Genomic DNA, 225000 nt, shown 5'->3' on the forward strand with positions numbered 1-225000 from the left:
TTCACAACAAATAGGTACGGTAGTTAATCATTAAGATCACTGTACTCGTCTGTCATATAAACTAGATAACACAATCACATTAAGCCATTCATCATTTCATTAACCAACCTACAATTAACTCAGTTTCACAAATGTTAGACTAGAGGGGTCAAACAACAAATTTCTCATCCAACCAGGTGGTAGGCAAGTACACAGACTCAGCATTGTTCAATATTAGTCTTCGCGTTTTCTTCCTTTCTCGCACCGGAAATCTTCTGGACTCGCCAACCCGATGAGGTAGTTGACCAGATGATGGGGAAGGCATGGGTTCATCCACAACCGGTTCTGGGTTCCCAAATTGATCAACCCGTGGATAAAAAATCGAGTCATCAAAATGCTGATCGGGAAGAGCAGCTCGTTCAACAGGTGGTGTAAGTGGAATAGACATTTCCTGACTCCCCCTCCCAACAAGACTAGTTGGAGACGAGGGTCCAGAAAGCGAGACTGGGAATTGGTCGGGGCCCCCCATTTCACCACCGGGTTGTAAACATGAAGAGGTGGTCACATTCCAGAGACGTAGTTGTTCTTCATGTCGCTTCCACACCAACCCGTTTACTCGCACATCATAATTTATTGGGCTAATGACCCGATAGATAGTCCCAGGAACCCAGCTCGGACCTTTTCCAAAATTTCGCGCAAACACGAGTTGGCCCTGCTGGAACTTTCGGACATGTCCGAGGTTCTCTTGGAACACCTTCACTTGTTGTTTGATTTGGGTAGCGCTCTGAGAGCACTGAGCCTTATTCTAGGTTGTCTGCTAGGTGATTTCCCAAACGAGGTAGGCGTGGCCCTGTATGTCAACAGGAATCCGTCCACTTTGGTTTGTAACAGCCTTCCGGTATCTCCAATTTTTTTCATTTTCTCCTTGAAATGACCGACATAACGTTCTGCCAAACCATTCGTAGCAGGGTGTCCTGGGGGCAGTCAGGGTATGTTTAATGTCATTTGTCGTAAGAAACTCTTTGAACTCAGCGCTGGTAAATTGGCTGCCGTTATCAGTCACAAGGTGTTCCGTCAGACCAAAAACACTGAAAACATGTCGGACTGAGGCTTTGAATAATGGTCGTGGCAGTAGTGTTCACCAAGGGAATTACTTCTATGTACTTTGAATAAGCGTCCACCAGAACCAAAAACATTTTCCCTTTAAAAGAGCCCGCCAGGTCTACATGAAGTCGTTTCCAGGGACCGGCAGGCCAAGACCACGAAGCGGGCTGGCTCCCCGGCGAAGCCTTCGCATTCTCCTGACACATTACACACGGTTTCACGGTGCTTTCAATATCCTTGTCGATATTTGGCCACCACAGGTATCTCCTGGCCATTTGTTTCATTTTTACCATGCCTGAATGTTTAGCATGTAAATCAGTGAGTAGAATCCGCCGAAGCGATGTGGGAATAACCACCCGACAGTTCCACATTACAATATCGTCTTCCACAGAAAGTTCCAGCCTTTTGTTGTAATAAGGCCGAATCACCTCCTCCGGATTCTCATTCCAACCATGTTTTGTGAAATTAAGTACCTTGCAGAGAACTGGGTCCTTCTTTGTTTCAGCCGTGACGACAGCGGCATTCACAATTTCATCATTTTTCACCAGAAGTACCTCCACAGTCACTCGTTCAGGCTTTGTAGGATGACGGGTTTTACGGGTTTTCGTGAGAGAAATCCGCATAAACGTCTTTCTTGCCTGTGATGAACTGTATGCTGTAGTCGTAAGCTGCCAACAGTAAGGACCATCTCTTTATCCTTGCTGACGCTAACTGTGACACGGGTTTGTGCTCTTTAAACAGAGTTATCAGAGGCTTATGATCTGTCATTAGCGTGAAATGTCTCCCCAGGAGGTACTGCCCAAACTTTGTCACTCCAAAAACTATTCCGAAAGACTCCTTCTCAATCTGGGAGTCATTTTTTTCCGCATCATTCAGAGTGCTCGATGCGTAGGCCACCGGCTCTAACTCACCCTCTGGACTGGGTTGAAGTAGGACTGCCCCTACACCCACAGAGGATGCGTCCGCTTGAAGGACCAAGCAGGCATGAGGGTTGTAATGACGTAATACATGACTGGAGCACAAAGCAGCTTAATTTTTTTCCAATGAGTTACCCTCAGCCTTTCCCCATTTCCATTTCACCTCCTTTTTTAGTAGCTTGTGCAAAGGAGGCATGATTTCGGCAAAATCTGGAACAAAACGACGAAGGAAATTTGCGAGGCCAATGACTGACTGTAATTCACCCACGTTTCCGGGAACCCCTGCCTGTTGGATAGCTTTAAGCTTCTGTTTTGTCTGGAATATCCCCGCAGCCGAAATAGCAAATCCAAAATACTCAATCTCGTCCAGCATGAGGTGGAACTTGTCACGTTTTAATGTAATTCCGTTTTCCTCCAGCCTTTTCAAAACCCTGTGAAGGTTTTTAAAATGGTTGTCAACACTATCTCCCATCACCAGGATATCATCAATGTACACGCAGCACCCGGGAAGGTCTTTTAGCAAATTCTCCATGGTAAGTTGAAAAACTGGAACTGCTGTGTTTACCCCAAATGAAAGCCTTCGGTACTGGTACAGGCCTCGGTGTGTATTCACCGTAGTATACTTTCTGCTCCCAGGGGCCAACTCTAATTGGTGGTAAGATTGGGACAAATCAAGCTTCATATACTTCTTCCCACCAACTAGTTTGTGTAACAGTTCTTCTGGCATAGGTACTGGGTATTGTTCCAACTCGGAATATTTGTTTATGGTGCCTGAATAATCACCACAAATCCACAACTGGCCATCTGGTTTAATGACCGGCACAATGGGTGAGGCCCATTCTGAGTACCAAACGTTCTCAATGACCCCATCCTTTTCAAGCTTGTCCAAAGCCTGGTCAACCCTTTCATGGATGGCAAACGGAACAGTTCTAGCTTTCATGAATACTGGATCATCATCCCGTACCTTCAGCGTAACCTGTATCCCTCTCAACCGCCACAAGGCGTTGTTTTCAAACAACTTGGGGTATTGCTTGACGATGTCATCGGTGGTGATGGGAACGGCAACATTGAAAATATTTTTCCAGGGGAGGGAAAATTTTGAAATATCTCTTCCCAGTAATGAAGGTCCTGCTCCATCGACCACACGCACTGTAACAAAACCACGTTGCTCCCCAATTTGAACACACATTTCTTTCTCACCAAAGCATTTGATGACATCACCCATGTAGCTCTTCAGTAATATTGTAGTTGGTTTCAATGTATTGATGTCACCGGACAGACGTTGAAAATCACGACTGTTTAGTAGAGTAACTGAACTTCCCGTATCAATTTCCATCGGAATTGCTGTTCCGTTGATGGAGATTTCGAGTTGGTAGTGAGGAGTAGTGTTTTTTGAAGCAGATGTAGAGTTAATATGCATTAAATGAACCGTATCCAGCTCGTCCTCTGACTCATCACTCAAAACCATAACATGATGGGTTTGTTTCAAAAGACACACAAGCGAGGCCTGGTTTTTGCCGCCCACACGCTGTGCGGAAGAGCGAGCGCATTTTACCGTGAAGGCCTGAGACGACTTTGACGAGTCCTGACGAGACACACCGGTCGAATGAGCCAAGTGCAATTAAATAACACGTTTTTCTTTTACCCTCATATTTCTCATTGTCCGTATTTGATTCTGTGTGTGGGAGCGCTCCAGGTATACATTTTAGTGTTACCGTGTTTTATTTTGTTACCGGCATTCTTTAATAAAGCCGGTATTTTTGGACATTTTAATTTTGTGTTGGTTTGAGTTATTTATTACAGGTGAAGACATCAGGTGGAAGCCGTTCAGTTATGGCTCCGGTTTCCTCTCTCCCTCTTGCTCACCCACGCGTATTAACTCCGCTATATTTTTTTGAACTGAACGCCATAGAGTAACAGCTCGTTTGGTCATCCGTGCTACCCTAAGGTGTTCACCAAGGGTAGTCACGCAACAATACACATGGCAGCGTAGCCATGGTTCTCAATAGACGGCCGATATTCGGATCCATTGTGGCATTACCGCAAACCAGTGTTTCCACTGCCTTTGTGGCATTTCTTCTGCTGGAACATTTGCCCATTTAAAGTGCCACCTGCCACTTCAGCAGCAACCACAGTTGGCTGTGCCACATCTGACTGACACACCTACAAACTAGAAGGGTACTCGGTAGACCAGGCTGAACAGTTTATTTTGTATCCCACCAATAGGCCGGATCTGAATCCTGACCGGAATCAAAATCCAATTGCTTGTTCTTGTCACCTAACCAACTCATCCACCTACTTTTGGCATAAATTGTCCACATATTTTTGAAATATCATGCTATGTATCTGTTTTGGCCATATCTCTCAATGGTGAAGAATCACTCGGAGTTTTCAACAATTCTTGTTGGCCGGAACCGGATCCTCACCAAAATCTAATAAATCCTTCCTTGTCATGCGTTCAACCTGTCCACCAAATTTTTAGTTGAATCCGACCACAACTTTGAGATATCCTGCTCACAGACAGACAGGGGTGAAAACTTAACCTCCATCCACCTTTTGTAGTGGAAGTAATAAAATCGAACAGAGAAAGGAAGAGAGGAGATTGAGAAGAGTGCCAGAAAAACAAATAAAATGTGTAAGAGATGGAGCTTAAAGGATGTGCTGGGGTAGAGAGGTGTGAGGTTCCCGCAAACCTGCAGGTACAGAAATCCCTTGCTGGGAGAGCTGGACAGGAGGCACGATCGTGGGGTGGAACCAGCGATTGCCTCAGTAGCAGACAGGTAAGTGGACACACACATCAATGGTGTTAATGGTGAGCAGGGAGTCCATTTAATGGAGACCTGGACGAGGACACTTCACAGGGTTGTGTGTACCTGCGTGCATGCAGTGTGGAATGGACCCTGCACGTGAGTTGCCTGCCTGTGCAACGGATATATGCGGCGATGTCTGAAGCAACGGTCAGCAAGATGCGTGCCTCAGTGCCTGTTGAGTTTCCGGTGCGGGGGTCGAAGCCATGCATGCCGGTGTGGGTGGGGGGAATGGTGACGGTATGAACAAGAGTGCAAGTGTGAGGGCATGAATGTGGCACGTGGACTGCGGGTGTATAATGGACAGAGAGAAGGGAGGATGAATGTCATCAGGGGAGTCAATGTTAGAGACAGAACCAAGGCAACTCCCCTCTGGGATGGTGAGCACCACTCCAGCTCAGGTGGAGCTGTGGGGCAATCATGGAGTTCCACATGATAGAACACACATGCACGAGGGCCCCGGGAGTGTAGTTAAAATGGATTGTTGTGCTTCCTCCGGGTTTTTGCTGAAACCCCAGAGTGCTAAAGAAAATGATGCAGGGTGTTCGTGTTATATGCCCTCTTTAAGCTTTCCAGACCAGGGCAAATTACAGACAAGTTACTTTACAAACAAGTCAGGTAAATTTGGGGGAAAGACGCATCCTCATGAGCCCTATTGAAAGGGAGGGTGGATACGCAAGTAAAAATTTTACGGTGTTGCCCATGATCGTTGGCTTAAGGGTGGGCACTGAGACGGTTAGCCAAGGGTCCTGTGTGGACCCCCTGGAATGCTCACAACAGCGCTGGATGTGGATACTGGGACTGCAGATTCTCCATGGGGATACGACGATGGCCCAAAGGGCATGGTAATTGGCAGGCACACACGGAAATAGAGCAGGAAGACAGGTATGACAGATCGTGTTAGACCGTTTTACATTGACCTTTTGAAGTTATTTCTCATTGGCTGACAGTAGAGTAGATGCCTTCTTCCTTCTCTCATCCCAATAAGATTACAAATGAATGGGATTATGGATTTGGAGAGTGCTGTGATTGAGGTGTGTGAAGACTTTGTGATTGGAAGAAGAGGAAGAACACAACCCTATGGAGGGGAATTCACGGCTAGAGATTGTTGTAAAACAAAACTCAAATCTCTTCCAAGAAACGAGGTTTTATTGAACTATATCTCTACTCATCCTACAACACAAAATAATGTAGATCATTAGCATACAGATGCAAATAGAATACATCTATAAATGTATTACTAGATGTAGAATGTAGATTCATATTCAAACAAACATCTCCTTCTATCTTCCTGCAAACAAGCAATTACGTACCTGGTAAATCCCAATAGTCTCGGCACTGGGTTACAGAATGCCACCAGACCTATTACTATTTGGTCCTGCCCTCTTCAAACGTCTGACTGTGCATTTTTAATCTTCCTTCTCTCTGTTTACATATCTTTACAAAGCGCACATGGGAGTCTTGCAGCTCAAGCCACGGGAAAGTGCAGGTGTGGTGAAACTGCATTGAGAAAGCCGGCATTAACCTCCCCATGGGAGCTCATGCTGCCCGGTATAAAGCCAAATCGGCAGTTATCTCGCGATGCATCTCATTTGGCGATGCAGGTCATGCAGAAAGGCCGTTGGTCATTACAGCTGCTTTGTAGAGAGACGTAAAAGCCAAGAGAGAAACAATTACACCGGAGGAGAGGGCTCTATTTTTAGGATGACTGTCATGCATAATGGAGGAGAGTGCCTGAGATCGGCAGGAAGAATATATTTGGGTATGTGGAGCTGAGTGTGCCAGGGCTGTGAACATTTAATCCCCAGAGCAAAGGCGGCTTTGAGGGAGCGACGTTTACGGAGCGTGAGGAGTTTTATGCCAGGTTGCACCAGAGAGCTGCCCATATGTCAAACTCTGCTCCGGGACTCATGCACAGCTTGCTTCTGGGTTTGAAATCGACTTCTTGGCATTGTTTGTACTGTATTCCCTGAACTGTATTCTTGTCGAGTTCATGAACAGGCCCGAAGATAAGAACCGTTAGGAAATCTGCGACGTTTGGTTTGTTTGAGGGTGGTAAGGGATAAAACTGGGTTATTTACTGATCATTTATATTTGCTTATTGTATTCTGGTTGTTATTACTTCGTGTACTGTAATCCGTCTCCTGGTGCCATTTATTTGTTAAATAAATCCACTTGGTCTCGGGGTTGGATTCTGCTCGTTGTGATCTCATTTGATGATTTCAGTGTCATTAGATATCCCGGCTCAATCCAGCTCAGAGCACTCGTGATCTACGGTTGCTCGGCCAGATTAGGAAGGTCTCAAGCTCCTATCGGCACATCAATCGGTCAATTACACGGTCCCAACGAGTATTGTAACGTAACAAACTGGTCAGGGAACTTCCTCGTGACTGGGAACTTAACTGGCGATTGTGGTCATTTTGCCGAGCGTTTTATTTTATTTTTTAACCATTGCCATAGGGGAGGGTATTGCATTCAGATCTGTTTATTTGTCTGCACAGAGTGTGAGTTGGTGTATTAATTGCATTAGACCCCTTGAGTCCCTTAAATAACCCAAAGACTCTTAAGATGCCCAAGACCTTGTGGAACCCTCAGACACTTAAACCCTGTCGAGTGTAGACCCTATAGACACCGTTATACTTCTAAGACAACATAGACCCATAAGACCCTTTGGAACCCTCAGACCCTTAAAACCCCTTAGACTCCTTTCTACCCTTTAGATCGTCTTATACGTTTAGACCTTTAGAGCGTCACACCTTTCAGACCTTTTAGTACCCTTTAGACACATTTTAGACGTCTAAAGAACCTTCAGACTCCTTTGGACAAGTCTGACCCTTTAGACCTTTTCACCTTTTGACTGTCAGACCATTTGACCTTTACACTTTCACAAGTATACCACTTAGACATTTCATTTGCAACCAATGACCTTTCATTTAGTACATCCTTCCATTTATTTGCCACACAAAATACACCACCCAAAACAAGGCATGATGAAGATCTGCAATCCCTGATTGCTCTTTTGGTTCACGAGTTATCAAGTGACCACTATATTCGTCATGTGTGTGCGTCTGTCTGTATGTGTGTGTGTGTCTGTCTGTCCGCAGCATAACTACCCGATGATATCATCCAATCTTGATGAAACTTGGGTGGGAGGTTGATATCATGATCTACTTGTGTCCTGCCTAGAGTGGGCGTATTGCGCCAATTGTGGGCGGAGCCACGCCCGAAAAAGCTGTCTTTTTAGGGCGTAATCGATTTCAAGCTACATCTTCTCTGAGGGGTTTGGTGGAATCTGACAGGGGTTTCGATATTTGGTTAGGCCAATGTCATGTGTCTAGCCCCACGGAGCTCGATTTTTCAATTTCGCCCCAAGGTCAAGGTCACAAGGTCACGAAATTTTGAAAAGTCAATTTTAGATGGTTTTATTACATTGTTCGCTTCCTGATAGGGTGAAATGTCATACATGATCTTATATTATCACATACATAATGAAATACAAGTTTTCCAACAAATTTCAGAATCCTCGACCATTGACCTTTGAAGGTCACAAAGGTCAAATTTTCAAAGTTGTCGGAATCAAACCGAATTTTCGGTATTGTGTAGCTAACAAGTCTCATAACAGACAATACATTCCTATTTATATTTTTTTCAATGTCGGTTTTGACCTTTGTCATTGAATACCGCTCGCTCGTGAACCATCGTCGTCTCATGACTTGTCGTCTTTTTTCTTTTTGCTTCGGTTTTCTTGAAGATTGAGAGATAAAACAGGAGCATAATTCAAAGTCAGTGGCAAGCACGAAAGAGTCATTTCCAAAAGAACTTGAGAAGTAAAAATATGAAATATTGAGAAATCGTCATCACACAGAAAATTATAGCAGTGACGTTTGTGGGATCTGAGCAACATTTATCGTCATATTTCCGAACAATGTTGGTTAGATTCCATACAGCCTTATATTGTTTCCAGATTTGTTGTAAGCCATTAAAAGTCTTGTGAACCGTTACGTGCTTAATATGTTTGTATCAATTCTGTTTCCAAAAGCACTTCTATTTTCGGTTGTGTTGCTTCCAAGAATCAGGCCAGGGAAGAAATGCGCATCCTTCCTTGCTTCTAATCGGAGGATTGCCTTTGTTTCGTATCGATTGGACATATTCTACAAGTCGCATCCATTATGGATCCCACTATGCCGAGAATGTCACCAGGGAAAGTGATTTATCCGACCAGCAGGGCTTACTTTGGGGCCATGGCCAAATGTAATTTGCTTAGTCTTCCAACTGGCTCTGGATTCCTCGTTGGGTTGTGGGACATTTACTGCAGGAAACATTTCTCAGGATGCTGCTTATGACCTTGTTTTTTTTAATCAAAATGTACGCAGCTGCAGAGAAGACTAATGTAATATTTTCATTTTGTATCTATTTTCGGTGCAGCATGTGGCTTTGTCTGTCAAACGAGCCTTGCCTGTGTCGAACACGACGCATTTCTGCTTTGACATCTGATACGCTCATGAGTAACTCATTCCAGAGCACGGCTCTCCATGTGGAATGCAAATATTACTCCAGGTAGTATTACCGTACTCGTTCTAAGACAACACGGTGACTGCCACACCTGTGAGCTTGAAGCAACCTCTCCCCTATAAATTTCTACACTGAAGGTTATAACAAAATAGGGTCAAATAGGTCGGGTGTTGAAAGGGTCACCAGACTTCAAATGTGTCGCCAAATTATTTTTGCAGGAACAACAGGAGCACCACTCAGACTGATCGAAGATATTGTACACTTGAAGAGATCAGCTTCCACTCTTTGGCTTCTGCAAGCCACCATTGGTACATACCAAGTAAGCTTTGTCACCTTCAATGTGTTAATTTTAAAGCCTTGTGATATACAGGGTTAAAATCAGCCTTGTCAAATTACATACATTTCCATGCTGTTCATATTGATATGGAAAACATTGTGCCAGTTTGAGCTGGTGCTGTTTGTGCAATCTACAGTCACGTGAAAAAGTAAGCACACCCCATGCAAAGTTTTGACTTTTTCAACATATTTCAACATACAGCTATTTGATCTTCATTTCAACAATATTGACAGATAAAGGTGATATAATATAACAAATATCATGAAACATTTACATTTTGTAGTCCATTGTATAATTTAAATAAACATAAATGCAAATTTCGCATGTGGAAAAAGTAAGTACACCCCAACATTTATCACTACTTCAAATACCTAAAATTAGAATCAGGTGGACCAGCTCAGTGCAAATGATAAGAACATCGTTAGAGAGGATCTTGGAGGAACCTGTCTTATTTAAACCTCAGACATTTAGTTTGGTTTGCTCTTTGTTGTTGAAGTGTGCGGCGTCACCATGCCTAGATCAAAAGAGCTCTCTGAGGCCTTCAGAAAGAAGGTTATAGATGCCTACGAGTCTGGGAAGGGATTTAAAAAGATCTCCAAACAATTTGAAATCAATCATTCGACTGTCCGGAAGATCATCTACAAGTGAAGATTCCAAACAACTGCCAACTTGTTCAGGCCAGGCCGCCCCAGCAAGTTCAGCCCGAGAGCAGACCGCAAGATGCTGAAAGAAGTCTCTAAGAACCCCAGAATGTCATCACGGGACCTACAGGGAACTCTTGCCACTGTTGATGTCAAAGTGCACGAGTCTACCATTAGAAAGAGGCTGCACAAATTTGATCTACATGGGAGGTGTGCCAGGAGGAAACCTTTGCTGTCCAGAAAGAACATCAGGGCAAGACTAAAGTTTGCCAATGAACACCTGGGCAAAGACCAGCCCTTCTGGAACAAATGTGCTCTGGACAGATGAGTCAAAGGTAGAGGTATTTGGCCACAGTACCAGAAGACATGTTTGGCAAAAAACCAAAGACAGCATTTGACCACAAGAACCTGATACCAACTGTAAAACATGGTGGTGGAAATATTATGGTTTGGGGCAGCTTTGCTGCATCAGGGCCTGGGCAGCTCACCATCGTAGAATCCACTATTAATTATTCATTGTACCAGAGAGTGCTTGAGGATAATGTGAGGGCATCTGTCGGAAAGTTGAAGCTCAACCGAAGGTTGACCTTGCAACATGACAATGACCCTAAACATACCAGTAAATCCACCAAGGAATGGCTGAAAAGAAAGAAATGGAGGGTTCTGGAATGGCCAAGTCAAAGCCCGGATCTAAATCCCATCAAGATGTTGTGGGGGGATTTGAAACGAGCTGTGAATGCAAGAAACCCCTCAAACATTGCACAGCTGAAAGAATTCAGCATGGAGGAGTGGGCAAAAATTTCTCCCAGTCGATGTCAGAGACTGGAAGACAGTCATAAGAAACGCCGACTTGAGGTTGTTTCGGCCAAAGGGGGCAATACCACCTATTAGAGCCAAGGGTGTACTTACTTTTTCCACATGCGAAATTGGCATTTATGTTTATTTAAATTATACAATGGACTACAAAATGTAAATGTTTCATGATATTTGTTATAGTATATCACCGTTATCTATCAATATTGTTGAAATGAAGATCAAATAGCTGTATGTTGAAATATGTTGAAAAAGTCAAAACTTTACATGGGGTGTACTTAACTTTTCACGTGACTGTAGATATATAAACGCGAGTTGTCTGTGTGTGTGTCCGCGGTTTATTCAGAGATGGCTGAACGGATCTTCATCAAACTTTCAGGGGTTCATCAGTGAGTGCCTGGGAGTGTTTTAGGCAAAAAAATCAAAAATTGAAAAAAAAAGTTGTTTTTTTTCGCTCCAAAAAAAACGAAAATAAAATCACTCGATAGTGCCGAAGCCTTTTTAAATTAATGACAGTTATATACAAGTACACATTCGCATAAATAAATACAAAACAATTACCAGACATTTGAATACAAATGTGTCAAACAATTCCGGAAGTGTACGAATTTGGTGGTACGGCTTCTTCTTCTTCTTCTTCCTGATTGGCATCACACTTAACTCAGAAACGTGAGCCACATTCACTCAGAAACGTGAGCCACATTCACTCAGAAACATGAGCCACTCGCCTTCCTCTGCTGCCCCCCCCCCCCCATCCTCTCCTGCCTCCCTCCTCCCCTCTCCTTCCCCCCTCCCCTCTCATGTATAAGAAAAAAAAAAAGTAACATATTGTTACAGGTCGCGGACAGATGTTATAGACCGAGCGGTGGTGTAAGACCGCGACCTAACAAAACTCACCCGATTCACCTAGAACTTTGGCCGTATCGCACCGTAGCTGCTCAATGAGGGAAAAGACAAAAACGACGCAATGCAAGAGGAAAAGGAATTAAAACGAGAAGACGTACAGACGAGTAATGGGGTTTATTATTTACACACACAAGCAAAAAGGAGCAATTACGTTTATTTACAACACATAAGACGCAGGTGACACAGTGCAAATACTAGCTTATCTACAGGCTTAACTTATCCCAGGACAGAACAAACAAAAGACACTGACTCACGCGGGGAATTGCAGGAATCGCAGGATGTGGAGGGCTGGAGGGAGAGGGAGGTCCAAAGGGGGGTCATGCAGCACGATCGGCGCGTTTAGCAGCCGCCGTTCCTTTTCGGCCCTGCTCCAAACCGCCGCCCAGGCCCCAAGCGGCTGCCGGGTGTCGCTGCTGCTGCCGCCTCCACTTGCCTTGCCAGGCCTTGTCCCACTCGTCTAAACCCTCAACTCTTTCTTGGTCCCTCACTCTTTACCACCACTCTCTTGACGACCAACTCAGACCAACTCAGACCTCTCTCACCAAGACCAACCCTTTGTGACCAACCGACTCAGACCAACTCAGAGTGCATCTCTCACCAACTCCTCCTGACCACTTCCGTTTTTGCGCCTTTTATAGCGCCTCCAGCGATTACGCCCCCGGCGTTTTGGACACGCCCATCGGGGTGCTCACCTCGGCCCTGGTTGGTCGCGCGACCCTCGGGCTCCGCCTTGGATGACGACGGGCGGGCACGCCCCTCCTCCCCTCTGACGAGGGGGAGACACGCCTTTCTTCTCCGACTCAAAGCACTTGGTCAATGGCGGTTATTGGAGGGGAGGTGATTGGGAATCGAGGGCTCAGCAGTGACGAGAGGGGATGTAATATGGAAATGGAGGTTTTGGGGATGGGAAGGAAAGGGAATCTATTCTCTTTCACTGGTGCAATGGAGTATTTCAATTAATGGAAGACACAGCCTTACGCTAATACACATAATAAGGGTATAACTGTCAAAAAAAAGATATACCGTGTCCTGCATGTATGTTTTATGGACGAACTACGGGAACGCCCTTTGACCTTTTATACAACCACAACGGAGGGAGGAGGGGTGATATTTTACAACAACCTTTTACAACAACATTTTACCACAACAATAAAATAAAAAAACATTCTCATATCCACAACACTGCACCCTCCTCCCCTTAGGCACGTCCCGGGCCTATAACTTTTACCTTAGTGTGGCACGTAGGTGTAGTTCCCTCTACTTTTAACCTGACCCTGAGTGCGACAGTTTTAAAACATAAATAAATGTGTCCCGCTGCTCCATTGCACCCTGCCTAACAGACTTACGCCCACAGTTAACCGAATTGCGGAATGGTCTTCAAACTATACACTGACGGTGGGAAGCATTATTTACAATGACGCTATTTTTATTTACAAAACTAACCCAGGACCTGTGATTGTTCTTTCTGGGGGGGGAGACAGTCTGCTCTGCATCGACGCACCATGAACGCACCCAAAAACGCACCAATACACACCCAAGCACCAATCGGTGCAGTCACCATTGTTCAATGAATAAAAATAAATTCAACAACCCCTAACCCTGCAGGTGGTCTCTTGCTCTTCGGCTCCCTCTGCTGGTTATTATTATTTCTTCCAGTTGTTGTCATTTTCTTTGCTTTTCTTACTGGCGGCCTATTTGCAATAAAGTGTGCCCCATGTGTCCCTTTTTTATTTGATTTTATTTATGGCCCACAGGGCCGACTAGTGTGGTTCACCTGTGGGGCATCGGTGCCCTGTGGCCAAGGTCCGCCAGCAAGATTTCGGGCCCTCATGGCCGGTTCCAGCAGAGGGGCCATGCCCCAACCCATGGGGTCCATAAGTGGTGCTCGGCCACAGACATGTGGTCCATAATGTGGTGCATCGATGCAGACAGCTGGTTCTGGGAATTTCGGGCGCACAATGGCCGACCCACGCACGCTCCCCTCGGCGCCCAACGGCGCACAGGTCATGTGGGAGACAAAAGGGGAAAGACAATTGAGCGAGGGGTAAGGTCACAAGGGTACACATCAATAAGGCAATGCAAGGCGAAATGCGTACGGAGGGCGAAGTGAGAAAGCTCGTCCCTACCGTACGTCACCCCCCTGTCACCTACCCTACCCTTGCCCTTACCCCATATGTACAAAAATCTACACATTTACAAATTCGTCACTACTGTCACGTCTTCCCCATATTTCCCCTATACCAAATTCGTCTCCACAATCCCTCTACTTCAAAATTTGCCATCACTAAATTCATCATCAATCCTCATAAGGAGGCAGAGATGGAACATCAAAGCACAATGTCACACCCACGTCATGATGCGTCTCACAATCCAAACATTTGCACAGTAAAAAATAATTAAACATGGCATGGTGCGGAGTACCTGTCACCTCCGGTGAGTGGATGCAGATGGTGCGAGGAGACTTCATCCTAACTACTTTCTAAATGACTTTAACACACTTTACACTACCCGGGGTCTCTCCCTGCCAATCCATTGGCTAACTTACACTATGGGTTCTAAAAACCAATTCCCATTGACCAAAATGTGGTGCTTCTCAATTTGGGGTCTCACTCCCCCGATTCATCTCCCGGTGCCCTCGCACAATTTCTGGGCTGCGACGTGTAACTCTCCCAGCAGGTCTACCCACCTGCACACCTCCACCACTGTAGTTGCCACCCGAGCTTACCTAGCTCCTCACCCTGACCTATCTAACTGGGGCAGGCCCCTCCTGGCTCTGTCACCCCACTCGGTGCCCTCTGGCACTTGGCTACCCGGGTCCGTCCTCCGGATCCTCGGGCCCCATCCACAACAACTACTACCGGCTCCCAGAGCCCACCTGCGGCCTCACCTGGCCGACATCCTCACAGTGGTGGAGCGCCCAACCAACTACACACACTAACAGGCTACACGCCCAGCCATTTCCACGACACTAATGCACCCATCCAAATACCATTCTTTCACCTCGCACCACAGATGCCAATATCCAACCACAATTTACCTATACCCTCTACCTAACACTTGCACTACCCGCCCCGGGTATCCGTGATGGGGGTCCACTCTTCCCCCATTCACACCTTCGCACCATCCACTCCACTCCACAATTTCCACCATACTCACTCCACGACCATCCATTCCAATACTCCATACCATTTATTCCATACACCTGTCTTTCATTCACCTGTCGTTGCACACCTGTGCAATCCTACCTGGTGCCACCTGCACCCTCCTCCTCTTCCTGGACCAGTTGGTCAACACAACACACAATCACCACTACTCCCTCATACACTGCTCCACACACCTGTTCAGTTGCACACCTGTGCAATCACACCTGTTCAATTCTCACACACACGGCATCATCTCAGCTAACTACTCCCTTCTGAAACTTGCGCTTACCAGTCGTCCCTTTAAACTATTGCGCTCCCACGTCATTATAATCCACACTAATCTACCTGCGTCCCCACTACAGGTATCAGTCACTAACTAACCTTAACGTCACCTAATGTCATCTTCTAGGGCCCTATCCATATAACCTAACCCACCCGGGCTAGTTTTCACTGCCATACACCCCATAAACTATAGCTCCTTTGCCCCACCTCGTGAGGGATGACAGAGTTGCCATCCCACCACATCGGGGCATCTCTCACTACCATCCCCCCAGTCCTCTGACGCTACGAGCCCCCGTCGCAAGAGGTACTGGGTCCTGCCTCGGCATCTAGAGCCGAGGCGATCCATGAGGGCGCCTGCTCGCCGGCATAAGGTCTTATCCGGTCGGCATGGACGATCCGAGGGGGGGTCCGTGGCCCCATTTTGATCTTAATGACCACGTCACAGATTTGCGACAGGACGACTCCTGGGCCTTGCCAGGGGGAGGTGAGTTTTGGGCACCTTCCCTTCCGCCTCCGGGGATTAAAGAACCAAATCTTCATCCCCGGAGCGTATTGACTCCACAGGCTCCGGTCGTCGTACCTGCGCTTCATCTTGGCCCCCGCCAGATGGAGCTGGCGGCGGGCGAAGGCATGGACCCGCTCCATGCCTTCCTCCAGGTGACGTGCGTAACCCTCCCTCGGCGGTGTATCCGTGGTGTCTGGCACGGGACCGCATAGCAAGTCGGCGGGAGCCCGTAACTCCCGCCCATACATAAGCAACGCTGGACTGCATGCGGTGGCCCCGTGCTGGCTAGTTCGGTAGGCCATCAACAGGTACGGGAGATGTTCGTCCCAGTCATCCTGACGGGTGGTGGTGAACAATGCCAGTTGTTGTATCAATGTTCTGTTGAACCGTTCCACCATCCCGTCAGATTGTGGCCGCAAGGGCGTGGTTCTTGTTTTCCGAATTGACAGGAGTCTGCACACATCTTTTAGTAATTGGCTCTCAAAATTTCGTCCCTGATCGGTGTGCAGCTCCTGTGGAATCCCGTGCCGACATACAAATCCTTCCACGAAGGCCTGTGCTACCACCCCTGCTTCTTGGTTGGGGAGGGCATAGGCCTCCGGCCACTTGGTGAAATAGTCCATTACAACGAGGATATACTTATTACCTTGGCGGGTGCGGGGCAGCGGTCCTAGAATATCCATAGCCACCCGCTCAAGGGGGGCCCCCACCTGATGTAATTGAAGGGGGGCCCTCATCCTCCGTGCTGGTCCCTTTTTGGCAGAACAGGCGTCGCATCTCCGACACCAGTCCTGTATGTCGCGCCCCATATTCACCCAATAGAACCTCCGGCGGACCCGAGATATTGTCTTTGTCCTGCCCAAATGGCCGCCGGAGCGGGTACCATGCACCTGTTGCAATATGACGTTCTTGAATTTGTCAGGGACTATCACCAGCCAGGAAGTTCTATCAGAGGGAACCTCCACCCACTTGCGATACAAGATGTTGCCTTTCAATTCCAGGGTCTGCCACTGAGCCCAATACGCCTTTGTTTGCGCCCCGAGGGGGGTGACCTCTTCCCCCTTTGGTCTTTGCCCCAATTTGACCCATTGGAACACCGGCCCCAGAACAGGATCCTCCTGCTGGGCCGTGCTCCAAGCCAACTCTCCAAATTCCTCGTCCGCGGTTAGTGGCAAAATTGGCCCTCTCACCCGGGTTGCCCGGACGACGAGAATCGGGGCGGAATCGCCCAATTGCTCCCTTTCCTCGTGTCTCGCACAAAATTTACAGTTTTCCCCCAGACAAGGACGCCGAGAGAGTGCGTCCGCATTACCATGGGCCTTCCCGGCCCTATGGGCCACATCAAAATCGTACTGCTGCAACTTTTCCAACCACCTTGCAATTTGGCACTCCGGTTCCTTGAACCGAAGGAGCCATTGCAAGGAGGAATGGTCAGTTCTAACCAAAAATTTCCGCCCGTACAGGTACGGGTGGAAATGGTTCATGGCAGCCAGCATGGCCAATAACTCTTTGCGAGTGACGCAATAATTTCGCTCGGGCCTACTTAAGGCCCGACCATAGTAACCAATCACTCTCTCCACGCCCTCCTGTGTCTGAGACAAAACTGCGCCCAATCCTTCCTGGCTCGCATCCGTGTCCAGGGTAAATGCCCCGTCACTAGTGGGGTAAGCTAGAAGGGGTGCGGATGTTAGACACCCCTTCAATTTTTGGAAGGCCTCGTGGCACTCCCGTGTCCAATTAAATCGCGTCCCCTTCTCCGTAAGCCGGTGGAGGGGACGGGCCAACTCCGCAAATTTCGCCACAAAGCGCCGGTAGTAGGAGCAGAGTCCCAAAAATCCCCGCACCTCCTTGATGGTACGTGGTGCGGGCCACTCCTCTACCGCTTTAATTTTGTCTGGGTCCGTTTTTACCCCCTCGCGGCCGATCACGTGACCTAGATAGGCCACCTCTCTTGCAAACAAAGTGCACTTACTCGGGTTCAGCTTCAACCCTGCCTGTCTGAGGCACCCGAACACCTGGTCCAAATTAGCTACTGCCTGGGGGAACGTTTGGGCATGTACCAGGACGTCATCCAGGTACACCAGGCATGATTGCCATGGCATGCCGCCCAGTACATGCTCCATCAATCTTTCAAAGGTGGCGGGGGTGTTACACAAACCAAACGGCATCACAGTAAACTGATACAGTCCCTTACCTGTGGAAAATGCCATTTTCTCCTTCCCTGCCCTATCCATCTCCACCTGCCAATACCCACTCTTGAGGTCCAAAGTTGAGAACCAATTTGAGCCCGCAACGGCATCGAGGGTGTCATCAATCCTTGGCAGGGGATATGAGTCCTTGAGTGTCACGTTGTTTAGCTGGCAATAGTCCACGCAGAACCGCGTGGTCCCATCTTTCTTTTTGACCAGCACAACAGGTGACATCCAAGGACTTCCCGAGGGCTCGATCACACCTGCGTCGAGCATTTTTTCAACCTGCTCGTCAGCTTCCGCCCTCTTGCTCCAAGGGAGCCGTCGGGCGGCCTGACGAATAGGCCGGGCCTCACCGGTGTGGATCTGATGTTTCACCAGGCCCGTACGTCCAATATCCTCGGTGGACAAGGAGAAGAGGTCCAAATGGGACCCAACCAGTTTGTGTAAGGCCTCCCTCTGGGTACCTCCCAACTCTACACTACTACGATTTACCATCTCGCAAATGGGATCGGGCCAATTCCTAGAACTTATTGAAGGCTCCCCCTGGGGCCGGCTCGGCTGGACGTTCTCGCCCCTCACTGACGCGACTTCTCTAACTGGGGTGCAGCCAGCTACCTTCGTGCCCCTCACTATAGTGCGTGGTTCTGTGCTAATATTAATTACTCGGACGGCCACCACCAGCCCGTCCGTTTTTACAAGGGTACGGCCCACGATTAAACCAGGTATGGATAGCGCTGCCACCGGTTCGACCAGGCCGCAGGATTCCTGCCATGTCGGGCGAGCTGACCATCGGGCCGGCACTATGGCCTCGGCCCCCGGAGGGATGGTCACGGCCTCAGGAGCCTCCAGCTCCACCCTCTCGGCCGTGCTCACACCCTCCAATGGTAGCTCTTCCACTCCCCATCGCAGGATCCCCCGACTCAAGTCGATTTTACAACCGCTGGCAGTCAACAAATCCAACCCTATTAAGCATGGGTCGCACACCTCCGCCACCCAAACCTCTATCTCTTGCTTCACCGATCCCAACGTGAGGGTCACAAAACCACGCCCTATGATCGGAGCCGTTGCCCCGGTAGCCAACTGCAAACTATGATTTTCCAGACGCTGGATTTTACCCCAGCCGTCTGCACTCGAATTAAGGACCACGGGGCTGATGATCGTGGCGCTGGCTCCCGTGTCCACCACGGCGTCTACCCCCACGCCGGCAATTTTGCACCGAATCGTCAAACTACCCGTCCCAATTCGGCCACAATGAATGATCTGTCACGTCAACGAGGGCTTCTCCCCATCCTCTACTGCCGAACACCGCCCTGCATGCCCGGCACGTTCTAGTTTCCCGGGCCCTGGCGGGGGGGTGTCTGAGGTCGGCTAGGCCGATCGATACTGGGCGGAGTTGAGGGCATCGGCTGGCGGGGAACGTCCCGGCGCGGAGCTCGACACTCCCATGCACGGTGACCCATCCGAGCACAATTATAGCACCTCACCTGGTAAGGTGCTTGCCTCCGGTATTCCAAATTCCCCCCCCTGTATGTCCGAATTGGGGTACTCTGTCGGGGACTACCGGGTGCCACCGCTGGGGCCGCCTGCCATGGTCCAGGTCCCGCCAGGCGCCGATCCACTAACCTCCGGACCATGCTCTCCAGGTCAGGGCCCCCGTCGGGGGCGGGCCCCCTTGGGGGGCCGCCCCCCATCACGGGCCCCATCTGACGCACCGCCACTGCATGGCGCTCGCCTCCCCGGGCCAGGGGCCTCGCTGCTTCCCAACGGGCTGCAGCGTCGGCCGCCTGACTCATGGTTTGCGGGCGCCACATGGCGAGCTGTTGCCGGAGCTCCAGATCCGGAAGGGCCTGAATAAAGTGATCCAGCGCCAGGCTTTCCTGGGAACTCGCTGCCATGTCCGCGTGTGCAATCCCGACCGCGCGGCGAATATCGTGAGCAAGTTCCCCGATGGTCTCCTGGGGCTTGCGTTTTCGCTGCGCAAGTTGGGCTTTAACAAGCTCGCTTTGCTGTTCAATGCCGAACCGATTAAGTAATGCCGCACGGAGGGCTGACAGGGTGAGAGCACCCGGTGGTAAAGCCGTCAGCACCTCCGCCGCCGCGCCGCGCCCCCACCAGGTGTACTCCACCTTCGTCCGGATTCCAACCGTTGCCTTTACACACGTACTCAAACTGCGCCAGATACGCCCTCAAATCACTCTTGCCGTCATACGGCGCGAGTGGGACCTTGTGGGCGCCCGAAGGTCGGACCCCGCGCGTCACTCCTTGCGGGATCAACGCGGGACCAAACCGTTCGGGCTCCCACAGTACGCTATTCCCGGGGGGCTCCCGCGCGTCCCCCGTCCCTCCAAACACTACCCCTCCTGGTGTCGATGCCTGGGTCGCCCCTCCGCAACCCGCTACCCACGCCATACCCCCACAGCCTTGCTCACCAGCACCCCCCTCACTCCCCATAGCCAACCCTCCTTGCACACCTCCTCTGTCCATACACTCCGGACCAGTCATACATCTTACCATTGGTCCCTCACGAACACCCGGGTCTACACCACCCCCCAAGCCGACTGAATCTCCCCTCACATCATGTACATTGCCACTCACCTCCGTACCTTGTCTCCGCACCTCCTTTGCCACCTGCAAACTTTTTATTTGGTTAGTGAGCACCTCATCATGATTTGAACACAGACCTTGTACATATTCCATGACTTCCTCCTTTATCTCCCTCTTAGTTTCCCTCCGTCTCTTCTTAATTTCACTCACCCCCTCTTCCACCTCCTCTAATTTTTCCTTTACCTCCTTCAGCTCCCGGTGTGCCCCCTCTATTTCTTCCTCCATCACTACTTTAACCGTTTCTATGTGCGTCCTTACCTCCCGGTCCTTCGTCTCCATTACTTCTGTCACCTCTTCCAACCTCTTCGTCAATCCCTCATGTACCATTTGACATTCCTTTTGTGTCGCTATTAATTCATTTTTTATGTCCTTTTGTGTCGCTTTTAAACCCCCGATGATTGCAGTGTTCTTTTCCACTTGGTCCGCTAGTTCCTTTTGTCCCACTGTCAGCTGTTCTACTCCTTTCGTCAGATCTTCTATTCCCCCCTGTAACTTTGCCGTATTATTTCTCACCTCTTTCTCTATACGCTTTTCGCCTCGCTTTACCTCCTCGCGTAGCCCCGAGACCTCCTCACCCACACCCCGTCGTATCTCCTCCTTCATCTCCCCCATCTCTTTTGTAGATGCCACCCTCATCTGTCCCAATTCATCCCTCTGAGCATCCAGTTTGGTTTCTACCCCGATTTTTACCTCCTCTATCTGCTCTCCCATTTGTTTAATTTCTCGGGCGGATTGCTCCCCTATCTCCCGCAATTTGCCTTCCATCCTGTTTTCTAGCCCCATTAACCCATTTTTCACCCCTTCTAACTGATTCTCCTGGGCAGCCATTCTATTTTCCACCCCCGTTAACCCATTCTTTACTTCTTTTATCCCGTTGTCTAACCCCTCAAAATTATTGTCTAACTTCCCAAATTTCTTGTCTAACTCCTCCCCAGTACCCCTCATTTCCTCCCTCATTTTCTCGCTATTCTGGGCCATAAGGGCCTTCATTTGTATGAAAAAAAGGCCCCAATCCATCGGCGGCGCTGCTACGGTCACGGGCGTGGCTAAATTTGGCGCCACAATAACCATGTGCGCGAGGCCGCCATTTTGTGCACCTGCTACACCCTCAACCACCTCATTGCTCTCCTCTTCCCTTTCTTCCCCGAAGTCCTGGGTTACTTCTAACCCCTCTATCTCTCCCACCGGCATCCCGTCGCCTTGAACAGCCATGGCGCGATTTCAAAATTCGGGTTTTACTTTATAAAACAAAATAAATTTCGGTACTTTATAATTTTGAGCGCGTGAAGCGCGCTCCGGATCGATCTCACTCCCCGACACCAATTGTTACAGGTCGCGGACAGATGTTATAGACCGAGCGGTGGTGTAAGACCGCGACCTAACAAAACTCACCCGATTCACCCAGAACTTTGGCCGTATCGCACCGTAGCTGCTCAATGAGGGAAAAGACAAAAACGACGCAATGCAAGAGGAAAAGGAATTAAAACGAGAAGACGTACAGACGAGTAATGGGGTTTATTATTTACACACACAAGCAAAAAGGAGCAATTAAGTTTATTTACAACACATAAGACGCAGGTGACACAGTGCAAATACTAGCTTATCTACAGGCTTAACTTATCCCAGGACAGAACAAACAAAAGACACTGACTCACGCGGGGAATTGCAGGAATCGCAGGATGTGGAGGGCTGGAGGGAGAGGGAGGTCCAAAGGGGGGTCATGCAGCACGATCGGCGCGTTTAGCAGCCGCCGTTCCTTTTCGGCCCTGCTCCAAACCGCCGCCCAGGCCCCAAGCGGCTGCCGGGTGTCGCTGCTGCTGCCGCCTCCACTTGCCTTGCCAGGCCTTGTCCCACTCGTCTAAACCCTCAACTCTTTCTTGGTCCCTCACTCTTTACCACCACTCTCTTGACGACCAACTCAGACCTCTCTCTCACCAAGACCAACCCTTTGTGACCAACCGACTCAGACCAACTCAGAGTGCATCTCTCACCAACTCCTCCTGACCACTTCCGTTTTTGCGCCTTTTATAGCGCCTCCAGCGATTACGCCCCCGGCGTTTTGGACACGCCCATCGGGGTGCTCACCTCGGCCCTGGTTGGTCGCGCGACCCTCGGGCTCCGCCTTGGATGACGACGGGCGGGCACGCCCCTCCTCCCCTCTGACGAGGGGGAGACACGCCTTTCTTCTCCGACTCAAAGCACTTGGTCAATGGCGGTTATTGGAGGGGAGGTGATTGGGAATCGAGGGCTCAGCAGTGACGAGAGGGGATGTAATATGGAAATGGAGGTTTTGGGGATGGGAAGGAAAGGGAATCTATTCTCTTTCACTGGTGCAATGGAGTATTTCAATTAATGGAAGACACAGCCTTACGCTAATACACATAATAAGGGTATAACTGTCAAAAAAAAGATATACCGTGTCCTGCATGTATGTTTTATGGACGAACTACGGGAACGCCCTTTGACCTTTTATACAACCACAACGGAGGGAGGAGGGGTGATATTTTACAACAACCTTTTACAACAACATTTTACCACAACAATAAAATAAAAAAACATTCTCATATCCACAACAATATGTTGTACGTATGCATGGGTGGTGGAAGTTTCGACTGAGTTCCATAACCCCCCACTCCAACATGTTCCATAAGTTCCCTCACACACCTCCCCCTTACGCTGACGTCTTCCCAACCACATTTTATATTGCAGCCCAAATTCCCCTATTCTCGATCTTTCCCCTACTCTTCATCACCTTAATTTTTTTTTAACGTTCTCCTCCTCCTCCTCCGGTAATAGGTAATTGACCTCTAAAAGTAAATTACATAAGATCCACTGGACTTCAATTAGCATCATGAAAATTTTTATGATATTTGATTCAATTGGTTCCTTATTTTGAACAAATAAAATGGCTGCATGTGTATACTTACTGTATTATCAACTTCTAATAATTTGCTGCAAGGTTAGATCAGAGGTATAAGCACTCACCTGTGAGCCGTCCTGCCTGGGTTTGATTCTCGACTCGACTATAAACTGCCACCTTGGTGTTTCTTATGTGGAGTAACTCGTCAATGAGTGCACCGTTCACACTGGTTGGTGATGGACGTTTTAATTTCCTATGCTATCTTTCGCAAGCAGGAGGCGAGTTATCGCCAACAACCTGACCAAATGCCAAATTATTTCCCAGATTCGCAGACAGCTCCGTAATGATGCAACCAGCAGCCTGAATGCAGAATTGAATCCCAGTCCAATATGCATTCGCTAGCTCGACTTCCTTTCATTCTTGCCCAGTTATGTGAAATGTATTGTTATTGAAATACCTGTACAGTGATTCTTTTCAGGTGTTTGTACATACCTTTACAAAAATTAAAATGCATTTCATCAAGTGCATGATGATTTCCATATGATGACAAAATCATGGCGAAGCATTGTTAATTGTCACCCCATCCCCTCTTTCAGTGTTTCCTCCCAATTTTTGTGCTGCTGCTCAAACAGAAAAATAAAACGGTTCACAAAATGAGATTGCTACAACGGGCACCGGTGATTGAAATGACAAAGCTGAACATCTGCCAACCGTTAAGGAATGCCATGCTGATTAAAAGAGATTTACTACTCTGCACAGAATCGCAATAGTTCGCTCTTTAGGGAGGTCCAAGGGTATATGGCAGTGTCGGCTCTTATTCCGTGTCTGGCATTGTTGGCACATGCCACTGTCCCCTCTGCTAGTTCCAGGAAAGTCCCATCTCTGCCTGTTGAGGCATATGAGTGGAGCAGTAAAAGCAAACTCCATAAATTCCTTATTAGCTTGTTCATTACACTTTTACTAATTATACATTAAGGAGGAACTAAGGGAAATGCACCTTGAAGGGATCAAAACTTGTTAAAAAGTTTCCTGGCTAAAGACATTTTTGAAGATATGGGGCCTAACATGCAAATGTAATAGGATCGGTATATGAATGACTGTTATTTGAATGAATAGAGCTAGTACACCCGCATCCTAAAGAAGCCGCAGGAAAGGTCGTGTTATCATCATCTCTGGGCTATATCGTTTACAGTACTGTATGTCTAGGCTCGGGTCCATTAGTCTGTGGGGTTTGCGATAAGCATATACTGCCTCAAGAACATGGGTGTTCCTCCCTTTCAGTTTAGTGTTAAACAGCTGGATCGACTGTTTAAACAGATAACCATACATGTTTTTGGTTTATAATACTCTTCAATTCTGGTATGGGTGCCCCATGTTTCAGAAACATGGGCTGAAGATGAGCATGGAGAAGACCGAGGTGATGTGGGTCCGGCAGCAGAAAAAATAAATGAACATCAGGTTAGAGGGAAAGGAGATCAGACAGAGAAATAGGTTTGAGTATCTGGGTGGAACAGTGACTGTTTGCAGTGATAGTTTGTCGGATGCAGAGGGGCAGAGGAGGATTCAGGTGAGTGCGAATTCATGGATGAGGGTGGATTATGAGGGTGTAATGGCAGACAGAAAGATTTCAAGGAGATTGAAAGGAAAGGTTCTGATGTCGTGCATAACACCAGCCTTTCTCGATGGTCCGGAGATGGTGCCACTGACAGAGACACAACAACACAGGCTGCAGGTTTGCAAGAACAACTGGGTCAGAAGGATTGCGGGAGTGAAGAGGGTGGATAGAAAGAGAATGGATGAACTAAGGGAGGAGATTGGTGTGTGGATGAGCCTGATGGGGATATTGGTGAAATGCCGGCTGAGATGGGCTGGACACTTGGTGCGGATGGGGGAAGAGAGAATGGCAAAGAGATTGGATAGGTTGAGGGAGCAAAGTAGGAGGAAAATAGGGAGGCCACGGTTGAGATGGAAGGATTGTGTGAAGAGGGATATCAGAAAGGTGGGGGTGGTTGGAGAGTGGAGAGAGTTGGCTGAGGACAGAGGGGAGTGGAGGAGTGTCATGGTCAAGGCAGGGCAGGAGCTTGCTGCCATTTAACCTCACCCTTTATAAAGGGAAGAGGAGAAGAAGAAGAAGAAGAGGGTGTCCCACAAAACCACAATAAGCTATTTATACACATTAACATGGCATATGTTCAAGGAGGAAAAAATGCTTTGGGTATCAATATAGGATATTATTAGTATCAATATTGTTTTGTAATCGCCTTAATATTGTGCTATTATCAATAATGTTAGTATTACTTTTGTTATTAGAAGGGGGTTTGGAAAAACGCCATGATAAGCTATTTATATACCTAACACGGATTTTGTCCAAGGTGGAAAACCCCCTTGGGAATGGGGGCAGATTAAATCGCTACAACCTCCTTTATGTGACCCTCAGTGCTCCTGTGAAGTTTGGTTGAGATTGAATAAGTAACGACCGAATGTATCACGGTCAGGCAGACAGGCACACACCAAATTGCGTATTTTAGTATGACAAGTCGAGCAACACTTTTGCTTATCTTTGTTTCACAAGTCATTTTATTTCATGCTCTTTCAGAAGCCTTAGTCATTGTTTAAAAATAATAATAATAGAATTGCACCCATTTATGTAAAATATATTTTCATCATGATTGGCAGGATTTCCCAACTGAAGACAAGGTTATTCATTGCTGTTGGTGGATATTTATGAATTCAAATCCAGATACCTTGTTTGTGCTCGACAGCATACTGCAAAATAGTTCCTCTGCACTCCACAGCAAACAAGAAGTCAGCCATTCAATATACTTCCATTGGATGAGATATTGACCCACTGAGCAACAGACAAAATATTACCTGGCTTGCGATTGCTCGGTAAATCACATGAAATACTTGCGGTGATATACTAGATGCCTTTCTCGAGGGAAAGATTACCCTCTCTTCTTCAAAACTAATTTCACACCAAAAGACCGAGCGGCGTACACTAAAGGCAGACAATATACTAAAGCTTTCACATGGATTGCTTTGGCTGCCTGTTGGCAGTTATTGGATGGAGCGCTTGTCGAGCGGTCTATAAGGGCTCAAACCTCTGCTGTCTGGCAGGTGATCTGTGCACATTTCAGTAGATGAAGATTGTGGAGAATTTAGTGATTGAGGAGCCAAGTTTATGTTATTTTTGCTGTCACATGTTGTCCACATTTCTGCATTGTACCGCATGCAGTTATGATACTGACGACACTTTTACCATGTAGGCAACAGATCACATTAAATGGAAGATAAAGTTTGTGACTTTGAAACAGCAAGTTCCTTTCTGAGTAGTTTGAGAGGAAGCACAAGCATAGTACATACGCTTCTATAAAATCTCACTTTTCATCCATAACATGCACAGATCTTCATTTTAATGCTACAAGACAAGTTACGTCACATATCTTGTGCGTTGCTCTTATAGCTATTGACATACCGATACCTTTTATTCCCAGAATTCCAAGGCTGGGGATGGAGAGTGTGGACCAGCAATTCTTCATTAACGTTTTATCCCATGGATCACATTAACGCTATGGTACAAATGTGAAATGGGTTGGAAGTTGCAATTCTGGAGATCTCCATATACGGTTGGATACATACTCGGTTAATGTCCCGTCCATTCCAGAGTTTGACTGATTTGTGACTTCTTCTGTCCATACATTGTCATGTAACAATGATGCTATTTACCCATACTACACTGATGGAAGCCAAAAAGTCATCACAAGAATTAGAGCAGCAAGTCCATTTTCTTGGGATTAGTCAGTATGGAATTTCAAGTAAAGGTGAAAAAGGTCAAAAGTCATGCTGTGCCCGAGGTGTGATGAAGATGATATGGAAAGATGTCTCTCCAGAATGCTTGCTTTAGCTCCATGGACTGGTAGTATGTTTAACTTGGAAGCACTTGCAATGGTATGGGGAACACCAAGCAGGCAGTGTTCATCCAAAGAAGCGGCAGTTTGTAGAATCGATGTGACAGTACATTGTACACCGGAGGTGTCCATATGATCTGGAAATGCAAACTTATGTCAAAGTTAGAAGCCGTAAATATTAGCAAGCCTGCTGCTTATACCTATGTTTCTGATGAAGAACTTTGTAAAATAATAAAATAACTCCCGTTAGCATCCTTTTATTACTTAGTCATATGTACATTAGGGGGTAGGTGAGTAACCTAACAGCCCCAAGGTGAGTTCCCCTACTTGATTATATATATACTAGCAGAAGTACCCGGCATTGCCGGGCAGGGGAGGGGAGGGGAGGGGGAAGGGGAGGAGAGGGGGGGAGGGGAGAAGAGGGGGGGAGGGGAGAAGAGGGGGGGAGGGGAGAAGAGGGGGGAGGGGGAGGGGGAGAGGAAAAGGGAGGGGGAGGGGGAGGGGAGAAGGGGTAGGGTGGAGGGGGGAGGGAGGGGGAGGATGGAGGGGGAAGGGAGGGGGAGGACGGATGGGGCAGGGGGAAGGGGAGGGAAGGGGGAGGGCCAGTCAACAATGACGTTGCAGTTCTCATGGTCGGAGAGCAGCACAACAATCGCGACATCGTCCTGCATCTTCGCAAGAGCACGAAGCGGATTTTGGAGACTCACCGATCCTGTGACCCACGCCCTCCAGTACCGGCGTTGCTGGGCGGGGGAAGGGAGACCCGTACATTCCCAACCCGTACATTCGCCCTCTCGACTCAAGCTCGTATTTGATTCGTATTCGAAATCGAAAGGGGAAAGGGGAAATCCTTCGTATTCGAATTCGTAAACACGAAATATGAATTAAAATTTAATTCATATCGCACAAAATCGACACAAAACACGATCGCATAAAGGTGAAAAAACGCAATCCCTTTTCGCCCTGAATTACGTGCAAACGTGTGACGTGTGATGGGATGGAACATCACGTGATCGCTCTGAGCGATCGATTGCAACTCTGCGTCCTGTCGTGGGTGTGGCCAACGTGGCCTCATGCTCCCAGGTGATTGGCTAACTCGAGCTCGAGAGAGCCATAATGCGCTACGTTATGGCAAAAAATATGGATCTAAAGATGAAAGGGAAAAAAACCCACGTGGTGTGAATGGCAATGTTCCTCGTGCAAATGTGAAAAAAGGCAATCGCTTTTCGCTCTGAAATACGTGCGAACGCGTAACTGAGTTAATGGCGGCAAGGAACATCACGTGATCGCTCTGAGCGAATCAGCACGCTGCTCTGCGACCGGTCAGATTCCGTGCATAATATTCCTCGCTGAAATGCGTTGAGGTAAAAATATGGTTAAAAAATATTATGAAATCAATTTTTAGGTCGGCCATGTTCTTACCAGGCTCAATGGCCATGTCTGTGCCAAATATCAAGTATGTGAGCCTCTCCGTTTAGGAGTCTATCGGTAACATTACACACACACACACACACACACACATACACACACACACACAAACTGTGTTTTATAACACCAAGCAGGCAGTGTTGAGTGATTGTAGGTAACAATTTCAAGTCAATCGGATGAAAATTGAGGATTTTAGAAATTTGACAAAGTTGGTGACCCTTGGCCTATGTTGACCTATTGACCTTTTGACCCCAAAAGCAACAGGCTTCTTGCTTATGACCATCTCTACCATTTGATGACGTTTCATGAAGATCAGTTGAAAATTGTGACCTTTAGGCGACTGACATACAGACACACAGACAGACAAACACACAGAATAATGCACAAGACCAACCAATATACTTGAAAAATCTTTGATTTTCGCAAGTGACAAACAGACAGACGAACAGACAGATGGGGTGAAAACATAACGTCCATCCACCTGCGGTGGCAGAGGTGAATATTAAACATACTACAAAATAAAAAATGCAAGACCTGAATTTGTCATTTGAAAAGAAACAAGCCCAGATTGTTATTTATGTTATTCTTACAAAGATAATTATGCCATGGCACTAGATACGAATGATATTCACTTATGAAATGTAATGACAACTTTATGAAACGAAATGCACATACAGCTTAAGGAAGGGTAAAACTGTAACATGGTAATGTTAATTGTAGATTATATGTCATGTGCAGTTCATAGTCACCCAGGCAGGTAGGAAGCACAAGTGTGGTGGCCCAGATCTGTGCCGTCGCACTCCTCCTCAGTTTCTTGACGGTGGCCATCCCCACAGAATGATTGCTTGCAGTCTGCATCAAAATGATCCCAGTAACCATGTCGGGGATGAAGTACACAACAAATGTTAATGTTATTGCTTCCTCAAGATGGTATTTAGATATCAATGCCAATGGTGTAGTATTTCAGGAGTATTATCACCATCGCCCCTCGAAGTGGGAACTGAAGCTGTTCTCTAAAATAATTTCCAGGAACACCACCTTTATCGGTTTCAAGTCAATATCACATCCAAGCATACTATTTAATTTAGTTCCATTTGTAGAAATATAACATTGAAAAAGGAGTCTGAAGGATTATGATTGAGGAAGAAAATGGAAGCAAAGATTGCAAATGACAATAAACTCCAGAGATGAAGACTCTGATAAACTAAGACTGAACAAATGTATTGGTATTGTGGGGAAGTATCTACTTCAAAACATCTTACCTATACAAGAGTCAGACTGGATCTCATTCCCATCATCACATTCTTCACCATTCTCCTCCTGAACCTTTCCGTCACCACAGTAACCCGTGTAGTATGGAGGAGCAAGCTGGAATGCAAATAACAAACTAATAGCTGATAAAATAAAGATTAAATAAGCACAATGAAATAAAATGAACAAAATAAACCGGGCAGTCCACCGTTTAGGGTAACCATTAGTCTGCAACCCCAAAAACTTTGTCTGGTCCAACCTGGATGGGAACCCAGCCCGTTGGCTCGTGGAAAAAAAGGGCTCTGATGTCCTTGCGAAGTGCCAAGACATGTGTTGTCTTCACTTCCTGCAACTCTTCCTCACTACCCACCACAAAGATCTGTAGAACATTTCAACGAAGACCTAATTTGGCTGTTTGCACTTCATGTACAATATACAATCACGTCACACTAGAAGACAAGACATCCACCCTGAAGGATGGCATGCTCGATGATATAACACATATTTCTATCACTGAAATAAATTAAGACGAATTTATAACTTTCCTTTCATTGTAGCATCGAAATAGTTGAAATCATTTCTGAGCAGCTGAGATGCAAGAGAAATGTAACAAAGTATAAAGCAAGACATTAAGATATACCATGGGCAATGTGGGTACAGGTCCATTGGTAAGGCTGTTGTACAGGATATTGGTATTTTCTGAACATTCACACCTTCCAGGGAGGCCTGGTAAGCCAGGAGGACCCACTGGTCCAGTTTCACCTTTGACTTGTACTGCCAGATGATAAGACATTTTCATGAGACTATCGTCATTTTGGAGATTATTACAATGTAGGATTGTTAATTTCCACATCTACCAAATAGTTTAGTGCTAAATTCAAAGGATTAAATCAACAGGACATTGTTCATGGTTTGCCAACCCCCGTGGAAAGCAAGGAGAAGCTGACATTTAGGGAGTTAAAGTTTCTTCGGAGAAAAAGAATGCTGCACTGTGGTCAAAACCTGCGACAAAATCCGGTCACGGGCCGATTGGGAAACGCGCATTTAAAGCACTCTTAAAAGATGAACAGCATGAATGGGAAACGCACATTTAATGTGCTACTAGCAGGGACCCATGGAACGAAAACGCTCCCCTTTTTGGGTGGTGTATAGGCAATGAAGCGCTGCCTCGCATACTCCTGGAAGTATATGTTTTAGCAATGAACAGGTAGAGCATGGCGATTGTGAATATGATAGGTTTGACGATGTGTTCAGCCTGAACTGCATCGAAATCAAAATGCCGGTGGGTGGTGTCAGACTTCCTACTTATGATGTTGTGGGTGGAGTAAGACCAGCTGTCCAAACAATGGGCAGAAAGAAAGAAACAGACAAACAGAAAACTGCAACTACTTTAATACATAGATTAAAAAAATTAATATGACACCTCTCATCCATGTCACCCTCCCCACGGTTACATCAGAACGAGCTGATTCATCACACTGTCACGGATTGCTTAACCCCAATACGGGGCCGTTCAAAAATTACATCACGCTTTTTTGTTAGTAATTTGTGTGACGTAAAGCTCGATGGATACCATTTTGTATCGGTACTATGGTGGGTGGAGTAAAGCGACAGATATGGGTGTGGTCCGGCAAAAATCGACCCCCCCCCCCCCCCCCAACAAAAACCCCAACAACAACAGCGACGCGAAGCTCATATAGACCTGTGACATGTCGCAAGTAAAAAGAGCGCTCTGACGAAGGGTAAATTCCTGAAATGTCAGTTCCTTGGTACCCACAGCTGTTAACATTCCTCAATAAACGTTCTGTTGATTTCATTTTCATCCATTGTTCTACTTGCCTGCTGATGCAGATCCACACAAGCATTCACGAGCATGAGTACTTCGTTATTCTAAATTAAAATGGACAGCTTTCATTCTAACTGCAAGAAAGCCACTACTTTTGTGAATATAGTTGTGGGTAAGGGCCCAGGTTCCATGTTTCTGTCCACTCATTGATTTTCTCTGCATAATTTCACCTTCTAATTATGCATTTGTCTTTGCTTGTTCAAGATGCAATGTTTCTCCATAAGACATTTTAATCAAAAGTCTACCTAAATTTCATTTTTTTTGCAAAGAAAAGTAACGCTTGTGGTCCTCACCTGTTTGAGAAGTTTCAACAACATCAAATGGTAGCTCTGTAAGCCGAAGAGGACCTGGTGGTCCAGGAATCCCACGGTCACCCTTGAAACCCTGCATTCCACGTCATGCAGTTGTAATTTTCATTCAGGTTCAATCCAAACCCGCATTTGGTTCAGAACTCATTTTTGTCATAGAAAGCCTTCGTCAAAGAAGTTCAATAAGGTTATTGATATGATTATTATTTAATTATTACTTTCAATCATGAAGGAGATTTTTGATGGCACTGCATCCAAATGGAGACCAGACCAAGTGAAGCTAACTGAAAGTTATTAGTGAGCCAGTTGTTTCATCAAAAATCCAATAGTAACACGATAATTCTACAAAGAATATCTTGAATGTTAGGGTTAGGGGTGGCCCCCTATTGAAAGTGGTCTGCCCCGCTCCAGGACTCCACAGCTCATTTTACCACCATGGCCTGTGGTCCGCTGGCCAAACAGATAATTATAATGCTCAAGGAATGCCCATAGTGCTTTACGAGCATGACCTGTACAGGAGGTTTGACACTTTACAACCTTACCCTATTCTGCTCTGTTGTTCACAATCACCGCTTCCTCAGTGCACATTTTACCCCATGACTTACTTCTCACAGATATCTAATACAAGGGTAAATCTAACCGACTGAAGCATACAGTCCTATATATCGAAACTATTCTTACTACATTATAGCTAAAATTAAAGCTTCCCCTCCCCCCTCCACCCACATCCACGTTAGAGTACGAGAGTATTTAGGTGGGCAAGAGAGTTTAAATTTTGCACACTGACGTAACTCTAAGCCAAGATTCCATGAAAAATCAGAAAATGGTCTGGAAATTTCCACAAACAAAAATTCCTGCAAACAAAGGTCGGCCAGTGCAGCCTCATGCTCACTTACAAAGGGTTACATGACGAAAGGGAATGGCACATCACGTGATCTTGCACAGTTATGATCGCTCCCCAGGGAAGCAGGTGCTCCTCAGTGTTATGGCGGTATGATTTGAGAAGTGTCTTTAGGTTTATGTAATTTATGGACAGTGTACAGTGGTAGGAAGTGTTTTTTTTTTTGTTTTTTTTTTTTTGTATACTGAATCGAGGCTCGTGAAAGAGCTAACATTTATTTCACAAACAAATCAACCAGACAAACAAAATTTACAAAAAGAGGGAGCGGAAGACAAGATGGGGAGAGAAGGGGAAGCACACAACCACAACATTTGAGAGCAGGGAGAAGTGTGGGAGGGAGGGAGAGGGCTTGGGGGCAGGAGGCGTGGGAAGGGGAGGGGGGGGGGGAGAGGTATAAAACACAAGGGAACCGAAATTAGCGGGGGTAGAAAAGATCAAGGTTTTGGATGGGGGAGGATTATTGATGGTGGTGAACAGCTGTTTTAAAGACCTGGAGGGTGGAGTGGGATTGAAGAGAGTGAGGGAGTTTGTTCCAGAGGCGGGAGAAAAGAGGAATGAAGGAGTGAAGGTGAGCAGAAAGTCTTGATTTTGGCAGTTTAACCATAAGAGGGTTGCAAGCAGATCTTGTGCGACCTGTAGGAATATTTGGGGGACAGAGCCCAGAGAGGGCTGGGGGGGGCAAGGCCAGAGAGGAGTCGGTAGAAGACGGAAAGACCACCAACCTGCCTGCGGTGAGTGAGTGAAAGGCCCTTGGAGTTAGCTTCATCGCGGGAGATTCCAATGATTCTGAATGCTTTGGTTTCAACAGCGTGAAGACGGGCTAGGTGTGAGGCAGGAGCACCAGACCAGAGGGGAGAGCAGTATTCCATAGAGCTGCGGATGAAAGCCTTGTATGTGGTGAGGAGCTCAGGTGTGCCAAGGAAGGACTTCGCACGACGGAGGATGCCCAGTCGGCGACTGCCTTTGGAGGCCAGATTTGAAATGTGGTTTTCCCAGGAAAGATCATGGCAAATAGTGAGACCCAAAAGCTTGAGTGACAGAACTTCTTGGAGAGGATTATTCAGAAAGTGGATGGGAGGGTTGTCCAGTCGGTCCTTTCGGAGAGACATCGTAAGAGTGTGAGATTTATCAGGATTGAAAGACATGTTCCATTTGTTTGCCCAGTCTGTGATTTTGTCCAGGTCTGCAGAGAGTGAGGAGGCTGCAGACTGCCGATCTGAGGGATGAGGAATGGAGCGACAGAGAGTAGAGTCGTCAGCAAAGAGATAGAGAGGATTTTCAAGAGAGTCAGAGAGATCATTGATGAAGACCAGAAAAAGCACAGGGCCCAGAACACTACCTTGGGGAACTCCAGCCTGAACAGGAAGAGGTGATGAGAGAAACCCATTCAGGGCCACACGTTGACTACGACCAGAGAGGAAGTCCGCCAGCCATGCGTGGAGATTTCCATGGATACCAAAGGAGGAGAGTTTGGTGAGCAGAGCAGGGTGCCAGACCGTATCGAAGGCACGTGAAATGTCAAGGGAGACAGCTCTAATTTCCTGTTTGGCGTTGAGGACCTCCATCCATTGTTGAGAAAGCAGAAGCAGCATGTCCAGAGTAGAGTGACCAGGTCTGAAACCAAATTGATGATCAGAGATCAAGCCATTGGAGAAGAGGAAAGATTTGTAGTACACATTTATCATTTACGGATGGTGTTGTTATGCCCATGGGGTTTATTGTGCTCGATAATGTTCATTAATATTGTGGAAGGTTTGCGCAATAAGATCGAGATGTTCGGGGTATATTGAAATAGTTTGCCGGGTTTTGCTGTGGGTCCAGAGTAGGTCCTTTTTCCTTATTTTCTTAATTTTATTTTGATTCTTCTGCTACAAGACCTTACTTATCTACCTTCTATTCCCCCTTTGAGGCCTTTACATAATTTTATGTGGCAGAACTTGGTAGATTTTGAGTGAAAGAAGTGGAAAACGGGAGAGAGAAGCAGAGGAGCGCGTACTCGGCTGGGTGTGGACGGTTTCTGCCGGCGGGGTTGTCGGCAGAAAAAGTGAAAAGGCGGCAATGGAGAGAAAAGCGAGGGACTGTTTTGTTTGCAACAGGGAGAGGCCAGTGAAGGCCCGTAGGGGGGAGGGGGGGGGAGAGCTCCGTGATTCCTTTTCAAGAAGTGCCAGTTGAGGGCGCTTCCAGCGTGGGAAGTACTGGTGTAGGCCTGTTGCGGCCTGAGTCATGGTATTGGAGGACAAAGTGGGATGAGGCCGAAGCGCGTACAGCTCGGTGGGAATCGCCTTGGTGAACCCGAGGCAAGGTAATGGGATCTGGTGTGGGAAGAGTTAGAGGAGTTGCTCAGGGAGATTTGGGTCTGCGGAGCATGAGGACATGACCTGAGAGAGAGAGAAAGGTATTGAAGGAGCCATCTTTGGAAGACATCTCAAGCAGGCTTGGATTCTGTTCTCTCATTCTCTCTCCATACTATCTCTTTTTCCCCTTTTATTTTATACTCTGTGACAAATATTATTTTGTTATTTTGCTTATACCTCCCCTCCCTTGGGATGAGATAGGGACATTTGTTGGGGCCCCTGCCTTGGGATTAGATAGGGACATTTGTCGGGGTGTTTCATTGTGGTGTCTGTCTTGTCCCGGCGTCTGTCTGTCCTTCTTGAATTAATTAATTATTTATCCCCACATGTCTGTGGAATCTACCTATTGTTTTTTATTGCCTAGTTGTGTATCCTGCAGGTTGGTTTATCCTGAGTGAAGGATTTGTACTTTTTTTTTTTCACTTGCCTTGTAATGCTGGATTAGCATACCTGTGCATATGGTGTATTGTTGAGCAAGGCTGATATACGTTTTGGTTTATTCTAAGTAAAGAATCTGCATTCATTTCTGAACTTGTATTGCATTGGTGGATTGGTATACATCTGCATATTGTGTATCGCTGATTCGGAGGGTGTACGGTTGCGTAAGCAGGTGGGTAATCTCGCTCGGTCATATCTGGCTGCTTAATGGCGCGACCCATTAACGGGGATTAACGTATTGACCATTAACGTATTGACCTCCCGAGCAATAGGCTGTACCCCGAGCCTTCTACCCAAGGGCTAGATCGTAACAGTGCACAGTAGTATGAGGTACTTCTATAAACAAAAGACCGTGATTTACGGATGGTGTACATAATTAGAAAACAAAATTAAGTTTCAGTTCCACCACTTAACGTTCCGCTTTTAATTAGAATCATAAACTCCATCTCTTAGCATTGCCTAACACTTATTAGAATGTAAACGATTGTTTTATTTTCGTAACTTTCGACCTTTTTCATTAAAAAAACACTATACCTGTAAACTGTTAAGTAAATAGCTCATTCTGACCACTCATTCTTGATTTGTTGATTTATTTAGCTGCTTCCAGAATACCTCCACAATCCACTTCATCAAATATTTAAAGCTCATTCAAAATCCACTTCATCAAACATAAAACTTATATTTATTCGGTCTGCATGTAGCATGCACCACAGTATCTGCTTGCAGTCTGCATGCATGCCCCACATATGTGTAGGTATATGTACGTATGCATGCATGTATATATATATATATATACATATATATATATACATATATATATACATATATATATACATATATATATACATACATATATACATATATATATACATACATATATATATACATATATATATACATACATATATATATACACATATATATACACATATATATATACATATATATATACATACATATATACATATATATATACATACATATATACATATATATATACATACATATATACATATATATATACATACATATATACATATATATATACATACATATATACATATATATATATACATACATATATACATATATATATACATATATATATACATACATATATACATATATATATACATATATATATACATACATATATACATATATATATACATACATATATACATATATATATACATACATATATATATATATATATATATATATATATATATATATATATATATATATATATATATATATATACATATATATATACATATATACTGAACAAAATTATAAACGCAACATCTGACATTTTGAAATAATTTATGAACGGTACAGTAAAATATCACCTCTATTTTTCTGTATGTACAAAAGGTTGATGAGTCTTGAATTTGAGTGCATAAGGGTGTTTAAACGTTTTCAATGTTGTGGCACTCCCGTTATGAGATATTGCTCCCACCAGACGGGTGTGGCATGTACTGTCACGTTTCAAAGAGAGTGAGCATTACTCAGACACTCCTTGTACTGGGGACAATAAAAGGCCACCCAAAAATGACAAGATTTGTCAGACGTCACAATGCAACAGATGCCACAATTCATGAGGGATCGCGCCATTGGCATGCTGAATGCTGGGATGTCCGTCAGAGCTGTTGCTGCACAGTGTAATGTGCATTTCTCCACCATCAACCGCTTGCGGTGCCGTTTCAGACAGTTTGGCGCGACAGCCAATCAACCACATGCCCGCAGACCACGTGTTACCACACCACCTCAGGATCGGTACATCCGGCTCCTCCACCTGCGTGATCATCTGCGACCAGCTTCACAGACAGCACAAGAGACAGTTGGTCTGAATAACCGACGAATCACAGAACAGACCGTAGAAATCGTCTCGGAGAAATAAATCTCTCACGCCTGTCGTCCTCACCAGGGTCTTGACCTGACAGATGTTTGCCGTCGGAACCGACTACAGTGGGCGAACACACATTTTCGATGGCCCTTGGGACGCTGGAGAAGAGTCCTCTTCACGGACGAATCCGCAACGGAATTATCAATAGAACCGTAGTAACGTTCATAAATTATTTTAAAATGTCGGATGTTGCGTTTATAATTTTGTTCAGTGTATATATAATATATATATAGATATATAAGATTATGTTGATAATTTTTCTGACAGGTGTCTTTCATCCACATGAATTAATTTTGGGGGAAAATATGAAGTTGCCTTCGTAAGGTTCACCCTTCAGAGTTTGGAAGTGATCCAATGAACATTTATATCCTGCTGCAGATCTGAGTGTACAAAGGCTCGGAGAGTATAGGAAGAATCACAGGACGCAGCAGACTTGTGAGTATGGAGTGAGCAGGATAATTGTGAATTACTTTTCTGAGATGTCTGCATCAGCATGAGCAGAGGGGTTTCTGAGTATATATTCGGCTAAACAAGTATTCAAAGACTGTCCCAGGAACCTCTGATGTATTCACACCGATTGATATCCCATATTAAAGTCACCTGGTGTGGGGTTACTTTGAATAACAATTTATAAAAGTATAGTGAAGGGGTAGGAAAAATGAAATTTATTCATCATATGGTGGTCTGGAGGAGAGCGTAATGCAATCGCGAAGATGCAAAATGGAAATGTACCAGCTGTGTGAAGCCAGATGCTTTATTGAATCATTTTTTGGAATATTCACGACAGATGCTCTTTACTTTGACCTCAGCTAGCCGGAATGGTAGGTTATGCCTTAGCATTTATATTATAAGGACCTTGCTACATAAATTCGTGGAAAATCTTTTTTTTTGATATATAAATCTATGATGAGATAGTTGAGATACAACAATATCATATTGCTACGGTTTTGAGATTGGCACATATTGATCATTAAAGGTTAAAGGGTTGCCCCCCCATAGTTAGTCCATGAGCAACACATAGGCCACCTGTAGTATTAGTTATGTCCTAGTATGTGTAAGTATAGGCCATTTCCACTAGTAATATCTGCATTGTGTAAAGATATGCGTTTAGGTCCTTTCATTTTTGCATCCACCCTCCAAGTTCCACCTCCATGGGCATAATTGATCCCGCGCCCCATTTGGCTGATCCCTCAATTTGTTACGCTTTGGCTACCCGCAGCATTCGCTGCCCTTTGTTCGCTCGCTAGTCGAGTAACACGAGGTAGGCCTAAGAGGGAGGAGCGCGGGGTCGGGGTGGGGCGGCGTCAAGGCAGCGCGTCAGAGGCGATGATGGTAAGGGCCACCAGCCAACCAGGGCTCTAAGGGCATGGCGTGACAGGGCGTGGTAAGGCACGTCTGGTAAATGCTAGAAGGTTCGCGGGGCGTGCCTATAAAAGCCTGTGCACAAAGCCCTTAGAGAGAACTTCGAGGAGTGGTGAGAGGACTCGTTGGGAAAGGGCGTGATAAGAGGACTAGCGCTGGAGGGGACTTGTTACAAGGAGCACGAGAGGGAGCATGAGAGAGAGCACGAGTGAGTGGTGAACAGGACTCGACTGAAGCAGCGCTCGCTTTGGGGGCATTGCGCTATATCTGAGTATTACGTACGCACCGAAGGAAAGGCATGGCTGGTGGTGTAAGTGTTATAGGAACAAAGGGAAAACTACAGAGACATTTACACACAGGAAATTTACCCTTATACCCTAACTAATTAGCATAGCTCCACCCCTCGCCAGGGAGACACATAACGCTTTCACGGACATCCGGGCCTGACTTAATTACAGGAAGGTTTGTTCCTCGCGACATATGGAGCAAACTACCCTATACAATTCTACCTCGACTATGGTATTTCATTACCTACCCCCATACACGTAGCAAAGGGTTTCAGTTATTTTTAAGGAACTTGTAAAAAGTCCGTCAAATATGACAGATTGGAACAGTTTGTTCAAAGTGCAGCCTCATGAGCATGCCAAAGTCTGAAGCCTTGGCCTAGTGTCAGGTGTGCTTATTACCTTCAAAGGTGGATGGAGGTTATGTTTTCACCCCTGTCTGTCCGTTTGTCTGTAAACAAAATATCTCAAAAAGTTGTAGATGGATTCAGACAAAATTTGGCAGGGATGTAGCGTATGTGACAAGGACGAAATGATGTTGGTGAAGATCCGGATTCGGCTCCAGCTTAGAGATATTTAAAGTGTTTTTTCACCATTGGGAGATAGGGCCAAAAACTATACATAGCGGGATGTCTCAAAAAGTTACGGATGGATTTGGACGAAACTTGTTGGACAAGTTGTGGGTGTGACAAGGAAGAATCGATTCAATTTTGGTGAAGATCCGGAACCAGATCCGGATCCAGCTAGTATAATTTTTGAAGTGATTCTTCACCATTGAGTGATATGGCCAACCAGGCGGAGGTATGCTCTCGACTGAGTGCCATTCTAGTATCTTCTTTATTTATTAGACATATGGTTGTAAATGAACACTCGTTTTTACTCTGTGTGTGTTGCACATCACGTGCAGTGAATTTCACCTCCATGCACCTTGTATTTATTGTTATTTTAAAAAACGTTGCTGTACACTGCCCTTGAGGCTCGGTTTGCAAGCCACCATCTACATTTCCAATGGAAGAGTCTTAATTACTCTTTTATGGAAAATGTTTTTAGAGTTTGGTTTATCTTGAAAATAGACAGTAGTGAACACACATTCGTGTTAAAAGATTGGCCTGTAAATGCTACCCTTATGCAGGGGACAGACATATGTACAAACACACAAACTGACATTGTGTTTTATATGGTAGATTCTGTACACTTGCTCGAAATATTCACCTATGTTGGAATTTCTTGATGCAGTATATGTTTCAAATTGAGGGGTGTGAGGTTATGAGAGCAAATGCCTACAGGAGGGTTTGTGGTGTGAGGTTGGGTGGAGGGATGAACAATGATGCATGAGGGAAGAAGATGAAGTGTACGTTTCGGGGAAGACATAGGAGGAAACCTGCCACACATGAGTGGAGTGGAGTGGAGAGAGGTGTGGGACAGTGGAGACGTGGAGGTGAAAGATATGGCACACATGGTGCATTAAAACACTGCAAATTGGAAAAGAACAGTTGAAATGGCTTGACATAAGAATGTAGATTCTAGACTACACTGACAATCAACAGTTAGTTATATGAAGACATTTACCACCATATAGTCATGCATTCTGCTTTCACTGAGTTAATATACACAGAATACATCATGGCAAAATTGTAAAATGTTAAATAATCATTCAAATTGAGATTCATGTTGAGTCATACTCACAGGTTTTCCTCTTTTCCCAGGTTTGCCCATGGGACCTCTGTGACCATGAGGTCCGTCATTTCCTTTTGGTCCTAAGTCTCCCTAAGAGGGTAAGAATTCACGAGTGAAATAAAACTGCTTGCACGTCAAATGTATTTTCATTATTTCATTATGGATCATGACAGCAATAACTAGAACATCACTCGGTGGAGTGCATTCCGCCACCAGGCTGAACAGTTTATGTCTTGTATCCATCCCACTGATAGGCCAGATCTGGATCCAGACATGAATCAAAATCGAATTGCTTGTTCATGTCACTTAACCAACTCATCCACAAGGTTTTGTCAAAATCCGTCCACAACTTTTTGAAATATTGTGTTATATATCGTTTTTGACCCCCATCTCTCAATGATGAATCGCTTTAAAAATTAAAAACAAAATGATTGATTGCAAATGGAATTGTGCAAAAAAACCAAAAATGAAACAAAATGGAATTGGTGAATCCAAAATCACCAAAATTCTCACCAAAATTGAATCGATTCGTCCTTGTCACACACCCAACCTGGCCACCAAATTTCATCCAAATCCGTCCATAACTTTGAGATGTCGTCATATACATCGTTTTTTCCTTATCTCTGAATGGTGAATGATCACATAACAAATTCTCGGATCCAAATCTGGATCCATATCTTCACCAACATTGTATAATTCTGTCCTTGTCACATTCGCAACCTCTCCACCAAATTTCATAGAAATCCATCCATGACTTATTGAAATATTCTGCTCACAAACAAACAGACAGACATGGGTGAAAACATAACCTCCATATACCTTTGGTGGTGGAGGTAACAAAAAGGATGATATTAAATATTACTATTATACCATAATACATTAAGGTGACAGACATTAAGGGCCATCTATTTGTTTTATTAAAGAAATCCCACCCACGCCTATACAGTGCATTCAGAAAGTATTCAGACCCCTTCACTTTTTTCACATTTTGTTATGTTGCAGCCTTATGCTGAAATCGTTTAAATTCATTTTTTCCCTCATCAATCTACACTCAACACCCGATAATGACAAAGAAAAAACAGGATTTTAGAAAGTTTTGCAAATTTATTAAAAAGAAAAAAGAGAAATATCACATTGACATAAGTATTCAGACCGTTTGCTATGACACTTGACATTTAGCTCAGGTGCCTCCCATTTCTCTTGATAATCTTTGAGATGTTTCTACACCTTGGTTGGAGTCCACCTGTGGTAAATTCAATTGATTGGACATGATTTGGAAAGGCACACACCTGTCTATATAAGGTCTCACAGCTGACAATGCATATCAGAGCAAAAACCTAGCCATGATGTCAAAGGAACTGCCTGCAGACCTCAGAGACAGGATTGTGTCGAGGCACAGATCTGGGGAAGCCTACAAAAAAATTTCTGCTGCATTGAAGGTTCCCAAGAGCACAGTGGCCTCCATAATTCTTAAATGGAAGAAGTTTGGAACAACCAGGACTCTTCAGAGAGCTGGCCGCCCGGCCAAACTGAGCAATCGGGGGAGAAGGGCCTTGGTAAGAAAGGTGACCAAGAACCCGATGGTCACTCCGGCTGAGCTCCAGAAATACTGTGTGGAGATGGGAGAAACTTCCAGACGGACAACCATTACTGCAACACTCCACCAATCTGGACTTTATAGCAGAGTGGCGAGATGGAAACCTCTCCTCAGTGAAAGACACATGAAAGCCAGCTTGGAGTTTGCAAAAAAAGCACCTGAAGGACTCTCAGACTGTGAGAAACAAGATTCTGTGGTCTGATGAAACCAAGATTGAACTGTTTGGCTTCCGTCTGAAGATTGCAGCAAAGGATTGTTAGAATGGTGGAGAAAGCACCTCGATCAACTGCCAAACAGATTCAAGCTGACCTTCAGACACAAGGTACGACAGTTTCAACTCGCACCATCCGTTGCCACCTCAATGAAAGGGGGATCTATGGTAGGAGACCAAGGAGGACCCCACTGCTGAGAGAGACATAAGAAAGCCGGACTGGAGTTTGCCAAAACACACATGAACAAGCCAAAATCCTTCTGGGAGAATGTCCTGTGACAGATGAGACCAAATTGGAGCTTTTTGGTAAAGCACATCAACTCTATGTTTACAGAAAACAAAATGAAGCCTTCAAAGAAAAGAACACCTTCCCTACAGTTAAACATGGAGGAGGTTGAGTGATCTCTTGAGGTTGTTGTGCTGCCTCGAGCACTGGGTGCCTTGAACGTGTGCATGGCATCATGAAATCAGGAGATTACCAAGGCATTTTGGAGCGCAATGTTCAACCCAGTGTCAGAAAGCTGGGTCTCCGTCGAAGGTCATGGGTCTTGCAGCAGGACAATGACCCCAAACACACTTCAAAAAGCACCCAGGAATGGTTCAAGACAAAACGCTGAACTGTTCTGAAGTGGCCAGCAATGAGTCCAGATCTAAATCCCATTGAACATCTGTGGGAAGATCTGAAAACAGCAGTTGGGAGAAGGCACCCTTCAAATCTGGGAGAACTGGAGCAGTTTGCCCAAGAAGAGTGGGTCAAACTGCCAGTAGCGAGGTGTAGGAAGCTCATTCATGGCTATAGGAAGTGCTTGACTGCAGTTATTTTGTCCAAAGGCCATGCTACCAAATATTAAGTCTTGGGAGTGAATAATTCTGTCAATGCCATTTCTTTTTATTTTCTGATTTAAAAGGATAATATATTAAGTTCTGAATAAAAAACAAAGGTTCTGTAATATGAACAGTGAAATAAAGAATTTTGAGACAAAATACTTTCGTCAATTTCAACTTATTTTTAGAGAAAACTGTGAGTTGTTTGAAAAAAGTGCAAGGGTGCCAATATTTTTGGCCACGACTGTATATACAGCAATATGGCACATATGCATATAGCTATGATCTTTCTTGGGCAAACCATACTTCTAAGTTGGCCTCCACAGCCGGTCGCCAACTGGGCATCCTCCATTGTGCAAAGTCCTTCCTTTGCACACCTGAACTCTTATCCATGTGCAATGCATTCATCCGCAGCTTGATGCGAGTACTGCTGTCCCCTCTGGGCTGGCTTCCCTGCCTCACAATTTTCTCAGCTTGGTGCTGTGGAAGCCAAGGCCTCCTATAGCATTGAAATCTCCCATGAGGAAGCTGTGTCTGTTGGCCTATCACTTTTACGTTCAGACAAGTCAGTGGTCTCTCTGTGTTCCACCACTTCCTTTCTGGTATTGAAGCCTCTGCTCTCTCTCCATGTCTCTCCCAAGTTTTTGCAGGGCACACAGCCCAAATGCATTTATCCTGGTGTTTCTTAGATGGGGAAGAGTTCAGGTGTGCCAAGGAAAGACTTTGCTCATGTGTGCGTGATATGTGTTGCTGGGTAAGAGTTCAGGTGTGCCAAGGAAAGACTTTGCTCATGTGTGCGTGATATGTTTTGCAGCTCCTACACGAGCCTTAGTGCCTGAAAAGAAAAATTACCTGAGGGGGCATCTCCATATGTACACAAATAGCTGAGTTCTCCCCCAACCCCCTTAAGGAAGAGTGTAAAGAAAAAAGATTTACCTTCTCACCAATCATTCCAGGCCAACCAATGGAGCCCTGGCAGCAAAAAAGGCAAATTGAAAGGACTCGTCTAAAAACTATAAATAAATGCCACAAATGCAAATGATCAACAACTATAAAAACAAGCAGCACCTCTTGCAATATTCTGTTCATAAATTTTGTTTAAGTATCCCAATTACTCTACAAAATGGCTCATCCACCTCCATTGAAACCCACCTACCTTCTCTCCATTTCTGCCTGCCTCTCCTTTGGCACCCGGTTCACCCGGTTTTGTTTTGTACATGTCCAAGTGAAATTGCGCAGGTTTAAGTATGAATCGCTCATCAATCGACATAACACCGGAGTAATCATCAACTCATTCACCGAACGATTCAGTGATGGAATGAAAGCCCTTCAACATAAGTGGCCATCTTTATGACATTCTGATATTCTATGTATTTATTGAGAGCGAATTTGAACCCAGATTCACTGAAAGAATAACTGAACTCAACTATCATGCAACTTGAAGGATTCTCACAAGATCAGGAAAGTTTCCCATCGGTTTGGGTCAGTGGAGTTAATTGACAGTTAAGTGAAAGGTCACTCCATTGATTAAATACCTTCTCTCCCATTGCCTTCTTGTCACCCTGCAGCAGCACACACAGTCAGATATCAGAATTGTGATTAATATCTTCAATTTCTTAAAGGTAAAAAAGGCAAGCGTTTAACCTTCCATTCCATATAATTACGCACTGAAGCAAGATATTAATTTTCTGGTTATCTAACAATGGACAGGCTGACCTGTGGGCCACCAATTCCTGGAAGACCTGGCATTCCCACAGGTCCTTGGTCCCCTTTGTCACCCTGTCAGGAACAATCATATCAGCCTCCACTCAGCAAGACACCTCTGTATATCGGAAAACGACTCAAAGTGTCAATCCCATATCAGGCTGGGGAGGCACCTGATGTCAAAAACTATTTTACTCTCAGCACAATGTACAATGTCTGCACTCTGGTGTACAGAGCTTGCTGCAGGAAAAAATTGAACGATATTCAACTTTTTACAAAAGTACGTGTACAAAGCCTTTTGATGTGGAAACATTCACTTGAAAATGAAGATCAATTTTTAAAAATTTAAAAACTTCAAGTTGGAATGCAGCGTCGTCGTGTATAAATACCTTCGTTCCGGGAGTAATAACCATTTGATGATGGCTGCCTTTGGCTATCCCCAGAATGTTGGTTGGCAAACTTGGAGGTCTCTGTCGGGAGAAAGGAATAAAAGTCACATGTTACAATCATGTGTGGCACTCGTTTCAATTTCCCTAATCAGATCGCACGTCACTGTTACAACTGAAAATCAAACGACAATCATTGCATCTCAAGATCAGGCTCTGTAAAGGAAATTGATCATAAAAAATGGTGGCTCTAATCAGTTTGGTAAGGACACAAAGTATATTAGTAGAAACCATAGTCGTTTCTAATTCTCGAGTTAGTCGGGACCACAGCACACAGGCCTCCAGCATTAATAAAGGGTCAATTATTTCTTACATAAGAGGAGGTGGTGGGGATGGAGGAAAGGCTAAAAAATGAGAAAAAGAAGGGATGTGATAGGAGAAAGGAAGGAATTGAAGCGTCATGTATGACGCAGCATGGAAGTAATGGGCATGAACCACCTTTAGAGGCCATTTTTCCCCAAAGAGCAGGGGTTGGCCTTTTTCTGGCACCGTGGTCCCCTTTTTGAAGCAGAGTTTTATGGCCGGGTGCCCTTCCTGCCGCCAACCCTGTTAGTCGCCGCTTGCGACACACAGGGAATTACCAGTGAACTGGTACTCAATTTGCCGACCTCAGAAGGATGACAGGCTTAGTCAAACCCCCTGGCGTTAATTCAGCGATCGACCAGGATTCGAACCCAGGATCCTAGGATCCCAAGCCGGCACTCTAACCGCTAAGCCAACACCAGGCTATGGAATTAATGGGCATGAACAAAAACAATCATGACATATTAGAGTGACCACTCTTTTGATAAATCCCTAGAATTTGATGTGTGATTTAAAAGGAAGATTATGATATCATTGTCTTGTCTCTGACAGCGTTAAAGCAGGTTGTAAATGGGTGATGCGCAATGATCCATGTTCTCAGTGTGATGAAGTAGGATGTACTCACGGATGGGCCACGGCGTCCCCTTCGTCCCTGAGTGGTAGATTGCATGCAACCATCGTCACGTTTAGGTATTGTAATCAGCATTCAATAACAGCTTTTTGAAGTTGCCTCAAGGTAGACAAATGGAGGGTTAACAAATATTTAAGATCTGATTTAAAACCTCAAACAAACCATACTATACTCGAGTGTCTAGGCCACAGAAAAAAACCGAACATGTAGAATTTCTAATAGAATTGTTGCATAACTATTTCAACTTTCATTCCAAGGACCTTTTTGGCACGAGGGATGTGCAGAACACCCGATTGCAAGTTTTCTCGTTAAGCACGTGCAATTCATGCACCCTTAGGTTTTTAGAGGCGTCGCGAGGTATTTATGAGCGAATTCGAAAAAAAAATCTTTCCGAGACACCAGCATGCGTATCAACCAAAAAACATATCGATTACATTTTTTAATGATCCATTACAATAACACGTCTGTCAGAAAATTAGAGGAATCAAATAATTTGACACCTTCAAGTAGGGTCTTCCATTAGCCATGTTGTAAGGCTCCTTTATGACCTCAGAAGACGTTGTCAAACCACTGGATGAACAAGAGGTATGCCAATAAGTGGACGTCCGAGGATAACGACTCCTGCTCAGGATCGATACATTCAATCAATATGGCCTATCTACAAAGTTAGTTTCAAACTGCCCAGAATACTGCAAGCACACTCCCTGGACCTCGATGCAGTGATTGCTGCTGGAGGTAGACATAGCCAGTATTGAGATCGTTACTTCCATGTTCGATCCCCATGTGAAAACATTCGCCGCAATGCAGCAATACATGATTACATCACAATCAAATGGACATGTGATTATTCAGCTTTCATCTTTCAGAGGTTTACACCTCAGCTGTGTCTCATGGTGCCACATAAATAAAATTGCATTAACGATGAGAGAGTTCATTCAGTCACAGAATTCCTTTGCTGAAGTGCCATAGCTGATGAGAGAGGTACCAATACCCAGACAATTTGCATAGTGACGATTTAAATCACCGCATATGAAGACGAGAGAGTTGGGATGAATTGTTAAAAAGTTGGTCCGTGTTGTCTGAGAAAGATATTTGGATATAGTCATCGCTGTTTGGAGGACAGTACAACATACAGACAAACTAGAACGGTACTCAGGTAGAGTGCATACCTCGGCCAGGCTGAACGGTGTACGTTTTGCATCCCACTCATAGGCCGGATCTGCATCCGGACATCAACCAAAATCCATAGCTTTTTGAGATATTGTGCGATATATCGTTTTGGCCTTGTCTCTCAATAGTGAAGGATCACTTTTAAAATTATAGTATCCGGTCCGGATCTTCACCAAAATCTAATCAATTCGTCCTTGTCACACACCCAACCTGTCCACCAAGTTTGCTCCAAATCTGTCCATAACGTTTGGAGATATCCAGCTCACAGACAGCCTAGGAATCACTCAGGGAGCGACACTTGGAGAAACTGAACGAATCAAACACTGTTGCAGCAAATCCTCCACTGTCAGGGCTGGGAAATAAGAGGCAAAGAGGGACTCAGGTTACCTGTGGATTGCCTATTGCACAAAATTAGATGAAAATTGGGTCCCCATATCCCAGGCGATGGTTACAAAACAAACAAAAAAAACAAAAATAAATGAATGAATAAAGTCCTTTCACTACCGATGTGTTTGGCTGATGTGTACTAAACTAACCCTAGGGGCCGTAAATATCGGTATTTTTGCTCCTGCACTCTTGGTTTCAGTACACAGACAGTGAGACGTTGATTTCTTGATCTAAAGTGCAATTCCTCCATCAGGACGGGATTCAGCCCCATCAAATCAGAGGAGACAATAGTGAGGGAAAGATACTAAGGAGTCAGGAATGTCCTGTGGGAGGATGAATTCTGTTAAACAGATGATGTCCGGCTTATCATCAGCAGCCTGGATCGAGACAACTGTCAGATCGGAATGGAGGCCTCGGATGTTGGAGGTACACACTGTGAGGGACAGGAGAGGAGATGTTGGTAGGATGTGCAATGGGGGGGGGGGGGAAGCCTTGGAGGGTGAGGGATGGGGTAGGCTGGGAGAGAGGGAAGGAGGGAGGCTGAGAGGTTGTAGGATGAGGGGCAGCTGAGATTGGGTGGGATTAGGGGTAGCTTTGAGAGGGTGGGATGAGGTCGAGGGGATGCAGAAAGAGTGGACATAAAGTGGAGGGATACTGAAGAGGAGGAGTGGGGTTGGAAGGTCACGGGATTGTAGGAGATGTTGGGTGGGTTGGTGGGTACTCACATGGAGGGGTTTGACACCATAACATAATGTGAAAGGGATTTGATTGTTGTGATCACACAATAGGAATAATTGGGGCTTTATTTCTCTTCGATATAGCGATTATTGAGGCACCGCAAAAACAAAAGCTATAATGACGTTTCAGTAAGTCACAACCCCTGCGGCACTTATCTTTTCTCTGGCTGTAGGTAAGACAGGAATTATGGAAACCTCAACCTCCCCTTTCCAAAGCTCTCTTCTTTACTCTCACCTTCCTCCCACTAATAAGAGCAAATGGGCCTTCCCACATCGAAACAGCAGAATATGTAACACTTTCTGATCCCCCATCATGCACAAGTTACTTCACAAAAACCCATCACAATTTTAAGAGAAAATAGTCAGAAATAATAGCAAAGTTCACGTAACCGTAACCTCCCCAGTAAAAGCGCTGCTTGAGAGAAAGGGTTCTAAAGGGTAAATTATAACGGGTAAAATATAGAAACTGTGAGTGGAGTCAGGTGAACTGTCCAACCAATAGGTGAAACACACACACACACACACACACACACACACACACACACACACACACACACACACACACACACACACACATACACACACACACACTCCTCCTTTTAGATATAGACAATGACATCATCAACATCCAGCAATGGCATCATTAACATTCAGCAATAAATGTTTGTAAAAGGAGCAGCTGACTTACTATTCTCTCTGAAAGAATTTTACATTCTGGCTTAACATCTTCTCCAATAAGCAATAGAACGACATATTACTGCTGTATCATTTTTGTCAGGATTCAAACCCAGACTCAAAAGTGATTGAGCTATCTGGCTATCTGATATTTAATAATCTTCAATTTTCAATCTGTTCCTTTTCATTATACTATCAGCAAAATAATAAAACAACAAGAAAGATGGCATGTAGAGCACGAAATCCCTGAAACAAATTTGACCTCAAAAGAATTGGTGGTTGAATTCAAAGAACAAATATGCAAATCCTCTTCAAATTTAAAGTCAATCGGATGAAAATTCTAGATTTTAGAAATATGGCCTTTGTTGACCTTTTGACCTTCAGACCTCAAAAACAATTGGAGGTTAAATTCAGTGACCTGATATGCAAATCCTGTTCAACTTCCAAGTCAATCAGATGAAAATTGAGGTTTTAGAAATTCACTTAAGTTGTTGACCTTTGTCCTATGTTGACCTTTTGGCCTATGTTGTTCTCAAAAATAATTGGTAGTTGAAATTCAGTGACTTGATATACAAATCCACTTCATGTTTCAAGTCAATCGGATGAAAATTGATGATTTAAAAATTTCACATAAGTTGATGATCTTTTGGCCTATGTTGACCTCAAAAAATAATTAAGTGATGGTTGAATTCAATGAATGATTCAACTCATTGACCATAAATGCAAATTCACTTCAAATTTCAAGTCAATCGGATGAAAATTGATGATTTAGAAATTTCACCTAAGTTGATGATCTTTTGGCCAATGTTGACCTCGAAAAATAATTAATTGATGGTTGAATTCAATGAATTATTCAACTCATTGACCATAAATGCAAATTCTCTTCAAATTTCAAGTCAATCGGATGAAAATTGAGGATTTTAGAAATTTCACATAAGTTGATGATCTTTTGGCCAATGTTGACCTCAAAAAATAATTAATTGATGGTTGAATTCAATGAATGATTCAACTCATTGACCATAAATGCAAATTCTCTTCAAATTTCAAGTCAATCGGATGAAAATTGAGGATTTTAGAAATTTCACATAAGTTGATCTTTTGGCCTATGTTGACCTCAAAAAATAATTAATTGATGGTTGAATTCAATGAATGATTCAACTCATTGACCATAAATGCAAATTCACTTCAAATTTCAAGTCAATCGGATGAAAATTGATGATTTAGAAATTTCACCTAAGTTGATGATCTTTTGGCCTATGTTGACCTCGAAAAATAATTAATTGATGGTTGAATTCAATGAATGATTCAACTCATTGACCATAAATGCAAATTCTCTTCAAATTTCAAGTCAATCGGATGAAAATTGAGGATTTTAGAAATTTCACATAAGTTGATGATCTTTTGGCCAATGTTGACCTCAAAAAATAATTAATTGATGGTTGAATTCAATGAATGATTCAACTCATTGACCATAAATGCAAATTCTCTTCAAATTTCAAGTCAATCGGATGAAAATTGAGGATTTCAGAAATTTCACATAAGTTGATCTTTTGGCCTATGTTGACCTCAAAAAATAATTAATTGATGGTTGAATTCAATGAATGATTCAACTCATTGACCATAAATGCAAATTCACTTCAAATTTCAAGTCAATCGGATGAAAATTGATGATTTAGAAATTTCACCTAAGTTGATGATCTTTTGGCCAATGTTGACCTCGAAAAATAATTAATTGATGGTTGAATTCAATGAATGATTCAACTGATTGACCATAAATGCAAATTCACTTCAAATTTCAAGTCAATCGGATGAAAATTGATGATTTAGAAATTTCACCTAAGTTGATGATCTTTTGGCCAATGTTGACCTCGAAAAATAATTAATTGATGGTTGAATTCAATGAATGATTCAACTCATTGACCATAAATGCAAATTCTCTTCAAATTTCAAGTCAATCGGATGAAAATTGAGGATTTTAGAAATTTCACATAAGTTGATGATCTTTTGGCCAATGTTGACCTCAAAAAATAATTAATTGATGGTTGAATTCAATGAATGATTCAACTCATTGACCATAAATGCAAATTCTCTTCAAATTTCAAGTCAATCGGATGAAAATTGAGGATTTTAGAAATTTCACATAAGTTGATCTTTTGGCCTATGTTGACCTCAAAAAATAATTAATTGATGGTTGAATTCAATGAATGATTCAACTCATTGACCATAAATGCAAATTCACTTCAAATTTCAAGTCAATCGGATGAAAATTGATGATTTAGAAATTTCACCTAAGTTGATGATCTTTTGGCCTATGTTGACCTCGAAAAATAATTAATTGATGGTTGAATTCAATGAATGATTCAACTCATTGACCATAAATGCAAATTCTCTTCAAATTTCAAGTCAATCGGATGAAAATTGAGGATTTTAGAAATTTCACATAAGTTGATGATCTTTTGGCCAATGTTGACCTCAAAAAATAATTAATTGATGGTTGAATTCAATGAATGATTCAACTCATTGACCATAAATGCAAATTCTCTTCAAATTTCAAGTCAATCGGATGAAAATTGAGGATTTTAGAAATTTCACATAAGTTGATGATCTTTTGGCCAATGTTGACCTCAAAAAATAATTAATTGATGGTTGAATTCAATGAATGATTCAACTCATTGACCATAAATGCAAATTCTCTTCAAATTTCAAGTCAATCGGATGAAAATTGAGGATTTTAGAAATTTCACATAAGTTGATCTTTTGGCCTATGTTGACCTCAAAAAATAATTAATTGATGGTTGAATTCAATGAATGATTCAACTCATTGACCATAAATGCAAATTCACTTCAAATTTCAAGTCAATCGGATGAAAATTGATGATTTAGAAATTTCACCTAAGTTGATGATCTTTTGGCCTATGTTGACCTCGAAAAATAATTAATTGATGGTTGAATTCAATGAATGATTCAACTCATTGACCATAAATGCAAATTCTCTTCAAATTTCAAGTCAATCGGATGAAAATTGAGGATTTTAGAAATTTCACATAAGTTGATGATCTTTTGGCCAATGTTGACCTCAAAAAATAATTAATTGATGGTTGAATTCAATGAATGATTCAACTCATTGACCATAAATGCAAATTCTCTTCAAATTTCAAGTCAATCGGATGAAAATTGAGGATTTTAGAAATTTCACATAAGTTGATCTTTTGGCCTATGTTGACCTCAAAAAATAATTAATTGATGGTTGAATTCAATGAATGATTCAACTCATTGACCATAAATGCAAATTCACTTCAAATTTCAAGTCAATCGGATGAAAATTGATGATTTAGAAATTTCACCTAAGTTGATGATCTTTTGGCCAATGTTGACCTCGAAAAATAATTAATTGATGGTTGAATTCAATGAATGATTCAACTCATTGACCATAAATGCAAATTCACTTCAAATTTCAAGTCAATCGGATGAAAATTGATGATTTAGAAATTTCACCTAAGTTGATGATCTTTTGGCCAATGTTGACCTCGAAAAATAATTAATTGATGGTTGAATTCAATGAATGATTCAACTCATTGACCATAAATGCAAATTCTCTTCAAATTTCAAGTCAATCGGATGAAAATTGAGGATTTTAGAAATTTCACATAAGTTGATGATCTTTTGGCCAATGTTGACCTCAAAAAATAATTAATTGATGGTTGAATTCAATGAATGATTCAACTCATTGACCATAAATGCAAATTCTCTTCAAATTTCAAGTCAATCGGATGAAAATTGAGGATTTTAGAAATTTCACATAAGTTGATCTTTTGGCCTATGTTGACCTCAAAAAATAATTAATTGATGGTTGAATTCAATGAATGATTCAACTCATTGACCATAAATGCAAATTCTCTTCAAATTTCAAGTCAATCGGATGAAAATTGAGGATTTTAGAAATTTCACATAAGTTGATGATCTTTTGGCCTATGTTGACCTCAAAAAATAATTAATTGATGGTTGAATTCAATGAATGATTCAACTCAATGACCATAAATGCAAATTCTCTTCAAATTTCAAGTCAATCGGATGAAAATTGAGGATTTTAGAAATTTGGCCCATGTTCTGAATGAGCTCAAAATCAATAGGCTTCTTCATTATGACCAACTCTACCATTTGGTGACGTTTCGTGAAGATCCGTTTAATATTGTAACTTGTAGGCGATGGACATGCAGACAAACTGACAGAATAACACACACGCAATCAATCAATATACTTGAAAGAATCTTCGATTTTCGCAAATAATAAAATCAGCAGTTTTCATTATGAAGAACTAAAGTGTATAATTCTGAGTAAGACTAATGGTGCTGTAAGAACATAGCAATATGGCATTTTCACAGTGGTATTTGTTACAGTTTTCTGTGTGGTATGCAATAACATTAACATGAGGCATTAATATCACATAAATACCTTTTCTCCTTTTGGTCCCACGAAACCTGGAATGCCTGGCGGTCCCTGTGGGAAACATTGGGAAATGAAGCAGTTACTGGATTAACATGGCACACATGATGGTGAACATGACAATGTTCAAGTGTATACTAATACGTATGTGTGTTTATATATGTATGCACCAAAGGTATGCAAGCTTGTTGTAACAGCAAAATAAGGGTGCATTTCTTTGAATACAACTTTTGGTATGTTTGTAGGACTGTCCAGGTCCAGGTAGCCACCGACGACAGACCATATCTGACGAGCTGTCAGTACACCTGGCAGGATGTCTAGGCAGTGTCAGTCTGGTGTCATTGTATAGCCAGGTCTGAATATGTACACTACATACAGAATACTGGAATATGTTGGATGTTAATTGGTCCATTTTCCTGACTGTGTAATTGAGTATGATCGTTTGAGCGAGTCGTTTCAGTTCAAACCTGAAATAAGTTTAACAATACGCACCTTTCAAAAATACGTAATCAGCCCCAGAATGCTTGGCGCGCATGCGCAGAAACCCAGGAAATCGTGGTGTTCAGGCGACAAAGTATATCGTGCATGCGAGATAAGATTGTTTCCTAAAATGGCTCACAAAGCTTTTAAAATAAGCCAAAATATTTGGAAATGGACCTGCTAGAATGGGGTGTGCTTCTGCACAAAGAAAGAGTTGGAGAACTTTCTACTAAACTCCCACAAAAAGCTGATAGCTTGCAGCTCCCTGGACCGCAAACTTCCGTGGACGTGGCCAGGTGAAAAGCCCGAAGGTTCGAAGATGGGCACGTTCTATACAAACCTTCGACCCTTTGCTGCCAGTGGGTGGACGTTGAACCACGAGGGATTACCTTGTGTGAACATTTCAGGCTTGGAGATTTATTTATTGGACATCTGCTATAAGAAAGGCAATGCCTTCATTTCTAAAATTCAGGTAGACTCCCCAAAAGGCGACACCGTATATGGTTTAAATGCTTCTTAGCACTGATCATATCTGGGGCTTGTCAATGCACAGGGTATGTTTAAAACAATTATATTTACTATTAATCAATTTTGGGAGGATGTGGAGGGGGTGTTTGCAACACCAGCAGGCTAAGCTGGCAACAGCAGGTTGAAAGTGCCTGGTGAGCAGAATTGAGACACCAAAAACTCACACACAGCACATACACAAAATGCCTCGTTAGCATTCATACATCATTTCGAAAGTTGTGTATTCCATGTGTCGTCAGATGAGGCTTTCATGATGAATGACGTCATCTTGGAATTTCCCTTAAAGAGTGTGGTTAAGTAACATTGGGAAAGTGCAGCATGCTGTATTTAAGGCTAACACAAAGCCATTGTGAAGTTGTTGTTGTTGTAGTATTGACCCTGGACAGTTCTCTCGAACAAGCGTGCAGCACGGAGACAGCTGATCAATCTCCCAGGAGTGACCCGGAGATGGTGTGCCCCCACATCTAGGATGGTGTGCCTCCGCCTTCACAAAGTCAGGGCCACGACAGAGTTAGAGAGAGACAAGAGAGAAAGGGCCAGTTCATGGGGACCAGTCGGCACTCTGACCGTGACTGTGCTGCCCTGAAGAATCCAAGCAGCAGGGAAGAATGGGGAAGATTTGGCCCTGACTTACGTTGGGGGAACAACCACCACGAAGCGGCGTCCCCGATAGTTGTCTTGTGAAGTAGTTTATCAAGCTGGTGAGATATTGGGAAGGGTCAGGTATCCCCTCGGAACCCCCCCCCCCCTCCCACCAACACAAGGCAGCTCCAGGTAATCCCTAACCCCCTTCCCTCCCCCCCCCACCCACCCCCTCCCCCCCCCCCCCCCCCCCCCCCCCCCAGGTAGCGCTGGGTAGCCCCTGCAAGTAGATGGTAACATAGAGTCAGCGGATTCCTTATGTTTGTATATCACCATAAGCAGCATGAGCCAACAAGAATAATACTTTAATCTTCTCCACCTCATGCTGGAAATGAAGCCTTGACAATGTATAATTCATAATGGATGGAATCGAGAAACAACATTGATCAAAGCATGCTAACCGCCATGGGAATTAGCAAGGAGAAGCTGACGTTTCGTGTGTTAACTCTTTGTCGGAGTTCTGTTGATTTCATCCGTTGTTCTACCTGTTCGGCTATGCAGATAGACAACAGCCATCATGAGCAGACTGGTTCTTCTTTCTACTAGGAGTCATAATGATCACTCAATTGGTGTTTTCAGGAAACCAAACTCACAATTGATTTAGAAAATATCAATACCTTAAGAAATTAACCTTTTCAATTCCTTAAGAATTTCTGTGTCATATAGAAAATGTTGCTTTTCTATAGAAAGAGGAAAATTTTATTTCATATTGAACAGACGTATTTTGTTTGTGTGATGGCATTAAATTCCTATTCGTGCAAACCAGACTTTCTTTTTCAAAAAAATTTTTTTTTTTTTTTTTTTTTTTTTTTTTACATATGTCAAGGCCCATGGGTGAGCAGAACAACAGAGGGCAATGGGTAAAAAAACACAGCCCGAGATAATTCAGAAGAATAAACAGTTTAAATATGATTGCATGTAATGATCAGCATTGTGGACTCAACTCGTCTTAGGATGTCCAAGGCACAAACCTGAGGTCCAGGGAGACCAATGGGTCCGGTAGGTCCTGCAGGACAGGAGCACGGGTTTTCTGTCACAGTGTTTCTGCTGCCAGTGCTATAGATTGTGCCAATGCTGCCAACACTGTGGACCTTGACTTTCTTGGCCTGCAAAACCCAGTGGGTACATTCTGCGGTCATTTTAAAAGTGTACCATCCAATAACATATAGTTTTGTTGCTGCATGCAAATAAGATGTATTGTCATGTCAGGAAAAAAAAGCAACGGTGTTTTTTGTTCTTAAAATTTATCAGCGATGATCAGCAATCAGCATGCTCTATGTGATGGGGTTCCACTACTTATATGTCCTAGCTGCTGCTCTAGCAACACAAGTTATGCAAGGAAATTAAAGAATGAGGATGGGCTTGTGTATTGAGAGAGTCACTTTCACTCTTATGGCTACAACCCAAATCCTGAATAGTGAATATCATCAATCTTGTGGCTCGACTGTATGCCAAGTTCCAAAACGTGCCGTTCTCCTAAATGAAAAAGCTATTCCATTAGCCAGGATTAAGATATATTAAAGTTTTGCAGTATTCTTTATGAGCATGTCATCTCTACGATAACTCCAATGTCCTATTATACTAATTCCAGTGGAGTGCCAGGAAGATCCCAATGAGCAAACTGCTGTGATTTTTAATTAACCTAATTGATATAGAGAGTACAACTTCAGATAAATTCAGACATACAGTGACTTCAGAAAGTATACACACTCCTTGACGTTTTCACATTTTGTTGTGACAGCCTGAATTTAAAATGTGATTAAATTGAATTTTTTTTGGCACTGATCTCCACATAACACCCATCCATAACTAACACATAATACCCCATAGTGTCAAAAAATAAATAGATTTTTTGACAAAATAATTAATAATCAAAAGCTGAAATGTCTCGAGTCAATAAGTACTGTATTCAACCCCTTTGCGATGACACTCCAAATTTAGCTCAGGTGCATCCAATTTCCTTTGATCATCCTCGAGATGTCTCTACAACTTGATTGGAGTCCACTGTGACCAATTCAATTGATTGGACTTGATGTAGAAAGAAACACACATTTCTACATACAGTAATATCCCACAGTTAACAGTGCATGTCAGAGCAGAAACTCCACCATTAACTCCAAGGAACTGTCCATATAATCCAATTGTGAGGAGGCATAGATCTGAGGAAGGCTATAAAACAATTTCTAGTTCCCAAGAGCACAGTGAGCTCCATCATTCGGAAGTGGAAAGATTATGGAACTACCCAGACTCTTCCTAGAGCTGGCCATCCGGGAAAGAGGGCCCTGGTCAAGAGAGACCAATAACCCAATAACCACTCTGATAGAACTACAGAGTTCCTTGGCTGAGATGGGAGAACCTGCCGGAAGGACAACAGTCTCTGCAGCACTTCACAAATCAAGGCTTTATGGGAGAGAAAGGCACATGATACCACACCTGGAGTTTGCAATAAGGCACATGAAAGACTCCGAGCATGAGGCAAAATATTTTGTTGTCTTATGAGAGGAAAACTGAACTCTTTGGCCTCAATGCAAAGCGCTACATCTGGCAGAAACTGAGCACAGCTTATCACCCATCTAACACCATCCCTACCATGAAGCATGGTGGTGGCAGCATCATGCTATGGGGATGCTTTTCAGTGGCAGGGCTTGGAGACTTGTAAGGATAGAGGGAACAAAGAATGGAGCCAAATACAGGCAAATCCTTGAGGAGAATCTGCTTCAGAGTGCAAAAGACCTGAGACTGCAATGAAAATTTATGTTCCAATCGGACAATGAGCCCAAACATATGGCCTAAGCAACTCTGGAATGGCTTCATAAGAATGTGAAAGTCCTTGAGTGGCCCAGCCAAAGCCCAGACTTGAATCCCATTGAGAATCTGTGGAAAGACTTCAAGATTGCTGTTCACCCACGTTCCCCATCCAACTTGACAGAGCTTGAGCAAATCTACAAGGAAGAATGGGAGAAACTCCCCAAATGCAGATGTGCTATGCTGATACCGACATACCCAAGAAGACTCGAAGCTCTAATCGCTGCCAAAGGCGCCTCCACAAAGTATTGACTCAGGGTCTGATAAGATAGATTTTTTATTTTTTTTTGAATACAAGATCGAGGCTCGTGAAAGAGCCAACATTAATCACACAAAAAGTCAAACCGACACATAAAACACAAAATAAAGGGAGCGGTAGACAAGATGGGGAGAGAGGGGGAAGGACACAAACACAACATTTGAGAGCAGGGACATCGAGAGAACTGTGGGCTTGGGGGGAGGTGGGAGAGGTATAAAACATATGGACACTGCAAGGACTTCCACGAAAGAATTTGGAATCTAAAAAAAGTGCATCTGGGGTGAATTAGTGGCGGTAGAAAAGAACAAGGTTTTGGATGGGGGAATATAAGAGATGGTGGTGAACAGCTGTTTTAAAGACCTGGAGGGAGGAGTTGGATTGAAGGGAGTGAGGGAGTTTGTTCCAGAGACGGGAGAAAAGAGGAATGAAGGAGTGAAGGTGAGCAGAGCCTATATTTTGGCAGTTTAACCACAAGAGGGTTGCTGGCAGATCTTGTGCGACCTGTAGGAATATTTGGGGGACAGAGCACAGAGAGAGCTGGGGGAGCAAGGCCGGAGAGGAATCAGTAGAAGACAGAAAGACCACCAACCTGCCTGCGGTGAGTGAGTGAAAGGCCCTCGGAGTTAGCTTTATCGCAGATATTCCTATACTTCATTTTCAATAGCTTTGCAAAATTTTCTAAAAACTTGTTTTCACTTTGTCATTATGGGGTACTTTGTGTTCAAACCGGTGACAATTTTTTTTTAAACTTAATCTATCTTAAATTCAGGCTGTAAAACAACAAAATGTGAAAAAGTCCAGGGGTGAGAATACTTTTTGATGGCGCTGCAACTCACCGATCACCAAACAAACTAGAACTGCACTCAGTTGCGAGCATACCTACCTCTGCCTGGTTGGCCATATCACTCAATGGTGAAGAATCACTTTAAAAATTATACTAGCCGGATCCAGATCTTCACCAAAATTGAATCGATTCTTCCTTGTTTCACACACACAACCGGTCCAACAAGTTTCGTCCAAATCCGTACACAACTTTTTGAGATATCCTGCTATGTATCGTTTTTGGCCCTATTTCTCAATGGTGAAGAATCATTTAAGAAATTAAATAATTCTCATATCCTAATCCATATTCAGATCTTCACCAAAATTGAATCGATTCTTCCATGTCACACACCCAACCGGTCCACCAAGTTTCGTCCGAATCCGTCTTCAACTTTTTGAGATATCCTGCTATGTATCGTTTTTGGCCCTATCTCCCAATAGTGAAGAATTACTTTAAAATTCTAGTAGCTGGATCCGAATCCGGATCTTCACCAAATTTTTATCATTTCGTCCTTGTCACATTTGCTACCTCTCTGCCAAATTTAGTCCGAATCCGTCCAGAAAGTTTTGAGATCTTGTTCACAAACAAATGGACAAACAAACCGACAGCCAGACAGACAGGGGTGAAAACATAACCTCCATCCACCTTTGGTCGTGGAGGTAATAACAATTGTATCATATTAAAGATGTTATCAACAAGGTACAGGGCATCAATACAAACACCAACTAGAATTGCACTTGGTAGAGCGGGTACCTCCACCAGGCTGAACAGTTTACGTTTCGTTTCCCACTGATGGGCCAGATCTGGATCCGGACTTGAACCAAAATCTAATTGGCTAGTTCTGGTCACTTACCCACATTATCCACCTCGTTTTGGCATAACTCATCTGCAACTTTTTGAAATATCATGTTATATATTATCGTTTTTGGCCCAATCTCTCATTAGTGAAGAATCGCTTTTAAAATTCTCGTATCCGGATCTTCACCAGAAACTAATCAATTCGTCCTTGTCACACACCCAACTTGTCCACCAAGTTTCATTCAAATTCGTCCAAAACTTTTTGAGATATCCTGCTCACAGACAGACGGGTGAAAACATAACCTCCGTCGACCTTTGGTGATGGAGGTAAAAAAAAACTTTCCCAATAAACCAAAGGCCAATAATTTGCAACACTTCTTTAGTCGAGAACTGACCATGAGTGACTGACCATCATTGTGGCAATGTGTACTTGTAAAAAAAAAAAGAGGTATTAAGGCCAACATTAATTTGATTATGAGCCCCGCCCGAGACAATGAAATAAGCCTGGACTAACCTCATCAGTGTGTCTCCGGGTGAAGGGTGGTGGTGGATGAAGTGGAGGAGGAGGTGGAAGAAGCCGGTGTGAACAGCATCCTTTAACAGTCATTGCTTGTTCTGTGAATCAGAATCGGCCTTTCCTAATCAACAACTACAGCAGACTAGACCGTTCCATATTGAAAGTTAGAAACAAGAATGGCTCGCACAATGGATTTCGAGTTACTGTCGACAACTTAACCAAATTCATTTCCCAGGAGACTCTAACCTCTAACCTCTCTACCTCTATCTCTACCTCTCTCCTCTCTCTACCTCTACCTCGACATCTCTACCCTCTCTACCTCTAACCTACCTCTCTCTACCTCTCTCCTCTCTCTACCTGTACCTCTCTCTACCTCTACATCTCTACCCTCTCTAACCTCTCTCTCTACCTCTAACCTACCTCTCTCTACCTCTCTCTACCTATACACTCTCTAACCTCTCTACCTCTAACGACTCTAACCTCTCCTTTCCCAGGAGAGGTTATAGCCATCACCGGACCATTTGATCATATAAACGCCAAACCTGATGCCATAAAGATCTTCGATGGTAGGTGATGATGATGCTGGCAATGGATTTTCTTGGGTCAAGGCAAAATAGAAAGAAAGCTTGATTGTGGTAAGATTGTTTGGTGTTGGTTTCCTCAGCAGAGTCAAAGTCAGACTAAAATTGCAATTGTGCTTCAGTGCCAACATTGTGTACTGCGTCATGGAACACTTGATCCTTCAAGAGATATTTGGATAGCTTTCCTTTTGCACAGTCACGTGGATTTAAAGTGTGACTCTTGCCTGTGAGCTTTCTAGTCTGGGTTCCATTATATATACAAGCAACGGTACCCGCCCTATGGGCGGGGCTTCAATTGGGAGGCCCAAATGAAAAGTCAAAATATCAGAAATTGAAGGCTTTTTTTTATTTTAAACGATTTATATAAACATCCGTTAAATCATATCACACGCAAATCATCAAAATCTAAACAGTATTTGTAGAATTTCAATAAAAGCCGCATCACTGTTCATATCGGTAAATATTATTCCATGGTGTTTGGAAAAACTGGAAAATTGGAAAATTGGGGAAAAAAATTGGAAAAACAATATCGCCATTTTACTCCAGGGGTCCCAGGATTACCCACCCAAAATTTCGTTGCGATCGGTTCAGCCTTTTTTGCGGTACCTGGGAACAGACAGACAGATGGACAGACAGACAGACAGACTTTTGGTGAATTATAGTAAGATGCAGACTAGGTGTTACATCACAAAGTGTGCCGTCCGTCGGATAGACGTTAAGTGGGAGACCCGGTCGTCTTTTAGCATGAGCTGGGTGGACACCCACACGCCTCAAACCCCTTGATCTATCTCACTTCTCCTCTGCTGTTGGTGTTTCCCCCTTTCCATGGTGTTCCCTCCCATTCTGTTCTAGCTCTTCAACAAGCCTCGATAGTGTATATATATATATTGTTACAGACGCGGTTGTGGATGTTAGTTTACCGAGCGGTTTGGTATGACCGCGTCTGCACAGTTTACCCGATTATGCTCGAACGTTGACTAAGTCGCGCTATGCTAAATCAATGATGGAAAAGACACAACGGCTGGGATTAAAATGACACGACACCAAGGGTTCAGTTCTCAAGACCTCCGGAGGAGGTTATAATATTGCGGAAGGTCAGATTACAGGAATGAGAGGGACAGCATAGAAAGGCAGGCACTTAGACACACTCTTATATTAGCCCCGACAGACGACAGATAAACGGGACAAAACTGACTCACACGGGGATTGATGGCAAGGAAAGCGGGTAGTCGATGGCTCAAGGTGCACTCTTGGCTCAAGGACAGAATCGACCCGCTCCGGTCCAGAGATGCGGGAGGTCTCACTCAGCGCTCGAAGGTGACTTTTTCTCCAAGCTGGGGGCGCATCTTACGTCACGTCCGGTAAGTGGCTGCGTATATCCGGCGGGGAGTGACACGCCCTCGGCTAGTTAGCTCCGCCCCAGATGGAATCGGTCCGCCCTTCTTATTGGGTGCGGGGGGGTTACCGGCTCCGCCCCTGACGAGGAGCTGACAGCCGGCCCCTTCGTGGTAACCCCGTGGAGCGCATGGGCAATGGCGGCTAACCACGCCGCAGTGAGGACGCACACTCCCCGCGCCGCGCCGCCCCCAATCTCCTCTGTTGTTGTAGTTGTAGTTGTTGTTGTTGTTGTAGTTGTTGTTGTTGTAGTTGTTGTTGTTGTTTCATGGGGAAGATGGGAGGAGGTAAGGGGAGGTCCTAAACTCACTACTGGTGCCATACAATCACATTCTGGTGCAACGAAGAGTCAGAATTAATGGAAACGAGTCCTTAACTGACATAGACTAAGAATAACTAGCAAGATGTCCGAAAGTTGTCTACGTGAGATGCGGTGGACCTGGGCACGACATTTAATGGGGGAAAAAGGGGAAGGTCGGTTCTACAGAGTGTTATTTACAGGCAATGGGACTAGGGAATGGGGGATTGGGGATAGTTGGGGAGTATTGGGGAAATAGGGGAATATTTACAAGCGGATATGGAGGCCAAATGCCATATCCGCAACATTGCACCCTTCTCTACCCTCGGGGCGTCCCGACCCGATAAATTTTTACCTATTTTAGTGTGGCACTCAGATGTAGTTCCCTCTACTATTAACTCTACCCTGAGTGCGACAGTTTTACAGATATTCACAAATGAGTAAATATGTCCCCCTGCGACGTTGCACCCTTCTCCTCACAGAAACACACCCACAGGATAACCGAATCCGGAAAGAATTCGCAAACTAAACATACAGCCGGTAGGGAGCATTATTTACAAGACTACGCTGATATTTACGCTACGATCCAGGACCTGTTTTTGGAGGAACACATGCAGATGTTATGCATAGAGAGAGCACGCATGCCAGCATCGATACACCAACCCACGAGTGCTCTGTGGCCTTACGGCCTTTAATAATGTGCAGAGCACCCCTTCCAAGCACCAAAAGCACCACCCCATCACACAGTCAGCACCATCCGGTGCACCAATAAAGTGTTTAATAACCATGGTGTGGTGTCGCAGCCGGCCGATGTTCTGCCGCTGGTCTTGCCTTCGTGTGGTGCACTTGGCCTTCTGGCTTCTTTAAAAAAATAAAGAAAGGCGCCAACCGCGTCCATTTCTTTATTGTGGCCGTCAGGGGGCCAACTATAAGTGGTTCACCTGTATGGCATAGGTGCCACGTTGACCCATAGGTCCATCCACGGGTGGTGCTTGGCCGCAAAAGAACTGCGGTCCATTGTGGGTGGCCACCAACATTGCGGTCCATATGGTGTATCGATCCAGGCAGCAAGCAGCGAAAGTGCAGGCCCACAACTGCGTAGCCAGCACCTCTCTCTCCTCTCTCTCTACCCCAAAGCCAGATCCTCGGAGGTGGGAGACAAAAGAAGAAGACAAGTGAGTAAGGTGGTAAGGGCGCAAAAGTGCACGCAATATAAGATGATGCACACTGGGGGCACATGGGAACCAGGTGAGACAGGTACGTTCCTACCGTACGCCCCCCTCCCCCCCACCAGGTAACCTACATGGCCCCTCCCTTACCCCTTACTGTATCCACAAAACACAACACTACCCATAAACATCTACTTTACAAATCAACAAACATCCCTACTGTCTTCCCCGTTCCTCCCATAAACCAAATTCGTCTTCTCTCCCTCCTAACCAATCAAATTTGCCATTTTCAACTCTCATCATAATTGGCTATCACCAATTCATCATCAGTCCCTCCTAGGGAGGGAGAGATGGAATCACCCCAATGTCTCATCCACGTCGTGATGCGTCTCACAAATCCTCACAGCAATTCTCATTTCTGCAACACAAACAAAGAAAACACAGGTGTGGAGTCATCATCATCACCACAGGTAAGTGGCTGCGTATGGTGCGACAGGTTCATTAATCCTAACGATTTCCTAAATGACTAACAACTTTACACTACCCGGGGTCTTTCTCCGGCCAAACCATTGGCCCTCTTACACTATGGGTTCTAAAAACCAATTCCCATTGGCCAAACTGTGGTGCTTTTCAATTTGGGGTCTCACTCCCCCGATTCATCTCCCGGTGCCCTCGCACAATTTCTGGGCTGTGGCGTGTACCTCTCCCAGTGGGTCTACCCACCTCCACCACTGCAGTTGCCTCCGAGCTTACCTGCTCCTTACCCTAACCTAACTACCTGGGGAAGGCCCTCTGGCGCTCTCCCCACTCGGTGCCCTCTCTGGCACTGGGCTACCCGGGTCCGTCCTCCGGATCCTCGGGCCCCATCCACAACTCTACCGGCTCCCAGAGCCCACCTGCGGCCTCACCTGGCCGACATCCTCACAGTGGTGGAGTGCCCAACCAACTACACACACTAACAGGCTACACGCCCAGCCATTTCCACAACACTAATGCACCCATCCACAACACCATTCTGTCACCCGCACCACAGATGCCAATATCCAACCACAATTTACCTATACCCTCTACCTAACACTTACACTACCCGCCCCGGGTACTCGTGATGGGGGTCCACTCTTCCCCCATTCACACCTTCGCACCATGCACACCACTCCGTACCACTTACTCCAACTCTCTCCACACACCTTTACTTGCACACCTGTGCTCTCACACCTGGTGCCACCTGCACCCTTCTCTCCCCAAGCGCATTCGCGCTGACCCACAACACTCATTACTCACACACTGCTCCACACACCTGTCCAGTTGCACACCTGTGCAATCACACCTGTTCAATTCTCACACACACGGCATCATCTCAGCTAACTACTCCCTTCTAAAACTTGCGCTTCCCAGTCGTCCCTTTAAACTATTGCGCTCCCACGTCATTATCATCCACACTAATCTACCTGCGTCCCCACTACAGGTATCAGTCACTAACTAAACTTAACGTCACCTCATGTCATCTTTCTAGATCCCTACAATATAACCTAACCCACCCGGGCTAGTTTTCACTGCCATACACCCCATAAGCTATTGCTCCTTTGCCCCATCTGTGAGGGATGGTGGATTTGCCATCCCACCACATCGGGGGTCTCTCTATCAATTTTGCTCGTCCAAATTCCAACCAATTCAAAAAATTTCCATTTACTGCCAATTCTACCCACCTTTCGAAATTTCGTATCAATTCACTATCACTATTACCATCACCCGTCTACTTATTACATCCTCTCGGTGCGCCAATTCACGTCTACAGCCCGGCTTCGTACAGCCGAGCAATGAACGCGGATTCTTTTGTGCCGGCGGCTGGATGCGTCCCGCATTCGGGGCAGGGGCGGGGGCTTACCCGGGCCGAGATCCCACGCACCACCTCGGCGTGGAGCCATCCAATGTCCCGATCTCGACCTGCCGGCACCTCTCAACAAAACGTGGTCGCCATAACGACCCTTCCTATCCAGCCGCCCGCTCCGCCTAGTGGAGCCCGGCCGCGGCCGTTCCACGCGAGGCCCAGCGTGGATCGCGCACGGCGGTCCTTTCGAACCCGCCGTGGCTCGGATCCCCGCTGGTTCTCGCGGCACGCGAAGCCCGGCACGCACCGAGGGCCCGATTCGGCTATAAGTCGCCCTAACCGCTAAACCGGTTACAGTCGACGCTTCACCTGGACGCTTACATGCATACGCTACCCCTTTCTTGCTCAGACATGCAGCCGTTCCCATTCTCCTCGTACCTTTCCTTACACACCTCGGTACACTCACTCCGCTCGCCGACTTGGTCACACACCTGACCACCGAACACTTTGGCACACATTCGTTGGTCGCACACCTCACCAACACACCTCTTCGCGCCCCCTCCTCGGTCACTTCCTCTGTGACAATCACAGGTGTGCTCTCATTCGCACACCCAACCACGTGCCTCACCACCAACTCCAGCGTGCATTCCCACTCACGCTCTACCATTCCAGGTGTGCATCCTCGCTCACCTGTCACAACCAACTCACGCTCCTTGTCACTCTCACTACTCTCACCACCACTCTTGACAACGCACTCACCCTTACTCTTGACAGCACACTCTTTCCCCATGCACCTGTCCGTCACACACCTTTCTCGCGCACACTCTCCCATTACACACCTTTCTCGCGCACACTCTCCCGTTACACCCTCTGTAACACTCACCACAGGCGTGCATTCTTCCTTGCCTTTGACAGCGCACTCTTTCCCCATGCACCTGTCCGTCACACACCTTTCTCGCGCACACTCCTGCGCACACTCTCCCGTCACACCCTCTGTAACACTTACCACACCGCGCTTCCATGTGCTCCCTCGCACACACGCTACGACCGACTCACTCTCGCCAGCACCCTCACTCCTTGGCACGCACTTTTTCCTCACACACCCCAGAGTCGGACTTTCTCGCACACCTCCTCTTTCGCACACCAGACCTGTCGCACACTTCACCAACGGCCTCTCACGAACACCCGGGTCTATCTCGACCCCCAAGCTCATTAAATCACCTGGCGCATCATACGCACGACCATATTGGTCACCACTTACACCGGGTCCTCTTTCTTTTCGCTTCTCCTCCATCACCTGCGAATCCCTCATCCGGTTAATGAGCACATCATCACGATCCAAACACAGACTTTGGACCAATTCTTTTATCTCCTCTTTTATCTCTTTGTTATCCCCTCTCCGTCGCTTCTTAATTTCGCTCACCCCTTCTTCCACTTCTTCTAATTTCTGCTTCACCTCTTTTATTCCCCGGTACGTCTCCTCAAGCTCGTCCTCCAAGGCTACCTTGACCGTTTCCATGTGCGTCTTCATCTGCCGGTCCTTCGTCTCCATTACCTCTATCACCTCGTCCAACCTCGTTGTCAATCCCTCACGTACCATCTGACATTCCCTCTTTGTCGCTATCAAGTCGTTTTTTATGTCGTTTTGTGTCGCTTTTAACCCTCCTAATACCGCAGTGTTCCTTTGAACCTGCTCCACTAACTCCGTCTGTCCCACCGTCAGCTGCTCCACCTCCTGCGTCAGGTCCTCTATGCCCCCTTGTAACTTTACAGTCCCCTTTCTCACCTCCTTCTCCATGTGCTCCTTACAGTGCCTCACCTCCTCGCGCACTCCTCCGACCTCCTCACTCACTCCTCTTCTGATCTCCTCTCCCATCACTTGCATCTCCTGCCCAGATGCCACCCTCATCTGCTCCATTTCCTCCCTGTGAGCATCCAGTTTAGTTTCTACCCCCATTCTGACCCCCTCTATCTGCTGCCCCATTTGTTTAACTTCCCTTTCCGCTTGGTCCCTCATGTCCCTTAATTTGCCTTCCATACTGTTTTCTAACCCCTCTAACCCCTTTTGCATCCCTTCCATTTGATTCTCTTGAGCGGCCATTCTGTTTTCTACCCCCATTAACCCATTTCTCACCTCTTTTATCCCGTTGTCTAACCCCTTAAAATTATTGTCTAACTTCCCAATTTTCTTGTCTAACTCCTCAAAATTATTGTCCAACTTCCCAAATTTCTTGTCTAATCCCTTAAAATTATTGTCTAACCCCTCACCGGTACACCTCGCTTCGTCCCTCATTACCCCCATTTGGTTTTCTAATCGCTCACTATCAGCCCTTATTCCCACAATTTGGTTTCCCAATCGCTCACCCTGAGCATCCATCCGGTTCCCCATTACCCCCATTTGGCCCTCCAATCGCTCACCCTGAGCCCTCATTCCCACAATTTGGTCTCCCATTCGTTCCATAAGGGCCCTCATTTGCAGGAGGAAAAGGTTCGAATCCACCAGGGGCGCTGCCACGGTCGCGGGCGCGGTGACCAGCGAGGCGCCATTTTGCGCCCCCGCAAGGTCGGGCGCAACGACGCTATTTTGTGCGTCTGCTACCCTCGCTGCTTCGCTCTCCTCGCGTCCCTCAATTTGGTCCTGGACCGACCCTGCCTCACTCTTCTCTACCGGAACCCAGCTGTCTTGATCCGCCATAGCGCGACTTTCAAAATTCGGGTTTTTATTTCCGTAAAACAAAATCAAATTTCGCCGTTATAATTTCGAGCGCGGGAAACGCACTCCGGATCGAATTCTACCTCCCCAACACCAATTGTTACCCTAGTGGTACAATTGGTGTTCCAAAATTTGGGTAAATGAATTTAGTCCCAGGTCCGAATCCGACACTCCTGACACCAAATGTTACAGACGCGGTTGTGGATGTTAGTTTACCGAGCGGTTTGGTATGACCGCGTCTGCACAGTTTACCCGATTATGCTCGAACGTTGACTAAGTCGCGCTATGCTAAATCAATGATGGAAAAGACACAACGGCTGGGATTAAAATGACACGACACCAAGGGTTCAGTTCTCAAGACCTCCGGAGGAGGTTATAATATTGCGGAAGGTCAGATTACAGGAATGAGAGGGACAGCATAGAAAGGCAGGCACTTAGACACACTCTTATATTAGCCCCGACAGACGACAGATAAACGGGACAAAACTGACTCACACGGGGATTGATGGCAAGGAAAGCGGGTAGTCGATGGCTCAAGGTGCACTCTTGGCTCAAGGACAGAATCGACCCGCTCCGATCCAGAGATGCGGGAGGTCTCACTCAGCGCTCGAAGGTGACTTTCTTTCTCCAAGCTGGGGGCGCATCTTACGTCACGTCCGGTAAGTGGCTGCGTATATCCGGCGGGGAGTGACACGCCCTCGGCTAGTTAGCTCCGCCCCAGATGGAATCGGTCCGCCCTTCTTATTGGGTGCGGGGGGGTTACCGGCTCCGCCCCTGACGAGGAGCTGACAGCCGGCCCCTTCGTGGTAACCCCGTGGAGCGCATGGGCAATGGCGGCTAACCACGCCGCAGTGAGGACGCACACTCCCCGCGCCGCCCCCAATCTCCTCTGTTGTTGTAGTTGTAGTTGTTGTTGTTGTTGTAGTTGTAGTTGTTGTAGTTGTTGTTGTTGTTGTTTCATGGGGAAGATGGGAGGAGGTAAGGGGAGGTCCTAAACTCACTACTGGTGCCATACAATCACATTCTGGTGCAACGAAGAGTCAGAATTAATGGAAACGAGTCCTTAACTGACATAGACTAAGAATAACTAGCAAGATGTCCGAAAGTTGTCTACGTGAGATGCGGTGGACCTGGGCACGACATTTAATGGGGGAAAAAGGGGAAGGTCGGTTCTACAGAGTGTTATTTACAGGCAATGGGACTAGGGAATGGGGGATTGGGGATAGTTGGGGAGTATTGGGGAAATAGGGGAATATTTACAAGCGGATATGGAGGCCAAATGCCATATCCGCAACAATATATTAAACAAAGGTTTTTTTTAAAAATCCTAATTTTTTCGGTTAATTTTTTTTGTCTTTCAGCGAACGTCTATCAACCAAAATTGCCCAATTCAGATAAGAAAGCCTTTCAATATGCTGGGTAAGCTCTGTTCTTGCATCCATGTATTTATAAAAAATAATATATAACACATCACAGCATGAGTTATTTGGCATCTAATAAAATCCATGATGTTTTAACAAGAGATGCGGTTTTGCTGAGAAATATCACACAAAATTTACACCTTTTATCATCTTAGTGTTACATTAGTAAGACCTTCCGATACACCTGAACTGTGCTCACCTTCCCACGATTTGGTGCCTTCACCAGGTATATTATAAAGATATTCGTCATAAATACTCTAAAGTTGCCCAAGTCTCTTAAGAACATGCCTATCTGTTTCATTGATGAGTTGGCCATCTTGTGTAATCATTGGTGTGTGTGTGTGTGTGTGTGTGTGTGTGTGTGTGTGTGTGTGTGTGTGTGTGTGTGTGTGTGTGTGTGTGTGTGTGTGTGTGTGTGTGTGTGTGTGTGTGTGTGTGTCGTTCTTCATTTGGACCTTAAACTGGGAGTCCCGTCTGCCAACTTTAGTTGTGGACATTAAGGATCCCACCTTTACCCTGAACAAATTACAAATTCTGCTCTAAGCTACCGGGGGCACTGCATCAGCAGGACCATCAACAAATGATGCTACCCACAGCCATGTGCTGCATACCAAAGAAGAAGAAGAATTGTTCCTTTCTACAAATTACAATGACATTAGTAGACAGGCAAATGCTAACTGAACACAGTAATTGGGATTCCGAGCATTAAATGAGGCATCGGCATCGGCATCGGAATTGGCTCAGAAGCCTCAGATGGGAATGTCAAGCAGGTTAAAACAAGCGTTACGCCTAGGTCCCCCGTCGGGGAAGTGATGTGAGTCGACAAAGTGGAAGACGCAGAAAACATGCTATGATATGATATTTCACTCACAAGGTTCAGACATACATGGAGGCGGCCATCTTGGATTTTGACGTGGTGACCCAATTTTCAATAGGGTTCTTCCTTATGCCTAGATACACCCACACACCAGATTAGAAGTTGGTACTTCGCTTATTTTTCAAGATATTCCGCTCACAAGGTTCAGACATACATTGCGGCGGCCATCTTGGATTTTGACGTGGCGATCCAATTTTCAATAGGGTTCTTCCTTATGCCTAGTGTTACATATTTATGGGAATGTATGTGAATTACTATTCAGGTCTTTACTTATCAATGTGTAGTCGATTAAGGGTTGTTGTGGTTGGAGGGTCAGGAGCCCTTCTGGAAAAAGAGACCGGAAACGGAAGGAAAAAGACACGAGGTCGGGAGAAGCGACGAGGATTCTTCTTCCTCGCCCCGCTCCGACGAGAGGTGGGATCGATATTGAGCCGTGTGGAAAAGCGGCGTTCCCGAGCCCGTCTGGCGAGAGGAGTTGCCGGGACGGATACCTGCCCGGTGGACACGTCAAGCTGCCGTGTGGCCGTGCACCGACCCAGCGTCTGGCACCGTTCGCGGCACCGTCTACAAAGACGCGTACGGGTCGCACGTTGGGGCCTAACACGCGTTGCAAGCGGCGTGTGGCTTTGGCCTGCTGTACAGTACCCGCTTCGCGTGGCCAAGAGGGGGCTACAACCTTGGTTCCCGGTACGATACATGCCCGGTGGAAAAACGTCCACCCGGGGTTCGTTCAACCGCCCGAGTGCGGCGAAGCCGACCATCATCTTGGTCAGGAGGGGCCCAGAGACATTGTGAGGGACAGAGACCAAAGGGGGTCGTGAGTACAAAAGGGGACACACGTATGTAAGATGGCCATCTTAATCATCTAGGGGATTGATTGTTGAGTGTGAATTGTGGATGGTGGATTGCTCGGGGAATATATCCTTGATTGTATCATTGAAATTGTATGGTATCATTACCATTGAAATATATCATTGAAACTCAGTTTTCTCTTGGGTGGAATTCATAGGGATTGCGTTGCGAAAGCGCATATATAATACCACTTTCTGGCGAAGTTCCTCTCACGGTCCGGGGGTCACCGAGACCAGGTAGTCACCGAGGGGATCACGTAACACTAGATACACCCACACACCAGATTAGAAGTTGGTACTTCGCTTATTTTTCAAGATATTCCGCTCACAAGGTTCAGACATACATGGCGGTGGCCATCTTGGATTTTGACGTGGCGACCCAATTTTCAATAGTGTTCTTCCTTATGCCTAGATACACCCACACACCAGATTAGAAGTTGGTACTTCGCTTATTTTTCAAGATATTCCGCTCACAAGGTTCAGACATACATGGCATCAGACATACATGGCGGCGGCCATCTTGGATTTTGACGAGGGTTGCACCCACACACCAAATTCGAATGCGGTCCTTCGCTTACACACTCACGTACGCATGCCCGCACGCACGGATGGACGGACACACGGACGGAGGAGAAAACCATAGTCCCCCTTTCGCTCCGCAGTGCGACGGGGGACTAGTCTCTCCCACCTCCCTATAATGACCTCATCCCTATATCCATTCCTTTGATGAGAAGACTGACAGTCTAACAACACGTAGCCGAGCTTGTTTGATACTTTAGTTGAAGAGGATAGTATATGACCTGGGTGCGGATACCAGTTGGCAAATAATGCAAGTATTAATTTTTTTTTACTTCAGGCATGGACAGCCAGTTCGTGAAAGACTTGGGTAAAAAACGGCGAATGGGAAACGATGAACCAATAAATTACACATTCCTGCGCCACCGTCAGTCGAACGTCAGGCATGGACAGTAGGTTCGTGAAGAGCTTTGACAAAAACGTGCCCAGTCTGAATGTTGCTATATCTAGTCAATGGCGAAACTGCAAATGGGGAATCCGTGAATGTCAAGGATGGAAACCCATACGTCATTTCCTCATTCTGCTTGAAACTCAATATCTCTGTATTTTCATTCCAAACGGCATCATTCATCATTCCAATCACAAATTAATACTACTAGGGCATGCCCGTACTATATATAAGCTAGGACGTGCCCGTACGTGGGTGCCCGTTCCTTGCAAAAAAAAAAAAACTGCAAAAAAAAAAAAAACTGCAAAAAAAAAACAATGGTTTGGTCCATTCGCAACGACCACAGAACCCCCCCCCCCCTCTATTTACATGAATGGTTTGGTCCATTCGCAAAGCCAAAGCGAACGACCACAGAACCCCCCCCTCTATTTACATGAATGGTTTGGTCCATTCGCAAAGCCAAAGCGAACGACCACAGAACCCCCCCCCCCTCTATTTACATGAATGGTTTGGTCCATTCGCAACGGCAAAGCGAACGGCGAACGGCTAAATCGCCATAGCTCGGTAAGTACTTGTCCGATTAATTTCAAACCTTGAAAAGGCACATCCTCGGGTCCCCAGCAATATACCTGGCAAGTTTCAAGTATATCGGACCGGTAGTTGTCGAGAAACAGCGGTCACAGACAAACGTACAGACGTACAAACGTACAAACGTACAGAGATTACTGGAATTATAGATAGATGATATTAGCATATCAAAATATAATGTTAAATCATGATTGTATTGAGATACTATCAAATAGAACTGTCATCTGTTCACTTCCGGATTCAGGAGCAAGGCCTGTGTCGATCACATTTCGAAATCATAATTGTATTGAGGAATTTCTGAAACCTTCTAAACCTACCTTACGACACTCGCTGGGACCCCAAAACGTTCCACAGAAAGTTATTATATTTCCTTTCAGTAAAATATGTCAATGTATGGTTACTAAACGCGTCCCCCTGTCATATGACCAGATCCTCAGCTCTGATTGGTGGACGTTTCTGAGGACACAAGGACAGACAATCGCTGTTCTAGATGGCATTGCACTTCGGGCTACGCTGTAAAAACTTCGTTAAAACTCTTTCTTTGTGATATTATTGTTGTAAAAACCAGATCTACAACATTGTCCCAATAGTAGGTTTAATTCAGTTTCGATCTCTAGCAACACCTGTAAGAAATCACAAGCATTGTATCAGTATACCATAATCATAGAAGTAACAATGGATTAGCAATTAGTGCAAGCAAGCCTGGAACATCTAGCAATACGCACCATTCGAGTATGCACTACCACACAGAATAAATGTCACAGGAATGTGTCGGAGCGATGTCCGTCCGAGGATGACCTCGGTGACGGTTGTAGGCAGGAATCAAGCTAGCAGCACATAGCAGCAGAGTAATATCAATGAGCAGCAGATGTCAGTCTATGTCAATCAGTCCAACCATAGCGGTCGGGGCAGCAAATTTCTCTCCCGGCACGTGTCCGATAGACACCGGGTACCACATCCCCGAGGCCGGAATCCCCCGCATCGGAATGTCCGCCTAAATCGGGTGACGGCGGTGGCCCCACAAAGCCATACGGAGCGGGTGCATGTGGCGATGGAGTAGCTGGTAGATTTTCCATTGTCGGCTCGTCAGTATCCCCACATGGCGCAAGATGGCGCACTGAGACTGTAGACTCCCGTCCATTGGGCAACAGTACACGAGCATGCTCGGGATTGGTTCGGAGCATATACACCTTGTCAACGAGAGGGTCATATTTACTTGTGCGAACCACGTGTTTGAGGAAGGCCGGTCCGGGCTCAGCAAGCCAGCCCGGCAGAAGACAGGTACTGCCCGATCGACGCGGGTAGCGAAACATATGGTCGTGGGGAGTTTGATTAGTAGTGGTGTACAGTAAAGTCCTGATCGAACTTAACGCCCCAGGTAGCGACCAAGCCCATCGGTCCAGCCTTAGTCCGCGGGACTTCAGACTCAGCGTAACGGCTCTCCATATGATGCCATTAAATCGTTCCACCTGTCCGTTCGCCTGAGGCCTGTACGGAGTAGTATAGCTCGAAGCGATATTATGTTGGAGCAAGAAGTGTCTCACATCTTGGGATAAGAACACCGCGCCTCGATCAGAGTGCACAAAGGCCGGATTCCCAAACATAGAAAACAAGTTCTGCAGACACCGGATAACCGTAGCCGCAGACATATCGCTGCACGGGAAAGCGAAAGGGAATCTGGAGAACTCATCAACGACGAGTAAATAACGAGAACTACTTGAAGCCGGTGAAGCCGGCAGGGGTCCTTTGAAGTCCATTGCCAATCTCCCCCACGGCCGAATGGCCTGGACCAGCGTACCCATCGGAGGATTGTAGAAACGAGATTTAAGTTCAGCGCATACGGTACAGGTGCGACAGAGCCGACGAATATCCTCAACGGAATAGGGCAAGTTACGACTGCGCACATAATGAGCGAAACGAGTCATGCCGGGATGACACAAGGTGTCGTGAAGGATGCGCAGATCCTCAAAGGGGGTGAGACTCGCACACACCGCAGGCCGTGACAAAGCATCTGCAACGAGGTTATCCCTCCCCGGGCGATATTTGATTTTGTAACAGAAATCGGCTAGTTCAATCCGCCAGCGAGTGATTTTCTCATTCTTAATGCGTTGAGCATGTTGCGTGTCGTACATAAAGGCAACACTTTGTTGGTCCGTAATGATCTCAAAACATTTGCCAAGCATATATGGCTGCCAGCGCCTGATAGACTCAATGATGGCGTACGCCTCCTTTTCAACAGACGAGTGCCTTCGCTCTGTGGAGGAGAGAGTCCTTGAAAAGAAAGCCACAGGCCTCCCCCCTTGAGAGAGTGTAGCAGCTATCGCGTGGTCCGAAGCATCGCTTTCCAAAACAAAGGACTTGTTTTCGTCTATCGTCGACACAGCGGCGCCAGCTATGTCGGACTTCAGGCCATGGAAAGCAGCCTTAGCAGCGTGACTCATGGGGAACGCATCGCAATCGACAAGTGGGCGGAGCTTCTCGGAAAAATTTTGAACCCACTTAGAGTAATGAGCAAACAGCCCGAGAGCACGCTTCAAAGAAGCTCGATCGCGGGGCGGGGCCATGTCGAGCAAGGGTCACAGACGCTCCTTATCCGGAGCAATAGAGCCGTGGGTCACGGTGTACCCCAGGAAATCTATCGTTCGAGCAGAATAGCGACATTTAGCCTCGTTCATAGTCAGTCGATATTGTGCGCAACCTCGAGGAAGCGCTTCAGATTAGCATCATGATGTTCTTTGTCGTACCCACAAACCGTGAGATTATCCAGATAAACAAAGACATCGGTTAAATTCTCCTTCGCAATGAGGTCGTCCATGGCCCTTTGGAAGCACGATACCCCCTTTGTGACCCCGAAAGGCAGCCGGGTGAACTGGTACAACCTCTGTCCGGATTCAAACGCTGTGTAGATGCGATCTGCCTCGGAGATTGGAATCTGATGATACGCACTACGTAGATCGAGAGTGCTGTATACCACGTATTGTGCCACCTGCCATACCAGAGAATCCATTCCCGGGAGCGGGTAGGCGTCCAATTGGGTAAACCGATTAATCGTCTGCGAATAGTCGATTACCATGCGTTTGCAGTGCGATTCTGTTCGAACCACCAAAACTTGGGCCCGCCAAGGTGACCGAATAGGTTCTATAATACCTTCCTTTAACAGCTGCGGTCTCTTCAGAAATTAATTGCGTGTCAGCCCGTGAGTAGCGTCGCGATTTAACAGCCACCGGAGTACAGTCAGTAGTCATATTGGGAAACAGCGACAGTGGTTCAATTTCCATCCCTGCAAGAGCACACACAGCAAGAGTATCAGTACCACCAAATTCCATTTCCAAACGCCCATGTCGCCGGAGAAAATCGTGTCCGAGCAAAACTTCTGCACATAATGCTGGGTAAGACCATTAAATGCACATCCGGAAACATTCGACCCTTAATTACAGGCTTCAGTCAACATTTCCCCCCCCCCCACCCCCCCGAGTGCTGAGCCATAGCCCTTGGTAAGCCATGAAGATTCTGCGTTTTGTCCCGAGAATCGGCCAGCCATGCTTCTGAACAAGTCGAAAATCGACATAACTATCAGTGGATCCCGGGTCAATTAAAGCATTTGCAAAAGTTCCTTCAATCATGAGTGGGATAACAGCTCGGGACAGGCCAGGTGGCCCTGCAGATGTCGAGTCATCGAGAGGTGGCGCTCGAGCCTCGCGTGTGGATCCGACACCAGCTAATGTCTTTCGTGCAGTTGAAGTCGTTTGTAGGCCAGTCGAGCCGTCGGCAGGGGGCGCTCGTGCCACGTGCGGAGATCCCAGCTTTTGTGTCGTCAAAGTGGATCGTAGGTCAGTCGTGCCACCACCAGAGGGCGCTCGTGCCACGCGCGGAGATTCGAAGCCAGCGTACACGGATCGGGAAGCCGAACCCGGAAGTGGACTGGGTGTCGAAAGAATGCCCGTCAAGGACGATCGAGACGCGTACCGTTGTGACAGCGCGACTTGTTCAGTCGGCGCGGTTGGCCTCATCAAGGTCGAGCGCTCGGTGCGGGGCCCACGGAGAGGGGCGATTCCAATCAAGGCCGCGCGAGGCGCCGTTTGTTCCGCGGGCGAGGTGAGAAGCACATTCAGCGTCGGCCGATTTCGCCGGCGCCGAGACAAATGGCAAACCTTTGCAAAGTGACCTTTCTTTGTACACAAATGACACGTCGCCTCCTTAGCCGGACAAACTGACCTGAGATGGTTCCGATTCCCGCAGAAATAGCACTTAGCGTTACTTCCTGCCTTGGGTCCGGCTGCAGCGGCCGCGGTTAAACCCGGGTCGAGTTCCTCGAGCGCGTCGGGTGTCTCCGATTCCAACGGAGATGCAGCATCTGCTAGCTCGGCGGTAGCTCTCTCCGGTCGTGTTGATCGGGATATCCCTGCAGTGACATATGGGCATTCATACGCGTCGGCTTGTACCTGCGCTTTGGTGTACACGTTTGATAACCGAAGGGCTGTTTCTAGGGTCAAGTCGTCTTGTTCGAGTAGTCGTTCTGACGACCTGCGATCTAATGCTTGAGACAAAAGCATCGCGGGCAAGGTCGTCACAATCTTGTGCATGGGTGCGAACCTCGGGGGTACAGTCCTTCAATAATCGTCGGAGGTCTTGAGCAAATTGGTCAATTGTCTCTGTGGGTTCTTGTCAACGAGACGCAAGCAGATGTCTGGTGTAGACCACGCTCCGGGTTTTGATGTAGATACGTTTCAGCTCGGCCACAGCAGTATCGTACGTAGCGCACTGAGAGATCGACATGTACACAGTATGGTTCACCTTGGCCTGCAACACCGCAAGCTTCATGTCCGCGGTGATTTCCTCCTGCGCATTCAGATGGTTGGTCAAGAGCTTCAACCAGTGTAACAATTGTGCAGAGGCATCCGGCGCTTGGGGGTCCGCGCTGAGAATTGGAACTTGTATCAGCTTATGGGCCATGTTGTTCTCGTTCAGGACGAAGAGACGAAACTGAATTAATTGTTGTAAAAAACAGATCTACAACATTGTCCCAATAGTAGGTTTAATTCAGTTTCGATCTCGAGCAACACCTGTAAGAAATCACAAGCATTGTATCAGTATACCATAATCATAGAAGTAACAATGGATTAGCAATTAGTGCAAGCAAGCCTGGAACATCTAGCAATACGCACCATTCGAGTATGCACTACCACACAGAATAAATGTCAGAGGAATGTGTCGGAGCGATGTCCGTCCGAGTTCTTATGGAAGCCTCTCAGTGGTCGGAGACAGCATAGCACCTGGGTTCAACTTAGACACAATTTCATTAAAATTATTATCAAACATAATACGGTATATCTTGTTTTCTGATCCTCAAGCATTTACTATGAGAGAATTACCAAAAACAAATAAACTAAACTCCTGTTCCACACATTTTAAAATATTTTCATTGAAAGCATCATTTACCATCCTTTCTCTGAGAACACATTGCATTGTATTCAGGTCGTGATCGCCCTTCCCAACCCATTCTCCTTCCCCACTCCCCTGCTGTATGGAAACCACTATTTTGACCACTGTACCTTGTAAGGAAACCTCGTATGAAAGTGTCCAACCAGCAATCACGGCAAGAAGGAAGAATGTCAGAAAAGATCGTGATACAAAGGGTTTCATCTTGATTAACTGCTGAAAAAACACACATACATACATACATACGGTTACGGATCTGGTCCAGCATGTAAAGTGCCCAGGCTGAGCTACAGGTGCGGTTTGATATCTAAGTATCATTCTCATAGCTTAGCCTAAAGAGGGTTCCCCCACAAGGCAGTGGGGATCCGTTACCCTGGACAAGAGGCCCACACCAGGTACTGTCAGCCGAAGCCTGCTGAGCCCGGGACTCGCATAGGGCAGACACATCACTACCTGAGGTAGCTGAGAAAACAGCTACTCTGCTTCTCATATATATATATATAGTTGCGGTTTTGAGATTGTAAATATGACATCATTAAAGGTTAAAGGTTTGCCCCCCATAGTTAGTCTACAAGCAACACATAGGCCCACTTAGAATATTAGTTATGTCATAGTATGTGTAAGAGTAGGCCATTTCCCTAGTGACATCTGCGTTGTGCAAATAAATGAGCTTAGGTCCTTTTCATTTTGCGGCCACCCTCCCAATTATATCATGGGCAAACTCGATCCCGCGCCCCATTTGGCATCCCTCAAGTTTGTTACGCTTTGGCTACCCGCAATTTGTTACGCTTTGGCTGCCAGCAGTATTCGCTGCCCTTTGTTGGCTCGAAACTAGCCAAGTGACACGAGGTAGGCCTGGAAAGAGGGAGGAGCGCGAGGTTGGGGTGTGGCAGAGACAAGCAGCGCGTCAGAAGGCGGTGACGGGTAAGGGCTACCAGCCAACCAGGGCTGAGAGGGCATGGCGTGATAGGGCGTGGCAAGACACGTCTAGTAAGTTCCAGAGGGTTCCAAGGGCGTGGCAAGAAAACCCTGGCGCGAGGCCCCCACCTCAGTTATGAGAAGGGAGAGGCAGTCGCTCGAGTTGGACCTCAGTTGAGAAGGGAGAGGCGCTTGTGCAAACTTATGCAAGGAGTATTCGGAGGACCGGCGTGCACACGACAGTATCGGAAGGATTTGTCGAGGCCATTGATTGAGAAGTGCATTGTGAGTGCATATTGAACTATTCGCTTATTACGTACGCGGCCGCAGCCGCAAGTGTAACCGCCAAAGTCAGCCCTACCGTTCGCCCTGTAATAACCCCGTGCGCGAAAACGACACGCGGAGAGCTCCTGCCGTCTGTTTCATCTGCTTCGCGGTGCGAGTTGGGGACCGGAGAGCGAACTGCCTGGACGCCATCCCTGGACGTACTGACCTGGTCAACTGCAAACCCCGTGTGAGTGTGTCTGAGTGTGAACGGGCCCGTTTGTCCAGGGGATAAGTATAAGACTGCGTAAGGACTGCACTGTGTCTTCTTCTTTTGATCCTTGTACAAAGTGTAAATAAATTATGTTCTTCCTTTCTTCCAAATTTGACCGTTTCCGTGATTTCCTCCATTGGGTAAGCGTGGCACGATTACGAACCGCTTGGATCGGGTTTAGTCATTGATAACGGCTCGGGTCACGGGTTCGCTACCGCTCGGCGTATCCACCAACACCCGTGATTCTGGCGGGGCTTATTTCCTCGTTTCTGGGTGGCGCGAGTACATAGGTATTAGTGATTAGTCCTACGACCCTACTTCGCGCTGTCCGGGAGGGACGTCATAGGTCCCGGGTCCCGTCGGCTAGTCAAAGACAAGGGGACTAATCCCCCCTTGGTAAGGGGAAAAGGCCGGCATTGAGATCCGCAACAATATATATACGTAATCAACGGAGGTCCGTGGTTCGAGCCCCGCGGTGTCAGAATGTTTTCACACTTAGCCCCTCGCAGGTATTTGATTCCTGTTTATAAAAATTGTAGATGAATTAATCTTCAATGCATTTCTGCTTATACACACATACATACGCATACATATACTTACGCTAACATTCGGGGTCTGCCTAGCAGGCACGTAAGACATCAGCCATTATAAAGCTTGCAGTGTTAAGTGGGGAAAAGTTCTGAGGAGATTACGGCTGGCTCAATAGCGCAGTGGGCTGTTGACGCGTAATCAATGGAGGTCTGTGGTTCGAGCCCCGCGTTGTCAGAATTTTTTCACACTTAGCCCCTCATAGGTATTTGATTCCTGTTTATAGCAATTGTAGATGAATTAATCTTCAATGCATTTCTGCTTATACACATACATACGCATACATATACTTACACTAACATTCGGGGTCTGCCTAGCAGGCACGTAAGACATCGGCCATTATAAAGCTCGCAGTGTTAAGTGTGGAAAAGTTCTGAGGAGATTGCGGCTGGCTCAATAGCGCAGTGGGCTGTTGTCGCGTAATCAACGGAGGTCCGTGGTTCGAGCCCCGCGTTGTCAGAATTTTTTCACACTTAGCCCCTCGCAGGTGTTTGATTCCTGTTTATAAATATATATATATATATATATATATATATATATATATATATATATATATATATATATATATATATATATATATATATATATATATATATATATATATATATATATATATATATATATAAATAAATAATCGAGAGATTAAATCAGGCCGCGGACGTAGCTTCAGGACGTCGATCTTTAATTTTCGACAAGCTTTCGACCAACAAAGGTATTCTTCTTAGTCGTCCCCAAGTTCAGCAGAGGTCTTCTGCGATTTTTTATGGACCAGATAATGGGGGAAAATGGACGCACGCCCAAGGTGACAAAACCACCAAAGAAAAGAAAGAGATGAGGGACGAAGCAAGGTGTAATAAGGGCAAGCTGAAGAATGACATAAATAAAATACATGGGAGAATGGATATCTGAGAGGAAAAGATGGATGCTCAAAGTAATCAAATGAAAGAATTGGGGAACAAATCCACCCGGGACATTAAAAAAATGGGTGATAAGTTGGAAGAGGTGCAAAAAGAATTGGAAAGCAAAATGGGTGGCCAATTACAAGAATTGGGGGACAAATTCCACCCGAGAATTGGAAAAATTTATGGTGGCGTCGAAGAAGGACATGAAGAAAGCCGGGAAGGACATAAGGCGCGGGTTGAGCGAGGAGGTCGCAAAGGGACGCAACGAGATAACGCGGTGCGAGGAACGCGTGGAGAGCGGGGTAGAGCAGGGCGCGGCTACATGGACCGAGGGAATAGAAATCGTGACTCGGGGTGTAAAAGAGCCGACGGCCGCCGAATTGGAAAAGAAAATTTTATGCGCACCGGCAGTCGTCGAGCTAGAAAAAGAAATCATTCAAATTGAAGAAGAAATGATTATAGTTGAAATTGGGGCCGAAGAGACGGCAGAGTTAGAGATTAAATCGAGGGAAGTGATGGAATATGTGCAAAGTTCGTGTTCGCATCATGATGCCGGGCTTGCTAACCCCAATTAAAGTTTGCAGGCACGGTTGCCGGAGAAGAAGGTCCCCAAGGTGAGTAGGGGGTGTGTATGGCGCGAAAGTGTTTGGCAGGAAAAGGTTTTTGGCGCGCTTGGGATCGAGACGGAACCCGGGCGCTCGTGGAAGATCCGTGGTGCGATGTGCGAGGGTGACTGGCGCGCGTGTGCGAGAGAAGTGTGCACCGGAGCGCGAGTGTATGACGGAATGTGAGTGGGAAGAGTGTGTCGGAGCAGAGTGTGAAACAGAGTGTGCGATGTCCGAGGAGAGTGAGGGAGAATGCACACCAGAACGTGTTGTAGAGAGTGTGCAGGCGTGCACACCAGAGCACGTGATTGGGTGTGTACCATAAGAGTGCACACCCGTGGATGTTATGGAGTACGTAACGGAGGGGAGTACGCGAGGGTGTGTGATGGCCGATTGTGTGATAATGGAGTGTGCGAACGGTGTGAGTGCGCCAGGATGTGCGCGAGAGTGTGTAACGGAGTGCGTGAGTGGTATGAGTGTGCCTAGGTGTGCAGGTGCGAGTACGGTGTGCGAGGAAGAATGCACACCGGACCGTGTGCGGAGAGAGAGCGTGCGGTAACAAAATGCAGGGAGTGTATGGGCGGCGCTGGAGCGCCGCGGGTGTGCAAGTGTGGAGTAGGTCGCGAGGTGTGGTGAGAACGTGGCTCGAGCATCGACGCCGACCGGGGTAGCGTTTAGCGCGACGTATAGCCGACGTGAGCCCTCGGTGAGTGGTGTGCTTTGTGTGCGGTGGGGATCGGCGGGGATCGTTGCCGCGACCGTCTCACAAGGACCGGCGTGCACGGTTCACGCCGGGCCCCGCCCTGTATGGTTGGTGCCGCGTCGTGGCGGCGATCGGCACGGTTCAAGGAGGGTAGGAGAGTTCGGGGCCGCGCCCCCGGGCGGCTGCGGTGCTCCGACCGCGGGCGTTTGGGGCCATCGTGCGTGGGACCGTAAGGCCTCGCGCAGAGATGGTGCCCTGAACCTCGGCCCTTCCATGCCTCCTCCCCTGAATCGAAAATGCCGGACGGACCCAACCTACAGGCGACCAACCACCCGCATGCATCGCTCGGCTTTTCGAAGCCGAGCTGTGATGACGATGTATTTCCACACGGAGAGGCTCGAGTGCAGTGGACGGATAGTAATAGTGTTGGTGAATGGTACCCTGCGTGTAGGAATGGAAGTTTCACCATTCCTCACTCAGGGCTCATGAGCAATAGATTAGGGGGATGGCAGTGTCATGCACATGGAGGGACCAGCAATGGTTACCTCCATGGGGCACCGAAGCTAGCCGAGGGCGGGCTAGGATAATTGTTAGGGATTTAGCAGACGGTAGATGACAAGATTTAAGTAGTGACATTTGTACAGGTAGAGGGGACGTAAGTAGCTTAGGTGGTGGATAACGACGACGGTGTGCTTAGTTTAATGGGAAGACGGGGAAGCACGAGTTTTAGGGGAAGTAGTCAGCTAGATGATGCTGTATGTGTGAGGATTTGTGTATTGAGCAAATGAGGAATTGGTTGAGAATAACCGTGTGTGTGAGGATCTGTGTATTGAGCAAACTAGGGCATGCCCGTACTATATATATATCTAAAATTATATCCCCCCCTCTATTTACATGAAATGGTTTGGTCCATTCGCAAAGCCAAAGCGAACGGCTTGCGAGTACGGTGGCAATCCCCCCCCTCTATTTACATGAAATGGTTTGGTCCATTCGCAAAGCCAAAGCGAACGGCTTGCGAGTACGGTGACAATCCCCCCCCCCCCCCCTCTATTTACATGAAATGGTTTGGTCCAAAGCGAACGGCTTGCGAGTACGGTGACAATCCCCCCCCCCCCCCTCTATTTACATGAAATGGTTTGGTCCAAAGCGAACGGCTTGCGGAGTTTGGTAAAGAAATCGCCATAGCTCGGTAACTACTTCTCCGATTAATATGAAACCTTGAAAAGGCACATCCTCAGGTCCCCAGCAATATACCTGGCAAGTTTCAAGTATATCGGACCCGTGGTTGTCGAGAAACAGCGGTCACAGACACACAGACACACACACACACATACACACACACATACACACACACACACATACACACAGAGATTACTGGAATTATAGATAGATGAGGAATTGGTTGAGAATAACCAGGGATTGTGTATTGAGCAAATGAGGAATTGGTTGAGAATTACCAGGAATTGTGTAATGAGACAGATGGAGTTGTGTTGGAGTGTATGGTTTGAAGAGTGAGCACAAGAGGTGTGCGAGGAAAGTGGCATGAGAGCACAAAATGTGTGCGAATTTGGTGTGCAAGAAAAGTGGTGTGCGAGATAATTGGTGTGCGAATGAGTGGTGTGCGAATGAGTGGTGTGGAATGCTTGTGTGAAGTAAAAGGTGTGGAATGCATGGTGCGAAGGGGTGAATTGGGGGAGATGGACCCATTCACGAATACCCGGGGTGGGTAGTGTAAAGCCAGGTTGAGGGCTGAGGTAAATTGTTTGGATATTGATACCTGTGGTGCAGGAAGTGGCAAGTAGTGCTTTGGTTGGGTGCATGAGTCAGTGAATGGCTGGGCGTGTGGCTTTGCTGGTGCGTATGGTTATTGGAGCACGCCGTCACTGGTAGTTTGTCGGCCAGGTGAGGCCGCAGGTAGGCTCTGGGAGCCAGTCAGAGTAGTTGTTCAGTGGGGCCCAAGGATCCGAGGGAAGGACCCAGGTAGCCCAATGCCAGAGAGGGCATCAGAGGGGTAAAGTGCCAGAAGGGGCCTTCCCCAGTTTAGGTAGTCGCAGGAGCAGGTAAGCTCGGGTGGCGACTTCAGTGGCGGAGGTGCACAGGGAGGTAGACCTGCGAGTGGAGCCACACGATCCAGCCCCGAAATTGTGCAAAGGCACAGTAAGAAAAATTGGGGAGTGAGACCCAAATTCATGGGCACCGCAGAGTGGTCAATGGGAATTGGTTTTTGAACCACATAGTGTAAAGAGGCCGATTGGCAAGGCATGACCCCGGGTAGTGTAAGTGAATTAATGTCATTGGAGTCGTTAGGAAGAGAATTCACTTCGCGCCATCCAGATTCATTCACCGAGGATGACAAAGCTCCGCACCAGCACCAAGTGAACGATTTGAGTAAGTGAGACGCATCTCGACGTGATGAGACAATGTGTTTGTTCCATTCCTTCCTTCCAGGGAGGGATTGGGAGACGAATTTGGCATTAGAGGGGGATATGGGAGGCAGGACGTAGTGACGAATTTGTAAATACAGGGAAGGGCAAGGGTAGTGTAAGCTGACATTGGGGGGTACGGACGGCTAGGGACGAGCCTGTTCTGCTCGCTCTTCCGTGCCCCTCATATTGCATTACCTTGTGTTTCGGTGTACCTCTGTGCCCTTTCCGCTTTGCCGGTTGTGCTTTGTCTCTCCCTCACCCCAGGACCATTTTGGAGGTGGAACAGTGCAGCTGCACCTTGCTGCACCTGTGCTACATCTGTGCAGCTGAACTGCGTAGCACTTTGCTGCCGTATTCCTTGCATTTGTTATGACTTTGCTACACATGTGCAGCACTTGCTGCCACAGACAATTTGCTGCACATTACCACATTACACATTATGGACCACAGGTTTTGTGGCCTGACACTTTGCTGTGCAGCACTTTGCTGCAAGCTCACCTTGCATCTTCGGACCACTTGTTTTGAGTGGCATCAATGTCACGCAGTTGGACCACATAGGGTTGGCCCTGCTGGCAAAATAAAAACGAAAACACTTTTTGTACATTTTTATTATTGGTGTGCTAGGAAAGAAGAACTAAGTTTTATGCACGCAGAAGATGCAGGAAGCAAGCAGAAGATACCAGACAACAGCAAATGTGAACTGTGAAATGTGATTTTTGAAATGTGTTTTTGTGCATTGCTGTGCTTTCTTCCCCTCCAATCTTCTTTCCAAAAAGGACAGGTCCTGGGTCATAGAAATGTAAATAAGGTTAAGTTTTGTGATTGTATATAAAATGCTGCCCACCGGCTCTATGTTTAGTTTGAAAATAATTCCGCAATTTGGTTAATTGTGGGCGTGAGTCTGTCAGTTAGCTACTCAATGCAGTAGGTGGGACATATTTAGTGTTGTAAAACTGTCGCACACACGGGTTAGAATAAATGTTAGAGGGAACCACATCTAAGTGTCACACGGAATTAAAAGTTAGTCCAAAGTCTTTCTCAAAACCGGTCGTTCCAGTTTTTGTAGGTTCGACTCGGGGACGAGTCTGACGAGGGAGGGGGGCAGTGTTGCGGTTTTGAGTCTCTCAAGTGAGTTTAATAAAGGTTAAAGTTTGCCCCCCATAGTTAGTCACACAAGCAACATGTAGCCTCGCGATAGTATAGTTATGTCTTAGTATTTGTAAGCTTAGTCCTTTTCCTTTGTTAGTTCTGCATTGAGTAGGAGCCAGGAGAATAGGCCCAACTTGCCACCGATTTTCCAGCCACCCTAGCCTCGATCCGGTTTGTTAAGCATTGGTTGATCATTGGGCGAGTTAACAGGAGGCAGGCCTAGGAAGGTCGGGGCGGAGTCGAGGTGGAGCGGCAGAAGCAATGACGGTAAGCACGAGCCGCCAATCAGAGCTCAGGGGTGGTAGTGGCGGCGTGGCGTCAGAGGGCATGGTGAGAAGGTTCGGGTGAGTTCCAGAAGGTTCGGGGGGCGTAGCTATAAAACCGCTGCGCGAAAGCCCTCGACAGGACTTGGATCGGAGAACTTGTGTGAGGTCTAGCGCGGGAACACTTAATGAGAAGGACTTGCACGCCAGGATTCGCAGAGGAACGCAGGACTTGCGGCAAAAGGATTGGCGAAAGAACTTGATAAGCGGTGAAAGCTGATGAACTTGACGAACTTGCACGAGAACGCGCGCGCTAACCAGCTCGGAGTGTATAGAAGAAGAGGAGTTGGCCGCTAAATATACGCGGGCGCAGCCATACGCGCTTAGAACGAATACAGCGCATTTCAGACGCGCGAGTGAGCAAGGCTGAGTAACCGCCAGCCGCGCTAAAGTCCGCCCTCTACCGTTCCGCCCCATCATCTGTTTGTACGAGAGACGCGCTACGAGTCCCTGCCTTCGCCTGCCACCAATCCTCGCGGGACGTGCCGGGGATCGTGGAGAGCCGGACGGGGACCATCTCTCGACGCGTTGGGGAACACCTGCCCATCTGCAATTCCCTGTGTGAGTGTGAGCCGGGCCCGTTGTCCCAGGGATAAGTTAAGACTGCTTAAGGATTGCTCTGTGTCTCTTCGTCCTTGAACTGTATATACGTGTGGGAATAATTAAACCCATTTGTTCTTCCTTTCTTCCTGATTCGACGGTTTCTGTGGTTTCTCCATTTGACGAAGCGTGGCACGAATAAGGTCGCTCCAATCGGGTTCCACTAAGTAAGACTGCGCGGACCACGTGTATGCAATCCGCTTGGAGTACTCAAAACCACACATGGTTCATGTGAGGCTTGTTTCCTCGCTCACAGGGCAGCGCGGGGAATTTGGTACGAATGAAAAGTAGTCCCGAAACCCTACGCCGCGTGTGTCCGGGAGGGACGTAATAAGTCTCGGTTCCACCAGGCCCAGTAAAGACAAGGGGATTAATCCCCCCTTGATCAGGGGAAGAAGGCCGGCGTAGAGAACCGTAACAATATATATATATATATATATATTATATATATATATATATATATATATATATATATATATATATATATATATATATATATATATATATTGGCTTGCTAGCTGAACGCGAACGGCTTGCTAGCAGACAGTGAATTGAGCGTGAGAAGTGCCGGTTCAGGAGCGTCATGTCTCAGCTAAAAAACAAATCTGGGTGTCAAAAAAGAAAAGAAAGAAAAGAAAGACATGAGAGAGAAAAGAAAGGACAACAGTACTACTGTGTTCAAAAAGTATCCGACGTTTATTTTCCGTGCGTAAAAAAAAAGAAGCTAGGGAGGTGTTGATTGGTGCACGTATGTAGGCAATCCTAATGCACACGCGTGAATTTTTTCCCACCTGCAGTTGCTGTCATTCGACGGCAGACCGCCGATGAGTGAGGACATGTAAGTGAGCGCCGTCGGATTTTCGTTTTTGACAAAATGACGGAAAAACTTGAACAACGCTACTGCATCAAATTTTGTGTAAAGCTTGGCGATTCCCAAGTGGAAACGATCCGCAAGATTCAACACCATTCATTCCATTATGAAGGAGGATTTGGGCTTCAGGAGAATCTCAGCGAAGTTTGTACCAAAGCTGCTAACGATTGAGCAGAAGCAACTCCGTTTGGAGATCGCACAGGACATGCTGGAGACTGAACAGCGATCCCAGCTTCCTCAACACAGTGATCACTGGCGATGAGTCCTGGGTTTATGGGTACGACCCAGACACCAAGTTGCAGTCATCACAATTGAAGCATCCAACATCCCCGAGGCCAATAAACACAAAATTTGATGCAGTAGCGTTGTTCAAGTTTTTCCGTCATTTTGTCAAAAACGAAAATCCGACGGCGCTCACTTACATGTCCTCTCATCGGCGGTCTGCCGTCGAATGACAGCGTCTGCAGGTGGGAAAAAATTCACGCGTGTGCATTAGGATCGCCTACATACGTGCACCAATCAACGCCTCCCTAGCTTCTTTTTTTTTACGCACGAAAAATAAAGGTCGGATACTTTTTGAACACACTACGTATGTGACCCAATTTTTCACAAAGGAAGGTGGGTATAGTCCGTGAGTGGTGGAAATTAACCTGTTTGCTTAGCTCGTCCATAGGCTAGCTAACGTTACAATTTGCTCCCCTAGCTAGCAATGTCGGCTAAGAGAGGCGCAAAATGCAGAGCTAGTTAATATCTTCACAAAAAATTCTGAGTGTTTACATTTTGCTCCTCTTTTAGCCAACATTTAATCAATGCAGGCAAACTTTTAGCAAGCTATTCATACTAAATCAGTTGTCCCTGCCCCTGCCCCTGCCTGGTGTCAGGCCCAACAGATGCAGCTTCAGGCTCAGCAGCCCTGTCTCCCCATAAAGAACCAGCCCTACTCCCAACTGAAGGGGAGCAGCATTGTGTTCAATGTGTTGACATTATTGTCAACAGTTAATTTAAGTAAACAAAGTGGTAGGAACTGAAATTTTGGTTATGATGTTATTAAAAATTGTATTATATTATAGGAAAGGCTATATTATCATATGCGTCATGTACACTCTACAGAGCCAGGGCCCTCTTCAAGTGATACAGTTTTGTCAGGGAGGAGTGTGGAAGTGGAGGAAGAGGTGATGGAGAGTGCTGGCAGTACCAATGCAGATGATGAGGATGGAGCAAATGAGAGAAGGTGCACAGAAAGAGAGGAGGAGAATCTTCTATCAGATGATCCAGGTTTGTGGCCAGCAAAAATAACTGCTATGGACAGGGAGACTATTGTTAGGAAATTGGCCACAAGAGATGAAGACCAAGGAATGCCACAGGATCCAGAGGGAAAGCCATTCCCAGAATACTTGCAGTATACTAAGGCAGCCAATGGAAGAGAAAAGGTGAAGAGAGACTGGGTAATTCATAGCAAAAGTACTAATGCACTGTATTGCATCCCATGTGTGCTTTTCTCCCATGAACAAAAAAGACCTTCCCTTAGTGCACTGAACAGTCAACATGGATATAAAATGTCTGATGTGAAGTGGCGTCGTATGTATGATAAATTCCCAAGCCATGAGAGCAATAAGGCACACAGAGACTGCTACTTGAAGTGGAAGAATTTGCAACAATCTGTAATGGCAGTTAGTGGCATTGACTGTCAGTTGCAGAAGCAGATACAAGCAGAAACAGTGAAAAATAGAGCTCTCTGGCGGAGAATCCTAGATGTAACACTGCACTTGACATCAAGGAATTTACCTTTCAGGGGTAAAACCAAAGACCAAGATGACATCCACAATGGTAATTTCCTCGGCACACTAGAGCTCTTGTCTCATTACGATCCACTGCTGAATGAGCACTTACAAAAAATCAGGGACAAAAAAAAAGGAACCAGGCTGACACATTATCTGAACTCTGACATTCAAAATGAGTTCATTGAATTATGTGGCAAAAGAGTTTTGAAAAGAATTCCAAAGGAAAGGGAGGATGCTATTTATTATTCAGTCATCTGTGATGCTATGCCAGATATTTCCCATACTGAACAGAATGTTGCGCTTATAAGATATGTGAATTATAACAAAGAAACATATGACTGGGAGATCACTGAAGGGTTTCTTGAATTCAAGGACTTTAACAAAAAGACAGGAAGTGAGATAGCAGAGATGATTGAAAATGTGTTTCATGACCAAGGGATAGACATCGGAGATTGCAGAGGGCAGGGATATGATAATGGGGCAAACATGTCAGGGAAAGTCAAGGGAGTCCAAGCCCAAATATTAAAGAAAAATCATCTGGCTACATTTTCACCTTGTGCCTCCCACACTTTAAATATTGTAGGTGTGCATGCTGCAGAGTCAAGCCCAGATGTATCAACATTTTTTGGCAGCATCAATCGCCTTTACGCACTTATCAGTGCCAGCCCGGAGAGATGGGCCATCTGCAAAGAGAAAACAGGTTGCTCTTTGCATCGCCTCTCTGAAACACGCTGGAGTGCAAGGATTGAAGCTGTTAAACCTGTAGAAAAACACCTACCTTGTGTTGTCAAGGCCCTTGATAGCATACTCATGACATGCAGTCTCACCAGTGAGGCCAGATCAGAAGCTAGTGGTTTGAAGAACTACTTCATGTCATTCAACACTATTGTCCTCCTCACTGTCTGGCTGAAAGTACTACAATGCATGAGGACAGGAATGTGATTCTCCAGTCAGGAAAAATCTCACTTGACACAGAGGCAGCCAATATCAGAGCCTTAAAGGAAGAGATGCAGGCTCTTAGAGACAGATCGGAGTCTCTCCTGTCTGAGGCAACACTGATTGCTACACAAATGGATGTTGAACCTCAATTTAGCAAGGAACGCAGCCGCCAGAGGAAAAGGAAGAGATTCCATGATGAGACCTCTGAAGAGGAGACAGCTCAGGACAGTGCAGCAACGGTGTTTCAGAACACAGTGTTTTTTTACAGCTATGGACAACACCATAAGTGACTTGTACACTAAGTTCCACACCACTGCAAAAATTGTAGAAGAATTTTCTGCTGTTCTGAAAGTTGGGCAGATTAGTGAGGATAAAGTCCCTTCTGTGTGCCAACCACTGATCATTAAGTATTCCAGAGATCTTACACCTGTGTTTCAAAATGAAGTAAGACACCTGAACACAGTATATGCTGTCACTTTCCTCCCTAACTTGTCCCCTCTTGGTCTCCTGAATGCAATTTGTAAGATGCAGCTGCAAAGCATTTTTGGAGAAGTGTGCATTGCTTTACGTATATTTTGCACACTGCCTGTGACTGTTGCTGGTGGCAAGAGATCTTTCAGTAAGCTAAAACTGATTTTTTTTAAACTATTTGAGGTTCACTATGTCCCAGGACAGGCTTTGCAGTCTTGCCATGCTGTCCATTGAAAGTCAGTTGGCTAGAAAGCTGCACTTCAAAGCTTGATCAGTGACTTTGCGAGCAACAAGGCTCGGCGCTGGGCTCTTGGTGTGTACGGCTGAGCAAGGACCAGTGATAACTAAATGGCATGGCTATGGATATTGGATCACTACACTTGGTATGTATACTTGTATCTATACTCTGCTGCTGATTTTATTATTTTGTTTGTTATATCATTCTATAGATGATAATGTTAATTTATTTTAATTGAAGAGGTTAATGTATGTTGTAATTCTTACCATTAAAATTACATTTAGACTGTAAAAGATGGCCTTCAGCACATTTCTTGCGTGGGTATCAGTCTTGCATCAAATAGTGAATTCCATACTATATGCAGAAATATAAGCATTGTTTCAACCTCCTGGAAAAAATGTCAGGGAAAAAATGTGCGCGCGTGCTTCATAGGGGCCCATTGTGATATCTTTTCATGGGGCCCAAAATCCCTGGTGGCGCCCCTGCCTATGGACACTCCGTCGATGAGGGTTGTCATATCTAATGTACCTCCATTTATAACCTGCGATCAGCTGATGTCCGTTCTGTCCCGATACGGTACAGTTGTGTCGAAAATCACAACGATTCCTCTCCGGTCTCACGATGAATGTGTTAAACACGTGATGAGCTTTAGACGGCAGGTGTATATGGTGCTTCCGGATCGAGGCGATGACACGGGGTTAAACATCACGTTGAAGGTAAAGATGAACAACCATGAGTACCAGATGTATGCGTCATCGGCCTTATTAACATGTTTTCATTGCGGAGCTTTTGGCCACGTGAAAAGGTTTTGTCCGAAGGTATTGTGTGTAAGGTGCGGTGAAGCAGGTCATAGTGACACTGATTGTAAAAGAGATAACACCCCGGTCTCTAACGTACAAAACAAGGTAAACCGAAATACCCGAACGGTTCCTACCGCCGCTCCCTCGCACACGAGGAGTCGGGATAATACTCCTGTTCATGTTAGTGAAAACGACAACACTGCTAATTTGGTAAATAATGAAATAATGCCGGATAACCCACCTGTTTTGGCAGATGCTTTGTGTAGTGAAGAGATGGAAGATCCCATTGTGGTGACAAAAAAAACAAAGAGCACCTGGGGCTTATCGCTCCAACATTACGGTGAAAAAGGTAATGTTGAATAAAGACAGTGTGGGTGAAGATGCCCCTAAACATCTCTCTCAGGTGTCCACAAGCTGTATTGACACCAGGGAGAAGGAACCTGAATTAATTAATTCTGAAACACTATCAGGCAGCACCGAAGATTTCGGAGACAAAGTAGATGGTGAGACGAAAGATGATGGTGAGCTCATTAGTGAGCCGCCACCTTCACTACCTGCTGAGACTGAGCAGAATGGGAATGTTTCAGCCCCAAGCCCCTCTTTATCAATGCAAGATCTAAATCATGACACTGGTTCACCAACTGAGCCAGTGAACATCTCCCTACAGGAGGGTGAAGCTGATATTTCAGCTCCTGCTGAATGTCCTGGGTACCAGAGTAAAGGTGGCTCGACAATAGAACATTCCAGCAAATCTTCGGACTTGGCTGGAATCAAAATGGGGACGGCGCAGACTGATATATGTGACCCGGGTGGAGCTGTTTCTGATTTGTCAGAATCAGATGATGAAGTTGAGATGACCGAGTTGTCTCAATCTTCATCAGATCAGTCACCCATAGCTCCTCAACTTATCATTTCCTTTCAAAATGAAACCTGCCGACAGCGAAATGTGATCATAAAATATCATTTTCCTGATTTAATTTCATTTGTCCAAGCTGCAAAGGACATAATTAGGAAGCAGGATGAATTTCATTTAACAAGGTCGCTGTTTCATCGGCTTAGAAAGGCTGTCACAAAAGCAGGGAGCGAGATTTCCCAACAACCGCTAAAGCCTTTTGATAATCCATGAAAAAAAAATCACCTTTGGAACCTTAAATATGAACGGCGGAGGTGCAAGCCAAAACCGCCAGGTTCAGGTGAAAAGTTTATTTGAGTGCAAGAAAATTGATGTACTCTTACTCCAGGAAACCCATATAATTCAAAATGTGGAGTACGACTGGTGTCACCTCTTTAAGGGACAGTGTTTTTTTTAGTAACTTTTCTTCCTCTGCTGGTGTGGCCTTTTTACTCAGACCAGGACTCGTACCTGAGTCATGCCTCTTCCAGGAGGTGATTAAAGGCCGGTTTATTTCTCTGGAAATGGTCATTAATAATTTTCGGTTTACACTATTCAACGTTTATGCACCAAGTGAGAGTGTGGAACGAAGAGCTTTCTTTTCATCTTTGATTCAACACATGCAGTCAATATATCTCAATAACTGTATTTGCATGGGGGGTGACTTTAATTGCACCTTTGAACCCAGTATAGACCGAAATACAGCAGAACCTCATCCCGAATGTAATACTGATTTGTTTAATTATTTTTCAGCAGTGGGTGTGCTAAATGCATGGAGGCTACATTACCCCCAACAAATCTCAGTATACTTGGGGACGATGTGCCAATGGGAGAATGACCTTCGCTAGACTTGACCGTTGGTACATAAACTCACAGTTTAGGAATGCGGTTATCTCGCCAAATCATTTTCCATCTCTGTTTTCTGATCATCATTTAGTTACCATGGGCCTCTTTTTCCCTCAACCCTTACACAAAAGTGCATACTGGAAATTCAATACCAGTCTTCTTGAAGATGTTTGTTCTTTTTTGTTTTTTTTGTATACAAGATCGAGGCTCGTGAAAGAGCGAACATTAATCACACAGAAAGACAAACTGACACATAAAACAAATACCATCGGGAGCGGTAGACAAGATGGGGAAAGAGGGGGAAGGACACATACACAACATTTGAGAGCAGGGACCGAGAGACATGGAGACATCGAGAGATCTGTGGGAGGGAGAGGGCTTTGGGGGGGGGAGGCATGGGAAGGGGGGGTGGGAGAGGTATAAAACATATGGACACTGCCAGGACTTCCAGGAAAGAAGTTGGAATTTCAAACAAGGTGGATCTGGGGTGAATTAGTGGGGGTAGAAAAGATCAAGGTTTTGGATGGGGGAAGATAAGAGATGGTGGTGAACAGCTGTTTTAAAGACCTGGAGGGAGGAGTGGGATTGAAGGGAGTGTGGGAGTTTGTTCCAGAGGCGGGAGAAAAGAGGAATGAAAGAGTGAAGGTGAGCAGAGAGCCGAGATTTCGGCAGTTTAACCATCAGAGGGTTGCTGGCAGATCTTGTGCGACCTGTAGGAATATTTGGCTGACAGAGCACAGAGAGAGCTGGGGGAGCAAGGCCGGAGAGGAGTCGGTAGAAGACAGAAAGACCACCTACCTGCCTGCGGTGAGTGAGTGAAAGGCCCTCAGAGACAGCTTCATCGCGGGAGATTCCAATGATTCTGAAAGCTTTCGTTTCAACAGCGTGAAGCCGAGCTAGGTGTGAGGCAGGAGCACCAGCCCATAGGGGAGAACAGTATTCCATTGAGCTGCGGATGAAAGCCTTGTATGTGGTGAAGAGCTCAGGTGTGCCTAGGAAGGATTTCGCACGACGGAGGATGCCCAGTCGGCGACTGGCTTTGGAGGCCAGCTTGGAAATGTGGTTTTCCCAAGAAAGATCATGGCAGATAGTGAGACCCAAAATCTTGAGCGACAGAACTTCTTGGAGAGGATTGTTGAGAAAGTAGATGGGAGGGTTGTCCAGTCGATCTTTTCGGAGAGACATAGTAAGAGTGTGAGATTTGTCAGGATTGAAAGACATGTTCCACTTGTTTGACCAGTCTGTGATTTTGTCCAGGTCTTCAGAGAGTGAGGAGGCTGCAGACTGCCGATCTGAGGGAAGAGGAATGGAGCGGCAGAGAGTGGAGTCATCAGCAAAGAGATAGAGAGGATTTTCCAGAGAGTCGGAGAGATCATTGATAAAGACCAGAAAAAGCACAGGGCCCAGCACATTGCCTTGGGGAACTCCAGCCTGAACAGGAAGGGGAGATGAGAGAAATCCATTCAGGGCCACACGTTGACTACGAACAGAGAGGAAGTCCGCAAGCCATGCATGGAGATTTCCATGGATACCATAGGAGGAGAGTTTGGTGAGCAGAGCTGGGTGCCAGACCGTATCGAAGGCACGTGATATGTCAAGGGAGACAGCTCTGATTTCCTGTTTGGCATTGAGGACCTCCATCCATTGTTGAGCCAGCAGAAGCAGCATGTCCAGAGTAGAGTGACCTGGTCTGAAACCAAATTGATGATCAGAGATCAAGCCATTGGAGAAGAGGAAAGATTTCATATCCGAAGCAATGATGGATTCCATGACTTTGCTGATAATTGGGAGCAGGCTGATTGGTCTGTAGTTGCAAGGATCTGTTTTTGCACCTTTTTTGTGTAAAGCGGTAATGTTTGCTGATTTCCAGGATGCTGGCAGATGACCTTGAGCAAAGGATAGGGTGAAAAGAACAGAGAGAGGGTGAGATAGAGCGGCAGAGCAGGATTTTAGGACCCGTGGGCTGATGCCGTCTGGTCCAGTTGCAGAATCAGAGTCGAGGTTAGACAAAAACTCCTCAACCTTGTCAGGAGAGAAGGACACAGAGTCCAGGAGCAGTTGGGTTCGACTGGGAAAGGTGGGAAGAGAGAGAGATGGGGTTGGGACTAAAGATTTTGAGGCAAACACAGAGTTGAGGCATTCGGCTTTGTCACATGCGATGTCAACTGTGTGGCCATTTGAGGTAAGGGAGGGGATGGAGGGGGAACAAACACCAGAAACGGATTTGACCAGACGCCACCAGGATTTGGAGGAAGGAGACAGGTTTGAGAGTTCATTCTTGAGTGAGGAGAGATAGTGCTTCCTGGCACTCCTGAGGGTAGACACACACTTGTTCCGAGCTCGGTGGAAGGAACTGAGATTGCCTTCAGTTGGATTAGCCTTCCAAGAGGCAAAGGCAAGTTGTTTCAGGGCAACTGCCTCACCACAAGATTCAGTGTACCATGGACGGGAGGAAGGGTAAGACAACTGAAGACGAGATGGGATAAATCTGTGCATGAGAGAGAGCAGTTTGCTTTGGAAGAATTCCCAGGAAGAATTGATGTCAGAGGCAGTGGAGATGGGAGACCAATCGAGACGATTGATGGCTGCTTGAAGACCATCCCAGTCGGCCTGAGTGAAATGCCAGACTCGTCAACGCTGAGGAGGCTCTCTGAGAATGGCCAGAGAGATGTCCACTTTGACAAGCACATTATTAGAAGAACCGATTGGAGCAGAAGAAGAGCAGCAGACATTAGCAGGGAAGTTTGTCATAACCAAGTCTCGAAGAGAAGATACTCCATTGGCTGAGATCCGGGTCGGGAAATTGACAGATTGTGTCAATCCCAGTTAGTCACAGAAATCCTTTGCTGAGGTGTCTTGACTGGTGAGAGAGGAACCCACACCCAACCAGGTGGCATGATGACAGTTGAAGTCACCACATATGAGGAAGAGAGATTTGGGATGAGTGGATAGACGTTGGTCCATGTTGTCAGACAGTGAAATGTAAATTGAGTCATCACTGTTTGGGGGACGGTACAGAACACATATGAACAAAAGGTGGGAGCGGAGAGGAAGCCGCAGCCAGAGGTACTCCTGGGGGTGATGAGGAGAGAGGGCAGTGCAAGGAGAGTGAGGAAGAGAGTTTTTGATAAAGATAGCCACCCCACCACCAGGACGAGGCTCAGGTCTATCATACCGGAGGAGGGAGTAACCAGGAAGAGATATTAAGGAATCAGAGACATCTTGAAGGAGGAAAGTCTCTGTTAAGCAGATCAAGTCTGGATTTTCAGAAGCAACCAGTATGGAGAGATCAGTCAGGTTTGAGCGAAGGTCCCGGATGTTTGAGGTCCATACCGTTAATGAAGAGAAAGGGGGAGCATCGGGTACAGGACAGGGGAGGGGAGGAGTAGGGTAAGATGAAGGATGAGAGGGGGAGGTAGGGAGAGCAGTTGATAGTGTGTCAGAGATTACAGAAGAGTTCCAAGAAAGGGAAGGATGAGGAGGATGAAAGGTTTGATGGTGATGGGATGAGGCACAGTGAGGAGTTGTTTGAGGGGGGGCAGAGGAAAGTAGAAGGTTGGGTGGGGTGGAGGTATGAGATAGAAGGGAGACGAAGTGGGGAGGAGGCAGCTTTGAGGAGGAGGGGGAGGAGGGAGAATTGGAGAGGAATGTTATGGGGGGAGATTTGAATGGGAGGGGTTGGGGGGGAGTTTTGAAGGGGAGGAGTGAGGGGGGAGTTTAGGAGGGGAGGGGCAAGGGGGGAGTTTAGGAGGGGAGGGGGAAGGGGGGAGTTTAGGAGGGGAGGGGCAAGGGGGGAGTTTAGGAGTGTAGGGGCAAGGGGGGGGATTTGGAGGGGAGGGGCAATGGGGAGTTTAGGAGGGGAGGGGCAAGGGGGGAGTTCAGGAGTGGAGGGGCAAGGGGGCGGATTTGGAGGGGAGGGGCAAGGGGGGAGGGGGGAGTTTAGGAGGGGAAGGACAAGGGGGGAGTTCAGGAGTGGAGGGGCAGGGGGGGAGTTTAGGAGTGGAGGGGCAAGGGGGAGTTTAGGAGTGTCGGTGCAAGGGGGGGGATTTGGAGGGGAGGGGCAAGAGGGGAGTTGAGAAAGTGGATGATTAATGAAAGACGAACATTGATAACAAGTTGGGTTTGTTGTGATTTTCAAGTTAGCAATCCGATACAGAACGCTGGAGGAGGGGTGGAATGAATGTGAATTTAGACCATGTAGTGAGGGAGACGTAGAAGAGATTGAATTTCTTTTTTTTGACGTGGAATGAGTTGGAGAGGAAATTGAGAAAAGCCTTTTAAATAGGAAGAAAAACAGCGTGTTGTAATATACCACTGAATAAAACACTGAAGGGGAAAGGTTAAACATATTTAAATAATATTGAAACAGAACCGTAAACAATCTTATATGCACAAAATACCAATGGGGGGAGAGCCGAGAGGGACCACCACGAGTCACGTGAACAGGGCAAAAGGTGGATGGCAAGGAGATAATGGGGGCGGGGCGAACAGCACACCTGGACAGAAAGTACAGGATGAGACAACAGCACACGTGGAGAAAGGAAAATAAATATTTTTGGGGGTTTTTTTTTGTTTGTTTGTTTTTTTTGGGGGGGGGGGGGATTTAAAACGTTAGACAAAGAGTATTATGTTCGGGGTATAGTGTCCCATCAAGAAGGGAAAAAACTAAGCCAAGCAAAACACGATGTAGGGGACTTAAGTTAACAAACACCGACGGGGGTACAAGGCCGCACACGAGGAGCAGAACACGATTAATTAATTACGAGTTACAGGAAATTCAAACCAAAACTAACTATAAACAAACAATAACGCATGGATGATAAAATAACGAGTTGAAATTTGACAAACACACGAATGAAAAAATAACCGCTTTGGATGCCCGGAGAGAACCAAGCCTCAAGGTCGGAAGCTTCAACAACTAGGCCGCGTGGCATGAAATACTCGACTATTTTTTACAGGTATGAAAGATTAACACCGATAAATCTTCCGAGGGACACACAAAAGGTACACACACGTAAGATAAATACAGTTTCGACAAAAATACAAATATGACAATTACTTAACTTCGAGCGTGCGTGAAGATCGTGGAACAGCTTCGAAAAACCGTGACCGCCCCAACATTCACTGTCGGGTCCAAAACCCTGTCGGGTTTAAAGTTTACTGTCGGGTTTAAAAAACACTGTCGGGTTTAAAGACGCCTTCCGTGCTTTTTGGGCCATCCAACTTTCAAAAAAGTCCTCTTTCTCTTCTTTAGCGTTATGGTGGGATAACACAAAAGCTCAGATTAGAGTGTTTTGTCAGCAGTTTGTTTCAAATGCAACTGATGTAAATAATATAACAATGGCTTGTTTAGTAGCTGATATTATATGGTTGGAGTGTAAACTGGCTAAAGATAATAATAGAAGAGACCACAGGTTATTGGTTGAAAAGAAGGCTGAACTGAGAGAGCTGATTCAGGAGAAAGAAGCAGGCCTGTTTATCAGATTAAGAATAAACAATTTAAAGGTATTAGACACCCCGAGTAAATCTTTCTTCCAAATGGATTTTGTAAACAAGTCAACCAAAACACTTTTTTCTGTACTAGACTGTGGGGAAACATGGTTGCCAACCCTGAAGATGTAAGGTTGTGCATTAGAGAGTAATTTTCAAAGGTTTATGAAAAACAAAATGTTTGTGAGAAACCATGGAATTTTTAACTTCTCACCTTTCATCCCGAACTGAGCCTCAGCGCCTGGGCCTGGATTCACCAATTATGTTGCCTGAGCTAACGTAAGCCCCAGCTAAAATGGACTCGGGGAAAGCGCCTGGGATTTGACGGCCTACCGGCAGAATTTTTCGTGGCTTTTTGGGACCTTTTGGGCCCTGAATTATTGAATGTCCTGGAATCATCCTTGGCGCTTGGAGAACTACCACTAAGCTTTAGAAGAGCGGTGGTGTCGCTGATTCCAAAGACTGGAGATCTACGACAGATAAAGAATTGGCGGCCGGTCTCGTTACTATGTACGGACTACAAAATATTGTCAAAAGTGTTGGACAGTCGGTTGAAGGTGGTAATCAGTGATCTAGTCCACCCTGATCAGAATTACTGCATCCCAAACAGATCTATTTATGATAAAAAAAATTTGATCAGGGATTTAATGGAATGTGATTGCTTGGAAAAAGATTTTGGGATAATATTCCTTGATTTGGAAAGGGCTTTTGATAGTGTTGATCATGTTTTTTTGTATCGTGTGCTAGAAGCATGTGGCTTTGGTGCCAACTTTAGGGCCTACGTGACTGTTGTACAACAATATATTTAGTTTATTTAAAATAAATAACGAACTCAGTTCTCCAATACAGGTTCAAAGAGGGGTGAGACAAGGTTGCCCGGTTTCTGGGTTGTTTTTCTCCTTGGTAATGGAATCACTACTAATTATATGTCGGAAAAATATTTCAGGAGTGACTGTATCCCCTAGGAGCCCTTCAGTGGTTGTATCGGCTTATGCAGATGATGTCTGTGTGGTTGTTAAGAAGGAGAATGATATCCCTGCACTTGTTGAATGTTTAAATCTTTTTAGCCTTGCTTCTTCTTTGAAGTGTAACTGGGACAAGAGTAAGGCCTTATGGATTCCCTGTCTGAAGAACATTCCACCTGGAACAGTGCTGGCACCACCTGTGCAGTGTGCATCTACCAACAAAGTTAAAATGGGTGGAAGACGGAGTCAAATACCTTGGGGTTTTCCTGGGATCTCCACATTACGTCCTCAAAAATTGGGACGGAATTGTTGAACATGTTAAAAAAAGATTGGGCCTGTGGAAACGAGCTCTGCCACACCTCTCCTCCAAAGGCAGTGTTCTAGTGGTTAATAATTTGGTGGCTTCTTCCCTGTGGCATAGGTTTATCTGCCTTCAGCCGCCGGAGGCACTACTAAAGGCAGTGCAGAGGCTACTGGTTGATTTTTTTTTGGAGTGGTCACCATTGGTTACCATTGGTTACACCACCACCTTGACTGAAGGTGGCCAAGGACTGATCGACAAAAAAAGTCGCATCATGGCTTTTCGGCTATGCACCATACAGCAGTTGCTGTACAAGGAACGACTGCCAAGCCGGTTTCTGGCCTATCACATGTTGCGAAAAGCAAGTGGGCTCGGATACGGCCTTGAACTTTTCTTAATCCAACTCCAACATGTTGACACATCTCATCAACCAGAATTCTACCAGAGCCTCCTGAACGCCTGGCAAAGCCTTTCGATGAGTCGCCAGCAGGAAACCTATGCAACAAGCATGTTTGTGGAAGAGCCCCTTTTTTACAACCCGCTTTTTCCTGCAATTCGAAGAAGCCGAGACTTTTATCAACACTTTATTACAGCAGGCATAATCAAAGTGTTGGACCTCTACCATGATTCTGGTTGGGGGTAGAAGGCTGTGCAGGAGATAGCGGATATGACCAGAATATGGTCAAATAGAATCATTGGAAGAGTCCTAAAGGAAATAGTACAGAAAAGCTTTCAACTTGGACTAAGATGGACCCAGGAAGTTTTGGTGACATCAATGACTGGCGATTTCCTGGCTTATTGGTACAGCTTAGTCACTGAGACTTGCCCCCAATTAGTGAGGGACAAAAAAAAATTCATTAATGTAGAAGTAAGGACCTGTATCGTCTATGTACTACAGTTCTGCTTGGGAACTCACCGTTAAATGGAGTGGCCAGGTGGAAAGGGCTAATGCCAGAAGGACTCCCATCTGGGCCTGCATGGGAATCGATGTACAGTAAGCTGGTAAGCAAAAGGACAGGTGATCTCCAGTGGTGAATGATACACTGGATCATCCGTCTAATAAATTAGTGAATCATTTCGTGCTGTTACGGGTTCGGCACTCATTCCTAGTGTTGTTATTATTATTGTGGGTCCAAGTATTGGGATTGTTGTTGTTTAAAGGAAATCCGGATCGAGACCGGAAGAGGTGGAGCGAAGAAAAGGAGGTGGGAGGAGATAGGAAAAGGAGGTGGCGGTGGAGGCTCCGGGCCTAGCGTTCGACTTACGGGGCGAGGGAACTTTGCGTCCTTGAAAGGAAGTTCGGTCGATAAGAAATATCGCCGGAGTGCGTGGAGCTTGTGTCGTCCGGTATTCTCATTGAGGTCCCGGAGGATCCAGGCCTTGAGAATCCGGGTTGGAGCGAAAGCCGTCCACCATCTGGGCCACGCGAGCACCCGGCCGCGAACAGGCGTTCGTCGTGTCGGCTGGGCATTATCCCCTGGTGGATTGCCGGGAACGGCTGTGCCAGAACGGGACACGTGAGAATTATACGGAGGCTCGCGGGTTGAACCGCAACGTGGACGTCGGAGCGCACCTTCGTGAGGTTCCTCGCCACCGCTGTGCTGCTGGGGGTTGAGCACGTGACCTCGGGGTCGTCTCGCTCGTCTACGCCTCACTTGACCACCGGGCCTTGACTCCCCGATCGCGGGAGGGAGCGCATCATTGTGAGGTTCCTCGCCACCGCTGTGCTGCTGGGGGCTGAGCACGTGACCCCGGGATCGTCTCGCGCGTCCACGCCTCAATTGACCACCGGGCCTCGACTCCCCGATCGCGGGAGTGCACAGAGACATTGGGACTTCGCTTTGGAGGGGAGCAGAGACATTGGGGGAGGTGCCGTGAGTGGGGTTAAGGGGGCTTGACAAGGATATTAATATTCTAGTAAGATTTGAAAGTAGGGGCGATTGCCCCATTGCTGTATGGCTCCTTGTGTGTGATTCATAATATAGTCTGGTTTGCTTATAACTTGGTGTGGTTGAATCATTGGTTCGGCTGTTTCATTTGCTGGTTCCATTGAGGGACGTTATTTGCTGGGTTTCAACTTTCAACCAGGGATAAAACATCTTTCTGCCGGAGTTCGGAGGTCCACCGAGACCAGAGGTAAGGGGGGGGGGGGGGGGACCCGTAACAGCGCCCACATCCACGTGTTGCCAGTTCTGCGTTTGCACAGAGGATGTATTCCATGCTTATGTTGATTGTGCAAGGCATGTGCCTTTATTTCAATGGCTTAACTACATGGCTGGAAAAATGAATATCACTTTCTCTCTGCAATCGTTTATTTTTGGGTTCAACGGTATAAAAGAACATGTACATACAGTCACTTGAAAAAGTAAGTACACCCCATGTAAAGTTTTGACTTTTTCAACATATTTCAACATACAGCTATTTGATCTTCATTTCAACAATATGGATAGATAAAGGTGATATAATATAACAAATATCATGAAACATTTACATTTTGTAGTCCATTGTATAATTTAAATAAACATAAATGCAAATTTTGCATGTGGAAAAAGTAAGTACACCCTTGGCTCTAATAGGTGGTAATGCCCCCTTTGGCAGAAACATCCTCAAGTAGGCGTTTCTTATAACTGTATTCCAGTCTCTGACATTGACTGGGAGAAATTTTTGCCCACTCCTCCATGCAGAATTCTTTCAGCTGTGCGATGTTTGAGGGGTTTCTTGCATGCACAGCTCGTTTCAAATCCCCCCACAAAATCTCGATGGGATTTAGATCCGGGCTTTGACTTGGCCATTCCAGAACCCTCCATTTCTTTCTTTTCAGCCATTCCTTGGTGGATTTACTGGTATGTTTTGGGTCATTGTCATGTTGCAAGGTCCACCTTCGGCTGAGCTTCAACTTTCCGACAGATGGCCTCACATTATCCTCAAGCACCCTCTGGTACAATGAAGAATTAATAGTGGATTCTATGATGGTGAGCTGCCCAGGCCCTGATGAGGCAAAGCTGCCCCAAACAATAATATTTCCACCACCATGCTTTACAGTTGGTATCAGGTTCTTGTGGTCAAATTCTGTCTTTGGTTTTCGTCAAACACGTCTTCTGGTACTGTGGCCAAATAGCTCTACCTTTGACTCATCTGTCCAGAGCACATTGTTCCAGAAGTGCTGGTATTTGCCTCGGTGTTCATTGGCAAACTTTAGTCTTGCCCTGATGTTCTTGCTGGACAGCAAAGGTTTCCTCCTGGCACACCTCCGATGTAGATCAAATTTGTGCAGCCTCTTTCTTATGGTAGACTCGTGCACTTTGACATCAACAATGGCAAGAGCTACCTGTAGGTCCCGTGATGACATTCTGGGGTTCTTTGAGACTTCTTTCAGCATCTTGTGGTCTGCTCTCGGGCTGAACTTGTTGGGGCGGCCTGGCCTGAACAAGTTGGCAGTTGTTTGGAATCTTCTCCACTTGTAGATGATCTTCCGGGCAGTCGAATGATTGATTTCAAATTGTTTGGAGATCTTTTTAAATCCCTTCCCAGACTCGTAGGCATCTATAGCCTTCTTTCTGAAGGCCTCAGAGAGCTCTTTTGATCTCGGCATGGTGACGCCGCACACTAACCCTAACAACAAAGAGCAAACCAAACGAAATGTCTGAGGTTTAAATAAGACAGGTTCCTCCAAGATCCTCTCTAACGATGTTCTAATCATTTGCACCTGAGCTGGTGCACCTGATTCTAATTTGAAGTATTTGAAGTAGTGATAAATGTAGGGGTGTACTTACTTTTTCCACATGCGAAATTTGCATTTATGTTTCTTTAAATTATACAATGGACTACAAAATGTAAATGTTTCATGATATTTGTTATATTATATCACATTTATCTATCAATATTGTTGAAATGAAGATGAAATAGCTGTATGTTGAAATATGTTGAAAAAGTCCAAAATTTACATAGGGTGTACTTACTTTTTCACGTGACTGTATGTTAGGTCCCACAATTGATAGTGCATGTCAGAGAAGAAACTCCACCATGAAGTCCAAGGAACTCTCCAGAGAACTCCGATATAGAATTGTGAGGAGGCATAGATCTGGGTAAGGGTATAAAACAATTTCCAGTGTGAAAAGTTACCAAAAACACAGAGAGCTCCATCACCAGGAAATGGAAAGAATATGGAACGCCCCAGACCCTTCCGAGAGCTGGCTGTCTGACAAAACTGAGCAAAAAGACAAGAAGCACCTTGATCAGGGAGTTAACCAACAACCCAATGACCACTCTGACAGAACTGTAGACTTCCTTGGCTGAGATGGGAGAACATGCTGGAAAGATAACAGCACTTCACAAATTTAGGCTTTATGGGAGAGTGGCCAGATGGAAGCCACTGCTGTGAAAAAGGCACATGACAGCACGCCTGGAGTTTGTAAAAAGGCACGTGAAAGACTCTGATCATGAGGAAAAATATTCTGTGGAAATATTCAAAATATTCATGAAACGAAAATTGAACTCTTTGGCCTCAATGCAAAGGGAAGGGATGTGGCTGGCAGAAACCAAACACAGCTCATCACCCATCAAATGTTGCACTATAACAGTATTCCGGTGTGATGGTGCAGGGTGATGAGGTAGATGGATCAGAGCAGAGTCGCCATTCCAATTCCAAATTCTTTTACTGGAATAATAATCAAAGATGCACAACATGAGATGGAATAATAATCAAAGATGCACAACAATGGCGCATTCAAACACAATATTTGCAGCAACCGGATGTGCTGTAAGAACAGTGGTGTCGTTCACTGTTCAATTAATCATGCACAGAATGCTTGCATTAATCCTAATATCCCAACAACTAACATCGCTAACCAAACAACGTAATCAATCACGGTATCTCTGTACCATCATTGTCCCCAGAACACATTTGGTATGATGGATTGACAGAGATGGTTTGACTAAATGCTTCCATTGTTCCCCGAGTTTGTCGGCCTTAACTAATAACAACCCAATAATGCACTATGCGAATTTACTTAAAACATTGATGATAATAAACTCAACAACATCGTGCCTCAATATTCACTATCTATATCATTAAAACGCTTATTTCTGAAGTTTGTAATCGGAACTTCTCTCCAGCTAATGCTCCTGTCGCCCGAAGATATGTGTGATACTATGTAGTTATGACTAACCCTTCCATATCAGCATACCTATGTCTCCAAATGTCTATAAGTGTGGAATAAAAGCTGAAAATCAGTGAAAAGTTTTGAATAACTCACGCCATTTTGTTTTACGCACAGTGAGATGCTGCACTTGATACCGAGGAGAAGAAGAAGACGTCCCGTTGTGTGCCGGATGCGCAGCGACTCGAGAGGCATGCTACGCCTTTTAATACAAATATAAATGCGATCAGAAATGTAAAGGGGATACTTACCAGTAACCACACCATAAGAGACAATACTGCAGTTGAACACAAAGCGATATTCAGTAGATCCGCCAGAATGAATGTTGGTGCCAACTGACACAATTATTTTGAAAGGAAGAGGGACAGCGGCAGGCAATGCGCACGCGTGGCCGCCAATGTGACATCAGCCTGGATATTTATCAATACCGCAAGGTGGAAGCACGCCTCGCCAGCGAGCTGCGGCTTTTGTCCAGCCAGTTATCACTGGTTATGTTATCAGTACCGCAAGCGGACATGCAGTCTATACAACTATATACAACTATATACAACTATACAACTCCAAATGTCTATAAGTGTGGAATAACGTCATCGATGCAGCAATACTTCAAGGTGCAAATGAAGGATGTGTTCTCATCCCTCAAATTAAATTGGCCCCGTCAGATGTTAGCCTACCATTCACCATGCAGCGTACCCAGTTTCCAATTCGATTAGCATACTGCATGACGATCAACAAAGCACAGGGTCAGACATTCAAAAAGCTTGGAATATACCTACCTTCTCCTGTCTTCTCCCATGGCCAATTGTACGTTGCATTTTCCAGAGCAACCAGCTGGAAAGATATTTCCATCCAAAGTGACCCACAGACGAACCAAGGTCCCTTTGGCTCACACTGGTGTACTCAAAATGTTGTATTTAACAACGCTCTTTGATGTTAATTTACACTATGGACTCAACCCAAAATGCTGCACTAAGTTAAATATGTGGATTTATGGTAATAATCACTTCTTAACAAGTTAGTTTGTATGAACATAAACACTATTTATGCTCGTGATTGTCACGGGTTACCGCTAGTATTAACTATTTTGAGAGAAATCGATCCATACCTGGAATAATAATCAAAGATGCACAACATGAGATGCCGGCCTGGCGCATTCAAACACAATATTTGCGGCAACCAGATGTGCTGTAAGAACAGTGGTGTTGTTCACAGATAGTGCTTGAGTGTAGAGAGATAGTGCTTCCTGGCACTCCTGAGGGTAGACACACACACTTGTTCCGAGCTTGGTGGAAGGAACTGAGATTGCAGGGCCTTCTAAAGCAATAACGCCAGATAATTCCTTTTCTTGAGTTACATTTTATCAATCCATGATGCTGATACAATCAATCCAACAAATTTCAGGTCCATTCCCAAAAGTATAATTGAGACCCTTTTTGACCCTTATAGACCCTTCTTAAGTAAAAATGCCAGGGAATATTTTTTCTTGAGTTGCAAATTTGTGATCAGTGGTAATAGTCGATCTAATTATGTGAATTTCAGTTTCATTCTCCAAAATGTAATTGAGGTCCTTTTTGGCCCTTACCCAGGGGTAAAAATGGACTTTAAAGGCCCGTTCTCACTTGAACGATTTTTTGTACAACTACGGTGCGACTAAAAAAATCGTACAGACGTGCGATTTCCGTACGAATTTCCCTGTTTTTTTCCACGCAGTCTCACTTGTACAACTGCCGTGCGACTGCCGTTAATCTCTCGTGTGACTTTTCCTCCCGAAACATCCGATAACGGTTCAAGTTGCGTGCGACTGCCGTACAACCTCAACGAGTCTCGCGCAAGCGCCGTACGATTTTTGTTCAACTCGCCTGCGACCTGTGTGCATGCGGTACAACCGCCGTACAACCAATCAGAGCGCCGTGCTTCCTCCGTACAAGCACCGTTCGATACGCGCGAATCGCATGAAAGCAGGGCCTTTTGGCGTCGATCTTCATAACCGCACTTGATGTTCGACAGTCAACAAGTATTCATCACAACACAACGATGCCACTGAAGAAGGCCGACGCCAAGCATCCAGCCAAGGCACCCAGGAGGAGAAGAGGCAGAGCAAGCAAGCAGTCTGAAGACGCCACTGAAGACGCCACCACCGCTGAGTGAGCGGTGAAGGTGCCCCTCTGAAGGGCCGTTGTACAGTTTCGACGGGGCGATCCCCATTGTCAACTGTACAACAACAACAACAACATGCATTTTAAGGCCATTTTCCCTGCTAGAGCGGGGGTTAGCCTTGCGGTCCCCATGACAATCTTCTCCATCTTGCCCTATTTTCTGCATCTCTCCTTGTTAACCCCCTTCCAGCATTTCTTCTTCCACCATCTTTAGCCAAGTCTTTCTCGGTCTTCCCCGTCCTCTACTTCCTTCTACATTCATTTCCATCACTCTTCTCAACCAGTCACTTTCATCCTTCCTCAACACATGACCAAACCATCTCAACCTGTTCCTCTTCACAGCATCAATCACAGGCTCTATTCCCAACATTTTTCTTCCTCTCTCTCAACGATACTCCGCACATCCATCGAACCATTCGCATTTCCACCCTTTCCAACCTTCGTTGCTGCTCTACGTTCATTACCCATGTCTCGCTCCCATAAATCATAACACTTCTCACACATGCAGCATACACCTTTCCCTTCAGCTTCAACGACACTCCCCTCATCAGCACGCCACTCAGTTCCCGAAACCTCTTCCATGCACATCTCACTCTAGCAACCGTTGCCGAGTCTGATCCACCTTCTCCATTCAGCATGTCTCCGAGGTAGCAAAATGTTTTCACACCTTCCAGCTTCACGCCGTCTCCAAGATCCAGCTCAACATTTCCTCCATGTGCAGCTCCCTCTGTGCATACCTTATATTTGAATGGAGCCATTGTGTGTCGTTGAGCCATTGTCAACTGTACGCGATTCGAATGTCGACTGGAGAGCGAGATTCGGGCTTCGACTGGATATCGTTCCAGCGACCGCCGAGGCGACTCACATTCGCCTTGGAAAGGGTTATAGAGACATTGAGGAGTGTCCTTTTCACTCGCTGGGAGCAGTGAATTATTTGACTTTATTGATGGTATATATGGTATATAATCCCTGGTGTTGGGCTAGCGGCTAGGGTGCCGGCTTAGGATCCTAGGATCCTGGGTTCGAATCTCGGTCGATCGCCGAATTAATGCCAGGGGGGTTGACTCAGCCTGTCATCCTTCCGAGGTCGGCTAATTGAGTACCAGTTCACTGGTAATTCCCTGTTTGTCGTTGAAGGCGGCAAAAAGGGTTGGCGTCAGGAAGGGCATCCGGCCGTAAAACATTGCTTCAAAAAGGGGACCAAAAAACAACAACTACCACGGTCCCCGAAAAGGCCAACCCCCGCTTTGCGGGGAAAAATGGCCTCTAAACGGTGGATATTGATGGTATATAGAGTGCACTCTTAATTGCCATTTGTTGTACCGTTATTCCTGTGTGATTTTCACTATATGATTTGTTCTTTTATAATCATTGGTGTGGTTTCACTATTGCTTTCTAACACAGAGTAACATATTTTTCTGCCGTGGCTCCTCTCCGGGTTCGGAGGTGCACCGAGACCAGGGGATTGTCGAGGAACACGTAACAGAAATTGGGGGCTCGTCCAATTGACTCGTGGGCTCGAAATTGGGTCTTCGTCCGGGATAGAATTCCCTAGCATTCCCAAAATTTTCCAATTTTGGAATATTTTCCAACATTCCCAAATTTTTCACAAAAAAAAAAAAAAAATTTGGGGGGGGGGGGAAATTTCTTGTGTGAAGGTTAACAGGTGCTAACGGATAGTCACCATGGAGTTTGACGCAGAGAAGTTTGCAGCGACCCCTCGTGAGGCACAGTTCCGAGCGTTACTAAAATCGGAACTCTTGAGATTGGCCAAACATTTTAGCTTGGAGGTCTGAGCTAAAATGAAGAAAACAGAGATGCAGCCAGTGGTGATAGAATCTATGGTGGAACTAGGAACATGGAGAGAGGGAGCCTTGGATTGGTTACCAGAAGAACAACAAAATGTGGAGCTCCAAAAAATGGAGATGCAAATGCAGAGCCAGGAAAGGTTAAAAGCACAGGAAAGAGAGCTCGAGGAAAGAAGAGCTGTACAGGAAAGAGAACTCCAAGAAAGGTTAAAAGCACAGGAAAGAGAACTCCAGGAAAGGTTAGAAGAGAAAAAAGCAGAGGAAAGGAGAGCTGCAAGAGAGCTCGAGGAAAGGTTAGAAGAGAGAAAAGCAGAGGAGAAAAAAGCCCAAAGGGAGTTAAGGGAACGGGACTCGGCACTTCAGCAGGAAATTAAACTCAAGGAGCTGGATTTAATGAAAGAACGGGGAGAGGTACCATCCATGCTGACTGGTTCAACACCTAGTCAGAACACGTGGGATGTTGGCAGACATGTTAGGCTGGTTCCACTCTTCAGTGAAAAGGAGGTAGCCAAGTTTTTTTTACACTTTGAGAAAGTGGCTCGAATGCTAAAATGGCCGTAGGAGTCCTGGACCATATTAGTGCAAAGTGTTCTGGTGGGTAAAGCTCAAGATATTTATTCGGCTTTACCGATTGAGCAATGTGCAGATTATGAGATAGTGAAGAAAACCATTCTCAAGGCCTATGAATTGGTCCCTGAAGCTTACCGGCAAAAATTCCGGAACGCCAGGAAGAGGGACAGTGAGACCCATGTGGAGTTTGCCAGAATGAAAGAAACCATGTTTGATAGGTGGTGTGATTCAAAAGGGGTTGGGAAAGACTTCGAACTATTACGATAATTGATCCTGGTGGAGGAATTCCAACAGTGTGCCCACGAGGACATTAAAGTACATCTGGAGGAAAGGAAAGTACCAAAGCTGTATGAGGCAGCAACCATGGCAGATGACTATGCCTTAACACACAGGATGGGGTTCCACAAACCTAACTACTCGCCTAGACTTAGCCAGGTGAGCTATGGTACATCAGGGGCGGAGAACGAAAAATTCATGGGGGCGGCCTCGAGATGACGATGAGGACCACACTAATACCACGACTTCTAGAAATCAGAAGACCACAGTTCCGAGGCAGACCACGAGGTTCTCCTCCGGGCCTACTTGCGCTTTTTGCCATAAACCTGGACACTTGATGTCCCACTGTTATGCTCTGGGAAAGGAAAATCCGGAGCTGAGTTTGACTAGTACAACTCCGAATGCAATGGCCAATGTGAGAAATCGCCCTCAAAAGGGTTACCAACCATTTATTTCAGAGGGGTTTGTGTCACTGGATGGAGCCTCGACTAACCTGAGACCTGTTAGGGTATTGAGGGACACCGGAGCACATCAATCTTTAATGCTTGAAGGCATCTTGCCACTGTCAGAGGAGACGGCAACTGGTGATAGTGTTCGTTTACAGGGGATTGGTGGCTGTGTTAGAGCTCCACTTCATGTCATCCATTTGGAGTCTGATTTGGTGTCAGGACCGGTCACCGTAGGTTTACAAGCCACTCTTCCTGTAGAGGGAGTATCTGTTATCGGGAATGATTTGGCCGGTGGTCAAGTTTATGGTAACCCGATGGTTGTTAAAAAGCCCAGTAGGGAAAATAACACCACACCAGTTAGGGACGGCGACAAATTTAGCAAGTTATTTGTAGGTGGCCTGAACTTCAAAACAAAGGAAGATGTTCTGGAATCTGCCTTCAGCAAATATGGACCACTCTTGGAAGTGCTGCTGATAAAAGACAAGGAGACACAAAAGTCAAGAGGGTTTGGTTTTGTCACGTTTTGAAAACTCAAAGGACGCCAGAGTTGCAGAAAAGGATCTGAATAGCAAGGAGTTGGAGGGTCGGACCATAACAGTAGGGAAGGCATTTCCTAGGTGTCGAGGGGGCTACAGAGGAGGACCACAGAGTAGTAGTGGTGGTGGCCGCAAACGATATTATTATGGAGGCTTCCAGAGTTATGGCAGCTCCCAAAGGAAGGATTATCAGAGCAGTGGCCGAGAAGGAGACCGCTATTCATGTGACTACAGTGACAAGTGGTCCAACCGTGATTGTTAGGAAAGTTAGAAAGAGTTGAAGCACGGAATGCTACGGAGCAGCCGAGCCAAGATTCCTACACGGATTAACCGTGAACTTCACATTCCTAAAGGCGTCCGCCGTCCAGGTAGTGAATATGCCCAGGCCTCACCACCCAACCACCATGGAACCTGGCCCTCAGCCCAGCCTCCTGGGAAAAAGTGCTATCGATTTGCTTGACTTTGGATTTTTGATCAACCCCTTAACCTTCATTCAAAAGAAACTAAAAGTAAAAATCAGAGGTTGATGAGATGGAGTTTGGCTTTGCAGGGGTTCAACTTGGAAATTGAACATGTAAAGGGCAGGGACAATGTCGTTGCTGATGCTTTGTCCAGAGTGAATTAACTTTGGAAATCTCTGTGGGTGGTGTGAAATTTTGTTGCTTTATTTTTGAGATGTTGATAATTATTGCTCACGGGAATTGGTGATTTGGGTTGTGAGTTTATTTTTGTTTGTTTAAAGAGTTGCATGCAAAGAAAGTTTTCGCTGTGTTCAAACTTTCTTTCTTGAGGGGGGGAAGTGTTACGGATTCATCACTTCCGCTGTGGTGGTTTTCACCCACTGGACATGTTTCTGATATTATGTACTATTATTATTCTCAAAAGGTTTATTATTCAGGAACAGCTATCTAAAGTTAAAAGGGTTAACTTAAAATGATACAGGAAACCGAACCGGAAGGTTGAGGTGAAGAGGAAGAGGTGGCACGAGCAAAGTTGGAGAAGACGCGTGACGTCAAGGCTCCATAGCGAGGCTGGTCTACCGAAAGTCGCGAGGGAATTTTGAGTTCCTTGAAGGGACATCCGGCAATAGGAATTATCGCTGGAGTGGAAAATCTGCGTAGTCAGATTTGGGCGCTGAGATTTCGACGAATCCTCGCCTAGTCGCATCGTCTCAAGTAAGAGCCGTCGGCCATTTTGAACCCCGCGCTTCGGACACATACAAAGGTTTTGCCTCGCGTCATCTTCACCACAACATCCTACCGTTTGTCGGGGGTGTGTGTGTGCGACCGCTTCGTCTCCAATCACGTTGCAGTTCGCTGAGTGAGCGGTGAAGGTGCCCCTCTGAAGGGCCGTTGTACAGTTTCGGCGGGGCGATCCCCATTGTCAACTGTACGCGATTCGAATATCGACTGGAGAGCGAGATTCGGGCTTCGACTGGATATCGTTCCAGCGACCGCTGAGGCGAATCATATTCGCCTTGGAAAAGTTTATAGAGACATTGAGGAGTGTCCTTTTCACTTGCTGGGAGCAGTGAGTTATTTGACTTTATTGATGGTATATAGAGTGCACTCTTAATTGCCATTTGTTGTACCGTTATTCCTGTGTGATTTTCAATATATTATTTCTTCTTTTATAATCATTGGTGTGGTTTCACTATTGATTTTCTAACACAGCCTAACATATTTTTCTGCCGTGGCTCCTCTCGGGGTTCGGAGGTGCACCGAGACCAGGGGATCATAGAGGAACACGTAACACTGGCACAGAACGAGCTGCTGTACGACAGGAGCCTCCGCGACTACAAAGACAAGGTGAAGCGGGACAAGCTGTGGGAGGACAGGGCATGCGAGATGAACGTCGACCCCGCGGCACTCTAAACCTGTTACCTGGGTATGCGGGCACGATATGCCAAGCTGAAGGAGGGGGCTCCGTCCGGCTCCGGCGCCAAGCAACACACTGAGGGAGAAGTGGATCCTGAGCGCCTTCGACTTCTTGAGCAGGCATATTGTCCGCAAGCAGCCAAGGACGTCCAAGCTGAAGCTGTCCAGTGCCTCGTCTCAGCAGGAGTCGAGCCAGCAGTCGAGCCAGCCAGAGCCAGAGTCAGAGTTCTCTGACCTGATGCAAGACCTCGACAACTTCGACTATGACGACTCCCTAGCCGAGCCAGCCGGAGAAGAGGGCGAAGAAGCACGCAGCCGCCGACCCGGAGCTGGAGGCGCTGGCGAAGAAGGCTCAAGAAGGCTCAGAACGACTTTCTGCACAAGCTGATCCAGGCGCAGCTCGCGGCTGAGAAACCTGCTGCTGCCAAGCCGTCCAGTGTGCGGGAGAAGTTCAGGGCTGGCAGGTGGACAAGTACAAGCAGATTGACAACTCGCTCTGGGACGACTTCGAGCAGCAAGAGGCTTCCAACTTGGTGTCACGCTTCGTCGCAAAGTCCAAGGCGCTGCAGGCTCACATCCAGCAAACACACCTGCAGCTACCACAGCCGTACAACTGGTCTCAACCACAGATGGGATACCAGCCGCCGCCGTCCAGCTTCCAGCAGTCGTCTGGCTTCCAGCAGCCCTACCAGCAGCAGCAGCAGCCCACGTACCACCAGCTGGCGTCTGTGTGCTCTCGCTCTGCCCCGCTAACAACCTGCACCTCCACCATCTTGCCAGCCCCTCTGATGTCTTCACTGGCGCCTAGTGCGACGGAGTCCACTGCTACGACCCAGGCTACGCTCAACCTATCTGCTACCTCGATGTCCTTGATGTCCAACTACAACGATCTGCCCAGCACGCCCATGGCTACGAGCTCGCAGCTGAACACTCCGTTTACGCGGTCTGCGGCGGACGACTATCAACCGCATCAGCAGCGGCATGATGGTGAAGATGGTGCTGAGATGGAAGACTGATCTGAAGAAATCTTCCTTGCTCGGGGGTCAAACCCCGGGCGCGCTCGAAAATCAAACGGCCCTTTTCAGGGCCACCGACAAAGTTCAATAAAAAAGAAATTACATAAATAATTGAATAAATCATTAAATGAATGAATAAATAAATAAATGCATGAAAGTTTGTTGTGGTAAATAAAAGTTCCCCCACACCTTCCCCCACCCCCCCCCCCCCCCCCCCCCCATGTACATGGACATTAAGATAGGACTATTGGGTACTTGTACTTATAATTATTTAAAATATTTTTATTTATCTATTTATTTACTTAGTTATAAGGGGGAAGTGGGGGAAACCATTTGACTTATTTTGGGGAAATGGGACAACTTTCATTTCATTTGTGACTATGTAGTATATGTGAGTTATTTGGGACTATGGGTCGTTGGACTTTTATTATCTTGTTATAGCATAGCATTGCAAAGTTGGAACCTTTTGGGATAGCGTGGGTGGCCCTGAAAAGGGCCGTTTGATCTTCGAGCGCGCCCGGGGTTTGACCCCCGAGCAATGAAGATTTCTTCAGATCATGTCGTGCTGCCACGGCACCGCACCGACTGGGCTGTTGTAATAGTGCTTCAGGTAGAGTCGCTGCCTCTTTGCTGCCTTCGTGCTCAGGTTGCCGGGCCCCATGGCCTCTGGGTCGTCGAGTCGGGCATCGTCCCTCCAGGCGCCACGGACCACTTGGTGGGCCTGGTCTTCCTGGTCGACCACCACATTCTGGAGCGTTGGGTAGTGCAGCCGCATGAGGTTGTGGAGGCTGCAGCAGGCCATCACCATTACAACCACTGTGTCGGGCTTCTGGCGGAGAGTGGTGAGCAGACACATGAACCAGTTGGCGAGGATGCCGAAGGCGTTCTCGACGATTCTTCTCACCCTCGAAAGACGGTAGTTGAAGATGCGCTCATCATCGACCATGTTTCTTCGCGAGAAGGGCTTCATCATCCAGGTCTTGAGGGTGAACGCATCATCGCCGATGAAGAAGAACGGCGTGTCTTGGTCATCTCCGGGAAGAGGCTCTGCATCTGGGAAGCCGATCTGCTTGTCTTCGATGGCCGTCTTCAGTTCGCACTGGTTCCACAGTTGGGCATAGGACGCAGAGCCGTTGGCACCGCAGCTCACCCACACGAACTTGTAGTCTGCGTCAACCAAGGCCATGAGCACCACGGAGTGATAGCCTTTGTAGTTGTAGTACAACGAGCCTGCATTGGCTGGACACCGGATGCGGATGAGCTTGCCGTCGAGAGCACCCAGGGCGTGATGGAAGTTCCATCTGCGGCCAAACATCTCAGCGATCTCCATCCAGCCTTCTGGTGTTGAGGGGGGTGGAGAAGATCACGTCGGCGTACTCGGCCAGGATTGCCTTGCAGACCTTGACGATGATGTTGCTGATGGTGTTGTGGGCCACTCTGAACGAGAACATCAGCGACTTGTAGCTGTCGCCGGTCGCCAGATGCCTCAGGGTGATGGCCAGCTTGAGAACAGGGATGAGTGCCTTCCTCCTCCACGTGTCCTTCTTCTCCAGCCTCGGACCCAGCCGGTCGAGCAGCTCCTGGAACATGCGGGGCTCGACACGCACGAAGTTGTGGAAGGCTGACACGTCTTCTTCCCGCAGCTCCACCATCAGTTGCTCGTATTGGCCATGGAGCGGCCTTCGCAGCGGCCATGGCCTGGTTACGCTTGGCCCGCCTCTGCCGTCTTCTTCTTCGTCTCTGCGCCAGCACCTGGGCCATCAGTAGGTTGTTGCGCACATCATCTGCTTGCAGTGCTGCAAGGAGCCCCAGCAGCCTCAGTCTTCTCTGGTTGTCTTCCATCTTGATGTGGACAGCTTGAACATCAGGCAGCGAATGATTTTGCAGCCGCTGAGACCGCTTTTTATATGTTTGTTGGTGAGATCCACTCAGGTTGGACGGCAGTAGCACCGCACTCGCATGGAGTCACACCGCACTTGCATGAGATTCCTACAGCTTGTACAACAGTCTGATGGCAGTCGCACCGGGCTCTCATGAGATTCGCACAGGTTGCACGGCAGTTGCACGGCAGTCTGATGGATGTCGCACAGGAGTCGCACGGGGTCTGCTGCGAGTCGCCGTGCGACTCTCCTCAGACTCCCGTGCGACCTATCAGACTGCCGTGCGACTCTCCTCAGACTCCCGTGCGACCTATCAGACTGCCATGCGACTGCCGTGCGACCCCGATGCGACCAATGCGAACTATGCGAAACGTGCGACAGCCGTATGGAGATTTTCAAGTTGAAAAAACTCGCACGGGCATGCGACCCGTCCGAAATACCAGTGATTACACACGACATCCCTACAAGCTGTGCGAATAATCAACAGACTGTCGTGCGACTCCCGTACGCCCTGTGCGATTTGGTAGTCGCACGGCATTCGCGTAGAAAATCGTTCAAGTGAGAATGGGGTATTAGTAATAATGCCAGGGAATTTCTTTTCTTGAGTTACATTTTAGTCAATACTACTCAGAACAGAATCCACAAAATGATTTTCAGCCTTGTTCTCAGAAGTGTAATTATTGAAGGTCAATATTTTGGGGGTTTGAAGGTTCACCCCCTTTAAACGCCAGGAATGTGACACAAGAAATGGATTTTATTTCTCCATCTAGCATTCTGAATAGAATAAGGACATCAAACCTTTCATTCTCAATAGTGTGAATGAAACTAAGCTGGCTCCCCTACTATAAGGTATTTATGATTTATAAAAGTTTATTAAATTATTATTAATGGTATTTCATATTTTTTTCATTTTTTTAAATATCATTTTATCTTGACTGTGATTTGATTTGATTATTAAAATTAATCAATATAGATAGATATAGTCATTACTTAACACCTTCATGACGATGACGCCACTGTTGGCGTCATGCGTACCAAGGGAAAGCCCGCCGATGACGCCACTGTTGGCGTCATGAAAGAAATGTTTTATCTATGGCTTAATATTTTATCGGCGCGGTTAGTGAGTATCTTAAATTAAGTGTCGGATTGGTTACTGGTGTTTTTAGATGTCATTTTTAACCAATCAGATTTCTTGTGGGAGGGATTATACGCGATGGTGCATGCGGGCGGCACCTCAACGAGTCAAAACAGATCGGATCAGATGTTCATTGCAGTATATATTGCTGAGTGCTGACATAGGCTATTGCGTTTAGTACGACTTTTTTTTTTCAATATCTTCTTGAATTTTCATAAACAATAAAAGAAAAATGGCTGATTCTGAAATATATGCACCAAATTATAAATTTTATTTACAACAAATGAATATAAAAGGTAAAGTTTTCTAACTCTTATCCCCGGCAGAATCGCTATTCCTCACTTGATACAAAAATGTACATAAGCAACATTTTTTTTTTATGTGGAGATGAAATTTTGCAATGCTGGCCTAAAATTCGCAAATATAAACACAAAAAAACTCAAAAATAAAAAAATTGCTAATCGGACAAAAATGTTGGATTAGCGATCGAGCGCTGCCTTGGCAACCCCGTCGTCGTGGGGTTAATTATATATTTTTAATTTTACAACTTATGTCTCTTTATAATTTTTAATTTCAGATTGCTGAAGGATGTCCCCTTGGTGGCGACCACCGCGGACTGCTAGTCGGCCCACAACAGGTCGTACCTGGGGATGACGGCACACTGGCTGGACCCCAAGACCCGCACGAGACAGCATGCCGTCCTGGCCTGCTCTCGGCTCAGAGGGCATCACACTTTTGATGTTCTTGCCGAGGCCATGGTGGACACCCATTACAAGTTCCACCTGCAGGGAAAGGTCACCAGGACCACGACGAACAACGGCAGCAACTTCGTCAAGGTGTTTGTACAGTTTGGCACAGAAGCTGAACTCTTGCAAGACATTCCTGAGCCTGCTGCCGATCCGGACGTGGAGGGTGTTGAGAATGTGAACATGGACGTGGATCCCGAGGCTGGGCCTGTGGACGAGGTGGAGTACATCTCTGTTGAGGCCGCCCTTGAAGAGTCCAGCGGCCTGGGCCACAACCTGCCAGTGCACATGGTGTGCAGCCCATACCTTCAACTTGGTAGCCAGCGTGGATGCCGACAAGGCACTTGACAGCGCTCTGTTCAAGTCGGCCTCCAGGAATACCATGTCCAAGGCACAGGCGCTGTGGAACCAGCAGAGCCGCAGCACGGTGTCGGCAGACAGCATTCTGGACGAGTTGAAGAGGAGGCTGGTGGTCCCCAACAGTACCAGATGGAACTCCACCTATGACTCTGTTGTTGTCCTCAACAACCTGCTGGAGAAGAAGAGGGGAGCTGTCCACAGGGTGATGGCGCAGCTTAAGCTGCAGACCTTCACTGATTCTGAGGTCGGCTTCCTGAAGGAGTACGCCCAGGTGATGTCCATTGTTGCCAAGGCCTTGGATAAGATCCAGCGGGAGGACCAGGCCTATCTCGGGAGCCTTCTGCCAACAGTAGCGGCTGCCGTCATGAGGTTGAAGGACGCCAAGTCCAAAGGCCTCCTGTACTGCAGTCCTCTGGTAGATGCGATACTGGCAGGCATCACAAAAAGGGTTGGGCCCCTCCTACAAGATCAGGAGTGCCAGCTGGCCGCTGCCTTTCACCCCAGGTTTCGCCTGTTCTGGCTGGAGAAGCATAATCAAAGCCAGCTCAGCAGGGTAAAGAAGGCAATGGAGACCGCCGTGGAGACAGCCCTGAGGAAGACCATTGAGGAGGGCAGCAGCACCACCAGCAATGAGGATGAGAAAGATGACTTCTTCAGCAGCATCACTCAACCCCCGGAGAGCAGGAGCCACAGGTCACTGAAGTCCAAGGCACAGATCTTGGTGAAGACCTGGCTGGAGGCCGGCTCGAAGGAGGTCCTGACTGACGTCGCCTTCTTGGGTGAGCAAGTGTTGATCGACCTGCTCCTCAAGTACAACACAGCCATCCCATTCCAGTGCTGCAGTTGAGCGCCTGTTCTCTATAGGCAAGGACATCTTGAGGGCCAAGAGAGCCACCCTGTCAGATGCCAACTTTGAGAGGCTGATGTTCATGAAGAGCAACCAGCATCACGTCGAGGCGATGGAGAAGGAGCAGGAGGCCAAGCCAGAGTGAATGCATTAATTACATTATTAAAGTTATTTTTCATGTGTATTTATAGTTCTTAATATTTTTGATCTGTTTAATACTTTTTGTACTGTAAATACACTGTATGTTGAATGCAACATGTTTAATTTCATTTGTTCATTTAATTATTTATGTACACCTTGATCATCATCTGATCTTGGCATGCTATACCTTTTTGGAAAGCTCTATGTCTGAGGTACAACATATTAAAATTTCAGCTCTCTAAGGGTTTCAGAGCCAAAAAACCAAACCGAAGCTAAATTCATATAATAAAAGTTAGCGGTTAGCGATTATCGTTAGCTTCCGCTAAATTTTTAGCGGTTTATCGGTTTAGCGTTATCGAATTTGAGTTTTGAGTTGGTGGTTCAGCGGTTATCGAAGCTAACTTTTTGGTTAGCTGTGCCCACCACTGGAAATGAGGCCTACTTTCTTTACCCATTTGGTTTGGCATCTGCTTTCCCTGCCACCATTGCCATGCCATGTAGTGGAGTGCAAGTGTGGGCAATTATAGCCCATCAAAGCTGTGGCAGTTCGGCTCTCACGTGGGTTCCAAAAACTCGCCCGAACTAAATTTTCCATAATCACTATTGTCTTCCATATTTTTGTTTTTCACCTACGTTCTTTCAGTGGTTTCCATTTCTGAGCATCATGACTCAAGTAACTGCCACTTCCTGTTAAACTTGAGTGCTAAACATCCCCGATGATACTGACCACGCTGAGATCCTCTTTACAGGTTTTTCTTGTCGTGTGATGGAAAATAAATCACTGGATGCGGTTCTTACTTCGGGTGATTTCTGTTCCATGGGTGAGTATGGTAGACGTATTCTCTTTCCTTGTACACTTTCAAAACTGTCTAGTTATTTAAACAGCATCACTCATCTTTACCTTCGCCAGAGATTGTAGAACTAACTCGTGTATAAGGTAAATCGTATGTATTGTTATGAAAATTAGGGGTAGAGGAATATCTAGATCCAGGTAGATCTGCATAGGTCGGTGTCTGGCTGTTGTGATAGCGAATCTAGATGAAATAAGTTCTGGAGCCCGAATGTCGGATCAAGCTCGTGTCTTTGTCCCTGTTACGAGGGGACGGGGCATGCTAATTAGTACAGGGATTATGGGTAAAATTCCCTTGTGTGTCGTTCCCTCTGTGAGCATCCCAGTGTCCCTTATGGCAATACATCCCATAGACATTAGATAGGCCCATTAGCGCAGCACACACTAATTAAATCACCCCCCCCCCCCCCCCCCCCTTACAATGACTGACCGGAAAAACCAACAGGCAGCGGCCGCGCAGTACGCCACCATGGCGACGAACATCGTGCCAGGCAGGCTGGGGGCCACGCCCAGGAGAACGCGTGATTGGTCGGGGAAGGGACAAAAAGCTTCCCCGTCATTGGGAGGTAAGGAAAGTTAAGGTGCGGCACACTGATTGGCCACCGACCAATGACACCTCGGCCAATCAGTGCGGAAGGCGCACACATTCGGCCAATCAGTGTGGAAGGCGCAAAACCACTACTTAGAAGCAGGGCGCTGATTGAAGGACAAGCGCCGGTCAGGTCAGAAGGCACGAAAGACCATCAAAAAACGAGGCACTGGTTGGGAGAGAGAGGAGGGCTGACGTCACACCGCGAGTGACAAAACGACTCGCTCGCCGGCATTTTGGGCTCTCTTCCCTCTCTTCTCTTGGCCTCTTGCTCCTGACTGTCCCTTCACGCTGGGCCTTCTCTTGTTTCGGACCTGGTGGAGGAACGAGCAGTTCGAAAGATGGTGGAGAAGGAACACCGTCGATTCTCTTCCTTGCGTTAGTGTGCGAATGACGAACGATGAGCGGGGCTTGTGTTGGAGCGCTGACGAGCGGGCTCGCCGAGGGCCACTCGGCGCCAAGGACCAGGCAGTTCGTCGGATGACGCGCTCAAGCCAGACGATCCCTGACACTGCCAGACGGAGACAAGCTTGCATTCACAAATGCACAAGACATTTATTTTATTCATTCTCCCTTTGTCTCGTATTTGAAATCTGTGTGGGGACGTCCCAATTTAAAATAATTAGTTTCTTCCTTCGCGTTTCCTTTGTATCGGGTTCCGTGTCATAAACATGTTTATTTTCGTACATTTTACCTCAGTCTCGGTTTGAGTTAATTTGCAGGTTGAATACGCTGGCGTGCGTGGGCCATGAGGTAAGAGCTCACCGCTTCTTCCTCTTCCTTCTTCCTCCCATGCTTGCATAGTCAAATCCGCAATTGATCGTCGCCTAAATCCGAAATTGATCGTCGCCTCGGAGTTAAAGATCGTTGAGGCTATCCGCGATCCCACGGTCTTAACCAAGGGCATTCGCGCGACAATATACATATACAGTGGGACCTCTAAATCCGAATTTAATTCGTTCCAGCGGCAGTTCGGATTGGGAAAAGTTCGGAATTAGAAACTATTTTCCTCATAAGAAATAATGGAAAGTGAATTAATCCGTTCCTGGACCCCAAAAACCCATTATCAAGACACTGTTAACTGCAAATACACATGATTCAAGGTAAAATAAGATGAGTAAATGCCCTAAATATCAAATAATAATAATAATAAAAACAAGAAATAAATGTACTAACATGAAAATAACTGCATTTACCTTAGTGGAGAGTTCTGATGGTGCATGTGGAAGCTGGAGAGGAGGAAGGAGGGAGAGGGTTTTATTGCTTGGAAGGTGAGGCACCTTCCAAGCTAACATCAGATGACTGTGCTTCTGGTGTTTGCTCTCTTTGTCTCTTAACACCACTTGTAGAGGGTTGGGGCTCACCAGGCTTACTTTCTTTAGAGAACCACCTCTCCAAAGTTGCCTGGTGTTGGCGACTTTTCTTAATTTTTCTGAAGTGGTCAATCACATTGTCACTGAACAGGTTAATGCTCCTGTTAACCACTGCTTTATTAGGGTGCCACTTTTCAACAATGGAAATATGAACGACGCTAACGCTATGTTGGCGGTTCGGTTATAGAAATACATTCGGAATTAGGGACAAAATTTTCTCGAATTTACGGTTCGGAATTAGAGTAGTTCGAGATGAGGGGCGTTCGGAATTAGGGGTCACTACTAGTAGGGGAGCTCCCAATAGAGTTCGTGACCATTTTCCCGTGATCAAGGTTTGAAGGTTGATTTTGAAAGATAAAAATATATATAAAAAAAATAAGCTTGGGTATCTTTTTTTAAAATGCGGGCTAACTCGGCCAGAGGACAAAATCCAAGATGTCCGCCAAAACCGTGAAATCGGGCATATTTCCGCCTACGTGAATGCTACATATACATATTGGGTGTCCATATGTGGGTTTTTCTGGGCCCAGATCTTGCATCTTACATCAGTCAAGTGATATTGTGACTTAAAATGATATTAAATGATTAATGTTGACCAAAATCCAAGATGGCCGCTGCAAAAAACCATGTATTGTATATGTTCATAATTGTGCATACCATAGATTCATCGCTGGCGTCTAAATACAGTTTTACATGACTAGTGTTTTCATTTATAACCTTATTGTTACTATGAATGACTTTTTGAGCAGGTAACGAACCAAGATTGCTGCCTTATCTACAAGATGGTTTGATTAAGTTTCACAGGTATTTGTTCACAGGTAGTTGTTAGTATTAATTTCCAGGGAGTACCAGGGTGGACAATGGATCAAGGCATTACAGTTAAGTATATTCAACTAATAATAGTTAAAATATTAGTTAAGTCCCTTTCTTTAAGAGATAAAGATCTGTCCTGTTCAATATTTAAGTTCAGTTAAGTATTAACATCATTCATATCATGCTGTCTGATGTACGGTATGTACAGTAAGTAATAGGTTTTATTTTTCATTGCAGAGTATACCATGGCGACACCACCCATTCAAGGAAAGAAGAGAAAGAGTGAAGATGAGGACCAGCCTCCAGGACTATCAAGCTCCAGTGAGTGTATCCTCTGTCATAAGCATTGTGATGAGGAAAAGAGTAGCTTAAGCCCAGAAGCCTGGCAGCATCTCCAACAACAAGCAGAACGATGGAGAGGATTGGACAAATACGGTCAAGTCTTTGATGCAGTGCCATGGCACAATGGACCAGCTGGAATATATTTCCACAAACTGTGTAAAGTTCAACTGGCCAGTAACTATAAATTGGAGCAGGCACTAAAGCGACAAAAGAAATGTTTTGAAACAGAAATCTCTCGCAGCGATGATGTAGCTGACGAAGCACCTGGACCATCTTGCGCTCAGAGACAATCACGATCACAAACCGGTATTATACAAGACAAACATTTGTGTATTTGGTGTATGAAGGGAGAAGACCTGAAACACCCTGGACGGGACAAGTGGCACATCATGCAACAAATGGATGCATGGCATGTCTTCAAAGGTCACACAGTCCATCTGGACGACGAGAATATGCGGGATCGCATTTTGACACTGATTGATTCCACGTCAGATCCATTTGCCACAGAGATCCGCTACCATCGGTCATGTTGGACGAAATACATCAAAGTCCATGATTATAATGATCAACATTTGCACATGCACAATGTACGACTGGCAGAAGTACGTCAAATGTTTTTCAAACATGTGCGCACTGTAATTTTTGAAAGACATGAACTCCGAACACTACAGAGCCTTCTACAAGACTACACGCAAATGCTGGTGAACTTTGGCATGACTGTGAACACTGTGAAGTCTAGCACAATAAAATCTATGCTCCAAACGGAATTCAGCGACCAAATTGGTTTCCACGAAAGAGTTACAAAAAACAAGAGCTCAATGGTTTTTGACACGTCAGCTGGTGGAACATACATAGAAGCTGCTGTAAATTGCCTAGGTGCAACTGATGACCAACTCGTCTCAATTGTAGCGCAACGAATTAGAGCTGAAGCAGCAAAAGTATCGCCAATGATCTGGCCACCTCACATTGACGATTTACTCAATGAGGACGAAACAAGCAGCCTACTGAAACAGCTCATTTCCCGTCTAACGTCTTCAAAACCTCAGCGTGACCTTGATATGGAGGATGACGACTCTGCAGTTATCGCTTTGACTGCCTTGCTCTCTTCATATATGACAGGCAAACGAACTTCATTTGGAACAAGGTTGTCTGTTATGATACACGGACTAACCAGAAGCCGGAAACTTGTCGAGTTATTGAAAAAATTCTCAATTGGGATCAGCTACAAAGACGTGCTACATCTCTATGATGCTTGGGCCAAGTACGATATTGAGCAGAACAAAGCATGTCCAGAGGAGCTTGCACTGGGTATGCCAGGGACAGCAGTAATGGACAATGATGACTTTTCTGAGGACACGCTAACTGGCGCGAACACTTCACACCGTACAAATGTTATGTTTGTCCAGCCACTTGATTTGGTTCATGCTCCAGAGGAATCGGCCCCAGAATTAACAATTCCCAAGTCTAAAGAAATGAAGCATCTTTGCATCGATCAGCATAAAGTCCATCCTTACAAGACTGTCCAGCGTGGAGCTCCAAGTATGCGAACAGGTGTTGACATTACTCCTTCAGATACTAAAGTCCAGAGGCAGCGAGGACTCATTCATGCCATGGCACGTCTAGATGAGACTCATACACCACCTGCACCATGCAGTCAAACAGTTGGGGGATTTGCAGGTTTCCAGTCAACAGTTCAGCCGCATGTTGTCAAAAGCAAGCCGTATTACTTCTTGACTTTTCCAAATCCTCCTGGAAAATCTGTAGTGCACGAAATAATGTGCCGGATGGTTGATGCAGCAGGCAAAAAGAACATGCCCTTCATCCAGTTGGTAGGAGATCAACCAGTGTATGCCTTGATAGTGCAAATGAGATACGAACACCCTGATAAATTCAGTGTCGTGTTGCCTTCTATGGGCCCATTTCATATTCACATGTCTTACATTTCTGCCATGAATAAGCGTTTTCACGGGTCTGGCTTGTCTGACATCCTCGTTGCGGCAGATGTTATTGCAGAAGGGTCTGTGGACCAGGCATTACGGGGCAAACACTACAAGAGGAGCATACGATGTCTCCGATTGATGTATGAAACTCTGCTGAGAAGAATCATACAACAGTCACTACAGAATGGGGGAAGCATCTCAGATGAACTTGAAGCTCACTTGACTGTCCTGCGGAATCCTTCCTCAACAGCAGAAGAACGGCAGGAATGTTATGCACTTCTGGAAGCCAACCAAGAGGTTATTTCATTGGTGGCAGATGAGTTCAATAGAATTGAGGAGTCCGGTGGTTCAATGGCAAAGTACTGGATCACATTTATGGAGATGACTGAAATATTGATGATGAATCTGCATGCGTTGAGAATCCAGAACTGGGAACAATTCAAGTCGACATTACGTTTAATGCTACCATGGATCCAGATTTATGACAACGATAAATATGGACGGTGGTTGGTTGAGTATTGGCTGGAAATGGAATCCCTCCCAGAGGATGTAGCACAATACATGCGAGATGGCTTATTTGCTCAATCCATGTCGGGAAAGCCTTACTCATGTTTGCCATTGGATCTCTGGATCGAGATGACAATGAACAAGGGTTCAAAGATGAAAGCTGGCTGGCTCAAAATTTTGAAGAACGAAAAGATGCTGCTGTCACATTCCCGAAATGCTAACAATGTTAATAGAGTCCGATCCTCACTGCATGATCTTGCCAGCACATCAGAATCAAAACGACATCACAGTGAAAATGCTCCCACTCGCATGAAGGAAGACGAACAAGCTGTACAAGATATTAACAACTGCATCACTGAATTCGGCTGTGACCCTTTCAATGAAGAAAACAAGGTCTTGAAGTCACTACAGTCTGGAATGGTAGCTTCTGATGACCTCATTCAAGATTTTGAATCGGTCCACACCGATGGCGAGAAATGCTTGAAGGCATTCTGTGAAGACAGAATGTTCAGCAGCAACAAACCTTTCCATGCAACCATTCACAGGAATTTGAGACGGAACTTCAGCAACCCACCTTCAGTCAAGACTGGCGAGCGCATCATGAAGTCAGACGCAATGGAGAACAGAGCGATGGCAGCAGTTGTCTCACTTGCTGAAAATGACACCGAAAATTTCACCTTGTCAGAGATAATGTCGTACCGAGTCACAGATGAATGTCTGCCAATATTCAATATCAACGGCACCATGAAAAAAGTGCAAAAATCTAAGTTGGTAGAAAAATTCAAGCTACATGCGTTGGAACCAACACCAGACAAGTACACGGCGATCCTGGACATGGGATTTATATGGCGTTTGTCTACGCCATCGGTAGAAGACAGGGAAAAGGCTGATGGAATTTCCTACACCTGGGGAGACTACGCATCGAAGGTGTTCGCCGTCATTATGAGCAGACATAAATATGCATCACAAGTTGTGTTTGTCAATGACAGATATGATGTTTCCCTGACCGTCAAGGATAGCGAACGCAAGCTTCGAAAAAGCACTTCTGGATTTTCAGATGGCTCCAAGAATGTATTTTTCAAGCAGTCGGACAAATTCCCATCTGCCAAAGGATTTCAAGACTTCTTCCACAATGCAACAAACAAGCAGCACCTACAGATCTTTCTCAGAAACGAGTTCAGCGTGTTGTACCGAAACTATTCTAACACTGAATTTGTCTACTGCGTTGGGCCCACATGTGTCAATCTATCGACAGGTTTGCTTGTTACAGACTTCCAGTGTGAACAGTTAGAAGCAGACACATGCATGTTCTTCATCTACTCACAAATACGTAAAGCTGGAATAGAAACACCTGTTATCATCGACGCAGAAGATACGGACGTGCTTGTATTGGCATCGTATGTTGCTCATAGAACTGAAGGGGTGCTCGCAATGAAGTACAAAAAGCAGTTCATAGATTGTACAGCTTTCTGCCCGAAGGAAATAGCAGATATCATAGTTCCTCTTCACGTCCACAGCGGCTCAGACACAACAGCAGCATTCTTTGGACATGGGAAGAAAACCATCTTCGACATATCATCCACTTCACCTGAAGCTAGAGCGTTCCTCAGTGAAGTAGGGAAACACCTACCGGTCCCTCAGCAGGTGCTTGATCATATGACGCTGTACACCATACGGTACATATTGTTGCGAATATGGAATTTGGCCTCCATATCCGCTTGTAAATATTCCCCTATTTTCTCCAATACTCCCCAACTTTCCCCAATCCCCCATTCCCTAGTCCCATTGCATGTAAATAACAATCAGTAGAGCCGACCTTCCCCTTATTCCCCCATTAAATGTCGTGCCCAGGTCCACCGCACCACACGTAGACAACTTTCGGACATCTTCCTAGTTATTCTTAATCTATGTCAGTTAAGGCCTCGTTTCCATTAATTATGACTCTTCGTTGCACCAGAATGTGATTATATGGCACCAGTAGTGAGTTTAGGACCTTTCCCATACCTCCTCCCATCTTCTTCCCCGTCTACAACAACAGAGGGGCACGGCGCTGCGCGGGGGGGAGTGTGCGTCCTCCCACCGGCTCGGTTCGCCGCCATCGACAATGCGCTCCAGACAATGCGCTCCAGACGATGCGCTCCAGACCATGCGCTCCACGGGGTTACCACGAAGGGGCTCCTTGTCAGCTCCTCGTCAAGGGCGGAGCCTGGTAAACCCCCCGCACGCACCCAATGAGAAGCAACGTGCCGATTCCACGAGGCGGAGCTAACGAGCCGAGGGCGTGTCACTCCCCGCCGGATATACGCGGCCCCGCGCCGGATGTGACGTCAGATGCGCCCCCAGCTGGAGAAAGAACGTTGCCTGCGATCGCGGAGAGGAAGAGAACCCGCCTGTGAAAGAACGTTACCTCCGAGCGCTGAAACCTCCCGCATCTCTGGACCGGACCGGGTCGATTCTAACCTTTGAGCACAGGTGCACCTGGAGCCATCGACAACCGCTTTCCTGCCATCAACCCCCGTGTGAGTCAGCTTTGTCCCGTTTATCTGTCGTCTGTTGGGAATAATATAAGATTGTGTCTAAGTGCCTGTCTTCCTATGATGTACCTCTCGTCCTTGTAATCTAACCTTTCCGTACGAATATAATCTCCTCCGGAGGTCTTGAGAATTGAAACATTGGTGTCGTATTGTGTTATTGTAATCCAGCCGGGTGTCTTCTTTTCCTTATTGAGCCAGCATCGCGCGACTAGTCAACGTTCGGGTATAATATCGAGCATAATCTTGTGCAGACGTGGTCATCCCAAAACCGCTCGGTGAATAACATCCAAGCCACGTCTGTAACAATATACAAGGCCAAACAAAGTACCACTCTGTGTGATGCTCGGGCCAGGAAGTGGCGACAAATGAAAAGGAAATCAATACTGCGGCTTCCACCAGACAAAGAATCCCACGATTTGAAAGTCAAGAGAGTGAACTATCAAACCTACGTGTTGCTCAACTACGAAAAACCTGATGCGCCACCGTCTCCTTTATCTCATGGCTGGCATCTCGAGGAAGGCATGTGTCTTCCATTGAGGTACATTCACCCAGCACTCCCAGAAAAACTAACTCAGGCTTTGGAAAGCAGCCCAACTATGGATGATCCAGTCGAGTCTGGGTCCGAGACGGACGATTCGGACAGTGAATAACAATTTCAATCTATCCAACACAAACAAACTGTTATAACAACTATTGTCATTTTCAACCCTACCGTATATGCTACTTGTGCAATGTGTATCACTGCTTGTAAATGTAATGTCATGTCACTGTAAATATAATAAAACAAAATAGAGAAAGATAAATTCTTTCTTACTGATTGCAAATGAAAACCTTGAACATTGTGTCAAATAAAAGACGTTGCAATAGATACAATGTACAGTAGCCATAACTGCTTATCTAACGGGCGAGAGGCAGCCATCTTGGCTCGTTACCTGCTCAAAAAGTCATTCATAGTAACAGTAAGGTTATAAATGAAAACACTAGTCATGTAAAACTGTATTTAGACGCCAGCGATGAATCTATGGTATGCACAATTATGAACATATACAATACATGGTTTTTTGCAGCGGCCATCTTGGATTTTGGTCAACATTAATCATTTAATATCATTTTAAGTCACAATATCACTTGACTGATGTAAGATGCAAGATCTGGGCCCAGAAAAACCCACATATGGACACCCAATATGTATATGTAGCATTCACGTAGGCGGAAATATGCCCGATTTCGCGGTTTTGGCGGACATCTTGGATTTTGTCCTCTGGCCGAGTTAGCCCGCATTTAAAAAAAACATACCCAAGCTTATTTTTTTATATATATTTTTATCTTTCAAAATCAACCTTCAAACCTTGATCACGGGAAAATGGTCACGAACTCTATTGGGAGCTCCCCTACTATACTGTATATATATATATATATACATACATATACATATGCATACATATATATATAATTATATATGCATACATATACAAATACATATATGCATACATATACATATATATGCATACATATACATATACATATATATACATATACATATATGCATACATATATATATATACATATATGCATACATATATATATATACATATATGCATACATATATATATACACATATATGCATACATATATATATACATATATGCATACATATATATATACATATATGCATACATATATATATACATATATGCATACATATATATATACATATATGCATACATATATATATACATACATATATATATACATATATGCATACATATATATGTACATATATGCATACATATATATATACATATATGCATACATATATATATACATATATGCATACATATATATATACATATATGCATACACATATATATATATATATATATATATATATATATATATATATATATATATAGCTGCGGTTATGAGAACCCTGAATGGGTTTCTCTCATCTCCTCTTCCTGTTCAGGCTGGAGTTCCCCAAGGCAGTGTTCTGGGCCCTGTGCTTTTTCTGGTCTTCATCAATGATCTCTCCGACTCTCTTGAAAATCCTCTCGATCTCTTTGCTGATGACTCTACTCTCTGTCGCTCCATTCCTCATCCCTCAGATCGGCAGTCTGCAGCCTCCTCACTCTCTGCAGACCTGGACAAAATCACAGACTGGGCAAACAAGTGGAACATGTTTTTCAATCCTGACAAATCTCACACTCTTACGATGTCTCTCCGAAAAGACCGACTGGACAACCCTCCCATCCACTTTCTGAATAATCCTCTCCAAGAAGTTCTGTCACTCAAGCTTTTGGGTCTCACTATCTGCCATGATCTTTCCTGGGAAAACCACATTTCAAATCTGGCCTCCAAAGCCAGTCGCCGACTGGGCATTCTCCGTCGTGCGAAGTCCTTCCTTGGCACACCTGAGCTCCTCACCACATACAAGGCTTTCATCCGCAGCTCAATGGAATACTGCTCTCCCCTCTGGGCTGGTGCTCCTGCCTCTCACCTAGCTCGTCTTCACGCTGTTGAAATCAAAGCGTTCAGAATCATTGGAATCTCCCGCGATGAAGCTAACTCCAAGGGCCTTTCACTCGCTCACCGCAGGCAGGTTGGTGGTCTTTCCGTCTTCTACCGACTCCTCTCTGGCCTTGCCCCCCCCCCCAGCTCTCTCTGGGCTCGGGCCCCCAAATATTCCTACAGGTCGCACAAGATCTGCCTGTAACCCTTTTATGGTTAAATTGCCAAAATCAAGACTCTCTGCTCACCTTCACTCCTTCATTCCTCTTTTCTCCCGCCTCTGGAACAAACTCCCTCACTCTCTTCAATCCCACTCCACCCTCCAGGTCTTTAAAACAGCTGTTCACCACCATCTCTTATCTTCCCCCATCCAAAACCTTGATCTTTTCTACCCCCGCTAATTTCACCCCAAATCCACTTTTTTGAAATACCAACTTCTGTCCTGGAAGTCCTTGGTGTCCTTGCGTTTTATACTTCTCCCACCCCCCCACCCCCCCTTCCCACGCCTCCTCCCCCCAAGCCCTTTCCCTCCCACACATCTCCCTGCTCTCAAATGTTGTGTGCTCCCAAGTGTTTGTGTGCTTCCCCTTCTCTCCCCATCTTGTCTTCCGCTCCCTCTTTTTATATATTTTGTTTGTCTGGTTGATTTGTTTGTGAAATAAATGTTAGCTCTTTCATGAGCCTCGATTCAGCATACAAAAAAAAAAAGTAATAAAAAAACAAACCCCACACAGGTAACATCATTAAAGGTTAAAGGTTGCACCCCATAGTTAGGCCACATGCAACACGTAGGTCACCTTAGAATGTTAGTTATTTCTTAGTATATGTGAGATAAGGCCATTTCCAATAGTTGCATCTGCGTTGTGTAAAACAAATAGGAGTAGGCCCCGTTCATCCTGCAGCCCTCCCTCCAACCGACTCCATTGCTCACTATCCATTCTGCACCCCATGCCCCATAGAGCGACCATCCTGTTTGCACGCCATTGCCCCTCGCAGTTTGTTACGCATTGGGCCGGCAGCGTTAGCTGCCAGTTGCTTGCTCAAACCAACCCAAATGCCACGAGGTAAGGCCTGGACAAGGGGCGGAGCACAAGGGTGGGGTGTGGACACGTCAAGCAGCCATCAAGGGCGGAGCCGGTAAGACCCCATCAACCAACCAGGGCTCGAGTGGGCATGGCTAAGGGGCATGGTAAGGGTGTGGCTAGAGGTTCGAGAGGGCTGGCTAAAGTGGCGCTATATAACCGCGAGCGCATAGCCCTCTGAAGGACTGACGCAGCGGCACGTATTACGAAAGGACTCGCGTGAAAGGATTGTCATGTTTGGCATTCATGCGGAAGGACTTTTGTGAAAGGCGCCAGTATTGAAGGATTTACGTGGCATTGCGGAGGACTTGGGGAAGTGGCGCATTGTACCAAGTCAGACCGGGAGCGCGTATAAAGGCGCCGGTACAACTATTACATATGCAGTATAATCACCAGCTTACCGATCCCCCCCCGTTGTAATTGTCACCGACACGGGACGATCTTGCCTATCGTCTACCTCACCATTTGCTTCGTGGTATGAGGCGGGGACCGGAGCGAGCCGTGGACGTCATCAGTGGACCCTCAACCTGACCATCTACAAACCCCGTGTGAGTCTGAGTGCGAATGGGCCCGTGTCCAGGGATAAGTATAAGACTGCATAAGGCTGCCCTGTGTATCTGCTTCTTCCTCTTCCTTGTACAGTCCTGCTTCTTCTTCCTCTTCCTTGTACAAAGTGTGTACTTCTCTTCCTTCCCATACAAGTGTGAATAAATTACCTGTTCTTCCTGTTTTCCTCTTAATTCGACCGTCTTAGTGATTTCTCAATTGGGTAAGCATGGCACAATCATAACCGCTCCAATCGGGTTAATACCTGTTAACGGCCCGAATCGCGGCTCGCTTCGCTCGGCGTGTCCACCAACGCCGTGGTTCGGGTGGGGTTATTTCCTTGCTTCACGGCCGGTGTTAATACTTAGGTAATAAGACTAATTCGGCTTACAACCCTATTTAACACCGACCGGAAGGAACGTGATAGCCCCGGATCGCGTCGGCTAGTAAAAAGACAAGGGGATTAATCCCCCCTTGATAAGGGGGAGGCTGACGTTTGGAGATCCGTAACTCCAAGAGTGGTACAAACCCGTTATCAGCGTTCACCAGGCTCTCGGCCAAATTCCTGGAGTCCTGAGCCCTACTCCCTTTCAAGTTTATCTAACACAGCAAAGATGAAGCAGGCATTGTTTGTACAAGCAGTGTGCAAAGCCAAAAGGAGGTCGCGCATAATTAATTATATACTCGCACGAACGCTGCAGTGTTGGATGCTAAAGAAAATTAGTTTGTAGTTACTAACATTGTAGATATATACCGTAGAATACAGAGAATCAGTTATTGGAGAGAACGAGTTTGATATCTTTTATCATATGATATCTTTGATATCATATTCAGAATCAGTCATCGGAAGTAAAAGGCGTGAGGACGAAACGCGTGCTGAATCCATCACAAGGTATGGCTATGTCTCTTCACCTGATGAGATCTCCACAAATTCCTTTGGATCAAGGCACAGAACGCAAAACAAACACACATGCTTTGCTGGATCTCATGGAGAAATTCGGATACAACATGATCCAGATAAATGGACAGCGAAGGTTTGGGCCTCCACCTGACTGGATCGGCCCTCCACCTCCACGGGGCTGTGAGTTATTCATCGGAAGCCTCCCTTATGATGCATTTGAGGATGAGCTTGTGCCAGTATTTGCAAGTGTCGGTCAAATATACGAGTTTCGACTCATGTTGCAGTTCTCTGGGAAGAATCGTGGCTACTCTTTTGTGACCTACACAAACCAGAAGGATTCCCAGTGTGCCATTGAAACTCTCAACAAGTACGAACTGAGACCGGGCCACCAAGTTTTTGTTTGTATGAGCGTTGACAACCGCCGTCTTTTTCTTGGAAATCTACCCCAGGATAAAGGTGAAAAGGAACTTCTCGAGGAGATGAAGAAGGTGACAATTGGCGTAGAATATGCGGTGGTTCATCCATCCAAAGGGAAGGCTGCTGCAGATCGCAAACGTGCCTTTGCTTTTGTGCAATATGAATCCCACCGATCAGCACTTTTGGCATACAGAAGATTGCTGTCTGGATTATTTCATCTCTGGGATCATCCAATACAGGTTCAGTGGGCCAACCCAGATGTGTCTTGCATGCTAACCTTAAATGTGAAGAACTTGTCACATGCAACGACAAAGCGAACGCTTCGCTTCGCATTCATGAAAGCTCTTGGCAATCAGGCAGGAGGTGATTGTGCACATAATGGGGCAATCAACAAGATTAAAAAGACGGGATTATCTGCAGTTGTGCACTTCAAACGACATGTGGATGCTCTACGGGCGAAGAGCTCCCTCGATGGTGCACAGATAGATGGAACACAGGTGGAGGTGAGTTTCGCCAGACCCACATTCTTACAACACACAGGTGATGGAGTAATGAAAGATCGTGACATGCACAGAGAACCTGGTGAGCCTCAAACAAATTCCAGAATGGTGGATCACACGACGTCTCGTCGTATCACGAACCCATCTCAAGCAAGGCCGCATGGTGTCGCGTGTTGACTGTTTTGACTGTTTGTATTGACTGTTTCACCAAGGAACTCGTGTTATTGATGTTTTACAAGTTTTTATATCAACTTTTCAACTGCAGTTGGTCGGTTTGTTTGGAGCACAATGATTTACATTTGGAAAAATTCCTCCTTGCATTGAGTTACTACTTACTTTTACTACTTACCTTTGGGAATTTAGCCTTTGGAAAATCCATTGCGATTTACATTTGGAAAGCGAGACTTGTTTTTCTCCTCAAGTCCATGTTTAGACCTATAAAGTTTTTTTTGTCTTTATTGTTTTTCACATTGTCACACACACTGTTACCTGCTTTCATTTTGATTGTGACAATTTCAGCTTGAAACAGTGGATGTTAATGTGCTTCTGGCATGCATGAATGTGGCATACATAGACACTGGCATGGAGTGCAGATGGGAGCATGACATCTCTCAGGGTGGTATGCACGAGGCAATGAGACAGAGAAAGGGCTGTGAAGGCACCCTCGGGTCGTTGCATTGGAAGGCGTGGGGATGGCTAGGTGAGCGGCAGCTGGGGCTGATGTCACGTGTTGTGGGTTATTTATTGCAAGTTTCCTTAAGACGCTCTGTGCGGCAAGTTCCTTGGCTCCATCAAGCACTGAGCAGACCTCTTCTGGAGCAAACATTCCTGCATGGACATTCACGATGTACACCATGTAACCATATAGCTGCTGTCCAGTGGAACCTCGGGAATAAAAAGGTGTATATGAGGGAGGAGGGAGACCATGAAGAGTACACCACAGCTCCAAACGCACTGTGGCTGTACGTGCGACTGCCAAATCGATTTCCTGAGTTGACACAAACGTCTCTTGGACATTCGGGATTCGCCAGAATGCTTCTCCAAAATCCACAGCCAGGTGCCGTGAAGCACCAGGAATACCGGCGACACCATGCGGCCTTGCTTGAGATGGGTTCGTGATACGACGAGACGTCGTGTGATCCACCATTCTGGAATTTGTTTGAGGCTCACCAGGTTCTCTGTGCATGTCACGATAATTATGAAGCAAACTCAGACGTGTTCATGAAGCAGCAGCTCTGGTCTCCAATTACCTCCACACCTTTGTTAAGCCTCCAGAAATGTCTTACGTATCGAGAGTAACTATCAGACGTGAAACAGATTTAAATTGTTGCTCATAGAGATGCAATTCATGCTTGGTCAATGCTTAAATTCCCAGAAAAAAACAAACATTTTGTTGTTTATCTCTTTCGCGTTTTACAAATAGTAGGAAGTAGGAAGTGTTTTATTGGAAGTGTTACAGTGAGCTCTTACAATAAAGACGTTTATATGTTACCGCTTGTCCGCTTCCTCCTTGCTCACAAGCAGCGCGCGTAACGCCGCGCTTTACTGGTTTACATTTACATTTATCAATGTAAATCGCGCTTTACATTTATCAATCAGATATCTATATAATACAAGTGTTCAACATGTACATCTTTCTCCCTCAAAGATTTCCCCTTCAAAGACAACATACCAAGAGAGGCAATCAATAAAGAGAGCGACATCTCTTTGAAATATCAACCCCACCAACCCCAAGAGATCGGGCAAGGCATCGCTGAAATATTCCTCTCAATGAAGTGGCTGGGAAGTGTTGGAACAGAAAACGGAAAGGAAAAGGTGATGAAGTTTCCAGGGAAGAGCACAGTATTGCCCAAGTAATGCAAAACCAGGTAAACAAAACTTTGAACGATTCCATAGTGATTGTTCGTTTCATGGTGGTATCTGCATAAGCAAACAATGGCCGACCCTTTCTAACATCTACAAGTGAATGCTTACAGTTGCAGACAGGAAACTTCATGTCCGCATCGATATGCACATGTTCAAACCGACGGACGAAACTCTATTGCCCAAAGCACGTTTTTTCTTCAATTTGATTTGGGAGTGAAGGTTTTTATTGTGACGTTCAACTTTTGCGTATGAAAATAATGTGATGCAGGAAATTGGTCCAGGTGAACAAACAAACAGAGCAACTCATTCTTATATGGGTACCAGTGTGCGGAGCTATTCACGGTTGACCATGGTTGACGGTTCAAATCTGACGCCGGCCGAGTCATACCAAAGACTAAAAATGGTACATGTTACTTCCTTGCCTTACGATCAGCAATTCGAGGATAAAGGAAGGACAGACCCGATCTATTGGTATCCCTGGTAGGTTAGGGGGAAAAGAGGGTATGGTCAGAGAGAAACGTGAGGTCACAAGATGGCGTCGCTGGCACCTATTGTGATTTGGGCTGTTATGGTCACTGGCTGTTTGTCTGAAGTCAGGTCGAGTGTTGTCCAATGTTTGTCTTTTTGTGTGTCCATGATTTGTGTAACTGCTTCTCCATGGGCCTTCAGACTCGGATTCCGACGTACCATACCCTGTTAGAGCGTCGATGCTGTCGGAGCAGTTTCGTGGCCTGGGTAATATTGGGTCCTTTGCCATGCCTTGCCAACAGTAGTTATGGCAGGAATTTCAAATTGTTGTTGTCGTTTTTGTAGTATAGCCCCGGACAATTCTCTCGAACAAGACCTCGGCACAGTAGATAGCTGATCGATTTCTCAGGAGCGACCCAGAGATCCCCCACATCCAAGATGGTGCACCCCGCATTTACAAGGTCAGGGCCATAACAGAGTTAGAGAAGAGACAGAGACAAGAGGGAACAGGCCAGTCCATGGGGACTAATCAGCACTCCGACTGTGACCGCGCTGCCCTGACGAACCCGGGCAGCAGGGAAGAATGGGGAGGGGGGGTGGGGTGAGGGGAAGTGGGTACAACCATCGTGAAGAAGCATCCCCAATAGTTGATTTGTAATTCATTAATGGTGTCGGTGATGGCTCGCCTACTATTTACGGACACCGTGGGATGTTTAACTTCCTCCAATTATTGTTTGCAGATGGGACACCCACTTTGACGTCCATCCGAGGGATGGCACACACATTGATGAATGACCCTGCCTGTGAAACACCAGAATGGCAGTTTATAGCTGGGTCCGTGGGTTGGGTTCAAACCCGTGCTAAGTGGCATGGAGGTGAGTGTGCATACCTCTTGGGCCCCATGTGAGCCCCTATGATCTTTAGACGATGTAGAGAAATTTATATAAAGTTTGAATTACAAATCTCAGTATCCTTTGAGTTCACTTAAACATGATAGTGCTGTGTACATGATAGTGTACACCTGCTTGTAAATGTGCGAACATGTTCCAGTTAAAATGGATGGCATGACCATAGGTTCATTTCCCTAGTCAAATATCTCATTGCCAACCAATTTATTAACCGACCTGTTGACTCGTGTCGTTACCTCCGCCACCGAAGGTGGATGGAGGATATGTTTTCACCCCTGTCTGTTTGTTTGTCTGTGAACAAGATATCTCAAAACGTTGTGGACGGATTCAGACGAAATTTGGCAGAGCTGTAGTGTGTGACAAGGAAGAAATTGTTAAATTTTGGTGAAGATCTGAATTCGGATCCGGCTACAAGAATTTTTTAAAAGTGATTCTTCACCATTGGGAGAAGATGGGGCCAAAAATGATATACAGTCACGTGAAAAAGTAAGTACACCCCATGTAAAGTTTTGACTTTTTCAACATATTTCAACATACAGCTATTTGATCTTCATTTCAACAATATTGACAGATAAAGGTGATATAATATAACAAATATCATGAAACATTTACATTTTGTAGTCCATTGTATAATTTAAATAAACATAAATGCAAATGTCGCATGTGGAAAAAGTAAGTACACCCTTGGCTCCAATAGGTGCTATTGCCCCCTTTGGCAGAAACAACCTCAAGTAGACGTTTCTTATAACTGTCTACCAGTCTCTGACATCGACGGGGAGAAATTTTTGCCCACTCCTCCATGCAGAATTCTTTCAGCTGTGCGTTGTTTGAGGGGTTTCTTGCATGCACAGCTCGTTTCAAATCCCCCCACAACATCTGGATGGGATTTAGATCCGGGCTTTGACTTGGCAATTCCAGAACCCTCCATTTCTTTCTTTTCAGCCATTCCTTGGTGGATTTTCTGGTATGTTCAGGGTCATTGTCATGTTGCAAGGTCCACCTTCGGTTGAGCTTCAACTTTCCAACAGATGGCCTCACATTATCCTCAATCACCCTCTGGTACAATGAAGAATTCATCGTGGATTCTATGATGGTGAGCTGCCCAGGCCCTGATGCAGCAAAGCTGCCCCAAACCATAATATTTCCACCACCATGCTTTACAGTTGGTATCAGGTTCTTGTGGTCAAATGCTGTCTTTGGTTTTTGCCAAACATGTCTTCTGGTACTGTGGCCAAATAGATCTACCTCTGACTCATCTGTCCAGAGCACATTGTTCCAGAAGTGCTGGTCTTTGCCCAGGTGTTCATTGGAAAACTTTAGTCTTGCCCTGATGCTCTTTCTGGACAGCAAAGGTTTCCTCCTGGCACACCTCCCATGTAGATCAAATTTGTGCAGCCTCTTTCTAATGGTAGACTCGTGCACTTTGACATCAACAGTGGCAAGAGCTACCTGTAGGTCCCGTGATGACATTCTGGGGTTCTTAAAGACTTCTTTCAGCATCTTGCCGTCTGCTCTTGGGCTGAACTTGCTGGGGCGGCCTGGCCTGAACAAGTTGGCAGTTGTTTGGAATCTTCTCCACTTGTAGATGATCTTCCGGACAGTCGAATGATTGATTTCAAATTGTTTGGAGATCTTTTTAAATCCCTTCCCAGACTCGTAGGCATCTATAACCTTCTTTCTGAAGGCCTCAGAGAGCTCTTTTTGATCTAGGCATGGTGACGCCACACACTTCAACAACAAAGAGCAAACCAAACTAAATGTCTGAGGTTTAAATAAGACAGGTTCCTCCAAGATCCTCTCTAACGATGTTCTAATCATTTGCACCTGAGCTGGTACACCTGATTCTAATTTTAGGTATTTGAAGTAGTGATAAATGTGGGGGTGTACTTACTTTTTCCACATGCGAAATTTGCATTTATGTTTATTTAAAATATACAATGGAATACAAAATGTAAATGTTTCATATTTGTTATATTATATCACCTTTATCTATCAATATTGTTGAAATGAAGATCAAATAGCTGTATGTTGAAATATGTTGAAAAAGTCAAAACTTTACATGGGGTGTCCTTACTTTTTCACGTGACTGCATAGCAGAATATCTCAAAACGTTGTGGACAGATTTGGAGGAAATTTGGACAGTTTGGATATGTGATAAGGAAGAATTGAATCGATTTTGGTGAAGATTCGAATCTGGATCCGGATCAGCGAATTTTAAAGTGATTCTTCACCATTGAATGATATGGCTGAAACCAATATGTCGCATGATATCTGAAAAAGTTATGGATGTATACACAACGAATTAAGGTAAGCACCCCCTAATATATATTCTTTGTGTATATGTATACATTGGCATATATTCTAAGGTATGTGAGATCAAATAATGATTGGTATGACATTAGCAATTATCCATTGATGAAATTGAGTGATCAAAGTGAAAAAAAGTGATTGGTTGAGTCAGTGATCCGATCACGTGGGTCCTACACACGTTATTGACGCAAAGATCGCTAGAGGTCTTCTCAGAACAATGACTGTACGTTAGAAAACATAAACGTCATCCACACTGTCCGTGATGGACCTATAGCTCCATACTTAAATTGAGGTGAAAATATGCCTAAAATTCCCAAAAAATTTCACCTTAAATTATTCAGAATAAAATATTGAAAACGGCATGATTGTTATGTTTTTATGTGACCATAATATCACTTCTCCAGAAAATATAGCAATATCATGGGTATATTACACTGTTTTGACGACAACAAACTTGTAATGTGCGAGGTTGTAAAAAAACGGGGGGGGTGCTTAACTTAATTCTTTGTGTATATTTGGACGAAAATTGGTGGACAGGTTGTGTGTGTGACAAGGACTAATCGATTCAATTTTGGTGAAGATCTGAGTATGGATTCAGATACAAGAGTTATATAATTTCAAGTGATTCTTCACCATTGAGAGATCGGGCAAAAAGCGATATATAACATGATGTTAAAAGAAGGTGTGGACGAGTTATGACTAAACGAGGTGGATGAGTTGGTTAGGTGACAAGAACAAGCCGATTAGATTTTGGTTCATGTTCGAATCCAGATCCGGCCTATCAGTGGGATACAAAACGTAAACTGTTCAGCCTGGCGGAGGTTTGTGCTCTCCCGAGTGCTGTTCTAGTTGAATCTTTATTGCCCTCTTCCAGCGAATCTAATTTCCACAGTGGTGAATGAATCCGTGAATTTAACAGATCCATCTCTTTACAGGATATAGTACACAAGCATGAGACTTTCAACTATCAACATCCCACTTGTCCTGGGTACCAGTGTGCGGAGCTCTTAAAATCCATGCTCTGCGTAGATCCAACAAAGAGGATTTCAATGAAGGTGTGTGATAATGAGGCAGATTCTGATTTGGATATTTGATTTCAATTGCCAATAGTTCATCCAAGTAGTTATTTGTCAAATGAGATGGTGTGTGATGGTAGTTACTCAAGTTTCTGCTTGTACCTTGAAGGAGATCCTCGTGCATCCATGGTTGAAGAACAGGACCCATGAGACGAGGAAGAGGAAACGTTCCCGTGACTCTGAAAACACGGATGCAAGACCAATGAAACGTCTTTGTAAATCTAAAGGTACTGATTCTCTGCTGGCTTGTGATTCTGCTGTTTCACATCCACTGATTCTCGTGAATCTAATGAGCAACTTCCTGTTTTCCAATCCAATTGTATTAATTATTCTGCTCATTGTTCATGGATCATGACTGGTGTTGGCTTAGCGGTTAGGGTGCCGACTTGGGATCCTAGGATCCTGAGTTCGAATCCCGGTCGATCACTGAATTAACACCAGGGGTGTTGACTCAGCCCGTCATCCTTCCAAAGTCGGCAAATTGAGTACCAGCTTGCTGGGATGAATGATCCCGGTGTGTACCCCGGTTTAGAATAGGTACACCGTATCCCTGCGCATTGTAAGAGGCGACTAAGGGTTGGCGTCAGGAAGGGCATCCGGCCATAAAAACATTGCCTCAAACAGGGAACCATGATTGTCATGGGGCCCGCAAGGCTAACCCCTGCTCTAGCAGGGAAAATGGCCTTAAAACGATCATTCATTCATTTTATTCATTGCTCATGGATCAATTTAATGACTGAAACCATATCGAGCTCAATATATTTTTTCCACAAAATACTCCACTGCAACTTCATCTCCTGAAGTGAAAGCGCCAAGAAAATGTGAAGGACACTGCTGGTTTGGGACAATGTTGGGCTAGCTGAATGGTGTGCTGGGGACCAAGAGCAGGCCAATTAGTTGGCCTGAGCTTGGTCATGTGGTGTGCATCATTCCACATCCTGTGATGGGAGCAATTTTCAAGTCACCTCTGCCTCGCAATATCAGCAGTTCCATTGGGCCTACCAATGATGTGCCAGGAAGGAGCCCATGTAGTTGAATTTTTTTGTGACGAGTTGGAATATGAGGTCTACTTTCTTTACCCATTTGGTTTGGCATCTGCTTTCCCTGCCACCATTGCCATGCCATGTAGTGGAGTGCAAGTGTGGGCAATTATGGCCCATCAAAGCCATGGCAGTTCGGCTCTCACGTGGGTTCCAAAAACTCACCCGAACTAAACTTTCCATAATCACTATTGTCTTCCATATTTTTCGGTTTTCACCTGCGTTCTTTCAGTGGTTTCCATTTCCGAGCATCATGACTCAAGTAACTGCCACTTCCTGTTAAACTTGAGTGCGAAACATCCCTGATGATACTGACCACGCTGAGAGCCTCTTTACAGGTTTTTCTTGTCCTGTGATAGAAATGAATCACTGGATCCGGTTCTTACTTTGGTTGATTTATATTCCATGGGTGGGTATGGTAGACGTATTCTCTTTCCTTGTACACTTTCAAAACTGTCTAGTTATTTAAACAGCATCACTCATCTTTACCTTCGCCAGAGATTGTAGAACTAACTCGTGTGTGTGTGTATATATATATATATATATATATATATATATATATATATATATATATATATATATAAAAAAAATATATATATATATATAAATATATATATATATATATATATATTTATATATATAAATATATAATATATATATATAATATATATATAATATATATATATATATATATATATATATATAATATATATATATATAATATATATAATAGATATATATATATATATATATATATATATATATATATATATATATATATATATATATATATATATATATATATATATATATATATACAGTGAAACCTTGACTTACGAGTTTAATTCGTTCTGTGACCGAGCTCGTAACTCAATTTGCTCGTTTCTCAAATTAAATTTCCCCATTAAAATGCATTGAAATGCTATTAATCCGTTCCAGCCCCCAAAAACCACACCAATTTTTTTTGAAATATATATATATAAATATCTCGCGCTTTATATTTCACCTGAATGCGGCATACAAGTTGGCAGGGTGGCCTGGACTGGAGGTACGCACACTTGACTCTAAACTGTCCAGCCTGGGTTTGAATCCCGACCCAGCTATAACCTGTCATGTCGGTGTTTCACAGCAGGGTGATTCATCAATGTGTGTACCGCTAAACTGGGCGCCCTGTTTGCGTCCCATTAGTTGTTGGATGTTAAGGATCTCACCGTGTCTTCCACGAAGAGAAGGCGAGCTATCGCCGGCACTCTGAACAAGTTGTGGCCTGGCATGTTCTTCTCCTCTGCTGTTATATACGTCCTCCTTGGCATCTTTTTCCAGAAGAGCCCTGTCTCGTCACAGTTGAAGATTTGCTGGGGGATGTATCCTTCGGCTTCTATCAGTTCGGCAAAAGTTATAATAAAATCTTCAGCTGCCTTCACATCCAAGCTTGCTGCCTCACCATGCCTGACGACGGAGTGAATGCCGGTCCTCTTCTTAAAATTATCAAACCATCCCGACTGGCTTTGAATGACTCTTCCGATGCCTCGTCCGTTGATGTTCCCACCGTCTGCTGCACCAAATCCCCGTAAATGTCTCGTGCCTTCTCACAGATGATGCTCTCGGTCACGGTATCTCCTGCGAGCTGCTTCTCCGTCAACCACACAAACAACAACTTCTCCATCTCTTCATGGACAGAGGTCCGGAGCTTTGAAATAATCTTAACGCCCTTGGCTGGCGTTATAACCTTTATCGACTCCTTCTGCTTCAAATCGTACATATCGTAGAAGTACTACGATCGTACTGCCTCGCCAAGTCGACAACACGCACACCTCGCTCATGTTTTTCGACGATTACGTGTTTTATATCCAAGCTCGCTCGCTCATAACTCAGATCTCGGCTCGCATCACAAAGCAAAAAATCGACCGAGCGACGGCTCGTATTTCGGAAAACTCTTAAGTTGGTGCACTCATAAGTCAAGGTTTCACTGTATATATATATATATATATATATATATATATATATATATATATATAATATATATATATATATATATATACATAATAGCTGGAAGGAGGAAGAGGAGGTGGAAAGCAAGAGGGCTGTCAGATGCTTGTGATTGGCAGGTGGTGGCAGACCTAAAGCCACAATTGGTATTCCCAGAGGAGATCTGCATGACAAGGGTTGCGGCCCTGACATTGTCATTTGGTCAGGTGCAACAAGACAGGTCATCTTAGGGGAAATGTCGGTACCTTGGGAAGAGAACATGGAGGAGGTGCATGAGAGGAAGAGAGGAAAGTACAGTGAGCTGGAGGCAGAGTGCCGGGAGAAGGGTTGGCGAGTTTCGTGTCAGCCATTTGAGGTGGGGTGCAGAGGGTGTGATGAAATCGTCATCCAAGTTACGACTCTAATGTTATTCTCCTCATTGCCGCTACGCGGCACCTTCGCGGCTCCTATATAAAAGAGACTGCCTTTCAGCGCAGACAGGAGATGTTCATCCATCATCATAATGTAACTCTATAGCTTCTCTGGGCTTCCATAGAAAGGTAACGATTCTGCTATATATATCATCAGCTCATTTATAGTTATACCACCTGTACGCACCTGTATTCACCTGTATTCACCTGTAGTAATATTAATACAATGCTTATTGGTTTCTCTCTAGATGCTGTCGAGAACGAATTTCGATTAAACCTACTCTTGGGACAATGTTGTATCTTGATTTTTACAACACTTAATCGAAATTCCTCTCCTGACATCGCTAGTCATCGAGACGATGCCCACGCTCCTGCGATGCCCGCCTCGGAGAAGGATGCCAGCGGAGGACCCGTCGAGCTAGCGAAAGCCACGGAGCTCCAACTACTCTCGTTGCCGGTCTGCCACGAAGGGACCGGATGCATTGGAACCACGCAAGCATTTTGTTCCGGAACTACGTCGTCAAAGCACGAACTGCTCTCCCGAGGTCGGAGCAAGCGTGACGCCGGAGCAAGCGTGTCGAACTCCAGCAAGACGCCTGGAGAACGATGCTACTGGGAAACGTCCTGCGGCTGAAACCCCGTCGGGTCGACGGACGTGCTTGGAGCCAAAGGTACGAGTCTACCCTCAGTTGCGGGAAACGCTAACGGCTTCGTCTGAGAGAATCATCCCAGACTTGCGTGCCTCGGCACGAGATGAGATTTCCACGCGAGTGTTCACGACTCCCATGTCTGTCATGCCTCACTCGGCCGGCCTACCCAACCGGTCGCTGCTCATCGGAATCACCTCCTACGCGAAGCCGCACGCTGCACCCATTGCGGGCACTACTCTGTGAGGCCGGCGATTCCGATCGCTGCTCGGAATCACCTCCTACGCAAAGCCGCACGCTGCACCCATCGCGGGCACTACTCTGTGAGGCCGGCGATTCCGATCGCTGCTCGTCGGAATCACCTCCTACGCGCGAATCGCACGCGCTGCACCCATCGCGGGATGGAACCCCTCTTACGCACGAATCGCGCGTGCTGCATCTTCGCTGGATGGACCCCTTCTTCACGCGAATCGCATGCGATTCCCCTCGCAGGCCCTACTCTGCGAGGCCAGCGGCCCCAATTGCTGCTGGTCGGAATCCCACCTACGCGTGGCTACTCAGCGAGGCCGGCGAACTCCGCTGCCCGGAATCGCCTCAACCCTCGAGGCTCGTTTGGCACCACTCGAGGACTCGCCACAGCACGGATGTCCGGCTTGTCGGCGCCGTCATCTCTGACCCGATTAACGGACAGGCAGCGAGCCTCGTCTGGCGGCAGCTTCTAAGGATGTCGAGCGGGATCTTCATAAACTTTCACGGCACTCGGGTACTACAGGGGAATGTGAATTTGTCGTATCAAGCTAGATACTGTAGATATAGAAACTACCGCACTGTTGACGCTATTCCCCGCATCTAACTCCGGACAAACCCGGCCCGAAAGCCATCGAACGAGACGCTGCTTCAGGACGTGCAATTTATCGCTGCCCAGCGTGGTCGCCCACTCGCATCAGCGTGCCGCGCTGGTTCGACAGGCCGAGTTCGACTTTCGGTTTCCCTCGAACGCAGTGCGCCCTAGGTAATACAATCCACTCGTCGACCGGGTTCGTATTCAGGACGCGAGACTATAGTTTCAGTGCGCCACTTTACTCCATGCAGGGATACCGCTCAGCTGGAACTCCGCTCGGGGGAATCCGAGGATGGGGCGAATCGCCGTCAAACCCGCCCGCACGCGCCCGAACCAATTGATGACGTCACCGGCTAATCACGCGTTTGCCCTACGGCGTCATTAACGTGATTGCGTGCTTCACGCGCTCTCGTCATCGGGGTTCGTTTCCTCGAGTTTTCCATGTACCTTGGTAAACTCCACAGAAAGCGGAAATACTCAACCTGACCGCCCCAGCACATGCGTGCGTGTCATAAACGCGGCGCTACCTAGAGGTCGCGCGCCCGCGCCGTTTAGCCAACAACGGGGACTCGAAAGCCGTTATTCGCTGAGACCATAGGCCTTCGGGGCGTCTAGCACTCAACGGGGACTCATGCCGTTATTCGCTGGGACCATAGGCCTTCGGGGCGTCTAGCACTCAATGGGGACTCATGCCGTTATTCGATAGGACCATGGGGCATTTGGGGGTGCATTTAGGAGTCACGGTGACCTCATGAAATGGTAACATTGAGCGTGGCGCCTGACTCCCTTGTCTCCTGAGCAAGCCACGGAGGCACCGTCCTGCCTGATTGCCCTTGACTCTTGGCTTGTTATTTCTAGGACAGAGCTCTTGGCTCGTTTCCACGACACGTTTCGAGACTGCGAGACGCCTCGCCCGGCTGCTGCCTGTTTCCATTTCCCTCTGACCCAGACTGTGAAGGTCGCTCGACTTCGGTACGCAGCACGCAGCTGCAATCTCGGAGGGGGGGGGGGGGGGATGGATGAGTGAGGGGTGAGATGAGAACATTCTCTCGGGTTTGTCGATAGGAAATCCGTGGATGGACAATCCATCCGGGGCATTGCGGTACTCCATGGCGTCGGTGCATGGAGCGATCCGGCTAGATCTGAGCCATTCAATGGAAGCATTGAATGGATGGATGGTTGGCGAATCCGGTTTAGCCGATCTTCTTCGTTCCGCCGAGCTTTACCTCTAAGTAAGGTACCGGAAGGACAATTTAGGTTCAGGTACACGTGACATCGCGTGCTGTGCGTGTCCGTCCGGGGTAATTACCGTTCCACCGAGCGCTGTACTGCAGGACGGGACGAGATATGCCGTTAGCAGGACGGGACGAGATATGCCGTCTGCAGGACGGGACGAGATATGCCGTCTGCGTTTCAAGATGAACGGGGGCCTCGGACCGTCCGGATGGACGAGTATGAATCGCGGAGGGTCTGCGCGCTTTGCACGACACCCCAGGATTAGTGTCGACCGTTCGCCGGGGCTGTCGCGACTGTGCTGTATGTGCGGAACTCAAACCACGTTTTACAACCCTCAACCCTCAAGCAGGGCTACTAGACCATGGGAGCGATGGGCGATGGATTTCAAAGGGGCCTCTGCCGGTGTCGAGTAACTCTCGTTATGGCTCCGAATGGCTCTCATCGATTCTCTCTCTCCCTCGATGTGTACCCCTGACCTCGCTATTATTCAATGACGACCTGGACCTAACATGGATCGACCATGAACCCTTGGGAACCTAGTCAGGGACAGGCCGACGTGGAGGCTTACTGTAATGCGCTGTGCGACATATGGCAATTCGCTCTTCGACAAGGTTCGACTACCCCACTGGTACAAATTCGACTCGGTTCGGTTCGACTACCCCACGACTACCCCACTGTTCGACAAGGTACAAATTATCTAATCTAGCTACTTTGCCGACTACCCCACTGTAGGACTACTGCGACCCACGGCTCATAGTCTTCTCCCTGGGATGAACACTGCTTGCTCGGTTCGATATCTTCTTGATTGGGATTTCCTCCTCGGTACATCTATATCTGGGAAATGATTGCTAACCAGGCTACGAGTGCACGGTTGAAATGCAGTAACCCTGCAATCGGGATTGATGGCCCCTGGGCGTTCGACTGGCAGTAACATCCTTCCGATGTATTTCGTTCTTTGCATTCCTATGTATCCCTCTGCTGTTTATCAATACTAGGGCATGCCCGTACTATATATATATCTAAAATTATATCCCCCCCCTCTATTTACATGAAATGGTTTGGTCCATTCGCAAAGCCAAAGCGAACGGCTTGCGAGTACGGTGACAATCCCCCCCCCTCTATTTACATGAAATGGTTTGGTCCATTCGCAAAGCCAAAGCGAACGGCTTGCGAGTACGGTGACAATCCCCCCCCTCTATTTACATGAAATGGTTTGGTCCATTCGCAAAGCCAAAGCGAACGGCTTGCGGAGTTTGGTAAATAAATCGCCATAGCTCGGTAACTACTTGTCCGATTAATATGAAACCTTGAAAAGGCACATCCTCGGGTCCCCAGCAATATACCTGGCAAGTTTCAAGTATATCGGACCCGTGGTTGTCGAGAAACAGCGGTCACAGACAAACGACACACACACATACACACACACATACACACACACATACACACAGAGATTACTGGAATTATAGATAGATGTGTCTGCTGTTCATTACCGACTAGTTAAGTTCTAAGCGTGGGGAGAATGTGATGAAATCGTCATCCAAGTTACGACTCTGTTATTCTCCTCATTGCCGCTACGCGGCACCTTCGCGGCTCCTACATAAAAGAGACTGCCTTTCAGCGCAGACAGGAGATGTTCATCCATCATCGCAATGTAACTCTTTCGCTTCTCTGGGCTTCCATAGAAAGGTAACGATTCTGCTATATATATCATCAGCTCATTTATAGTTATACCACCTGTACGCACCTGTATTCACCTGTAGTAATATTAATACAATGCTTATTGGTTTCTCTCTAGATGCTGTCGAGAATGAATTTCAATTAAACCTACTCTTGGGACAATGTTGTATCTTGATTTTTACAACAGAGGGTATATTGGAAATTCCTTTTCTGCATTTCTTGCTCGGCTGGGAGTGTGTGGGACAGAAAGAAGGAGGATGTGTGACAAGGTGGCCCAGGTTGCCTTGAAAGGCTCATTTTGGATATGGAGGAAGTTTATGGAGGCACGTCGAACGGTGTAAGTTGTTTGTTTGTTTTTTGTTACTATTATTATTTCTTATTTTGTGTATATGAGTGAGTGGGTGAGGGTGTGTGTTTTTGCATGAATGAATTTTTGCATGAGTGTGTGTTTTTGTATGTTGAGTGGTGTATGTTGTAAGGGTAGGTGGTTGGTTGGTTGGTTGGTTGGTGTTGTGTGTGTGTGTGTGTGTGTGTATGTGTGTGTATGAATGATCTGGTGTGTTTTGTTGGTGAGTGGTGAAGAGTATAAAGGTGGGTGTTTGAGTGTTCCACCATGTTTGTTTGGTGCTGTGGATTCTGGATGCGGAGGTGTTGTTGTTGTAGTCTGCGTTCGCACTGGCTGGGGGTATGTACGCATCCAGGTGTAGTTGCTGCATGTGGATGTGTATGTGCCCCTGCTGGCCCACCTTAGCTGACCGTATCGAGGTTGAAGGGCCGAAACGGGATGATGCTGAGGACCTCAACTGAGGACCCTGTCGGTGCGGCACACTTGTGACCAGGTGTGTTTTGAACTTATGTTATATATATATATATATATATATATATATATATATATATATATATATATATATATATATATATATATATATATACAGTGAAACCTTGACTTACGAGTTTAATTCGTTCTGTGACCGAGCTCGTAACTCAATTTGCTCGTTTCTCAAATTAAATTTCCCCATTAAAATGCATTGAAATGCTATTAATCCGTTCCAGCCCCCAAAAAACCACACCAATCTTTTTTGTTACATGTTTTTAAATAAGAAAAATGTACTTTATAAATAACAAATAATGTATAAACAAGCACGACCTCGTATATACTGCACATAATAAGCGGCGTTACGCGCGCTGCTTGTAAACAAGGAGGAAGCGGACAACGCGGTAATTTGTAAGAGTCTTTATTCAAGAGCTCACTGTAACACTGGCGCGCTCCGGGCTGCGCGCCCGGTGTATATCCTGAGGCCACGCCTACCCCTCGGCGTGGCCGCCGCCCACTTGGTGCGCGGAATGATGTCACCACGCCAGTGAGCTTCCGTGTCCGCCACAATGTAAAGAAATAAACTGGTTTTATTAAGTGTATTTACCTTGAAGATCAGACGAAGATGCTGGCGGAGGTGGAGGAGATGACTTTTGCCTTTTTCGCCACACTTTCCTCGCTTTCACTTGCAGGGCGTTTCAATAAAAACCTGTCCAACGAGGTTTGTTTCTTCCTCCCTTTCAAAATGTTTCGATCGTACTGCTACGATCGTACTGCCTTGCCAAGTCGACAACACGCACACCTCGCTCATGTTTTTCGACGATTGCGTGTTTTATATCCAAGCACATCATCCTCTCCTTCTTCTTCTCAGTACTGCCCTTGGCACTCAATTTCTTAGGACCCATGGTTAAAACTAAGAAATTTTCCAAAATAACCAACATGCGAAAACAAAGCAGCAGCGATATACGGCAGAGATGCTTGCACGGCAAGATACCCAAGTGACCGGAACGCTCGTTGGGCCACCTAGTGGCGGGTGGCGTAAGCTCGTAACTCAGATCTCGGCTCGCATCTCAAAGCAAAAAACCGCCCGAGCGACGGCTCGTATCTCGGAAAACTCGTAAGTTGGTGCACTCGTAAGTCAAGGTTTCACTGTGTATATATATATATGTACATATATATATATATATATATATATATATATATATATATATATATATATATATATATATATGTATGTATGTATGTATGTATGTATATATATATATATATATATATATATATATAGATAGATAGATAGATTTATATATATATATATATATATATATATATATATATATATATATATATATATATATATATATATATATATATATAGATATATATATATAGACATATATATATATATATATATATAGACATATATATATATATATATATATATATATTCAAAAGTTTTAGAACACCTCAATTTTTCCAGTTTTTATTGAAATTTAAGCAATTAAAGTCCAATGAATCTTACTATAATTCACCAAATGTCCGTCCGTCTGTCTGTCTGTCTGTCTGTCTGCCTGTCTGCCTGTCTGTTCGAAGGTACCGTAAAAACTGCTGAACCGATCGCAATGATATTTTGGGTGGATAATCCTGGGATCTCCAGGAGTAAAATAGACTATTTAGTTTTCCAAATTTCAGCTTTTGTCTCCAGCATTCTCAGATTTGGACTCCCGCATAACATTCGCATTCGCATCACGTTCATTGTGACGATGTTTTCATTGTGACGATGTTGTTTTCCTGGGTGCCGCACAAACGGCTGCACAGCTGCACCGATCGGACTCGGTGACCTCAGATAAAGACCTTTTATAAGGACACGGGTTGAATCCCTGCTTGAGAGAATTCCAACCCCCTCGCCGCCATCACGGCCGTCACTCCAACTTACAATCCCACGAGATATGCGGAAAGGACGACCCAAAACCAATATAAACATCATTCGTATATAAACATCATTAAAAGTAAATAATGACCGGCCAAAGTTCAAACGACATTTAATCTCTACATGAGAGAATTCCACATAGCTATTTGGGCGAATGAATATGCTAACAGATCGCTGTCTCCATCGAGCTTGCCAAGGCCGTAACAGCTATCGGCTCAAAATCCTTTTAACTGTTGATTTGGTAGTTTTTACAATGAAGGAAACATTAACAATGTTGTTAAAAGTTTATTTTGTGATTAATTTGTGATTGGAGATATGTTGTTTGGAATTAAAAAAGATATCGAGTTCAAGTGAATGACGACATGCCGTGATGGTTTCTACTTTCTGAAAGTGAACTTTGCGGATCGCCACATGCAGATTTGCCACGGTCTCACGATCGATGTTTCTATACATGATCGTACCCGTTTTGTTTGCGAACGGGTACATTTTTCATGGAAATCCTTCACGAACTTGCTGTCCATGTCTGACGTGCGACTGAAGGTGCCACAGGAATGTGGAATTTATTGGTTTCATGCTTTAGCATTCGCCGTATCTGCATTGCCTGTTTGCTTCTGGCCTCCCACCCGTGCATAGCACGGGTATCTCCCTAGTAACCTGAAATGGTACAAAGGTAAGCAGCAAGACACACAGACCATTATAACCCTTAAAAGTGTAGGTATTTCCTTGAGATAAATTGCAAAGAAAGCCAAGGTGTCAGTGAGTAGAGTTTCCAACACCATCAAAAGGCACATGGAAACTGCAGGAAACTTGGAAACTGCACTGCAGGAAGTAGTCTATTGGAAACTGGAGGAAACTCTGACAGGAAGAGGTCTGGCAGACCCAAAGCCACAACAGAATCAGAAGCCAAATTTCTGAGAGTCGACAGCTTGCGTGATATGCGGCTCACAGGACAACAGCTTCAAGCACAGCTTTACACTGGTCGAAGTAAGCAAGTCTCAGTTTCAACTGTGAAGAGGAGACAGCTGCAGGGTTGACAGGTCGAGTGGCAGTAAGAAAGCCATTAGCCTAGGAGCAACAACAACAACAACAACATGCATATTAAAAGGCCATTTTCCCTGCTAGAGCGGGGGTTAGCCTTGCGGTCCCCATGACAATCTTCTCCATTTTGCCCTATTTCTGCATCTCTCCTTGTTAACCCCCTTGCCCGCATTTCTTCTTCCACCATCTTTAGCCAAGTCTTTCTCGGTCTTCCCCGTCTTCTACTTCCTTCTACATTCATTTCCATCACTCTTCTCAACCAGTCACTTTCATTCTTCCTCAACCCATGACCAAACCATCTCAACCTGTTCCTCTTCACAGCATCAATCACAGGCTCTATTCCCATCATCTTTCGCAATTCATCATTTGTCTTCCTCTCTCTCAACGATACTCCGCACATCCGTCGAACCATTCGCATTTCCACCCTTTCCAACCTTCGTTGCTGCTCTACGTTCATTACCCATGTCTCGCTCCCATAAATCATAACACTTCTCACACATGCAGCATACACCTTTCCCTTCAGCTTCAACGACACTCCCCTCATCATCAGCACGCCACTCAATTCCCGAAACTTCTTCCATGCACATCTCACTCGAGCAACCGTTGCCGAGTCTGATCCACCTTCTCCATTCTGTATGTCTCCGAGGTAGCAAAATGTTTTCACACCTTCCAGCTTCACGCCGTCTCCAAGATCCAACTCAACATTTCCTCCATCTGCAGCTCCCTCTGTGCAAACCTTACATTTGAATGTAGCTGCCACACTGGTTAATGACCCTCTCAGACCACTACATTTTTGATGAACCCACTCAGCGCACATTGTACACTGAATGGAGTTCACTCCGACACCCTTCCTACACACAGCACAGGGCCACTTCCCAGTTCTTTCCACCTCACCAGATGCTTTACCACTTGCCATCACCTTCGTCTTTCCGATATTCACCTTCAGACCTTTTGTCTCCATACATTCCTTCCATGTGTTCATCTTTTCCTTCAGTCCATCCATACTTTCCGCAATCAACACCAGATCATCTGCATTCAACAACTCTCACGGTAAACCCTCCTTTACGTTCTGAGCCAGCACCTCCATCACAGCTACAAATAGTAGTGGACTTAGTACCGACCCCTGATGCACTCCCACCTTCACCTCAAACTCACCACTGTTCCCGTCCTTCGTCCTTACAGCTGTGCGCGCTCTTTTGTACATTGCCATCACTACTCTGATCAACCATTCCTCCACTCCTAACTTCCTCAATGCCCATGTCAATACTTTGCGTGGAAGCCGATCGAATGCTTTCTCCAGATCAACAAACCCAAGAAACAACTTCTTCCTCTTCTCCATGTACTTCTCCTGCAACTGCCTCACAATGAAAAGCACGTCTGTCGTTCCTCTTCCTGGCATGAATCCAAACTGCATTTCGTCGATCTTCACTTTCTTCCTTATCCTCCTCTCCAACACCCTTTCCAATACCTTCATTCCATGCTCCAATAACTTTATCGCTCGGTACGAGCCACACTCCAGAGGGTCACCTTTCCCCTTGTATAGAGGGACGAGGGTACTCAGTTCCCAATCAACTGGAATGCGGCCTTCTTTCACCACCAGATTACAGATCTCTGTCATTCTCTTCACACCCCAACTTCCTGCTGCCTTCAACATATCTCCCACAACTCCCGTCAGCCCTCCCGCTTTTCTACCCTTCATTGCTTTTATCGCTTCCTCAACTTCCTTCTCAGTTATCTTCTCTGCCGGTCCTAAAACTGGGTTACTCTCTATGTTGCCATCCCATTCATTCTCTGTATTCAACAGCATTTCCATATATCTTTTCCATCTTCCTTTCATTCCATCTGGGTCGACAACGATTTGTCCCACTTCATCCTTCAAGCAACTCACCCCCATCACATCACACCTCTCTTTCGCTATCTGCTTTGCAATCCTGAATACTGCTTTCTGACCCTCTCCCGAATCCAAGCGTTCTCCGAACATTTTCCTACATGCCTCCTGCACCTTTGCTGCCTCTTTCTTTGCAGCCTTCCTGGCTGCCTTATAACTTTCATGCTCTGCTGTTTCTGCTCCCGTACCCTTCGCCTTCTGCCACTCCTTGAACTTCTTCCCCTTCTCGTCAATCCTCTTTCCAACTTCATCATCCCACCACCATGTTTCCGAGTGCCTCGGTGGTCCTTTTGTCCATCCACATACCTCACCAACGGCTCCCAACAGACTAGCTTTCATTGACATCCAACCACTTTCAAGCTCAACCACATCATCCTCGACCCTACTCAGCCTCTCTTTTAATGCCTCCCTTACTGTCACCTCTTTCAACCTCCACACCTTCATTCTCGGTTGGTACTTCACCCGCTGAGCTCTCCTCACACCTTTCACCCTTACGTCGCAGGCAACCAAGTGGTGCTGTGAAACAGCCTCCTCCCCCGGGATCACCTTTGTGTCCCGGAGGTGCCCCCTATCTCGCCTACGCACCATCAGGTAGTCAACGGTTGTTGTCGACCCACCTGACGTGTATGTAACAAGCTTATTATCCTCTTTCTGGAACTGAGTATTACAAATCAACAAATCAGCTCCATCAGCAAACTCCAAAATCCTTTCACCTTCTCCATTTCTCACACCATATCCGTAACCCCCATGAACTCCGTCAAAACCATCCATACTCCTTCCCACATGTCCATTTAGGTCTCCTCCTACCACAACAACTTCCTCATCTTTCACGTTTTCCATCAGCTTCTCTCTCGCACACCAGAACTTGTCCTTCTCTTCATCGCTTCGACCAACCTGCGGAGCATATCCCGAGATGACGTTCACCAAGAGCTTTCCAATCATCATTTTCACCATCATCAACCTATCACTCACTCTAGTCACACTCACCACACTGTCTACAAACTCATCAGAAAACAGGACACCAACACCATTCATGCCCTCCAGGCACCCTTGCCACACAAACTTGTATTTCTGTCCCTGCCTACCCTTCACCATTCTCACACCACTTCCCTTCCATCTCGTCTCTTGCACACAACATATGTCCACTCTTCTTCTGACCAATACTTCCACCACTTCTCCTGATCTCCCTGTCATTGTCCCTACATTCCATGTCCCAAACCTCAGAAACCGATCTCCACTTCGGGCTGTACCCTGCCCACATGTAGTTGTAATTGTCATGGTTCTCTTTTTGAGGCAATGTTTTTATGGCCGGATGCCCTTCCCGACGCCAACCCTCTTAGTCGCCTCTTACGACACGCAGAGATACGGCGTACCTATTCTTATCCAGGGTACACACTGGGAGAGGGGAAACCTAGAAGCCCAGGAGCATTAGCCAAAAATGAAGGGGAAACCTAGAAGAAATTAGTAGAAAGCTGATTTTTTGCACAGAGCTCCAGAATGTCATGTGGATACCCACAGTACAAAGTACCACGAGTCCCACCTTGTGGCATTTTCAAAATTCAAGATGGCCGCCGGTTAGACGGAAAATGCATAAATTGCGATAACTTCAGCCTAGAACCTCATAAAAGTATACTTTTTATGTCTAAATATATTTTTTAGCACACTAGGATTTTAATAGAATATATTTCAGTAACCTCAGATAATGATATGTAGATATAATCCTAGTGTTCTAAATCCCTGACAAAATGGTATTGCATGTGTTACTCCTACAGGTGAGGAACCGGCCACTACCAGTAGAGAGGGAGTTTAAAATGTTGCCCAAACTGGTCAATTTGGACAAGTGCCAATCAAAGTGTACAAAAAGAAAACTGCACCAGGGTTCAAGTCCATCAAAATAGGGCCCAATGAACCTCCCAAACCCAAACCACCCCTCCTCAAATTATCTGAATGCTTGGATAATATCTGGTTAGTAAGCTTCTCTCTGGGTATCCCTGTGTCACAATGTCCGTCATGGAGTGGCTTTATGCAATGTGCTGTGAAGGGAGAAAATCACGAAATGAGTAAGATTCATATTCTGCCATTCTAGTCAGGTTCACTATGTTTTTTCGTTCAAAATCATGGTAGATTAGCAAACCTATACATTTTTGGAAACGTTACATCGAAAATCTGAAAATCAATGTTTACATTTGCGGTGATACCTGTATGGCCGCCATTTTGGATTTTCAAAATGGCCGCCATAAAAATACATATTTTGCTCTATTTCTGCCTCTAATTACCCTAAAAACTTTTAAAAATATACTAAGCCTATGTTTTCAGGTACAAGGAATCCATTGGTGACATAATCAGACTTCTGACTGTAACAGTTCTTTCTTTTTTCAGGAAATATGCATCCAGGGAGCAGCCATTGATACAAAAAAAATTCCGTTAATATATTTATTTTACATATTAACTATCTTGGTGGAGGTGTTTATGGTGGTTGTTCTTCTTGTGTATTTTCAGTGCATAACTCATCATGAGTGAAGATCCTGATGGAAGCAAGTTGTCTTTGGGCACGTCCAAGGAGTCTGTAGACTGGAAACTGTGCATCATTTGCCAGGAGAAAAACACTAACAAAGGGACAGTTGTTCTAAATCCCAGGACAGAATCCTACCAGAAGTTACTGGACATAGTGGCCGACAGAGCCAGCCAACAGGATGGAGAATATGTTGCTATCCAAAGACGTCTCCAGGACTGCACAAAACAAACGATGCTCGAAGCGAAAACAACGTGGCATCGAAGCTGCTATTCTGATGCCACTAATCAGATATCCTTGCAGCGCGCCAGGGAACGCTTTTAACATTCCATGTCCACAGGAAGGTATGCTGTCAAAAAACGTGGCCATAAGAGAACAAGCTCAGAAATGGAAGCAAACACACCAACCACATCAACGACATTCACACGATCTGCAACAGAACCTTTGTCGAAAGATCAATGTTTCTTCTGTCAAGTGGATGACGGCCAGCGTCTCTTCACTGTCCGAACCGGAAACTCTGGGAATGCACTTAGGCAAGCGATACAAATTACCCAAGACCCGGTGCTGATGACAAGGTTAAACAATGCAATCTCACCAAGTGATGCCCATGCAATCGATGTGAGATACCACAAGCTGTGCTGGGCGAATCATGTGTTTCGTGTCCTCAGGGATGATGTCAGAAACCAAGCCAGGCCCACGACGGCAGACCTACCAATGCAGATGCCATGCTTGATTGAGTTGATCAATATTGTAGACATTCAAACTCAAAAAAAAGCGTATCTTCCCATGGATGCCATTGAGACAACATACATCTCGATGCTGGGAGGTAGTGATGAGGCAGAGAAGCACACACCGACGTTGACCCGACAATGGCTGAAGGACAAGATGCTCTCAGAGTTGCCAAGTGTAACGTCTGTGAGACAGAAAGACAGACGGAAGCCTTCTGTTCTTTTTTGCCCTGAAGCCTGCGAGGAAGATATGGTCCACACGTCTATGATGCAAGACCATGCAAGTGAAATGGATAACGCAAAGATGCTCTACAAAACAGCTAAGCTAATACGCAGACGCATTACAGACTTCACCAAGGAGAAGAAGCAGATCGATAGTCACAGTAGCAAGCACAAAAGAAGATGTTCCAACTGAGTTGTACAGCCTGATACGATGGATTTTGGTAGGACCCGAAGAAGAGCTACAGACAGAGATGAGGAGCAGGACAGTCAACCGATCAGCACTGACCATAAGTCAGAACATAATGTATGCTTTCAAGACCTGAAGGCAGGTGCAACACAAACCCAAGCAAGCACTGGACACATTCCGGACACAGTGTGTACGAGAAAATCCACAGGTTCTAGGGTTGGCACTTAGTGTTCACCATGACACCAGAAACAAGAAGTTGGTGCACCTCCTCCACGCACAGAACTATTGTGTACCTTATGGCCGTGCCCTGCTTCTGGAAACATCAATTGCCAATGCTGTTGTAGAAAATACAAGAGAGTTCAATGGCCTGTATGTACCACCGTTCCTCAAGAAAGGGTCGTTTGTGTTCTTTGCTATTGACAACACTGACTTTGCAGAGGACAAAGCTGATGGGAAAGGAACCACACATGGGACAATCACTGCTGTGTATCAAAAGGCAAATGCTACTGGAGAAACCATCGCACCCAGCCTGGAACTTCGTGAGGCAAAGAACCTATCGGTTCTTCCGTATCATGTTCCCATCAAGCCATGCAGCAAACCAAAGCCTGGGCCAGACAGGAGAGCGAACGAGTTTGAGGTCGACAACACAGGTGTTCCTGCATCATATGAACTGACCGCCCTAGGTTGGGTCATAGCTTCTGCTCTTTCTAGAGCAAAGGAGAATGGTGAACCGAGCCAAATCCCAGGTTGGGCAGGATTCAAATCACTAGTGTCAGTTGGCCAATCTCTGACCCAAGTTGGTGCACTACCACTGCTGCCAGAAGTTGCACACGAGTGGTCTACGATGCTGACTGTGATCCTGCAAGCGTCCGAATTGAAGACGTTGGTCGTTGGTGAAGAATTCCCAACAGTGATTACATTCGACATGGCCTTATACGAGAAGGCAGTGCAGTTGCTGGATGCAAGACTTGATCTGAAAGGAGCAGTTGTCCCCAGACTGGGTGAGTTACATACTGTGATGGCTGCGCTGAGAGCTCTAGGAACCTCCATAGAAAACTCCGGGATAGATGATGCATGGATTGAGGCTGATGTATACGTCTCTGCCACAACGAGACAGATCCTCAAGTGCGCCCACTACAAGAGAACCCTTCGGGCACACATCCATACTTACATGGCTCTATATGAACTTGTCCTGGAACAATTCTTCACAGAGAAGCCCAACCTTAAAGCCATCTGCTTGAAACCAGCAGATCAGGTCCACGAAGCTTGTGCAAAATCAGCAGCTGACAGAAGCACGAGTCCAGAAATCGTGACTATGGCCAAGGACGAGCTACTGCACACCCTCACCAACGAAGATGTCATTCAACAGCTGAAAACGTGGGAAGCACAGAAATCTTCAAACGCGATGTTCAAGTCCTTGATGAACTACATCCATCGAGTTGAAAACATCTTGTACTTTGTCAAGGCATCCAGGAGTTCAGATCTCGTTCTCCACCTGCAAGCAGGGGAGGCACTAAGCAAGCTATTCTTTGCCATGGATCGAATAAAATACAAGCGTCTCTGGCCACGGTACATCGCAGACATGCATGAGTTGAAGACAAGTCATCCAGAACCTGGCGTGAACTTCAAGACGGGAACATATCTGTCACCAAGAGTGTCATCCCATTTGTCTCTATTGAAGCAGATCACGCATGCGAACAACTCAACAGGATGATGAAGATCCACTCTGGGTTAATTGGCATTTCCAATAATGCCAACGCTCGTCAACGGTTCTTCTTGGCCACACCAGAGATGTCACGTCTTTCAGGAGAATTCAAAGAGCAATTCGATGTTGCTGTCGACAAGCCACAAGAGCATCATCATTTACAACCAAGTGCCAAGAAAGAGCATGAAAACGTTGACCGGATAAAGGCTGCCATACTGAGTCATGGCAATCCATTCGCTGCTGAAGGTGACCAGATCTACAACTTCATCACACAGGCATATGTTCCACAAGAGTATGTCCCACAGATTCTGAATATCGACGACACCGGCCAGAAGCTCTATGTGGATTACGTTGCAGAACGCATCAATGGAGATGTCAGTTTGTGGGCACCAGTCAAGAAGCAGAATAACAAAATGTACATGTCAGGAAACAAAAAGCAAACAGTCAAGATCCGTGACCAGTCAGTCGATCTGAAAGAAACGAAAGACCTGTATGGTCGGTTGATGGTACTAGCCACATCAAGCCGTGACATCGATCAGAAGAATGCGATTGGGAACTATGAGTTCACTCTTACCCCCAGAGCACTGTTTGCACCTGATGGCTCGATCCTTCCATGCAGTGATAAGTCAAAGCTGATCCATAGCCTCGAGAACTTCAGTAAAACGAATGAAAATCATACTGATGCACAAGCAGCAGAATCAACAGAACAGACTGATGATATTGCCGATGCAGTAACTCCATTTCCAGGACCATCTACGAGTCAGAGAATCGCTGTTGTTGATGGAATGGTGCTCGTCCAGAAGATGACAACGAAACCAGCGACAATCACCACAGTCAAAGATCTCGGCCAGCATTTCAATGACCGCCTCATGACCTTGACAGCAGGATCCGATGAGATTATCCTGGTCTTCGACACATACAAGGCAGACTCCTTAAAACAGAAAACCAGAGAAAAACGACGACAAGGCAAAGACCCTGTTCAATACCAGATTGCGGATGATACAAACATCAAACATATACCAATGGGCCGCTTCCTATCTCATGAAAAGACGAAAGCTGATCTAACAGTGTACCTTGCTGAGGCAACACTCAAGTATAACGCAAACTCTCCAAAGTTAATCATCACGTCAGCAGCAGGCCACACTAGAAGCAACCGGAGCATGCAGTTTGACCCAAACAACCATGAGGAAGCTGACACACTGATGATCAGCTTTGCAGCGGCAGCATCACAACGTTGTCCCGAAGCACAGTTAGTCTTCTTCACCCCGGATACAGACTTCCTGGTTCTAGCTATTGCAGCCTATGACGAGCTCTGCAAAAACACATCGATGACAATGGTATCAGGAACCGTGGAGGTAGGGCCAATGTGGAGAGCGCTAGGAAGAGAAAAGGCAACAGCATTACCTATATTCCACGCATTTACTGGAGCAGACAATGTTGGTCGATTCTCAGGAGTGGGTAAAACGAAGTGGTTTCAACACTACATCAAGGCTGAAAGGGACGTAGTCAGAGCACTGATGAAACTACCGGAGGATGGTGACCTAACGCATGAGGTATTAGAAACATTGGCCAGCTTTGTATGCTTAGCGTATTGCCCAAAAGGTATTCAGATCGCAAGTATTCCTGACCTAAGATGGCATCTGTTTTGCAAACATCTGGCAGAAAGTAACAAGTTGCCTCCAACAACTGGTGCACTTGAGGAGCACATTGAACGTGTGCGAGTACAGAGTAGAGTTTGGTGCCAAGCCACTGTCATGTGGCAACAGCTGTTTGACCCACTCAAACATGACTACCATCAGGATGAGAAAGGCCATATACTCCCTATCACCACCAAGGTTCTACCAGCTCCACAGGCCATCGTCGAGTTAGTCAGATGTCAATGTAAAGCCAATTGCTCAACCCAGCGGTGCTCATGCAGAATAAATGACTTAACTTGCACCGACCTTTGCTTGTGTGGAACGGACTGTGAAAACGATGCGGACGATATTGTCGGATACGACACACAGGACAGTGATGATGAACTCTAAATGGCATATTCTGTAATCGTGTATGTTTGATGCCATTGACTGCCTGTGTAGATGTGAAGTTATACTGACTGCATGTGTATATATGATTTTGCTGACTGCCTGTGTATGTTTGGTGATATGAATTATTGTGACACATTTTGATGTTATTAACTGCCTGTACAAAATGATAACATGTATTTGATTATGCAACTTATCGTGAAAATAAAGACAGTATTTTGCAATTCAAAACCTTTGATTCGTGTCTTACCATTCCCCATAGCACTAATTTGATACTTTCATTGGATTCCTTGTCCCTGAAAATATAGGTTTAGTATATTTTAAAAAGTTTTTAGGGTAATTAGAGGCAGAAATAGAACAAAATATGTATTTTACAGTGGCCATTTTGAAAATCCAAAATGGCCGCCATACAGGTATCTCTCCAAATGTAAACATTGATTTTTAGTTTCCTTATGCTATAACCTTTCCAAAAATGTATAGGTTTGCTAATCTACCATGATTTTGAACGAAATATAATTTATTGACAGAGTGAACCTGACTATTCATTAACCAGGATGCATCTCAACCTGACACCATCTATTCTGCTTTGTGTTTCACCCAGAAGCTGTCTGAAAAGTATGGACTGGGTCTTTGTCCTGTCACATTTGACCAACCCCTCTATATCAAGGCAGCTGAAATTGTGAAATCCTCTCACCCAGGTCTGAAGAATATTGTTGTAAGACTTGGGGGTTTTCATCTACTCATGTCATATATGGGAGCAATTGGATATGTAATGGGTGGTAGTGGTTTAGAGGATCTGTGGGAGACCGTGTATGCTCCAAACACTGCGATTCATATGATGACAGGTCATGCATATGCTCGAGCACTCCGCGCTCATCTTTTGTCTTCAGTTGCCATAATGTCAAAATTACTTGACCAACCTGAATGTCTCAGTGGTGTGGATCTGCCCCATCTTAAGGCTATTCACAAAGCCCTGCTGAATGGGGAATGCCCCACGTCAAGTGTGGAAGATGAGGAATGTGTCAACCAGCTCAGTGATATCATGGATGCTCTCATGGTAAAGGCAGAAAAGCAAGGTAGAACCGGTAAACTATGGATTGAATATTTGAAGCAAGTGTCCATGATCAGGCGTTTCATCCGAGCAGAGCGCACTGGGGATTGGGACTTGCATCTGCAGGCAGTCAGTGAAATGATCCCCCTGTTCCATGCTGCTGGTCACCTTGCGTGTGCTAAGTCTGCCCGCCTCGACCTTGACCAGATGAAAGACCTTGAAAGTACCATGTCTTCAGTGCAGTTCTATAACTACACAGAAAGAGGGTTCTTCACCATTCGACAGACAGAAAAGTTCTGGAGTGGCAATTTCAGCGACCAGACAATCGAACAAAATGTGATGCGATTGCTGAAAACATCTGGAGGTCTGGCTCATGGTCGTGGAATCGCAGACAGCACAATAGCCAAATGGGTTCATGCCATGCCCCGATGTATCCTAATTTGTGATGCGTTGGAAGATTTCACTGGGGTTCATAGTCACACGTCTGACCAGCATGTGGACCTGCGCGACAGCAGCACAGCTCGTGACAGGAAAGACTACGAGACTTTCTTGCAGTGGCTGGAAGTGCACTCTCCGTTCTCATATGGAGAACATGACTCCCTAGTCAACATAGCAAGTGGGGTGGTTGCCGGCAAAAATGTAAATGCGGATCAAGCGGTTACGGTTGGCACCAAGGCAGCTTCGGCGATGACGGGCAAAACGTATGCCGACGTGAAGTTAAAACGAAACGATCGAGTGACTAGTATCAGTGGTGACAGAAACAAGATCACTGTTTGCGGCATTGAGGTGGAGGTGAATAGCACATTACTATTCCTAAGGGTCACTTGCGTGATCAAGGAGAGTGCTGAAATGGAGGGATATCTCCTTCATGAATTTGCCAAACAACCACCCTCCTTGTTCGATAAAGGGCTTATGAGAAAGAATGTGAAGAGTGGCCTGGCAAGTATCCTGAAGTCTAAAGTGAGTGTCCACCTCAGCCTTCCTGATGGAGCACGCTTCATCCTCAATGGGGGTCACCTCCTTCAAAGCTTGCCCTGGCCTGAGAATGCCACATATGATCAGGTCTGTGACCACTACGTTTTGTACGTACTTGAACATTATGGGATGCAGACCATAATCGTGTTTGATGGGTATGGCAGTGACTCATCGACAAAAGTAGCAGAACAGCAGCGACGAGCACAACAGAACACATCAGCTGATATTCTGTTTGAGCTGGAAATGAACACCACCACAAGAAAAAAAGCATTTTTGGGTAATGGCAAGAACAAGGATCGACTGATTAAAAAGATGATGGAAAAATTTGCAGCCAAAGGTGTGAATGTCAGGCAGAGCACTGCAGATGCAGATTGCCTGATTGTATCAATGGCCATTGACACTGCCAAAGCAGATACAGCACCGGTTGTTGTTGTGGGGACCGACACGAAAAGAAAAGTACACGTGGCATATATTTAGCCACGAAAAGTACACTTTTATGAGGTTCTAGGCTGAAGTTATCCATATTTATGTATTTTCCATCCAACCGGCGGCCATCTTGAATTTTGAAAATGCCACAAGGTGGGACTCGTGGGACTTTATATTGTGGACATCCACATGGTATTCTGAAGCTCTGTGCAAAAAATCAGCTTTCTACTAATTTCTTCTAGGTCCTAACCTAATGCTCCTGGGCTACCTTGCTAAGATGGCAAAATAAGAAAAAGAGGCTTGCCTGGGCCATGAAGCACCGCCAGTGGACTACTGAAAACTGGAAGGTCTTATGGACCGACGAATCAAAATTAGAAATCTTTGGTTCATCACGCAGGTTTTTTGTACGCCGTCGAGTAGGCGAAAGGATGGTTCCTCAGTGTGTGACACCAACTGGCAAACATGGAGGAAGCGTGATGGCCTGGGGCTCTTTTGCTGGATCCAGAGTCGGCGAATTGCACAGAGTGTCTGGCACCCTGAACCAAAAGGGCTACCACAGCATTTTGCAGCACCATGCAATACCCTCTGGTATACGCCGAGTTGCTCAGGGGTTCATCCTACAGCAAGATAATGACCCTAAGCACACCTCCAGGCTATGTCAAAACTACCTTCGAGGAAAAGAACAAGACGGTAGGCTTTAAATCATGGTATGGCCAGCACAGTCTCCAGACTTAAACCCCATCGAACTGATTTGGGATGATCTGGACAGAAGGGTGAAAGCAAAGCAACCTACAAGTGCAACACATTTGTGAGAACTTCTGCAACCGTGTTGGGAAGAACTTCCCGAACAATATTTGATTTCCATTGTAGAAAGAATGCCACGAGTGTGTTCAGCGGTTATATCTGCAAAAGGTGGCTACTTTGCCGAGTCAAAAATTTAAATTAAATTTTGTTAACAAAATGATTCTATGATTTCTTTTTATCTCCAATTGCTTATTTGTTCTATGCTTAATTTCAGAGTACATTGAGACATTAAACTGTGTAAATTTCAATAAAAACTGGAAAAATTGAGGTGTTCTAAAACTTTTGACCGGTAGTGTGTATATATATATATATATATATGTATATATATATATATATATATATATATATATATATATATATATATATATATATACATATATATATACATACATACATACACACACACACACAGTCATGCGTCGCTTAACGTCCTGGATACGTTTTTGGAAACGTGCCATTAACCGAATTGGACGTTGTCCGAACATCACATTGTGAACTTTGTATTTATACTTACGTGTATGTGGAATATTGCAGTGTACTTGCACTGTACAATTTGACTAAACTCACGAGATAACGTACACAACTAATGAAACACAGAGGTTAAGAAAGCTAATAAAATGACATTATGTCAACATTAGCTAATATATTGTCGTAAAAAAATACAGGTATAATATTGTTGCGGATATGGCATTTGGCCTCCATATCCGCTTGTAAATATTCCCCTATTTCCCCAATACCCCCCAACTATCCCCAATCCCCCATTCCCTAGTCCCATTGCCTGTAAATAACACTCTGTAGAACCGACCTTCCCCTTTTTCCCCCATTAAATGTCGTGCCCAGGTCCACCGCATCTCACGTAGACAACTTTCGGACATCTTGCTAGTTATTCTTAGTCTATGTCAGTTAAGGACTCGTTTCCATTAATTCTGACTCTTCGTTGCACCAGAATGTGATCGTATGGCACCAGTAGTGAGTTTAGGACCTCCCCATACCTCCTCCCATCTTCCCCATGAAACAACAACCACAACAACTACAACAACAACTACAACCACAACTACAACAACAACTACCACAACAGCGCGCGGGGAGTGTGCGTCCTCACTCCGGCTCGGTTAGCCGCCATTACCCATGTGCGTCGACGGGGTTACCACGAAGGGGCTGCCTGTCGGCTCCTCGTCAGGGGCGGAGCCCGGTAACCCCCCGCAGCCAGTGAGAAGCGGCGGGCCGATTCCATCTGGGGCGGAGCTAACGAGCCGAGGGCGTGTCACTCCCCGCCGGATATGCGCAGCGACTTACCGGACGTGACATCAGATGCGCCTCAGCCACGAACGAGAGAACCAGACGCCACCTCGAGCGCTGTGAGACCTCCCGCATCTCTGGACCGGACCGGGTCGATTCTGTCCCTGAGCCAAGGTGCACCTTGAGCCATCGAATACCCGCTTTCCTTGCCATCAATCCCCGTGTGAGTCAGTTTTGTCCTGTTTATCTGTCGTCTGTCGGGGCTAGTATAAGACCGTGTCTAAGTGCCTATCTTCCTATGCTGTCCCTCTCATCCCTGTAATCTAACCTTCCGCCATATTATAACCTCCTCCGGAGGTCTTGAGAACCGTATCCCTGGTGTCGTGTCATTTTAATCCCAGCCGTTGTGTCCTTTTCCTCAATTGATTTAGCGTAGCGCGACTCGGCAAACGTTCGAGTATAATCGGGTAAACGTGCAGACGCGGTCATACCAAACCGCTCGGTAAACCAACATCCACAACCGCGTCTGTAACAATTGGTGTCAGGAGTGTCGGATTCGGACCTGGGACTAAATTTATTAGGCCCAAATTTTGGAACACCAATTGTACCACTAGGGTAACAATTGGTGTTGGGAAGTAGAATTCGATCCGGAGCGCGTTTCCCGCGCTCGAAATTATAACGGCGAAATTTGATTGTGTTTTACAAAAAAAAATAAAAACCCGAATTTTGAAAGTCGCGCTATGGCAGACCAAGACGGCTGGGTTCCGGTAGTGGAGAGTGGGGTAAAATCGACCCAGGACCCCAGGGAAGAAGTGGGGAAAATGGTGGAGGAGAGTAAAGAAGGTGTGGTTGAGGGGGTATCAGGTGCACAAAATGGCGCTCTCGCGCACGTGGTTACAGCGGCACCAAATTTTGCCGCGCCCGTGACCGTAGTATTGTTGGATTCGAACCTTGTGCTACAAATGGAGGTCCTCATGCTAGAAATGGAAAACAGGATAGGAAACCAAATTGAAGCAATAACGAACAGAATGGGTGACCGCATGCAAAAATGTGTGGAGACCATGGATCGCATGGTGGGCGAAAGGGTCCCAGGGGTGCACGAGGAGGTAACGCGAGTCGAAAAGCGCTGGTTGAGCGAAGCAGAGGAAAGCACGGGTACAATGACGGGGGTAGAAATCGCGACACGGGGTTTGGAAAAGCCGGCGACCGATGAGGTAGAGGGAATTTTATTAAAGCCAACGGTCGTCGAGGAGAATAAAGAAAAAGCAGTAGCGGGAATTAAAATTGAAGTGATGACGGAGGTAGCCCGGGAATTGCAGGGAGAAATGGATTATGTACAAAGTCCCTGCTCACATCACGATGCTGTACTCGCTAATCCAAATGGAAGTTTGCAGGTTTTGGTGCAGGGAGGAAGAAGAACCCCGAAGGTGAGACGTGCTGTGTATTGTGCTGGGAGATTTTGTAAATGGATGTTTAGCGACAAAAGAATTGTCGCGCGATTGGGATCGATATGGCACCCGGGCGTTGGTGAAGGGTCCCGTGTGAGTGGAAATGGCACGCGTGGGAGAAAAAAGTGTGCGTCGGCGAGTGGGTGTGCTATAAAGTGTGGGAGTGAAACCGAGTGCGAGCGAGAATGCACGTCGGGGTGTACGAAGTGTGACACGGAGAGTAAGGTGGTGGTGGAACGTGTGCGAGGAAGCACACCTGAGTTGGTCATGGCGCGGGTGTGGGAGAGCCCATGTGAGCGCGTTAGTGGGTGGATGCAAGAGTGCACGCCCATGGTGAGTGTTACGGAGGACGTAACGGAGGAGAGGTGTGGACCAAAGTGTGCGCGAGAGGTGTGGTGTGTAACAGGGAGAGCGTTGGTGGAATGTACGGACGGCGTTGGAACGCCAGGTTTTGTGAGGGTGAAAGGGGTAGCGTATGCTTGTAAGCATGCAAGTAAAGCACCGATGGTAACCGGTTTAGTGGTTAGAGCGACGGATAGCCGATGCGAGCACTCGGTGCGAGGGGTGCTTGGTTGGGTGCGGGGCCCGGCGCGGATCGATGCTGCGTCGCTTCTCTTCGAAGCGTCGTTGCCGATTCGGGCTTGGCCCCGCCCCGCACGGTCGAGTCCGGGCTTTGTCGGGCGAGGCGACCGGTCCGGTTCAAGGGCGAGTGGGAGGAGGCGGAACGGTGCCCCCTCGTGGGGACGGGGTTCCGACCGGGGGAGATTGAGCCATCGGGCCCGGGACCGCAAGGTGCCGCGCCGAGATGGTGCGTGGAGTCTCGGTCCAACCAAACCACCTCCCTTGAACCGAAAGCCGGACGGACTCAACCTGCAGGCGATCAAACCACCCGAATTCATTGCTCGGCTTTACGAACCGAGTTTAATGACGTCACGGCGCACCGAGAGGATCTAATAAGTAGACGGGTGATGAGGATAGTGTTTTGGCCCCAAAATTAGAGAAAAAAAAAAATTTGATGATTGGCAAAGGATTGGCAGTAATGATTGGCAGTGATTGGCAAATTTTTGATTTGTTGAAATTTGATGTGCAAAATTGGTAGTGAGCGATGGGCCCGGTGGGTAAGGGTGGCATCCCTGCCACCCTTCCCATGGTGGGGGCAAATGCGCACTAGCTTATGGGGTGTATGGCAGTGAAAACTAGCCCGGGTGGGTTAGGATATTGGTAGGGATCTAGCGAAGATGACATTAGGTGACGATAAGGTTAGTTAGTGACTGATACCTGTAGTGGGGACGCAGGTAGATTAGTGTGGATTTTAATGACGAGGGAGCGCAATAGTTTAAAGGGACGACTGGGAAGCGCAAGTTTCAGAGGGGAGTAGTTAGATGAGATGATGCTGTGTGAGAGCTGGACAGGTGTGTGGAGCAGTGTATGAGTAGTGAGTGTGTGGATCAGCGCGAATGCGCTTGGGGAGAGAAGGGTGCAGGTGGCACCAGGTGTGAGAGCACAGGTGTGCAAGTGCAGGTGTGTGGAATATATGGAGCAGAGAATGAGTGGTGTGGAGAGAGTTGGAGTAAGTGGTACGGAGTGGTGTGCATGGTGCGAAGGTGTGGATGGGGGAAGAGTGGACCCCTTTCACGAGTACCCGGGGCGGGTAGTGTAAGTGTTAGGTAGAGGGTATAGGTAAATTGTGGTTGGATATTGGCATTTGTGGTGCGGTTGCAGAATGGTATTGTGGATGGGTGCATTAGTGTTGTGGAAATGGCTGGGCGTGTAGCCTGTTAGTGTGTGTAGTTGGTTGGGCACTCCACCACTGTGAGGATGTCGGCCAGGTGAGGCCGCAGGTGGGCTCTGGGAGCCGTTAGTGTCAGTGGGGCCCGAGGATCCGGAGGACGGACCCGGGTAGCCCAGTGCCAGAGAGGGCACCGAGTGGGGAGAGCGCCAGAGGGCCTTCCCCAGGTAGTTAGGTTAGGGTAAGGAGCAGGTAAGCTCGGAGGCAACTGCAGTGGTGGAGGTGTGCAGGTGGGTAGACTTGCTGGGAAAGCTACACGTCGCGGCCCAGAAATTGTGCGAGGGCACCGGGAGATGAATCGGGGGAGTGAGACCCCAAATTGAGAGGCACCACAGTTGGTCAATGGGAATTGGTTTTTAGAACCCATAGAGTAAATTGGCCAATGGATTGGCAGGGAAAGACCCCGGGTAGTGTAAAGTGTGTTAATGTCATTTAGAGGATAGTTAGGATTGAAGTCTCCTCGCACCATCTACATGCACTCACCTGAGATGACGTACCTCCACACCATGCCATGTTTTGTTATTTTATTGTGCAGATGTTTGGAATGTGAGACGCATCATGACGTGGGTGTGACATTGTGTTTTGTTGTTCCATCTCTTCCTCCTTATGAGGATTGATGATGAATTTGGTGATGGCAAATTTTGGATAGAGGGATTGTGGAGACGAATTTGGTATAGGGGAAATATGGGGAAGACGTGACAGTAGTGACGAATTTGTAAATGTGTAGATTTTTGTACATATGGGGTAAGGGTAGGGTAGGTGACAGGGGGGTGACATACGGTAGGGACGAGCTTTCTCACTTCGCCCTCCGTACGCATTTCGCCTTGCATTGCCTTATTGATGTGTACCCTTGTGACCTTACCTCTCGCTCATTGTCTTTCCCCTTTTGTCTCCCACATGACCTGTGCGCCATTGGGTGCCGAGGGGAGCGTGCGTGAGTCGGCCATTGTGCGCCCGGCACTCTCAGAACCAGCTGTCTGCATCGATGCACCACATTATGGACCACATGCCTGTGGCCGAGCACCACTGATGGACCCCATGGGTTGGGGCATGGCCCCTCTGCTGGAACCGGCCATGAGGGCCCGAAATCTTGCTGGCGGACCTTGGCCACAGGGCACCGATGCCCCACAGGTGAACCACACGTAGTCGGCTCTGTGGGCCATAAATAAAGAAAATAAAAAGGACACATGGGGCACACTTTATTGCAAATAGGCCGCCAGTAAGAAAATGAAAGAAAGATAACAACTGGAAGACAATAATAATAACCAGCAGAGGGAGCCGAAGAGCAAGAGACACCTGCAGGGTTAGGGGTTGTTGTTTTTATTTTCATGAACAATGGTGACTGCACCGATTGGTGCTTGAGGGTGCTTTGGTGCGTTTTTGGGTGCTTTAATGGTGCATTGATGCAGAGCAGACTGTCTCCCCCCCCAGAAAGAACAATCACAGGTCCTGGGTTAGTCTTGTAAATAAAGTAGCGTCAATTGTAAATAATGCTCCCTACCGGCTGTATGTTTAGTTTGCGAATTCTTTCCGCGATTCGGTTATCCTGTGGGTGTGCTTCTGTGAGGAGAAGGGTGCAATGTCGCAGGGGGACATATTTACTCATTTGTGAACATCTGTAAAACTGTCGCACTCAGGGTAGAGTTAATAGTAGAGGGAACTACATCTGAGTGCCACACTAAAATAGGTAAAAATTTATCGGGTCGGGACGCCCCGAGGGTAGAGAAGGGTGCAATGTTGCGGATATGGCATTTGGCCTCCATATCCGCTTGTAAATATTCCCCTATTTCCCCAATACCCCCCAACTATCCCCAATCCCCCATTCCCTAGTCCCATTGCCTGTAAATAACACTCTGTAGAACCGACCTTCCCCTTTTTCCCCCATTAAATGTCGTGCCCAGGTCCACCGCATCTCACGTAGACAACTTTCGGACATCTTGCTAGTTATTCTTAGTCTATGTCAGTTAAGGACTCGTTTCCATTAATTCTGACTCTTCGTTGCACCAGAATGTGATCGTATGGCACCAGTAGTGAGTTTAGGACCTCCCCATACCTCCTCCCATCTTCCCCATGAAACAACAACTACAACAACAACTACAACCACAACTACAACAACAACTACAACCACAACTACAACAACAACTACCACAACAGCGCGCGGGGAGTGTGCGTCCTCACTCCGGCTCGGTTAGCCGCCATTACCCATGTGCGTCGACGGGGTTACCACGAAGGGGCTGCCTGTCGGCTCCTCGTCAGGGGCGGAGCCCGGTAACCCCCCCGCAGCCAGTGAGAAGCGGCGGGCCGATTCCATCTGGGGCGGAGCTAACGAGCCGAGGGCGTGTCACTCCCCGCCGGATATGCGCAGCGACTTACCGGACGTGACATCAGATGCGCCTCAGCCACGAACGAGAGAACCAGACGCCACCTCGAGCGCTGTGAGACCTCCCGCATCTCTGGACCGGACCGGGTCGATTCTGTCCCTGAGCCAAGGTGCACCTTGAGCCATCGAATACCCGCTTTCCTTGCCATCAATCCCCGTGTGAGTCAGTTTTGTCCTGTTTATCTGTCGTCTGTCGGGGCTAGTATAAGACCGTGTCTAAGTGCCTATCTTCCTATGCTGTCCCTCTCATCCCTGTAATCTAACCTTCCGCCATATTATAACCTCCTCCGGAGGTCTTGAGAACCGTATCCCTGGTGTCGTGTCATTTTAATCCCAGCCGTTGTGTCCTTTTCCTCAATTGATTTAGAGTAGCGCGACTCGGCAAACGTTCGAGTATAATCGGGTAAACGTGCAGACGCGGTCATACCAAACCGCTCGGTAAACCAACATCCACAACCGCGTCTGTAACAATATACATCCAGTAAAACAGGTACAGTACTGTATAGTAAAGTTAAGTTAAACAGTACACTGTTCAACCTTCTTAACTTTTTAAGCTTATTTCACTTCCTTATAGACTTTCCATAGCGATGTTTGAAGCGCTTGAACCAGCCAGAGCTTGCGGAAAACTCTGTCGTAGTTGGCTCCTGCTTGTTGCTTCAACATCTTGAACAAACTTTTTGCTTTGGCCGTGATGGTTAGTGTGCTGAGTGGGACTCGCTTTTGAGTCTTGTCTTCAATCCAGGTCATCAGCATCTTTTCCATATTCGATATCGGCCCCTCTCGAAACTTGGTCAATCTTGTTGCCTTCATTGAAGCCGATCCTTTTACCGCTTGAAAAATCTTCTCTTTGTTTTTCATTATCGTCGTGATTGTAGAATGTGACATGCCGAAATCCTCCAAATCAATGCTCTTGCGTTGTTTTGTGCTGCTGCTACCACTAGGGCTGGTTGCGCTGCGTTTGGGACCCATGATTAACTTTAGGGTGGATTGATTTTAATAAAATCAAATGAAAAGACAATGGAATAATGCTCACGATACGCGGAGGTAATCGAGACAATCGATTCGATTATCAACAAATCGATTACGCGGGTAATCATCATACGCCTGGCAGCACAATCTATTTTGTTTAAGAACACGTGATGCATGCATGAGCGTGCCCGCTCTAAGTGGAGAGTAGTTAAAGGGATTAGGGGACAGCTCAGCTGGACCACAGGAAGCTGACCAGTGATGCCCGATGGTCAGGTTGCCCTACCATTTTCCTTGCATCGTTTGCCATTAACATGCCTTGCCATATTGCCTGTTTGTATGCCCAGTCCATCGTGCCATGCCATGTCTTGCCTTACCATCTTGCCATTGCCATGTGTCACTCACCTGCTGTGCGTGTTTGTTGCCATCAGATCATGGAGGGACAAGTTCACAGTTTCCGGGCCTTCTGCAATAAAAAGGCCAGTACAAAGACGTTGAAGACTCATCATTGCTGAGAGACGACCCTTGCTTCTTGTTCATTGAATTGGGCCATGTGGACGAAGAAGACTCCCACATTGAGCAGCCACGTGGTCCCACCAATATGTTTCCATCAGATTATTGAGGGCCAAGTTCACAGTTTCCGGGCCCTCTGCGATAAAAAGGCCAGTACAAGGACGTTGAAGACTCATCATTGCTGAGAGACGACCCTTGCTTCTTGTTCATTGAATTGGGCCACGTGGGCAAAGACTTCCCCCACGTTGAGCAGCCATGTGGTCCCATCAATATGTTGCCATTGTCGACGAAGAGATGACCATCGTGCTTTTTTTCAAATGTAGGCCACATGGGCCAAAGGATTCACCTCAAGCTTTGTGGCCATGTGGGCCCAGTGTCACAATGCAGGCCCTTCAGGCTGAAGAGTGCCATCAACCCGATGGGGATGGGTCGATGCCGGGCAGCGGGAACTATTAAAAAGAACTCTGGACTGCAAATCAGCGGTAGAGTGCCCACCCGGTCAAATCGCCTTTCTCTCCCCAAATGTACAGAATCCGAATGTGAAGTATAAGTGATGTTTAAGGTAGAATGGCTAGCCGTAGTTACCTGACGCATTCGTTTTTCTTATTTTTTTAGCATAAGAATGCGATTGTAAATGAAAACAGGGTCAGAGTAGAGGGAGTTGTGTAAAATAAGTGGGAAGAAAGAGCGGGAGAAATAGAGGAACAGAGGAGGCTGAAACAGCCGTGGAAGAGGCTGAATGGAGAGGTGGAGGTTGTGTGACTGTTGTGGCCCAGGGTTGGACTTGGTGCATACCCCAAGGGAATGGATGCACACACATAGATATTAGTTAATTATTTCTTTCCTATTCTGTTTAGAGCAGGGGTTCTTAACCTGTGGTCCGTGGATGGGCTTCAGGGGGTCCGTGAACCAGGCGCACAAAAATTATTTAAAATTTATTTTCGCTAGCTTTTTATAAAACGTTTTATTTTTTGTCTATGTACAGAATGTTATGTACTTATTCTTGCTTACTGAAGACTAGTAGATCTGAAAGGTAGGTTGAAATGGGATGATACTGACTGTACAGTCAGGTAACATTCAGTTCTAGAATAGTTCCCGTCGACAGAAATTGAAGAAAATGTACCGTGCCCCAGATTTTAGCGCTGGCCGCTAGACCTCGCGTTTACAGTTTGATATCGTCGCTTGCACGACCGCCACCCAGTGCCACTCCATAATTAAGTGCTTATTTCTCACTTTCCACGGCTTGTCACGACTTAAGAATCTTCTCATATACTGGTGAGGTTTAAAACTTTATAGTTTCTTCAGATCCATGTTTTTTTTTTCCAATATAATTATACTGTATATTCAATTACCCATCAATATAATTTTTCCATCTACCTGCGTCACACACTGGCTCTGATTTTTCCTTCCTGCTTGCCATATTTTTATCTGCATTTATTTTCTACATTACAATGTATTGTACATCTTTCATCCATATTTTAATAGATAAATAATGCATGAAACTGTGAATGCAAATATTGGGGTACCATGTTTTTCTCCATTTCCTTCCATTCCAAGATATTTGCATACCCCATACCTGGGTATTATCATTAATTCTGAGTAGAATCAGTGAGCTTGTCTCATATTTCAGGGGACTCTATCTTAATGTATGCTCATATTGACATATCATGTACCCAGGTTTAGTGAACAATTCCTTTCAGCATGCCATTGTTGTTGCCTTTTGACCCAGTCATGAAAAATGTGTTTTTGTTGTTTTGTGTGTGACCAGCAGTTGATGCAGCAGATCCGAGATTTAATGAAAAGCATGCCTCAATTATGTTTCGAACACACAGCTGGCCTAAACTTATTGATTTCATTTTTGTTCACTGGTTACTGTTTTCCATATAAATGACATCACAGTATTTTATTTATTATTATTATTATTATTATTTTTCCTGGCAGACCTAGCTTAAGTTGTAAATGTCAAAGAAAAGGAAGTACGATGAAGCCTACGTATCCTTTGGTTTTACTTACATCACTGAACGCGATGGGACACAAAAGCCACAGTGTTTCTTGTGTGGCAAGGTTCTTGCCAATGGAAGCATGAAGCCAACAAAGCTGAAGGAGCACCTAACGTTTGTCCATCCTGAAAATACATCTGACAGTGTGGATATTTTTCGTGCAAAGAAGGCTCGATTTGGAAAGGTTGGAACTTTGCCAAAACTTGGATATGCCCCAACACAAAAGCCTCGTCTTGAAGCATCCTACAAGGTTGCTTATCACATTGCCAAACAAAAGAAGCCACACACAATTGGAGAGACTTTAGTAAAGCCATGTGCCCTGGGCATGGTCGAGCTGGTTTGTGGATTGGAGACGAGGAAGAAAATTGAAGCAGTGCCTTTGTCAAATGATGTGATACATTCCAGAATATTTGATATTTCTTGTAATATTTTGAAGCAGGTCATGGAGGAATTGGCAGCTACGCCATTTCCCTGCAGTATGCAACTGGATGAAAGTACTGACATCTCTCAGTGTAGCCAGCTGCTTGTTTTCGTCCATTATGTGTGTGCTGATGCCATCAAAGAAGAATTCCTATTTTGTGAGCCCCTTTTGGAAACTACAAAGGCCATTGACATCTTAGAAATGTTGAAAAATTTATTTGCCAAGCAAAACTTTGACTGGAAGAAAAATTTGGGTACTCTGTGCACAGATGGAGCACCTGCGATGCTTGGCAACACATCTGGTTTTACTGCTCTGGTGAGGAAAGAAGCTCCTCACGTCATCGTGACACTGTTTTCTACATCGGCATGCACTGGCATCAAAGACTCTGCCAACAATCCTGAAAGAAGTCTTGTCTACTGTCTATGCCGTGAAAGTCGTCAACTTCATCAGAGTCAGGGCTCTGAATCATCGCGTTTTCAAGAGGTTTTGTCACAAAATGGGATCAGAATATGAAGTTCTCTACCACACAGAAGTTCGCTGGCTTTCCAGAGGACAAATCTTGAAGTGCTCGATGGAACTTAGGGCAGAAGTTTCACTTTTTTTGAGAGAAAAGGAAAGTCCACTCTCGGAACAGTTTGACAGGGAGGAGTTCATTCACGGCTTGGCTTATTTGGTGGATATTTTTGGCCATATGAATGTGGTAAGTCTTTAGATTCACGGCCCTGCAGTCACCATTATGGATGCTGCTGAAAACCTACAAGCTCTTTTAGCCAAGCTTCCACTGTGGAAGAGGAGATTGGAGGCAGACAACTATGAAAACTTTCAAATGCTGGAGGAAGTGCTTCTACAGGATGGGGTCGAGAGAGACAAAGCCCTGTCAATTTCTCTGCAGGCAGAAATGTGCAGACACCTGGAAACACTGCAGAACTCTTTCGAAGGTTACTTCTGCTCAGATGACCTTAAAGTTGAAACGTGGATTCGTAATCCTTTCCTTGCTGATAAAAACTGTATTAATGATGCAGACCTTGCCAAAGATGACCTCATTGACCTGAGGACAAAGGAAATGATACGACATGAGTTCAACTCGAAGAGTCTTGGAGAATTTTGGTGTTCCTTGACACAAGCCTACGCCCTACCCTCATCTGGCAAATAGAGCTGTGTGAGTTCCGATTCCGTTTGCAACCACATATCTTTGCGAGTCAGGATTTTCAGCACTTGTTACCATCAAAACGAAAAGTAGAAATCGATTGGATGTCAAACATGACATGCGTGTTGCCTTGTCAAAGACCACTCCCCAATTTCATCTTCTTATTGAAGCCAAACAACAACCTTTTCACTGAAATGTACTTTTGAGCAGAATTGAAGTTTATTTTTTGTTTAATTTGCACAATTTGGATATATTTCATTTTATTCAGGGAATGGTCATTGATTTTTGCATGAAAAAAGTGAGATATATTCTTTGTAAAGATTGTTTTTTTTAAATTCTGATTATGATGGTATGTGAAGGAAATAATTTTCCTATGCAATAAAATGTATTCATTGTATGCAAAATTTTGTGTTGATGTGCTTATGTGCATTTTTCTGGGGAGGGGTCCGTAGCTTTCACCAGATTCTCAAAGGGGTCCATGACTCAAAAAAGGTAAAGAACCCCGGTCCCAGAGCTTGATCTGTACCTACGGACAGTAACACCTTCCCCACCCACAAAATCCCCAAAACACATTTCCTCCCCCGCTGCCATTCAATTCTCAACACTTTTCCAATCAAAGGTGTCACCAAAATGATGTTTCCAACAGTTGCTGCCATGGCCTGCGGTTATGTGAAATCCCATATTCACATTTAACCAATACTTTTCATAATCACAGTAATCATCACTCATCCATAATCTCCAACCTCATGACCACATGAAAACACAACACCTCCACATAAAATGGTACATGTAATTAGCCAAATACTAATGCCAAATACAAAATACCAAGAATATCTCATCAATCCGAACAACTGTCAGCACACGACTCCCCAAGCACTTCATCACCGATGTCCAAACGTACCAGTATACGTGTCGGAAGCCAGGGCCCGAGTCCTTATTTCTTTAATCCACCTGATAGCGTTTGGCAACACAATATTTCTAGGCGACTTGGTCTGACCGTGAAGAATGACGTCGAGTATGAAGGTTTAGGTTTGCCATTAACTGTGTTTTTCTACCATAAAAAACATACGTGGAGATGGGAATTGCTTTTTCCGTTCACTGAGCTCCTCTATCATCGGTTCTGAGGATGGTCATGTACAACTTCGTCAGCATGTTGCCGATTATGAAAGAACAATGGCCAAACAAATAGCCGAGCACCTCGATGATGATGAAACATTCTTTAGTCATATACAGAAATTGTCAAGATCAGGAACTTGGGCAAGAGATTACGATGTTTTAGCTGCTGCTTCGTTACTTGAGACAGATATATACATTTATGAGCGTCCTCCCGGTGGTGAATGGGCATGGCACCGACATTCTGCTAATGCTCTAAAATACACAAATCTCAGTGGTAGATCATTATACTTGAACACTAATTCAAATCACTTCGATGTGGTACAGCATATGTTCAGAACCCAGCAGACAAGTTATCAAAAGACGAAAACCCCCACAAAGAAAGGTACACCCAGAAAGAATGAGCGGTTACGCAAGGAAGAAGGTCACTATAGGAAAGAACTCGAACGTATAACGGAAGAAAATTGCGTAAAGCACACTCGCTGTTCTGATGATAGAAAGCACAAGGCAGATTCCCGATTAAATGAATCCAATGAGGTTAAAAAAAAGTCACGTCAGTCCAAGGATGCAAAACATACGGCGAAAACACGACTCGATGAATCAGATGAGGTAAAAAAAAGTCATGTCAGTCTAAGAATGCGAAACATACGGCGAAAACTCGACTCGATGAATCAGATGAGGTAAAAAGAAAGTCACGTCAGTCTAAGAATGCGAAACATACGGCGAAAACACGACTCGATGAATCAGATGAGGTAAAAAAAAAGTCACGTCAGTCTAAGAATGCGAAACATACAGCGAAAACTCGACTCGATGAATCAAAAGAGCAGAAGCAGTCACGTCGTGCTAAGGACAAGATGTGTAGCGCAAAGTCACGGATGCGTGAATCAGAAGAACGGAAAAATTTGCGCCATGCTAAGAACTCAAGACGTATGGTCAAATTGCGGCTAAAAGAAACAGATGAACAGAAAACGAAATGTCTGGAGAGTATGCGGCTCAAGCAATCATGGAAACGCATTTTTGCTACAGTCGATACATTGAATGAAAAAGTGATTGACCTCACTCATAACGTCTATATTTGTGTCAGTGACCTTCGTTATAAAAATCGAGCTGCCGTAGATAAAATAAATTTCAACGACAACAGGCCAACATTCACGCAGGATCAAATGGAAATGCTTATTGTAAATGATGATCCCGAATCAAATCAACCAATCACCAAGTCATTCGATGGACATTATTATATCTGTAAAACCTGTAAACAGGCAATCAAGAAAGGTAGAACACCTAGCTGCAACGAAAAGAAGTTGAATTTTTTGGTTCCAAGAATTCCTCAAGACTTCGTCGACAAGCACGCACGACTGAATAGATTAGAGGCTCACACATTCAAACGTGTTTTGCCGTTCACTCGAACTGTACATATACCTCGTTCGAATGAATTGAAGATACTGGGCCCTTTGCTAAATGTTGAAGCCGAAGTCGAGAAACCAATGGAAACGTTCATTCCGATTGACCAAAAATTCATTCCATGTGCGTTGAAACGTAATCCAGAATACCCCGGAGCCTACATTGAAGAGGTCATAGATAAAGAGAAGGTGCTTGCATACTTCCAATATTTGAAGGATCATAATCATTTATATGGAAACATCGACTTCAACCATGAATCTTTCGACAAATTCGTATCAGTCACTAGAACACGTTGAACAACAGGCCGATTGGAAGGACGAACAATCAGAACGTGAAGTCGATGAGACAAACGAACAAGATGTATCTGAAGATGACACTGAATCCGACGTTGAAACTACCGATGAAGAAAATAAGCAAGATACCTCGCCACTAGATAGTGATTCATTGGATAAACAATCAGTAAATGGCCCTAAAAATCCTTCCGTTGTGGATGATAATGAAAAGGTCCTGAATGAAATAAGGCATGAAGACTTACTATGCAAGAATGATGATGATGATGATGATGATGTGGATTCTGATGATGCAGTTGATGAACTTCCTGATATTTCCTGTCCGGGTGAATCCAATCCAAATGATGAGCTAGTGCTAGTGTTACATATTTATGTGAATGTATGTGAATTACCATCCAGGTCTTTGCTTATCCATGTGTAGTAGATTAAGGGTTGTTGTGGTTGGAGGGTCAGGAGCCCTTCTGAAAAGAGGCCGGAAACGGAAGAGGAAAAGACACGAGGAAGAAAAGCGACGAGTATTCTTCTTCCTCGCCCCGCTCCGACGAAAGGTGGGATTGATTGAGCCGTGTGGAAAAGCGGCGTTCCCGAGCCGTCTGGCGAGAGGAGTTACCGGGACGGATACCTGCCCGGTGGACGTCAAACTGTCGTGTGGCCGTGCACCGACCCAGCGTCTGGCACCGTTCGCGACCCCGTCTAAAAAGACGCGTACGGGTCGCACGTTGGGGCCTAACACGCGTGGCAAGCGGCGTGGGGCTTTTTGCTTGCTTTACCGTACCCGCTTCGCGTGGCCACGAGGGGCTGCAGCCGTGGTGCCTGGTACGATACCTGCCCGGTGGAAACACGTCCACCCGGGGTTCGCTCAACCGCCCGAGTGCGGCGAAGCCGACCATCATCTTGGTCAGGAGGGGCCCAGAGACATTGTGAGGGACAGGGACCAAAGGGGGTCGTGAGTACCAAAGGGGACACACATATATAAGATGGCCATCTTACTCGTCTAGGGGATTGATTGGGGATTGTGAATTGTTGATGGTGGATTGCTCGGGGAAAATCTCCGTGGTTGTATCATTGAAATTGTCTGGTATCATTACCATTGAAATATATCCTTGAACAGCAGTTTTCTCTTGGGTGGAATTCCTATGGATTGCGTGGCGAAAGCGCATATATAATACACTTTCTGGCGAAGGTCCTCTCGCGGTCCGGGGGTCACCGAGACCAGGTATTCACCGAGGGGACCACGTAACAGAATTGGGGGCTCGTCCAAATTACGATTTGCGGCTTCGCAATTGGGTCTACGTCCGGGATTTAAAATTGTATAACATAATAAAATAATAGTTTTTTTAATTAAAATTTATTAATTAATTATTAATTGGTAAATTTTTTGAGAAATTGGGGTAAAGTCTTGGGTGAAGGTTAACAGGTGTTAACGATAGTCACCATGGCGTTTGTGGCACAGAACTTTGTGGTAACCCCGAGTGAGGCACAGTTCCGAGCGTTACTAAAGTCGGACCTCTTGAAATTGGCCAAACATTTTAACTTGGAGGTCCGAACTAATTTGAGGAAGGCAGAGTTGCAGACCACGGTGATACAGTCTATGGTGGGATTAGGAACATGGGATGAGTTAGCCTGGGAGTGGCTACCCGAAGAACCAGAAGACGTTGAGCTCCGGAAACTGGAGTTGCAATTACGGAGCCAGGAACGGATAAAAGAAGAGGAAAGGAAAGCAGAAGAGAGGAGAGAAGAGAAACAAGCAGAGGAAAGGAGAGTGGAACGAGAACTCCAGGAAAGGTTAAAAGAAGAAGAAAGGAAAGCAGAAAAGGAAAGAGCAGAAGAAGAAAGGAAAGCAGAAGAGAGGAGAGAAGAGAAACAAGCAGAGGAAAGGAGAGTGGAACGGGAACTCCAGGAAAGGTTAGCAGAAGAAGAAAGGAAAGCAGAAAAGGAAAGAGCAGAAGAAGAAAGGAAAGCAGAAGAGAGGAGAGAAGAGAAACAAGCAGAGGAGAGGAGAGCTGCAAGGGAACTCGAAGCAGAGGAGAGAAAAGCAGAAAGGGAATTAAAGGAACGTGACATGGAGCTTCGGCAGGAAATTAAATTCAAGGAGCTGGAGTTAATGAGAGAACGGGGAGAGGTACCACCCTTGCTGACGGGGTCGACACCTAACCAGAAAACCTGGGATGTGGGCAGACATGTGAGGCTGGTTCCACCGTTCAGTGAAAAGGAAGTCGCGAAATTTTTTCCACACTTTGAGAAAGTGGCTCGACAATTAAACTGGCCGGAGGAGGCCTGGACCATACTCGTGCAAAGTGTGCTGGTGGGAAAAGCTCAAGAGATTTATTCGGCGCTACCAATGGACCAATGTGCAGATTATGAAGTACTGAAGAAGCACATCCTCAAAGCCTATGAGTTGGTTCCGGAAGCTTACAGGCAAAAATTCAGGAATGCCAGGAAGAGGGAGAGTGAGACCCATGTGGAGTTTGCCAGAGTGAAAGAAAACATGTTTGATCGGTGGTGTGAGTCAAAAGGAGTCGGGAAAGACTTCGAAACATTGCGTGACTTGATCCTGGTGGAGGAATTCCAGCAGTGTGTCCACGAGGACATCAAAGTGTACCTACAGGAAAAGAAAGTACCGAAGTTGTGGGAGGCAGCCACCCTGGCAGATGATTATGCCTTAACCCACCGGATAGGGGTCCACGAACCTAACTCCTCGCCTAGATCTCCGCAGGGGAGGTGGGGAACAGCAGGTGCGGAGAACGACAATACATGGCGGCGGCCTCGAGAGGATTATGGGGACAACGCGGATACCCCACCTGTTCGAAATCAGAGGGCTGCGGGCCCAAGACAAACTTATTTTTCAGGGGGCCCGAGGCAGACCACGAGTTTTTCCTCCGGGCCTACTTGCGCTTTTTGCAAGAAACCTGGACACTTGATGTCCAGTTGTTACTTCATGAAAAGGGAAGACCCAGAGCGGAGTCCGACTAGTACGACTCCAAATGCAATGGCCATTGTGAGAAATCGCCATCAAAAGGGTTACCAACCATTTATTTCAGAGGGGTTTGTGTCACTGGATGGAGCCTCGACTAACCGGAGACCAGTTAGGATATTGAGGGACACAGGAGCACATCAATCTTTAATGCTTGAAGGCATTTTGCCATGGTCCGAGGAGACAGCAACGGGGGATAGTGTTCGTTTACAGGGGATCGGCGGCGGTGTTAGTGCTCCACTTCATGTCATCCATTTGGAGTCCGATTTGGTGTCAGGACCGGTCACCGTCGGTTTACAAGCCACACTTCCTGTAAAGGGTGTATCTGTGGTTATCGGGAATGATTTGGCCGGGGGTCAAGTTTATGGTAACCTGAGGGTTGGTAAAGAGCCCAGCAGGGAATATAACACCACACCAGCTCGGGATGGCGACAAAAGTACCAAGTTATTTGTAGGGGGACTGAACTTCAAAACAGAGGAAGAAGTTCTGACCTCTGTCTTCAACAGATATGGGCCGCTGGTGGAAGTGCGGTTGGTAAGAGACAGGGAAACGCAACAGTCAAGAGGGTTCGGCTTTGTCACGTTTGCAAGCACAAGACGCCAGAGAGGCAGAGAAGAATTGGAATGGCAAGGATTTGGAGGGTCGGACCATAACAGTAGGGAAGGCATTTCGTAGGCGTCGAGAGGTCTACAGGAGAGGACAACTGGGCGGTAGTTTTGGTGGTGGCCGCAATCAATATTATTATGGAGGCTCCCTGAGTTACGGCAGCTCCCGAAGGAAGGATTGTCAAAGTAGTGGCCGAGAAGGAGACCGCTATTCATGGGACTACAGTGACAAGCGGTCCCACCATAATCATTAGGGAAGTTCGGAAAAGTAGAAGCACTGAATGCGGCGGAGCCGCCGAGCCAAGATTCCTACACGGATTAACCGTGAACGCCACGTTCCTAAAGGCGTCCATGTAGTGAACTTTCATGCACGGACTAACCGTGAACTCCACGTTCCTCAAGGCGTCCATGTAGAGAACTTTCCTGCACGGACTAACCGTGAACTCCACGTTCCTAAAGGCATCCAGGTAGTGAATACTCGGCTTGGCCGCCCGGAAAAAGTGCTATCGAGTTGCTTAACTTTGGATCTTGGATCAACCCCTTAACCTTCATTCACAAGAAACTGACAGTCGAAGTCAGAGGGTCATGAGATGGAGTTTGGCTTGGCAGGAGTCCAACGGGAAATTGAATATGTAAAGGGCAGGGACAATGTCGTTGCTGGTGCTTTGTCCAGAGTGAATTACCTTTGAAAATCTCTGGGGGTTTGGTGAAATTTTGTTGCTTTAATATTAAGTGATAACGGTGCCCGGGGGGAACTGATAATGTGGGGGGGGGGGTTGAGTTATCTGGTTTGTTTATCCAAGTTGGCCGGCAAAGAAAGTTTTCGCTGGGGTCAAACTTTCTTTCTTGAAGGGGGGGAGTGTTACATATTTATGTGAATGTATGTGAATTACCATCCAGGTCTTTGCTTATCCATGTGTAGTAGATTCAGGGTTGTTGTGGTTGGAGGGTCAGGAGCCCTTCTGAAAAGAGGCCGGAAACGGAAGAGGAAAAGACACGAGGAAGAAAAGCGACGAGTATTCTTCTTCCTCGCCCCGCTCCGACGAAAGGTGGGATTGATTGAGCCGTGTGGAAAAGCGGCGTTCCCGAGCCGTCTGGCGAGAGGAGTTACCGGGACGGATACCTGCCCGGTGGACGTCAAACTGTCGTGTGGCCGTGCACCGACCCAGCGTCTGGCACCGTTCGCGACCCCGTCTAAAAAGACGCGTACGGGTCGCACGTTGGGGCCTAACACGTGTGGCAAGCGGCGTGGGGCTTTTTGCTTGCTTTACCGTACCCGCTTCGCGTGGCCACGAGGGGCTGCAGCCGTGGTGCCTGGTACGATACCTGCCCGGTGGAAACACGTCCACCCGGGGTTCGCTCAACCGCCCGAGTGCGGCGAAGCCGACCATCATCTTGGTCAGGAGGGGCCCAGAGACATTGTGAGGGACAGGGACCAAAGGGGGTCGTGAGTACCAAAGGGGACACACATATATAAGATGGCCATCTTACTCGTCTAGGGGATTGATTGGGGATTGTGAATTGTTGATGGTGGATTGCTCGGGGAAAATCTCCGTGGTTGTATCATTGAAATTGTCTGGTATCATTACCATTGAAATATATCCTTGAACAGCAGTTTTCTCTTGGGTGGAATTCCTATGGATTGCGTGGCGAAAGCGCATATATAATACACTTTCTGGCGAAGGTCCTCTCGCGGTCCGGGGGTCACCGAGACCAGGTATTCACCGAGGGGACCACGTAACACTAGACAGTAAGAATACGAATAATAAAGATGGTGATGAACTTGATGATGATTATGACCTTCCTCATTATCTGAACGAAATTAGCAATGATACAGTTATAGATCCATTGACAAGCCAAAAATCCCAATTTGATCAGTGAGGTTATTGCTGATGCATCATAGAGCAGGAAAAGCATGCAGTAACTAAAAAAAATCGAAAACTGGTGGGCAAGAAAAAGTCACAACAGCACCGGGTGCAGCTGGAAAATTTGTATATTGGGAAACTGCACAATACCGAGAGGAAAAAGCGTTCCCTCATCTATTCCCTACCGGTACTGGTGGATATTTGCCTACGTATCAGCCACAAAACGTAGGTTTCGCAAACTATGTCAAGCAGAGGATTGAAGGTCTCGACCCTCGTTTCCGTGAAGATACAACCTATGTGTTTTTCCTATGCGCCGTGAAAGAAACTCTCGAAATTAAACGGTCAATGACAACGTTTTCGTAAGTCCAAGGTTAACCGTCCGAAATACGACGTCAAGTTTCTGAAAGATGCTGATAAATATGAAATTGAACGACAAAATGTCGGCTACCAGGCCTTTAAAGCCATACGTGGAACAAGTCCTTACTTCCAATAAGCTAAAAATAAAGTTATGGCAATGATCAAACAGCTTGAAGCACTGAATATATTACTCACATTAAGTGCTGCCGAGATGCATTGGCCAGGACTAATCAAAATGTTGTTGAGGAAAGAGCTACATCGAGACATTACCAACGATGAAATCAAAGAAATGAACATGAACAAATCCGAGATAAGGAAGTTGATTTCACGAAACATGGTCGACACTCACGCATTTCAGTAATCGTATCAGGGCAATTTATGGCACGATGCAAAAGCCTGGTTTCTTCGACAAATACAAGGTCGCCGATTACTTCTATCGAATAGAGTTCCAACAAAGAGGAGCCCCTCATGTACATTTCTTGTTGTGGTTGGAAGATGAGAACGGCAACAAAGCTCCGCGATTCGATGGAACAAAAGAATCGAATGAGAAATGCTGTGAATTCATTGATTCGCTTATTAGTTAGTGGTCAATTGCCAGATCCATCCGAAACTCTTCACGAAAAGGTATCTTTTTACCAGACACATGATCATACCTTCACATGTAAAAAGGGCAAAAATAAATCCTCCATCATAATAAAGCCACATCAAGGACATGGAAAACAAGATAGTGTTCTAGCTGATCCTAAAATTGTTGTCGAAGCTTGCCGATTCAAATTTCCGAAATTCCCAATGAGAAGAACTATGATTTTACGAGCTCCCGTTGAGAAGATTGGCAAAGAGTTCCAAAAGATGAAAGCTGATTGCCAGAAAGTGAAAAAGTTCCTCCTTCGACAATGTTATGTTGAGAAACGAGGTGAAGATACCGAGGAACGAAAGGCACTATTCGCACTGTCATTCAATCAATTTCTAGAAGCAGTAGGCCTGAGGCAGAAGGAGTATACTTCTAGAAGCAGTATACCTAATGAATATACCCGTGCTATTAGTAAATCTGTGGGAACCAAGGGTAGTGGCTCTGAAGTATTTCTCAAGCGCGATTGCAAGGATATATTCACCAATAATAATTATCATCCACGTCTTCTCGGTATTCAACGCGCTAACATGGACATGCCCTTCATCCTAGATGAGTATGCATGTGTGGCTTACATACTTGGCTATCTTACAAAAGGTGAAAGCGGTCTCAGCCGACTCTTGAAGCGAAAAAGTATGGCATGGCCCCCGATGAAAAATTAAAGGCTTTTGGACGAGCACTGGACAATGGTAGAGAATTCTCAAGACCTGAAAGTTTATATAGCATGCTTGGGCTACCAATGTGCTTCAGTGCACGCACAAACAAGTTCATCAATGTGAATGAACCTAAAAATCGTGATGGTCTACTGAAGCCCAACATTGCTGCCATGGACGATGATGATAATCCCTTCTTCAATAGTATTTACGATTACTATGTAAACCGTCCGGACTGTTTGAGCAAACTGTCATTGGCAGAATTCGCTCGGGATTATGATCAGGTCCATGGATCGAAATCCGATAAAGACGGGGAAGAGCTGAAACTATACCAGACGACAAACAATCCGGTCATACCGGCCAAACTATGTGGTTGAAAGATAAAAAAAACTCGGACGTATACGTAAACGGCGTCGGCAATGTGTCATTCGATACCATATTGATCGATATAGAGAGACTGAAAGGATGAGATGTTTACCATTATTGTTTACCCAATTTCAGAATGAAACCCTAGAGATTCATGCACATCCAAATAAATCCATCGAGGACTTATTCAAGGACAAAGAAGTCTACATTGACAGTATCCGCAATCAGTTTGAGAAGAATAGAGATATCCTAGAACACATCCAGAAACGCATGGATGAATTTGAAAACGAGGACACCGAAGATGATAGTTCAGATAACGAGAATGATCCATCAGATTTGCCATCACCAAAAGATGAGACTACGTCTAAAGAAGATCTAAATCATTTCTTACAACTATTCAGAAAGAAAATATCTGGCAACAAAGAAATAAATGTTGCAGATAGACAACGTGTGTGTGTGGGATGATCCGAAAATTAAACCCTGAACAGAGACGCATTACTGATGATGTCATCGAACGCCTCACATCGGATGAACAATTTCATCTTTCCATAGCTGGGAGAGCTGGTACAGGAAAAAGTTTCCTACTGAAAACACTAATCGAGGTAGTAAAATTTCTTCTCATGAAATCTGGTGATGATCTTTTCGCAAATCTTCAGTTCTCGTATTGATTGGCTCCCACCACTACCACTGCTCGTATCATTGATGGTCAAACCATAGAAGCCGGTTTGGAATTATGGCATCGCAATAATACTGAGAATTTTCAAGAATATTCGTCGTTAGCAACATGCTCGTATAAATATGATCAAGTAAGGTGTCTCTTCATTGATGAAATATCGATGGTGGGTGCGAAGAAGTTTCACAAAATCCATAAAAGATGCCAGCAACTATTCAAAAAGGACAAACCACTTGGTGGCTTACCGGTGATTTGTTGTGGAGACTTCCTGCAACTACCTCCTGTACTGGATTCTGCCATTCATGAGAGATATGTAGAGAAGGGAAAAGCTAATTTCACTACACCACACAACTGGAAGATATATTTCAAACAATATGAACTGACAGAAAAGATGCGTTCTTTAGAAGATCCGAATTTCTCAGTTCTATGTGATTAAATTGGTACGAACACGATGTCTGACTTGGATGTTTCCCATTTGAAGGAACGAGTTATACCATGTCCCAACGAAAACAACAATGAGGTGTAAAAAAAACAGTGATTTAGCTATAATAATTGTATATAGCAATGAGAAACGTCAACAAATAAATGCTGAGAAACTAAAATTGCTCAAAGGTCCTTCAGAAATATTCATTGCGGCACACCCAGAAAAAGACGTCAGTAAGATTCCTGCGGAGAAATTGCACGGTAACTATACGAAGACTGGGAATTTGCCCTATCAACTTCAAGTGAAGGTTAATTGTCCTGTAATGCTTACTGTGAATGTGAATAAACCAGAGGGGCTCACTAACGGTGCAAGAGGTTATGTAGTTGAGTGTGGTTCCTATACTTCTATATATTCTCATAAAAAGGAGAAGGAAGAAATATTTTGAGTCAAATATCGGGACAATGTTGGGGCTAACTTAGCAGCTCAGGGACGTAAAAAATACGGTTACAAAGGCGTCAAAGGTACTGTGCCAATTGTAAGAAAGAATGCGACATTTGCGTTCGACAAAAGTAATAACATCAATGTAACACGTCGACAGTTCCCTCTAATAGTTGCATATGCTATCACTTGTCACAAAAGTCAAGGGATGACCCAGAAGGAAGTGATCGTTGACTTCACCGATGCAATGGGTAAACCTATCAAGGTACAACCATGTTGTTTCTATGTAGCTGTTACGCATGCCAAGAAACTGGCTAACCTTTATCTGAAAGCATTCCAGACATCCCTGATCACGCTATCAAAACCTGTTGAGAGGGAGCTGCTCTGGTTATCGAAACCCACCAACACGCACAAATTCTGTAAGAAATGTCTTCCCGAACATGTTTTTACGTATAATGTTGACTGCGAAGAACATGAAGACATTAAGATAGTGTAGTGTACTTAAATATCAATGGGTTACTTCATGCTGAACATCTAGCCGATTTGAAATGTGACAATAATCTTCTGACTGCTGATGTGATTTGTATCGCCGAATCAAAACTGTCTGACAGTGTTGACCCAGATTCAGTAACACTTGATGGTTTCACAACAATCACTCGCCTTGATTTCGAACCACACAGTATGGGTCTTATCCTATTCACTAACGACAGAAACGAACCCGCTAATATGCAATGTGAACCCCTATATTGATCGAGAAAACCTGACTCAGATGACCCGGTCAAATTGAAGACCTACCACTAACATTCGTCGACGTTCACCTATCGCATGTAACGAGAGGTCTGAACTTTATTCGAAGTCAAATGAACAATGACGATATTCTAATGGGCGACTTCAATATAGATTCATCTACCTCAAGCGGTACTCATCAACTTGAAAGATTGTCAGGACATTTACATGAAATCTGTTTTAGATACCTACACGTGACATGACAGCTCACTAGACCATATTCTAATTCGAGCACAATTTCCCCATCATTATACCACTGATGCGTATAAGAATTTGTATTCTGATCATTGTGCCATCAGCCTACGATTCTCTAAGAATGCAACTGGACTTCTTGATATAGATTGATATCAAGGCTAATAATTGTTTCTAGATTCTAGCTAAGTTTAAACCAGGAAACTTGTGCACTGAAAATAATTGCATGAAACAGATTTCCAGATTTTATTTCGACAAAATACCATCACAAAAGTTTACACGAGAAATAAAACGTATGGAAGTGTCCAGAAGGGCCAAATTGACCATGATAGGTCGCTATATAGCCCCACCTAAAACATTGATGGTGTGATGAATCCCGCATACTTCATTTTGACCTCAATATATTTGAGACAAATTAGATCAAAAATATACATATTATACTACATACATTATTATACACTATATACCCACTATGGATCGACACATATGATGATCAAGCATAACCAACCCTCGGTTGGTGATGCTTCACCACATTATGCCTTATACAGGCATATATGGTGATTCTGATGTGTTCATCCGGGTATATAGAATATAGGTTGAGCAATAGAGTTTATTCTTCTGGGGATCCTCCCCTTACAACTAGAGAATAGAGTCCGAGAGTTGGAAGAAATAGGTAAACAAAAAAGGTCAATAATGCCAATGCGATGCAATTTAAAATTTATAGAAGTTAAACTGAAGTCTGAAGTTGCGAACAGAGCGATTATTAAATTAAAGTTATTCTATAGCATAATATTGTGTGTAGATAATTTAAAGGCCAGCACCACACACAATTACGTACAGCTGGCTCTTAAAGGCCTGCGCATGCAGCGCATTGGGGCCCTTCGTAAATAGGCATGTACACCGCATGTCGGGGGCGGACACCTGCCACATGGGCCCCCGACCCCCCAGTCCGGGCCTGTTTCGGTTACAGTCCGTCCTTTGTCATTGAATACCGCTCGCTCGTGAACCATCGTCGTCTCCTGACTTCTTATTTATTGTTGTATTTGTTACTACTAGGGCATGCCCGTACTATATATATATCTAAAATTATATCCCCCCCCTCTATTTACATGAAATGGTTTGGTCCAAAGCGAACGGCCTGCGAGTACGGTGACAATCCCCCCCCTCTATTTACATGAAATGGTTTGGTCCAAAGCGAACGGCTTGCGAGTACGGTGACAATCCCCCCCCCTCTATTTACATGAAATGGTTTGGTCCAAAGCGAACGGCTTGCGAGTACGGTGACAATCCCCCCCCTCTATTTACATGCAATGGTTTGGTCCAAAGCGAACGGCTTGCGGAGTTTGGTAAAGAAATCGCCATAGCTCGGTAACTACTTGTCCGATTAATATGAAACCTTGAAAAGGCACATCCTCGGGTCCCCAGCAATATACCTGGCAAGTTTCAAGTATATCGGACCGGTAGTTGTCGAGAAACAGCGGTCACAGACAAACATACATACATACATACATACAAACATACAAACATACAAACATACACACAGAGATTACTGGAATTATAGATAGATAAAACTCGAACAGAACTCTGTGTGACAGAAAAGAAAGAATAATATTCGCTTTCTATGTGGTGTGTACCATTTACCTTGTATATTGACGAGTGGTATTATGACGAGTGGCAAAGCCATTTCAAGGGCCATTCACGGACACCTGCTTTCGCGGACACACCAAACGCCATACTAATGTCACACGCCTTTGACATAGCAGTACCACACAAATCAAAACATCAGATGGGTGGTGAACATAAAGAATTAACGACTATAACAACAAAAAGTTCCTATGAAACCGACAATGTTACATCACCACAATGTGAAGACAGGACTGCCAAAACCATGCAAAACGATGATACCACGGCCAGAAGTCCTGATTGCTGCCAGAACACTATGATGAATTGCCGACTGGATCAATCACTCCAGAGAGTTTACAACAATCCCAAACCCTGCTAGACATACAACAGAAGTTACTGGCACATACAGATGGCATGCAGAACCAATGCACAGCCAAGTTATGGTTTCAATATTTGGAAATGGTTAACATTTCGCAAACATTCATTAAAGCACAACGAACTGGTAACTGGCAGCTCCATCTGAAGGCAATGCAGAGCATGTTGCAATATCTACAGTCATGTGAAAATGTAAGTACACCCCATGTAAAGTTTTGACTTTTTCAACATATTTCAACATACAGCTATTTGATCTTCATCTATCTATAATTCCACTAATCTCTGTGTGTATGTTTGTTTGTATGTTTGTATGTTTGTATGTCTGTGACCGCTGTTTCTCGACAACTACCGGTCCGATATACTTTAAACTTGCCAGGTATATTGCTGGGGACCCGAGGATGTGCCTTTTCAAGGTTTGAAATTAATCGGACAAGTAGTTACCGAGCTATGTCCAAAAACGATTCAACCAATCAGAGAGCAGCGAGCTATCACGTGTGCCGAACGTGGCGAACAGACTCTGCCTCGGACGGCACATTTGAGAGCGTATTCATTTATTTCACGTTGGCAAACTATGTTGGCGTTAAACTATGTTTTAAAACTAATTAAAACTACTTTGCGATTCATCGTAACTGTGATTCGTAACTGCCGTTCGCTTTGGCTTTGCGAATGGACCAAACCATTTCATGTAAATAGAGGGGGGGGATTGTCACCGTACTCGCAAGCCGTTCGCTTTGGACCAAACCATTTCATGTAAATAGAGGGGGGGGATATAATTTTAGATATAGATATAGTACGGGCATGCCCTAGTTTCAACAATATTGATAACGGTGATATAATATAACAAATATCATGAAACATTTACATTTTGTAGTCCATTGTATAATTTAAATAAACATAAATGCAAATTTCACATGTGGAAAAAGTAAGTACACCCTTGGCTCTAATAGGTGGGATTTCCCTCTTTGGCAGAAACAACCTCAAGTAGGCGTTTCTTATAACTGTCTACCAGTCTCTGACAGCGACTGGGAGAAATTTTTGCCCACTCCTCCGTGCAGAATTATTTTAGCTGTGATGATTGAGGGGTTTCTTGCATGCACAGCTCGTTTCAAATCCCCCCACAACATCTCGATGGGATTTAGATCCGGGCTTTGACTTGGCCATTCCAGAACCCTCCATTTCTTTCTTTTCAGCCATTCCTTGGTGGATTTACTGGTACTAGGGCATTGCCCGTACTATATCTATATCTAAAATTATATCCCCCCCCTCTATTTACATGAAATGGTTTGGTCCAAAGCGAACGGCTTGCGAGTACGGTGACAATCCCCCCCCTCTATTTACATGCAATGGTTTGGTCCAAAGCGAACGGCTTCCGGAGTTTGGTAAAGAAATCGCCATCGCGTGCACAAACGCGCAGGAAAGCGAATGAATCGCAAATTCGGTTTTATTAGTTTTAAAACATAGTTTAACGCCAACATAGTTTGCAAACGTGAAATAAATGAATACGCTCTCAAATGTGCCATCCGAGGCAGAGTGTGTCCTCCACGTTCGGCACACGCGATCGTTCGCTGCTCTCTGATTGGTTGAATCGTTTTTTGGACATAGCTCGGTAAGTAATTGTCCGATTAATATGAAACCTTGAAAAGGCACATCCTCGGGTCCCCAGCAATATACCTGGCAAGTTAAAAGTATATCGGACCCGTGGTTGTCGAGAAACAGCGGTCACAGACAAACAGACGTACAGACGTACAGACGTACAAACGTACAAACAGAGATTACTGGAATTATAGATAGATGTTTAGGATCATTGTCATGTTGCAAGGTCCACCTTCGGTTGAGTTTCAACTTTCCGACAGATGGCCTCACATTATCCTCAAGCACCCTCTGGTACAATGAAGAATTCATCGTGGATTCTATGATGGTGATATGCCCAGGTCCTGATGCAGCAAAGCTGCCCCAAACCATAATATTTCCACCACCATGCTTTACAGTTGGTATCAGGTTCTTGTGGTCAAATGCTGTCTTTGGTTTTCGCCAGACATGTCTTCTGGTACTGTGGCCAAATAGCTCTACCTTTGACTCGTCTGTCCAGAGCACATTGTTCCAGAAGTGCTGGTCTTTGCCTTGGTGTTCATTGGCAAACTTTAGTCTTGCCCTAATGTTCTTTCTGGACAGCAAAGGTTTCCTCCTGGCACACCTCCGATGTAGATCAAATTTGTGCAGCCTCTTTCTAATGGTAGACTTGTGCACTTTGACATCAACAGTGGCAAGAGCTACCTGTAGGTCCCGTGATGACATTCTGGGGTTATTCGAGACTTCTTTCAGCATCTTGCGGTCTGCTCTCGGGCTGAACTTGCTGGGGCGGCCTGGCCTGAACAAGTTGGCAGTTGTTTGGAATCTTCTCCACTTGTAGATGATCTTCCGGACAGTCGAATGATTGATTTCAAATTGTTTGGAGATCTTTTTAAATCCCTTCCCAGACTCGTAGGCATCCATAACCTTCTTTCTGAAGGCATCAGAGAGCTCTTTTGATCTCGGCATCATGACGCCGCACACTTCAACAACAAAGAGCAAACCAAACTAAATGTCTGAGGTTTAAATAAGACAGGTTCCTCCAAGATCCTCTCTAACGATGTTCTAATCATTTGCACCTGATTCTAATTTTAGGTATTTGAAGTAGTGATAAATGTGGGGGTGTACTTACTTTTTCCACATGCGAAATTTGCATTTATGTTTATTTAAATTATACAATGGACTACAAAATGTAAATGTTTCATGATATTTGTTATATTATATCACCTTTATCAATATTTTTGAAATGAAGATCAAATAGCTGTATGTTGAAATATGTTGAAAAAGTCAAAACTTTACATGGGGTGTACTTACTTTTTCACATGACTGTAGCTGCTGCAGGTCACAATAATTACACCAAGTCCATTTATCTATGTTTGCAGACCATTGATTCCCTACAGCAAACACACCCAGAAGTGTTTCAACATTTTCAAAATGGACTGCATGTTGTAAGAAGATCTGAGATATTGGGCAGGCCTCTCATCAGACCTGGTCATTGAACAGATATTGATGCGGAGCATGAAAACATCAGGTGGACTCACACGTGGACGTGGAATGACAGAGAGACAGCGTCTGGTGTGGTTGCTGTCGACCACTGCCTGTTCAGAAGTGAACATGGCAATGCAGATGTTGACTTCAGTGAGCTACTCAACGAGTGAGCAACATAAAGATATGTCAGACGCAAGACAGGGTAAGGATATGGCAGACACACAGGATCTCCTCACATACCTGACTGACAGAAATCCTTTTAATGATAATCCAGCACTGACCAGTATTGTGACTGGTGTCACCACTGATGCCAATGTGAATGCTGACAGTGCCAGAGAAGATGGAAACAAGATATTGACAAATATGATTGGATAAAGTGTTGCACAGCATTCGTTCAAGAAAAAGAAAAAAAAGAACAAGTCGTCATCCTTAGTACAAACAGTGCAGTGAAAAGCAGAGAGGAAGTGATCCATATCTCTTTCAGCTACTCTTTCAAAGGCTTGTTACTGTGGCTTGCAATGATAATATGGCAGAGGTGGTTTCAATATGAGCTCTGCAACTATCCACCCTCTCTCTTCGAGAACAAATTCACACCGGTTGTTGCCTGGCAAATAAATAGTCCTTGGCCGACGCACTCTGGAAGATGATGCCTGCAGACATGCCTGTACCTTCAGGAGATATTAGATGGGGGAGCATTACTTCATCGTATCCCATGGAGTCGAGGATCAACATATGATGAGATCTGTCAGCAATACGTCAGCTATGTAGTGAAACACTATGGCCGGCCAGTAGTAGTGTTCGATGGTTATGTAAATGGACCAGGTACAAAGGACACAACACACCAACGTAGAACAGGCACTCATGATAGCTTCACAGTTGCTCCAACAAGGTCTATGGTTTTCAAAGGACGAAAGGACGATTTCCTTCGCAACAAGGACAATAAACAACCGTTCATCAACCTGCTGAGTGACCAACTGGCACGTAATGGATGTCATACAGAACATGCAAAGGCAGGTGCTGATCTCCTTATCGCACAGACTGCTATTGCTGCTGCTGAAAGAACAAGATTACCAACTGTCCTCATTGCCGATGACACAGACGTTCTGATACTACTTTGCTTGCACTATCAGCTCAGCACACACAATATATACTTTCAACCAGAACCCCGCCAAGGTGTGACAAAAATACCAAAATGCTGGAACGTGGACGTTTTAAAAAATGCACTTGAACAACATATATGTGACAACCTATTGTTTGTACACGCTATTCTTGGGTGCGATACAACATCACACATATATGGAGTGGGCAAGGGTGTTGCACTTAAACTGATCTCAACCAAGCAAGTTTTTCAGGAGCAGGCGCGTGTGTTTAGGGAACTCAACACCAGTAAGAAACAAGTAATAGTTGCAGGAGAACTGGCAATCGTCGCACTGTACAATGGTCAATCAGGTGACAATCTGGATTTCCTCAGACTGCAACTCTTTCACCAGAAAGTAGGCGCGAGCACATCTTGCGTTCAGCCTCGCATTTTTCCCCCCAACATCAGCACCTGCTAAATTTCACAGCATGCGTGTTTACCTACAAGTGCAACAGTGGATGGGACGTGAATATCACCTAAAACAAGTGGACTGGGCCTGGTATGAGCATGATGGGAAGTACCTCCCAGTCCTCACAGATAAGGACGCAGCCCCAGCAGAACTCCTATATGTGGTTAGGTGCGATTGCAAAATGGGATACAGCACCAGACAGTGTAGCTGCAGGAAGCATGGGCTCGATTGTTAAACCAGGTGTGGAGTGTGGAGGCATCTGTACCAATGCGACAAGCATTGAAGATGACGAGACATTTGACAAATAATACGAATCAATGAACAATCAAAATGAACAGATATTGTGCATATTAGTTTCAACAGTATTATGCTATTTTCTAGTCTATGATAAGAAAAAGTGTATCGATTTGATGTCATTTGCTTTCAGTACTGAAAAGTAAATTGGATAATGTAACATAAAAGTGAAAAACAACAGAATAATGTAAAATTTAAATATATAACAAAATTCACAGATCTATAACCAGAAATTGATAAAATAGAGATATTTTGGCATCCATTTTGATTTTTTTGGAATAAATATTTGATTTTACACTACATCTTCTTTCTATAGGATATTTATATGTGATAATACAAGTTCTAGTGCCTAGCAAGAATGAATAAATAGCACCGCAAAGCGGGCGTAACCCCTCAGCCCATGCATGGTGGAAACCAATTTCAAGACGGCTGCCATGGTGGCCATATTGAAAATCACAGCACACCCATGAACCTTCCTCGACTCAACCCCAACACACACTGCAAAAGCCGTTCTGCTCGAAATTGACGGAAACCAAAAGTTGACTGACGCCCGGATAGCTGCCGTGGCGACCATATTGAAAATCGCAGCGCGCCCATTTTCGAAAGAACCCTTCCTCCACTCAACCCCAACACACACTGCAAAAATGGATATAATCGGACAAGCCGTTCTCCTTGAAATTGATGGAAACCAAAAGTTGACGGACGCCCGGACGATGCCCGTGACGACAATACCCCTTAGCCCAATTTGGGCTGAGGGGTGAAAATTATTAATTAGAAGAGATAATTCGGCAAATTTGGTGAATTTCTAAAATAGTGGCAGCCATCTTAGATTTATGCAAATTAGGCACTCTTCCACTACTTGGATTCACTAGGACTTTTTATGTTATTCTTGGGACATTTCTGGGACATATGGTGATAAAATAAATTATTTTTCAATAGACCTTATCGTGAATCGGTAAATATCAACAGAGGGCGCTCCACCGCAAATCATGATGGGATCGAAAAGGGGGCAAACATAAACACGAACCCAGAAGAGGAAGCGTCTGTCTACGATCGACGCTGTGTTTACGGAAAGGAAGATGGCTAATGTGAAATTTGCCCGACGTGTTTCCTCCTGTAGGTTTGGAAATGTATGAAATTGTTCCGCTAGGTGTAATACCAACAAGGCACTTGAGAGTAGGTCTTGACTTATATTGGCTGTACACTTGCGAATTTGATGCTGCCAGGGAAGGTCTATCTATTTGGATTTCAGTGCAGTCGATTATGCATCTCACAGTACCCTTATACTTGTGGAAACATGCTGGGTAGTACTTCATAGTGCCTTCTTTGCTGGGCCAGTGGATGAAGGCAGCCAGTTCCTTTGCCAACAGTGCAATCCAAGTGGACAAAACTTGGGAGACGGTGCTTTGTCCTAATCCAAAGCGAAATGCAAGGTCCTCCTCGCAAAGATTAAGCCGAAGCTTCATGAGTGTCATGAGTAGTTGATCCTCTAAAGATTGAGATCGCTTAACTCAGGGTTTTGTAGTATTGTTTATTTGCCAGGTCTTGTCTTCCATTGATAATTTCCCCTTATAATAATGAAGGTTCTGTGCATGAGGCACCGGTCTGGACATGAAGTGGTCTGGACATCCATAGCTTGCTCGCCATGGATGTTCAGACCACTTCATCAAGTTGCTGTGGAGTTTTCACGACAAAATGAGAGGCAAAGTGGCGGTAGATGGGGATAAGACGGACGTATTCAGCATTACGACGGGAGTAAAACAAGGCTGTGTGCTTGCGCCAACCATGTTTGGGGTCTATCTAGCGGCAGCTATCGAGCGTGCCTCGAACGATCTGGAGCCTGGCGTACACGTCCGTTCTCGTGCTGACGGAAACCTCTACAACCTCCGACGTCTAAAAGCCTACACAAAGACCAAGACCATGGTAATATGTGACCTGCTGTTTTTTTTGTTTGTTTTTTGTTGTTGTTGTTGTTGTTGTTGTTGTATACAAGATCGAGGCTCGTGAAAGAGCGAACATTAATCACACAGAAAGACAAACAGACACATAAAACAAATAACATCGGGAGCGGTAGACAAGATGGGGAGAGAGGGGGAAGGACACAAACACAACATTTGAGGCAGGGACCGAGAGACATGGAGACATCGAGAGAACTGTGGGAGGGAGAGGGCTTTGGGGGGGAGGCATGGGAAGGGGGGGGTGGGAGAGGTATAAAACATATGGACACTGCCAGGACTTCCAGGAAAGAAGTTGGAATTTCAAACAAGGTGGATCTGGGGTGAATTAGTGGGGGTAGAAAAGATCAAGGTTTTGGATGGGGGAAGATAAGAGATGGTGGTGAACAGCTGTTTTAAAGACCTGGAGGGAGGAGTGTGATTGAAGTGAGTGTGGGAGTTTGTTCCAGAGGCGGGAGAAAAGAGGAATGAAAGAGTGAAGGTGAGCAGAGAGCCGAGATTTCGGCAGTTTAACCATCAGAGGGTGGCTGGCAGATCTTGTGCGACCTGTAGGAATATTTGGGGGAAAGAGCACAGAGAGAGCTGGGGGAGCAAGGCCGGAGAAGAGTCGGTAGAAGACAGAAAGACCACCTAACTGCCTGCAGTGAGTGAGTGAAAGGCCCTCAGAGATAGCTTCATCGTGGGAGATTCCAATGATTCTGAAAGCTTTGGATTCAACAGCGTGAAGCCGAGCCAGGTGTGAGGCAGCAGCACCAGCCCGTAGGGGAGAACAGTATTCCATTGAGCTGCGGATGTAAGCCTTGTATGTGGTGACGAGCTCAGGTGTGCCTAGGAAGGACTTCGCACGACGGAGGATGCCCAGTCGGCGACTGGCTTTGGAGTCCAGCTTGGAAATGTGGTTTTCCCAAGAAAGATCATGGCAGATAGTGAGACCCAAAAGCTTGAGCGACAGAACTTCTTGGAGAGGATTGTTGAGAAAGTAGATGGGAGGGTTGTCCAGTCGATCTTTTCGGAGAGACATTTCGGAGAGTTAGTGTGAGATTTGTCAGGATTGAAAGACATGTTCCACTTGTTTGACCAGTCTGTGATTTTGTCCAGGTCTTCAGAGAGTGAGGAGGCTGCAGACTGCCGATCTGAGGGAAGAGGAATTGGAGCGGCAGAGAGTGGAGTCATCAGCAAAGAGATGGAGAGAGGATTTTCCAGAGAGTCGGAGAGATCTTTGATAAAGACCAGAAAAAGCACAGGGCCCAGCACACTGCCTTGGGGAACTCCAGCCTGAACAGGAAGGGGAGATGAGAGAAATCCATTCAGGGCCACACGTTGACTACAACCAGAGGAAGTCCGCAAGCCATGCATGGAGATTTCCATGGATACCATAGGAGGAGAGTTTGGTGAGCAGAGCTGGGTGCCAGACCGTATCGAAGGCACATGATATGTCAAGGGAGACAGCTCTGATTTCCTGTTTGGCATTGAGGACCTCCATCCATTGTTGAGACAGCAGAAGCAGCATGTCCAGAGTAGAGTGACCTGGTCTGAAACCAAATTGATGATCAGAGATCAAGCCATTGGAGAAGAGGAAAGATTTCATATCCAAAGCAATGATTGATTCCATGACTTTGCTGATAATTGGGAGCAGGCTGATTGGTCTGTAGTTGCAAGGATCTGTTTTTGCACCTTTTTTGTGTAAAGCGGTAATGTTTGCTGATTTCCAGGATGCTGGCAGATGACCTTGAGCAAAAGATAGGGTGAAAAGAACAGAGAGAGGGTGAGATAGAGCGGCAGAGCAGGATTTTAGGACCCGTGGGCTGATGCCGTCTGGTCCAGTTGCAGAATCAGAGTCGAGGTTTGACAAAAACTCCTCCACCCTGTCAGGAGAGAAGGACACAGAGTCCAGGAGCAGTTGGGTTCGACTGGGAAAGGTGGGAACAGAGAGAGATGGGTTTGGGACTAAGGATTTTGAGGCAAACACAGAGTTGAGGCATTCGGCTTTGTCACGTGCGATGTCAACTGTGTGGCCATTTGAGGTAAGGGAAGGGATGGAGGGGGAACAAACACCAGAAACGGATTTGACCAGACGCCACCAGGATTTGGAGGAAGGAGACAGGTTTGAGAGTTCATTCTTGAGTGAGGAGAGATAGTGGTTCCTGGCACTCCTGAGGGTAGACACACACTTGTTCCGAGCTTGGTGGAAGGAACTGAGATTGCCTTCAGTTGGATTAGCCTTCCAAGAGGCAAAGGCAAGTTGTTTCAGGGCAACTGCCTCACCACAAGATTCAGTGTACCATGGACGGGAGGAAGGGTAAGACAACTGAAGGCGAGATGGGATAAATCTGTGCATGAGAGAGATCAGTTTGCTTTGGAAGAATTCCCAGGAAGAATTGATGTCAGAGGCAGTGGAGATGGGAGACCAATCCAGACGATTGATGGCTGCTTGAAGACCGTCCCAGTCGGCCTGAGTGAAATGCCAGACTCGTCGACGCTGAGGAGGCTCTCTGAGAATGGCCAGAGAGATGTCCACTTTGACAAGCACATGATCAGAAGAACCGATTTGAGCAGAAGAAGAGCAGCAGACATTAGCAGGGAAGTTTGTCATAACCAAGTCTAGAAGAGAAGATACTCCATTGGCTGAGATCCAGGTCAGGAAATTGACAGATTGTGTCAATCCCAGTGAGTCACAGAAGTCCTTTGCTGAGGTGCCATGACTGGTGAGAGAGGAACCCACACCCAACCAGGTGGCATGATGACAGTTGAAGTCACCACATATGAGGAAGAGAGAGTTGGGATGAGTGGATAGAAGTTGGTCCATGTTGTCAGACAGTGAAATGTAGATGGAGTCATCACTGTTTGGGGGACGGTACAGAACACATATGAACAAAAGGTGGGAGCGGAGAGGAAGCCGTAGCCAGAGGTACTCCTGGGGGTGAGGAGGAGAGAGGGCAGTGCAAGGAGAGTGAGGAAGAGAGTTTTTGATTAAGATAGCCACCCCACCACCAGGCCGAGGCTCAGGTCTATCATACCGGAGGAGGGAGTCACCAGGAAGAGATATTAAGGAATCAGAGACATCTTGAAGGAGGAAAGTCTCTGTTAAGCAGATAAAGTCTGGATTGTCAGAAGCAACCTGTATGGAGAGATCAAAGTTTGCCGATGATACAGCCTTGATTGCCCACACACAAGAGGAAATGCAGCGTATCGTTGACCGTTTTGCTGAGGCCATGGAAGCGTTTGGTCTGGTTATCAGTTTGCAAAAGACCGTGGTTTTGTATCAACCAGCGCCGGGAAGCCCGTACGTTGAACCAGCAATTACGATCGGGGGTCACGTATTGTCAGTCACAAAAGAATTCACGTACCTGGGCATGTGCTTATCGAATACCACAACCATGGACAAGGAAATCGACCAAAGAATCCGCAAAGCGAGTGTTTCGTTTGCCCAACTCCACAGCAGAGTCTGGAAAGAACGTGGGCTCAAAGTGAACATAAAATTGGCCGTGTACAAAGCAGTTGTCATCCCCTCTCTCCTGTACGGAGCCGAATCTTGGAAATGCTATGCACGCCACCTTCGAAGACTGAATGGCTTTCACTCCCGATGCCTACGACAAATTCTAGGCATCCATTGGTCCGATCTCGTGCCGGATACAGAAGTACTCGAGCGAGCTGAAATGCAATCCATCACATGCACCCTGCAAAAGGCCCAGCTCCGTTGGGTCGGCCATGTGTTGAGGATGGACGCAGACAGGATCCCACGTTTTATTTTTATGGGAGAACTGCACGAAGGAGAGAGATCAGTGGGCCGGCCCAAACTGCGTTTCAAGGATACACTGCGTGCACATTTGAAAGAATGTGACATCCCGCTCGACAATTTACAAGCTCTGTCCAGTGATCGACCGAAATGGCGTAGCTTGATCCATACACGATGCGACTCCGCGGAAAAGGGTCGTATAGATGCCGCCAAAGAAGCCCGCAGAAAACGTAAGGAACGCGAGCGGCAACAGGTGCCTGCTGACTCTAAATGGATTTGTACAACTTGTGGACGCCGATGCAAATCGGCACTCGGACTGTATAGCCACAAGCGGGTTCACAATAATTTAACACCAACGCCGTAACGGCGGGGCGACATGATGATGGTGCACGAGGGGATACTTCTGCTAATAACCACTTAAACAGGTCATAACTAGGTAAACCTGTATAAAGTTTCACAAGTTCATCACAGTTTGCTATGTCCGAAACAGTAAGCTTCTTGTTACATACTGCAATGGCGGCTTTCAGTTTTGCGACGGTGTCCTTGGCTTGCAAATACTGGCTCATGAGCTGATCACAGTTCACAGTTAATTTTGTCTTCTAAGTGTGACCCACTCCGCACTAAATGACTTGTTTTGGAATGTAGGGTTACAGTAATCATGGTCGTCAGCAACATTATCTTCAAACTGAGATGGATCAACATGAATACCGATATACCTATGAGTTGCAGTTCTTGTCTTCGGCCTTGCTCTTGGAGTAGACGTGTAAGACCGCTGAGGTGGTGGTCGTCTGGGTGTCTTTGGACTTTCACTACAGCCCTTCAGGTAAATAGTAGGATGGGGTTCATCAGGAAATGGTTGGCCATGAGGAAAATGGTTGCTGCACACCTTAGTAGCCGTTGTTACTTTAAAGGAATCCCTATTCAACAGGCGTGTCCATGTGGCACAATGTTGCTTCTTGCACGAGTGAAATCGCAGTGTATTGACGTGGCCTTTCAGAATATTCCTACAGGTTAAAAATAATTGTAAATAGTAATTAATAAAATGGCAAAATGGCAAACATAGTACATGTACATATATATGTAGTACAACCAACATTTTGGCATCACACCACAGTATACAAAAAAAAAAAAGAATCAGAGGGGATGATTAAGTCAGAGGAGGTAGATGAACCACTAAATGGTGCAGAATGGCAATAATCCACTAAAACCCACAATTGCCTTAATATGAATGCTTTTATACAAGAATACACTCCCTAAAAGTTTCCTAATGTTAACCAATATTACTTTTATAACGTAAACAACTAAACATAGCATATAATTCAACAAAACAAGACCCACATAATATAATTAGTGTCACGTAGTTACAACTGTAAAGTTTTTATCAACTTTTGAGGAGGTCATGCATTAGAAAATTACTCTGGAACCTTATTTGGTCGTAATTAGGTCTCCTCGTCATACACTAGCTGGATACCAGCCTTATTAATATTAAGCTTACCTACATCTAGCTACACTTGGGCCTACAGTGTACACTTCGTAAACACGACAAGAAGCTTCCTTAAAAGTTAACATTTTTTTAAAATACTAAATAACTGATGCCTACCTTTCAGGATATCTCTGGTCATTATTACAACCAAAAACAGCACAATGATCGCCAACTGGCATGATAAAAAAAAGTCCTAAAAGTAGTTTAAAGTGGTAATGATCACGTCGTGTGTCAATGTAAAACAAGCAGTCTGTCAGTGACAGCGACCGCCGGCGGCGCTATTGCCCCTTTTCCGATCCCATGACGCATTGCGGTTCCCATTCGCGATAAGGTCGATTTGTGGCGGGTTGACCCCATTTTTCTCATATGTGTCAGAATTTTGAACGAGGTACAAATCCCAAAAAACACACATTGATTGCTTTAAACCTATATACCTTTGTCCCAAATGTTCTGAATTAGTACATTTAGGTGTCATCTTGTAGAACACAATCACGGCTTTCAGAAAATGTATAGTTTTATATACTTTGTATCAATATTATCTACATGTTATAAGCCTCTGAACCTCAAAAAATGGTGAAAAAGGGCATTTTTTTAGTATTCCGTTACCCTTCAAAGCCATGCATTCATTATAAAAGCCTTTTTCAGATACTTTTCACAGCTGGAATAAAAGTAGATCTATATAACTACTCTACGGAATGTGTTTTTGTGTTACTCATGTCAGTTCCTGAGTCACAGCTCCTCCTCATATAGGATGAAGCAGATGAACCGTAACGTAAGAGATATTTATATAAGCCCTGTTTTACACATATCAGGGTGTTCCATAGTTCTTCTTTAGGGCGCAACAAACAGCACTTATACGTATGTATTAACTCTGTAAAAATCATTGACCTCCTTTGTTTCACTGACACAACAAGCTCGAGTGTGAATTTAGAAACCATAACGGTCTCTTAGTCTTACGTTACGCACGTCATGCTCCCTGTAAGTGTAAGCCAGGTAAGTGCATATCGAAGTGAAATATACCATCAGACCATCACATTAGCTTGAATTCTATGCCATTTCAAAAGATCGGGACGCTCCTGGTGCGTTAAGTACGCAAAACTAGCCGAAACAGCATCTTCGGGAAGAATGTACCTCGTTGCCCAAATGTACCTCGTTCAAAATTCTGACCCATATAATGACTGGACGACACTACGTCCCCACCTCTCACTTCAACTACACAACACAGGAAGCATGAATAATAAAATAACCGTTTCGTTGTGTTTGTGAATGTGAGCTTATCTCAATCAGTAGTCTGCAGCCGTCAAGGATGGTCCGGCTCCGGTCAGCGGGAAGCAGGCCTCGTTCCGCCCCCGCCCCCGCCCCACCAGGCCCACGGACGCCGCTGCACACCAAGCCACGTGTCCCCACGCGATCGTTCGCGAGGTTCGTGCATGAATCTGGGTAAGAGAATCGTCGGCGCGCCAACGTCCTTCTAACGTCCAACGAGCGAGGGTCCAAACGGGACGAGGGTCCAAACGGGACGAGGTCCAACACAATACACAAGAGAAGGTCCAACACAATACACAAGAGAAGGTCCAGCACAAAGGAGGGCCAGCACAAAGGAGGGCCAGAAGGGAAGAGAGGCAGAGGCGAAGAGAGAAAACGTCCGTCACTGAGTCGTTTTTACCGATCGTCTTCTGACGTCAGCTCTCTTCTCGAATCTGCCGATCGCATTGGTCGCCTCTCATTGGCCGAGCGCTTGGCGCCCTGCTCCCATGCCATTGGTCGGTGGCCAATCACAAGTCCTTCTTGGGGTGGCCATTGCTTGCTTGGTCGATGTTTGCTGCCCTGTCGGTGTTGTTAGCCCAAATGTGTGGTCGCTTCCTGCTTTTCTGCTTTCCTTTCCGGTCAGTCATACTCATTGTGGTGGCGGGGGAATTTCATTAATGTGGTGCTCTAATGGATCTAGCTAACGTATAAGAGTGCTTTGCCATAAGGGACAATGGGATTGACAGGGGCGGATCCAGGAATTTCCAGACTGACGGGGAGGGGGTGGGGGATGAAGGGGGTCTGGGGATCCTCGAGTCCCCCGGGAAATGTTTAAAAATTGAAACCGCATTTCGTACGTTCTTGGAAGTTTCTGCAGTTCCTTGTGTTCTTCCCTGGTCCAACAGTTCAACAGATTCGCGATGACTAATGGTCAGATGGAGGAACTGTGGAAACGACTTGCCCAGCTGTTCCTTCTGCTATAAATTGATGTGTGTGTGTGTGTGTGTGTGTGTGTGTGTGTGTGTGTGTGTGTGTGTGTGTGTGTGTGTGTGTGTGTGTGTGTGTTGGTGTGTGTGTTGGTGTGTGTGTGTTGGTGGGTGTGTGTGTTGGTGGGTGTGTGTCTGTGGTGTGTGTGTGTCTGTGGTGTGTGTTTGTGGTGTGTGTGCGTGTTTGTGTGTTTGTGTGTGTCTGTGGTGTGCATGCGTGTGGCATGTTTTTTGTGTAGTTCTACTGGAGCTTTCTGATATGGAATTTCTGATTTGTGTAGTTCTCGCGAAATGATTGTTATGATCTCCTGAGTTAATTAGGCTAATTAACTACAAAGAATCCAGAAGAATTCCCATGTTTCCAAACGCACGCCATGTTAAGGTGTATAGAGCAGCTTAATAGGTCCTTCCATGGCATGCCATTCTCATTACTAAATAAATAACAAAAACGATGATAATATTTTGCAAAGCATTTATTCCAACTCAAGCACGAAAGCAGGCCGGTATGCTGCAAGGCCATGAAAGCCGATGAAAAATTAGTCCATTTGGACCAACGGGCTCACGAGTAGTTATAAAACACCTGTGCACTCCCATGGTGTGAAATGATGGCGATGACTGCCCAGCACAGCCATGCGCCCAGGCATCAGATTGTTTGTGGACTGCATATGAATTGTTGTGTGTGTGTGTGTGTGTGTGTGTGTGTGTGTGTGTGTGTGTGTGTGTGTGTGTGTGTGTGTGTGTGTGTGTGTGTGTACACGTACGTACTCGTATATTGTGGATATAGCGGCCCAATTGTGACCTTTATTTGATGCATAACCCCCATTCTGAATGGTCGCCAACATTGTTTAAAACAGCATTGGCCCGAGGGAAATTTGGATAAGATTGGACATATATGTGACTGGTGGTGTACAGGCTAAGATTCTATGCTCTCCACACCTCCTGGGATGAAAAAGTTACCATAAGCACAAATTAATCGGTCAATTCTGTCCGATGATAGTTATAAAAATAATATTAACATTATGAGAAAATATTTCAAGAACGGCACTTGGTGGAGCGCATACCTCCACCAAGCTGAACTGTTTACTTTTTGTTTTCCACTGATAGGCCTGGATCTGATAAACCTGGATCTGAAGCAAAATCGAATCGGCTGGTTCTTGTCGCCTACCCAACTCATCCACCAAGTTTTTGTCATAACATGTCCAAAACCTTCTGAAACATCATACTATGTGTATTGTTTTTGGCCCTATGTCTCAGTTATGAAGAATCACTTTAAATAAATTAAAAAATTATAGTATCCAGATCCAGATCTTCACCAAAATCGAATCAATTTGTCCTTCACTCACACCCAACCTATCCCCCAGGTTTCATCTGAATCCGTCCATAACTTTTTGAGATATCCTGCTCACAGACAAAAATACGGATAAACAGACAGGCAAATAGACGGACAAACGGGGATGAAAACATAACCTCTGTCCACTTTCCATGGCGGATGTAAATATTATTTATATTAACAATTATAGTAGTAATAACAATAAGGATAATAACATTTCTGAGCGTAAAGCATCATCGGTTAAACGAGTGTGAAAATGTATAATTGAGGCGAAAAGTACTTTGAATATAAATGAAACTGACCTGCGCACTTGCACGTACATGTGACCCCTCACCCATCCAGCCGCTCCCATAGTGATCAGGTGTTTCTATTCAACAAAACTCGTCAAAAAATGTCATTTCTGCTTCAAAAACGCCTCGCAATCTTTCATAACTCGGATAGACATCAGCACTCCATCCTTGCTGGATAAAAATTCGAGAATGCCCTTAAATTTGAACCAAACTGACCATGGGGGCTGCAGCAGTTTAACCGACTCTGTGGCGTAATGGCTCGAGAATCTGCTCTGATTGTGGGAGATTGGCGATTTGAACCCCAGCCGAGTCGTAACAAAGAATAAAAAAGTGGAACATGCTGCTTCCTTATCCCGGTGTGTACCCTGGTTAGAATAGGTACGCCGTATCCCTGCGTGTCGTAAGAGGCGACTAAGAGGGTTGGCGTCAGGAAGGGCATCCGGCCATAAAAACATTGCCTCAAAAAGAGAACCATGACAATTACAACTACATGTGGGCAGGGTGCAGCCCGAAGTGGAGATCGGTTTCTGAGGTTTGGGACATGGAATGAAGGGACAATGACAGGGAGATCAGGAAAAGTGGTGGAAGTATTGATCAGAAGAAGAGTGGACATATGTTGTGTGCAAGAGACGAGATGGAAGGGAAGTGGTGTGAGAATGGTGAAGGGTAGGCAGGGACAGAAATACAAGTTTGTGTGGCAAGGGTGCCCGGAGGGTGTGAATGGTGTTGGTGTCCTGTTTTCTTAGGAGTTTGTAGACAGTGTGGTGAGTGTGACTAGAGTGAGTGATAGGTTGATGATGGGGAAAATGATGATTGGAAAGCTCTTGGTGAACGTCAGCTCGGGATATGCTCTGCAGGTTTGTCGGAGCGATGAAGAGAAGGACAGGTTCTGGTGTGCGATATAGAAGCTGATGGAAAACATGAAAGATGAGGAAGTTGTTGTGGTAGGAGGAGACCTAAATGGACATGTGGGAAGGAGTATGGACGGTTTTGAGGGAGTTCATGGGGGTTACGGATATGGTGTGAGAAATGGAGAAGATGAAAGGATTTTGGAGTTTGCTGATGGAGCTGATTTGTTGATTTGTAATACTCAGTTCCAGAAAGAGGATAATAAGCTTGTTACATACACGTCAGGTGGGTCGACGACAACCATTGACTACCTGATAGTGCGTAGGCGAGATAGGGGGCACCTCCGGGACACAAAGGTGATCCCGGGGGAGGAGGCTGTTGCACAGCACCACTTGGTTGTCTGCGACATAAGGGTGAAAGGTGCGAGGAGAGCTCGGCGGGTGGAGTACCAACTGAGAATGAAGGTGTGGAGGTTGAAATAGGTGACAGTAGGGGAGGCATTAAAAGAGAGGCTGAGTAGGGTAGAGGATGATGTGGTTGAGCTTGAACGTGGTTGGATGTCAATGAAAGATAGTCTGTTGGGAGCCGTTGGTGAGGTATGTGGATGGACAAAAGGACCACCGAGGCACTTGGAAACATGGTGGTTGGATGAGGAAGTTGGAAAGAGGATTGACGAGAAGAGGAAGAGGTGCAAGGAGTGGCAGAAGGCGAAGGGTACGGGAGCAGAAAAAGCAGAGCATGAAAGTTATAAGGCAGCCAAGAAGGCTGCAAAGAAAGAGGTAGCAAAGGCGCAGGAGGCATGAAGGAAAATGTTCGGAGAAAGCTTGGATTCGGAAGAGGGTCAGAGAGCGGTATTCAGGATTGCAAAGCAGATAGCGAAAGAGAGTTGTGATGTGATGGGGGTGGGTTGCTTGAAGGATGAAGTGGGACAAATCGTTGTGGAACCAGATGGAATTAAAGGAAGATGGAAAAGATATATGGAAATGCTGTTGAATACAGAGAATGAACGGGATGGCAACATAGAGAGTAACCCAGTTTTAGGACCGGCAGAGAAGATAACTGAGAAGGAGGTTGAGGAAGCGATAAAAGCAATGAAGAGAAGAAAAGCGGGAGGGCCGACGGGAGTTGTGGGAGATATGTTGAAGGCAGCAGGAAGTTGGGGTGTGAAGAGAATGACAGAGATCTGTAATCTGGTGGTGAAAGAAGGCCGCATTCCAGTGGATTGGGAACTGAGTACCCTTGTCCCTCTATACAAGGGGAAAGGTGACCCTCTGGAGTGTGGCTTGTATCGAGCGATAAAGTTATTGGAGCATGGAATGAAGGTATTGGAAAGGGTGTTGGAGAGGAGGATAAGGAAGAAGGTGAAGATCGACGAAATGCAGTTTGGATTTATGCCAGGAAGAGGAACGACAGACGCGCTCTTTATTGTGAGGCAGTTACAGGAGAAGTACATGGAGAAGAGGAAGAAGTTGTTTCTTGGGTTTGTTGATCTGGAGAAAGCATTCGATAGGGTTCCACGCGAAGTATTGACATGGGCATTGAGGAAGTTAGGAGTGGAGGAATGGTTAATCAGAGTAGTGATGACAATGTACAAAAGAGCGCGCACAGCTGTAAGGACGAAGGACGGGAACAGTGGTGAGTTTGAGGTGAAGGTGGGACTGCATCAGGGGTCGGTACTAAGTCCACTACTATTTGTAGCTGTGATGGAGGTGCTGGCTCAGAATGTAAAGGAGGGTTTACCATGGGAGTTGTTGTATGCAGATGATCTGGTGTTGATTGTGGAAAGTATGGATGGACTGAAGGAAAAGATGAACAAGTGGAAGGAATGTATGGAGACAAAAGGTCTGAAGGTGAATATAGGAAAGACGAAGGTAATGGCAGGTGGTAAAGCAGGTGGTGAGGTGGAAAGAACTGGGAAGTGGCCATGTGCTGTGTGCAGGAAGGGTGTCGGAGTGAACTCCATTCAATGTACAATGTGCGCTGAGTGGGTTCATCAAAAATGTAGTGGTCTGAGAGGGTCATTAACCAGTGTGGCAGCTACATTCAAATGTAAGATGTGCACAGAGGGAGCTGCAGATGGAGGAAATGTTGAGTTGGATCTTGGAGACGGCATGAAGCTGGAAGGTGTGAAAACATTTTGCTACCTCGGAGACATGCTGAATGGAGATGGTGGATCAGACTCGGCAACGGTTGCAAGAGTGAGATGTGCATGGAAGAAGTTTCGGGAACTGAGTGGCGTGCTGACGATGAGGGGAGTGTCGTTGAAGCTGAAGGGAAAGGTGTATGCTGATGTGTGAGAAGTGTTATGATTTATGGGAGCGAGACATGGGTAATGAACGTAGAGCAGCAACGAAGGCTGGAAAGGGTGGAAATGCGAATGGTTCGGTGGATGTGCGGAGTATCGTTGAGAGAGAGGAAGGCAAATGATGAATTGTGAAAGATGATGGGAATAGAGCCTGTGATTGATGCTGTGAAGAGGAACAGGTTGAGATGGTTTGGTCATGAGTTGAGGAAGGATGAAAGTGACTGGTTGAGAAGAGTGATGGAAATGAATGTAGAAGGAAGTAGAGGACGGGGAAGACCGAGAAAGACTTGGCTAAAGATGGTGGAAGAAGAAATGCGGGCAAGGGGGTTAACAAGGAGAGATGCAGAAAATAGGGCGAAATGGAGAAGATTGTCATGGGGACCGCAAGGCTAACCCCCGCTCTAGCAGGGAAACTGGCCTTAAAATGCATGTTGTTGTTGTTGTTGTTGTTGTATGCTGCTTCCTTACTTGACGCTCACCATTTAGAGGATAGGACAGAGCACGGGCAAGCAAACGTACTTTAGCAATCATTGCACAGGCTTGATGGGCCTCATGGATTTCTCCTGTGTTGAAGTTCCTTGCAAGGGAATTCGTATTAAAGAAAATGCTTACTATCGTCTTCTCAAGACAACTTTGGTTGGACAGTTCATTCAGTACCTAAACAGAACCTCCCACTACTCACTTCTCCTTCTCCCTCCTTTTGCTTTAAATATTTCCCTATTGATTCTTGTCTTTTTGCAATTGTTGTTTTCATGTTTTGTTATGCATTATGTTTTGCACTCTGTCAAAGCGCCTTTGGGCTTCATGAAAAGCGCTATACAAAATAAATGAATTATTATTTATTATTATAAGTGAATGAAATAAACCAGCCATAGTTTTATGAGTCATCTGTCCCCATACTCCATTTTGTGTTCCATATATGAGGAGTACGTCTTCAGATTCTGTTAACGGAGTGTTGGCTTTATCACAAAACATATCCCCCCCAAGAATGTGGAGAACTGTTATGCCTTCTTAAGGTAAAGGTAAAAAATACCGTTATGTATTTTTACCAATAACCAAAATATGTTTCGTTTTAACTGATTGCTGTATGCTCCGAAGAGTTGTCGTAAAGCCAAAGGGGGGACATGGGGGGCACACCACGTGACACAGGGCACCTGAGAAATATATATTTAATTGTGTCTTTCTTTTGCTTGCTTCAAAACACTAGATTCACTGCAAAACATGTTGATTCACGACTCGGTCATATCCAACCTTGGGGACATTTTTCCACCATCTTCTAAGGAAGAAAGTTATCGGAATAGTTGTAAGTTAACCTCGAACAGGGGATGATGTAATATGTATCCCTTGATCTTTGTGTGCCTGGTTTCTTATGTTTCACTACCAAATGTTCACATCATAGAACTTTATTATGGGAATGCATCGCTGGGCCTTGGAAAGCCCAGCTTGTTTGGAATTAGAGCCTGAGAAATATCTTCCTTTTTGTGTCTTCAAAGGCCCTCTCTTGTCTGAGGTCATAATTAGCGCAGCGTTTTTCCTGTTATTTCATGTATATAACAAATTGTATTTTGCGGAGTTTTTAGAGTGTGGCTTGGACTTGCAGGTCCTGTGTGACAGGGCCCTGCGATTTCAAGGCGTGCTCCACAATATTGTGTTTGCTCGATTTTTCATTAAACCTCATTTTGCTGCTTCAAGGTGCCCCTTCTTGAGTTCCAAAGGGGGGGTCAAACCGTCATCTGGTGTCAGGAGTGGGATACATCCAGGTGCATGTCGAGGGGGGCCACGCTCCTCAGGTCGGGGAGAGGCCAAAAAGCCAGCGCTGGCACCATTTGGGCTGAGGTAAGCATATTTGCACTCCCAAATTTAAAGCCTCTCTCTTCCATTTGGATGCGTGGGGCCTCTGGACTGTACTTGAGCATGTATCTCGAACCAAATTGAAGCAACCAGTGGATTAATGAATCGAGCAAGGAGGGCGCCCTAGGTTAGATAGGAGGGATAGCCCTCGAGGGATAGCCTCAGGATAAGGTACCCCCGGCGTGGGAGTAGTTAACTGGCCCCCGGCGTGGGAAGGAAGAATAGACCCAGGCGTGGGTGGATATGGATAAGGATATGGATAAGGATATGGAAGAATAAGGATAAGAATGGGTAATAGATATTGGTGTTAAGAATACTCCGGCGTGAGTACTGTGTTAAGAGAAGGGTATTAGAGATTGGGGGGCGGCCCGATCTTCGACCCACTGGAGGGACTAGCCCAAGGAAGGTAGGACGATAAGTATTTTAAGTTAAGCTACGCACTGGATGTGTGTATCTGATAAACCCCCCCCCCCCCCCCCCCCTCAAGGCCTTCTTTGTCCTGTCTCAGGATTTAAGGCATGCACATCCGGTGCAGTTTTTACCCAAAGGAAGGAGTTCTGACAATATGCTATAGGCAGGTCAAGTATTAGCTCTTTCTGGACAAGAGATGAGGTTAGATCTGGAGAAATAAAACAGAGGATTATAATGTACGAGGTGTGTGGAATCCAGCTGTGAACACGCGAGCCGAGACATGCAGGCAGGTTGCCGGGGCAACGGGATAGCTGCCTCGCGGGGAACAGCGAGGTGGGACGGAATCGAGACAGGAATGCGGGCCATGCTGTGCACAAGCAGGGGACGCATTCGTGTGTGTGAACAATGCGAGTGATGAGGTGGCTTGAAGTGATGTTGGAGTGAGCACATGTATGTTGTGTGCTGAGTGGAAGCAGTGCTGCATTGTCGAGCATGCTTCCAAGGAAGACTTTGGGATGCTAGAGTTGGATATTGGTTATTTCTTATATGTGGAAATAGGAAATGTTTATGTGATTTTTGGAGAAGGATAAATTAAACTGGGAGGAGAGTGCAGGTACCAGGTAGGAGGAAGGCAGGAGAAGTGCTGAGCCTTCAAGGGCAGAGGACAAAGCAGATAAAGCACAGGAAGAAAGAAATCCAGGTAGAAACCAAGGGATGGATAGGCTCACAGCAAGGGGCCAGGTAAGTTCACAGGTGGGTAGGATTGGAGTGTGCATGAGTGTGCATGAATTTATACTGTATTGTATGGAGAATGAAGTGTCAGTCACATGGTATGTGTGTATAAGGAAATGAATGATCTGTCATTGCAGCGTGTATTTGTGTTTATTGTGTGTGTGTCATTGATGTGTGTCATTGATTGACAAGGGGTTCCCCAAATTGCCTGCAGGCGTTGGGCAATCCGGATGAGTACTTTGGAATGATATTATTTATATGTTGTGAAGGTGAAAATTGATTGAGTAAATTTGGGGAAGAAATAAAAGGTATCAGTTTAGATTTTGAGATGCCATGTGGGACTCAGTCTGCTGGGGAAAATTGGCAGGGAATAATGAGTATGTTATGGAGAGCATGTTGGGAGTGTGTTCAATTACAGGGCTTTAAAACAAGTGTTCAATTACATCCCCACATTAACGGCTCTCCAGATGTAGCAAGGGAGAATGGGAGTAAAAGTCAAAAATGATAGGCTGTCAACCGACTGGGTGTTTATTCAACGGCATGGCCGGGGCTTGTATTTGGCCGACTTGGGATGGCAGAATGCGTTGAATGAAGGCAAGAATGACATGTGATGCTGGCGTGAGTCCAATCGGAAGGATGGATGGTTATGGTTTCACCCGGTCTGTTTATCTGTCTGTCTGTCCGGACACGGAGCTCTTGGGGAGAGCCAGGATGGGTTGGGGTGACCAAGATGAATGTGGACAATATATTAATTGTTTGCCATTGTGAAAATTTGCCCTCGATTTGGGACGAAGACATATGGCATTTGCTGTCCGGCTCATTGATACTCCTATGTGATGCGGGGTATGTGTGTGGTGATGGTGTCTGGAGCCTCGGGGTTTGCCCCTGCCTATTTGCCGGTCCGTCTTGGCTGTCTGTTACATTTGACCCTCAGAAAAGGTTTCGTGAAAGGGGTTACACTTGATGGGCCAACTTATGGACAGGAACATGGAATTTGTACAAAATGCAGGCGATAACCCACCTGTGTCTATCTGTGTGTGTGTGTGTGTCCGTATTTGTCTGGCTTTCTGGCTGTCCATGGAGTCATGTCTCTGAACACTGATTTTGAGGGAGTTGCGGGTGTGATGGAGTTGCAGGTGCGGACCAAAGCGGTGTCCACGGTGTTTACTGGGGGTCGAATGTCACTCCCTCAGTGTCTGCAGACTTGTCGTTCGGCAGTGTCGAAAGACAGGTTCGATTGTCGGTCTGTCTGCTTGATTTTCGGGTCTCACTCTGAGTATATGGTCGTCCTACTTCCCTTTCTGTTTTGTGCTTTAATGCTGGTTGAGTGACTTCCCTGAAAATGGGACAATAAATATTTGGTGTTAGCTGTTGCCATTTCGGTTCATCAAATGTTTGCAGTTGTAATGTGGAGCCAGTCTGTCTGTCCGACTGGGTGTGTCTGACTGCGTCTGCAGATATGGATCAAGGAGGAGCAGTGTCTGCAGTGTCTGTTATGGTGTCGAATGTCATTCACTGTGTCTGCTGACGTGTCGTGTGACTATGGTGACTATGATGGTGTGTCCTGGCGGGAAGAATCGTGGCAGCCTACAGATTTGAATGGAATGGCCTCTGTGAGACCATCCTGTTAGTACGTTGGGGGTTCGTCTGTCTGTCTGTCTGTGTCTGTCTGTGAATGGAAACTCAGAAAATTGGACTGGACTTCGACAGAAGGCAGGTGGGTGGTCACCTGCTGTGAATTGTGGTGGATCTTGGTTAACGTATATCTACGGACAAGAGCTGCACTTTATTTTAGTAAGTGACTGGGAAAGTTTGTTTTTAAAAGTGCCAGTGGAGTTGTTTAGAGTTATGGAGGTCACAGCTCGCTGGAACCTCTTTGTTTATGTTTGGCTGACTTACACTGGCTAGTGTATGGGAAAAAGGGGGACTGAAAATGCTTTGAATTTGCAGCCTGGCGGACAAGAGCTGTGTTTGGGAAGGTTAGAATCCAGCATTTTGCAGCCCTGAGCAGAGGGGATTGCCCATTGGGCATGTTTAGGATTTAACAGAGTGGTGGAGGTCTGTGGAAGATGCAGTCCGTCAGGATAGAGTTGAGCAGTGGATTTGTGTCTGGCAGAGGTAAGATTTGAACCAAGAAAGGGCGGTGCCGGTAATGTTAAAGGTGCGATTCCAGGGAGGGCTATTCGGGTACTTTGAAGTGATTTACATCAGAATGCATCTGTTGGAGGACTCCCGCTGTTCAAGGGAGGAAAGGTGTGAAATAGTGACGTCATCCTCGCTGGAAATGTGGTTGGGAATGGCAGGATTGACGCGAGAGTCACAGTGGGTGAAAAAATTGACCAACATGAGAATTAGGTCTATTTCAATAAATAGATCAGGTTATTTTCTTTTTATTATTTGTTTATTGGGCAGCTATTGGGCCAGAGGCTAAAACAGGTGTCTGCAACAGGTGCATGGGATGCTAAGAGAGGTATTAGAGGACATTGGATTGACTTTAAATTGAAATGAGAATTGAACAGGTGGATTAGGAAAATGGGTTTGTTCAAATAATCGTGGCATCTGTGGGATGCAACAATTTTGTGCCAGAATAGTGTATGGGGAACCGTCATCTGGGAAGCGTCGTTAAATGGCAGTAGGTTTAGACAGGTATTGAAAGGGTTCGTGCAATGTCATTTTGGGGCACCACTCGACACAAGGGTGGTAGAGAGCTGAAGTGAATTCTGCCAATATGGTGCAATAGGGTGACAATTGATTTTTATTGGAAAACTATTTGTTTGCAGTCTTGGTTCGTACATAAGCTGGCAAAGAGATTATGCCAGTCTGAGGGAGTTTGTGTCCTTTGGATGGGAGCTGGAGCCTTGTAGGGTTGGGGCTTGTGGCTCGCCATTGTCTGTCTGCCAGTTATGGTGGGCAGAGGGAAGAGGGAGTGATACTGCTCTGGCCTCTTGCTTGGCAGAATTGAGTATTGCTGGTTTTACCCCTGTTCAAAATTGAGCTCTCGAGAGCTGATTAACATTAGGATGCATCTCTCAAGGGACCCCTGGGTGGTCTCGAGAGCTGAGGTGTGAAATATGATGATTTTGTCTTGTGGACAATTTGTGGGTGGCTAGACAGACGCGCCTGGAAGGGGACATTGTATGGATGTGGGTTGAGTCTGAAGGAAAGGATTTGCTGAGGAAGTGTTGAAGAAGGTTGTTGGAAGTGCAAAGATGATAGAGGAAAGATGTGTAAATAAATGTTTACTCTACATGGGTGACTCTAGGTTCTAGAACCGAGGACAAAGCGCAGGGAAAGGAAATATTTTTCCAGTGGATTATACGGGTGCGAAATTCGCTTGAATATGTTAAGGGAGGGGTTATCAAAGGAAGAATACCAGTTGATGTATTTTGATGTTTAACTACCAGCTGCTAATAACGTGAATTATGGTATGAGTCAGTGGATAATTTGTTTACACAGGATGATTAGTGAGATGAGTGAATGATATTAGATGCAGGGAAAAAAAATATAGGAAAAATTGTGCTTCAGATTTTGAGACACTGATGGGATGGAAGCAATACGAGATGATGTTTACAAATATGTGTTTACAAAAAATGATGGTTGCACATAGGAAGACAACAAAGCAAGATGGAGACAATGTAGTGAGTTTCTCCATTGACTGATCATAATTGGGGGGGGGCTAGGAATTGTGATTTGTAGTGTACTAACCAAGGCTTTAGTCCTTGCATGTGTGAGAAAGTTTACCACAGGATGGACCCTAAAGACGACCCCGGAAAGGGCCATGATGATGACCGCCACGCTGACCACGGATCCAGATGCTACTCCGGCTGTCGACGTGACTGCAGACTACGGATCCTGGAACAACGACCCGAATGAGTCACTGGGCAGCAATGATGAGATCTCCGCTTCCGAAGATTGTTCTTCCTTGATTGATTTGCCTGAAAAGGATTATATTACTGATGACTATTTTAACTGCATTGACAAACTGGATTTGGATTCAGATGTGAACGTGCTCTGGCCCTCGCGGGCGTCGCTTAATGAATTTTGTGCTGTTACTGTCTCACGAGCTCACAGTAAATCAACCATTGTTGACCCGGCCCCGGCTTTGGACTCAACTCTGACCGAAGAGGCATGGCGGGACTTCAGAGCATTGCGGGCTGCCTGGAAGCCGAATGCTCTAGGCCCCAACGCGTCACATGCAGACACCATGACCTACCTAAGGGCGGTCTCTCTCTTTATCTCGAAGGGTAGGGCTTGACTGCTGCTGACCGTCTGTGCCACAGCCCTAAGCCACCCGAGGATGATGTTACGGATGATGAATCCGATGATGATGTGGACCACTCGCGTGAGTCTGATACTGATGTTTATGTCTCAATGACGGCTTTGCCTCTTTCTGCTTCACAAGCTCACCTCTGCTCCTTAAAGTCTCGCAGTAGTTCAGTCGTCACTGACCCACTTTTGGATGCCGACCCAACACCGGACCCGACTGCAAATCCGGGCTTGGGTGGCAAGGAACTCGACAATGACAATGCTCCGAGCTCCGATTCTGATTGCTTCGACGATTCATTCATGGATAATGACGATGGAAGCAGCAACGACTCGGACAACTTCGACCTTGACTCAAAGGAAGTTTCTCTCCCTCCTTTGGACCGTTATGCTTTGTTGTTTGGCCATAGGGTTAAGCCACCTGATACTAATGTTGTGTATTCCCCTGCAGAACAAACGCACATTCAAGGCCTAAGGGCCATGAATATCGATTGAGCACCGAAGATCGACAGGGATTGCGCCTGGGGATGCTTGGGCGAGCTCCAGTCGGGGGGGAGTCCCGGCCGCACCTCTGTGGGCAAAGGGTGGGCCGGGAGATCCTCCTGGGTGTGGACCCCGGTCGACTCAGACGCCTTTGCTGTGGATTTGACACGCTATTCGATCTTCATGCCTCTACGGTCTCACCTCATCCACCCATCTACACCTGACTTACATCATACACCCACTTACACCCACTTACACCCACACACCCGCGGATCATCCTGCTGAGTGCGATGTGCGGTACTGGGTACGGGACATGCTCACTGGGCTGCATTCGCGTGGTACGTTTAGTGAACCCTTTACACTGTCTATCTCACCTCTCTTGGAGGATTTTTCATGCCATTTGATCACCCCGCTTTTACGGATTTACATTGCATACTCACATACAGACGCGAATCATCCTACTGAGTATGTGTGGTGCTTTGGGTACGGGACATGCTTACTGGGCTGCCTTCGCGTGATATGTTGAATGACTTTCCTGATTGGTTTTGTTTCTGCTTTGTTTGAAATAAAGGCCTTTGATTGGCTCATAGATAACGTTGTATCTTAGATCCAAAAGGGCGGTATGTGGAGAACTGTTATGCCTTCTTAAGGTAAAGGTAAAAAATACCGTTATGTATTTTTACCAATAACCAAAATATGTTTCGTTTTAACTGATTGCTGTATGCTCCGAAGAGTTGTCGTAAAGCCAAAGGGGGGACATGGGGGGCACACCACGTGACACAGGGCACCTGAGAAATATATATTTAATTGTGTCTTTCTTTTGCTTGCTTCAAAACACTAGATTCACTGCAAAACATGTTGATTCACGACTCGGTCATATCCAACCTTGGGGACATTTTTCCACCATCTTCTAAGGAAGAAAGTTATCGGAATAGTTGTAAGTTAACCTCGAACAGGGGATGATGTAATATGTATCCCTTGATCTTTGTGTGCCTGGTTTCTTATGTTTCACTACCAAATGTTCACATCATAGAACTTTATTATGGGAATGCATCGCTGGGCCTTGGAAAGCCCAGCTTGTTTGGAATTAGAGCCTGAGAAATATCTTCCTTTTTGTGTCTTCAAAGGCCCTCTCTTGTCTGAGGTCATAATTAGCGCAGCGTTTTTCCTGTTATTTCATGTATATAACAAATTGTATTTTGCGGAGTTTTTAGAGTGTGGCTTGGACTTGCAGGTCCTGTGTGACAGGGCCCTGCGATTTCAAGGCGTGCTCCACAATATTGTGTTTGCTCGATTTTTCATTAAACCTCATTTTGCTGCTTCAAGGTGCCCCTTCTTGAGTTCCAAAGGGGGGGTCAAACCGTCAAGAAGGAACAATTTTCTACTTGTGCCGTTTTTTTGTCTTTGCACATCTGAAAGGTCATTTCCTGTAGTTTTTCCTTTTCTTGACAGGTCTGTGTTGCTAGATCGTGCTGAAAACCTTCTGCACGATGTTTATGGACAGAAAGCCTACTGGGATGTAAGTTCTGCTCACCTATTCATCTGAAATGAGTGTTCTGGCACATGGACATATTTTCACCTTGCAGGTAGATTGTTTAAATGTACCAGATAACTGCTATTCTCATCTGGCTTGAAGCATCTATATTCGTAAATAACGGTAGTTGGCATGATATTTCAAATTCAGCCATTCAAATTTTTTTTTCATAAGCAATACACAAGTTTGTTGTGATTATTGCTGCAAATGTTGGAAAGGAGTTCGACAAAGGACTATTTTGAATACAGTAATCATCCAGAAATGGATGGCCTCTAAAGGATGTTTGAATACAGAAATGGCCTCTAAAGGTGGTTATATATACACAAAGAATTAAGTTAAGCACCCCCCCCGTTTTTTTACAACCTCGCACATTACAAGTTTGTTGTCGTCAAAACAGTGTAATATACCCATGATATTGCTATATTTTCTGGAGAAGTGATATTATGGTCACATAAAAACATAACAATCATGCCGTTTTCAATATTTTATTCTGAATAATTTAAGGTGAAAATTTTTGGGAATTTTAGGCATATTTTCACCTCAATTTAAGTATGGAGCTATAGGTCCATCACGGACAGTGTGGATGACGTTTATGTTTTCTAACGTACAGTCATTGTTCTGAGAAGACCTCTAGCGATCTTTGCGTCAATAACGTGTGTAGGACCCACGTGATCGGATCACTGACTCAACCCTACGTCTCATAGACCCTGTAAGCCGTCGTATGCGTTGCTGTGGCAGGTTGTTCCATTACCGATGTAATGCACGTTCCAATTCATCCAGATTGGCTATTGGAGGGACCATCTTCGCAATTTGTCGTCCCAACATGTCCCAAACGTGCTCGAGGGGGTTCAACCTGCCACAGCAACGCATACGACGGCTTACAGGGTCTATGAGACGTAGGGTTGAGTCAGTGATCCGATCACGTGGGTCCTACACACGTTATTGACGCAAAGATCGCTAGAGGTCATCTCAGAACAATGACTGTACGTTAGAAAACATAAACGTCATCCACACTGTCCGTGATGGACCTATAGCTCCATACTTAAATTGAGGTGAAAATATGCCTAAAATTCCCAAAAAATTTCACCTTAAATTATTCAGAATAAAATATTGAAAACGGCATGATTGTTATGTTTTTATGTGACCATCATATCACTTCTCCAGAAAATATAGCAATATCATGGGTATATTACACTGTTTTGACGACAACAAACTTGTAATGTGCGAGGTTGTAAAAAAACGGGGGGGGTGCTTAACTTAATTCTTTGTGTATATATAATCATCAATTTTTTCAGTTTGTGTTAATCAAGTTGAAGTACAGGGTCTAATGCTCAATGCTCATGGAAGAGTTGTCTCACAAATCACACACATACAAATGCAGAAGCAGACACCAGACAACACAGGACTTTACTCCAGACAAACACAGCAGGTCAACTTGGTGGGAAATGGTAACTTCAAAAGACGGAATCTGAGACATCACCTTTGTCCCCGCAGTCAGTGGGGAAGTTGAAGAGAAATCTCCCCTCCCTCGCTGTCACGCGATGCCAACCCACGTGGTTTGTCTGTGTTCTACCATCTCAATGCTGAGCATCAAGCGAGGAAGCAGCATGAACCATTTTAAATGGTTTTGGTATGGCCTAGCCAGGTTCAAATCTAAACCATTGGTCTCCGAGACTCGAGTACATGCTCTAACCATAATGCTACTGAATGTCTTCATTTTTTTTCATTCAATACATGAAAAACACCTCACTTGGTGGCATAATTATTGCAGCATCCGCTCTGAGTCTGGGAAGTCGGTGGTCCAACCCCCTCTGAGTCATACCAATTATTGTTTTCTCCTCCTCTTGCCTTTATAAGGGACGAGGTCCGATGGCACCAAGCTCCTGCCCTGCCTTGACCACGATACTCCTCACTCCCCTCTGTCCTCAGCGAACTTTCTCCACACTCCAATCACCCCACTTTCATGTTATCCATCTTCACACAATCCTCCCATCTCAACCGTGGTCGACCTATTTTCCTCCAACTTTGCTCCCTCAACATTTATGCTCTCTTTGCCATTTTCTTCCCCATCCGCACCATATGTCCAGCCCATCTCAGTCGGCATTTCACCAATCTCCCCGTCAAGCTCTTCCACACACCAATTTCCTCCCTCAGTTCATCCATTCTCCTTCTATCGACCCTCTTCACTCCTCCAATCCTCCTGAGCCATTTAGTCTCACAAACCTGCAGCCTCTGTTGTTGTCTCTCTGTCAGTGCCACAGTCTCCAGACCGTAAAGTCTGATCTCCTTCCCCTCTAACCTGATATTGATTTATTTTCTCTGCTGCCCAACCCACATCACCTCCATGCTCATGTTTAGCTCACCCGGAAATTAAGTTCAGGGGAGCTTATGCAATGGCGTGTTGTCCGTCCATCAGTCTATCTGTCCGGCAGTCCGTCCGTCCGTAAGCACTTGCAACTTCTTCTCCAAAACGCTGAAGACATTGTGACCAAAGTTGGCACAAATGATATTTGTTGTTTTGTGACTAAAGTTTGTTCACAGCATTAAAAAAATTGGGGTCTAAGGGGGTTTACCGGGGTCAAAGTGGATCCAGGGTTTTATTTGGTTTTTTTTGTTTTTGTTTTTGTATGCAAGATCGAGGCTCGTGAAAGAGCTAACATTAATCACACAAAAAGTCAAACCGACACATAAAACACAAAAAATAAGGGGAGCGGTAGACAAAATGGGGAGAGAGGGGGAAGGACACAAACACAACATTTGAGAGCAGGGACACCGGGAGAAATGTGGGAGGGGGAGGTGGGAGAGGTATAAAACATATGAACACTGCAAGGACTTCCAGGAAAGAAGTTGGAATTTAAAAAAAAGTGTATCTGGGGTGAATTAGCGGGGGTAGAAAAGATCAAGGTTTTGGATGGGGGAAGATAAAAGATGGTGGTGAACAGCTGTTTTAAAGACCTGGAGGGAGGAGTGGGATTGAAGGGAGTGGGGGAGTTTGTTCCAGAGGTGGGAGAAAAGGGGAATGAAAGAGGGAAGGTGAGCAGAGAGCAGAGCTGGGTGCCAGACCGTATCGAAGGCACGTGATATGTCAAGTGAGACAGCTCTGATTTCCTGTTTGGCATTGAGGACCTCCATCCATTGTTGAGACAGCAGAAGCAACATGTCCAGAGTAGAATGACCTGGTCTGAATCCAAATTGATGATCAGAGATCAAGCCATTGGAGAAGAGGAAGGATTTGATATCCCAAGCAATGATGGATTCCATGACTTTGCTGATAATTGGAAGCAGGCTGATTGGTCTGTAGTTGCAAGGATCTGTTTTTGCACATTTTTTGTGTAAAGCGGTAATGTTTGCTGATTTCCAAGATGCTGGCAGATGACCTTGAGCAAAAGAAAGGGTGAAAAGAACAGAGAGAGGGTGAGATACAGCGGCAGAGCAGGATTTTAGGACCCTTGGGCTGATGCCGTCTGGTCCATTTTCAGAATGTTGACAGTGTTGTGGGCATTCTCCACATCCACAAATCCCCATGCTATTTCACCTTGCACCTTCAACCTATTCTCCACCAGCTGTCTCAGCACGAACATCCCATCTGTCATTCGCCTACCCTTTCTAAACCCCTGCTGCAATTCTCCGATCT

General features: G+C 45.7%; 1 protein-coding gene across 1 annotated transcript; it reads right to left on the bottom strand.

Moving 5' to 3' along the window:
* Nucleotides 1-26154: 26154 nt before the first annotated feature.
* Nucleotides 26155-192676, bottom strand: COLQ (collagen like tail subunit of asymmetric acetylcholinesterase). The gene is made up of 17 exons (XM_068119776.2): nt 192656-192676; nt 79487-79589; nt 61247-61347; nt 57019-57153; nt 54407-54451; nt 46980-47006; nt 45995-46075; nt 45618-45680; nt 45437-45463; nt 44838-44873; nt 41278-41358; nt 32329-32419; nt 30830-30963; nt 30449-30568; nt 30201-30306; nt 29688-29790; nt 26155-27647 (listed from the first exon to the last, which is right to left on the bottom strand). The coding sequence occupies exons 2-17, from the start codon at nt 79575-79577 to the stop codon at nt 27578-27580; spliced, it is 1311 nt and encodes a 436-aa protein (XP_067975877.1). The 5' UTR covers nt 79578-79589; nt 192656-192676; the 3' UTR covers nt 26155-27577.
* Nucleotides 192677-225000: the final 32324 nt, after the last annotated feature.

This window comes from Myxine glutinosa, chromosome 6, assembly GCF_964187855.1.
Source record: "Myxine glutinosa chromosome 6, kmMyxGlut1.1, whole genome shotgun sequence".
Classification (NCBI taxonomy): domain Eukaryota; kingdom Metazoa; phylum Chordata; class Myxini; order Myxiniformes; family Myxinidae; genus Myxine; species Myxine glutinosa.

What these genes read in the sequence shown, in the direction of transcription:
- COLQ (XM_068119776.2), bottom strand. Translation starts at nt 79,577, where the DNA reads ATGAAACCCTTTGTATCACGATCTTTTCTGACATTCTTCCTTCTTGCC. An exon ending in ATACGAGGTTTCCTTACAAG is followed by an intron (nt 61,348 to 79,486) that starts GTACAGTGGTCA and finishes TCTGATTCACAG; the next exon opens with AACAAGCAATGACTGTTAAA. An exon ending in AGAAGGCAATGGGAGAGAAG is followed by an intron (nt 44,874 to 45,436) that starts GTATTTAATCAA and finishes TTTTGCTGCCAG; the next exon opens with GGCTCCATTGGTTGGCCTGG.